This window comes from Scyliorhinus torazame, chromosome 3 (assembly GCF_047496885.1).
Source record: "Scyliorhinus torazame isolate Kashiwa2021f chromosome 3, sScyTor2.1, whole genome shotgun sequence".
In the NCBI taxonomy this organism is placed as follows: Eukaryota; Metazoa; Chordata; class Chondrichthyes; order Carcharhiniformes; family Scyliorhinidae; genus Scyliorhinus; species Scyliorhinus torazame.
Window position 1 is genome coordinate 342,799,280 of NC_092709.1, and position 241,841 is coordinate 343,041,120.

The 241,841-nt window shown below is 50.7% G+C and overlaps 2 protein-coding genes across 6 annotated transcripts; both read left to right on the forward strand.

The window, feature by feature from the left end:
* Window positions 1–9,377: 9,377 nt before the first annotated feature.
* nagk (N-acetylglucosamine kinase) lies at window positions 9,378–87,708 on the forward strand. 2 transcript variants are annotated; one of them, XM_072497728.1, is made up of 10 exons: window positions 9,379–9,512; window positions 11,603–11,687; window positions 21,010–21,108; window positions 61,332–61,473; window positions 67,982–68,092; window positions 68,829–68,941; window positions 71,434–71,521; window positions 72,372–72,469; window positions 85,390–85,468; window positions 87,362–87,708. In XM_072497728.1, exons 1-10 carry the CDS (start codon window positions 9,487–9,489, stop codon window positions 87,553–87,555), a joined length of 1,035 nt encoding a protein of 344 aa, XP_072353829.1. In that variant the 5' UTR covers window positions 9,379–9,486; the 3' UTR covers window positions 87,556–87,708. The 2 variants fall into 2 exon arrangements, with proteins under 2 accessions (XP_072353830.1, XP_072353829.1); XM_072497729.1 differs by lacking the exon at window positions 21,010–21,108 and having other exon boundaries at window positions 9,378–9,512.
* Window positions 87,709–101,006: 13,298 nt separating this feature from the next.
* LOC140409641 (uncharacterized) lies at window positions 101,007–234,068 on the forward strand. 4 transcript variants are annotated; one of them, XM_072497972.1, is made up of 10 exons: window positions 101,007–101,118; window positions 102,825–102,853; window positions 109,334–109,450; window positions 112,725–112,847; window positions 140,109–140,312; window positions 151,329–151,406; window positions 181,863–181,914; window positions 182,207–182,317; window positions 217,531–217,654; window positions 233,692–234,068. In XM_072497972.1, the coding sequence occupies exons 2-10, from the start codon at window positions 102,851–102,853 to the stop codon at window positions 233,741–233,743; spliced, it is 864 nt and encodes a 287-aa protein (XP_072354073.1). In that variant the 5' UTR covers window positions 101,007–101,118; window positions 102,825–102,850; the 3' UTR covers window positions 233,744–234,068. The 4 variants fall into 4 exon arrangements, with proteins under 4 accessions (XP_072354073.1, XP_072354076.1, XP_072354075.1 ...); XM_072497975.1 differs by having other exon boundaries at window positions 217,569–217,654; window positions 233,692–233,757; XM_072497974.1 differs by lacking the exon at window positions 233,692–234,068 and adding an exon at window positions 223,188–223,743 and having other exon boundaries at window positions 217,569–217,654.
* Window positions 234,069–241,841: the final 7,773 nt, after the last annotated feature.

The window sequence follows — 241,841 nt, forward strand, 5'->3', positions numbered from 1 at the left end:
CCTTTTATCCATCTCCCCCTCTTGTCCCCCTCCCTCTTTTATCCCCCTCCCCCTCTTATCCCCCGCCCCTTCCCATGCCCCTCCCACTCCCCTCCCCCTCTTATCACATTCCCCCTCCCCCTCTTCTCCCCCTGCCTTCCCCATTATCCCCATCCCCTCCCCCCTTATCCCCCTCGTATCCCCATCCCCGTCTTATCCCCTCCCCCTCCCCCTCTTATCCCCCTCCCCCTCTTTCCCCCTCCCCCTCTTACCCCCTCCCCTTTTCCCCCTCCCCCTCTTATCCCCCTCCCCCTCTTATCCCCCTCCTCCTCTTATCCCCTCCCCCCTTATCCCCCTCTTATCCCCCTCCCCCTCTTACCCCCCTCCCCCCCCTCCCCCTCTTATCCCTCCCCCTCTTATCCCCCTCCCCCTTATCCCCCTCCCCCTTTCTTATCCCCCTCCCCCTCTTATCCCCCTCCCCCTCTTATCCCCCTCCCCCTCTTATCCCCCTCCCCCTCTTACCCCCCTCCCCCTCTTACCCCCCTCCCCCTCTTATCCCCTCCCCCTCTTAACCCCCTCCCCTTCTTATCCCCCTCCCCACCTCTTATCCCCCTCCCCCTTATCCCCCCCTATCCCCCTCTTATCCCCCTCCCCCTCTTATCTCCCACCCTCTTATCCCCCCCCCGATCGCCCTCTTATCCCCCTCCCCCTCTTATCCCCCCTCCCCCTCATATCCCCCCTCCCCCTCTTATCCCCTCCCCTCTTATCCCCCTCCCCCTCTTATCCCCTCCTCCTCCTCTTATCCCCACCTCCACTCCTATCCCCCCTCGCCCTTATCCCCCCTCCCCTCTTATCCCCTCTCCCCCTCCCCTCTTATCCCCTCTCCCCCTCCCCCTATTATCCCCCTTGCCCTTCCCCTCCCCTCTTATCCCCTTCTCCTCCGCCTCTTATCCCCTTCTCCTCCCCCTCTTATCCCCCTCCCCCTCTTGTCCCCCTCCCCCTCTTGTCCCCCTCCCCCGCTTATCCCCCTCCCCCTCTTGTCCCCCCTCCCCCTTGTCCCCCCTCCCCCTTCTGACCCCCTCCCACTCCCCCTTGTCCCCCCTCCCCCTCCTGTCCCCCCTCCCCGTCCTGACCCCCCCCCCTTGTCCCCCCTCCCCCTTGTCCCCCCTCCCCCTCCTGTCCCCCTCCCCCTCCTGTCCCCCCTCCCCCCTCGTGTCCCCCCTCCCCCTCCTGCCCCCCCTCCCCCTCCTGCCCCTCTCCCCCTCCTGCCCCCCCCCTCCCCCTCCTGCCCCCCCTCCCCCTCTTGGTCCGCCCCCCTTGCCCCCCCTCCCCCTCTCTTGTCCCCACACTCCCCCTCTCGCCCCCCCCTCTCGTCCCCGCTCCCCCCCACCCCCTCTCGTCCCCCCTCACCCCCCACCCCCTCTCGTCCCCCCCCTCTCGTCACCCCTCCCCCTCCCGTCCCCCCCTCCCCTCCCGTTCTCCCCCCTCCCCTCGCGTCCCCCCCTTCTCCCATCCCCCCTCCTCCCGTCCCCCCCTCCCCCTCTTGTCACCACCTCCCCCCCTCTTGTCCTCGCCCCCCGCTCGTGACCCCCCCTCTTGTCCCCCCTCCCGTCCCCCCCTCCCGTCCCCTCTCCCCCCTCTTGTCCCCCCTCCCGTCCCCCCCTCCCGTCCCCTCTCCCCCCTCTTGTCCCCCCCTCCCGTCCCCTCCCTCTCTTGTCCCCCCCTCCCCTTCCCCTCTTGTCCCCCCCTCCCCCCCCCTCCCTCTCTTGTCCCCCCCTCCCCTCCCCTCCCCCTCTTGTCCCTCCCTCCCCTCCCCCTCTTGTCCCCCCCCTCCCCCTCTTGTCCCCCCTCCCCTCCCCTCCCCCTCTTGTCCCCCCCCTCCCCTCCCCCTCTTGTCCCCCCCTCCCCTCCCCTCCCCTCCCCCTCTTGTCCCCCCCTCCCCCTCTTGTCCCCCCTCCCCCCCTCTTGTCCCCCCTCCCCCCTCTTGTCTCCCCCCTCCCTCCTCTTGTCTCCCCCTCCCCCCTCGTCCCCCCTCCCCTCCCCCCTCGGCCCCCCTCCCCCCTCTTGCCCCCCCTCCACTCTCGACCCCCCTCCCCTCCCCCTCTTGTCCCCCCCTCCCCTCCCCCCTCTTGTCCCCCCTCCCCTCCCCATCTTGTCCCCCCCCTCTTGTCCCCCCTCCCCTACCCCCTCTTGTCCCCCCCTCCCCTCCCCCTCTTGTCCCCCTCCCCTCCCATCTCTCGTCCCCCCTCCCCACCCCCCCTTGCCCCCCCTCCCCTCCCCCTCTTGTCCCCCCCTCCCCTCCCCCTCTTGTCCCCCCCTCCCCTCCCCCTCTTGTCCCCCCCTCTTGTCCTCCCCTCCCCCTCTTGTCCCCCCTCCCCTCCCCCTCTTGTCCCCCCCTCCCCTCCCCCTCTTGTCCCCCTCCCCTCCCCCCTCTTGTCCCCCCTCCCCCTCATGTCCCCCTCCCCTCCCCCCCTCTTGTCCCCCCTCCCCTCCCCCCTCTTGTCCCCCTCCCCTCCCCCCTCCCCTCTTGTCCCCCCCTGCCCCCCCTCTTGTCACCCCTCCCCCCTCTTGTCCCCACCTCCCCCCCTCTTGTCCCCCCCTCCCCCCTCTTGTCCCCCCTCCCTCCTCTTGTGCCCCCCCTCTTGTTCACCGCCCTCTTGTCCCCCCTCCCCCTCTTGTCCCCCCCTCCCCCCCCTCCCTTCCCCCCTCCCTTCCCCCCCCCCTCCCTCCCCCATCCCCCCCCCTCCCTTCCCCCTCTCCTCCCCCCCCCCACCCCTCCCTCCCCCCACCCAACCCCCCCACCCCCCCACCCAACCCCCCCCCCCCCCCTCCCAACCCCCCCCATCCACCCCCCCACCCCCCCCCACCCCACCCCCCCCCCCACCCCCCCCAACCACCCCCCCCCACCCCCCATCCCCACCCCCCACCCCCCCCACCACCCCCCCCCCACCCACCCCCCCCCCCCACCCCCCCCAACCCCCCCCCCAACCCCCCCACCCCCCCCCACCCCACCCCCCCACCCCCCCACCCCCCCCCCCCCCCCCCACCCACCCCCCCCCCACCCACCCCCCCCCCCACCCACCCCCCCCCCCACCCCCCTCCCCCCCCCCCCCACCCCCCCCCCCACCCCCCCACCCCCCCTCACCCCCCCCCCCCACCCTCACCCCCCCCCTCACCCCCCCTCACCCCCCCTCACCCTCACCCCCCCCCTCTCCCTCACCCCCCCCTCTCCCCCCCTCCTCCCACCCCCTCCCCCTCCCCCTTCCCCACCCCCCTCCCCTCCCCCTCCCCTCCCCCCACCATCCCCCCACCCTCCCCTCCTCCTTCCCCCCACCCTCCCCTCCTCCATCCCCCTCCCACCCCTCCCCCCCCTCCCCACCCCCCCACCCCCCTCCCACCCCTCCCCCCTTCCTCCCCCCCTCCCCCCACCACCCCACCCCCCCCTCCCCCCCACCCTCCCCCCCCACCCCCCCACCCTCCCCCCCCTCCCCCCCCTCCCACCCCCCCCCCCCCCCCTCCCTCCCTCCCCCCCCTCCCCCCCTCCCCCCCCTCCCCTCCCCCCCCTCCCCCCCCTCCCCTCCCTCCCCCCCCCTCCCCTCCCTCCCCCCCTCCCCCCCTCCCCTCCCTCCCCCCCCTCCCCCCCCCTCCCTCCCCCTCCTCCCTCTCCCCCCCCTCCCCTTCCCCCCCCTTCCCCTCCCCCCCTTCCCCTCCCCCCCCTCCCCTTCCCCCCCCTTCCCCTCCCCCCCTTCCCCTCCCCCCCTCCCCCTCCCCCCCCTTCCCCTCCCTCCCCCCTCCCCTCCCCCCCCCTCCCTCCCTTCCCCCCCCTCCCTCCCTCCCCCCCTCCCCCCCTTCCCCTCCCCCTCCTCCCCCCCTTCCCCTCCCCCCCCCTTCCCCTCCCCCCCTTCCCCTCCCCCCCCTCCCCCTTCCCCCCCCTTCCCCCTTCCCCTCCCCTCCCCCCTTCCCCTCCCCCCCCCTTCCCCTCCCCCCCTTCCCCTCCCCCCCCCTTCCCCTCCCCCCCTTCCCCTCCCCCCCTCCCCTCCCCCTTCCCCTCCCCCCCTTCCCCTCCCCCCCCCTTCCCCTCCCCCCTTCCCCCCCTCCCCCTTCCCCCCCCTCCCCCTCCCCCCTCCCCCTTCCCCCCCTCCCCCTTCCCCCCCTCCCCCTCCCCCCCTTCCCCCCCCTCCCCCTCCCCCTCTTGTCCCCCTCCCCTCCCATCTCTCGTCCCCCCTCCCCACCCCCCCTTGCCCCCCCTCCCCCTCTTGTCCCCCCCTCCCCTCCCCCTCTTGTCCCCCCCTCCCCTCCCCCTCTTGTCCCCCCCTCTTGTCCTCCCCTCCCCCTCTTGTCCCCCCCTCCCCTCCCCCTCTTGTCCCCCCTCCCCTCCCCCTCTTGTCCCCCTCCCCTCCCCCCTCTTGTCCCCCCTCCCCCTCATGTCCCCCTCCCCTCCCCCCTCTTGTCCCCCCTCCCCTCCCCCCCTCTTGTCCCCCTCCCCTCCCCCCTCCTGTCCCCCCTCCCCTCTTGTCCCCCCCTGCCCCCCCTCTTGTCACCCCTCCCCCCTCTTGTCCCCCCCCTCCCCCCCTCTTGTCCCCCCCTCCCCCCCTCTTGTCCCCCCCTCCCCCCCTCTTGTCCCCCCTCCCTCCTCTTGTGCCCCCCCTCTTGTTCACCGCCCTCTTGTCCCCCCCTCCCCCTCTTGTCCCCCCCTCCCCCCCCTCCCTTCCCCCCCCCTCCCTCCCCCTTCCCCCCCCTCCCTTCCCCCTCACCTCCCCCCCTCCCCTCTCCCTTCCCCCCCCCACCCCCCCACCCTTCCCCCCCCCTCCCTTCCCCCCCTGCCTTCCCCCTCCTCCCACCCCCCTTCCACTCCCCCCTCCCCCCCTTCCACTCCCCCCTCCCCCCCCCTCCACTCCCCCCACCCCCCCCCTTCCACACCCCCCCCCCTCCTCCCACCCACCCCCCCCCCCTCCCCCCCCTTCCACTCCCCCCTCCCCCCCCCCCCACCCCCTTCCACTCCCACCCCCCCCCCTCCCACCCCCTCCCTCCCCCCCCTCCCTCCCACCCCCCCCCCCACCCACCCCCCTCCCCTCACCCCCCTCCCCTCCCCCCTCCTCCCCTCTCCCCCCCCCCCACCCCCCCCTCACCCACCCCCCCCTCACCCCTCACCCCCCCCCACACCCTCACCCCCCCCTCACCCTCACCCCCCCCTCTCCCTCACCCCCCCCCCCCTCACCCTCACCCCCCCCCTCTCCCCCCCTCTCCCCTCCTCCCTCCCCCTTCCCCTCCCCCCCACCCCTCCCCCCCCTCCCACCCCTCCCTCCCCACCTCCTTCCCCCTCCCCCCCTCCCCCCCACCCCCCCTACCCCCCCTCCCCCCCATCCCCCCACCCCCCCTCCCCCCCATCCCCCTCCCCCCCCTCTCCCCCCCCCCCCCCCCACCCCCCTCCTCCCTCCCCCCCCACCCCTCCCCCCCCCCACCCCCTTCCCTCCCCCCCTTCCCCTCCCCCCCTTCCCTCCCCACCCCCTCCCTCCCCCCTCCCCTCCCCCCCACCCCCCCCCAACCCCACCCCCCCCCTTCCCCACCCTCCCCCTTCCCCTCCCTCCCCCTTCCCCCCCCCCCCACCCCCCCCACCCCCCCCCCCCTTCCCCTCCCCCCCCCCTTCCCCTCCCCCTTCCCCTCCCCCCCTTCCCCTCCCCCCTTCCCCTCCCTTCCCCTCCCCCCCCCTTCCCCTCCCCCCCCCCTTCCCCCCCCCCACCCCCCCCCCCTTCCCCCCCACCCCCCTTCCCCCCTCCCCTCCCCTCCCCCTTCCCCCCCCCCACCCCCCTCCCCTCCCCTCCCCCACCCCCCCCTCCCCCACCCCCCCACCCCCCCCCCCCCCCCACCCCCCTCCCCCCCCCCCCCCCCTCCCCCCCCCCACCCCCTCCCCCCTCCCCCCCCCACCCCCTCCCCCCCACCCCCTTCCCGCCCCTCCCCCCTCCCCCCTTCCCGCCCCTCCCCCCACCCCCCTTCCCCTCCCCCCCCCCCTTCCCTCCCCCCCTCCCCCATCCCCTCCCCCCCCCCTTCCACCCCCCCCCCCTCCCACCCCCCCCCCCCTCCCCCCCCCCCCCTCCCCCCCCCCCCCTCCCCTCCCCCCCCCACCCCTCCCCCCCCCTTCCCCCCCCCCCCCCATCCCCACCCCCCCCTCCCCTCCCACCCCCCCTCCCCCCTCCCCCCCCTTCCCCCCCCTCCCCCCCCCCCCCCTTCCCCCCCCCTTCCCCCCCCCCCACCCCCACCCCCCCCCCCCCACCCCCCTCCCCCCCTCCCACCCCCACCCCCCCCCCACCCCCCAACCCCACCCCACCCCCTCCCCACCCCCCCCCCACCCCCCCCCCAACCCCCCCCAACCCCACCCCCCCCCCCTTCCCCACCCCCCCCCACCCCCACCCCCCACCCCCCCCCACCCCCACCCCCCCCCCACCCCCCCAACCCCACCCCCCCACCCCCCCCACCCCCCCCCCCCCCCCACCCCCCCCACCCCCACCAACCCCACCCCCACCCCCTCCAACCCCACCCCCCCCCACCCCCCCAACCCCCCCCCCACCCCCCCCACCCCCCCCCCACCCCCCCTCCCCACCCCCCCACCCCCCCCCCCACCCCCCCCCATCCCCCCCCCTCCACCCCTCCCCCCCCACCCCCTCCCCCCCCCACCCCCCCCCTCCCCCCCCCACCCCCACCCCTCCCCCCCCCACCCCCCCACCCCCACCCCCCCCCCAACCCCACCCCTCCCCCCCCCCAACCCCACCCCCCCCCCCCCCCAACCCCACCCCCCCAACCCCACCCCCTCCCCCCCACCCCCACCCCCCCCCACCCCCCCCACCCCCCCCTCCACCCCCAACCCCACCCCCCCCCCACCCCCCCACCCCCACCCCCCCACCCCACCCCCCCCCCCACCCCCTCCCCCCCCCCCCCCCCCCCCCTCCCCCCCCCCCCCACCCCCCCCACCCCCCCCAACCCCCCCCCCCCACCCCTCCCTCCCCCACCCCCCCCCCCTCCCCCCTTCCCCCATCCCCCCCCACCCCCCCCCCCTTCCCCCCCAACCCCACCCCCCCTTCCCCACCCCCCCCCCAACCCCTCCCCCCCCCCTCCCCCCCACCTCCCCCCCCCTCCAACCCCCTCCCCCCCCACCTCCCCTCCCCCCCCCACCTTCCCCTCCCCCCCCCCACCTTCCCCTCCCCCCCCCCTTCCCCCCCCCCCCTCCAACCCCCCCCCCCCCCTTCCCCTCCCCCCCCCACCTTCCCCTCCCCCCCCCTCCTTCCCCTCCCCCCCCCCCCCTTCCCACCCCCCCCCCCCCTTCCCCTCCCCCCCCCCCTCCCCCTCCCCCCACCCCCTTCCCCCCTCCCCCCTCCCCCCCCCCCCCCCCCTTCCCCTCCCCCCCCCCCCCAACCCCACCCCCCCCCCCCACCCTCCCCCCTCCCCTCCCCCTCCCCACCCCCACCCCCCCCCTTCCCCACCCCCCCCCACCCCCCCCCCCCCCCACCCCCCCCCCTTCCCCTCCCCCCCCCATCCCCTCCCCCCCCCCCACCCCACCCCCCCCCTCCCCACCCCCCCCCTTCCCCCCCCCCCCCCAACCCCCCCCCCCCTCCCCACCCTCCCCCCCTTCCCCCTCCCCCCCCTCCCTACCCCACCCCACCCCCCCCACCCCCACCCCCCCCTTCCCCTCCCCCCCCCCCTCCCCCCCCTCCCCCCCCTCCCCCCCTCCCCTCCCCCCCCCTCCCCCCCCTTCCCCCCCCCCCCTCCCCCCCCTTCCCCCCCCCCCACCCCTCCCCTTCCCCCCCTCCCCCCCTTCCCCTCCCCCCCCCCCTCCCCCCTCCCCCCCCCTCCCCCCCCTCCCCCCCCCTTCCCCTCCCCCCCACCCCCCCCTCCCCCCTCCCCTCCCCCACCCCCCCCCCCACCCCCCCTCCCCTCCCCCTCCCCCTCCTTCCCCCCCCCCCCCCTCCCCTCCTTCCCCTCCCCCTCCCCCCCTTCCCCTCCCCCCCCCCTCCCCCCCTCCCTCCCCCCCCTCCCCCCCTCCCCTCCCCCTTCCCCCCCTCCCCCTCCAACCCCTCCCCCCCCTTCCCCTCCCCCTCCCCCCCCCCTTCCCCCACCCCTCCCCCCCTTCCCCCTCCCTCCCCCCCTTCCCCTCCCCTCCCCCCCCTCCCCTCCCCCTCCCCCCCCCCCTTCCCTCCCCCCCTTCCCCCTCCCCTTCCCCCTCCCCTCCCCCCCCTTCCCCTCCCCTCCCCCCCTTCCCCCTCCCCTCCCCCCCCCTTCCCCCTCCCCTCCCCCCCTTCCCCTCCCCTTCCCCCTCCCCTCCCCCCCTTCCCCTCCCCCTTCCCCTCCCCCCTTCCCCTCCCCCCCCTTCCCCTCCCCCTCCCCCCTTCCCCTCCCCCCCTTCCCCTCCCCCTCCCCCCCCCCTTCCCCTCCCCCTCCCCCCCCCTCCCCCCCCCCCCCTTCCCCTCCCCCCCCTCCTCCCCCCCTTCCCCCTCCCCTCCTTCCCCCTCCCCTTCCCCCTCCCCTCCCCCCCTTCCCCCCCCCCCCCCTTCCCCCCCTCCCCCCCCCTTCCCCTCCCCCCTCCTTCCCCTCCCCCCCCCCCCTCCCCCCCCCCTCCTTCCCCCCCCCCTCCTTCCCCCCCCCCTCCTTCCCCTCCCCCCCCCCCCTCCCCCCCCCCCTCCTTCCCCTCCCCCCCCCTCCTTCCCCTCCCCCCCCCCCCTCCTTCCCCTCCCCCCCCCCCCTCCTTCCCCTCCCCCCCCCCCCTCCTTCCCCTCCCCCCCCCCCCTCCTTCCCCTCCCCCCCCCCCTCCTTCCCCTCCCCCCCCCCCTCCTTCCCCTCCCCCCCCCCCCTCCTTCCCCTCCCCCCCCCCCCTCCTTCCCCTCCCCCCCCCCCTCCTTCCCCTCCCCCCCCCCCCTCCTCCCCCCCCCTCCTCCCCCTCCCCCTCCCCCTTCCCCCTCCCCCTTCCCCCTCCCCCTTCCCCCTCCCCCTTCCCCCTCCCCCCCCCCTCCCCCCCCCCCCCCTCCCCCTTCCCCCTCCCCCCCCCCCCCCTTCCCCCTCCCCCCCCCCCCCCCTCCCCCTTCCCCCTCCCTCCCCCTTCCCCCTCCCCCCCCTCCCCCTTCCCCCTCCCCCCCCCCTCCCCCCTCCCCCCCCCCTCCCCCTTCCCCCTCCCCCCCCCCTCCCCCCTCCCCCCCCCCCTCCCCCCCCCCCCCCTCCCCCTTCCCCCCTTCCCCCTCCCCCTTCCCCCTCCCCCTTCCCCCTTCCCCCTCCCCTCCCCCTTCCCCCTTCCCCCCCCCCTCCCCCTTCCCCCTCCCCCTCCCCCTTCCCCCCCTCCCCCCTTCCCCCCCCCTTCCCCCCCTTCCCTATTTCTCCTCTCTCTCCCCCCCCTGTCCTGCCTGTGTCTCGGTCCCGCTCCCCCTGCCGGTGCCGCTCTGTCATTATCCCCTCAGCTCGGCCCCGCCGGTCATGTGACCCCGGCTGTCATGGTCACATGATCGGCCTCAGTGAAGCAGGAAAAGGATGGAGCTGTACGGCGGAGTGGAGGGGTGAGCGGGGGGGAGGAGGAGGGTCCGTGAGAGCCCCGGCCGGCTCCATCCCCGTCACCCTGACCCTTCCCGGGCAGAATGGGGCCATTACTGAGAAAGGGTTCGAGTGCCCGGGGGTTCACAACATTCACCCCCCCCCTGCCCTGTGGGTACCTTGCCCCCCTGCCCAGTAGATACCTTGCCCACTGCCCTGTGGGTACCTTGCCCCTCTGCTCTGTAGATACCTTGCCCCCTGCCCTGTGGGTACCTTGCCCCATGCCCTGTGGGTACCTTGCCCCCCTGCCCTGTAGATACCTTGCCCACTGCCCTGTGGGCACCTTGCCCCCTGCCCAGTGGGTACCTTGCCCCCCTGCCCTGTGGGTACCTTGCCCCCCTGCCCTGTGGGTCCCTTGCCCCCTGCCCTGTGGGTCCCTTGCCCCCCTGCCCTGTGGGTCCCTTGCCCCCCTGCCCTGTGGGTCCCTTGCCCCCCTGCCCAGTGGGTACCTTGCCCCCCTGCCCAGTGGGTACCTTGCCCCCCTGCCCTGTGGGTACCTTGCCCCCCTGCCCTGGGGTACCTTGCCCCCCTGCCCTGTGGGTCCCTTGCCCCCCTGCCCTGTGGGTCCCTTGCCCCCCTGCCCTGTGGGTCCCTTGCCCCCCTGCCCTGTGGGTCCCTTGCCCCCCTGCCCTGTGGGTCGCTTGCCCCCCTGCCCTGTGGGTCCCTTGCCCCCCTGCCCTGTGGGTCCCTTGCCCCCCTGCCCTGTGGGTCCCTTGCCCCCCTGCCCTGTGGGTCCCTTGCCCCCCTGCCCTGTGGGTCCCTTGCCCCCCTGCCCTGTGGGTCCCTTGCCCCCCTGCCCTGTGGGTCCCTTGCCCCCCTGCCCTGTGGGTCCCTTGCCCCCCTGCCCTGTGGGTCCCCTGCCCTGTGGGTCCCTTGTCCCCCTGCCCTGTGGGTCCCTTGCCCCCCTGCCCTGTGGGTCCCTTGCCCCCCTGCCCTGTGGGTCCCTTGCCCCCCTGCCCTGTGGGTCCCTTGCCCCCCTGCCCTGTGGGTCCCTTGCCCCCCTGCCCTGTGGGTCCCTTGCCCCCCTGCCCTGTGGGTCCCTTGCCCCCCTGCCCTGTGGGTCCCTTGCCTCCCTGCCCTGTGGGTCCCTTGCCCCCCTGCCCTGTGGGTCCCCTGCCCTGTGGGTCCCTTGTCCCCCTGCCCTGTGGGTCCCTTGCCCCCCTGCCCTGTGGGTCCCTTGCCCCCTGCCCTGTGGGTCCCTTGCCCCCCTGCCCTGTGGGTCCCTTGCCCCCCTGCCCTGTGGGTCCCTTGCCCCCCTGCCCTGTGGGTCCCTTGCCCCCCCTGCCCTGTGGGTCCCTTGCCCCCCTGCCCTGTGGGTCCCTTGCCCCCCTGCCCTGTGGGTCCCTTGCCCCCTTGCCCTGTGGGTCCCTTGCCCCCCTGCCCTGTGGGTCCCTTGCCCCCCTGCCCTGTGGTTCCCTTGCCCCCCTGCCCTGTGGTTCCCTTCCCTTGCCCCCTGCCCTGTGGTTCCCTTCCCTTGCCCCCTGCCCTGTGGGTCCCTTGCCCCCCTGCCCTGTGGGTCCCTTGCCCCCCTGCCCTGTGGGTCCCTTGCCCCCCTGCCCTGTGGGTCCCTTGCCACCCTGCCCTGTTTGTCCCTTGCCACCCTGCCCTGTGGGTCCCTTGCCCCCCTGCCCTGTGGGTCCCTTGCCCCCCTGCCCTGTGGTTCCCTTGCTCCTGCCCTGTGGGTCCCTTGCCCCCCCAGACCTGTGGGTCCCTTGCCCCCCTGCCCTGTGGGTCCCTTGCCCCCCTGCCCTGTGGGTCCCTTGCCCCCCTGCCCTGTGGGTCCCTTGCCCCCCTGCCCTGTGGGTCCCTTGCTCCTGCCCTGTGGGTCCCTTGTCCCCCAGACCTGTGGGTCCCTTGCCCCCCTGCCCTGTGGGTCCCTTGCCCCCCTGCCCTGTGGGTCCCTTGCCCCCCTGCCCTGTGGGTCCCTTGCCCCCCTGCCCTGTGGGTCCCTTGCCCACGCCGACACCCCATGAAACAATTATTTTTAAGAGTGCTGGAGGAAAATGGGACTTTTTCTGTATATTCAAACATAAATCAATTTTTCTTTCTCTCTTAGAGGAGCAACTGGATCAAACGTGGTGCTTATTGCTGCTGATGGGAAGATTGTATCCAAGGTAGATGGTCCAGCTACCAACCATTGGGTAAAGAATAGTTTTTTATATCCTACTGGGCGGTCAGGCAGTGCAACGATACTGGAGTTATTGACTAATCAAACTCCGATTAATTAATTTACAACAGACCCAGAGGCCGGGCTAAGTTTGGGAACTTTGGAAGCCATAAACCCAAAGTATTTGTTTTTCCCCAAGCATATTATATTTCCCTCATATCATGTCTTGAATTGTTATCCAAAACTATTGCATGCTGAAATAAATTCATCCAGTTTTCATTTGAGGGACTCAATCATCATTACAGCACAGATAGAGACCATTTGGCACATTGAATCTGTGCTGGCTATCTGTAGAGCAATTCAGCTCCAAACCACTCCTCTATTCCTCCATCCTACAAGGATTATTTCCCTCCAGTATCATCCATTTTCCTTTTGAAATCGTTGATAACTTCAGTTTCTACCAAATGCACAAAATTCCAGATCATCAACGGTCACTTTAAAGAAAAAGTTCTTCCTCGCAAATCCACCACACAGATTTGCTCAAAACTTTAAATCTGTGTTCCATAGTCCTTGTACCATCTGCGTCTGGTGACACTTTACTAAATCTGTCATCATCTTGTACATCTGCATCAATTCTTCCCTCAAGTTCTGTTACTCTAAGGCGAGGAACCCCAATTTCTCCAACTTTCTTTTGATAAATTTAGAGTACCCAATTCATTTTTCCAATTAAGGGGCAATTTAGCGTGGCCAATCCACCTACCCTGCACATCTTTGGATTGTGGGGGCGAAACCCACGCAAACACGGGGAGAATGTGCAAACTCCACACGGACAGTGACCCGGAGCCGGGATTGAACCCGGGATCTTGGCAGCGTGAGACAGTAGTGCTAACCACTGTGACACCGTGCTGCCCAGCCCCTTTATTCTTCCAGCAAAGTGCATAACTTCACATTTTCCAACATTATATTCCATTTGACAAGTTTTTGCCCATTCACTTAACCTGTTTAAGTCCTTCTATAGATTCTGTAGATTCTTTGTGTCATCCTCACCACTTGCCTTCCCACCTATTCCCACCAGCTGTGGAGGTCAAACTTCTTACTGCATTTGGACATTGGCTGCTTCAGTACCTGAGAAGTCACGAATGGTGCTGAACATGGTGCAATCGTCAGTGCGCATCCTCACTTCTGATCTTATTGATTGATATTTATTGTCACATGTACCGAAGTACAGTGAAAAGTATTTTTCTGCGGCCGAGGAACGTACACAGTACGTACAGAGTAGACACAAGAATAATCGACAGAGTACATTGACAGCGGTGCATCAACAAATAATGATGGTTACAGTGCGGGACAAGGCCAAGCAAGAGCAGAATAGGGCGTCGTGAATAGCGTTCTTACAGGGAACAGGTCAGTCCGAGGGAGAGTTGTTGAGGAGTCTTGTAGCTGTGGGGAAGAAGCTGTTCCTATGTCGGGATGTGCAGGTCCTTAGACTTCTGTATCTTCTGCCTGGTGGAAGGGTCTGGAAGAAGGCAATGCCTGGGTGTGAGGGGTCTCTGACAATGCTGTCTGCCTTTCTGAGGGAACGGGAGGTGTAGACAGAATCAATGGGAGGATGGCAAGTTTGTGTGATGCGTTGGGCTGTGTTCACCACACTTATAGTTTCTTGCGATCTTGGGTCGAGCAGTTGCCATACCAGGCTGTGATGCAGCCGGATAGGATGCTTTCTATGGCTCTTCTGTAGAAGTTTGTGAGAGTCGATGCAGACATGTCAAATTTCTTTAGCTTCCGTAGGAAATAGAGACGTTGTTGGGCTTTCTTGACTGTTGCATCAATGTGGGTGGACCAGGACACACTGTTGGTGATGGTGACCGCCAGGAACCTAAAGCTATCGACCATCTCCACTTCGGAGCCATTGATGCAGATGGGAGTGTGTGTCGTGCTGCGCTTCCTGAAGTCGATGATCAGTTCCTTGGTCTTTCCAACATTTAGAGAGAGGTTGTTTTCGGTGCACCATGCAACCAAGTGATCAATCTTCCTTCTGTAGTCTGATTCGTCGTTGTCTGAGATATGACCCACCACAGTCATATCATTTGCAAACTTATAGATTGAATTGGAGTTGAATCTCGCCACAGAGTCATGTATGTACAGGGAGTATAGTACAGGACTGAGCACACATCCTTGCGGGGCTCCGGTGTTGAGGACTATTGTGGAGGAGGTGCTGTTGCCTATCCTGACAGATTGCGGTCTGTTGGTGAGGAAGTTGAGGATCTAGCTGCACAGGGAGGGGGCAAGTCCAAGATTGCCGAGTTTGGTTATTCGTCTTTTTGGGATAATGATGTTGAAAGCGGAGCTGTAGTCTATGAACAGCAGTCTTACATAGGTGTCCTTGTTGTCGAGGTGTTCGAGAGTTGATTGTAGAGCCAGAGAGATAGCATCTGCTGCGGACGTTTGCCGCAGTAGGCGAACTGCAATGGATCGAGACCACCTGGGAGGCTGGAATGATCCATCTCATACATATCTGCTAAAAGCATTTCCTAATACAGACATCAGGGCCACTGGTCGGTAGGCAGGCGACCTTGTCCTTCTTTGGTACTGGTATTATGGTGGTCTTTTTGAAGCAGGTAGGGACCTTGGAGCGGAGAAGTGAGGGGTTGAAGATGTCTGCGAATGCACTCGCCAGCTGGTCTGTGCAGGCTCGGAGTGCTCGCCCAGGGACTCCTTCGCGGCCTGTCGCTTTCCGCGGGTTCACTTTCAAGAAGGCAGCTCTTACCTCTGAGGCTGTAATAGTGGGTATGGGCTGTTGGGGCGGGTGGCACGATGTATTCGCTGACTGTTCAAAGCGGGCAAAGAATTTGTTCAGTTCACCCGGGAGGGATGCTCCAGCCCCAGATATTCCGCCTGGCCTTGCTTTGTAGCCTGTGATCTCGTGTAGGCCCTGCCATAGTCGTCGTGGGTCAGTGTCGTTGGCCTGGGACTCTAGTTTGATGCGGTATTGTCTTTTGGCATCCATGATGGCTTTCCGTACATCGTACCTGGATTTCTTCCATAGGTCAGAGTCGTGGGTCAGACTTGAACGCATCCGTCCGGGACTTTAGCAGGGAGTGGACCTTTTGGTTGAGCCAGGGTTTCTGATTGGTGAACACCCGTATTGTCTTCTTTGGTACACAGTCCTCGACACACTTACTGATGAAGTCTGTGACAGTGGTTGCGTACCCATCCAGGTTAGCTGCCATGGCCTTGAATGTGAACTTATGATTGAGAGAAGGTCATTGATGAAACAATTGAGGATGGTTGGCACTAGGGCACTACCCTGAGGAACTCCTGCAGTGATGTCCTTGGACTAAGCTGATTGACCTCCAATCACCACAACTCTCTTCCTTTGTGCCAGGTATGACTCCAACCAGCGGAGAGTTTTCCCCCTGATTCCCATTGACTCCAGTTTAGCTAGGGCTCCTTGATGCAACACTCGGTCAAATGTTACCCTGATGTCAAGTGCGGTCACTCTCCTTTCTGATATCTTCCCACGTGAGTCCTTCTCTTTTTGGGGACATACATATCAAGCCCATGTTGTTTCCCAGCACGCGCACTCTTCGGTTCCGCCACCACTGTTTCGATCAGATTTGTGCTGGTTCCCTAATAGTAATAATAATAGCTTATTGTCACAAGTAGGCTTGAATGAAGTTACTGTGAAAAGCCCCTAGTTGCCACATTCCGGCACCTGTTCGGGGAGGCCGGTACGGCAATTGAACCCGCGCAGATGGCCTTGCCCTGCATCACAAGCCAGCTGTTTAGCCCACCGTGCTAAACCAGCGCTTACACCGTTTTGCATTCTTGCTCCACAATCATCTTTCTTAGTTTAGACCATAAGACATAGGAGCGGAAGTAAGGCCATTCGGCCCATCGACTCCACTCCACCATTCAATCATGGCTGATTTCAACTCCATTTACCCGCTCTCTCTCCATAGCCCTTAATTCCTCGAGAAATCAAGAATTTATCAACTTCTGTCTTAAAGACACTCAACGTCCCGACCTCCACCGCCCTCTGTGGTAATGAATTCCACAGACCCGCCACTCTCTGGCTGAAGAAATTTCTCCTCATCTCTGTTCTAAAGTGACTCCCTTTTATTCTAAGGCTGTGCCCCCAGGTCCTAGTCTCCCCTGCTAATGGAAACAACTTCCCTACATCCACCCTATCTAAGCCATTCATTATCTTGTAAGTTTCTATTAGATCTCCCCTCAACCTCCTAAACCCCAATGAATATAATCCCAGGATCCTCAGACGTTCATCGTATGTTAGGCCTACCATTCCTGGGATCATCCGTGTGAATCTCCGCTGGACCCGCTCCAGTGCCAGTATGTCCTTCCTGAGGTGTGGGGCCCAAAATTGCTCACAGTATTCTAAATGGGGCCTAACTAATGCTTTATAAAGCTTCAGAAGTACATCCCTGCTTTTATATTCCAAGCCTCTTGAGATGAATGACAACATTGCATTTGCTTTCTTAATTACGGACTCAACCTGCAAGTTTACCTTTAGAGAATCCTGGACTAGGACTCCCAAGTCCCTTTGCACTTCAGCATTATGAATTTTGTCACCGTTTAGAAAATAGTCCATGCCTCTATTCTTTTTTCCAAAGTGCAAGACCTCGCACTTGCCCACGATGAATTTCATCAGCCATTTCTTGGACCACTCTGCTAAACTGTCTAAATCTTTCTGCAGCCTCCCCACCTCCTCCTGACTACCTGTCCCTCCACCTATCTTTGTATCATCGGCAAACTTAGCCAGAATGCCCTCAGTCCCGTCATCTAGATCGTTAATATTTAAAGAGAACAGCTGTGGCCCCAACACTGAACCCTGCGGGACACCACTCGTCACCGGTTGCCATTCCGAAAAAGAACCTTTTATCCCAACTCTCTGCCTTCTGCCTGACAGCCAATCGTCAATCCATGTTAGTACCTTGCCTCGAATACCATGGGCCCTTATTTTACCCAGCAGTCTCCCGTGAGGCACCTTATCAAAGGCCTTTTGGAAGTCAAGATAGATGACATCCATTGGCTCTCCTTGGTCTAACCTATTTGTTATCTCTTCAAGGAACTCTAACAGGTTTGTCAGGCACGACCTCCCCTTACTAAATCCATGCTGACTTGTCCTAATCCGACCCTGCACTTCCAAGAATTTAGAAATCTCATCCTTAACAATGGATTCTAGAATCTTGCCAACAACCGAGGTTAGGCTAATTGGTCTATAATTTTCCATCTTTTTCCTTGTTCCCTTCTTGAACAGGGGGGTTACAACAGCGATTTTCCAATCCTCTGGGACTTTCCCTGACTTCAGTGACTTTTGAAAGATCATAACTAACGCCTCCACTATTTCTTCAGCTATCTCCTTTAGAACTCTAGGATGTAGCCCATCTGGGCCTGGAGATTTATCAATTTTTAGACCTCTTAGTTTCTCTAGCACTTTCTCCTTTGTGATGGCTACCATATTCAACTCTGCCCCCTGACTCTCCGGAATTGTTGGGATATTACTCATGTCTTCTACTGTGAAGACTGACGCAAAGTACTTATTCAGTTCCTCAGCTATTTCCTTGTCTCCCATCACAAAATTACCAGCGTCATTTTGGAGCGGCCCAATGTCAATTTTTGCCTCCCGTTTGTTTTTAATGTATTTAAAGAAACTTTTACTATCATTCCTAATGTTACTGGCTAGCCTACCTTCAAATTTGATCCTCTCTTTCCTTATCTGTCTCTTTGTTATCCTCTGTTTGTTTTTGTAGCCTTCACAATCTTCTGACTTCCCACTACTCTTTGCCACATTATAGGCTTTCTCTTTTGCTTTGATGCATTCCCAAACTTCCTTTGTCAGCCATGGCTGCCTAATCCCCCCTCTGATAACCTTTCTTTTCTTTGGGATGAACCTCTGTACTGTGTCCTCAATTACTCCCAGAAACTCCTGCCATTGCTGTTCTACTGTCTTTCCCACTAGGCTCTGCTCCCAGTCGATTTTCGTCAGTTCCTCCCTCATGCCCCTGTAGTTACCTTTATTTAACTGTAACACCTTTACATCTGATTCTACCTTCTTTCTTTCAAATTGGAGATTGAATTCGACCATATTATGATCACTGCCTCCTAAGTGCTCCCTTACTTTAAGATCTTTAATCAAGTCTGGCTCATTACATAACACTAAGTCCAGAATGGCCTGTTCCCTCGTGGGCTCCATCACAAGCTGTTCCAAAAAGCCCTCCTGTAAACATTCAATGAATTCCCTTTCCTTGGGTCCACTGGCAGTATTATTTACCCAGTCCACCTGCATATTGAAGTCCCCCATGATCACTGTGACCTTGCCTTTCTGACATGCACTTTCTATTTCGTGGTGCATTTTGTGCCCCTGGTCCTGACCACTGTTAGGAGGCCTGTACATAATTCCCATTATGGTTTTTTTGCCTTTGTGGTTCCTCAACGCTACCCACACAGACTCCACATCACCTGACCCTATGTCGTTTAGTGCTATTGATTTAATTTCATTCCTAATTAACAAGGCAACCCCGCCCCCTCTGCCCACCTCTCTGTCTTTTCGATAGGTTGTGAATCCCTGGATGTTTAAATGCCAGTCCTGAACCCCCTGCAACCATGTCTCTGTGATGCCTACCACATCATACCTGCCAGTCACAATCTGGCCACAAGCTCATCTACCTTGTTCCGTACACTGCGCGCATTTAAATATAGCACCTTTAATTCTCTATTGACCGTCCCTTTTTGTTTTCTTAGTGTGGTGGACCTTGGTTTACTGAGCCTTTCCATACACTGTGTCATATTTTGTGGGATGGGGATTATTGTAACCTCTCCTGAGTTCTGTCTTTTCGTGTTTTTTTGTATTCCTAAGCAGCTACGCTTCCCACTGATTACTTCACCTCTTGGTTCCCTGACTTTCCCTTCCCCCCCCAGTCTTTAGTTTAAAGTCCTATTGACCACCCTATTTACTCTTTTCGCCAGAACACTGGTCCCAGCTCGGTTCAGGTGGAGACCATCCCAACGGTATAGGTCCCCCCTGTCCCAAAACTGATGCCAGTGTCCCATGAAAAGGAACCCCTCATTCCCACACCACTCTTTCAGCCACGTGTTAACTTCCCTTATTCTTGCCTCCCTATGCCAATTTGCACGTGGTTCGGGCAGTAATCCGGAGATTATGACCCTTGAGGACCTGTTTTTTAATTTGAATCCTAGCTCTTTATAATCTCTAAACAGGTCCTCTTTCCTAGACTTGCCTATGGTGTTGGTACCGATATGGACCACAACAACTGGATCCTCCCCCTCCCTCTCCAGTATCCTTTCAAGCCGGTCAGAGATGTCCCGCACCCTAGCACCGGGCAGGCAACATACCATGCGGGACTCTTTATCCTGCTCACAAAGGATACTATCTATCCCCCTGATAATAGAATCCCCTACAACTACAACTTGCCTATTTACTCCCTCCCCTTGAATGGCCTGCTGAACCATGGTGCCTTGGTCAGCTGACTCATCCTTCCTGCAACCCTGTTCGCCATCCACACGGAGCAAGTGCCTCATACCTGTTGGACAGAGTCAAGGGCTGAGGCTCCTGAGTTCCTGACTGCTGGTTCCCTTTACCTGCCTGACTTGCAGTCACACCCTGCTGTCCCTGGCCACTGGCAGGATTTAAACTACTTACTCTGACAGGTGTGACTGCCTCCTGAAACACAGTGTCCAGGTAAGTCTCCCCCTCCCGGATGTGCCTCAGTGTTTGAAGCTCAGACTCCAGCTCATCAACTCTGAGCCGGAGCTGTTCGAGCAGCCAACATTTACTGCAGATGTGGTCACTGCAGCTCGCAATGGGATCTGCCAGCTCCCACATCAAGCAGCTCAAGCACATCACATGACCAGCCATCACTAATTAATTAATTAGTTTAATTTAAGTTTATGGTGGGGGCAGCTTCAGCCAATCAGACACTACTCTGCGCTTTTAACTGAAAAACAGCACAATTAGATTAACCACTTACCTTTCCTGGTTACCTCACTGCACCAAACTACCAAATTCTCACTGTCTGTATCTCTCTCACTCCAGCTGTGTCTCCTTGACCTGCGCAATGCTAATAATATAATATAATAATGGTAATAATAATAGTATAATATGGCACTTACCTCACACCAATGGGTCTTATTATTAGGTTAGAGGAGGAGGGCGGGTGGGAGACACTACACGCGTAGTGTCTCGGGTTTCCTCTCCACCAGAATTTATTGGTTTTGGGGGGGGCCTTCCCAGACGTCCGCGGGTCGAAAAAAACCCCAGAAAAGAAGTGTTTTTTTAAAGGAAAAACTTACCTCCCAGAAATGCCTTGCACACCGCTCCCGCCGAAATCCAACGGCCTGCTCCTGTGAAGGTAAGTGTTTTTTAAAGGAAGAACTTACCTCCCAGAAATGCCTTGCGCACCGTTCAATATGCCGCTCCCTGAGTAACCTGTAACACACACTCTGGCTCGCCAACAAAACTACTACCAAACAATTCGAGAGTTGCTCAACACGGAAATATTCAACTCTGCCCCCTGACTCTCCGGAATTGTTGGGATATTACTCATGTCTTCTACTGTGAAGACTGACGCAAAGTACTTATTTAGTTCCTCAGCTATTTCCTTGTCTCCCATCACTAGATTACCAGCGTCACCAGCGTTTGTTCCACAAATTGACCATTTGGCCGTTTAAGTCTTGTTTCCACAGATTAGTTTTGAAATAACCCTCCTTCAAGTGGAGGTCTTGTACTTTGGTTCTTCTGAACGTTGTCCACATTATTCAGTATTTTAGAACCCGAAAAACAAATCTCATCACCTATTAACTTTTTCCAGAGAGGTCACTCACAATTTACATAATCGCTTCATTCCATTATGTTATTATGTGAGCAGAGGTAAAACAAAGTGCTTGGAAAATGCCATTCAATTCCTGCTGACGTTATGTCATTTTTCTATCTGGTTGTTTGAGTCAGACAAGGAGCATTGGGACCAACGAGAGTATCCATTGGCTGTCTGGGGTGAGCAGAGAGGGTGATTGGCTGGCTGGGACCAACACGAGAGACTGATTGGCTGGCTGGAACCAACGAGAGGGCCCATTGGCTGTCTGGGATGAGCAGAGAGGGTGATTGGCTGGCTGGGACCAACAAGAGAGACTGATTGGCTGGCTGGAACCAACGAGAGAGCCAATTGGCTGTCTGTGACAGGCAGGAGATTGGTTGGTGGGGTGGGACAGATGAGTGGAGGTTGGCTGGGATAAATGGTGGTTGAATAGGGTGGGGTGGGCTGGTTAGGAGATGGTGCCATGTGCTGATTTTGACCTCTTGTGTGTTTAACCCTCCACAGCTGGTGGGAGCGGACAGATGTTTAGAAAACATCAATAATATGGTCCAGGAAGCCAAACGAGAAGCCGGGGCTGATCCTAAAGTACCACTCAAGTCCTTGGTAGGCAAACCATAATTCTTTATGGAGCTCAAGACTATCCTACATTCATAGAGTCTGAAGTAAAACAACTCACCACTATTCTTAGAATTCCCTGTATGCCAAAATTATTCATGTTGAGCATGACTTTAGTTCATCGAACTCTGATTACATTTTTTTCCTTTGTAATGTTCAAAAATGCTTTGATCCTGGAGGAGTTCTGGTTCCTGTCACTTCTAAAGTTGCTTTATTACCAAATAGTGCCCTTAGCTTGTCAGAACTCTGGCCCCGATTTGGGGTTAACCTGTGCTCTCGTGGATACGCCGTCTCGGGCTTCCCATATTCAACTGGTGTCAGCAGGATTTCGCACCTAAATATTTGTCACCCAATTCAACTGAAGATCCTGGCAATTCTTTTTTAGCTGCTTACTAAAATAATGAACTGCAAAGAAGGTGCGAAATATTGTTTATTTTCATGAAACTAAAAGTTCAATCTGCTTTGAGTTGAAAGACAGGAATCAGTTTTACAGCTTGAGCAGTCACAAGCTGTTTTCTTAACGCCTATTTGATAAAGGCTATCTGCATTTCAAAACCTGCTTTTGCTGCTGCTTTTAACCCTGCGTGGGATTTTTCCCTACATTCTCTCATGCACCCTCAGGTCAGGTTTTGCCAGATTTCCATGTTTCAAATTACATATTTTCCCATTTTTACTTTACAAGTCACAGATGTTTACAGCATGGAAATGGGCACTTTGGCCCAGCTTGTCCATGCCACCCAGTTTCTAACACTAAGCTAGTCCCACTTGCCCACATTTGGCCCATATCCCTCCATACCCACTCTGCCCATGTAACTGTCTAACTGTTTTTTAAAGGAAAAAATTATACCCGCCTCTACCACCGACTGTGGCAGCCCGTTCCAGATGCTCACCACCCTCTGTTGTGAAGAAATTCCCTCTCTGGTCTCTTTTGTATCTCTCACCTCTCACTGTAAACCTATGCCCTCTAGTTCTAGACTCCTCTACCTTTGGGAAAAGATGTTGACTATCTACCTTATCTATGCTCCTCGTTATTTTATAGACCTCTATAAGATCACCCCTAAGCCTCCGACGCTCCAGGGGAAAAAGTCCCATCCTATCCAGTCTCTCCTTATAGCTCAGACCATTAAGTCCTGGTAGCATCCTCGTAAATCTCTTCTGCACTCTTTCTAGTTTAACAATATCCTTCCTACAATAGGGTGACCAGAACTGAACACAGTATTCCATGTGTGTCTGACTAATGTCTTGTACAATTTCAACAAGACGTCCCAACTCCTGTATTCAATATTCTGACCAATAACACCTAGCACGCTGAATACCTTCTTCACCACCCTGTCCACCTGCGACTCCACCTTCAAGGAGCTATGAACCTGCACCCCTAGATCTCTTTGTTCTGTAACTCTCCCCAACTCCCTACCATTAACTGAGTCGGTCCTGCCCTGATTTGATCTAACAAAATGCATCACCTCACATTTATCCAAATTAAACTCCATCTGCCATTCATCGGCCCACTGGCCAATTGGTCAAGATCCTGTTGCAATCTTATATTACCTTCTTCATTATCCACTATGCCACCCAAATCATTAATATATATAACAAATAACAGTGGACCCAGCACCGATCCCTGAGGCTCACCGCTGGTCACAGGCCTCCAGTTTAATAAACAACCCTCCACAACCACCCTTTGGCTTCGGTCTCCAAGCCAACTTTGTATCCAATTGGTTACCTCATCCTGGGTTCCATGAGATTTAACCTTTTGCAACAACCTACCATGTGGTACCTTGTCAAAGGCCTTGCTAAAGTCCATGTAGACAACGTCGACTGCACTGCCCTCATCTACCTTCTTGGTTAACCCTTCACAAATCGCTATCAAATTGGTAAGACATGATTTTCCCCTTACGAAGCCATGCTGACTTTCCTTAATTAGCCCTTGCCTGTCTAAATGCCTGTAGATCCTGTCCCTCAGAATACCTTCCAACAATTTACCCACTACAGAAGTAAGGCTAACCGGTCTGTATTCCCAGGCTTACCCCTACAGCCCTTCTTCAACAAGGGCACAACATTTGCTACCGTCCAACCTTCAGGCACCTCTCCTGCCGTTGTCGATGATTTAAATATTTCAGCTCGGGGCTGGCAATTTCCTCCCGAGCCTCCCACAATGTCCCGGGATACATTTCATCAGGTCCCAGGGATTTATCTATCTTGATGCGCTTTAATACCTCCAGCACCTCCTTCTCTGTAATATGTACACTCAAGACATCACTTTTTATTTCCCCAATTTCCCTAACATTCGTGCCTTTCTTAACAGTGAATGTTGACGAGAAATATTCATTTAGGACCTATCCCATCACTTGTGGATCTGCACATAGATGACCTTGTTTATCCTTAAGAGGCCCGACCCTCTCCCTAGTCACCCTTTTACCCTTTATGTATCTGTAAAAGCTCTTTGGATTTTCCTTTGCCTTGTCTGCCAAGACAATCTCATGTCCCCTTTTTGCCCTCCTAATTTCTCTCTCAACTCTACTCCGACAAGCCCTATACTCTTCAACGGGGCCCATTTGATCCCAGCTGCCTTTGCATGTCATATGCCTCCTTCTGCCTTTTGACCATGGCCTCAATATCCTGAGTCATCCAGGGTTCCCTCCTTCTACCAGCCTTACCCTTCACTCAAAGAGGAATGTGCTCACCTTGAACCCTACTTAACATCTTTAAAAAAAATTTAAAAATATGTTTATTCAAGTTTTCCAACAAAGTTTTTGACAAACCCCCCCCAATAACAGAAGATAAAAGAAACGCAAACACAACAATTAACATTGTACATTGTACAAAACATTTACATTGGGTTTCCCCATGTACAATAGCCCCCCCCATATGACATTTAACGGTACTCGTAGGGGAAGCCCCCCCCCCGCCCACCCCCATTCCCCCCCCAACAGAACCCCCCCCACCCTAGGGTTGCTGCTGACCTTCTAACGCTCCGCGAGATAGTCTAGGAACGGTTGCCACCGCCTGAAGAACCCCTGCACAGACCCTCGTAAGGCAAACTTTATCCTCTCCCGCTTAATGAACTCTGCCATGTCATTTATCCAGGCTTCCACACTGGGGGGGCTTTGCGTCCTTCCACAATAGCAAGATCCTCCGCCGGGCTACCAGGGACGCAAAGGCCAGGATACCGGCCTCTTTCGCCTCCTGCACTCCCGGCTCGTCGGTTACCCCAAATGATGCCAACCCCCAACTCGGCTTGACCTGGACTTTCACCACCTTGGACATAGTCCTCGCAAGACCCCTCCAAAACCCATCCAGTGCCGGGCACGACCAGAACATGTGGACGTGATTTGCCGGACTCCCCGAGCACCTCCCACACCTGTCCTCCACCCCAAAGAACCTACTCATCCTCGCCCCTGTCATAAGCGCTCTGTGAACCTTGAATTGTATTAGGCTGAGCCTGGCGCAAGAGGAGGAAGAATTAACCCTACTCAGGGCATCAGCCCACAGACCCTCATCTATCTCCTCCCCAAGCTCCTCCTCCCACTTGCCCTTTAGCTCCTCCACCGCGGCCTCCTCTTCTTTCAGCTCCTGGTAGATCGCCGAGACCCTGCCCTCTCCAACCCATACACCCGAAATCACCCTGTCCTGAGTCCCCTGTGCCGGGAGCAGCGGGAATTCCCTCACCTGCCGTCTCACAAATGCCCTCACTTGCATATACCTAAAAGCATTCCCCGGGGGGTAACCCAAACTTCTCCTCCAGCGCCCCTAGGCTCGCAAACGTCCCATCTATGAACAGGTCCTCTATTCTCCTAATCCCTGCCCGATGCCAGCTCCAAAATCCCCCATCCATCCTTCCCGGGACGAACCGATGATTCTCCCGAATCGGGGACCTAACCAAGGCTCCCACCTCGCCCATGTGTCACCTCCACTGCCCCCAGATCTTCAGCGTTGTCGCCACCACCGGACACGTGGTGTACCTTGTCGGCGAGAGCGGCAGCAGTGCCGCCACCAGCGCCCTCAGGCTCGTGCCCACACAGGACGCCATCTCCAACCTCTTCCACGCCGCCCCCTCTCCCTCCATTACCCACTTACGGATCATCGCCACATTGGCTGCCCAATAGTATTCCCACAAATTCGGCAGAGCCAGTCCCTACCCCTACCCCTACCCTAACCCTACCTGTCCCGACCCCGCTCCAGAAACACCCTCTTTACTCTCGGGATCTTATTTGCCCACACAAAACCCATGATGCTCCTGCTTACCCGTTTGAAAAAGGCCTTGGGAATCATAATGGGAAGCCACTGGAACACAAATAGAAACCTCGGGAGGACCACCATTTTAACCGACTGCACCCTGCCCGCCAGCGAGAGTGGCAGCACATCCCATCTTTTAAAATCCTGCTCCACCAACCGCGTCAAATTGAGTTTATGCAGAGCCCCCCAGCTCCCAGCCACCTGGATCCCTAAGTACCAAAAGCTCCTTTCCACCCTTTTCAGTGGCAGGTCATCTATCCCCTTTCTCTGGTCCCCTGGATGCACCACAAAGAGCTCACTTTTCCCTGCATTCAATTTATACCCCGAGAAGTCCACAAACTCCCTTAGGATCCGCATTACCTCCGCCATCCCCTCCACTGGATCTGCCACATACAGCAACAGGCCGTCCGCATACAGCGACACCCGATGTTCCTCTCCCCTCGGACCAGTCCCCTCCATTTCCTGGACTCCCTTAGTGCCATGGCCAAGGGCTCAATTGCCAGTGCAAACAGCAAGGGGGACAGGGGGCACCCCTGCCTCGTCCCTCGGTACAGCCGAAAGTACTCCGACCTCGCCGATTCGTAGCCACGCTTGCCACCAGGGCTCTATATAACATTCTGACCCAGCCGATAAACCCCTCCCCGAACCCAAACCTCCGCAACACTTCCCAAAGATACTCCCACTCCACCCAGTCGAAAGCCTTCTCCGCGTCCATAGCTATCACTACCTCTGCTTCTCCCTCCACCGAGGGCATCATAATCACGTTGAGGAGCCTCCGCACGTTAGTATTTAGCTGTCTGCCCTTTACGAACCCCATCTGGTCCTCATGAATTACCCTGGGACACAGTCCTCAATTCTCATAGCCAGCACTTTTGCCAGCAACTTAGCATCCACATTAAGGAGCGAGATCGGTCTATACGACCCACACTGCAGTGGGTCCTTGTCCCGCTTCAGGATCAGAGAGATCGGCGCCCCGGACATTGTCGGGGGCAAGGTCCCCCCTCCCTAGCCTCATTGAAAGTCCTCACTAGCAACGGGCCTAGCAGATCCGCATACTTCCTATAAAACTCGACCTATATCCCCTATCCACCCTTAAAATCTCCCCCACTAACCTCTCCCTCTCCCTCCCCTCTCTCTTCTCCCTATGGGCCCTAATGGAGATTAGCTGTCCCCTAACCACTGCCTTCAGCGCCTCCCAGACGACCCCCACCTGCACCTCCCCGTTGTCGTTGGCCTCCAAATATCTTTCAATGCACTCCCACACCCGCCGACACACCACCTCATCCGCCAACAGTCCCACATCCAGGCGCCACAACGGGCGCTGGTCCCTCTCCTCCTCCAACTCCACCCAGTGCGGGGCGTGGTCTGAGATGGCTATGGCCGAGTACTCCATTCCCTCCACTTTGGGGATTAGCGCCCTGCTCAGAACAAAAAAATCTATCCGGGAGTAGGCTCTATGGACGTGGGAAAAGAATGAAAATTCCCTGGCCTGGGGCCTGACAAACCTCCATGGGTCCACTCCTCCCATCTGGTCCATAAACCCCCTAAGCACCTTGACCGCAGCCGGCCTCTTACCCGTCCTGGACCTTGAGCAATCCAATGCTGGGTCCAGCACCGTGTTGAAATCCCCCCGCCCCCATTATCAAGCTTCCTACCTCCAGGTCCGCAATCCGACCCAGCATGCATTTCATAAATCCGGCATCATCCCAGTTCGGGGCATATACGTTTACCAGTACCACCCGCACCCCCCCCGCAGCCCACCGCTCACCATCACATATCGACCTCCACTATCCACCACAGTATTCATTGCCTCAAACGACACCCGCTTCCCCACCAGTATTGTAACCCCTCTGATCTTCGCATCCAGTCCCGAATGGAACACCTGTCCTACCCATCCCTTTCTCAGCCTAACCTGATCTGCCACCTTCAGATGTGTCTCCTGAAGCATAACCACGTCTGCCTTCAGTCCCTTTAAGTGCGCGAACACCCGGGCCCTCTTGACCGGCCCGTTCAGGCCCCTCACATTCCAAGTTATCAGCCGGATTGGGGGGCTGCACCCCCCGCCATCTCCTTTTCTAGGCCAGTCACGTGCCCGCGCCTCCCGCGCCCTCCAGTCCCCCAGACGGCGGACCCCCGCCCTGACCACCTCTCCTACTTCCAGCTCCCCTTTGGCCAATGCAGCAGCAACCCTATCCCCCCCTTTACCCTACCCCCTCCCCCCGCTAGATCCACATCTAGCCCTTTTGCTCCCCCCATAACACTCCCGTAAGTCTGCTGACCCCGGCCTCTCCCGCCATTCCATCAACCCCCTCCAGTGTGAGAATACCCCCTCCCCCTCCCTGTCAGTCAATGTGCGCCGCCCTCCAGCACCACCCATTTCCCCCCCCCCCCCCCCCCCCCCCGGCCTTCTCTAGCGCAGGAAAAAGCCCGCGCTTTCCTGGGCTGGCCCCGCCCCCTCTGGCACAGCTCCTTTTGCGCCCTTACCCCAATTCCCCTCCCCGGGCCTCCACTCCCCCTCTTCCCTCGTGGGGGGTCTGCCCCCCCAGCACCGATGCACACACTCTCCTACAGTCTCCCCATCAAGTCCCTTCATCCATCCCCACCCAGCACCCTGACAAAAAGAACATTCCCCAAACGTAGCAAACACAACAAACATCCCCCCCCACACCAAACCCTCAATCTGAGTCCAACTTTTCAGTCCGTATAAAGCTCCATGCCTCATCAGGCGTTTCGAAGTAGTGGTGTCGATCCTGGAACGTGACCCACAATCGCGCTGGCTGCAGCATACCGAACGTCACCCCCTTTCGATGGAGCACCGCCTTAGCCCAATTGAAACCAGCTCTCTTCTTAGCCACCTCTGCACTCCAGTCCTGGTAGATTCGGATCTCCGCATTCTCCCACCTACTGCTCCGCTCTTTCTTGGCCCATCTCAGGACACTCTCTCTGTCCATAAAGCGGTGAAACCTCACCACTACAGCCCTTGACGGCTCGTTGGCCTTGGGTCTCCTTGCTAGGACCCGGTGAGCCCCATCTAGCTCCAGAGGCCTCGGGAAGGCTCCAGCGCCCATCAGCGAATTGAGCATCGTGCTCACATATGCCCCGACATCGGGCCCCTCCACTCCCTCGGGGAGACCCAGAATCTGAAGATTCTTCCTCCTCGACCTCTTCTCCAGGTGCTCACATCTTTCCGCCCACCTCTTGTGCAGCGCCTCGTGCGCCAAATCCTTCACTGCCAGGCCCAAGATCTCGTCCTCGAGGCTTTTTGGCGCACCTCTCGAATCGCCGCCCCTTGGGCCTTCTGGGTCTCCACTAGCTTCTCAATCGCCGCCTTCATTGGCGCCAGCATTTCGGTCTTCAGCTCCTCAAAGCAGCGTCTAAGAAACCCCTGCTGCTCCTGCGACCACTGCGCCCATGCTGCTTGGTCTCCACCTGCCGCCATCTTGTTTTTCCTCCCTCTCACTTTCGCTGCTCCAAGATCACTTTTTTCACCGCTCCACTCCTGGTCCAATCCATATACTGCCGAGGGGGGGGGGGCCTTGCTGTCGCCTGCCCACACTGGAAGCCATCGAATAATTGCCGTTGGGGCTCCTCTAGAGAGCCCAAAAGTCAGTTCTCGGCGGGAGCTGCCGAACGTACGACCTATCTAGGCATAGCCGCAATCGGAAGCCCGTAACATCTTTTTGAAAGATTCCCACTTACCAGCTGTCCCCTTGCCTGCAAATAGGCACCCCCAATTAACTTGTGAAAGTTCCCCCTAATACCCTCGAAATTGGCCTTGCCCCAATTTTAAATTTTAACTTTTGGGCCAGAACTATCATTCTCCATAGCTATCTCTTTTTAAAAATAAATTTAGAGTACCCAATTAATTTTTTCCAATTAAGGGGCAATTTAGCGAGGCCAATCCACCTAGCCTGCACATTTTTGGGTGGTGGGGACGAAACCCACACAAACACGGGGAGAATGTGCAAACTCCACACGGACAGTGACCCAGAGCCGGGATCGAACCTGGGACCTCGGCGCCGTGAGGCTGCAGGGTTAACCCACTGTGCCACCGTGCTGCCCTCTCCATAGCTATCTTAAAACTAATGGAATTCTGGTCCCTGGTCCCAAAGTGATCCCTCACTTTGACTCACGACGAGTCAGAATACAGGCGGGAAATAGAGAACCTAGTGGAGTGGTGTAGCGACAACAATCTCTCCCTCAATGCCAGCAAAACTAAAGAGCTGGTAATTGACTTCAGGAAGCAAAGTACTGTACACACCCCTGTCAGCATCAATGGGGCCGAGGTGGAGATGGTTAGCAGTTTCAAATTCCTAGGGGTGCACATCTCCAAACATCTGTCCTGGTCCACCACGTCGACGCTACCACCAAGAAAGCACAACAGCGCCTATACTTCCTCAGGAAACTAAGGAAATTCGGCATGTCCACATTGACTCTTACTAACTTTTACAGATGCACCCTAGAAAGCATCCTGTCTGGCTGCATCACAGCCTGGTATGGCAACTGCTCGGCCCAGGACCGCAAGAAACTTCAGAGAGTCGTGAACACCGCCCAGTCCATCACATGAACCTGCCTCCCATCCATTGACTCCACTACACCTCCCGCTGCCTGGGGAAAGCGGGCAGCATAATCAAAGATCCCTCCCACCCGGCTTACTCACTCTTCCAACTTCTTCCATCGGGCAGGAGATACAGAAGTCTGAGAACACGCACAAACAGACTCAAAAACAGCTTCTTCCCCACTGTCACCAGACTCCTAAATGACCCTCTTGTGGACTGGCCTCATTAACACTACACCCTGTATGCTTCATCCGATGCCAGTGCTTATGTAGTTACATTGTATATGTTGTGTTGCCCTATTATGTATTTTCTTTTATTCCCTTTTCTTCCCATGTATTTAATGACCTGTTGAGCTGCTCGCAGAAAAATACTTTTCACTGTACCTCGGTACACGTGACAATAAACAAATCCAATCCAATAACACTTCCGTCACCTGCCCTTCCTTATTCCCCAAGTAAAGGTCAAGTTTGGCCCCCTCCCTGTTCGGGCCATCCACATGTTGAATGAGGAATTCTTCCTGAATACACTCGACAAATTTCTCTCCATCCAAACCCCTAGTGCTATGGCTGTCCCAGTTAATGTTAGGTAAGTTAAAGTCCCCAACTATTACCACCCTATATTTCCGGCAGCTATTCATCTAGCTTATTTAGAAATGCTGAGAATGCAAGATAAATAGCGGTTTTCTGTCAGTTCAACTCTCCCCTGACTCTGACCGTCCTTTCTGTATTGTAATGTTTTAATACTGAACTGTAAACACTTCTTTTTAAAAAAAAAAAATATTTATTAAAGATTTTTAACAACACAATTTTTTCCCCTTACAAACAATAACCCCCCCCCCGTAACAAAATAACACGAAATCACACTGAGCAAGATATATACATGGCAAAATGGTATATTTACGTAGCTTTATACACTGGCTCTCTCCCGCACGTGCCAGTTTCCCCCACCCTTCATGTTATCTCCTGCCCATCCATCCCCCCAAGCAATCCCCCATTTCCCGCCCCCCCTTCTCAAGACGTCTCCACCCCCCCCAGGGTTGCTGCTTTGCTGCTGACGGACCTTCCTCTAACGCTCAGCGAGATAGTCTAGGAACGGTTGCCACCGCCTGTAGAACCCCTGCGCAGACCCTCTCAAGGCGAACTTAATCCTCTCCAGCTTTATGAACCCAGCCATGTCGTTTATCCAGGCCTCCAGGCTGGGGGGCTTCGCCTCCTTCCACATTAGCAAGATCCTTCGCCAGGCTACTAGGGACGCAAAGGCCAGAATGCCGGCCTCTTTCGCCTCCTGCACTCCCGGCTCGTCCACTACTCCAAATATTAGCCCCCAGCTTCGCTTGACCCGGACTTTCACCACCTGAGATCTTGCTCCTGCCACTCCTCTCCAGAACCCCTCCAGTGCCGGGCATGACCAAAACATATGGACATGGTTCGCCGGGCTCCCTGAGCACCTTCCACATCTGTCCTCTACCCCAAAGAACCTACTCAACCTCGCCCCCGTCAAGTGCGCTCTGTGAACCACCTTAAATTGTATCAGGCTGAGCCTGGCACACGAGGAGGAGGAATTAACCCTACCTAGGGCATCAGCCCACAGACCTTCCTCGATCTCCTCCCCCAGTTCCTCCTCCCATTTACCCTTCAACTCTTCTTCTAGTGCTTCCCCCTCTTCTTTCATCTCTTGGTGTATTGCCGACACTTTGCCCTCCCCGACCCATACACCCGAGATCATCCTGTCTTGAATGTCTTGTGCCGGCAGCAACGGGAATTCCCTGACCTGTCGCCTCACAAAAACCCTCACCTGCATATATCTAAAAGCATTTCCCGGGGGTAACTCAAACTTCTCCTCCAGTGCCCCTAGGCTCGCAAATGTCCCGTCAATGAACAGGTCCCCCATTCTTCTAATCCCCACCCGATGCCAGCCCTGGAACCCCCCGTCCATCTTCCCCAGGACAAACCGGTGGTTACCCCTGATCGGGGACCACACCGAGGCTCCCACTGCACCCCTGTGCCGTCTCCACTGGCCCCAGATCCTTAACGTTGCCGCCACCACCGGGCTCGTGGTATACTTTGACAGCGAGAACGGCAGCGGTGCCGTCACCAACGCCCCCAAGCTCGTTCCTTTACAGGACACCATCTCCATCCTCTTCCATGCCGCCCCCCTCTCCCTCCATAACCCACTTGCGGATCATCACCGCATTTGCTGCCCAGTAGTAGCTCCCTAGGTTTGGCAGCGCCAACCCGCCTCGGTCCCTACTGCGTTCCAGGAACCCTCTCCTTCCCCTCGGGGTCTTATTCGCCCACACAAACCCCATAATACTCCTACCTACTCTCTTAAAAAAGCCCTTGGTGATCATGATGGGACGGCACTGAAACACAAACAGAAACCTCGGAAGAACCACCATTTTGACCGATTGCACTCCACCCGCCAGCGAGAGCGGTAACATATCCCATCTTTTGAAGTCCTCCTCCATTTGGTCCACCTACCTCGTCAGATTCAGTTTATGTAGGGCCCCCCAACTCCTGGCTATCTGGATCCCTAGATACCGAAAGCTCCCCTCCGCCCTCCTCAGCGGTAGGTCCCCTATCCCTCTTTCTTGGTCCCCTGCCTGTAGTACAAAGAGCTCACTCTTCCCTACATTGAGCTTACAGCCTGAAAACTCCCCAAACTCCCTTAGAGTCTGCATGACCTCCACCATCCCCTCCATTGGGTCCGCCATGTACAGCAACAGGTCATCCGCGTATAGCGACACCCGATGCTCTTCTCCCCCCTCGGACCACCCCCCTCCATTTATTAGACTCCCTCAGTGACATGGCCAAGGGTTCGTTCGCCAATGCAAACAACAGGGGGGACAGTGGGCACCCCTGCCTCCTACCTCGGTACAGCCGAAAGTACTCCGACCTCCGCCGGTTCGTCACTACTCTCGCCACCGGGGCTCTGTAAAGGAACTTAACCCAGCTGATAAACCCTCCCCCGAACCCAAACCTACGCAGCACCTCCCAGAGGTACTCCCACTCTTCTCGGTCAAAGGCCTTCTCCGCGTCAATAGCTGCCACTATCTCCGCCTTTCCCTCCTCCGATGGCATCATTATCACGTTTAAGAGCCGCCGCACATTTGTGTTTAGTTGCCTGCCCTTTACAAATCCCGTCTGGTCCTCGTGGATCACCCCCGGGACACAGTCCTCGATCCTCGTGGCCAGCACTTTTGCCAATAACTTAGCGTCCACATTGAGGAGCGAAATCGGCCTGTACGATCCACATTGCAGTGGGTCCTTGTCCCGCTTTAGACTCAAGGAATTTGTCGCATCCGACATTGTCGGGGGCAGGGTCCCCTCCTCTCTTGCCTCATTAAAGGTCCTCACTAGTAGCGGGGCCAACAGGTCTACGTACTTTCTGTAGAACTCCACCGGGAACCCGTCCGGCCCCGGGGCCTTACCCGCCTACATACTCCCCAAACCCTTGCTCAGCTCCTCCAACCCGATTGGTGCCCCCAAACCAGCCACCTCTTGCTCCTCCACCCTCAGGAACCTCAGTTGGTCTAGGAATCGTCTCATCCCCTCTTCCCCCGCTGGGGGCTGGGATCTGTACAGCTCTTCATAGCAGGCCTTGAATATGTTGTTTATTTTCGTTACACTCCAAACCGTGGCTCCCCTTCCATCTTTGATTCCCCCTATTTCCCTCGCTGCCGTCCTTTCCGCGCGCGGGAAAAAACCCCGCGCTTTCCAAAGCCTGCCCCGCTCCCTCTGGCGCAGCTCCTGTCTCTTGTCTTGTCTGAGCCTTGTCTCTCTCCCCCAGCCCATATAACATTTCCTGCGCATGATTGACCCCCTATATACAACAAACATCACACATCAACCCTCAAACACCCCCCACCCTCACAAACCCTCAGTTAGAGTCCAGCTTTTCAGTTTGTATGAAGGTCCATGCCTCTTCAGGCATTTCGAAGTTGGTCCTTGTATGTAACCCACAGTCGCGCTGGCTGCAGCATTCCAAATTTCACTCCTTTCCGGTACAACGCCACTTTGGCCCGGTTGAAACCCGCTCTCCGCTTAGCAACCTCCGTGCTCCAGTCCGGGTATATTCGGACCTCCGCATTGTCCCACTTGCTGCTGCGCTCCTTCTTGGCCCATTTCAAGACCCTCTCTCTGTCCGTGAACCGGTGAAATCTCACCACCATCGCCCTTGGCGGCTCATTTGCCTTGGTCTTCCTCACCAGCACCCGGTGTGCCCCATTCAGCTCCAGCGGCCTCGAAGGGGCCTCCGCGCCCATCATCGCCCTGATCGTCGTGCCCGCGTATGCTGCGGCATCGGCCCCCTCCACTCCTCCTGGGAGACCCAGGATCCGCAGATTCTTTCTCCTCGACCTGTTCTCCAGGTCTTCGAGTCTTCCCGCCCACCTCTTGTGCAGCGCCTCGTGCCGCTCCACTCTCACCGCCAGGCCCAAGAGCTCGTCCTCATTCTCACTGACTCTTTTCTGTCCCTCCTGGATCTTCACCTCGTGGGCCTTCTGGGTTATCCCTAGTCCTTCAATTACCGCCAACATAGGCGCCTACATCTCCTTCCGCAGCTCCTCGAAGCAGCGCTTGATGAATTCCTGCAGCTCCGGCCCACACTCCGCTTTGTCCCCGGCCGCCGCCATTTTGATTTTTTTCCTTCGCTTCTCCCGCTGCTCCAGTGCCGCTTTTTTTGGCCGTTGCACTTCTGGTCCGGTCCATAAAAGTTGGAGGGGGACCTCTCTCTTCACTTCCCCACGGGTTGTCGTCAAAAAAATTCCGTTGGGGCTCCTCCAATGAGCCCGAACATCCGTAGTAACGGGAGCTGTCGAATCGTGCGGCTTAGCTCCGCATAGCCGCAACCGGAAGTTTCAACTGTAAACACTTCTAAGCTGCAACTTTCAATCCCTCCTCTCTACGTGCATTTTGAAATGAACACAGTCTGCTGCTTGAACTCATTTCTACTCGGGAACCTCCGCCAGCTTACTTTTCATGTTACAAAATATAACTTTGTAAAACTCAAATCTTGAGAAATAACGCTGAATTTGTGCAAAAAACGTTGCGAAAGCCACACTTGGGGAGTTTTCGTTCAATTTAGCGTACCCAACAAATTTGTTTTCCAATTGTGGGGCAATCTCTGCACATCTTTGGGTGGTGGGGGTGAAACCCATGCCGACCCCACACTTGGGGGTTGTTGTCCCATCGTAGGAAGGACATGGAAGCCAGTGGATCAGGAGAAGACCATTCGGCCCTCCAAGCCTGCTTCACCGTCGAACTAGATCATGATTGCTGTAGCGCAGCGCCATCTTCTTCCCCATATCCCTTCATACCTTTAATATCTCGAGAGTCTTGAACACATTCAATGACTGAACCTCCACATTCCTCTGGGGTAGAGAATTCCAAAGACTCGCCACCCTCTGAGTGCAGAAGGTCCTCCTCATCTCAGTCTTACATGGCCTACCACTTATTCTGAGGCTATCTCCCCTGGTTCTAGCAGCCCCCCCCCCCCCCCGCCCCCCCTGCCCGGGTGAGGGCGTCACTGCCCACCCGCCAAAAGCCAGGGGAAACATCCTACCTGTATCCACCCTGTCAAGTCTTTTATGTTTCAATGTGATTACCACTCATTCTTTGAGAGCACAGGCCCAGTCTCCTCAATCCCCCCTCGTAGGACAGTCCTGCCATCCCAGGAATCAACCTGGTGAACCATTGTTGCACTCCCTCTAAGGCAAGTATATCCTTCCTTGGGTAAGGAGATCAGTACTGTACACATTTCTCCAGGTGCAATCTGACCAGGGCTCTATACAATTGCAGCAAGATATTTTTACGCACAAGAAATAGTAGTACGATGAGGCCATTAGCCCTTCAAGCCTGCCCCATCATTCCAATTTGATCATGGCTGATCGGTGCCAGTCTCAACTTCTTTTCTGTGCCATTTCCTCAAATCCTCGATCTATCAAATATTTATCCACCTCCACTTTAACAAGCGCACAAGAAATATGATATGGAATCACTACAGTGGAGAAGGAGGCCATTTGGCCCATCGAGACTGCACCGACCCTCAGAAAGAGCACCCTGCCTAGGCTCACTCCCCCGCCCTATCCCGCCTCACCTTTTGGACATTAAGGGGCAGTTTAGCACGGCCAATCCACCTAACCTGCACATCTTTGGACTGTGGGAGGAAACCGGAGCACCCGGAGGAAACCCACGCAGACACTGGGAGAAAGTGCAAACCCCACACAGACAGTCTTTCAAGGCCGGAATTGAACCCGGGTCCCTGGTGCTGTGAGGCAGCAGTGCTAGCCACTGTGCCACCGTGCCGTCCGTATCTTTACTCCTGCACTCATTTGACTTTCTAATTGCTTGCTGCACCTCCACATGGGTTTCAGTGACTAATGGACCAGGTCCCTTTGGACACTTCCCAATCTCTCCCCAATTAAGAAATCCTCTGCCTTTCTGTTTCCCCACCTGAAGTGGAGATAGCTTCTTGCAGAGCACAGTTTCACTGGGGTGCCATCAGAAATGGGGATGCTGTAGTTTTGGGTCGACCTATGGAGTATTTCCCCTGGAGGAATACTTTGGTATTTTTTTCATTTTTTTGTGTGTTTGTGCTTGGATGTGACCTCTACTTGTCATTGTGCAAGTTGATTGTGTAATCGCTGGGTTCTTTAGACTTTACTGATAAGCCCATGCAGTGTCTGAGTTGGAGAGTTCAAAGACCATTGAGATCAGAGTGAAATAAACACTATAGTGAGAGATCAGCAGCGAATTGCAAAGGGAGGTTGGGGGGGGGGGGCGGGGGGGGGGGACAAAAGCCATCACTGGGCGAGCAGAACCTGTGCCAAACACTGGTTCAGCCAGTACTGGGCAGCACAGCTTCTGAAGGATATGGAAATATCAGAGAGGGTGCAGAAGAGATTCACCGAAACGGATGAGGAGCTTCCGTTTGGTGGATAGATTGGAGAAGTTGCGATTGATTTCCTTGGCGACGAGACGGTTGAGAGGAGATTTGCTGGAGGTGTTCAAAATGGGCTGGGGACAAACTCTTTCCAGTGGTTCAGAGACCGGGAGCACAGATTTAAGGTTATTGACTAAGGTGTTTGACCAAATAAGCAGTGGCGACATGAGGAAAACGTTTTCACTCAGCAAGCGGTTAGGATCAGGAATGCACTGTCTGAGAGTGTGGTGGAGGGAGATTCCGTTGAGATATTCCAGAGGGAATTGGATTACTATCACAAAAGGAAAAATGTTCAGTGCTACGGGGGAAAAGGTGGGACAGTGGCTCCTTCAGAGGGCCAGCACAAACACGACAGGCCAAATGGCCTCCTTCTGTGCTGTGACTATTCTATGACTCGATTACAGAATGGGAAGGAGAGGGAAAACAACTAGAAAGCATCGTTGCACAAAGGAAGAAACCCTGCCATATTTACCTGGCCTGATTTCAGTCCCCGCATCTGTGTGATTGACACTTCACTGCCTTGTGAAGTGGAATAGCAAGCCAGATACTCGACTATTCAAAACCCGCTCCAAAAATATCCTCTCCAGTTGTTCAGGTGTATAGTGTTCAGTTCTGGTCTCCACACTACCAGAAGGATGTGGAGGTTTTAGAGAGGGTGCAGAAGAGATTTACCAGGGTGTTGCCTGGTATGGAGGGCATTAGCTATGAGGAGCGGTTGAATAAACTCGGTTTGTTCTCACTGGAACGATGGAGGTTGAGGGGCGACCTGATAGAGGTCTACAAAATTATGAGGGTCATAGAGAGAGTGGATAGTCAGAGGCTTTTCCCCAGGGTAGAGGGGTCAATTACTAGGGGGCATAGGTTTAAGGTGAGAGGGGCAAGGTTTAGAGTAGATGTACGAGGCAAGTTTTTTACACAAGAGGGTGCCTCGAACTCGATGCCGGAGGAGATGGTGGAAGCAGGGACGATAGTGACTTTTAAGGGGCATCTTGACAAATACATGAATAGGATGGGAATAGAGGGATACGGACCCAGGAAGTGTAGAAGATTGTAGTTTAGCCGGGCAACATGGTTGGCACGGACTTCGAGGGCCGAAGGGCCTGTTCCTGTGCTGTACCTTTCTTTGTTCTTTGGCCATCTTCACTAGGAAAGTGGAGATCCCTTAACCGTCTCAGCTCTAAGGAACACAACCCCAGCCAATCCACATAACTGAAGCCAGTAGAAATCCAGTAAATCTCATGGCCTTGCCCACATGAGAATGAATAATACCATCGGAAAAAAAGGCAGCGAATGTGACCATACTGCCCATCATGTCTGTTCCAGCTCTTTGGGGATATCAAGCAGAGTTTGGTAATCGCAGGTGAATGTTTGGTTTGGAAAGAAAGTGTGACGTGGGTTGCAGTTGTGTTTTGGGTCCTTTCTCTTGTGTTTGTTTCAGGAAAGACATATTCTACAGTGAAGGGAGAAACATGCTTAAACTTGTAGATGATGCAAAATCTGGAAACATCCTGCAGGCTGAAAGTGACATGGCAGCAAGAGAGGTTCTAACCATCGCCCCTTGACATTCAATGGCATTACCATTGCTGAATCGCCCACAATCAACATCCTGGAGTTACCATTGATCAGAAACTGAACTGGACTAGCCGTATTAATACTGTGGCTACCAGGGCAGGTCAAAGGCTGGGAATCCTATGGCAAGTAACTCACATCCTGCCCCCCCCCAAAGCCTCTCTACAATCTACAAGGCACAGGTCAGGAATGTGTTAGAATACTCTCCACTTGCCTGGATGAGTGCAACTCCAACTCGACAGTATCCAGGACAAAGCAGCCCGCATGATTGCTCCTCCTTCCACAAGTATTCAAACCCTCCATCACCGACGAACAGTGGCAGCCGTGTGTACCATCTACAAGATGCACTATAGTAACTCATCAAGGTTCCTTAGCCAGCACCTTCCAAACCCACGACCACTACCATCTAGAAGGACAAGGGCAGCAGATACCTGGGAGCCCCACCACCTGGAGGTTCCCCATGGGCGGCATGGTAGGATAGTGGTTAGCACTATTGCTTCACTGTGCCAGAGTCCCAGGTTCGATTCCCGGCTTGGGTCACTGTCTGTGCGGAGTCTGCACGTTCTCCCTGTATCTGCGTGGGTTTCCTCCGGGTGCTCCGGTTTCCTCCTACAAGTCCCGAAAGATGTGCTGTTGGGTAATTTTGACATTCTTAACTTCTCCCTCCGTGTACCCGAGCAGGCACCGGAATGGGGCGATTGTTATATTACTGAATTGTAATATAAATATTACTCATTTGTTTTGCCGAATTGAATTGAACTTGATGATAAACAGTCACAGTCTTCCAGTTGATGACAAATTATTTATTGAGTAATTAAATAATATACTTGTGAGTTCTTTCACTTTAATACTTTGACTAGTAAAACAATGAATAAGATTAGATTAAATTAACAATTATGATAATACATTACACTCTGATCTGGTCACGTCTTTACTCGAGCTGCACTACGCACACACACTAACCTAACGAAAGAACGGGAAACTACTTCTATAGTTCCTGTTAGTGTTGCCATCTAGTGATCATCTGACTGTACTGACTAATCCTGTATTAACATATACAGAGATTACTACATCCCGAACAGGCGCTGGAGTGTGGCGACTGGGGGATTTTCACAGTAACTTCATTGCACTAATGTAAGCCTACTTGTGACACTAATAAAAATTATATTATGTAGATTATCAGGCCCTGGGATTTATCAGCCTTCAATCCCATCAATTTCCCCAATACCATTTAGACAGCATGTCACTTGTTCGGCAATACTCAATTTTTCTTTGTGTGTTAATATTTAGTTTAACAAATACCCGAGGGAAGAGTAATGTGGAAATATTAAAACATCCGAAGAAAAATAACTGAGTTGCTTTATTGTCCAGAACACCTTAATTGGCGCCACTGTATTCTGTTTTCAATAAGCCCACGTTATAGGGACTGAGAGTGTACAACTTTCCTGGAATTCAGAGCAGGTTGAAACTTGTCTTTACCTGAGGAATGGAAGCCTGTAGTATGATCTGCTAGCAGCGTGTTACATTGCGAAAGGATCGATGGAATACATGGTGCTTGATTTGAGCCTTGGGGAAAATAAAAATAGGAGACAAAACCGTAGACAGCAGCTGATAATCTAATGAGGTGTTCAGGAGAATTGTCTTCACCAAAATAAATGTCCAAGAGTGTGGAACCCAAAGCTAATTGAAGCCAAAAAACATAAACCAGTTAAAAGGAAGTTCCATAAACTACTTGAATAACATAAGTGTAAAAGGATGTATCAATAAACTTGGATGAAGTAGACTGGGAGGAAGACTATGGGGATTACAAATTACACATTTCAATTGGGCTCGCTGGTTAAAGGTTTGTTACATTTTTGTGGCAATAGGCCAGTCAATTATTACTTTTGAACTGCTCAAACTGATTTTTCACTTATTTTTAGACCTGATTTGTTTTGATGTTTACTTTTTTTTAAAAAAATTATTACAACCAGATATTGAAGTGGGTAGTACTATTGCTTCACAGCTCCAGGGTTCCAGGTCCGATTCCCGGCTTGTGTCACTGTCTATGTGGAGTCTGCACATTCTCCCCGTGTCTGCGTGGGTTTCCTCCGGGCGCTCCGGTTTCCTCCCACAAGTCCCGGAAGGTGTACTCTTAGGTGAATTGGACGTTCTGAATTCTCCCTCTGTGTACCCGAACAGGCGCCGGAATGTGGCGACTAGGGGCTTTTCACAGTAACTTCATTGTAGTGTTAATGTAAGCCTACTTGTGACAATAAAGATTATTAAAAATTAAATCAAACAACGTCCCTGAACTGGTGAATCCTATTAACCACTTATAGAATCACCATTACATGTCTTCTACCTCATGCATGTCTCTGAACGTGCTGATCTCTGGGAGTATTTAAAACATTTTTTTAACAATCTGCACTTGGATCAGGATGACTGAAACGGTCTTGATTGAATTGGGATTTGTGTGTTAACATTGAAAGGACAATTTATACATGTCACTGCTGTACATCCTGATATTCCTGTGTTTGGTGGGATGGGATTCCGAGCCCCGAATTGTTTTGGTATGGAACAAAGAACAATACAGCACAGGAACAGGCCCTTCGACCCTCCAAGCCTGCGCCGACTATGATACCAACCTTGGCCAAAACCCCTCAGCACTTCCTTGTGCTGTCCCTCTATACCCATCCTATCCATGTATTTGTCAAGATGCCTTTTCAATGCCATTGATGTATCTGCTTCCTCAACCTCCCCCAGGCACTCGCCACCTTCTGTGTAAAAAGCAAAAAACCTGCCTCGTACATCTCCTCTAACTGTTGCCCCATGGACCTTAAACCCCCTGGTAACTGACCCCTCCACCCTGGGAAAGAGTGCCTGCCCATCCACTCTATCCATGACCCTCATAATCTTGTAGACCTCTGTCACCCCTCAACCTCTGTCGTTCTAATAAGACCATAAGACATAGGAGCGGAAGTAAGGCCATTCGGCCCATCGAGTCCACTCCACCATTCAATCATGGCTGATTTCAACTCCATTTACCCGCTCTCTCTCCATAGCCCTTAATTCCTCGAGAAATCAAGAATTTATCAACTTCTGTCTTAAAGACACTCAACGTCCCGGCCTCCACCTCCCTCTGTGGCAATGAATTCCACAGACCCACCAATGAAAACAGTCCGAGTCTATTCAGCTTCTCCACATAGCTAACACTCTCCAACCCAGGCAACATCCTGGTAAACCTCCTCTGCACCCTCTCCAAAGCCTCCACATCCTTCTGGTAGTGTGGCGACCAGAATTGTGCGCGATATTCCAAGTGCGGCCTTACAAAGGTTCTATACAACTGTAGCATGACTTGCCAGTTTTTATACTCGATGCCCCATCCAATGAAGGCAAGCATTTTGTATGCTTTCTTGACTACCTTCTCCACTTATGTTGCCACTTTCAAAAGATCTGTGGATCTGCACGGCCAGCCAGAAATAGGAAAGGAGCAGTCACCTTGTTAGGAGTTTTCTATAGGCCTCTCAATAGTAGCAGAGATGTGGAGGAACAGATTTTGGAAAGGTGCAGAAGTCACAGGGTAGTAGTCATGGGTGACTTCAACTTCCCAAACATGGAGTGGAAACTCTTTAGATCAAATAGTTTGGATGGGGTGATGTTTGTGCAGTGTGTCCAGGAAGCTTTTCTAACACAGTATGTAGATTGTCCGACCAGAGGGGAGGCCAGATTGGATTTGGTACTTGGCAATGAACCAGGGCAAGTGATAGATTTGTTAGTGGGGGAGCATTTTGGAGATAGTGACCACAATTCTGTGACTTTCACTTTAGTAATGGAGAGGGATAGGTGCGTGCAACTGGGCAAGGTTTACGATTGGGGGAAGGGTAAATACGATGTTGTCAGACAAGAATTGAAGTGCATAAGTTGGGAACATAGGCTGTCAGGGAAGGACACAAGTGAAATGTGGAACTTGTTCAAGGAACAGGTACTACGTGTCCTTGATATGTATGTCCCAGTCAGGCATGGTCGAGTGAGGGAACCATGGTTGACAAGAGAGGTTGAATGTCTTGTTAAGAGGAAAAAGGGCGCTGGACGGATACAAGATAGCCAGGAGGGAACTGAAGAAAGGGATTAGGAGAGCTAAGAGAGGGCATGAACAACCTTTGGCGGGTAGGATCAAGGAAAACCCCAAGGCCTTTTACACATATGAGAAATATGAGAATGACTAGAGCGAGGGTAGGTCCGATCAAGGACAGTAGCGGGAGATTGTGTATGGAGTCTGAAGAGATAGGAGAGGTCTTGAACGAGTACTTTTCTTCTGTATTTACAAATGAGAGGGGCCATATTGTTGGAGAGGACAGTGTGAAACAGACTGGTAAGCTCGAGGAAATACTTGTTAGGAAGGAAGATGTGTTGGGCATTTTGAAAAACTTGAGGATAGACAAGTCCCCCGGGCCTGACGGGATATATCCAAGGATTCTATGGGAAGCAAGAGATGAAATTGCAGAGCCGCTGGCAATGATCTTTTCGTCCTCACTGTCAACAGGGGTGGTACCAGGGGATTGGAGAGTGGCGAATGTCGTGCCCCTGTTCAAAAAAGGGACTAGGGATAACCCAGTTAGTCTTACTTCGGTGGTAGGCAAAGTAATGGAAAGGGTACTGAAGGATAGGATTTCTGAGCATCTGGAAAGACACTGCATGATTAGGGATAGTCAGCACGGATTTGTGAGGGGTAGGTCTTGCCTTACAAGTCTTATTGAATTCTTTGAGGAGGTGACCAAGCATGTGGATGAAGGTAAAGCAGTGAATGTAGTGTACATGGATTTTAGTAAGGCATTTGATAAGGTTCCCCATTGTAGGCTTATGCAGAAAGTAAGAAGGCATGGGATAGTGGGAAATTTGGCCAGTTGGATAACGAACTGGCTAACTGATAGAAGTCAGAGAGTGGTGGTGGATGGCAAATATTCAGCCTGGATCCCAGTTACCAGTGGCGTACCGCAGGGATCAGTTCTGGGTCCTCTGCTGTTTGTGATTTTCATTAATGACTTGGATGAGGGAGTTGAAGGGTGGGTCAGTAAATTTGCAGACGATACTGGAGTACATTGTACAGTTCTGGTCACCTCATTTTAGAAAGGATGTGGAAGCTTTGGAAAAGGTGTAAAGGAGATGTACCAGGATGTTGCCTGGAATGGAAAGTAGGTTGAGGGTGCTAGGCCTTTTCTCATTAGAACGGAGAAGGATGAGGGACGACTTGATAGAGGTTCATAAGCTGATCAGGGGAATAGATAGAGTAGACAGTCAGAGACTTTTTCCCCAGGTGGAACAAACCATTACAAGGGGACATAAATTTAAGGTGAATGGTGGAAGATATATGGGGGATGTCAGAGGTAGGTTCTTTACCCAGAGAGTAGTGGGGGCATGGAATGCACTGCCTGTGGAAGTAGTTGAGTTGGAAACATTAGGGACCTTCAAGCAGCTATTGGATAGGTACATGGATTATGGTAGAATGATATAGTGTAGATTAATTTGTTCTTAAGGGCAGCACGGTAGCATTGTGGATAGCACAATTGCTTCACAGCTCCAGGGTCCCAGGTTCGATTCCGGCTTGGGTCACTGTCTGTGCGGAGTCTGCACATCCTCCCCGTGTGTGCGTGGGTTTCCTCCGGGTGCTCCGGTTTCCTCCACAGTCCAAAGATGTGCAGGTTAGGTGGATTGGCCATGATCAATTGCCCTTCGTGTCCAAAATTGCCCTTAGTGTTGGGTGGAGGTGTTGACCTTGGGTGGGGTGCTCTTTCCAAGAGCAGTTGCAGATTCAATGGGCCGAATGGTCTCCTGCACTGTAAATTCTATGATAATCTATGATTAATCTAGGACAAAGGTTCGGCACAACATCGTGGGCCGAAGGGCCTGTTCTGTGCTGTATTTTTCTATGTTCTATCTGGTGACGTTCCTGACTGCATATATGTGAATGCACAGAGTATAGTAAATAAGTTTGGGGAGTTACAGACACAAATAGCCATGTTGAATTATAATGTTATGGTGAAAATAGAGACCTGGTTCAAGGAAGGACAGCACTAGGTGTTCAATATTCCTGGGCACAAGGTGTTCAGAAAAAATAGGAAAGGACAAAAAGCAGGAAGGGGTGGCAGTATTGATTTAAGGAGAGCATTGCAGTGCGGGCAGAAGAGGATGTCCCCGAGGGGTCAAGGACAGAATCTATTTGGTTAGAGATAAGGAACAAAAGGAATGCAATCACATTGCTCAGTGTAGTCTACAGACCACCAGCTAGTGGGAAGGATATAGAGGAACAAATCAGCAGGGAACTTAGAGAGGTGCAAACATTTTGGAGTTGTTATGTAGGGGACTTAAATTACCCACATATAGACTGGGCTAGGGGTGGTGAGAGGGCAGAGGGGACAAGTATTCCGAGATTGTGTTCAAGCAAATTTTCTGTCCAGTCCAACAAGAAAGGAGGCACTGCTGTACCTGTGTCTGGAAATTAAGTGGGCCAAGTAGACAAGGTGTCAGTGGAAGGACAGTTAAGAGGCAGTAATCGTTGTATCATAAGGTTTAGGATGATGGTAAAAAAGTATAACAGGCAATTCAGAGTAAGGAAATGAACTGGGGAAGAACGGAGCTGGACCAGATAGACTGGAATCAAAGGTTGGCGGCCGGCACAGTGGTTAGCACTGCTGCCTCACAGTGCCAGGGGCCTGGGTTCGATTCCGGCCTTGGGTGACTGTGTGGCGTTTGCTCGTTCTTCCCGTGCCTGAATGGGTTTCCTCCGGGTGCTCCGGTTTCCGACAAAGCTGTGCAGGTTAGGTGGATTGGCTATGATCAATGTGTGGGGTTACAGGGATGGGGCAGGGGAGTGGGCCTCTTTCTGAGCGTCAGTGCAGACTCAGTGGGCTGAATGGCCTCCCCTTCTGCACTGTCGGAATTCTATGGCGACCAGTGCTGAACAATGGACTACCCTCAAAAAAGAAATAGTTTGGGCACAATCCAAGCACGTTGCCTCAAAGGGGAAAGGTTGCGCAAACAAATCCAGAGCTCCCTGTTTGAGAAAGGAGATAAAAATTAAGATAAAGAAGAAAAAGTATGCTTATGATAGGTTTCAGGCAGAAAATATAATTGAGGGCCAGGCTGAATATAGAGGTTTTAGATTGGGAGGTACAAAAGCAAATTGAAGTGAAGAGAGATTGAGAACTTATACCAGACACTAGTTAAATCTTAGCTGGAACATTGTGTACATGCTCAGTTGGAGAGCCGATGTGGACAGGATGGGCCGAATGGCCTTCCCCTGCACCGTTTAACCATTCTTGTTATTTTAATCAGGCTGTCCTGGTGTCCTGAAGCAAATAGCTCAAAATCTGAACTGACTATACTGGGAAAAAAACTCTGCAGCGTCGGAAGAGAGCGGGAAAGAGAGTCAATGTTTCAGGTCAATGACCTTTCATCAGAACTGGAAAATAGTTCAGAGATCGAAAGGTTTTGGGCAAGTGAAGAGGAAAGGAAAGGCAAAGGATGGGGAGCAGGAAAGAACAGAAGGGAAGAGAGGCCTCTGGTAGGGTGGAAAGTGTCACGATATGCAGACACACAATGATATACAGGTAGGCACAGACGAGCAGCCAAAGGACACAGAGAACAGGACATGACCAATGAGCAGACAGGACACTCGGGTGGGATCTGATAATAAAAGACATGAGGCACTCACACTCCGCCTCTTTCCACTGATGAACATCTAGAGAGTCAGTCAAGGGTGTTGTTACAATCTCACACCACCACCACGTGGCTAAGAGCCAGTCTGGTTCAGTCAGACAGAGTAACCACACTTAAGTTAGCAGAGAGTCGAACTCACAGAGAACTGTGCTATTCATTGAATAAACCTGATTGAACTAACTTCAAGGTCTGGAGTATCTATTTGATCTATGCTGCATCCAGTTGCAGCCAGTGTTAGACCAGTGTACCTAACACGACATAATACCAGGAGACTACTAATTTAAGGTAACTTACCTCAGTCTGTTCCGTGATGACCAGCAACTGAATCCCGGCACCATGGAGAACATTCAGGCTCCTCACCAGCTCAGGACCTCCGGCAATCTCAGTGCCAACTGGCGGACATTCAAGCAAAAGCTTCTGCTGTACATCGCAGCCTCAGACCTCGAGGGTGCGTCTGATGCAAGAAACATCGCGCTTCTCCTCTCAACAGCGGGTGATCAAGTCATCAAACTTTTCAACTCGTTTAACTTCACCGAAGGCCAGGCCAAGACAAAGTTTCAGACCATCCTCGACAAGTTCGATAGTGTCTGTGAAATCTTCAAGCGCTACATATTCAAACAACATCTTCAAGGTAAAGATGAATCTTTCAATGCCTTCTTAACTAACCTCCGCCTGCTAGCGCTGTCCTGCAACTTTGGTGATATTGCTGACTCCATGATCAGAGACCAAATCGTGTTTGGAGTTCACTCTGATCCTCTGAGAGAGCAGCTCTTAAAATCAAGTATATGACCCTGCCAGTCGCGATTGAAATATGTACAGTGCATGAGCACGCAAAAAATCGGTATTCCCAATACCGCTGAAAATTAGAAACTTGCCTCCCACAAGGCAGAGTGTGTGCAGGCCATCTCCCGGATGCAGCGCCTCCACATTGAAGACAGCGGCCATCTCGCGCACTTTTCCCGGAGCCCCACACGTGCGTGATGCGAACGGGATAACGAAGCGGCCGACACCCACACTGCACAGGTGCAGGCGTCTGCCAACCGCACTGCGCATGTGCGACGACGTACACCGCGTCACGTCGTCGACGTCATGACATGCCCGAACTGCGGCAACGCCCACTTAAAGGGACACTGCCTTGCATGAGGCAGGCGATGTTTAAACTGCGGGAAGCCTGGACACTATGCAGCCTTGTGCCGGTCTGCACCACCAGTCAGAGGCCAGCGCTCCCAATTCCGACGACGGCGCATCCAGAATGTGTGACGACGATTACAGGATTCTGATCCTGGCAGGACAACGGATCCAGAGGACGAGTGCCTGGAGTCTGCCTACCAGGTAGCATCATTACCACACATGAACATGCCACACCTAACTCAACTCGCATTCAGTCCATCCTCGCTGTGGATTCGGAGGGTGAATGGTGTGCGGTGATACAGGTCAACCGCTGCTCCATCCAGTTCAAGCTGGACACAGGTGCTTCTGCCAACCTCCTCTCACAGGCAGACTTCAAACGCATCAAGAAGCCCCCCAAGGTCCTTCCAGCAGCCTGCCAGCTCCTGGACTATAACGGTAATGCCATCACGGCATTGGGGTCCTGCCATCTACTCTTCTCCAACCGGGGCACCCATGCACGGCTAAGGTTTGAAATTGTCAAGCCGGACAGGGCATCCCTACTGGGCGCGCATGCCTGCAAAAAGCTAAACCTGGTGCAGCGGGTTTATTCAATGACATCCTCCAACGTGGATCTTCAAGCTGGCATTGATGACATCCTCGCTCAGTATCCAGATGTGTTTGACAAGATGGGCACTTTGCCATATCGGTACAAGATCCTACTGTGACCTGATGCCAAGCCAGTGGTCCATGCACCACGCCGGGTCCCGGCTCCGCTGAAGGAGCGCCTGAAGGAACAGCGCAATGAGTTGCAGCAGCAGGGGATCATTGCCAGGGTAACCAAACCGACTGACTGGGTCAGCTTGATGGTGTGTGTTAAAAAACCCTCTGGAGACCTGCGCATCTGCATTGATCCCAAGGATCTCAACCAGAATATAATGCGTGAACACTACCCCATCCTGAAGCGGGAGGAACTCCCCAGTGAGATGGCACATGCAAGGTTTTTCACGAAGTTAGATATGTCACATGGATTCTGGCAAATCCAGCTGGATGAGTCTAACAGCAGGCTCTGCATCTTCAACACACCGTTTGGCAGATACTGCTATAACCGTATGCCATTCGGCATCGGAGATATTTCATCGCATCATGGAGCAGATGATGGAGGGCATCGAAGGGGTTCGTGTGTACGTGGACGATGTCATCATATGGTCCATGACCCCTGAGGAGCACGTTTCCCGTCTCCAGCAGGTATTCCGCCGGGCCCACGCCAATGGCCTGAAGCTGAACAGGGCCAAATGTTGCTTCGGCATGTCGACACTCAAGTTCCTAGGTGACCAGATCTCTCAGCAGGGCGTGTGCCCCGACACAGACAAGGTCAAGGCCATTGCAGCCATGAAGGTCCCGGAAGACAAGAAGGTGGTATTGCGCATCCTGGGCATGGTCAATTTTCGCGGCAAGTTCATCCCAAACATGGCCTCACACACCACGGCCGTACGAAACCTAGTGAAGAAATCCACTGCCTGCGAGTGGAAGGCGGCCCATCAGGCAGAGTGGTTGGAGATGAAAGCCAAGCTCACCACTGCACCCGTATTGGCATTTTTCGACCCAGACAGGGAAACAAAAATCTCGACCGATGCGAGCCAGGATGGCATCGGTGCGGTCCTGCTGCAACGCGATGACACCTCATCCTGGGCACCGGTTGCCTACGCATCAAGGGCAATGACGCCCACCGAACAAAGGTATGCACAAATCGAGAAGGAATGCCTGGGCCTTCTCACTGGCATTCTCAAGTTTCACGACTCTGTCTACGGCCTGCCTTCATTCACAGTCGAGACGGGTCACAGGCCCCTGGTCCACATTATCCACAAGGACCTTAATGACATGACACCTCGGTTGCAGCACATCCTCCTCAAACTCCGAAGGTATGACTTTGACCTGGTCTATGCGCCTGGCAAGGAGCTCATCATTGCCGATACACTGTCCCGATCCATCACCGTGCCTAGTGAACCACTGAACGTCATCCGGCAAATTGAGTCACAGGTTGAGTCACAGGAGCAGCTGTGTGCCAGCATCCTCCCGGCATCTGATGAGAAAGTGATTCGTATCCGTGAGGAGACAGCCATAGACCCCCTCCTGCAGCGTGTTTTGCAACACCTAGCCAATGGCTGGCAAAAAGGGCAGTGCCCTCAATTTTTCAATGTAAAGGACGACCTGACGGTGGTTGATGGTATCCTCCTCAAACTGGGCCGGATTGTAATTCCACACAGTCTCCAGAGCTTGGTGCTCCGTCAAACCCATGAGGGCCACCTGGGTGTGGAAAAGTGCAGACGCAGAGCCAGGCAGGCTGTCTACTGGCCCGGAATCGCGAACATGGTCCTTTTTAAAAATTAAACAAACGATTTTATTGAGGTATTTTAGGCATATAGAAAAAGTGACATTGTACAGTACAAAAAAAAAAATTTAGACACAAATTACAAATTAAACATAGTGCAAACCGCGGCTCTGTTCACGCACGGACCTGCCTCAATATCCCCCTATTCTACTCTACCCTAGCCCCCTCCCCCTGCTGACGCTTACTCCTCTGCGAAGAAGTCAATAAATGGCTGCCACCTTCGGGCGAACCTGAGTCGCGAACCTCTCAAGGCGAACTTGACTTTCTCTAGGCCAAGAAAGCTCGCCATGTCCGATAGCCATACCTCCGCCCTCGGTGAACATGGTCCTTAACTGTGCGACCTGTCAGTGCTTCAAGCCAGCGCAGAGTAAGGAGACACTTCAGCAGCAAGAAATCAAAACCTCTCCATGGTCCAAGGTTGGCATCGACCTCTTTCATGCAAATTGTCATGATTATGTGTTAATCATTGATTATTTTTCCAATTACCCTGAAGTCGCGAAGCTCTCAGACCTCACATCTCGGACCGTCATCAAGGCCTGTAAGGAGACGTTCTCCAGGCATGGTATCCCACTCACTATGAGTGACAATGGCCCGTGCTTCAGCGGCCATGAATGGCCTCTGTTTGCCCAGTCGTATCAGTTCAAACACGTCACTTCCAGCCCACACTATCCGCAGTCAAACAGAAAAGTTGAGAAAGGGGTGCACATAGTGAAGCAGCTCATCTGCAAGGCTGCGGATTCTGTGTCTGACATTCACCTTGCACTGCTTGCGTACAGGGCGACCCCACTGTCCACTGGCATGTCGCCAGCTCAACTCCTGATGAACAGGGACCTGCGAACGAGACTTCCAGCCATACACTTGCCCAACCTGGAACACCTCCCACTGCTGCAGATGACGAATGTGATATAAAATAGTTAGTTTAAATATATTAGTTACAGTAATGTAGATGTAGGCCGGTCTAATTCTAGTGAGCTCACAGACAAAGGATTTCAGAAAGCATGGCAAGGAAGGGGGAGGGTGTCCGGTAGAGGAGGAGAAAAGGATGCTGGGTAACAAGAGGACAGGGTTAAGGAATGAGAAGTGAGCCAATTAGGATGTATGGCCAGATCAGGAGGGGTATAGGATGACCTATGGGAATGGTGTACGTGAAACTTGATGCCATTTGAATGTATTTGCAGAGATCCCTTTGTCTCCTTCCTCATTCGTTTCCAAGGGGTCCAGGAGACTGGATCTGTGTTCTGTGTCCCTGAGAAGCGAGTCAGACTTGCAAGTTGGTTAAAAATAAATAATACTATGCCTACAAATCAATCTCGAGTTTTATTGAGGCCAGACTGACGGGTAAAGAATTCAACATTTGTCATTTGGTGCCGAAACCCAGGATTTCTCCAGACGGTTATCGACCAATTGCGAAATCAGAATTAGATTGATTTTGGCCAAGGAAAGTGGAAACGGGCCCACAATGTGTGTAGCTGGAAAATGACACGCATTGGTTTTCCCCTCTTCTTATGGCCTGATTGGTCTGGTCACTTGCGGTTGGTACGGAAAGATTGTCTCGACGAAATCAAAAGTCAGTCTGGGGATTAGAAAATTTAACTGATAGGATATCATAATTGATAGTTCGGTTTTGGAATTGATGGGACATCGAAATTGATGGTTTAATTCCATGTGTGAGTGTTTTGATGAACTGATGGGACCGCCGAGAGGAGGGTTCAGTTCCAAGAGTGTGTGAGTGTTTTGATGAACTGATAGGACCGTAGAGTGGAGGGTTCAGTTCCAAGAGTGTTTTTAAATCTATAGTTGTTTAAGCTAAAATTGTATCCTTGTACTGTAGTGGCAAGAAACGCAGTCTTGAGGACTAGTTAGAGATTATGGGGAAATGTTTGGATAAATTTCAAAACAAAAGAACACCCATAGAACTGGATGCTGCATGTTAGTTAAAGCAGAAGTCTCTCAAAGGGTTAACAGCAACAGTCAAAGTTAACGACTACAGACAGTGCTTCTCACACGGGCCTTGTGATAACAGGCAGCTTGAGTTGCAATTGGATACCTTTCTTTCGAGTCAGTGAAACTCCAGCAAAGTTACGTTTTGAATTAATTAAAGGAAACCAGTGGATTTCTCCACCTCTTTGATAAAAGTTAATTATTTTAGCAAGCAATTGATTGAAATTGCCAGAATCTTAAGTTTGAATTACTTGAAATAATGTTTATCTCATTTTATTTGTGAATTAATAGAAACTTAAAGAAACTCACTGACACCATTTTAAAAAGTGTAAATCTGGAGATGACAGTTGACTTTGCTCCGGTATAAATCACTGCAGCTAACTGCTCCCTCATTGATAGCAGCCAACATTTTTGTGAATGTAAGAAAAACTTGTAAAAAGAAAAATTGTTAAGATAAAGAATTAATTAAGTTGTAAAAGTTATACAAGTTTGTGTTTAGCAAATCGTAAATTCAGTTCTGAGTTGAGATCAGAGCTAAGCTTGCAGGTTGCAGTAAATCAATTTGAATTTTCAAACATTTTAAGTTTTAAAAGAACACTGTTAAAACCGTTTAAATAATTTTGCCAAGTAGCAAAAATTGCCATTGGTTATAAATAGGCAAATTTTAAATTTTTTTTTAAAAAGAGTGCCAAAGTATGAAAGCTAAAGAGTTAATTAGATTGTGGAGACAGTATTGTCAACATGAGGGATAAGATCATGTTATTAAGTTGGCAAGAAAATGCCCTTAAAATGGGGATTCCAATTAGTGAAAGGGGAACCAGAAAACTCTGGTGATCTTGAAAAAGGAGTGTGCATTCAAAAAAACGCGCAAGTAAAGAGGGTGGACTTGAGTAAAAAAAAAATTGGGCTACATAGTTCAATGGCTGGCCTTGCATTGACAGAAGCAGATGACGACCTAGAAAATTGGACCATGTTGGCTAGAGTCCCGGTTGCACTAGTAGCATTGTCTGCACTAATTCCAGAACCACCAGGGTATCATAATTTAGATTCAAATCATGCCAGCCCCTCCAGCCCCTTCGGTTGATAGCTTGGGTCCTATTTCAGCATCTACACTGTCTGTTCGAGAAGGGGAGTTCTGTTTAACAAGCCCAGTTAGCTCTAGGACCCGATCTCGGACAATGAGAGAGGGGCCTGATCCTATCCAGAAACAATCACGCATACCACCTAGATCCCTTCAGACCGATATGGTAGGACAGAAAAGTATGAGAACAAAGAAAGAGGATGGGAATGTTTCTGAGGGGCTGGAGCTCCCCCTAGTGGAAGGGAAGGATGTCGAAGTCTTTGAAGAGCCAGAGGAATCCGCTAGAGCGCCCCCTAGTGAGACTCTGAGACAGTTGCCGATTAGGAAAATACCAAACCCTGATGCTGTAACATCAGTTTGTGGTGACTACTGGATTGGACTGTAACTTGTTGGCCCGAGATTTACTGTGTATCTTCCAGCTACAGCTAGAGTGCGGAGATGAAGGGGTAACGGTTTAATCATGGGGGATGAGACAACAGTGCTATATTTCTGTCACTCCCCACTGGTGGACGTTAGACATTGAACATTCACTGCATCACGTTACCCTGGCCTATGACAGAACCGGACAAAACAGGGAGTTGAAGGACAAATACCGGCCGTTAATTGGGACCGAATGGCCAGTCAAGGTTACAGCCACAGTCACAGGAAAAGAAGGTACAGCCAATTTTGTTACAATACCACCAGATTTATGGCCACAGTCAGCTTCTGTAGGCCCTCATATTACACGTCAGGTCCACGACCAGTACCATGCCAAGGATCTGGGGCCTATGGTAAGGATGACAGTGGATCATTCAGAACCAACAGAGTACGCACTTCAAGTCACGCCAGACGACACTTCCATAAAATATTTTGAGGTCCCTGAAACGATTAACACTCGACTTCAGCATCACCGGGAACGTGACGTTTTGGAATATGTCAATCCACAGGTCTGGGCGGAATACCCATCACAAGTGGGAAAGACAAATGTTACCCCCATTAAGGTAACGATTAAGGACCATGTCAAGCTGCCTTCCATTCGGCAATACCCCCTGAAACCCCAAGCTGCCCCGTCTATAGACAAATTAATCCGAGAGCTGTTGCAACAGGGTATTTTGGTCCCTGTAGATCTCCAAATTTCTTTCTCTGTCAGTCTGGCCTCAATAAAAGTTGAGACGGATTCGCACGTAAACAGAAGTTATTTATTTAGCTTGCAAGCTTGAATCATCTTACAGAAACGTAAGAGACATCCAGCCTCTTACATCCCAGAAAACGACTGAACTAAAAGACAAAGGGATCTCTGCAAAATCAATTCAAATGGTATCAAGTTTCACATACTCGACGGACATAGGTCAGCCTATGTCCCTCCTGACCTGTTCGATCTATTCTGATTGGCTCACTTCCAATCCCTTTCTCTGGCCCCTATCAATGCAGCATCACTCTCATAGACACACCTCTTCCTGCTTTTTCCATGCGGTCTCAAATTCCTTTGTCCCTAACTGCAAGAATTAAAGTGGCTTATTTCTACATTACATTAACTAGTAACTCTAAAGTAACTATTTTATATCACATTCGTCACCCTTGCCAATCAGATTGTAACACCCTCATACTTGCTGTGCCTAAACCAGCCAAACCAGACCAGTACCGATTAGTACAGGATTTACGTTCAGTCAATGCCATCGCACAGCCGTTACATGCTCTTGTCCCTAATCCTGCCCACATACTGGCTCAAATTCCAGCTCGAGCCCAGGTCTTCGCCATAATTGACCTTCAGCACGCTTTCTTTGCCCTTCCACTCGCATCTGAAAGCCAATATTTGTTTGCCTTCACTTACAATGGACAACAGTACCTGGACCCGACTGCCTCAGGGGTTCGTCAACTCACCTACGCTCTTCTCCAGATGCCTGCAGACCCAACTCCAGGCCTTGACATTGGAGCATGGTTCCACTCTAGTGCCGTATGTAAATGACATATTGGTAGCGAGTCCTGACGAGCCCAGTAACAGGGATGATGTGATCCAGTTATTAAACCACCTATCCTCGTTGGGTTATGTTGATTCACAATCAAAGGTCCTGGTGGCTCAGACAAAGGTCAAGTTCTTGGGAGTTTTACTTACAGCCACAGAAAGAAGTCTCGAACCCAGTAGTATTGAACCAATATGCCAATCCCCCGCCCCTACCACAGCCAAGGAGGTCTGTCATTGGCTGGGTATGGTGAATTATTGTAGGCAGTGGATACCAAACATCGCTGTCTATACAAAGCTGCTGACGCCTTACACTAATGAAGAGGGGAACTTTACTCTCACCACCGAGGCACTCGAAGCCTTCCGTTGCCTGAAGCAGGCCTTGTTACAAGCACCGGCCCTCGGTAGGCCCTTGTGCGACCGACCGTTCCAGATATACTGTACTGTTCTGGAAGGATGTTCAACAGCGGTACTCACCCAGCAACATGGGGACAAGCACCGGCCCGTAGCATATTACTCTTCCAAACTTGACCCAGTGGCGTTGGGCCACCCTGTTTGCACCCAGATCTTGGCAGCGATATACAATAGTTTGCAGGCTGCTGCCAATATAACTCTCCAACAGGATATTACGGTGTATAGCTCCCACTCGGTCATCGCACTACTGGAGCAACTGCAGACTCGGCATCTTACCGCAGCTCGTCAGAATAGGTATGAAATGTACCTTTTGAACAATCCACGTCTGACATTTAATTACTGTACCACTATCAATCCAGCCTGTTTTCTTAGCGGTCCCCCTGTCCATGAAGACGCACCTGGCCACGACTGTTTAGCCTTGATTCAGGAAACTACCACAATAAGGGACGATCTGAGTGATATTCCGTTATTACATGATTATGTATGTTGATGGCAGTGCATTAATGAGCCCCACTGGCCGGAGACTGTCCAGTTATGCAATCGTAGATCAGGATGGTCTGATCCTAGAAGCGGCCGCTTTTCAGACCCCTTATTCAGCCCAACAAGCCAAACCTTTTGTCCTTACCCGTGCATGTATACTTGGGGTAGATCGTCGGGTAAATATTTACACTGACTCCCGATATGCCTTCGGGGTAGTTCATGACTTCGGACAGCTCTGGAAGAATAGGGGATTCCTTACCTCGGCCGGCACGGAAATATCCCACCGGGGTTTAGTTAATGACCTACTGCAGGTCCTCCTTATGCCCGCGCAGATTTCCGTCATTAAATGCGCTGCCCATACAAACGGTAAGACCCCAGTTGACGTTGGTAATGAACAAGCAGATTGTGCAGCGTCGACAGCCGCGCAAATTCAGCAAGTGATGGTGCCTAAAATGTTAAGTCAGACTAAACGATCTGCTATAAATAGGTCTGCTTCTAACAAGCCAATGCCAACCATCCAAGACGTCATAAGGTTACAGGAGGACGCTCCAGAGAGTGATAAACAAATGCGGAAACGGTTAGGTTGTACATATGATTCTGTTTCCTCTTTATGGACCACTCCAGCACATCAGACTTGTATGTCTGATGTACTAGCTTTATGGGTCATCGAATGTGTACACTTTGCAACTCATTGTGGGGCTCGGGGAACTAGTGATTTGTTGCTGGACACTTGGTGGCACCCTAAAATACAGGGGTTGGCCCAGAGTATCAGTAATCGGTGTTTGATTTGTCAGCAAAATAACACTGGCAAAGGTATCCCTTGTGGTATGAGGCAAACCCCGTTGCCCAGTGGTCCCTTTGAGACGCTCCAAATGGATTACATTGAGTTAGAAAGATGTCAATGTTGTCAATGTTATAAATATGTTTTGGTCATTGTGGATGTGTTCAGCAGATGGGTCGAGGCGTATCCAACTACTGATAATAAAGCTGTTACTGTGGTTAAAGTTCTGATGCGGGAAATCATTCCCCGGTACGGTATACCAGCTCAGTTAAGTTCTGATAACGGGCCTCATTTTATTGGACAGATTAACAGGAGTTCTGCTCCCAGTTGGGCATACGCCAGCAGTTACACTGTGCGTACAGACCGCAGGCGGCCGGGTTGGTTGAGAGACACAATCAGACCCTCAAAACTAAATTGGCTAAATTAAGAACAGACCAGGGACTGACATGGCTTAAGCTGCTCCCCGTTGCCCTCTTCCAGCTGCGGGACCGGAACGGCTCTCTCCTGCCGAGATCCTTTAAGGCATGCCCCTTAGAACTCCCTGGAGCCTACGTGTTCCCAGACTGGTTCAGTGTCACCATATGACTGAAGAGATGACCACCTATGTTCTAGCCCTCACTAAGGTCCTCAAGGAGCTCCATGGCCAGGTCCGCGCGGCTCACCCGCCACCTCCCCCATTACCTTCCAAGTTCTCCTTACCACCCCCACAGTAGTTAAAGTGGAGGGGCGGAGTGCTTGGGTCCACCTCCACCACTGTAAATTGGGTCACCTCTACCACTGTAAAAAGGTTGGTTACTAACCTGCCTCCCTTCCCCCGCGCTATTTTACAGGTGTGAAGCATGATGGGGTGGCTGCGCACCGCCTGTGTAATCTTCGGCCTCACCTCGCTTGGAGTGACATCGGCGACGGACATGGAAAAGGGAAATACCATCTACATCTGTAACCCCAACCAAACTACAAAGACATTTTGTTTATGCAGAGGTGATGTTCTTCGCTGCCCCCATATACGAGGAAATGGTATCGACTCATGGAAGGTCATCAGATTAACGGACAATGCAGGACTCATGAAGCAATTGCACCGGTCCCGGCGATGGGAGGGGAACATTACATGGACATTGCCTTGTTTTTGGAGAGAGAGAGGGGGACTAGAGAGAGGACGGGGCTTGTGAGGAGAGGAGTACAACTAGAACTTAGGTTATCAGGAGATGCACTTAATTCATTTAGGGCCCAGACTGAGGAAAACCCGGGTAGTATGAATCTCTTCTACCAGATTTACCACCGCTTGTATGGCCAGGGACGGGTTGTCTGCTACCCGAACCCCGCAGCGGTGTCTAGGTTATTTTCTGTTTCACCACTTTGGGGCACTCCCCAAACGGTGGTTCATTGTCAGCATTCCGAGCCACCGCCCGAGCAAGTCACTCTTCCTTACGATCCAGGTTCAGCACCACCCGCTATTTGCCTTCCCCTTCCTCGGGATAATTCCCACTCACAGTATGATAGGCTGCAACGGTGGAGGGCGTATATACCTAGCCACTTCACTCCCAATAGGGACTCCCGGTCGTATGAGAATTGTTTCGGCAGTGACGGGTACGGCTGTTTGCTGGTAGAGGTGGAAACGAATATAACTTTTAATGGTACAGCGACCAATGTTTTGTCACCCCCATTTCCCCGCCAAATTGCTATCGGGACTCTAGTCCCTACCACGCCCCTCGGCGTGGTTGCTGCATAATCAGTTAGCACGCCGGGCAGTCTCAGCTAAATTCTGCGAGAACTGGATAAAACCTCAGGTTCTCGCACCCAACCGGGGCCACTCAGCCGGGTGGGGAATTCTGAGCGTCTTGACACTGGGAGGTGTAGAACATAGAACATAGAACATTACAGCGCAGTACAGGCCCTTCGGCCCACGATGTTGCGCCAACCTGTGAAACCACTCTAAAGCCATCTACACTATTCCCTTATTGTCCATATGTCTATCCAATGACCATTTGAATGTCCTTAGTGTTGGCGAGTCCACTAGTGTTGCAGGCAGGGCATTCCACGCCCCTACCACTCTCTTGAGTAAAGAACCTACCTCTAACATCTGTCTTATATCTATCTCCCCTCAATTTAAAGGTATGTCCCCTCGTGCTAGACATCACCATCCGAGGAAAAGGGTTCCTTGGCGGTTAGCGATAGGAATTATTTTATTTGTGGCCTTACCATCCTGGGAAACGAAACCTTGGGAGCCCTCGGGGCAATAACCAAGGAATTGTCTCAGCTGCGGTTGTTTGCAATGCAGAACCGGTATGCTCTTGACTATCTTCTGGCCTGTGAGGGTGGGGTATGAGCCATAGTGCAGGGCAAGTGTATCATGGGAGTTCAAGACCTAACCGTTAACATCACTAAATTTATGGATCGCACACGGGATCACCTGGACGGAATGCAGGACCCTGGCTTTTGGGGTAACTGGGGATTTGGAGGTTGGAAGGACTGGTTGATAAATATGGCCATGTATTTAGCAGTGGCACTCGGCTGCATCTTTGTGGGCCTGGCCATCCTTAAATGCGTGATGGGTAGAATGCGGGGTGCACTGGAACATATAGACGCCCCTAGAATCTTGGCTGTTAGGATCCACGAGGGTGCAGCGGATGAAGGGGGGTTACAACAGGAATTGGAAATGCAACGACAAATCTTTTTAGATGAGGGGCCGTAGCTACGGATTGAATAGATAGGTTATCATGAAATGATAAAAGGAGGGAATGACGAATGTGATATAAAATAGTTAGTTTAAATATATTAGTTATAGTAATGTAGATGTAGGCCGGTCTAATTCTAGTGAGTTCACAGACAAAGGATTTCAGAAAGCATGGCAAGTAAGGGGGAGGGGTGTCTGGTAGAGGAGGAGAAAAGGATGCTGGGTAACAAGAGGCCAGGGTTAAGGAATGAGAAGTGAGCCAATTAGGATGTATGGCCAGGTCAGGAGGGGTCTAGGATGACCTATGGGAATCTGTATGTGAAACTTGATGCCATTTGAATGTATTTGCAGAGATCCCTTTGTCTCCTTCCTCATTCGTTTCCAAGGGGTCCAGGAGACTGGTTCTGTGTCCCTGAGAAGCGAGTCAGACTTGCAAGTTGGTTAAAAATAAATAATACTATGCCTACAAATCCATCTAGAGTTTTATTGAGGCCAGACTGACTGGTAAAGAATTCAACATTTGTCACAGAAGGTGCAGCAGCTCCGAGACCGGCAAAAACGGGGCTATGATGCTCATGCCACCGATTTGCCCGTGTTATCACCGTCAGACACTGTTCAGGTCAAGATCCCCGATGGAGGCTGGTCAGCTCCAGCTGTCGTTGTTCGACAGGCTGCCCCCGCTCATACGTTGTGCGTCTGGCTGATGATTCTGTTGTGCGACGAAACAGACGGGCACTGCGCAAAGTTGCCTGCCACCACATTCTTCTCCGTTTCCTTCTGGTGTTTTGCCACCTCCTGATACCTCGACTCCCGAGGCCACCAGTCAGGCTTTAATCCTGCCCATCAAGGCGCTGTCGTCCCCACCACCACCTCTCCAGCGGTCGATCAGGATCAGACGCAAGCCACCGAGATTGGACTTCTGAAAGTTTGTTCAGTTTGCTATGTTCTGTGTTCTCGCATTAGACAGCTGTTTTCACATGTACATATGTTCACATCCACTGCATGTATATATGTTAATATTGGCTTATTCTTGTAAATACGTTCACACATGTCATCCAAACATTAAAAAAAAAGGGGAGATGTCATGATATGCAGACACACATAATGATATACAGGCAGGAACAGACCAGCAGCTAATGGACACAGAGAACAGGACATGACCAATAAGCAGGCAGCACACTCGGGTGGAATCTGACTATAAAAGACACGAGACACTCACACTTTCCACTGATGAACATCTAGAGAGTCAGGCAAGGGTATTGTTACAATCTCACACCTGCACCACATGGCTAAGAGCTAGTCTGGTTCAGTCAGACAGAGTAACCACACTTAAGTTAGCAGAGAGTCGAACTCGCAGAGAACTGTGCTAACTGTGCTATTAGTTGAATAAACCTGATTGAACTAACTTCAAGGTCTGGAGTATCTTTTTGATCTAAGCTGCATCCAGTTGCAGCCAGTGTTATACCAATGTACCGAACACGAAAGAAGGCAGGAGAGATTAAATGACAAAAGGCAAAAGGGGGTGATAACGGGACAAAAAATACCAACAAAAGATGCGTCTCGAGCTGAAGGTGATAATTCCAGAATCGTTAACAGCAGCTGCTATCCAAAAACAAAGCAGTGTCTATGATTCCCATATTACTGGACTCAATGTTGGCATAAAGTATGCATAATATGACAGCACAGATTACATGAAGATACAGAGAACAAATGTTAGGGTAAAGATTAATTTATGATCATTTTTGATAAAAGTTCGTTGAATTTGGTTGCCATTCCATCATTTAAAGTGGCAAAATTCAGAATATGATTTTCCTGTCGAAAACCAAGGAAAATGATGAATTTAATATCCAGGTGATTATATCATCATGCCCGTTTAAAATTGTGGGGTCTTCCATTTCAGACCGAGGCAAGGGGGAATTTATTTTTCAGAGGATTGCTAGCCTGCGTTACTAGGATGGTTTATATTGATGGGGATAGGGTGGGGATGGAATTCCCTCCTCAACACCCTCTGCCTTTCCACCTCTAAAGCTACCTCGTTTTTAAAAAATAAATTCAGAGAACCCATTTCATTTTTTCCAATTAAGAGGCAATTAAGCGTGGCCAATTCACCTACCCATCACATCTTTGGGTTGTGGGGGTGAAACCCACGCAGACACGGGGAGAACGTGCAAACTCCACACGGACAGTGACCTAGAGCCGGGATCAAACCTGGGACCTCGGCGCCTTGAGGCAGCAGTGCTAACCACTGCGCCACCGTGCTGACCTAAAGCTACCTAATTGACAAAGCTTTTGGTCTCTCCTCCTTGGGTTCGGTGTCAGATGACGCTCCTGTGCCTTTGGGATGTTTTCCTTACCATATAGGATGCTGGAATTACCTCTGTGCTTACTGCTTTCTCAGGGAATGACTCTGAGCGGAGGGGAGCAAGAGGAAGCCACCAGGAAAATGATTGAACAGCTGAAGGTGACGTTCCCAAAACTGAGTGAGAACTACTACATCACTACAGATGCAATAGGGGGAATATCGACGGCCACAGATACGGGTACGTTCCAATGCCGACCAAAGTTCAGAATTTAAGATTATGATTTTATGTTGCGGGCTGGGGTGCTTTCTGTTTGATCCAGTAGTTGAATTTTAAAACTCACTCTCTACTCTGCGCTGTTAATCTGCGTCTGCTGGAGCAGGCCAGCATTTATCAACTATCCTCCATTTTGGGGAGACTGGCGTAAGTGGTAGCGTGAGACCATAAGACATACGAGCAGAATTAGGCCACTCGGCCCATCGAGTCTGCTCCGCCATTCAATTATGGCTGACATTTTTCTCATCCCCATTCTCCTGCCTTCTCCCCATAACCCCTGATCCCCTTATTAATCAAGAACCTTGTCTTAAAGACACTCCGTGATTTGGCCTCCACAGCCTTCTGCGGCAAAGAGTTGCACAGATTCACCACCCTCTGGCTGAAGAAATTCCTCCTCATCTCTATTTTAAAGGGTCGTCCCTTTAGTCTGAGATGGTGTCCTAATCTGCTTTTAGTTTTTCCTCAAAGTTGAAACATCCTCTCCATATCCACTCTATCCGGGCCTCGCAGTATCCTGTAAGTTTCATTAAGATCCCCCTCCTCATCCTTCTAAACCCCAACGATTACAGACCCAGAGCCCTCAACCATTCCAGCATCACTTGACTAGTAACCCAGAGGCCCAGGCTAATTCTCTGGAGACATGGGCTCAAATCCCACCACAGTAGATGGCGGAATTTGAATTCAATTAATAAAACCTGGAATTAAAAGCTGGTCTCCGGAATGGTGAGCACAAAACTATAATTAATTGTTGTAAAAACTCACCTGGTTCATTAATGTCCTTTAGGGAAGGAAATCTACCGTCCTTACCCGGTCTGGCCCACATGTGACTCCAGACCCACAGCAATGTGGTTGATTCTTAACCCCCTGAAATGGACCAGAGAGCCACTCGGGAAGGCCATTGGGGATGAGCAACAAATGCTGGCCCAGCTAGTGAAGCCCACGTTCGATGAAAGAATTTTTTATAGGATGGTGGGTTTTCTTGAACTGCTGAAAACGGTTTGGTACGACTGAATGTCTTGGCAGCCACTTCAGAGGGTCGTGAGAGTCAACCACGGTAATGTGGGACTGGGGTCATATGAAGGCCCAGTCTGAGAGTGGACGGCATAGAACATGGAAAAATACAGAACAGAACAGGCCCTTCGGCCCACGATGTTGTGCCGAACCTTTGTCCTAGATTAATCATAGATTATCATTGAATTTACAGTGCAGAAGGAGGCCATTCGGCCCATTAAGTCTGCACCGGCTCTTGGAAAGAGCACCCTACCCAAAGTCAACACCTCCACCCAACACTAAGGGCAATTTTGGACACTAAGGGCAATTCATCATGGCCAATCCACCTAACCTGCACATCTTTGGACTGTGGGAGGAACCGGAGCACCCGGAGGAAACCCACGCAGACACTGGGAGGATGTGCAGACTCCGCACAGACAGTGACCCAAGCCGGAATCAAACCTGGGACCCTGGAGCTGTGAAGCAATTGTGCTATGCACAATGCTACCGTGCTGCCCTTAAGAACAAATTAATCTACACTATATCATTCTACCATAATCCATGTACCTATCCAATAGCTGCTTGAAGGTCCCTAATGTTTCTAACTCAACTACTTCCACAGGCAGTGCATTCCATGCCCCCACTACTCTCTGGGTAAAGAACCTACCTCTGACATCCCCCCCCCCCCCCCCCCTATATCTTCCACCATTCACCTTAAATTTATGTCCCCTTGTAATGGTTTGTTCCACCTGGGGAAAAAGTCTCTGACTGTCTACTCTATCTATTCCCCTGATCATCTTATAAACCTCTATCAAGTCATCCCTCATCCTTCTCCGTTCTAATGAGAAAAGGCCTAGCACCCTCAACCTTTCCTCGTAAGACCTACTCTCTATTCCAGGCAACATCCTGGTAAATCTCCTTTGCACCTTTTCCAAAGCTTCCACATCCTTTCTAAAATGAGGCGACCAGAACTGTACACAGTACTCCAAATGTGGCCTTACCAAAGTTTTGTACAGCTGCATCATCACCTCACGGCTCTTAAATTCAATCCCCCTGTTAATGAACGCTAGCACACCATAGGCCTTCTTCACAGCTCTATCCACTTGAGTGGTAACTTTCAAAGATGTATGAACATAGACCCCAAGATCTCTCTGCTCCTCCACAGTGCCAAGAACTCTACCGTTAACCCTGTATTCCGCATTCATATTTGTCCTTCCAAAATGGACAACCTCACACTTTTCTGGGTTAAACTCCATCTGCCACTTCTCAGCCCAGCTCTGCATCCTATCTATGTCTCTTTGCAGCCGACAACAGCCCTCCTCACTATCCGCAACTCCGCCAATCTTCGTATCGTCTGCAAATTTACTGGCCCACCCTTCAACTCCCTCATCCAAGTCATTAATGAAAATCACAAACAGCAGAGGACCCAGAACTGATCTCTGCGGTACGCCACTGGTAACTGGAATCCAGGCTGAATATTTGCCATCCACCGCCACTCTCTGACTTCTATCGGTTAGCCAGTTCGTTATCCAACTGGCCAAATTTCCCACTATCCCATTCCTCCTTAATTTCTGCAGAAGCCTACAATGGGGAACCTTATCAAATGCTTTACTAAAATCCATGTACACTACATCCACTGCTTTACCTTCATCCACATGCTTGGTCACTTCCTCAAAGAATTCAATAAGACTTGTAAGGCAAGACCTACCCCTCACAAATCCGTGCTGACTATCCCTAATCAAGCAGTGTCTTTCCAGATGCTCAGAAATCCTATCCTTCAGTACCCTTTCCATGACTTTGCCTACCACCGAAGTAAGACTAACTGGCCTGTAATTCCCAGGGTTATCCCTAGTCCCTTTTTTGAACAGGGGCACGACATTCGTCACTCTCCAATCCCCTGGTACCACCCCTGATGACAGTGAGGACGAAAAGATCATTGCCACGGCTCTATAATTTCATCTCTTGCTTCCCATAGAATCGTTCGATATATCCCGTCAGGCCCGGGGGACTTGTCTATCCTCAAGTTTTTCAAAATGCCCAACACATCTTCCTGCCTAACAAGTATTTCCTCAAGCTTACCAGTCTGTTTCACACTGTCCTCTCCAACAATATGGCCCCTCTCATTTGTAAATACAGAAGAAAAGTACTCGTTCAAGACCTCTCCTATCTCTTCAGACTCAATACACAATCTCCCGCTACTGTCCTTGATCGGACCTACCCTCACTCTAGTCATTCTCATATTTCTCACGTATGTGTAAAGCCTTGGGGCTTTCCTTGATCCTACCTGCCAAAGATTGTTCATGGCCTCTCTTAGCTCTCCTAATCCCTTTCTTCAGTTCCCTCCTGGCTATCTTGTATCCCTCCAATGCCCTGTCTGAACCTTGTTTCCTCGGCCTTACATAAGTCTCCTTTTTCCTCTTAACAAGAACATAGAACATAGAACAATACAGCGCAGTACAGGCCCTTCGGCCCACGATGTTGCACCGAAACAAAAGCCATCTAACCTACACTATGCCATTATCATCCATATGTTTATCCAATAAACTTTTAAATGCCCTCAATGTTGGCGAGTTCACTAGACATTCAACCTCTCTTGTCAATCATGGTTCCCTCACTCGACCATCTCTTCCCTGCCTGACAGGGACATACATATCAAGGACACTTAGTACCTGTTCCTTGAACAAGTTCCACATTTCACTTGTGTCCTTCACTGACAGCCTATGTTCCCAACTTATGCACTTCAATTCTTGTCTGACAACATCGTATTTACCCTTCCCCCAATTGTAAACCTTGCCCTGTTGCACGCACCTATCCCTCTCCATTACTAAAGTGACAGTCACAGAATTGTGGTCACTATCTCCAAAATGCTCCCCTACTAACAAATCTATCACTTGCCCTGGTTCATTACCAAGTACTAAATCCAATATTGCCCCTCCTCTGGTCGGACAATCTACATACTGTGTTAGAAAAGCTTCCTGGACACACTGCACAAACACCACCCCATCCAAACCACTTGATCTAAAGAGTTTCCACTCAATGTTTGGGAAGTTGAAGTAACCCAAGACTACTACCCTGTGACTTCTGCACCTTTCCAAAATCTGTTTCCCAATCTGTTCCTCCACATCTCTGCTCCTATTGGGGGGCCTATAGAAAACTCCTAACAAGGTGACTGTTCCTTTCCTATGCCTGACTTCAACCCATACTACCTCAGTAGGCTGATACTCCTCGAACTGCCTTTCTGCAGCTGTTATACTATCTCTAATTAACAATGCCACCTCCCCACCTCTTTTACCACCCTCCCTAATCTTATTGAAACATCTATAACCAGGGACCTCCAACAACCATTTCTGCCCCTCTTCTATCCAAGTTTCCGTGATGTCCACCACATCGTCGTCCCAAGTACCGATCCATGCCATATGTTCACCCACCTTATTCCCGATGCTTCTTGCGTTGAAGTATACACACTTCAAGCCATCTCCGTGCCTGCAAGTATTCTCCTTTGTCAGTGTTCCCTTCCCCACTGCCTCATTACACGCTTTGCCGTCCTGAATATCGGCTACCTTAGTTGCTGGACTACAAATCCGGTTCCCATTCCCCTGCCAAATTGTTTAAACCCTCCCGAAGAGTACTAGAAAACCTCCCTCCCAGGATATTGGTGCCCCTCTGGTTCAGATGCAACCCGTCCTGCTTGTACAGGTCACACCTTCCCCAGAATGCGCTCCAATTATCCAAATACCTGAAGCCCTCCCTCCTACACCATTCCTGCAGCCACGTGTTCAGCTGCACTCTCTCCCTATTCCTAGCCTCGCTATCACGTGGCACCGGCAACAAACCAGAGATGACAACTCTGTCTGTCCTGGCTTTTAACTTCCAGCCTAACTCCCCAAACTCGTTTATTACCTCCACACCCCTTTTCCTACCTACGTCATTGGTACTAATGTGCACCATGACTTCTGGCTGCTCCCTCTCCCCCTTAAGGATCCTGAAGACATGATCCGAGACATTCCTGGCCCTGGCACCCGGGAGGCAACATACCTTCCGGGACTCTCGCTTGCGACCACAGAATCTCCTATCTATTCCCCTAACCATTGAATCTCCTACAACTATTGCTTTTCTATTCTCCCCCTTCCCTTCTGAGCCCGAGAGCCAGACTCAGTGCGAGAGACCTGGCCGCTAGGGCCTTCCCCCGGTAGGTCATCCCCCCCCAACAGCATCCAAAACGGTATACTTGTTTTGAAGGGGAACGGCCACGAGGGATCCCTGCACTTTCTGCCTGTTTTTTTTTTTCCCCTGACTGTAACCCAGCTACTCTTGTCCTGTACCTTGAGTTACCTCCCTGTAACTCTTCTCTATCACCCCTTCTGCCTCCCGGATGATCCGAAGTTCATCCAGCTTCAGCTCCAGTTCCCTAACACGGTCTTTGAGGAGCTGGAGTTGGGTGCACTTCCCGCAGGTATAGTCAGCGGGAACACTGGTGGTATCCCTCACCACCCACATCCTACAGGAGGAGCATGCAACTGGTCTCCCCTCTTACCTTACCGAATATAGCTGCCCTGTGGACCAACTGGATCTCCACCCTCTGACTCTGCTCTCAGTCAGCTGCACTCTCTGTAAACATCTCGCCAACATTGAGGGCAATCTCACCAACATTGAGGGCATTTAAAAGTTTATTGGATAAGCATATGGATGATAATGGCATAGTGTAGGTTAGATGGCTTTTGTTTTTTGACTTCCCATGTCGGAGCAACATCGTGGGCCAAAGGGCCTGTACTGTGCTGTATCGTTCTATGTTCTATGTTCTTAAACTCCTGGCTCTCTTCTCACACTTTGCGGAAATGTAGGAAACAAAATGAAAGGAGCACCTAACTCTCACTATAGCACTCAAATGCACCAAATTCAGCACTCCCTCAGTCACCAAACTCTCACTATAGCACTCAAATGCACCAAATTCAGCACTCGGTGCAAAACCTTCCCAAACGTTTCTTGGCAATCTGATAGCTTCACGATCCCTTTTACTGACACCAGCTTTATATTTTCCAGAATTTTATTAAGTAAATTCAAATTCTCAAGCTGTCATGTTGGGATTTGAACTCTGGATTATTGAGTTCACATAACCCTTGTCTAGATAGTTGCAAGGTGCCTCTGTCCAAGGCGGGTACAGGGCTGCTAGGTATGGTAAATAGTGTTCGAGCCACACTAGGAATCGGTCAAGCAGCCAGTGGATCTCGCTCCACCATGCCCGTCCCCCATACCCGGGTGGAAGCATGTTGTTGCCGAAGATCGGGTGTCTGAATCAAGCTATAGATGGCACCAGTTGTTTAGGTGAATGACACTTAGTGCACGAATAGTCCATACTCTTTCGCTAGACCTGCTACCAAGGGTCCCCTGTGTATTGACTAGTTCTGCATAAGAAACTAATGCAAGCTTTGTAACCTCTATAACCCTTATACCTCCGTCCTCCACCCCCCCTAACACATACCAGGTGGAATTGTGTTGATCTCGGGAACTGGTTCCAACTGCAAGCTCGTCAATCCAGATAGATCGGTGGTCGGTTGTGGAGGGTGGGGTCACCTGCTCGGAGACGAAGGATCAGGTGAGTGGATGAGTGAAGAGGAATCATGATTTTAAGAAACGTGGACTTGGTGGTTCAGGCAGCGGTATATATGAGCAAGACACTGGCCCATTTTTTTCAGTATGTTGCAACAGTCCCAGTACTTTGTCCAGAGAGTTTGGAATTCTGCACCATTCTTGCGCAATATCAGTTCCACTGGAGTCCAGTACAAAATGGAGGTACAAGGATGATACCAGATCTGAGGGAGTTGATTCAACAGCTGGGCCTGTTTTTGCTCTAATGGGTGATTGACAGAGGACTTAAAAATGATGAAGTTGATCGATAGGGTAAAGGTGGAGAGCATGGTTCCACTTGTAAAGAATCCAAAATTGGGGATCGTCAAGACAAGTTAGTCGTGAATATATCCAATAAGGAAATCGGGATGAACTTTTTTACCTAGAGGACAGTTAGAACATGGACATAAGTATAAAGGTTCCCACTTGATATAGGAAACTCCCCATTGCACGCACTCTGGGAGGACGCCTCTCTGTATTGAAGGAACGTTTGCCAAACCGAAAATCCAGAGTTGGTCGGAATTAATTCCTTGTCAGGCAGCCTGCTGGAAGGGCTGCTGACTCCTGTGGAACCTGCCGCCCCTAACCCATGACCCCTACCCCAGCCTCTTCCCCAGCACCAGAAACTGTTTTTGATGGTGGGGGCACTGAAGAAGAAATAGTAGCAATGGACATAACTAAAATGCTTCACTTTTTATTTGCAGCTTATTGGATGTCTCACTTGGCTATAAAAACCGTGTATGATGCTATTGACAACTACAAGCACACGCCTTTCAACATCTGCCTGGTAGAGAAGGCCATGTACAGTTACTTCCAGGTACCTAGTGATCTACTAGCGTGAACGTTATTTGACAAGTGTCAATTTGCCTTTTGGAGGACTACATTTAGAATTCAGTGTGAAGGGCAGCACGGTGGCGCAGTGGGTTAGCCCTGCTGCCTCACGCCGCCAAGGTCCCAGGTTCGATCCCGGCTCTGGATCACTGTCCGTGTGGAGTTTGCACATTGTCCCCGTGTTTACGTGGGTCTCACCCCCACAACCCAAAAGATGTGCAGGTTAGGTATATGGCCACACTAAATTGCCCCTTAATTGGAAAAAATGAATTGGGCACTCTAAAAATGTTTTTTTTTTAAAGAATTCAGTGTGCAGTTCAACACTGCAGAAAGTGATGGAGGGCTTTGTAAGATTACAACAGGGTTTGATGGGATAGACGTAGAGAGGTGGTTTCCACTTGTGGAAGAGAACAAAACTAGGAGCCATAAATATAAGGTAGTCACTACTAAATGCAATAGTGAGTTCCGGAGAAACTTCTTTCCCCACAGAGTGCTGAGCATCGAGAAATAGAAGGATTCATGGCACAGGAAGATGCCATTGATCCCATTGTATCTGTGCGAGCTGAGAAAGAGAGTTAGCCCATCTGATTCCACTTTCCAGCTCTTTGTCTTTAGCTCTAAGGGCCTCAAGTGTATATCCAAGTATTTTTTTTAGAGCTCCTGCCTCGAGCACCCTTTCAGGCAGTGAGTTCCAAACCCTCCCCAACACCCTCTGCTGGACAAAGTTACTACTCCATGTCCCCCGATACATTCACCAGTTGCTTTAGATCTGTGCTCCCTCATACTGATCTCTCTACTAATGAAAATGGGCCCTTCCAGCCCACTCTACCTCAGCCCTCATAATTGTATAGACCTTAATGAAATCTCCCCTCGGTCTCCTCCACCCCAAAGAAAGTCTATCCAATAGTTTGTCTTAACCAAAATTCTCCAATCTTGGCCACGTGCTTGCAAATCTTCTCTGTACCCTCTCTAGTTAAATCACAACCTTCCTATAAAGTGGCAGTACTCTAGTGGCATTTTAACTAACATTTTAGACAGTTCTAGTATTATCTGTCTATTTGTATACTCTAGGCCACAACCAATAAAGCAAAATATCCTGTGTGACTTATTAACCTCTTTGTCTGCCCTGCTACCTTCAGGGATCTATAGACATGCACTCCAATGTCCATCTATTCCTCAACACTTTTCAGACTCCTCCCATAGAATGTACAACGTGGAATTGGGGCGACTACCATGGGTTAAGGAAAAGTTGGATAAGCACAAAGGGAAAGGAATATAGAAGTAATAACATGAAAAAACTTGGCAGATCTGGCAGCATCTGTGGAGGGAGAAACGGTGTTAACGTTTCGAGTCCAACATGACTCTTCAGAAGAATACTGTTGATGGTTATGCCATTGAATGTCAATTGGAGATGGCCAATGCCTGTGTGGTGCAAGTGTTACTTGCCGCTTATCAGCCTAAGCCTGAATGTTGTCTCCATCTAGCAGCATGTGGGCAAAGACTGCTTTGTTAACTGAGGAGTCACAAATGAAGCTCAACATTGTGCAGTCATGAATGAACTCTTAGCAAATAATGAAGGGAAGGTCTTTGAAACAGCTGAAGATGGTTAGAACCAGGGCACTACCCTGCAGAGATCCTCCAACAATTGCAATCATCTTCGTTTGTGCGAGGCGTGACTCAGAACAAAGGAGAGTTTTCCCCCTGATTCCCATTGACTTTCATTTTTCTAGAGCTCCTTAATGCCATACTCAGTCAAATGCTGCCTTGATGTTACGGGCAGTCACTCTCACCTCACCTCTGGAGTTCAGCTTGTTTGTCCATGTTTGGACAAGGCTGTAATGAGGTCAGGAGCTGAGTGACCCTGGCGGAACCCAGTCTGAAAATCGGTGTGCCAGATATTGCTGAGTAAGTGTTGTTTGATAGACCTGTCAACACCTCATCTTGCTGCTGATTGAAACTAAAGTGATGGGGTGCTAATTGGACGGATTGGATTTGTCCAGCCTTTTGTGGAGCAAATGTACCTGTGAATCAGACATGATCGGTAACAGTGGTAATTAGTAATTCCAGAGGCCTGGACTAATGCTGCAGAGATATTAGTTCAGCTGGGAAATTAAAATTCAACTAAAATAAATGTGGAATAATAAACTAGTCTCAGTAATACTGACCGTGAAACTGATGGATTGGCGTAAAAGCGCAACTAATGTCCTCGAGGGAAGGAAATCTTTACCTGGTCGGGCCTACATTTGACTCCGGATCCATAGCAATGTGGTTGACCCTGAACTGACATGGCCCAGCAAGCAGAGTATCCAACTGCTGCGAATAAACATTGAAGGGGAGATATGGGAATTTGGGGAAAGAGCGAGGAAGGCTGAAGGGTTTCTCTTCAAAGGAACTGCTACAAAGTCATTCTGTCCTGGGATCCTATGAACCGTTCACAGTTGACACTCACCCTTTTAACTCCTTCTCTGTGTTATACAGATATCTGATCAAATGGCCCTCCTCACTCACATGTACCGAAACTTTGAGAAATCCAAAATTGCGGGATTCTGTCGAAAGCTAGCGGAAGGTAAGCCTAACTTTTACACCCTTTTTTTTTTGTGTGGTCACAGTTTGGTGCCAGCTCCTGAATAACCACGATTCAGCCAATGAGTTTTGAACTCGCAACCAACTCTAAAGAGATTAGAGCATAAAAATCTAGGCTGACACTCCAGTGCAGCGCTGAGGGAATGCTGCACAGTCGGTGGTGCTCTCCCTGGGATGAGACACTAAATTAGTAATCATCTTTATTGTCACAAGTAGGCTCACATTCACACTGCAATGAAGTTACTGTGAAAAGCCCCTAGTCGCCACTTTCCGGCGCCTGTTCGGGTACACAGTGGGGGAATTCAGAATGTCCAATTCATCTAACCTGCACGTCTTTCGGGACTTGTGGGAGGCAACCGGAGCACCCGGAGGAAACCCACGCAGACACGGGGAGAACGTGCAGACTCCACACAGACAGTGACCCAAGCCGGGAATCGAACCTGGGACCCTGGCACTAACAGTGCTAACCACTGTGCTACTGTGCTGCCCCAAAGAGGCGTTGTCTTGCCCTCTCAGGTAGACACAAGATCCCATTGGCAGCATTTTGAAGGGGAACAAGCATCTTCTGCCCGTTCTGCTGGCCAACATTGTTACCCTCTCGGCCAACATCACTGAAATACTGGTCATTCAACGCAGTGCTGCCAGCGGAAGCTTGTTGCACACAAGCAAATTGTTGACACTGTTTCCAGCAATACTCTGGTGACTATTGCATGTGTAATAAATACTCTAACTGCAAGTTGTCCCATTTGCTTTATTGGTTTCAATCTCTCTCCTCGTGATGGAGGATTGACATTTAAAGACATTTAAAGATATCTTTTGAAACTTATTTTCAGCGGCAGCTGCTGGGGACCAGTTATCTTGTCACATCTTCCAGCGGGCCGGCCAGGAGCTTGCCCAGCATGTTGTGGCCGTGCTGCCCCACGTGGACCAGGTAAAATAATCCCAAACTGTCCGTAGAGTTGGTTCAGATGTCAAGCTTCCGAGCTTTATCAGCTTCAGTCTCGGTTCTTCCCGATTCCGAAGAAGCTCCTTGACCCAGGGAATGCAATCACCAGGAGCGATTGAGGTGAATGATGGTAGATGCAATTAATGGGAGGCTAGATGGGCGAGCGAGGGAGAAGGGAGCCAGAGGACTCTGATGGCCGTGTTTGATGAGGGACGAGGGGCGAATGGATCATAAACACCAGCAAGGACTGTTCGGGCTGTTTCTGTGCTCTGCACCCTTCTCACCAAAATCAAAACTCAGCGATTCAGTGGCATGCATCTCACCCACTCACAGCCAGCAGTGCGATGATGACCAGATTTTGTGACCTTGGTTAGAGAATGGGTATTATCCAGACCTCCTGTGCTGCCTCTGTGGTGGTGGGACTTTTTACATCTGCCTGAAAGGACACCTCAGTTTAACATCTAGTCCGAAAGACGGCACCTCTGATAGTGCAGCACTCCCTCAGTACTGACCCTCTGACAGTGCAGCACTTCCTCAGTACTGACCCTCTGACAGTGCAGCACTTCCTCAGCACTGACTCTCTGACAGTGCAGCACTCCCTCAGTACTGACCCTCTGACAGTGCAGTGCTCCCTCAGTACTGACCCTCTGACAGTGCAGTGCTCCCTCAGTACTGACCCTCTGACAGCGCAGCACTTCCTCAGCACTGACTCTCTGACAGTGCAGCACTTCCTCAGTACTGACTCTCTGACAGTGCAGCACTCCCTCAGTACTGACCCTCTGACAGTGCAGCGCTCCCTCAGTACTGGCCCTCTGACAGTGCAGCACTCTCTCGGTACTGACCCTCTGACAGTGCAGCACTCTCTCGGTACTGACCCTCTGACAGTGCAGCACTCTCTCTCGGTACTGACCCTCTGACAGTACAGCACTCTCTCGGTACTGACCCTCTGACAGTACAGCAGTCCCTCAGTACTGACCCTCTGACAGTGCAGCACTCCCTCAATACTGACCCTCTGCCAGTGCAGCACTCACTCAGTACTGGCCCTCTGACAGTGCAGCACCCTCAGTACTGACCCTCTGACAGTGCAGCACTCACTCAGTACTGACCATCTGACAGTGCAGCACTCACTCAGTACTGACCATCTAACTGCAGTACTCACTCAGTACTGACTCTCTGACAGTGCAGCACTCCCTCAGTACTGACCCTCTGACAGTGCGGCACTCCCTCAGTACTGACCCTCTGATAGTGCGGCACTCTCTCAGTACTGACCCTCTGACAGTGCAGCACTCTCAGTACTGACCCTCTGACAGTGCAGCGCTCTCTCAGTACTGACCCTCTGACAGTGCAGCACTCTCTCAGTACTGACCCTCTGACAGTACAGCACTCTCTCGGTACTGACCCTCTGACAGTACAGCAGTCCCTCAGTACTGACCCTCTGACAGTGCAGCACTCCCTCAATACTGACCATCTGCCAGTGCAGCACTCACTCAGTACTGACCCTCTGACAGTGCAGCACTCACTCAGTACTGGCCCTCTGACAGTGCAGCACTCACTCAGTACTGACCCTCTGACAGTGCAGCACCCACTCAGTACTGACCATCTAACTGCAGCACTCACTCAGTACTGACTCTCTGACAGTGCAGCACTCCCTCAGTACTGACCCTCTAACAGTGCGGCACTCCCTCAGTACTGACCCTCTGACAGTGTGGCACTCCCTCAGTACTGACCCTCTGATAGTGCGGCACTCTCTCAGTACTGACCCTCTGACAGTGCAGCACTCTCTCAGTAGTGACCCCCTGACAGTGCAGCACTCTCTCAGTACTGACCCTCTGACAGTGCAGCACTCTCTCAGTACTGACCCTCTGACAGTGCGGCACTCCCTCAGTACTGACCCTCTGACAGTGCAGCACTCCCTCAGTACTGACCCTCTGACAGTGCAGCACTCACTCAGTACTGACCCTCTGACAGTGCAGCACTCCCTCAGTACTGACCCTCTGACAGTGCAGCACTCCCTCAGTACTGACCCCCTGACAGTGCAGCACTCTCTCAGTACTGACCCTCTGACAGTGCAGCACTCCCTCAGTACTGACCCTCTGACAGTGCGGCACTCCCTCAGTACTGACCCTCTGACAGTGCAGCACTCCCTCAGTACTGACCCTCTGACAGTGCAGCACTCACTCAGTACTGACCCTCTGACAGTGCAGCACTCCCTCAGTACTGACCCTCTGACAGCGCGGCACTCCCTCAGTACTGACCCTCTGACAGTGCGGCACTCCCTCAGTACTGACCCTCTGACATTGCAGCACTCCCTCAGTACTGACCCTCTGACAGTGCAGCACTCCCTCAGTACTGACCCTCTGACAGTGCAGCACTCCCTCAGTACTGACCCTCTGACAGTGCGGCACTCTCTCAGTACTGACCCTCTGACAGTGCAGCACTCTCTCAGTACTGACCCTCTGACAGTGCAGCACTCCCTCAGTACTGACCCTCTGACAGTGCGGCACTCCCTCAGTACTGACCCTCTAACAGCGCGGCACTCTCTCAGTACTGACCCTCTGTAAGTGCAGCATTCCCTCAGTACTGACCCTCTAACCGTGCAGCACTCCCTCAGTACTGACCCTCTGACAGTGCGGCACTCCCTCAGTACTGAACCTCTGACAGTGCAGCACTCCCTCAGTACTGACCCTCTAACCGTGCAGCACTCCCTCAGTACTGACCCTCTGACAGTGCGGCACTCCCTCAGTACTGAACCTCTGACAGTGCAGCACTCCCTCAGTACTGACCCGCTGACAGTGCAGCACTCCCTCAGTACTGACCCGCTGACAGTGCAGCACTCCCTCAGTACTGACCCGCTGACAGTGCAGCACTCTCTCCTGGTACCTCACTGGATAGCTCAGCCCCGATTTTGCTCTTCGATCTCTGGAGTGTGAATTGAACCCGTAACTTTCTGAATCTGGCGAGAATGCTCCTCGACGTATCCGACTGTGAGGTTACTGGGCTGAAAGCCCCATTCCTGCCCTGTGGCTGAACCTTGGATCTGCTGCAACATGGTATTACACAGGACCGTTCTCATCTCATGGATGACTGTGCCCGCAAGAGGGAACTTTAAGGCATTTGGTAGATGTTCGCAGACTCGCGGGCCAAGGGCACACTGCCACCCACGCTAGCACAGGCCTCAATCTCGCTGATACCTGAGAAAGATAAAGACCCAACGGAATGTGGGTCATGCAGACCCATCTCACTGCTGAACGCAGACACCAAAATACTGGCCAAGATTCTAGCCAAAAGGCTAGAAGACTGCGTACCAGAGGTGGTCACAGAGGACCAGTCGGACTTTGTCAAAGGTAGACAACTTACCTCGAACATCAGGCACCTGCTGAACGTGATAATGACCCCCTCCGGGGAGAGAACACCAGAGGTGATCGTCTCCCTAGACGAAAAGGCCTTCGATAGGGTGGAATGGAAATACCTCATAGAGGTACTGGAGTGGTTCGGGCTTGGAACAGGGTTCACCTCCTGGGTAAAACTCCTGTACAACCCTCCCATGGCGGGCGAACGGACCAACAACACCAACTCCCGATACTTCCAGCTGCACAGGGGCACCAGACAAGGATGCCCACTGTCCCCGCTGCTGTTCGCTCTAGCGATCGAACCATTAGCAATCGCGCTCAGAGCAGCAAAAGGCTGGAGGGGGATCCGAAGGGGTGGCAGAGAGCTCAGAGTCTCACTCTATGCAGATGACCTGCTCCTCTACATTTCGGATCCACAGAGCAGCATGGACGGAATCATCGCGCTCCTGAAAGAGTTTGGCGCATTCTCGGGCTACAGACTCAACATGAGCAAAAGCGAGATCTTCCCGGTACACCCACAAGGCAGCACTAACGGGACGGCCGTTTAAACAAGCCCCACACAAATTCCGCTACCTGGGGATCCAAATAGCCCACGACTGGAAAGGGATCCACAAATGGAACCTCACCAGTCTGACAGAGGAAGTAAAAAAGGACCTGTAAAGATGGAACACACTCCCACCCTCCCTCGCGGGGAGAGTCCAGACGATCAAAATGAACGTGCTGCCCAGGTATCTCTTCCTATTCAGAGTCATCCCGATCTACATTCCCAAGGCCCTTTTCAAAGCACTAGACAAACTAATCATGGCGTTCATATGGGGAGGGGGCGGGAAGGGGGGGGGGGCGGGGTGGAGAATGCTAGGATCCCAAAGAAGGTCCTACAAGAAACAAAATCCAGAGTGGGGGCTAGCCATCCCAAACCTACAATTCTACCACTGGGCGGTGACAGCCGAGCGAATAAGGGGATGGATCAAGGAGCCAGAAGCCGAGTGGGTGAGCGCGGAAGAGGCCTCCTGCATGGGGACCTCCCTCCGGGTCCTCGCCACAGCGGCACTCCCGTCCCCACCCAAAAAACACTCCACCAGCCCGGTGGAGATAGCCACCCTCCAGTCCTGGAACCAACTACGGCAGCAATTTGGCCTGACCAAAATGTCAGACAAAGCTCCCATCTGCAACAACCATAGGTTCACACCAGCGCTGACTGACGCCACCTTCAAAAGGTGGGGGCAGGATGGAGGGACACTGACAGTCAGGGACCTATACACGGACAGCAGGATCGCAACACTGGACAAACTGACAGAGAAATTCCAGCTAAGGTACCTGCAACTCAAAAAGTTCCTACGAAAGGAGACAAGGACGTACCCACAACCGCCACGACAGACTTACTGGAAGAGTTACTGGACGCAAGCATCCTAGATAAAGGAAACTGTAGCGACATGTATTACCGACTGGTATAAAGGGCCGACACCGTACTGGACGCAACAAGAAAAAAATGGGGGGGGAAGACCTGGTGATTGAGATAGGGTGGGGACTCTGGAGCGAATCACTGCATAGGGTCAACTCCACCTCCACGTGCGCAAGGCTCAGCCTGACGCAACTAAAAATGGTACATAGAGCCCACTTAACAAGAACCCGTATGATAGTTTCTACCCAAAGGTGGAGGACAGATGTGAGTGGTGCCAAGGAGGCCCGTCCAACCATGCCCACATATTCTGGTCTTGCCCCAGACTTGCAGAGTACTGGACAGCCTTCTTCGAGGCAATGTCCAAGGTGGTGGGGATGAGGGTGGAGCCATGCCCGTAAGTGGTAGTCTTCGGGGTATCAGACCAGCCAGATCTATTCCTGGGGAGGAGGGCGGACGCCCTTGCCTTTGCCTCCCTGATCGCCCGCCGTAGAATCCTGTTCGGCTGGCGGTCAGCAGCACCACCCAAAGCTGCAGACTGGCTGTCCGACCTCTCGGAATCTCTCCAAATGGGGAAAATCAAATTCGCCATCCGAGGGTCAGACGGTGGCTTCCACAGAACGTGGGAGCCATTCATCTGATTGTTCCGGGACCTGTTTGTGGCCAGTGAACAAGCAGAAGAATAGCCAGGTAGCCAAGAGTCAGGGGAAAGTAGCCAAGGCATGAGAGGGAGAGATAGACCGGGAGATTGGGGGGGGGAGGGGGGGGGAGAGACAGCTAAAACTAAGAGGAAAGAAAGACGAACCACACGAGGGGGGGGGGGGGGGGGGAAGGGGGAAGAGTGAAGAGACGGGCAACAATAGAGGAGAACCAGGGAGGTGGGGGGGGGAGGGGGGAGGGGGGAGGGAATGAAAGCCGGAAGTAGGGCATGATAACAAACTTGGCATCTGCAGGAACAGAGAGCAAGGGGAATGCAGGTGAAAGACGGGATGAACGGCTGAAGCGGAGGTGAGCGCGAGACGACAATGGCAGCGAGATCTGTCTGGGAGAAGCAAGTGACAACACCAACACCAGACCTATTCGAGTATTGCCCTCTGACATTGTTTCTCTGGCACCCAAATGTCTACCTACCTCCCCAGTCGCCGTCCCCCCCCCCCCCCCCCCCCAAACAGTGTCCTACTTATGTGTTGTGAAGAATATTGCCAATTGTACAGAGTTGCTGCTGTTGAGCTGGTGCAATAATACCTTACCAGTTACCTTATTTTATTTATTTTTTATTTTTTAATATTACTTTTTTTTTGGTATGTTTGTGTGTGCCCTTCTCTTCACATATATTGTGTACACAACGGTAAATATACTTTGCTCAAAAACCCAAAAGAAAACATTTATTTTTAAAAAGTTCAAGCATTTGGTCGATTTCGGAGTGAGAACAGCTGGTGAGTCAGTTTCAGCGGGAGCATTGCGGAAGGAGGTTGCTGGGAGGTAAGTCAACCTTTAAAAGCACTTGTCTTTGCAGGGGCAGGCCAGTCGATTTCGGCGGGAGAACAGCTGGTGAGTCAGTTTCAGCGGGAGCATTGCGGAAGGAGGTTGCTGGGAGGTAAGTCAACCTTTAAAAGCACTTGTCTTTGCAGGGGCAGGCCAGTCGATTTCGGCGGGAGAACAGCTGGTGAGTCAGTTTCAGCGGGAGCATTGCGGAAGGAGGTTGCTGGGAGGTAAGTCAACCTTTAAAAGCACTTGTCTTTGCAGGGGCAGGCCAGTCGATTTCGGCGGGAGAACAGCTGGTGAGTCAGTTTCAGCGGGAGCATTGCGGAAGTGGTTGCTGGGAGGTAAGTCAACCTTTAAAAGCACTTGCCTTTGCAGGGGCAGGCCAGTCGATTTCGGCGTGAGAACAGCTGGTGAGTCAGTTTCAGCGGGAGCATTGCGGAAGGAGGTTGCTGGGAGGTAAGTCAACCTTTAAAAGCACTTGCCTTTGCAGGGGCAGGCCAGTCGATTTCAGCGGGAGTGGAGCTGGCTGGTTAGTCAATTTCAGCAGGAGCTGAGAATTTTTCTTTTTTTAAAATTAGTTTTTTAGGCGGGAACAGGAAGTCGACCCGCGGACGTCTGGGAAGACCCTCACCAATAAATTCTGGTGGAGATGAAACCCGAGACACTACACGTGTAGTGTCTCCCACCCGCCCTCCTCCTCTAACCTAATAATAAACCCCATTGGTCTGAGGTAAGTACCATATTTTATTATATTATTATTATTTTTTATAAAAATGTAATTTAGTTGTTAGCCAGATCTTGGTAGAAAGTTAGAGGAATGGCAGGGAAGGGAGTGCAATGTTCCTCCTGCAGGATGTTTGAGGTGAGGGATGCAGTTAGTGTCCCTGCTGATTTTACCTGCAGGAAGTGCTGCCATCTCCAGCTCCTCCAAGACCGAGTTAGGGAACTGGAGCTGGAGTTGGAAGAACTTCGGATCATTCGGGAGGCAGAAGGGGTCATAGATAGCAGCTTCAGGGAATTAGTTACACCAAAGATTGGAGATAGGTGGGTAACAGTAAGAGGGACTGGGAAAAAGCAGTCAGTGCAGGGATCCCCTGCGGTCGTTCCCCTGAGAAACAAGTATACCGCTTTGGATACTTGTGGGGGGGACGACTTACCAGGGGTAAGCCATGGGGTACGGGCCTCTGGCACGGAGTCTGTCCCTGTTGCTCAGAAGGGAAGGGGGGAGAGGAGCAGAGCATTAGTAATTGGGGACTCTATAGTCAGGGGCACAGATAGGAGATTTTGTGGGAGCGTGAGAGACTCACGTTTGGTATGTTGCCTCCCAGGTGCAAGGGTACGTGATGTCTCGGATCGTGTTTTCCGGGTCCTTAGGGGGGAGGGGGAGCAGCCCCAAGTCGTTGTCCACATTGGCACTAACGACATAGGTAGGAAAGGGGACAAAGATGTCAGGCAGGCTTTCAGGGAGCTAGGATGGAAGCTCAGAACTAGAACAAACAGAGTTGTTATCTCTGGGTTGTTGCCCGTGCCACGTGATAGTGAGATGAGGAATAGGGAGAGAGAGCATTTAAACACGTGGCTACAGGGATGGTGCAGGCGGGAGGGATTCAGATTTTTGGATAACTGGGGCTCTTTCTGGGGAAGGCGGGACCTCTACAGACAGGATAGTCTACATCTGAACCTGAGGGGCACAAATATCCTGGGGGGGAGATTTGTTAGTGCTCTTTGGGGGGGTTTAAACTAATGCAGCAGGGGCATGGGAACCTGGATTGTAGTTTTAGGGTAAGTGAGAATGAGAGTATAGAGGTCAGGAGCACAGATTTGACGTCGCAGGAGGGGCCAGTGTTCAGGTAGGTGGTTTGAAGTGTGTCTACTTCAGTGCCAGGAGTATACGAAACAAAGTAGGGGAACTGGCAGCATGGGTTGGTACCTGGGACTTCGATGTTGTGGCCATTTCGGAGACATGGATAGAGCAGGGACAGGAATGGATGTTGCAGGTTCCGGGATTTAGGTGTTTTAGTAAGCTCAGAGAAGGAGGCAAAAGAGGGGGAGGTGTGGCGCTGCTAGTCAAGAGCAGTATTACGGTGGCGGAGAGGATGCTAGATGGGGACTCTTCTTACGAGGTAGTATGGGCTGAAGTTAGAAACAGGAAAGGAGAGGTCACCCTGTTGGGAGTTTTTTATAGGCCTCCTAATAGTTCTAGGGATGTAGAGGAAAGGATGGCGAAGATGATTCTGGATATGAGCGAAAGTAACAGGGTAGTTATTATGGGAGACTTTAACTTTCCAAATATTGACTGGAAAAGATATAGTTCGAGTACAATAGATGGGTTGTTTTTTGTACAGTGTGTGCAGGAGGGTTTCCTGAAACAATATGTTGACAGGCCAACAAGAGGCGAGGCCACGTTGGATTTGGTTTTGGGTAATGAACCAGGCCAGGTGTTGGATTTAGAGGTAGGAGAGCACTTTGGGGACAGTGACCACAATTCGGTGACGTTTACGTTAATGATGGAAAGGGATAAGTATACACCGCAGGGCAAGAGTTATAGCTGGGGGGAAGGGCAATTATGATGCCATTAGACGTGACTTGGGGGGGATAAGGTGGAGAAGTAGGCTGCAAGTGTTGGGCACACTGGATAAGTGGGGCTTGTTCAAGGATCAGCTACTGGGTGTTCTTGATAAGTATGTACCGGTCAGACAGGGAGGAAGGCGTCGAGCGAGGGAACCGTGGTTTACCAAGGAAGTGGAATCTCTTGTTAAGAGGAAGAAGGAGGCCTATGTGAAGATGAAGTGTGAAGTTTCAGTTGGGGCGATGGATAGTTACAAGGTAGCGAGGAAGGATCTAAAGAGAGAGCTAAGACGAGCAAGGAGGGGACATGAGAAGTATTTGGCAGGAAGGATCAAGGAAAACCCAAAAGCTTTCTATAGGTATGTCAGGAATAAGCGAATGACTAGGGAAAGAGTAGGACCAGTCAAGGACAGGGATGGGAAATTGTGTGTGGAGTCTGAAGAGATAGGCGAGATACTAAATGAATATTTTTCGTCAGTATTCACTCAGGAAAAAGATAATGTTGTGGAGGAGAATGCTGAGCCCCAGGCTAATAGAATAGATGGCATTGAGGTACGTAGGGAAGAGGTGTTGGCAATTCTGGACAGGCTGAAAATAGATAAGTCCCCGGGACCTGATGGGATTTATCCTAGGATTCTCTGGGAGGCAAGGGAAGAGATTGCTGGACCTTTGGCTTTGATTTTTATGTCATCATTGGCTACAGGAATAGTGCCAGAGGACTGGAGGACAGCAAATGTGGTCCCTTTGTTCAAAAAGGGGAGCAGAGACAACCCCTGCAACTATAGACCGGTGAGCCTCACGTCTGTAGTGGGTAAAGTCTTGGAGGGGATTATAAGAGACAAGATTTATAATCATCTAGATAGGAATAATATGATCAGGGATAGTCAGCATGGCTTTGTGAAGGGTAGGTCATGCCTCACAAACCTTATTGAGTTCTTTGAGAAGGTGACTGAACAGGTAGACGAGGGTAGAGCAGTTGATGTGGTGTATATGGATTTCAGCAAAGCATTTGATAAGGTTCCCCACGGTAGGCTATTGCAGAAAATACGGAGGCTGGGGATTGAGGGTGATTTAGAGATGTGGATCAGAAATTGGCTTGCTGAAAGAAGACAGAGGGTGGTGGTTGATGGGAAATGTTCAGAATGGAGTACAGTCACAAGTGGAGTACCACAAGGATCTGTTCTGGGGCCGTTGCTGTTTGTCATTTTTATCAATGACCTAGAGGAAGGCGCAGAAGGATGGGTGAGTAAATTTGCAGACGATACTAAAGTCGGTGGTGTTGTCGATAGTGTGGAAGGATGTAGCAGGTTACAGAGGGATATAGATAAGCTGCAGAGCTGGGCTGAGAGGTGGCAAATGGAGTTTAATGTAGAGAAGTGTGAGGTGATTCACTTTGGAAGGAATAACAGGAATGCGGAATATTTGGCTAATGGTAAAGTTCTTGAAAGTGTGGATGAGCAGAGGGATCTAGGTGTCCATGTACATAGATCCCTGAAAGTTGCCACCCAGGTTGATAGGGTTGTGAAGAAGGCCTATGGAGTGTTGGCCTTTATTGGTAGAGGGATTGAGTTCCGGAGTCGGGAGGGCATGTTGCAGCTGTACAGAACTCTGGTACGGCCGCATTTGGAGTATTGCGTACAGTTCTGGTCACCGCATTATAGGAAGGACGTGGAGGCTTTGGAGCGGGTGCAGAGGAGATTTACCAGGATGTTGCCTGGTATGGAGGGAAAATCTTATGAGGAAAGGCTGATGGACTTGAGGTTGTTTTCGTTGGAGAGAAGAAGGTTAAGAGGAGACTTAATAGAGGCATACAAAATGATAAGGGGGTTGGATAGGGTGAACAGTGAGAGCCTTCTCCCGCGGATGGATATGGCTGGCACGAGGGGACATAACTTTAAACTGAGGGGTAATAGATATAGGACAGAGGTCAGAGGTAGGTTCTTTACGCAAAGAGTAGTGAGGCCGTGGAATGCCCTACCTGCTACAGTAGTGAACTCGCCAACATTGAGGGCATTTAAAAGTTTATTAGATAAACATATGGATGATAATGGCATAGTGTAGGTTAGATGGCTTTTGTTTCGGTGCAACATCGTGGGCCGAAGGGCCTGTACTGCGCTGTATTGTTCTATGTTCTATGTTCTATTTGGTCGGGTGGGGGAGAAAGAACAGTGCCTCCTGGTGGAAATCTAGAACGAAGGGGAGCTCCAGCTACGTCTGGGTCAGCTGAAATTCTGAAGACTCGGATCAATATTGTTTGTTGGGTGGGGGTACCACAGTATCAGTGCCACGATCTACTCAGAATGATGGAGCAGGTCCGAGGGGCTGAATGGTCATCCTACGTAGCAGGGACTTGTCCTCCGGTATCTGCATTCTGTTGTAATTTTAGGAGAGAAGGAAAGCATTGTGGGGTTAATCTCAACAACAAGTGACATTTATTTAGTCCCTTCAACATAGTAAATTTCCCCAGTGAGCGGTGGAGGAGCATTGTCGAGCAAAAGCTACTGTCGGGGGTGTCGGACAGGTGGAAAAGGAATGTTTCAAAGGGGGAGCTCAATGCTTGGGGCTGAGATAACTGAAGTCATGGAGACCATTGTCTCCGAGGGTCAGAATTGGATTGGGGGGGGGGGCAGGAATCTCCACCGGCTGTAGGGCTGACGAAAGCTACAAAAGGTTGGTCGAGCAGAGGCAGTGCAAATTGAGATGCAGACAGCAGAGTTTTGAATAAGCACAAGTTTACAAATTGTGCAAGGTGGGGAGGTCAGCTAGCAGAACACTGGGAAAATGTCGGACCAATAATGGTTTTCCCCCGCAAATGAGCTGAGGCAGGGGAGCAGACGGGGAGATGTTGCAGAGCTGGGCGCAGGTGGTACTGTTGATGTAGCAAATCAGAAGCTCAGCTCAGAGTCACACACCACTTTAGCACTGCTGCCTCATGGCGCCGAGGTCCCAGGTTCGATCCTGGCTCTGGGTCACTGTCCGTGTGGAGTTTGCACATTCTCCCCGTGTCTGCGTGGGTCTCACTCCCACAGCCCAAAGATGTGCAGGCTAGGTGATGTGGCCACGCTAAATTGCCCCTTATTTGGAAAAAATAAATAATTGGGTACTCTAAATTTATTTAAAAGAGAATCACGCACAGAAGGCGGCTATTCGGCCCATCGTTTCTGCACCGGCTCTTCAAATGAGCATCATGACTTAGTTTCCATTCCCCTGCCTTTTCTCCGCACTCCTGCACATTGTGTCTATTCAAATAATCATCTAATGTCCTGCTGAACGGCTCGATTGATCATGCCCCCACCACACTTCCAAACAGAGCATTCCAGACCCCAACCACTCGCTGTGCGAAAAAAATGTTTATCGCGCCATATTTGCTCCTTTTTGTAAATCAATTTTAAATCTGAGCCCTCTCGTTCTTGATCCTTTCACGAGCAGGAACAGTTTGTCCCTGTGTACTCTGTCCAGCCCCGTCATGAACATCTCTATCAAATCTCCTCCCGGCCTCCTTCTCTCCAAGGAGAACCATCCCGACCTCTCCAATCTATCCTCATAACTGAAGTTTCTCATCCCTGGAACCTCTCCTGCGCTCTCGCCAATGTGTTCAGATCCCAGAACTGTCAGCAATATTCCAGCTGAGGTCTAACTGGTGTCTTGAATAAGTTCAGCATCACCTTGCTCTTGTACTCTAGGCCCCTATTAATAAAGCCCAGGGCACGGTGTTGCAAACAGTCTGGTTCAAGCTTAAGACTGTGACCAAAGAGAGGGATGGAGTTGACAGCTAGCGACCAGAATTTATGATGGGGACCAAAGTCTTCCTCATATTTCATTGCAACAGCTTCCTGCTGATTGAAGGCTGGATGTGGAATACGCATTGTGACAAATCAAAGACATTGGGAGCCTGGTGGTGAGGTCATGCTGGGTGCCATCAGTGTGAGTATATGGAATCTGATATTACTGGGGGACTGGCTGGAGAGGATGTGCTTCAAGAAAGATTGAGTGCAGTGAAGAGGTGGGACTGACCTCTCTGCCTCTGCGGTGGACGGTAGTCGGAGCCGATTTGTTTCTTTGGAAAGATTTGGGTGTGAGTTTAACTGCTCTTTCTCTTCCAGAGGCTGCATGAGGGGGAGCTTGGTCTGCCCATAGTCTGCGTGGGATCAGTGTGGAACAGCTGGGACCTCATGAGGAATGGTAGGTTGCGAGGGGGCACTCCTGCGTGTCAGCCGGAGAGGATATGGAGTGATTTACGTGTAGCAACTTACCAGAGACTGACCATAATCCCCAGTTTAATCGACAGACTCCGCCTCATCAGCTGATCTCAGTTTTAATCACTGAAAACCTGGTCACACAGACGGATGCCACTCGGCCCATTTGCCTGTGCTGGCTCTTTGAGAGAGCTACTCGATTAGAAACCGCGATGTAGAGTACAGTAGGAAGCCATTCAGCCCATCACCTCTATGCTGGATTAGTTCCACTCCCTTGCTCTTTCCCATAACGCTGCAGTTTGCTGTCATTCAAGTACCGATTCAATTCCCTTTTGCAAGTTACTATTGAATCTACGTCCAGCGTCCTTTCAGGCAGCACGTTGTAGATCATCACAATTCACTGTTTAAAGAAAGAAAGATTCCCCTAATTTCCCCCCGTGTCTTTTACTGATGACCTTAAACCTGTGGACTCGTTAGTGCCACGGGAAACAGTTTCTCCTTATTTACTGTGTCAAAACTCTAGAAAATCTCCCCTTAAGCTTCTCTGCTTCAAGGAGAACAATTCCACCTTCCTCAGTCACCAAACAAGTTCCTCATCCCCGGTGCTCTGCTAATAAATCTCCGTCGCACCCTCTCCTATATTGTTTTTGAGTGCTTTTTAGGCGAGATATTAAAACTCAGACTGCACCATTGAGTGGGCCTTAAAAAGAAGGACGGGCAGAGTGGTAGCACAGTGGTTAGCACCGTGGCTTCAAAGCACCAGGGTCTAAGGTTCGATTCCCGGCTTGGGTCACTGTCTGTGCGGAGTCTGCACGTTCTCCCCGTGGCTGCGTGGGTTTCCTCCGGGCGCTCCGGTTTCCTCCCACAGTCTAAAGATGTGCACGTTAGGTGGATTGGCCATGATAAATTGCCCTTCGTGTCCAAGGAAAAGGTTAGGAGGGATTATTGGGTTATGGAGATAGGGTGGAAGTGAAGGCTTAAGTGGGTTGGTGCAGACTTGATGGGCCGAATGGCCTCCTTCTGCACTGTATGTTCTATGTATCCATGTCCATCCCCCACTCTCCACCCGGTCCAGTGTCTTGGACGACCAGCACCATTTCAAAAGACCCAGATCGTCACTGCATCGTTGTTTGTGGAATACATTGGAGACATTACAGTGAAGTTCACTAAATGGCTCCCTGACATGAGGGGGTTATCCGATGATGAGAGGCTGAGTAAATTGGGTTAATATTCTCTGGAGTTTGGAAGAATGAGAAGCGATCTTGTTGGATAGTACAAGTTTCTGAAGGGGTTTGTTTGGGTGGACGCTGAGAGATTGTTTCCACTGGTCAGGGAATCTAAACCTCAGGGTAAGAGGATGTTCATTTAGGACTGAGATTAGGAGAAATTACTTCACTCAAAAGTTGTGCACCTTTGGAATTCCCTCCCCCAGAGGCTTGGGAATGTTCCATCGTTGAATATACTTCAGGCTTGGATAGGCAGATTCTTGATATCTCAGGAATTTAAGATGTGGAGATGCCGGCGTTGGACTGGGGTGAGCACAGTAAGAAGTCTTACAACACCAGGTTAAAGTCCAACAGGTTTGTTTCAAATCACTAGCTTTCGGAGCACTGCTCCTTGTACTATGCTCAGGAATTTAAGGGCTACGGGGAGGGGCGGGAAATGGAATTGAAATCCAAGATCAGCCATGATGTTATTGAACGGTGGAGCGCGCTCGATGGGCCGAATGGTCCGCTCCTGCTCCTATTTCTTAAGCTCTTGTGGAATCTTGTTCTGCATGAGCTGGCAAAACGTAAACTAAATTTACTGTGAAGCCCTTTAGGATGCCTTGAGGTTGTGAAAGATGCAACACAAATGCAAATTCTTTCCTTCTTCCTAGGGTTCCTGAAAGTCTTGAAGGAAGTCAAACAGAAGCCAATGGGAAGGAATCTGTGCAAGTTTACTATGATGAAACTGAAATGCTCTTCAGCGCTGGGTGCAGCCAGTCTTGGCGCCAAGCACATTGGTTACAATTTACCAATGAACTATGCGGAAAATGTAGAAGTCTTCTTTGAACACTGCTTCAGTCTCTAGACACTCTTACATTGCCTCGACAACAGAACAACTTGACTTTGGCCAATGGGGTTGTGGTCGCCTGAATGAGAGAGGCTATGCTATTGTTCGACATGCTTTTTAAAATTGAACAGTTTTGTATATTTTGCATGATGAAGAAAACCAATCCGTTTATTCGAGGTCTCATTGCATTGCACTTATTTCCTGATCGGAGACACATTGAATTCACTGAAGATACAATACTCCTCCGCTCCCACTTTAGCTTCACAAACATACACAGATTTTAAGGCTGACGTGTGTTACAAAGTACATCTTGGGCTACATTGGTCTCAGTAACACACAGATCCTATAAACGCAAAGGCTGGCTGTGTGGTAAAGCACTCTGCTCTGAACCTCGGTGACTTTCTGTGACTTTCCAAACTCCACGCCCAACAAAAACAAGCTTTAAAATCTTCTTTCGCAACAATGCTTTCCTTGGGCAGCACAGCAGTGCAGTGTTCAGCACTGCGGCCTCACAGCTCCAGGGACTTGGGTTCCATTCCAGCCTTGAAAGACTGTGTGGAGTTTGCTCTTTCTCCCGTGTCTGCGTGGGTTTCCTCCGGGTGCTCCGGTTTCCTCCCACAGCCCAAAGATGTGCAAGTTAGGTGGATTGGCCACGCTAAATTGCCCCTTGGTGTCCAAAAGGTTAGCTGAGGTTATTGGGTTATGGGGATAGGGTGGAGGTATGGGGTGCTCACTCTAAGGGCCAGTGCTGACCCGATGGGCTGAAAGGTCTCCTTCTGCACTGTAAATTCTATGATATTTCGATGATAAATCAATGGTTTGCATTATGAATCCATTCCAGGTTTTCCAAACTACTCTTTGAAACAAAGCCTCCACTCCACTTGTAACCAAAACTCACACATCTTTGTTATACAACTCCCCCTTTAGGATTTCTTTATATTGCCTATGGCCCGAACTCTTCCCAATTGCTTTAACCATCGATTCCCACACTATTAAGATGGCATCAAACTTTTGCTTAACCTCTGAAGTCTGCTTTCCCACTTTAAATCTGGTTACTGCAGCTGTCTCTTTAATTTGGTTTGATTTATTATTGTCACATGTATTAGTATACGTAAAAAGTATTGCTTCTTGCATGCTATACAGACAACGCATACCGTACATAGGGAAAGAAGGCGAGACTACAGACCCGTTTGGGCGCGATTCTCTGGCCTCATTGCGCTCTTGTTCAAGCGTAACGAGGCCGGTGAATAGCGGGAGAGGCCAAAAATGAAATCCGCGCCGGCACCAAACCGTTTTTGCAATGCAACCGGCCCGCTCTCATAGGTGAAATCGGGACCTAGCCATAGCGAGGCGAGAAACCAATTGCCATCACTTAAGCCCCATTTCCATACAAATAATGAGAACGACCACATATTAAACGGCCTCCCATCATTGAGCGGCCTCCCCAGCAAGTGTCCACGCTGGCACCGATTAGTACTACCTTTTTAAAAACGTGAACCTGGCGAAAGGGCCTGGGGAGCCGAAGAGGTGAGTAGCCATCTTTGCTCACAGGCAAAAAACCCGGGGATACCGGGATTGCTACCCCAGTGCTTGGCGAGGGCGGGGTCCCTCTTCAGGGGTGGGCTGCCATGGGGGGATGGAGGGAGGTGCTGGGTGGGCAATCGTACCTGGCATCACCATGCCAACCCCATTCCGGGGGCAACCCTTGTCCCTGCCCGTCTGCCCCACTGATCCCCCACCGACTGCCAAGGCCTCTGGCCGTGCGGCTGAAGGCTTTGGTGGTAATGAATTGGCAATCGTGGATAAGTGAGCACTTCAACCCAAGTGGATTCCTGTGGGTGGACGGTCCTTGTAGCATGTGGGAGTCCTTGCCTAGCATTCCGATCGCACCTTGATGCCTGGACACTGCGGGAGGCAACACCCGAACACCCAGGGGATGGGACACAGCTCCGGGCACATGTCTACGGCCGGAGCTGGATGAGCACCATAGGGGTAGTTGGGGGTGCCTGGAGAGATGGGCAAAGGCCCATGAGGTCAGCCCGCATTGTGGAGAAAATGATTTAATAGAATTCATAGAATTGACAGTGCAGAAGGAGGCCATTCGGCCCATCGAGTCTGCACCGGCCCTTAGAAAGAGCACCCTATTTAAGCCTCCACCCTATCTCCGTATCCCAATAACCAGACTTATCCTTTTTTGGACACTCAGGGCAATTTATCATGGCCAATCCACCTAACCTGCACATCTTTGGACTGTGGGAGGAAACTGGAGCATCCGGAGGAAACTCACACACACGGGGAGAACGTGCAGACTCCACACAGACAGTGACCCAAGCCGGGAAGTGAACCTGGGACCCTGGAGCTGTGAAGCAACAGTGCTAACCACTATGCCCCCGTGCCGCCCGTCATAATAGTTGTGCAAAATGATGTTTAATGAGCTGTATAATATCCCACCCCCGATGGTGCTGCCCCGTAACCCCCTCATTCGACAGTGCTCTCAGTGATGCTTAACGTTCTTGGTCCTACTACCTCTACCACATTAGAGATGGAGGCAACCTGCTGCTTAACTCATCCCGATGCCCCTGGTGGGCGACCTTTGGGGATTCTGGGGCCGGAGGGTCCCAGCTTATTTGTCGGCAGCACATGCACAGCCGTGCTGCCCTGTCCCGTGTGCTGACTCCGAGACGAGACCTTATCAGAGGGGTGGATCTCGGGTGAGCTAATGGCCAATGTCGCCACTCCATGGGACGGGTACGGCCTGGCACCCAGCGCCCCCTCCTTCAGATCGGTGCCCATAGGGCACTGAGTTTCACCTTGGGACGGAGTGCAGCTGGTTCGAGCCCCGGCTGCCCCAGCATCATCTGCCTCGGCTGGCTGCTCCCCATGGTCTCACCATCATGTCGACCATAAGACATAGGAGCAGGATTAGGCCACTTGGCCCATCGAGTCTGCTCCGCCATTCAATCATGGCTGATATTTTTCTCATCCCCATTCTCCTGCCTTCTCCCGATTTCCCCTTGATTATTAATCAAGAACCTATCTATCTCTGTCTTAAAGACACTCAGTGAATTGGCCTCCACAGCCTTCTGCGGCAAAGAGTTCCACAGATTCCCCACCCTCTGGCTGAAGAAATTCCTCCTCATCTCTGTTTTAAAGGATCGTCCCTTTAGTCTGAGATGGTGTCCTCTGGTTCTAGTTTCTCCTACAAGTGGAAACATCCTCGCCACGTCCACTCTATCCAGGCCTCACAGTATCCTGTAAGTTTCAATAAGATCCCCTCTAATCCTTCTAAACTCCGACGAGTACAGACCCAGAGTCCTCAACTGTTCCTCATACGACAAGTTCTTCATTCCAGGGGTCATTCTTGTGAACCTCCTCGGAACTCTCTCCAAGGCCAGCACATCCTTCCTTAGATACAGGGCCCAAAACTGCTCACAATACTCCAAATGGGGTCTGACCAGAGCCTTATACAGCCTCAGAAGTACATCCCTGGTCTTGTATTCTAGCCCTCTCGACATGAATGCTAACATTGAAGCCTACTCATGACAATAAGCGATTTTCATTTAATTTCATTGCATTTGCCTTCTTAACTGCTGACTGAACCTGCAAGTTAACCTCAAGAGAATCGTGAACAAGGACCGGGATTCTCCCCTACCCGGCGGGGCGGGGGGGGTCCCAGCAGGATGGAGTGGCGTGACCCATTCCGGCGTCGGGCTGCCCCAAAGGTGCGGATTTTTCCGCACCTTTTGGGGCCAAGCCCTCACCGTGAGGGGCTAGGCCCGCGCCGGAGTTGTTGGCGCGCCGCCGGCTGGTGGGAAAGGCCTTTGGCGCCACACCTGTCGGGGCCGAAAGGACTTCGCCGGCCTGCGTAAGTCCACGCATGCGCGGGAGCGTCAGCGGCCGCTGAAGTCATCCCCGCGCAGGGGCGGGGGGGTCTCTTACGCGTCGGCCATCGCGGAAGCTGTGGCCGAGGCGGAGGGAAAAGAGTGCTTGGATCGGTGGGCCCCGATAGCGGGTCAGGCCACCGTGGGGGCACACCCCGGGGCCAGATCGCCCCGTGCCCCCCCCCCCCCCCCCAGGACCCCGGAGCCCGCCCACGCTACCTAGTCCCGCCGGGAAGGGAGGTGTTTTGACTCACGTCGGCGGGACTGGCATGACAGCAGCGGGACTTTGGCCCATCGCGGGCCGGAGAATCGTCGGGGGGTGGGGGGCCCGCCGACCGGAGCGGCGCTATTTCCGACCCGGCCGAATATCCGGTGCCGGAAAATTCGGCGGGGGCGGGATTCACGCCAGCACTCGGCGATTCTCCGACCTGGCGGGGGGTCGGAGAATCCCGCCCAAGGACTCCCAAGTCCCTTTGTGCTTCTGCTTTCCGAAACATTCACCCATTTAGAAAATAGTCTATATTCCTCCTTCCAAAGTGCATAACCTCACACTTTCCACATTGTATTTCATTTGCCACTTCATTGCCCAATCTCCTAGCTTGTCCAAATCCTTCTGCAGTCCCCTTGCTCAATACTACCTGTCCCTCTACAGATCTTTGTATCATCTGCAAACTTAGCAACAGTGCCTTCAGTTCCTTCTTCCAGATCAGTCATGTATATTGTAAAAAGTTGTGGTCCCAGCAGACTCCTGAGGCACACCACTAGTCACCGGCTGCCATCCTGAAAAAGACCCCTTTATCCCCTCTCTCTGTCTTCTGTCAGTCAGCCAATCCTCTATCCATGCCAGGATCTTACCCTGAAGACCATGAGCTCTTAACTCATTTAACAGTCTCCTGTGTGGCACCTTGTCAAAGGCATCCTCAGCGCTGGGGGTGTGGACCTGGGTGGGATGTTTTATGAATACGGGGAGAAGGTCAGTCGCCTTTTGGCTCACCAGCATAGGCACCAGGCGGCTTCGCGGGAAATCCTCCAGGTACGCAACTCAAGCAGCATTCTGGTTTCCGCCCCTCAGGTTAATGCTGCTTTTGAATCATTTTATCAGGGTCGTTATAGATCAGAGCCTCCTATGGAAGGATCGGTCATGAGTAACTTATTGGATATCTTGCCCATCCTAGTGGTGAAGGAGAGGAGCAATGAGTTGCAATCTCCATTGGGCCCAGAGGAAGTTATAAAATGCATGGGGTTGATGCAGATTGGAAAAGCCACTGGCCCGGATGGCTTTTCCATTGGATTTTATGGAACGTTCATGGAGCAGTTGGTACCTTTAATTCTGGACATGTTTAATGATTGCTTATCCCGGGATTCATTGTCCTCTACCCTCACAGGCCTCTATCTCCTTGATTCTCAAGAAAGACAAAGACCTGTCAGTTCTGGTTGCCACACTACCAGGAGGATGTGGAGGCTTTGGACAGGGGACAGAGGAGGTTTACCAGGATGTTGCCTGGTATGGAGGGCATTAGCTATGAGGAGAGGGGCAGCACGGTAGCATTGTGGTTAGCACAATTGCTTCACAGCTCCAGGATCCCAGGTTCGATTCCGGCTTGGGTCACTGTCTGTGCGGAGTCTGCACATCCTCCCCGTGTGTGCATGGGTTTCCTCCGGGGGCTCCTTAGTTAGGCCACACTTGGAGTATAGTGTTCAATTCTGGTCGCCACACTACCAGAAGGATGTAGAGGCTTTAGAGAGGGTGCAGAAGAGATTTACCAGAATGTGGCCTGGTATGGAGGGCATAAGCTATGAGGAGCGATTGAATAAACTCGGTTTGTTCTCACTGGAACGAAGGAGGTTGAGGGGCGACCTGATAGAGGTATACAAAATTATGAGGGGCATAGACAGAGTGGATAGTCAGAGGCTTTTCCCCAGGGTAGAGGGGTCAATTACTAGGGGGCATAGGTTTAAGGTGAGAGGGGCAAGGTTTAGAGTAGATGTACGAGGCAAGTTTTTTACGCAGAGGGTAGTGGGTGCCTGGAACTCACTACCGGAGGAGGTAGTGGAAGCAGGGACGATAGGGACATTCAAGGGGCATCTTGACAAATATATGAATAGGATGGGAATAGAAGGATACGGACCCAGGAAGTGTAGAAGATTGTAGTTTAGTCGGGCAGTATGGTCAGCACGGGCTTGGAGGGCCGAAGGGCCTGTTCCTGTGCTGTACATTTCTTTGTTCTTTGTTTGCTCCGGTTTCCCCCCACAATCCAAAGATGTGCAGGTTAGGTGGATTGGCCATGATAGATTGCCCTTAGTGTCCAAAATTGCTCTTAGTGTTGGGTGGGGTTACTGGGTTCTGGGGATAGGGTGGAGGTGTTGACCTTGGGTAAGGTGCTCTTTCCAAGAGCTGGTGCAGACTCGATGGGCCGAATGGCCTCCTTCTGCACTGTAAATTCTATTCTATGAAAGTTTGGATAAACTCGGTTTATTCTCTTTGAAGGTATCTATCTTTTAAGAAAAAGATAGATACCTTTCTAAAGAATAAAGGGATTCGGGGATATGGTGTACGGGCCGGAGAGTGAAGCTGAGTCCACAAAGATCAGCCATGATCTCATTGAATGGCGGAGCAGGCTCGAGGGGCCAGATGGCCTACTCCTGTTCCTAGTTCTTATGTTCTTATAAAATGATGGAGTTTGTGGAACGACCTGATAGATAGAAGTCTACAAATTATGAGGGGCATGGATAGAAGCATTTCCAAAGGTGGTAGAGTCAATTACTAGGGGCATACGTTTAAGGTATGAGGGACAAAGTTTAGAGGAGATGTGCGAGGGAGGTTTTTTTTACACAGGGTGGTGGGTGCCTTGAACTCGCTGCCGGAGGAGGGGCTGGAAGCAGGTACGATAGTGACGTTTAAGGGGCGTCTTGACAAATACATGAATAAGGTGGGAATAGAGGGATAGGGACCCCAGGAGTGTCGAAGGTTTTAGGTTAGACGGGCAGTATGGTTGGCACAGACTGCGAGGGCTGTATTCTATGCTGTACTTTTCTTTGTTCTTTGTTCTAGTGTAGGTCGTATCGATCTACTCACTCTAGAATGCGGATGTTAAAGTTACTTGCCAAGGTGCTGGCGCTGCAGATGGAGCCCTGCCTTCCAGAGGTAATCTCGGAGGATCGGACAGGCTTCGTTAATGGGCGACAATTATTGGCCAATATAAGTCGCCTGCCAAACGTTGTCCTTTTTCCCTCCTTGTTGCCCATACCAGAAGTCATTGTTTCCCTGGATGGTGAAAAGGCATTCAACAGAGTGGAGTGGGAATATCTATTTGAGATTCGGCCACACGTTTATTCCCTGGATTAGACTATTGCATACGGCCCCCACTGCTAGTGTTCACACAAATACCCTGAACTCTGGTTACTTTCAATTGAATAGGGGCATAAGACACTGTCTCCGCTCCTGTTTTCTCTGGCAATAGAACTGTTCGCTATAGTGCTACCGTCCTTGAATGGAATGGGATAAATCGGGGAGGGGTGGAACATTGAGTATCCCTTTACGCAGATAATCTTTATTAGTTTCACACGTAAGGTTACATTAACACTGCAGTGAAGTTACTGTGAAAAGCCCCTAGTCGCCACATTCCGGCGTCTGTTCGGGTACACAGGGAAAATCCAGAATGCCCAATTCACCTAATGTTGGACAAGACGGGAATCGAACCCGGGTCCCTGGCGCTGTGAAGCAACAGTGCTAACCACTGCGCTATCGTGCTGCCCTATGATGACCTATTTCTCTATGTTATGGGCCCAGTACTCTCCATGGATGAGATAATGAAGCTGCTCAGTATTTTGGGCTCCTTATCTGGTTACAAGTTGAACTTAGACAAGAGCTGCGGATCATAGATCCATTTTGCTGGGGGTGGGGGGGGGGGGTGATCCCCAAAAATGTTCTACAAAGAAGAAGAAACATGGGGGCCTGGCCCTCCCAAACCTCCAGTGGGCAGCCACAGAGAGAGACAAGGGATGATAGACCCAGACGGGGAATGGGTGAGGATGGAGGAGAGCTCCTGACACTCCGGGCCCTCGCCAGGGCAGCGCTCCCATCCCCGCCAAAAACACTCAAAAAGCTCAGTGACGGTAGCCACTCTCTGAACCTGGAACCAAATAAGACAGCACGGTCCAACCAAAATGTCCAGTATGGCCCCCATCTGCAGCAGCCACAGGTTTGCGCCAACCAGGCTGGACGCCACCTTTAGGAGATGGGGGACACTGACCTTTAGGGACCTCTACACAGATGTCAGGCTAGCGACCCGAGAGAAACTGACAGAGATTACAGCTACCCTACGGGAATGAACACTGACACCTGCAGGTTAACACCTTCTTCCTTCTGGAGATGACAATATACTCACGGACCCCGAAACGCACAAAATGTTAGAGGAACTACTGGTCGAGGGTAAACTGGGAGGTGGGAACTGTACGGACGACTATTAGAAACAGCAAGCTTCGCTTGCACGAAACACGGGAAAAGGGGAGGAAGAGCTAGGGATGAAAATAGGGTGGTGACTCTGGAGCGAAGCACTGAGCAGGGCCAACTCCACCTCCACTTGCGCCAGGCTAAGCCTCATAGAACATAGAACAATACAGCGCAGTACAGGCCCTTCGGCCCACTATGTTGCACCGAAACAAAAACCATCTAACCTACACTATGCCATTATCATCCATATGCTTATCCAATAAACTTTTAAATGCCCTCAATGTTGGCGAGTTCACTACTGTTGCAGGTAGGGCATTCCACGGCCTCACCACTCTTTGCGTAAAGAACCTACCTCTGACCTCTGTCCTATATCTATTACCCCTCAGTTTAAAGCTATGTCCCCTCGTGCCAGCCATTTCCATCCGCGGGAGGAGGCTCTCACTGTCCACCCTATCTAACCCCCTGATCATTTTGTATGCCTCAATTAAGTCTCCTCTTAACCTTCTTCTCTCCAACGAAAACAACCTCAAGTCCATCAGCCTTTCCTCATAAGATTTTCCCTCCATACCAGGCAACATCCTGGTAAATCTCCTCTGCACCCGCTCCAAAGCCTCCACGTCCTTCCTATAATGCGGTGACCAGAACTGTATGCAATACTCCAAATGCGGCCTTACCAGAGTTTTGTACAGCTGCAACATGACCTCCTGACTCCGGAACTCAATCCCTCTACCAATAAAGGCCAACACTCCATAGGCCTTCTTCACAACCCTATCAACCTGGGTGGCAACTTTCAGGGATCTATGTACATGGACACCTAGATCCCTCTGCTCATCCACACTTCCAAGAACTTTACCATTAGCCAAATATTCCGCATTCCTGTTATTCCTTCCAAAGTGAATCACCTCACACTTCTCGACATTAAACTCCATTTGCCACCTCTCAGCCCAGCTCTGCAGCTTATCTATGTCCCTCTGTAACCTGCTACATCCTTCCACACTGTCGACAACACCACCGACTTTAGTGTCGTCTGCAAATTTACTCACCCACCCTTCTGCGCCTTCCTCTAGGTTATTGATAAAAATGACAAACAGCAATGGCCTCAGAACAGATCCTTGTGGTACGCCACTTGTAACTGAACTCCATTCTGAACGTTTCCCATCAACCACCACCCTCTGTCTTCTTTCAGCTAGCCAATTTCTGATCCACATCTCTAAATCACCCTCAATCCCCAGCCTCCGTATTTTCTGCAATAGCCTACCGTGGGGAACCTTATCAAACGCTTTACTGAAATCCACATACGCCACATCAACTGCTCTACCCTCGTCTACCTGTTCAGTCACCTTCTCAAAGAACTCGATAAGGTTTGTGAGGCATGACCTACCCTTTACAAAGCCATGCTGACTATCCCTGATCATATTATTCCTATCTAGATGATTATAAATCTTGTCTCTTATAATCCCCTCCAAGACTTTACCCACTACAGACGTGAGGCTCACCGGTCTATAGTTGCCGGGGTTGTCTCTGCTCCCCTTTTTGAACAAAGGGACCACATTTGCTACCCTCCAGTCCTCTGGCACTATTCCTGTAGCCAATGATGACATAAAAATCAAAGCCAAAGGTCCAGCAATCTCTTCCCTGGCCTCCCAGAGAATCCTAGGATAAATCCCATCAGGCCCCGGGGACTTATCTATTTTCAGCCTGTCCAGAATTGCCAACACCTCTTCCCTACGTACCTCAATGCCATCTATTCTAATAGCCTGGGTCCCAGCATTCTCCTCCACAACATTATCTTTTTCCTGAGTGAATACTGACGAAAAATATTCATTTAGTATCTCGCCCATCTCTTCAGACTCCACACACAATTTCCCATCCCTGTCCTTGACTGGTCCTACTCTTTCCCTAGTCATTCGCTTATTCCTGACATACCTATAGAAAGCTTTTGGGTTTTCCTTGATCCTTCCTGCCAAATACTTCTCATGTCTCCTCCTTGCTCGTCTTAGCTCTCTCTTTTGATCCTTCCTCGCTACCTTGTAACTATCCATCGCCCCAACTGAAACTTCACACCTCATCTTCACATAGGCCTCCTTCTTCCTCTTAACAGGAGATTCCACTTCTTTGGTAAACCACGGTTCCCTCGCTCGACGCCTTCCTCCCTGCCTGACCGGTACGTACTTATCAAGAACATGCAGTAGCTGATCCTTGAACAAGCTCCACTTATCCAGTGTGCCCAAAACTTGCAGCCTACTTCTCCAACCTATCCCCCCCAAGTCACGTCTAATGGCATCATAATTGCCCTTCCCCCAGCTATAACTTGCCCTGCGGTGTATACTTATCCCTTTCCTCATGCAATTGAAAATGGTACTCAGAGCACACCTAACAAGGACCCGAATGAGCAGGGTCTTCACGGAGGGGGGAGGACAAATGTGAACGGTGTCAGAGGAGCCCGGCCAATCACCCACGGGTTCTGGGCCTGCCTCAGACTGGAGGGTTCTGGACAGCCTTCTCCGAAGCAATGTCCAAGGTTGTGGGGGTGAGGGTGGAGCCGTGCCCGAGAGTGCCAGTCTTCGAGGTATCTGACCAGCCAGAGCTATTTATGGAGCAGGGGGTGATGTCCTTGCATTTGCTTCTCTAATCGCCCACCAGAGAACCCTGCTCGACTGGCAATCAGCAGCACCACCCACAGCTGCAGACGGGCTTGCTGACCTCTCGGAATTTCTCCACCTGGAGAAGATAAAGTACGCTATCCGAGGGTCAGAGGAAGGATTCCACAAAATGTGGAGGCTATTCACCAACTTGTTCCAGGTTCTGTTTGAAGCCAACAGCCAAAAGAGCAAGGGGGAAGGGTAATACAGGGGCCAACAAGACAGCAAGGAACAGATAGAGAGGGAAGGGGAGGGGTGGGGGGGGGAGGGGACAGGTAGAGAGGAGGGGGAGGTTCGGGAACAGCCAAAACAGATGGTAGCACAGGGTTAGCACTGTTGCTTCACAGCACCAGGGACCTCGGTTCGATTTGCAGCTTGGGTCACTGTGCGGAGTCTCCCCGTGCCTGCGTGGGTTTCCTCCGGGTGCTCCGGTTTCCTCCCACAAGTCCCAAAACACGTGCTGTTAGGTGAATTGGACATTGTGAATTCTCCCTCCGTGTACCCGAACAGGAGCCAGAATGTGGCAACTAGGAACTTTTCACAGTAACTTCATTGCAGTGTTAATGTAAGCCTACTTGTGACAATAAAAAATATTATTATTATTAGGGGTCCGAGAGCAAGGCCATAAAGAACAAGATCCCAAAGAAACACCTAAAATGGGGGGTAGGTGGATTGGCCGCGCTAAATTGCCCCTTAATTGAAAAAAAAAATTGGGTACTCTAAATTTATATTTTAAAAAAAAGTTTGGGGGGCTATCAGATGCACCGGTCGGTCAGTCAGCGGTGATGGTGGGTGTCTTCGCCTTCGCCACATTGATAGCCCGGAGACGGGTTCTGCTTGGGTGTTCTCCTACTGCACCCAGTGCCTCGGCCTGGTTGGGTGACCTCATGCCTTTTCTACATTTGGAGTGGGTGAAGTACACCATCAGGGGGTCAGTAGATGGCAGCCATTCATTAGGGCTGGTTTAGCACACTGGGCTAAACCGCTGGTTTTTAAAGCAGGCCAGCAGTGCGGGTTCAATTCCCGTAACAGCCTCCCTGAACAGGCGCCGGAATGTGGCGACTAGGGGCTTTTCACAGTAACTTAATTGAAGCCTACTTGTGACAATAACCGATTTTCATTCATTCATTCATTCATTTCCTTTTTTAAGGAGCTAGTCACCGTCAGCTGTTAGGGGGGGTTTCGTTTGGGTTTTGGAGGTTAAAGTTAACATGTACTATTGCTTGTTTGTCTCATTTCTCTATTGTGTAATTTTGATTAATTGTTTTAGATAATTTTGTTTAATATGAACGTTTTTAATAAACATATATATTTTTTAAAGACTATAACTTGAACCTTTTTGACTGCGGTTCTGGGACACCCCGTGCTCTGACCACCTTCTGGACCAGAACTTCAGTTTTTTCTCTTAATGCTGCAGCCCATCTTTAGGACATTTTAATTATATATTCCCAAAATAATCCCAATGCGTTACGCAAATGAAGGCTTTTCATGACTCAGTTTATGTACAGTACAATTTGATCACTTAAGCCTCATTAATTACACAAATGTGCAAATGAGGTGATGAAGTCAAACACTTCTGTCTCTTGAAGTGTGTGATAGATACCCACCTCGCCACCTTCATGCATAATGAATGCCCATCTGGGCGAGAAGCAGAGTGTGCCAGATGCTCAACCCCAGCCAGAAATGGGAGTCCTGAGAGAGGGGAGAAAGTTGATCAAATCAATTGTTGTGGAGAATCATAGAATCCTTGCAGTGCAGAAGGAAGGCATTCGTCCCATCGAGTCTACACCGACCCTCTGAAAGAGCATCCCACCCAGGTCCACACCCCCACCCCATCCCTGTAACCCCACCTAACCTTTGGACACGACAGGCAATTTAGCATAACATAGAACATAGAACATTACAACGCAGTACAGGCCCTTCGGCCCTCGATGTTGCGCCGACCTGTGAAACCACTCTAAAGCCCATCTGCACTATTCCCTTATCATCCATATGTCTATCCAATGACCATTTGAATGCCCTTAGTGTGGCGAGTGCACTACTGTTGCAGGCAGGGCATTCCACGCCCTTACTACTCTCTGAGTAAAGAACCTACCTCTGACATCTGTCCTATATCTATCTCCCCTCAATTTAAAGCTATGCCCCCTCGTGCTAGACATCACCATCCGAGGAAAAAGGCTCTCACTGTCCACCCTATCCAATCCTCGGATCATCTTGTATGCCAATCTACCTAGACGGCACATCTTTCGGAGGAAACCGGAGCACCCGGAGGAAGCCCACGCAGACACGGGGAGAATGTACAAACTCTACACAGACAGGCGCTCGAGGCTGGAATTGAACCCGAGTCCCTGGCGCTGAGTGGCAGCCACTGTGCCACCATGCCAGAATGATGTCACAGGAGTTGACATTGACATCATAATGAATTAACTAAATTTCTTCTTGTAAAATAAAATGTACCAGCACAGTTTATCTCCAAACACATGCACATAAATGCACACAAACATACATTAGACTCATGATACCACTTAACTCGGAAGAAAGCATATTGTAAATCCCTGAAGAAAGAGGACAAAGAGAATTGCAGTGACTCGAACAATTTAAGGAGGTAATTGATGAACTCCAAAGAAATTCCTGAGACTAACTTTGTCCCATAAGCGATGTTTTAAAAGAAAAATTATTCTGCAGGAGGTGGGCATTGCAGACAAAGCTGGAAATTATTGCCCATGCCCAGTTACCCCTTGAGGATGGTGGTGGTGTGGTGGGGGGGTGGGGGGGGGGGGGGGGGGGGGGTGAGGCCTTTGGAACTGCTGCAGCCCAAGTGATGGGGGCGGTCCCAAAGTTCCTCCCAAAGGGAAGGAGGTCAAGGATGTTGACCCTGTGACAGTGAAGGAACAGCGACACAGGTCCAAATCAGGATGCTGAGTGACTTGAAGGTCATTGTCCTACCAAGCGCCTGCTCCTTCCGTCCTTCGAGCAGAGAAATATTCAAGTGAAACTGATCCAATTAACATGTTAAAGTTTGTTAATGAGGATCCAGAATCTGATTGGGTCTGCTCCATGTGACTCCATTAAAGGCACAAAACTCTTATTGTGACACCCAGGTGTCATGACTTTATGAGTGTCTGCAAGATAACACCAGAATAGGACATGGTCGTGCCTGTGAGTGGTAGTGCAGTGGGAGTTGGTGTTCATGTGACTGAACTAGCAACTAGAGGCCCAAGTGAATGCATCTGGTCGAATTTAACTTCAATCAATAAATCTGGAATTGAAAAAATCTAGTCTCAGTAATAGTGACCATGAAATTACCATCAACTGTCGTCAACCCTTCTTGTTCTCTAATGTCCTTTAGGGGAGGAGATCTGCCGTCCTAACCCGGTCTGGCCTACATGTGACTCCAGACCCCCACAGCAATGTGCTCTCTGAAATGGCCAAGCAAGACACTGTATTCAAGGGCAGTTAGGGACAAATGTTGGCCCAACAGCAAAGGGCACATCCCATGAAAGAATAAAGAACAAAAAAGGTGGTTTTGTTAGATCATAGATCATAGAATTTGCAGTGCAGAAGGAGGCCATTCGGCCCATCGAGTCTGCACCAGCTCTTGGAAAGAGCACCCTACCCAAAGTCAACACCCCCACCCTATCCCCATAACCCAGTAACCCCACCCAACACTAAGGGCAATTTTGGACACTAAGGGCAATTTATCATGGCCAATCCCCCTAACCTGCACATCTTTGGACTGTGGGAGGAAACCGGAGCACCCAGAGGAAACCCACGCAAACACGGGGAGGACGTGCAGACTCCGCACAGACAGTGACCCAAGCCGGAATAGAACCTGGGACCCTGGAGCTGTGAAGCAATCGTGCTAACCACAATGCTACCGTTACTGGACTAGCATCTAGTTCGAACAAGTTCAGATTCCGCCAGGGCAATTTAAATAGCAAAAATCAGGTCAGTGTCTGTAAAAGTGACCGTGAATCTGTTACATTGCCATGAAAATCCAAATTCTTCACCCATATCTTTAAGGGAAGAAGCTCCATCGGCGTTGGCTGGTGTGGATCTATGTCTAACTCCAGTTCCATGCCAGCTTGATTAACTCTTAATGGCCCGCTCATGCATCAAACCAGAGCAACTAGGACAGAAAATAAATGTCAAACTTGCCAGTGATGCCCACCTCCTGAAAAGGGATAAAAAATAACTATGCCTGGCAATTTTGCGCTTGGACATTCATTCCACTTTTCCACCTGGAGACGATATGATTTTAATTGTGTTTTTTCTTCTTTTTTTCTGTGTATGGCCTCTGACCTTCTCCAGCCAGCTGAAACCCGCCAGTCGGCGCCATGGTAAGATCCAAAAACTCATCCTTATCCAGGATTTCTTTCCCACTCAATCTCAAAAGAGGGGTACAGACATGGGGGGGGGGGCACTTTGGTTCAGTTGGCACTGACAACACTCTGCTGTAGAGTCATAGAATTTTACAGCATAGAAAGAGGCTCTTTGGCCCATCGTGTCTACGCCAGCCATCAAGCACCTAGCTACTCTAATCCCATTTTCCAGCACTTGGCCCATAGCTTTGTGTGCTATGGTGTTTCAAGTGCTTATCTAAATGTTTGTTGAATGTTGTGAGGGTTCCCGTCTTTCTCCCCCTTTCAGGCAGCGAGCTCCAGATTCCCACCACCCTCTCGGTGAAAATGTTTTTCTTCAAATCGCCTCTAAATCTTCTGCGCATTACCCTAAATCTATGTCCCCTGGTTATTGAGCCCTCTACTAAGGGGAAATGTTTCTTTCTCCCTGCCCTATGTCCTTCATTATTTTGTACACCTCCATCAGGTTCCCCCTCAGCTTTCTCTGCCCTAAAGAGAACAACCCCAGCCTAAACCACCTCTCTTCGTGGCTGATCTTACCTCGAGGTAACCAATGCCTTGTGTATTAGCTTAGGTGAAGGGGTAAACTTCCTTGATGTTTCTCCCGCTGTGCTTTGAGCTGGATGTTCAGTGGGAAATTCCCTAGCTCTATGAGAACAGTAGGGAGGTAGCTGGGCTGAGAGGGAGTGCAGTGTAGATTTACTAAAATGATTCCTGGATGCGAAAGGTTAAAACACAAGGAGAGATTGCACGAACTACAGTTAGATTCCCTGGAGTCGAGAATGTTGAGGGACAACCTGAGGGGAGATGATGATGCAATGGTATTGTCACTGAACTAGTAATCCAGATGTGGAGATGCCGGCGTTGGACTGGGGTGAGCACAGTAAGAAGTCTTACAACACCAGGTTAAAGTCCAACAGGTTTGTTTCGATGTCACTAGCTTTCGGAGCGCTGCTCCTTCCTCAGGTGAATGAAGAGGTATGTAATCCAGAGGCCCAGGTTAATGCACGGGTTTAAATCCCACCACAGCAACTGGTGGAATTTAAATTCAATCATCTTTTGTTTTACAAATTTAGAGCACCCGATTATTTATTTCCCAATCAAGGGGCAATTTAGCGTGGCCAATCCACCTACCCTGCACATCTTTGGTTGTGAGGGTGAGACCCTCGCAGACATGGGGAGAATGTGCAAATACCACACGGACAGTGACCCAGGACTGGGATTCGAACCCAGGTCCTCAGCCGCCGCAGACCCAGTGCTAACCACTGCGCCACATGCCGCCCCAAATTTAAATTCAACTCATAAGCCTGGAATGTTAAGCTCGCTCTCAGTAATGGTAACCATGAAATGATCATTGATTGAGGTAAAAACCGATCTGGTTCACTAATGTCCTTATCTATTCTGACTTCAGACCCACAGCAGTGTGGTTGACTCTTAATGCCCCCTTCAAATGACTGGACAAGCCATTCAACTAAGAGCAATGAGGGCTGGGCAACAAATGCTGGCCTTGCCTGTGACAACCACATCCCATGAAATACATTTTAAAAAAATAATTTGATTGAAGGTTTCAAGATATTTAGGGGAAACTGAGAGGGGAGGTGGAGCAAAACTAGTTGGGGAATCTCGAAATTGGGACATAGCCAAAAGACTCGAGCCAGATCTTTCAGGGGTAAAGTCTGCATGCAAAGGGGGGCGGGGGGGTCTGCAAATGGTGTTTGATACGGGGTCAAGAGTATATGGAACAAGGGTGGCTTCATGGAGTTGACATCCAAATTGAAATAATGGAAGCAAGTTTGAAGGGCTGAATGGCCTTGTCCAATTCCTACGCTCCTTGGGGATTAAGCAGGTTCAATGACACATGCGGTCTTAAGGCCAATGAGTTGCCTTTTCTATGATCCAGCTTTATTTTGGCTGAGAATTTCTGTGCAGAGCCAAGAGGGGACAGTTCGGAGTCCAAGTTGGTGACCCTGAGGCCTCCTCGCGATCCGCTATAGCAACACTATCTCACCCTGGATGCCCAATTAACTGCTGCCAGATGGAGGAGTGGGGGCACGTGCCCATTTTGGAAGGGAGGCAGGCGTTGAGCTGACTGCTACGTATTCATCTGATGCCGATGGATATGTTAGCTCCATCTTTAAAGCGGTGCCAGCACCTAGAATTCAGTCAAAGGCACTCCTGACTGAAACCTTCCCTGAAGAGCCGGCTAGCAGGGCAGGTCTTCTCTGGCTCAAGGTCACATGCATGCACGCACACATATACACATTCACACATGCAAGGCAATGACAGTCGGAGGACTATGGAATATGAAGCTGAGGCTGAACCCTAGGCTGAGACTGTGAAACTTCAGTGAGACAGCAGATGCTGGAAGTTCAACATGAGTTGCCCAAAGAACGGACAGAGATTGTTCAGGGACAGCGAAGGAATGCGAAGTAAGATTATGAATCCTGCCATTTCCCTATTGTCCGCATGGTTGGCCTCCTCCCTCCAGAGATCAGCAACTGTCATGGCGATCCAGATCCAGCAGGCCATGGATGCTGAGGTATGTGACGGCCTGCACGCTATCACCTTATCCATGAGTTCAATGGAGCAGTTGGAAGGCACGAGGCATCTGGGAACTCCACCAACTCCTCGTCCATCTCAGATCGGCAGGGAGGTACACGTGTGCGTTGCAAGGGGGCTGGAGTGGCTGCATTCCACATCAGGACCTCCTCTTTGTATTGGACAGCAGCTCCTCTGCCAGTAACACCAGCACTCCGGGAGTGGTAGAAGAGGCTCCTGCACCTGTTCAGGGCCACATCAGCATGTTGGAACCCAGGCCTCAGGCAGTCGGAGGACAGCCGCAAAGATCATCCCAGGATATGGGACAGCAAGGTCTGCAGCCTGCCTCCACCGCAGCTGTCGGCAAAGGGACAGTGACACTCAGAAAGGAATTAAGAAAACCTACTAGATGCACTTGAACCTCTTGGGTGAATAGATTGTGAGGGAGTTACTGCTTGCATTTGTAATAAAGACAATGGGCGGGATTCTCCGACCCCCCGCCGGGTCGAAGAATCCCCGGGGGGTGGCGCAAATCCCGCCCCGCCAGTCCAATGCCAGCTGCCGTATTCTCCGGCGGCGGTTTTCGGGAGGGGTGGGACTCACGCCACGCCGGTCGGGGGTCGTTGGCAGCGCCCCCCACCCCCGGCAATTCTCTGGGCCCTGAGGGGCCGAGCGGCCGTCGGTTTCTGGCCAGTCCCGCCGACGTGGATTGGACATGGTCCCACACGGCGGGACCTGGCTGGTAGGCCGGCTGGTGCGGTCCTCGGGGTGGAGTGGGCCCCGGGGGGAGGGAGGGGGGGGGGGGCCATGGTGCCCTGGCCCACGGTGCCCTGGCCCACGGTGCCCTGGCCCACGGTGCCCTGGGCCACGATCGGGGCCCACAGATCTGCGGGCGGGCCTGTGCCGTTGGGGCACTCCTTCCTTCCGCGCCGGCCCCTGTCGGGCTCCACCATGGCCGGCGCGGAGAAGACACCACCTGTGCATGCGCTAAACCACGGCGGCGGTTCTGCACCTGCACTACCGCAGTCTCTTCGGCGCTGGCTGGCACTGCCGCCGGAAGTCCAGATAATTCCGTAACTTCCAGTTGGCCCGACGCCGGAGTGGTTCGCGCTGTTCTTGGCGCCGGCATCGGGCCAATTCGGCAATTGCGGTGAACCCGCCCACTCTGCGTTATGTTTTTAAAAATATTTTTGAGTACCCAATTATTTAATTTTATTTATTTTCCAATTTTAGGGGCAATTTAGCGTGGCCAATCCACCTACCCTGCACATCTTTGGGTTGTGGGGGTGAAACCCACACAGACACGGGGAGAATGTGCAAACTCCACACGGACAGTGACCCAGGGCCCGGATTCGAACCCGGGTCCTCAGCGCCGCAGTCCCAGTGCTAACCACTGCGCCACATGCCACCCCTATTATGCGTTATGTTGACATGTAGCTACTCCTGGCTGGAAGTGCATGGCTCACCAAAAGCTCTTTGGGATGGACAGTGGTGCCTGTAATGTCATATTGATCATGCAGAAGGACCAGGTAACACTTTGTGTCGGAGTCTGGGCTTGCAACTGAGGTAAATAGCAACAGTTCAGAGTAAATATGGACCTTTATTTGATTGGGAGCATGATATGAGAAGGGTCATCTGAATTGTGCTTGTATGAGACACCCTTGCCCCGATGTCATTGCACCTTTCATGTGACCCGACATGTCTCTGGATGCTATAGCTAGTCATCAAGATGTTTCACACTCCATTATATCCTCTGGTGTTGTAATTCTTCTCTGCTCCTATCCTGGGGTTCCTCACTGCAGTCAGCAGTCATTTTTTTTATGGGTAACCCACCTTGAAGGCCTAGGTGGGAATGGAAATCTCTGCGAGTGCGAGCGTGTGTACGCATTCTGATTCCCCGATGCTGGTCTCAGACCAGATGCACGTCGTGGGAATGGAATCCCTTCCCTTTAGTGAAGGTTGCGGGCAGGCCTGTGGGAGCCTTGATGGCAGGTCAATCACATTGTACACCCGGGAGAGTTTGGTGATGGTGCTGAATCCTATGGCTCTCTCAGACTGACCGCCCAGACCAGTGTGATAATTAATGTATTGGCCGGCCCTTCTAAAGGTGTCATGGGCACCACCTTGATGCAATAATGTGCCAACAATTGTGAGCTGTCGCAAATGTCTTGACAGGTCCCCCTTGAATGAACCAGAGGAGTAATAATTAAGGACCATGGCCTGCATTGGCATCAGATGACCACCAAAGTCAATGGTGCTCAGCTCATCCACCATCTAGGACAGCCTCTCAGGCGCTACCTTCATCACCACTGCTGATCCGACAGCTAGAGGTAGCTCATCCTCTGTCTGCGGGACCGTCCTACAGGGTGCCACCTTCTCTGTGCTGACACCTGCTCATGTCCCCCTCCTCGGCCTTCTGCTGCTTCCCCATCCAAAGGTTGTCCGTTCAGGTGGCCATGAGGCCGCAGCTTTCTGGATCTGAGTGGCTGCAGCTCCCTCCCTCTCAGGGAGCTCCTCCCCCTAGAGGAATCACCTCTTGGGTGCATGATGCCCAAGGCATGTGGAAACAGCTGGTCTCAAGGGCTATTCTGCCACACAATTCCTCCAACCACCTCACCCCACCCCCTCTCCGTCTTCTCTCAGTGAAGACAATGATGGCATAATGTGGAAACTCGACCTCAAAGCCCTAGCACCTGAACTTCCCCTCCCCACTGCAACATGATATGACATACCTGTGGACGCCTGCTGCCTTACCCAATTGCTGCCAAATGCACCATTGGCACGACCAGGAATATTTGGTCTCCTTATCTGAGGAAAGATGCTCTTGCCATAGAGGGCGTGCAGAGAACGTTTACCAGACTGATTCCTGGGATGGCAGGACTGACGTATGAGGAGAGGTTGAATCGGTTAGGATTATCTTTGCTCGGGCGGCACAGTGGTTAGCACTGCTGTCTCATGGTGCCGAGGACCCGTGTTCGATCCCAGCCCCGGGTCCGCGTGGAATTTGTACATTCTCCCCATGTCTGCGTGGGCCCACAGCCCAAAGATGTGCAGGGTAGCTAGATTGGCCACACTAAATTGCCCCTGAATTGGAAAGAAACGAATTGGGGACTCTAAATTTATAAAGAAAAAGGATTATATTCACTGGAGTTTGCTGACGAATGAGGTGGGATCTCAAAGTAACCTATAAAATTCTAACAGGGCTGGACAGTGTCGATGCAGGAAGGATGTTCCCGACGGTGGGTGTTCCCGAAGGTGGGTATGTCCAGAACCAGAGGTCACAGTTTGAGGATACGGGGCAGACCATTTAGCACAGAGAAGTGGAGAAATTTCTTTATCCAGAGAGTGGTGAGCTGTGGAATTTGTTTCCATAGTAAGTAGTTGAGGCCAAAACATTGTATGTTTTCAAGACGGGGTTCGATATAGCACTTGGGGCTAAAGGGATCAAAGGATATGGGGGGAAAGCAGGAATAGGTTATTTAGTTGGATGATTAGCCATGACCATAATGAATGGCGGAGCGGGCTCGAAGGGCTGAATGGCCTCCTCCTGCTCCTGTTTTCTATGTTTCTTTGACCTGACATCTCCGGTTATACCTTCCAGGGCTCTGACACTCATGCCCCCCGCGTACTTTGTGCAAAATTGGAACTCATAAGATCTGGGTCAATTGGCACCTTAATTGCCTCAAGCACCTTGCTTCCAGGTCCACGCGCCGTTTCCACTGGACAAGTCATCCAGTAAAATCAATACCCAGTCCGATGGTGCTGGAACAGGACCGACGCAATTTTCCACCTCCCCCACCGGCCCCACACCCTGCCTCCAAGTCCCTCCTCCGTGGGTCTGAAAAATCCCGGTCGTGAATTGGTTCCCATGTATTTATTTCTTCATTTAATCATTGATATTTGTTTTTCTTTCAAATAAAGGAGACCGAGCCAGAATCAACATATATGCATGATTATAAGAAGTATTCCGTATCTGCTGCCAAACTGGCCAAAGATGAACCCGCCAAACCCAAGAGTGACAACTTGACGATTCCAATGGTAATCGAGAGTAAATAGTGACAGCAGCCATGGCAAAGGCCCATGTGGAGTATAATCTAGTCGGGTGGAATGGTCTGTTTATGTGTTGTTGTAAACTCTTTGTAATTATCCACCACCGTTAACACAGAAACAGGGACAGTATAGTATCTCCCCCCCGCCCCCCAACTCAGGGATAAAGGTAGTATGGGCTGAGGTTAGAAATAGGAAAGGAGAGGTCACCCTGTTAAGAGTTTTTTATAGGCCTCCGAAAAGTTCCAGAGATGTAGAGGAAAGCATTGCAAAAATGATTCTGGATAGGAGCGAAAGTAACAGGGTAGTTGTTATGGGGGACTTTAACTTTCCAAATATTGACTGGAAACACTACAGTTCAAGTATTTTAGAAGGGTCCGTTTTTGTCCAGTGTGTGCAGGAGGGTTTACTGACACAGTATGTAGATAGGCCAACGAGAGGCGAGGCCATATTGGATTTGGTACTGGGTAATGAACCAGGACAGGTGTTAGATTTGGAGGTAGGTGAGCACTTTGGTGATAGTGATCACAATTCGATTACGTTTACTTTAGCGATGGAAAGGGATAGGTATATACCGCAGGGCAAGAGTTATATCTGGGGAAAGGCAATTACGATGCGATGAGGCAAGACTTAAGATGCATCTGATGGGGAGGGAAACTGCCGGGGATGGGGACAATTGAAACGTGGAGCTTGTTCAAGGAACAGCTACTGCGTATCCTTGATAAGTATGTACCTGTCAGGCAGGGAGGAAGTGGTCGAGCCAGGGAACCGTGGTTTACTAAAGTAGTTGAATCACTTGTCAAGAGGAAGAAGGAGGCTTATGTAAAGATGAGATGTAAAAGTTCAGTTAGAGCGCTCAAGAGTTACAAGTTAGCTCGGAAGGACCTAAAGAGAGAGCTAAGAAGAGCCAGGAGGGGACATGGTAGAAGTCTTTGGTAGGTAGGATCAAAGATAACTCTAAAGTTTTCTATAGATATGTCAGGAATAAAATAATGACTAGGGTAAGAGTAGGGCCAGTCAAGGACAGTTGTGCGTGGAGTCTGAGGAGATAGGAGAGGTGCTAAATGCATATTTTTCGTCAGTATTCGCACAGGAAAAAGACAATGTTGTCAAGGAAAATACAGAGATACAGGCTACTAGACTAGAAGGGCTGGAGGTTCATAAGGAGGAGGTGTTAGCAATTCTGGAAAGTGTGAAAATAGATGAGTCCCCTGGGCCGGATGGGATTTATCCTAGGATTCTCTGGGAAGCTAGGGAGGAGATTGCTGAGCCTTTGGCTTTGATCTTTATGTCATCATTGTCTACAGGAGTAGTGCCAGAAGACTGGAGGATAGCAAATGTTGTCCCGCTGTTCAAGAAGGGAAGTAGAGACAACCCCAGTAACTAAAGACCAGTGAGCCTTACTTCTGTTGTGGGCATAGTCTTGGAAAGGTTTATAAGAGATAGGATGTATAAAAATCTGGAAAGGAATAATTTGACTAGAGATAGTCAACACGGTTTTGTGAAGGGTAGGTCGTGCCTCATAAGCCTTATTGAGTTCTTTGAGAAGGTGACCAAACAGGTGGACGAGGGTAAAGCAGTTGATGTGGTGTATATGGATTTCAGTAAAGCATTTGATAAGGTTCCCCACGGTAGGCTATTGCAGAAAATACGGAGGCATGGGATTCAGGGTGATTTAGCAGTTTGGATCAGAAATTGGCTAGCTGGAAGAAGACAAAGGGTGGTGGTTGATGGGAAATGTTCAGCCTGGAGTCCAGTTACTAGTGGTGTACCCCAAGGATCTGTTTTGGGGCCACTGCTGTTTGTCATTTTTATAAATGACCTGGAGGAAGGCGTAGAAGGATGGGTGAGTAAATTTACAGATGACACTAAAGTCGGTGGAGTTGAGGACAGTGCGGAAGGATGTTACAAGTTACAGAGGGACATAGATAAGCTGCAGAGCAGGGCTGAGAGGTGGCAAATGGAGTTTAATGCAGAAAAGTGTGAGGTGATTCATTTTGGAAGGAATAACAGGAAGACAGAGTACTGGGCTAATGGTAAGATTCTTGGTAGTGTGGATGAGCAGAGGGATCTCGGTGTCCATGTACATAGATCCCTGAAAGTTGCCACCCAGGTTGAGAGGGTTAAGAAGGCGTATGGTGTGTTAGCTTTTATTGGTAGAGGGATTGAGTTTCGGAGCCACGAGGGCATGTTGCAGCTCCACAAAACTCTGGTGCGGCCGCATTTGGAGTATTGCGTGCAATTCTGGTCGCCGCATTATAGGAAGGATGTGGAAGCATTGGAAAGGGTGCAGAGGAGATTTACCAGGATGTTGCCTGGTATGGAGGGAAGATCTTATGAGGGAAGGCTGAGGGACTTGAGGCTGTTTTAGTTAGAGAGAAGAAGGTTAAAATGTGACTTAATTGAGGCATACAAGATGATCAGAGGATTGGATAGGGTGGGCAGTGAGAGCCTTTTTCCTCAGATGGTGATGTCTAGCACGAGGGGACATAGCTTTAAATTGAGGGGAGGTAGATATAGGACAGATGTCAGAGGTAGGTTCTTTACTCCGAGAGTAGTAAGGGCGTGGAATTCCCTGCCTGCAACAGTAGTGGACCCGCCAACACTATGGGCATTTAAATGGTCATTGGATAAACATATGGATGATAAGGGAATAGTGTAGATGGCTTTAGATTGGTTTCACAGGTCGACGCAACATCGAGGGCCGAAGGGCCTGTACTGCGCTGTAATGTTCTATGTTCTATGTTCTAAAGCTGGATGACCTTGGATCACCTTTGCACTCTCACCTCTGAGCCGGAAAGAGTGCTCCCAAATCCTGCCATTGCAGGTGGTGAAGTTGAATTCAATAAAAATCTGGAATTAAGAATCTAATGATGGCCATGAAACCATTGGTGATTGTTGTAAAATAAAAACATCTGGTTCACTTCCGGGAAGGAAATCTGCCATCCTTACCTGGTCTGGCCTACGTGTGACTCCAGACTCACAGCAATGTGGCTGACTCTTAACTGCCCCCTCAAGGGCAATTAGGGATGGGCAATAAACGCTGGCCCAGCCTGCGATGACCACATCCCATGAACAAAAAAAAACCATACTATCTCTAAACCCTCGATTTGAAATATTTCTATCAAATCTCCTTTTCCCCTTCTGTGCTTCCGAGGAGCGTTGCTCAACTGAACCACTGTAGTCTCTTTTAAGAAGACACTCTCAAATATAGTGGAGATCCCCATGAATCTAATTATATACGTGTTTCTGGATTTCTGATCAGGATGACTACAGGGAAGCATATCCCACCACTTACATGGATGATTACAAACCACTCAATGAGCGCAGGAGACAGCAAATATATAAACTTCCAGTCGGAAAAATCAAGGAGCACCTCAATCCTGAGGTAACGAGGAACAAACAGTAACTGGATAACCAATCCTGGTTGTTAATGTGCGGCTTAATTTGTGCAACGGAACCAAACAGGCCACAGGTTTAACTCTCAGTTCTGTGCAGCGACTGGTTGGTGAGTGTGGATTAGTGAGTGTGGATTGGTGAGTGTGGATCGGTGAGTATGGTGAGGTGATAGGAGTGGTGGTGATAGGTGTTTAAATGTGTTTCATTGACTAGCTCCTTTCTATTTATTCCCACTAACTTCCTCTGGCCCCTACAACAGTTCCATTTCTCTCTTCACCCCATCATTGATGGCCATGCCTTTAGATGTCTGAATTTAAGCAGTTTGTCTGTCTCTCTCTTCACCTGGCATCTCCGAGCACAATGTAATTTGGCCCATTGCCCCTGGTGCCAGCTCCTCGGAAGAAAGAAGAGAAAATAAATTATGTACTGGCTTTCAAGGTCTCAAGGTGCCCCAAGTGCTTCACAGCCAATAAAAGTACTTTTGAATTGTAGTCATTGTGCCGTAGCAACCGAGTTTCACATAGCCAAGCCCAACAATGATCAAATGAGATAATGTTCTGATCATCTACTTTAGTGATGTTGGTACGAGAATAATTATCGACCAGAGCTCAAAGCACCACTCTGCTGACATTGTGTTCCAACTGTAGACAGCAGGAAAAAAAGAAGGTGCATTTATATAGCACCTTTCAGGACCTCAGGATACCTCAAAGTGCTTTATAGTGAACAAAAGAGCTTTTCAAGTGTTGTAGGAAACATGGCAGTTGATTATACAAATTCACAGTGCTCCTGGGTTGGGAGCTGTAACCCTTCAGTATTTCCCGACCCACCACTCATACAGCCAGAGTTTGAGAAAAGATCAAGGGCACGATGTGTTGGCCGCATTGTACCCGAAAGGTGTGGCTGGTAGATGGCGGGAGATCAGTCTTCCAGGATCTATCCGGCTAGCCGCTCCTCACGAGATCTAACCCGCTCGCCAAACATCACAATCTGAATCCTGCTCATTGTGGGCGGTATCACTATTTTGTAAATTTGTATATTCGAGCGAGACAGCTAGTCTCACTGTAATATGCATTTCCCTGAGGTACCCAAGGCATTGGGATCTAACCCCCTTGCCTTGGAGACCTGGGTGAGTGTTGTCCTGTACTGGTCTCCACGAATAGGGACCAGATGTGGCACTTGTGGGGGGTCTCACAGTGGATCGGATACCCCCCCAGGTGCTTGCACTCTGGGCAGGGTGTGCCTCCTGGCACCCTGCTCATGCTGGCCTGGCTGTGCCACCTGGGTGTCAGCCTGGCATTGCTAATGTGCCCAAGTGGCACTGCCAGCTGGCAGGGTGTCAGGCTGGTGGTGCCATGCTGGCACTTTACCTGCACTTGGGATTGGGGGTGCCTGGTGCAGTGGATGTGGGGGGCCCAAGGACCCCCCTATGGGTGGGTGAGTTGGGGCTGTGGGGGAGTTCAGGATTTGTGTCGGGGGTCGAGAGCTTTGGTCACCATCTTAAAAATGGCATCCCAATCTCTGCCTGCCCTGAGGAGGTCCGGGGAGTGAAGCTCCTCAGTGCAGGATGTGGGACTAAGTGCGGCCTCGTCGGGGAGTTCCCCACTGAGCGCCTGAATAGAACTAGAGTCCCGGGAGATAGTGTGGTGTTCCTTGGGGCTGTGAGTGCCGGGAAACACCCAGATAAATGCCCTCATCCCAGGACTCTGTTCCAATGGGTTGGTTTGCAGCCCAAGTATAAAACATAGATATTGGAACTGCAGAAACATAGAAGCAGGAGCTGAATCAGGCTGGTCGGCTCTTGGAGCCTTCATTCAACAAGGTCACCTTGGATCTTCTACCTCAACTCCACCTATCTGCACCATTTTATCTGTGCTGTTGATGGAGGGATGACCCTTCTGCTACTCTTTAAAATAGCGCCATGGCCTTGAGAGGCCGGACATAGTCCTTGAGTTTAAATGTGTCCTATTAAAGCCAGGCTGGGATGGATTCTCCGCAGTCCCGCGCCAGTCCAATGGCCTGTTATGAGGAAACCGGGACCGGCGCCGCGTAGATCGCGTGCAAGCGATTCTGGAGAATCGGTCGGGAATCGCTTGCGCACGATCTACACGGCGTGGCTAGGGGGCCATTGACAGAGGCCCCGCCCCCGCAGTTCTCCGGGCAAGAGTGGCCGGGCACCCGATGGCGTGGTTCTAACCACGTACCAGCCGTCGGGAACCTCAGCTGGCAGCTGCACGGACTCAGTCAGCGGCCGCCCTGGTGGGGGGGGGGAGAGGGGATCGGTCACTGAGGGGGGGGGGGGCCTCATGGATGGCATGGACCCGCGGGCGCGAGCGATCTCGAGGGGGGCCTACAGTCTGTGGTTCGAGTGCGCCATCATGCACGGCGCTGCCGTGCGTATGCGCGGACTCACGACCAGAAGTGCGGGCCCCCGAATCCGCAGCCAGAGCTGGGGCCCAACCAGCCCTGCAGGCCCCCTTTCTTAAGGAAAGTCCGGAGTGAGACGCCAGCGTTTGTACGCTGGAGTGAGGACATAGCCCCATTTTTGGAGAATCCAGCCAACCTCACAGTAAAACCCTCCTGGTCTGGTCCTCTTTATGGGGCTGACGAATGTTTCTGCCCAGGTTGGGAGGGGCAGGGTGAGGGGGAAGTGATGTCACAATTGGCTGTCATCTGCACAGCTGATGTGATGGGGGTGGAGTGACAACAGTTTTAGTGCTGACCAGGGCTGAGAAAGAGCCAAGACCTTCTGAGAGGCATGAGAGAGTCACGTGAGATTTAAGGTGCAACCCAAAAGGACTTCTTCCAGGGGTAACGTAAAACAAACCGTTAGATACTGTGACCAGATAATCAAAGACAAGTGAGATGCGATGTTAAAGGAGAGTGAAATTCGATTTGGTGCTCCACGTGGGGAATGTCAGGCTTTAAGGGGCAATTTCCATGGCCAATTCACCTACCCTGCACATCTTTTTGGGCTGTGAAGGTGTGACCCACACACACACACGGAGCTCTGAGAATTCATGTGATGAGGGCCTGGTTGGTGGAGTGAGCCAGACCCACTGGCCTTGCATTTATTGGCTGCAACGGTCCAGAGTTCATTGAGTTTGTTGCCGTCTTGGCAAAAGTTTTAAGCTCACGCTGAGTGCACTTAGCAGAAATTGTTTGCCCCCTAACTTGAACAAAATGCCCCTCAGCTCCCACGGTGGTGGTTTTCGTGAGAAGCAGAAATTCTACACTGGTGACGTTTGGGAGCGCTGCACTGTCGGAGGTGCTGTTTCAGAGATGGATGAGATCCCACTTCACTTTTCAAAATGGTGGGGGGGGGGGTAGGGAGGTGGGGGGGGGGGGGGCGTGGAGCAGGGGGGAGAGTACCCTTTCCGGTGTCCTGGCCAATATTTATCCCTCAAGCAATAACAACACAGATGATCTGGTCATTACTTCATTGCGGCACCTTGCTGTGCGCAAATTCCCTCCAATACGGCAGGAACTACATTTCCAAAGTACCTGATTGGCTGTGAAGCAATCTGGAGCATTCTGAAAGATGCTACAGAAATGCAGCTTCCATCTCTGAGTTGGAGGGGGAGGGTAAGGCAGACAGATGGAGTAAACAGTGCTCTGCGTCTTAGCTTGTGCCCCAGCCAGAAGTGGGAAAGTATTCCCTTTCTGGACAGTGATGTCTCTCTTCCAAAAAATGCCCTCCTAAAAACAAATGGCTGTGAGAGCGTTATAAAGATGCTACTCACGAAATAGACAATTACTATAGGATTGTTCCCCATCTTTTAGTGTCGCTCAATATTTGTACAGAGAAGGGAATAAATAATACTCTCACACTGGGGTCATTTTTCCATTGACCTATGTGACAAACGAGCATAGGTCAATAATGAGGTCACTGGACAACGGCATGCATCATGCACTGCAACAATGTTATGATACTGAGATGATGTGTGCAAGTTATGTGAAATGAAAATGAAATGAAAATCGCTTATTGTCACAAGTAGGCTTCAAATGAAGTTACTGTGAAAAGCCCCTAGTCGCCACATTCCGGCGCCTGTTCGGGGAGGCTGGTACGGGAATTGAACCCATGCTGCTGGCCTTCCGTGGTCTGCTTTAAAAGCCAGCTATTTAGCCCTATGCTAAACCAGCCCCTTTTTGTATTCCACAAAGGAGTCCAAACTGAGTTAGCACAAAAGTAATTTTGGTTTATTGTAACGTACAATATGCATCAGACCCCAGTACTGTCAGTTCCATTCTTGGCCAACTTTATATGGAGCTTACCCCTGGTAACACAGTGGGTAGCACAGTTTCTTCACAGCTCCAGGGTGCTAGGTTCAATTCCCGGCTTGGGTCACTGTCTGTGTGGAGTCTGCACGTTCTCCCTGAGTCTGCGTGGGTTTCCTCCTGGTGCGTGGGCAGCACAGTAGCACAAGAGGATAGCACTGTGGCTTCACAGCCTCCAGGGTCCCAGGTTCGATTCCCCGCTGGGTCACTGTGTCTGTGCGGAGTCTGTACGTTCTCCCCGTGTCTGCGTGGGTTTCCTCCGGGTGCTCCGGTTTCCTCCCACGGTCCAAAGACGTGCAGGTTAGGTGGATTGGCCATGATAAATTGCCCTTAGTGACCAGAAAAGGTTAGGAGAGTGTTATGTTATGCTGCTTCGGATAACACAGGCTGCTACTTGACTTAACTAAAGGATGCTCCAGACTCTGAAATGAGTTCAACGTGTTTATTGAACTATTAGCACAGTTCTCAAATGAGTTAGACTCTCTGCTAATCTAACTGTAGTAACTCAGTCTAACTGTATCAGCTTGCTCTAAGCCACGTGCTGGGGTGTGATGCTGCTGATCAACCCTGTCTAACTCTCTAGATGTCTGTCTGTGGAAAGAGGCACTGTGACTGCCTTTTATAGTGTTTATGTCATGCCCCCTTGTGGTAATGCCACCTCTGAGTGTCCTGACTGCCCATTGGTTGTGTCCTATTCGGAGTGTTCACTGGTTGCATGTTTGCATATCATGACATCCCCCTTTTTTTATTTTTAGATGTATATACATGTGAATGTGTCTGTCTAATGTGACTGACTGAGGAATACAGAACAGAACAAACAAAACAAATGGTCATAAGTCCAGTCTCTGAGGCTTTCGTCTGATCCTCGTCAACCACCAGAGAGGTGGTGGAGGGGATGACGGTGTCTTGACAGGCGAGAGGGAGGCACGATTGGTGGCCTCGTGGTTCAAGATGTCTGGAGGTGGCAATTCAACATGTGGAAATGGAGGGGAAAGTGGTTGTGGGCAAGCAACCTTTCACAGTGCCCTTCGATTCCTTCGCACAATGGGGCCATTAGCCATACATAGAACATAGAACAGTACAGCACAGAACAGGCCCTTCAGCCCTCGATGTTGTGCCGAGCATTGTCCGAAACCAAGATCAAGCTATCTCACTCCCTGTCATTCTGGTGTGCTCCATTTGCCTATCCAATAACCGCTTGAAAGTTCCTAAAGCGTCCGAAGCCACTATCACAGCAGGCAGTCCATTCCACACCCTAACCTCTCTCTGAGTAAAGAACCTACCTCGGACATCCCTCCTATATCTCCCACCCCGAACCTTATAGTTATGCCCCCTTGTAACAGCTACATCCACCCAAGGAAATAGTCTCTGAACATCTACTCTATCTATCCTCCTCATTATCTTATAAATCTCTATTAAGTCGTCTCTCATCCTCCGCTCCAAAGAGAAAAGCCCTAGCTCTCTCAATCTTTCCTCTTAAGACCTATTCTGCAAACCAGGCAGCATCCTGGTAAATCTCCTTTGCACCCTTTGCAATGCTTCCACATCCTTCCTATAATGAGGTGACCAGAACTGCACACAATACTCCAAATGTGGTCTCACCAGGATCATGTATAGTTGCAGCATAACCCCGCGGCTCTTAAACTCAAGCCCCCTGTTAATAAATGCTAACACACTATAAGCCTTCTTCACAGCTCTATCCACTTGAATGGCAACCTTCAGAGATCTGTGGACATGAACCCCAAGATCTCTCTGTTCCTCCACATTCCTCAGAACCCTGCTATTGACCCTGTAATCCGCATTCAAATCTTTTCTACCAAAATGAATCACCTCGCACTTATTAGGGTTAAACTCCATCTGCCATTTTTCGGCCCAGCTCTGCATCCGATCAATGCCTCTTTGCAGCCTGCAACAGCCCTCCACCTCATCCACTACTCCACCAATCTTGGTGTCATCAGCAAATTTACTGACCCACCCTTCAGCCCCCTCCTCCAAGTCATTGATAAAAATCACAAATAGCAGAGGACCCAGCACTGATCCCTGTGGTCCACCACTGGTAACTGGTCTCCAGTCTGAAAATGTTCCATCCACCACCACCCTCGGTCTTCTATGTGATAGCCAGTTACTTATCCAATTGGCCAAATCTCCCCCTATCCCACACCTCCTTACTTTCATCATGAGCCGACCATGGGGAACCTTATCAAACGCCTTACTAAAATCCATGTATACGACATCAACTGCTCTACCTTCATCTACATACTTAGTTATCTCCTCAAAGAATTCAATCAAATATGTGAGGCAAGACGTACTCTTCACAAATCCGTGTTGCCTATCCCGGATTAAGCTACATCTTTCCAAATTGTCATAAATTCTATCCTTCAGGACCTTTTCCATTATCTTCCCGACCACCAAAGTAAGACTAACTGGCCTATAATTACCAGAGTCATTCCTATTCCCTTTCTTGAACAGAGGAACAACATTTGCCACTCTCCAGTCCTCTGGCACTATCCCCGTGGACAGCGAGAACCCAACGATCAAAGCTAAAGGCTCTGCAATCTCATCCCTTGCCTCCCAAAGAATCCTTGGGTATATCCAAGGATATATCCTTGGGTACATCTGGCCCAGGGGACTTGTCGACCCTCAGGTTTATCAAAATTGCTAATACAGCCTTCCTCAGAACATCTACTTCCTCCAGCCTACCCGCCTGAATCACACTCTCATCCTCAAAAACATGGCCCCTCTCCTTTGTGAACACTGAAGAAAAGTATTCATTCAACGCCTCTCCTAGTTCTTCTGACTCCATGCACAAGTTCCCACTACTGTCCTTGACCGGCCCTAGCCTCACCCTGGTCATTCTTTTATTTCTCACAGAAGAGCAAAAAGCCTTGGGGTTTTCCTTGATCCGACCCGCCAAGGACTTCTCAAGCCCCCTCCTAGCTCTCCTAAGCCCTTTTTTGAGCTCATTCCTTACTACCTTGTAACCTTCAAGCGACCCTCCTGAACCTTGTTTTCTCATCCTTACATACTCTTCATTTTCCTCTTGACAAGACACTCAACCTCTTTTGTGAACCATGGTTCCCTCACATGGCCATTTCCTCCCTGCCTGACAGGGACGTGCCTATCAAGGACACGCAGTATTTGTTCCTTGAACAAGCTCCACTTTTCATTTGTGCCTTTCCCTGACAGTTTCTGTTCCCATCTTATGCTCCCTAATTCTTGCCTAATCACATCATAATTACCCCTCCCCCAATTATAAACCTTGCCCTGCCGTATGGACCAAACCCTCTCCATTGCAATAGTGAAAGACACCGAATTGTGGTCACTATCTCCAAAATGCTCTCCCACAAACAAATCTAACACTTGGCCCGGTTCATTACCCAGTACCAAATCCAATGTGGCCCCCCCTCCCCTCTTGTCGGCTTATCCACATATTGTGTCAGGAAACCCTCCTGCGCACACAGTAGAAAAACTGCCCCATCCGAACTGTTCGACTTATAGAGGTTCCAATCAATATTTGGAAGTTAAAATCACCCATGACAACTACCGAGACCTCCACACCTATCCATAATCTGTTTTGCAATTTCTTCCTCCACATACATATGACATAGGATCTGGGTGCGGTCTGTCGAACAACGACAGCCGGAGCAGACCACCCACCATCCGGTATCTTGATCCTGACCGTGTCTGCCGGGGATAGCACATCCAGATCATAAGACCATAAGACATAGGAGCGGAAGTAAGGCCATTCGGCCCATCGAGTCCACTCCACCATTCAATCATGGCTGATTTCAACTCCATTTACCCGCTCTCCATAGCCCTTAATTCCTCGAGAAATCAAGAATTTATCAACTTCTGTCTTAAAGACACTCAACGTCCCGGCCTCCACCGCCCTCTGTGGCAATGAATTCCACAGACCCACCACTCTCTGGCTGAAGAAATTTCTCCTCATCTCTGTTCTAAAGTGACTCCCTTTTATTCTAAGGCTGTACCCCCGGGTCCTAGTCTCCCCTGCTAATGGAAACAACTTCCCTACGTCCAACCTATCTAAGCCATTCATTATCTTGTAAGTTTCTATTAGATCTCCCCTCAACCTCCTAAACTCCAGTGAATATAATCCCAGGATCCGCAGACGTTCATCGTATGTTAGGCCTACCATTCCTGGGATCATCCGTGTGAATCTCCGCTGGACCCGCTTCAGTGCCAGTATGTCCTTCCTGAGGTGTGGGGCCCAAAATTGCTCACAGTATTCTAAATGGGGCCTAACTAATGCTTTATAAAGCTTCAGAAGTACATCCCTGCTTTTATATTCCAAGCCTCTTGAGATGAATGACAACATTGCATTTGCTTTCTTCATTACGGACTCAACCTGCAAGTTTACCTTTAGAGAATCCTGGACTAAGACTCCCAAGTCCCTTTGCACTTCAGCATTATGAATTTTGTCACCGTTTAGAAAATAGTCCATGCCTCTATTCTTTTTTCCAAAGTGCAAGACCTCGCACTTGCCCACGATGAATTTCATCAGCCATTTTTTGGACCACTCTGCTAAACTGTCTAAATCTTTCTGCAGCCTCCCCACCTCCTCCATACTACCTGCCCCTCCACCTATCTTTGTATCATCGGCAAACTTAGCCAGAATGCCCCCAGTCCCATCATCTAGATCGTTAATATATAAAGAAAACAGCTGTGGCCCCACACTGAACCCTGCGGGACACCACTCGTCACCGGTTGCCATTCCGAAAAAGAACCTTTTATCCCAACTCTCTGCCTTCTGCCTGACAGCCAATCGGTGGCATGTGAGTCATAGCCCTGCTTTTGGCTGTCGCGAAGCTGCTGCATCTTCTGCAGCACCGGGAGGTGATCAAGGTTGGGCAGGTGTAGGGCTGGAAGCATCGTCCACAGGACCCTGTTCATCAGCAGTTGAGCTGGCGACATGCCAGTGGACAAGGGAGTCGCCCGGTACGCAAGTAGTGCAAGGTGTATGTCAGAAGCGGAGCCAGAGGCCTTGCAGATGAGCTGCTTAACGATGTGCACCCCTTTTTCGACTTTGCCATTGGACTGCGGACTGGAGGTGACAAGCCTGAAATTGTAGCCCTTGGCAAACGTGGACCATTCTCGACTGTGGAAGCCCGGGCCATTGTCGCTCGTGACGGTGTTCGGGATGCCATGCCGTGAGAATGTCTCTCTACATGCTTTGATGCCGGTCCGTGAGGTGAGGTCTGGCAGCTTCAGCACTTCAGGATAGTTCGAAAAGTAATCGATGATTAAGATATAGTCGCGACCATTCGCGTGGAACAGGTCAATCCAACCTTGGACCACGGAGAGGTTTCCAGGTCGTGTTGTTGGAGCGTCTCCTTGCTCTGCGCTGGTTGGAACCTCTGACAGGTTTCGCAGTTCAGGACCATGTCCGTGATGTCCTGGTTGATGCCGGGCCAGTAGACAACTTGCCGGGCCCTGCGTCTGCACTTTTCTACGCCCAGGTGTCCCTTATGCATCTGCCACAGCACCATGCGCTGGAGACGCAGCAGGATCACTATTCTGTCCATCTGCAGCAGGATGCCGTTGATCAGCGTTAGGTCGTCCTTGACGTTGTAGAATTGAGGGCATTGCCCTTTCTGCCAGCCATTGCTGAGGTTGTGGATGACTCGCTGCAACAGGGGGTCTTTGGCCGACTCTTCTTGGATGAGAACGATCTTCTCATCTGTTACCGGGAGGGTGTTTGCACACAGTTGTACCTGCAATTCAATGAGCTGGATGATCTCCAGTGATTCACTGGGTGAGTTGACGGAGCGGGACAATGCATCGGCGACGATAAGTTCCTTGCCAGTGTGTACACCAAATTGAAATCATGCCTCCGGAGTTTGAGCAGAATTCTCTGCAAATGAGGCGTCATGTCGTTCAGGTCCTTTTGGATGATGTGGACAGGTGGCCTATGATCCATCTCAACAGGAAATGTTGGCAAGCCGTAGACATAATCATGAAATTTGAGGATGCCGGTGAGAAGACCTAAACACTCCTTCTCAATCTGCGCATATCTGGTCTCAGTGGGTGTCATTGCCCGTGACGCGTGTGCCACTGGTACCCAGGATGACGTGTTGTCTCTTTGAAGCAACACCGCCCCAATGCCATCCTGACATCTGTGGATATCTTGGTCTCTCGGTCTGGGTCAAAGAAAGCAAGGGTGCAGTGATGAGCTTGGGTTTCAGCTCCAGCCACTCTGTTCGGTGCTCCGCCTTCCACTCAAAGGCGGTTGATTTTTTCGACAGGTTGCGTAGGGCCGTGGTGTGTGTGGCCAAATTTGGGATGAACTTGCCAAGGAAATTGACCATTCCCAGGAAGCGCAGTACTGCCTTCTTGTCCTCGGGGACATTCATTGCCTCGATGGCTTTAATTTTGTCTGTGTCCGGGCGCAGACCGTGTTGTGAAATCTGATCGCCCAGGAACTTCAGCGTGGATATCCCAAAACAGCACTTGGACCTGTTTAGCTTGAGGCCATGTTCATGTATGCATCGGAATACTTTCTTGAGTCGCGACACATGTTCCTCTGGGGTTGTGGACCAGATTATGATATCGTCAACGTAGACACGAACCCCTTCTATTCCCTCCATCATCTGTTCCATGATGCGATGGAAAATCTCTGATGCCGAGATGGTGCCAAATGGCATTCGGTTGTAGCAGAATCTGCCAAAAGGCGTGTTGAAGGTGCAGAGCCTTCTGCTGGATTCTTCAAGTTGGATTTGCCAAAATCCTTGGGATGCGTCCAACTTTGTGAAGAATCGCATGTGTGCGAACTCACTCGTGATTTCTTCCCTCTTCGGGATGGGGTAATGTTCCCGCATAATGTTTTTGTTTAGATCCTTGGGGTAAATGAGATGCGTAGATCCCCCGAAGGCTTCTTTACGCACACCATCGAGCTGACCCAGTTGGTTGGTTCAGTGACCTTGGAGATGATGCCTTTTTGTTGTAGACCCGTGAGCTCTGCCTTCAGGCGCTCTGTCAGTGGAGCAGGGACTCGTCGTGGTGCGTGGACCACTGGCTTGGCATCAGGCCGCAGTAGAATCTTGTACTCGTACGGCAGCGTGTCCATCCTGCTAAATACATCTGAGTACTGGGTTAGGGTGTCATCGATGCTGGCCTGAAGATCCGAATGGGACGGCGTTGTGGTGTAAACCCTTTGAATGAGGTTCAGTTGCTTGCAGGCGTCCGCACCTAGCAGGGACGCCCTGTCTGGTTTAACAATCTCGAAGCGTAAGCTTGCTTGTGTGTGTCGGCTGGACACCTGCATATGGCAGGACCCCAGTGCCTAGATTGCGTTTCCATTGTAGTCCAGGAGTTTACAGGCAGCTGGAAGGATTGTGGGGGGCCTCTTGATTCTCTTGAAGTCCACCTGCGAAATCAGGCTGGCGGAGGCACCTGTGTCCAGTTTGAACTGGATGGGGCAGTGGTTGACCTTCATCACTGCCTGCCATTCGTCCTCGGAATCCACGGCCAGGATTGACTGGACTCGCGATGTGTCCAGTGTGGTGTATTTACTCTTCGTAATAATGCCCACTCGGTAATTGTTGTCCAGGTATTCATCATCTGGATCCGTCGCACTGCCTGGATCAGAGTCGTGCATTCGGTGTTGCACACTTCTGATGCGTCGCTGTCGGAATTGGGAGCGCTGGCTCCTGACTGGTGCGGATCTGCACAGGGCTGCATAGTGGTTTGGTTTCCCACAGTTTAAACAGTGTCTGCCTCTTGCAGGGCAGTTTTCTTTAAAATGGGCGTTGCCGCAGTTCGCACAAGTCATGTCGTCGGCGTCATGACGCTCAGTGCGTCGTTGCGTATGCGCGGGTGCGGTTCTCGGACATCTGCACCTGCGCAGTGCAGTTTTCGGCCGCTTCGTGTTCCCGATCGCATTGCGCCTGCGTCGCGCCCCGGGAAGAGCACACAAAATGGCCGCTTTCGTCAATGTGGAGGCGCTGCATCCGGGAGATGGCGTGAACACTCTCCACCTCATGGGAGACTTGTTGAATTTGTCCAGGATGGTTTGGTACTTCGTTTTGTCCTGCCCTTCAGGAACCCTATTGCATGGTCACCCGCAGTGGTGAGTAGAAGAGCTATCTTCCGAGCATCGGTCGCGCCATTGAGGTCGGATGCTTCCATGTATAATTGCAATTTCTGCTTGAATGATCGCCAGTTTGCTCTAAGATTGCCGGTGGTCCTGAGATGATGAGGAGCCTGAATCTTGTCCATTGTGCCTGTATTCAGTAGCTGGTCATGGATCTTGCTGAGTTGAACTAAATAGATTGAACAGTCACTCCTGGTACCATGAAGTGTTATGCTGCTTCGGATAACACAGGTTGCTACTTGATGCAGTCTTAACTAAAGGCTGCTCCAGACTCTGAAATGAGTTCAACGTGTTTATTGAACTATTAACAGTTCTCAAATGAGTTCGACTCTCTGCTAATCTAACTGTAGTAACTCAGTCTAACTGTACCAGCTTGCTCTAAGCCACGTGCGGGGGTGTGATGCTGCTGATCAACCCTGTCTAACTCTCTAGATGTCTGTCTGTGGAAAGAGGCAGGGTGTGAGTGCCTCATCCCTTTTATAGTGTTTATGCCATGCCCCCTTGTGGTGATGCCACCTCTGAGTGTCCTGACTGGCCATTCGTTGTGTCCTATTCTGAGTGTTCATTGTTTGCATATCATGACAGAGGGGTTATTGGGTTACGGGGATATGGTGGAAGTGAGGGCTTAAATGGGTCGATGCAGACTCGATGGGCTGAATGGCCTCCTTCTGCACTGTAACATAGAATCATAGAATTTACAGTGCAGAAGGAGGCCATTCGGCCCATCGAGTCTGCACCGGCTCTTAGAAAGAGCACCCCACCCAAGGTCCACACCTCCACCCTATCCCCATAACCCAGTAACCCCACCCAACACTAAGGGCAATTTTGGACACTATAGGCAATTTAGTATGGCCAATCCACCTAACCCGCACATCTTTGGACTGTGGGAGGAAACCGGAGCACCCGGAGGAAACCCACGCACACACGGGGAGAATGTGCAGACTCTGCACAGACAGTGACCCAAGCCGGGAATCGAACCTGGGACCCTGGTGCTGTGAAGCAATTGTGCTATCCACAATGCTACTGTGCTGCCCACATGTAGGCAATGCTACCGTGCTACCCATAGAACTGTATGTTCTATGTTCTATGTTGTATGCTCCGGTTTCCTCCCACAAGTCCAGAAAGACGTGCTGTCAGATGAATTGGGCATTCTGAATTCTCCCTCTGTGTACCCGAACAGGCGCCGGAATGTGGCGACTTGGGGCTTTTCACAGTAACCTCATTGCAGTGTTAATGTAAGCCTACGTGTGACAATAAAGATTATTATTATATTATAATCTCTGCTCCCTGCTCCCTTAGCAGGGGAGCTCGTATGTGGGGGATAGTAATTGTTCTCACCCCTTAGGTCTCGTGCTGGTCATTATGCCATGTGATAAAACTGCCTGGTTGATAATAAGAGATACAAATGAAATCTATTTTGTTATCACCTTGCATTTTATCAGGAATGGGAAATTCAGAGGTGATGTCAGGAAGCATTTCTTCAGATAAAGGGTAGTTGAAATCTGGAATTCGCTCTCCCCCAAAAAAGTGTTGAGGCTGGGGCTGGTGGGGCTGGTAGGGGGGGGGGCAATTAAAAATATCAAAACTAGATCAATTGTATTTTATTTGGTAAAGATATTAAGGTCTATGGAACTGTTAAAGTGTATTTCCTGGCAGAGGCACCTGCAGCAATTAATAATGATTAAACATGTATTCTTAAAGCATAATAAAGCATATAAATCCTTGTTGACAGTGAAATGTTTGCAAGGCATACAGGGACTTAGCCAACTAACTTGGCCACATTCTTTAGAAAGGCAGATTCACACAGAAACAGCCTGTTCAGCAGAAATGTTTCATATTAGCAGCCCCCAGGCAGCCTTTATAAATATGGTACGAAGTCTTACAACACCAGGTTAAAGTCCAACAGGTTTGTTTCGATGTCACTAGCTTTCGGAGCGCTGCGCCTTCCTCAGGTGAATGAAGAGGTGAATGATCTCCCAAGTGATCTCCCAAGAGGAGACCTCTTCATTCACCTGAGGAAGGAGCAGCGCTCCGAAAGCTAGTGACATCGAAACAAACCTGTTGGACTTTAACCTGGTATTGTAAGACTTTGTACTGTGCTCACCCCAGTCCAACGCCGGCATCTCCACATCATTTATAAATATGGACAATGGTTTCAGTCAGGAACAAGTTTAAGATAGGGGGGAATTATATATACAATGAACCAAGGGCAGTAGATAAGGGGGTCTGGACGACATCAGGAGAACATGCGTAAGCCCCTTACTGTCCATGAGCTGATCATGCAGTCCCATGTTGCCTAATAGCAAATTCCATTGGATCTAATAATAATAATAGTCAATGTATGTAATCTATAATCATAATAATTGGATCACGTGCAGCCAAGGTACACTGTGAACTATTTTAAAAATCAGTACGAAGTCTTACAACACCAGGTTAAAGTCCAACAGGTTTGTTTCGATGTCACTAGCTTTCGGAGCGCTGCTCCTTCCTCAGGTGAATGAAGAGGTATGTTCCAGAAACACATATATAGACAAATTCAAAGATGCCAAACAATGCTTGGAATGCGAGCATTAGCAGGTGATTAAATCTTTACAGATCCAGAGATGGGGTAACCCCAGGTTAAAGAGGTGTGAATTGTATCAAGCCAGGACAGTTGGTAGGATTTCGCAGGCCAGCATCCAACGCCGGCATCTCCACATCATATTTTAAAAATGTATAAAGGATGATTTATTTATTTTTGTTCTACGGAGAGATGCTTGGCTTTGACCGAAGGATTACTCCCGACTGGCATAATCAATAAATCTTTTAACTTTTGAAGCCGAGTGTGGAGTGATTCTTCCAATATTCTTTCTCACTAACAGGACCAAGGCAGATAGGTAGAGTTTTTTATATTTGTTCATGGCATGTGAACGTCGCTGGTTAGGCCAGCATTTATTGCCCATCCTTAATTACCTGTGAGAATTGGTGTTGAACTGCCTTCTTGAACTGGTGCAGCCCTTCAGTTGTTGTTGTTATGGAGGGAGTTCCAGGTCTTTGGCCCAGCGACAGTGAAGGAACAATGATACATTTCCAAGTCAGGATGGTCACTGACTTGGTGGTGTTCCCAATGTAACTGCTGCCCTTGTTCTAGGTGGTGGAGGTCGCGGGTTTGGAAGGTGCTGTTGAAAGAGCCTTGGTGGGTTGTTGTACTGCATTTTATAGATGGTGCATATGAATGCCACAGTCCATCGGTGGTGGAGGGAAGGAATGTTAAGGTGGTGGACAGGGCTGCTTTGCCCTGATGGTCCTTGAACGTTATTGGCACTGTACTCACCCAGGCAAGTGTAAAGCATTCCATCAACTCCTGACTTCTGCCTTGGAGATGGTGGGCAGGCTTTGGGGACTCAGGAGGTGAGTTACTCGCTGCAGATATAGCTGATCTATGGTATAATTTAATGGCAGAATAGACCTCTTCCTATTCCCCAAAATTCAACTGGTTCATTAATTCCAGGGTCTGCTGCTGTTTGTGGTTTTAATTCAGGAAGTACGAGGCAGCAGATTTTTTAAACAAATTAATTTACGGGATGTGGGCGTCGCTGGTTAGGCCCAGCATTTATTGCCCATCCGTAGTTGCCCTTCAGAAGGTGGTGGTGAGTTGCCTTGCATCACTGCAGTCCTTGAGATAGAGGTACACCCACAGTGTTGTGAGGGAGTGAGTTCCGGGATGTTGCCCCAGCGACAGTGAAGGAACGGCGATATATTTCCAAGTCAGGGTGGTGAGTGACTTGGAGGGGAACCTCCAGGTGGTGGGGTTCCCAGGTATCTGCTGCTCTTGTCCTTCTAGATGGTAGTGGTCGTGCATTGGAAGGTGCTGTCTAAGGAGCCTTGGTGAGTTACTGCAGTGCACCTTGTAGATGGTACACACGGCTGCCACTGTTCGCCGGTGCTGGAGGGATTGAATGTTTATCAAAGGGGTAGGAACCAAGCGGGCTGCTTTGTCCTGGATGGTGTCGAGCTTCTTGAGTGTTGTTGGAGCTGCACTCATCCAGGCAAGTAGAGAGTATTCCATATTCCATTACACTCCTGACTTGTGCCTTGTAGATGGTGGACAGGCTTTGGGGAGGGGGGGGGCAGGAGGGTCAGGAGGTGAGTTACTCACTGTAGGATTCCTAGCCTCTGACCTACTCTAGTAGCCACAGTATTAGTATACCTAGTCCAATTCAGTTTCTGATCAATGGTAACCCCCAGGATGTTGATTCTGGGGGATTCAGTGATGATAATGCCATTGAATGTCAAGTGTGATGGTTAGGTTCTCTCTTGTAGGAGATGGTCATTGCCTGGCACTTGTGTGGCACAAATATAACTTGCCACTTGTCGGTCCAAGCCTAGATATTGTTCAGGTCTTGCTGCATTTGGACATGGACTGCTTCATAATCTCAGTGAATGGTGCTGAACATTGTGAAGTCATCTACAAACATCCCCACTTCTGACCTTATGATGGAAGGAAGATCATTGATAAAGCAGCTGAAGATGGTTGGGCCTAGGACACTATCATGAGGACCTCCTGCAGTGATGTCCTGGAGCTGAAATGATTGACCACCAACCACTACAACCATCTTCCTTTGTGCCAGGTATGACTCCAACCAGCGGAGATTTTTGACGAGATTCCCATTGACTCCCGAGGGCTCCTTGATGCCATACTCAGTCAAGTACTGCCTTGATGTCAAGGGCAGTCACTCTCACTTCACCTCTGGCATTCAGTTCTTTTGTCCTTGTGTCAAGGGAATGCCACTTTAAGAGATGTTTGTCTTCTCAAGTGGCTGCAGTGATGTCAGTGTGTGGGTGGAGCTGGGCTCTGGCTCTGCTGTTTACTTTCGTTTTGAGCTGGAAGCTGTTTTTGGCTTTGAGGTTTAGTTTTCAGTTGGAGAGCTGCATTCAAACCAAGGAGGTGTAGTTTGGTCTCTCTCTCTCTCTGCATGCTAAAGAATGTCTCCAGATCACTTGATGATCTCAAAGTAATACCTGTTTCTGTAAGAAATGCAAACCTACTGGCTTTGTTAAAAAGGGTTGTTGACTTATGGATGTTGTTAGGAAAGTTACTAAGGGTTACCGATAGAGTAATGTATCTTTGGGGGGGGGGGGGGGGATCAGTGTTGGTAGTTGATAAGATTTTTACTGTGTGTTTGTAAAATGTTAACTGGATTCATAGAATAAACATTGTTTTTGTTTAAAAATACATTAGATCAGGGGCTGTTTAGCACAGGGCTAAATCGCTGGCTTTGAAAGCAGACCAAGGCAGGCCAGCAGCACGGTTCAATTCCCGTAACAGCCTCCCCGAACAGGCGCCGGAATGTGGCGACTAGGAGTTTTTCACAGTAACTTCATTTGAAGCCTACTTGTGACAATAAGCGATTTTCATTTCATTTCATTCATTTTCAGATCTCTGTTGCATCACACCTGTAAAGTGAGCCCTTGTGCTCCTCATAACCAAAATCTATTAAAAGTTGTGGGTCAGGTGAACTCCAGGGTGTACTTTAGTGTTCTCTAAACCCTGGCCCATAATACTTGTTTGAATCAAGGCTGTAATGACATCAGGAGCTGAGTGACATTGGCGGAACCCAAACTGAGCGTCCGTGAGCAGGTTATTGCTGAGTAGGTGCTGCTTGATAGCACTGTTGATGATTCCTTCCATCACTTTGCTGATGATGGAGAATAGACTGATAGGGCGGTAATTGGCTGTGTTGGATTTGTGCACAAGATTTTTCCACATTGCCAGGTAGATGCCAGTGTTGTAGCTGTACTGGGACAGCTTGGCTAGGGGTGCAGCAACTTCTGGAGCACACGTCTCCAAGTTATTTCTGGAATATTGTCAAGGCCCATAGCCTTTGCAGTGTCCAGTGCCTTCAGTTGTTTCTCGATATCATGTGGAGTGAATCGTATTGACTGAAGACTGACATCTGTGATGCTGGGGACCTCCGCAGGAGACCGAGATGGATCATCCACTCGGCACTTCTGGCTGAAGATTGTTGCGATTGCCTCAGCCTCGTCTTTTGCAGAGACGGGCTCCTCCATCATTGAGGATGAGAATATTTGTGGAGCCACAGAGTCATAGATATTTACAGCATGGAAACAGGCCCTTCGGCCCAGCTTGTCCATGCCGCCCGCTAGTCCCACTAAACTAGTCCCACTTGCCTGCATGTGGCCCATATCCCTCTATACCCACCCTGCCCATGTAACTGTCTAACTTTTTTTAAAGGAAAATATTGTACCCGCCTCTACCACTGCCTCTGGCAGCTCGTTCCAGATGCTCACCACCCTTTGTGCGAAAGATTTCCCCTCTGGTCTCTTTTGTATCTCTCCCCTCTCACCTTAAACCTATGCCCTCTAGTTCTAGACTCTTCTACCTTTGGGAAAAGATGTTGACTATCTACCTTATCAATGTCCCTCATTACTTTATAGTCCCAGCCTATCCAGCCTCTCCTTATAACTCAGACCATTAAGTCCTGGTAGCATCCTCGTAAATCTCTTCTGCACTCTTTCTAGTTTAACAATATCCTTCCTACAATAGGGTGACCAGAACTGAACACAGTATTCCATGTGTGGTCTGACTAATGTCTTGTACAACTTCAACAAGCCGTCCCAACTCCTGTCTTCAATATTCTGACCAATAAAACCTAGAATGCCTTCTTCACCACGCTGTCCACCTGCGACTCCACCTTCAAGGAGCTATGAACCTGTATTCCTAGATCGCTTTGTTCTGTAACTCTCCCCAACTCCCTGCCATTAACTGAGTCGGTCCTGCCCTGATTTGATCTAACAAAATGCATCACCTCCCATTTATCCAAATTAAACTCCATCTGCCATTCATCGGCCCACTGGTCTAATGGGTCAAGATCCTGTTGCAATCTTATATAACCTTTTTTACTATCCACAATGCCACCAATCTTGGTGCCACCTGCAAACTTACTAACTATGCCTCCTACATTCTCATCCAAATCATTAATATTTATAACAAATTACAGTGGACCCAGCACCGATCCCTGAGCTTCCTCCTCCAGTGAGTTTAATTGTCCACCACCATTCCCGGCTGGATGTGGCAGGACTGCAGAGCTTAGATCTGGTACATTTGTTGTGGAATCGCTTAGCTCTATTACTTGTTGTTTATGCTGTTTGGCACACAAGTAGTCCTGTGTTGTAGTTGCACCAGGTTGACACCTCATTTTTCAGTATGCCTGATGTTGCTCCGTGGTAGCACAGTGGTTAGCACTGTTGCTTCACAGCGCCAGGGTCCCAGGTTCGATTGCTGGCTTAGGTCACTGTCTGTGTGGAGTCTGCACGTTCTCCCCGTGTCTGCGTGGGTTTCCTCCAGGTCCCCTTCCAAGATTCTACAGATTGGAACAGTTCCTACAGATTGGAGGGTAGCTCATGTAAGCCCACTATTTAAAAGGGGAGGGAGAGAGAAAACAGGGAATTATAGACCAATCAGCCCGACGTTGGTAGTGGGGAAAATATTCAAGTCCATTACAAAAGATTTAATAGAGCACTTGGAAAACATTGGCAGGATCAGACAGAGTCAGCATGTATTTACGAAAGGGAAATCATGCTTGGGAAATCAGCGGAAATTCTTGATGCGGGGGGAGCCAGTGGATGAAGTTTATTTGGGCTTAGTCCCACATACGGGCGGCAAGGTAGCACAGTGGTTAGCACTGTTGCTTCACAGCGCCAGGGACCCGGGTTCGATTCCCGACTTGGGTCACTGTCTGTGCGGAGTCTGCACGTTCTCCCCGTGTCTGCGTGGGGTTCCTCCGGGTGCTCCGGTTCCCTCCCACAAGCCCCGAAAGACGTGCTGTTAGGTAATTTGGACATCTGAATTCTCCCTCTGTGTACCCGAACAGGTACCGGGGTGTGGCGACTAGGGGCTTTTCACAGTAACTTCATTGCAGTGTTAATGTAAGCCTATTTGTGACAATAAAGATTATTATTATGCTCCTGGCATTGGATTGGATTGGATTTGTTTATTGTCATGTGTACCGAGGTACAGTGAAAAGTATTTTGCTGTGTGCAGCTCAAACAGGTCATTTAGTACATTAAAAGAAATACGTAATAGGGCAACACAAGGTCCACAATGTCAATACAGAGACACAGGCATCGGGTGAAGCCTACAGGGTGTAGTGTTAATGAGGTCAGTCCATAAGAGGGTCATTTAGGAGTCTGGTAACAGCGGGGAAGAAGCTGTTTTTGAGTCTGTTCGTGCGTGTTCTCAGACCTCTGTATCTCCTCCCCGATGGAAGAAGTTGGAAGAGTGAGTAAGCCGGGTGGGAAGGGTCTTCGATTATGCTGCCTGCTTTCCCCAGGCAGCGGGAGGTGTAGATTGAGTCAATGGATGGGAGGCAGGTTTGTGTGATGGACTGGGCGGTATTCACGAGCTTCTTGAGGTCTTGGGCTGAGCAGTTGCCATACCAGGCTGTGATGCAGCCAGATAGGATGCTTTCTATAACCAAAGAGAAAATGCTGGAAAATCTCAGCAGGTCAGCAGCATCTGTAGGGAGAGAAAAGACCTCACGTTTCGAATCCAGATGACCCTTTGTCAGAGGATGCTTTCTATGGTGCACCTGTAAAAGTTGCTAAGAGTCAGTGTGGACATGCCGAATTTCCTTAGTTTCCTGAGGAAGTATAGGCGCTGTTGTGCTTTCTTGGTGGTAGGGTCGATGTGCGTGGACCAGAACAGATTGTTGGTGATGTGCACCCCGAGGAATTTGAAACTGCCAACCATCTCCACCTCGGCCCCGTTGATGCTGACAGGGGTGTGTACAGTACTTTGCTTCCTGAAGTCAATGACCAGCTCTTTAGTTTTGCTGACATTGAGGGGGAGATTGTTGTCGCTACACCACTCCACTAGGTTCTCTATCTCCCTCCTGTATTCTGACTCATCGTTGTTCGAGACCTGACCCACTACGGTCATGTCATCAGCAAACTTGGAGATGGAGTTTGAATCAAATTTTGCCACATAGTCGTGTGTATATAGGGAGTATATTGTGGGGCTAAGTACTTCAGGATGTTGGCCATGAAGCACATCAACTCCATACTCCCAGTGGGCTGATGAATGGCGGGTGGAGTTTAATTTGGATAAATGTGAGATGATGCATTTTGGTAGATCAATTCAGGGCAGGAGTATAGTACGGGGCCCCGGTATTGAGGACAGTTGTGGAGGAGGTGATGTTTACCCTTACTGATTGTGGTCCATAGATCAGAAAGTCGAGGATCCAGTTGCTGAGTGAGGAGCCAAGTCCTAGGTTTTGGAGCTTTGATACGGGCTTGGCTGGGATTATGGTTGAAGGTGGAGCTGTAGTCAATAAATAGGAGTCTGGTGTCGGAGTCCTTGTAGTCAAGATGTTCCTGGGATGAGTGTAGGGCCAGGAAGATAGCGTCTGCTGTGGACCAGTTGTGTCGGTATGCGAATTGCAGTGGATCTAGGCATCCTGGGGGTATGGAGCTGATGTGTCTCATGACCAACCTCCCGAAGCACTTCATTACGATCGATGTCAGGGCCACTGGACGGTAGTCATTGAGGCACATTGCCTGATTCTTCTTTGACACCGGTATAGTGGTCTTCCTGAAGGTGGTGGGGACCTCGGAATGGAGTGGAGGGGTTGGAGGTGTCCGTGAACACATCTGCCAGCTGGTCCGCGCAGGATTTGAGTGCACAACCAGGGACCCCGTCGCCTTCCGAGGGTTCATTTTCAAGAAGGCCGATCTGACTTAGGAAGCTGTGCAGCAAAAAAACACACCGACCTCCTCAGAAGACAAACACGGGACACAACCGACAGAGTACCCTTCGTCGTCCAGTACTTCCCCGGAGCGGAGAAACTACGACATCTTCTTCGCAGCCTTCAACACGTCATTGATGAAAACGAACATCTTGCTAAGGTCATCCCCACACCCCCACTACTTGCCTTCAAACAACGGTGCAACCTCAAACAAACCATTGTTTGCAGCAAACTACCCAGCCTTCAGAACAGCGACCACGACACCACACTACCCTGCCATGGCAATCTCTGCAAGACGTGCCAGATCATCGACATGGGTACTACCATTACACGCGAGAACACCATCCACCAGGTACGCGGTACATACTCGTGCGACTCAACCAATGTTGTCTATCTCATATGCTGCAGGAAAGGATGTCCCGAAGCGGGGTACATTGGTGAGACCATGCAGACACTGCGACAACGGATGAACGGACATCGCGCAACAATCGCCAGGCAGGAATGTTCCCTTCCAGTCAGGGAACACTTCAGCAGTCAAGGACATTCAGCCTCTGATCTCCGGGCAAGCGTTCTCCAAGGTGGCCTTCAGGACGCATGACAACGTAGAATCGCCGAGCAGAAACGTATAGCCAAGTTCCGCACACATGAGTACGGCCTCAACCGGCACCATGGATTCATGTCGCATTACATTCACCCCCCACCATCTGGCCTGATCTTGCAATATCCTACCAACTGTCCTGGCTTGAGACAATTCACACCTCTTTAACATGGGAGTACCCCTCTTCCTGGATCTGTAAAGACTTAATTACCTGCAAATGCTTGCATTCAAAGTATCGTCTTGCATCTTTGACTTTGTCTATATATATGTTTCTGGAACCAACCTCTTCATTCACCTGAGGAAGGAGCAGTGCTCCGAAAACTAGTGATTTGAAACAAACCTGTTGGACTTTAACCTGGTGTTGTAAGACTTCTTACTAAATCTCCTCGAGGGAGATTTCATAGAGTGTATGAGGGATTGTTTCTTAGAGCAATATTAAATGGAGCCAACCAGGGAGCAGGCTATTTTAGATTTAGTATTATGTAATGCAGAAGGGTTGATAAATAGTTTTGTGGTTAAGGATCCTCTTGGAAAGAGTGATCACAGCATGCTAGAATTTCAAATTCAGATTGAGCGAGAGAAGACAGAGTGCCATACTAGAGTTTTAGAGTTGGGCAGAGGTAATTATACAGGCTTGAGGAAAGAGTTGGCCCAAGTAGACTGGGCACGGATAATTGAGGGTAGGACAGTTGAGGAACAATGGCGGATGTACAGGGAGATATTACATACCTCTCAATTAAAGTATATTCCTGAGAGAAAGAGGAATTCCTCTTGTCCTCAAAGAACTCAAGCAAATTTGTGAAGACGAATTGTAAAAGGGAGAAAAAATTTCCATGGCTAAACAAAGACGTCAAGGAAGACATAAAGGCAAAAAACTAGGACATACCATACTGCAAAGGCTAGTGGATTGGGAGAACTTTAAGGTTCAGCAAAAGGCTACCAAAAATAAAATCAAAAGAGCTAACATGAACTAAAAAAGAAAACTATCAGAAAACATAAACACTGATTTCAAAAGCTATTATAATGAAATGAAAAATGAAATGAAAATCGCTTATTGTCATATAAGTATATAAAGAGGAAGAGAATAGCTGAAGTAAATGTTGGCCCTTTCGAGGACGATACTGGTGAGGTAATAATGGGGAACACAGAAATGGCAGAGGCACTGAAACAATATTTTGCCTCTGTCTTCATCGTAGAAGATAATAAAAAATTTCCAAAAACTACAGAGGAACTTGGTGCAACAACCATCACTAGGGAGACGGTATTGAATAAACTAATGGGATTAAAGGCAGCTAAGTCTCCAGGACCTGATGGCGTGTACCCTAGGATATTAAGGGAGGTGGCAGCAGAGATAGTGGATGCATTGGTAATGATATGTCAGAATTCCCTGGATTCTGGAAGGGCCCCGGTGGATTGGAAACAAGCTAATGTGATTCCCCTATTCAAAAATGGGGAGAGGCAAAAAAGTAGGAACTATAGAGCAGTTAGCTTGACCTCTGTGATGGGGAAGGTGCTGGAATCAATCATTAAGGAGATGACTGAACATTTGGAAAGACAAAGCTCAATCCACCATTGTCGGCATGATTTTATGAAGGGTAGTCATGCTGGACAAACTTGCTTGATGTTTTGAGGACAAAAGCAGTGAAGTGGATAATGGGAAACCTGTGGATGTGGTATATCTAGACTTTCAGAAGGAGTTTGACAAGGTGCCGCATAAAAGACTGATCCAGAAGGTGAGATCGCAGAGGATTTTGGGGTAAAGTACTAGATTGGATTGAGGATTTGCAGAATGACAGAAAGTAAAGGGTCAGGATAAATGAATGGGTCCTTCTCTGGCTGGTGAACTGTAATTAGTTGCGGCGGGGTGTTGAGGTCAGTCCTCGGACTTCAACTGTTTACAATCTATATAAATGATCTGCGAGCAGGGGCAGAGTGGATCATAGCAAACTTTGCGAATGATACTAAAATAGGTGCGAAAGCAGGTAGTGAAGAGGAGATACAGATTTTACAGACGGATATAAATAGGCTCGGAGATTGGGCCAAATTTTGGCAGATGGAGTTTAATGTACATAAATGTGAGGTTATCCATTTGGCGGAAAAAGTAGAAAGGCAAATTATTATCTAAATGGGAAGCAGATTCAAAATGCGTCTGGGCAGAGGGATCTGGGTGGCTTTGTTCATGAATCACAGAAAGTCGGTATGTAGGTACAGCATGTAATTAAAAAGGAAAATGGAATTTTAGTGTTTATTGCAAAAGGACTGGAGTATAAAAGTAGAAAAGTGTTGTTGCAATTGTACAGGGTGTTGGTGAGACTACATCTGGAGTATTGTGTCCAGTTTGGGTCTCCTTATTTGAGGAAGGATGTGGTGGCTTTGGAGGCAGTTCAGAGGAGATTCACCAGATTGATACTGGGGATGAAAGGGTTGATGTATGAGGAGAGATTGAACAGTTTGGGCTCATACTCGCTGGAGTTTAGAAGGATGCGAGGGTATCTGATCGAAGTATATAAAATACTAAAAGGGATTGATAAAGTAAATGTAGACCAAATGTTCCCCCTTGTAGGGCAATCTAGAACAAGAGGTCACAGATATAGGTTGAGAGGTGGTAGGTTTAAAACTGAGATGAGGAGAAACTGCTTCTCGCAGAGGGTGGTAAATGTGTGGAACTCGCTGCCCCATAGTGCGGTGGAGTCTGAGTCATTAAATGGCTCCAAGAAGGAAATAGAAATATTTCTGATTTTAAAAACAGATTAAAGAGATATGTGGAACCAGTAGGGAGGTGGATTTGAGACCAGGAAGAGATCAGCCATGATTTCACTGAATAACGGAGCAGGCGCGAAGGGCTGAATTGCCCACTTCTGCTCCTAATTCCTATGTTCATTTCCTCTGGTGCCATCGCCCTTGCTCATGGATAGGGTCCTGGTCATGGGTGAACTAGGGGAGATCTTGGAAGTTTATGGATGATTGATGACAATGGAGTCATCTTTAGAGGTAAAGAGGAAGTGGGAGAAAGAGCTGGGTTTGGTGCTTCACAGCGCCAAGGCCCCAGGTTCGATTCCCGGCTTGGGCCACTGTCTGTGCGGAGTCTGTACGTTTTCCCTGTGTCTGCATGAGTTTTCTCCGGGTGCTCCGGTTTCCTCCCACAAGTCCTGAAAGACGGGCTTGTTAGATGAATTGGACATTCTGAATTCTCCCTCTGTGTACCCAAACAGGCGCCGGGATGTAGCGACTAGGGGATTTTCACAGTAACTTCATTGCAGTGTTAACATAAGCCTGCTTGTGACATTAATAAAGATTATTATTATTATGGAAGGGGGGATGTGGAGCGAGGCTCTGCATAGGATGAACTTCACATCCTCGTATGCGCGGTTATGTCTGATCCAGTTTAAGGTGGTGCACAGGGTGCACCTGACCAGGGAGTGTATGAGTGAGTTCTTCCGGGGCGGAGGTCAGTGTGAGCGGTGTTCTGGGGGACTGGCGAATCACATGCACATCTTTTTGTCTTGCCCCAAGCCTCTCAGCTTCTGGGCCCCTTTTTGTTAAATTTAGAGTACCCAATTCTTTTGTTCCAATTAAGGGGCAATTTAGCGTGGTCAACCCACCTACCCAGCACAGCTTTGGGTTGTGGGGGCGAAACCCACGCAAACACGGGGAGAATGTGCAAACTCCACACGGACAGTGACCCAGAGCCGGGATCGAACCTGGGACCTCGGCACCATGAGGCAGCAATGTGCCACCGTGCTGCCCCACTGGGTCTCTTTGTTTGATACGTTATCAGGGATTTGGGGCATTCAGTTGGAACTGTGCCTGTTGGTGGCCACTTTGGAGTTTCAGACTCACCGGAGCTGCAGACGGGGACAAAGGCGGATGTCTTAGCCTTCGCCTCGCTAACAGCCCGGAAGCGAATTCTGCTTGGATGGAGGTTCCCGGTGCCAACAAAGTCCTCAGTTTGTTAGGGGGATTTGATGGAATTTCTACACCTGGAGGAGGTTAAGTATTCCTTGAGGGGGTCGTTGGAAGGGTTCTTCTCGAAGTCACAGCTTTTCACCCCCTTTTTTGGAGTTAGTTAATGTCTGCTGTTAGGGAAATGGGAGGGGGTTTGTCATCTTAATTGGGTTAAGGGTTTGCTAAGGTTTTGTTTTCTTTATGGGGAGAAGGCGTTTGAGGGGATCGGGCTGGGTGTAGTTTAGGGATAGGATGGGGTTGAGATCGTAATGTTGGTGAGGGGTTTGTTTGTTATAATAAAAACTTTGTTTGAATAAAAATATTTTAAAAACAAGCTTCAGGGATGCCTCCAGGGGAGGAGACCTCTACCTGGACTGGCCTTGCTGTGACTATTGTTAGCACTAAGGCATTGGGGAACCTAGAGATGGTCACAAAATAAATGTTGACAATACTCACAAGGCAAGCTTTGAAGACAGAAATAAATTCAAATGCAAGGATGGATTTTGCCAATGATGTTGAATTGTGCTTCTTATGAAATCCAACCCTTCTGACCGTCTGTATGTTTCTTCCCTTAAGATTCCAAATATAGACCCGAAGATCCCAACCACCTACATGGATCATTACCGAGGATGTATGCCTCCTATCAAGCCGTGCATTGACTACAATAGACCTCACATGAACCCATACACTGCTTGCATGGATCGCTTCACATATTCCTGCTGCAACCCATGTGGCTACCAGATATGTCCACAGACTAACTGCACCTATGACACAAACAAGGTAGCAAGGGGCTAGAGTATGTTCTGTCTGAGGAAATTGCTTTCAGGGTTGTGTTGAATCGATTAGGCCACAGTTGGAGTACTGTGAATAGTTCTGCCCTCTGTATTTTACAATGGATATCGAGGAACTAAAGAGGGTCCAAAAAAAATTAAGAATGGGACGTGATCTTATTGAAACAAATGAGATCCCGAGAGGACTTGACAGGGTGGTTGTTCGGAGGTTTCCTCTTGATGGGAGACTAAAATTAGTGAACATAGTTTATAAGTCAGAGGTCTCCCTTTGAAGGGATGATAAGAACTGTTCCTCCCACAGCATCGTTGGTGGGTGGATTTCTCGCCCCCACAGATCAGTGGAGGCTGGGTCAGGAACGTGGAGCTGAGACCACAAACAGATCAAGCATGATCTCACTGAATGATGGAGCAGGCCCGAAGGGCTGCATGGCTTCCCCCTGCTCCTCATTAAAGATGATCCCAGAGGGTGTAGACTGATCAGGAAAGATTGATCCGGTTGGGGGATTCTTTTCTCCGCAAGAGAAGTTGGAGGAGTGTTGGAAGTTAGGATTATATTCACTGGTGTTTCGAAGAATGAGAGGGGATCTCATAGAAATTTATAAAATTCTAACAAGACTAGACAGGGTAGATTCAGAAAAGATATTTCCGATGGTGGGGGAATCCAGAGCCAGGAGTCACAGACTAAGGATACGGGGTAATTAGCACAGTGGGTTAAACAGCTGGCTTGTAATGCAGAACAATGCCAGCAGCGCGGGTTCAATTCCCGTACCAGACTCCCCGAACAGGCGCTGGAATGTGGCGACTAGGGGCTTTTCACAGTAACTTCATTGAAGCCTGCTTGTGACAATAAGAGATTATTATTAAACCATTTAGGACGGTGCTTTTTTAAAAAATATATATTTTATTAAAGTTTTCAAACACAATTTTTCCCCCAGACAAATCAACAAAAACGGTAACATGATAACTGATAGATAACATTGTTTAAATTAAATAGTGAACTAACAAAAGAACACAAAATAGTGCTCCCCCCGCCCCTTCACCCCATCTAGAACAAAAACAATTTCCCCCCCCCCCCCCTCCCCCCGGGCTGCTGCTGCTGGCTATCTATTGTCCCCCTGATGTTCCGCTAGATAGTCGAGGAACGGTTGCCACCGCCTGGAGAACCCCTGAGCCGATCAGCGCAAACTTCATCCGCTCCAGTTTTATGAACCCTGCCATATCGTTTATCCAGGCCTCCACGCCAGGCGGTTTCGCTTCCTTCCACATGAGTAAAATCCTTCGCCGGGCTACTAGGGACGCAAAGGCCACAATATCGGCCTCTTTCGCCTCCTGCTCTCCCGGCTCATCCGCTACCCCAAATATAGCTAACCCCCAGCTTGGCTTGACCCGGACCTTCACCACCTTCGAGATCACTCCCGTCACTCCCCTCCAATACCCCTCCAGTGCCGGACACGACCAAAACATATGTGTGTGGTTCGCCGGGCTTCCCCCGCACCTCCCGCACCTGTCCTCCACTCCGAAGAACCTGCTCAACCTCGCTCCCGTTATGTGTGCTCTATGTAGCACCTTAAATTGGATCAGGCTAAGCCTGGCACACGAGGAAGAGGAATTTACCCTACTTAGGGCATCAGCCCACAAACCCTCCTCAATCTCCGCCCCGAGCTCTTCTTCCCATTTTCCTTTCAGTTCTTCTACCAGCTCCTCCCCCTCTTCTCTCATCTCCCGGTATATTTCGGACACTTTGCCCTCCCCGACCCACACACCCGAAAGCACCCTGTCCTGGATCCCTTGTGTCGGGAGCAACGGAAATCCCCTCACCTGTTGTCTCGTGAACGCCCTCACCTGCATATACCTGAAGATATTCCCGGAGGCAGCTCATACTTTTCCTCTAGCGCTCCCAAGCTCGCAAACGTCCCATCTATAAATAAGTCTCCCACTCTCCTAATTCCTGCCCGGTGCCAGCTCTGGAACCCTCCGTCCAACCTCCCTGGGGCAAACCTATGGTTGTTCCTGATCGGGGACCACACCGAGGCTTCCAACACACCCCTCTGTCGCCTCCATTGCCCCCAGATACTTAATGTTGCCGCCACCACTGGGTTCGTGATAAACCTTTTTGGGGAGAGCGGTAGTGGCGCTGTCACCAGCGCTTTTAAGCTCGTTCCTTTACAGGACGCCATCTCCAACCTTTTCCACGCCGCCCCCTCTCCCTCTATCATCCACTTATGGATCATCGCCACATTGGCGGCCCAGTAATAGTCGCCCAAATTCGGCAACGCCAGTCCCCCTCTGTCCCTGCTACGTTGCAGGAACCCCCTCCTTACCCTCGGGGCCTTCCCTGCCCACACGAAGCTCATGATGCTCCTATCTATTTTCTTGAAAAAGGCCTTAGTGATCAATATAGGGAGATATTGAAACACAAATAGGAACCTCGGGAGGACCATCATCTTAATCGCCTGCACTCTGCCCGCCAGTGACAGCGGCTGCATATCCCACCTTTTGAAATCCTCTTCCATTTGCTCCACTAGCCGAGTCAGATTGAGTCTATGTAAGGTACCCCAGCTCCTGGCTATCTGAATCCCCAGGTATCAAAAGTTTCTTTCCACTCTCCTTAGCGGCAGGCCATCTATCCCTCTACTCTGGTCCCCAGGGTGTATTACGAAAAGCTCACTCCCATGTTAAGCCTATATCCCGAGAAATCTCCAAACTCCCTCAATATCTGCATAACCTCTGTCATCCCCCCCACTGGATCCGCCACATACAGCAGTAGGTCATCTGCGTAGAGTGACACTCGGTGTTCCTCTCCCCCTCTAACCACCCCTCTCCATTTCCTAGAGTCTCTCAGCGCTATGGCCAGTGGTTCAATTGCCAGCGCGAACAGTAATGGGGACAGAGGGCACCCCTGTCTTGTTCCCCTATGTAGTCAAAAATACTCCGATCTTTGCCGATTTGTGACTACACTTGCCACTGGGGTCCCATAGAGGAGTTTAACCCAGCTGACAAACCCCTCCCCGAACCCAAACCTCCTCAGCACCTCCCATAAATACTCCCACTCTACCCTATCAAATGCCTTCTCTGCACCCATTGCCGCCACTATGTTTCATAGAATTTACAATGCAGAAGGAGGCCATTCGGCCCATCGAGTCTGCACCGGCTCTTGGAAAGAGCACCCTACCCAAGGTCAACACCGCCACCCTATCCCCATAACCCAGTAACCCCACCCAACACTAAGGGCAATTTTGGACACTAAGGGCAATTTATCATGGCCAATCCACCTAACCTGCACATCTTTGGACTGTGGGAGGAAACTATCTCTGCCTCCCCCTCTGCTGGGGGCATCATTATCACCCCCAATAGCCGTTGCACGTTGACATTCAATTGTCTCCCCTTTACGAACCCTGTCTGATCTTCGTGCACCACCCCCGGGACACAATCCTCTATCCTCATTGTCAGCACTTTTGCCAACAACTTGGTGTCCACATTCAGGAGCGAGATAGGCCTATAAGACCCGCATTGCAGCGGGTCTTTATCTCGCTTCAGGATTAGTGATATCGTCGCCTCCGACATTGTCGGGGGTAGAGTCCCCCCTTCTCTGGCCTCGTTAAAGGTTCTTACCGGCAGCGGGGCCAACAAGTCCACCTATTTCCTGTAAAATTCCACCGGGAACCCGTCAGGTCCCGGGGCCTTCCCTGCCTGCATATTCCCCAGCCCTTTGGTCACCTCGTCCACCCCAATTGGCGCCCCCAGACCTGCCACCTCCTGCTCCTCCACCCTCGGGAACATTTGTTGGTCCAGAAACTGCTGCATCCCCTCTTTTCCCTCTGGGGGTTGGGACCTATATAACCTCTATAAGGTCTTAAACACCTCATTTACCTTCCCTGCTCTCCGCACCGGAGTTCCCGTTTCATCCCTAACTCCCCCTATTTCCCTTGCTGCTGTCCTCTTACGAAGCTGGTGGGCCAACAGGCGACTCGCCTTTTCCCCATATTCATATCTCATCCCCTGTGCCTTCCTCCACTGTGCCTCTGCTTTCCCTGTGGTCAGCAGGCCGCCACCTTCAGATGCGACTCTTGAAGCATGGCCACGTCTGCCTTCAGTCCTTTTAAGCGCGCGAACACTCGGGCCCTCTTAATCGGCCCATTTAGGCCTCTCACGTTCCACGTGATCAGCCGGACTGGGGGGCTGCCCGCCCCCCTCCCCTGTCGACTAGCCATCACCCTCTCTGGGCCAGTCCCACGTCCCAGTACTGCGCACCCACCCGTCCCCCAGGCGGCGCATTCCCGCCTCGACCACCTTTTCTCTTACCAGCTCCCTTTCGATCTCAGCAGCAGCAACCCAGTTGTGTCCCCACCCCCCCCGCTAGATCACCATCTAGCATGGTTACTCCCCCCATATTGCTTCCGAAAGTCAGCTGACTTCAACTGACCCCGGCTTCTCCCGCTCTCTCCTTGACCCCCCCCGAATGTGGAACTCTCATCCTCCTTGCGCCTATCTTCCCGCCATCATCTCTCTGGCGCGGGGAAATAGAACCATCCCGCCCCCTATGGCGCAGCTCCCCCTACAGCCCCGTTCCCATTCCCCATCCCCCGCCTGTGTCTCTTTTTCCCCCCCGCCGGCGTCCACGTTTCTCAGTGTCCCCTCCCCTCCCCAATTTACACCTCTATACATAAACATTGTCGTTTCCCCTCCAACATCAGTCCCTCAGTTCTGGCCCAGCTTCTCTTTTTGAATGAAGGTCCATGCTTCTTCCGACGTTTCAAAATAGTAATGTCTATCCTGGTACGTGACCCATAATCGCGCCGGCTGCAACATCCCGAACTTTACTTTCTTCTTATGCAGCACCTCCTTGGCTCGATTGAAACTCGCCCTCCTTCTCGCCACCTCTGCACTCCAGTCCTGATACACTCGTATCACCGCATTCTCCCATCTGCTACTTTGTACCTTCTTGGCCCAGCTCAAAACAACCTCTCTGTCGTTGAAGCGGTGGAATCGCACGACCATCGCCCTAGGTGGTTCTCCAGCCTTTGGTCTCCTCGCAGGGTACCCAGTGGGCCCCTTCCACTTCCAGGGGGCCCGAGGGGGCCTCAGCTCCCATTCGCAAACGTAGCACCGTGCTCACATAAGCCCCGCTATCAGCTCCTTCCACTCCCTCGGGGAGACCCAGGATCCGGAGGTTCTTTCTCCTTGATCTATTTTGCAGGATTTCAATTCTTTCGATGCACTTCTTATGAAGCGCCTCGTGCGTCTGCATTTTGACCGCTAGGCCCAGGATCTCGTCCTCGTTGTCCGTTACCTTCTGCTCCACCACACGGAGCTCTATCTCCTGGGCCTTTTGTGTCTCTTTAAGCCCCTCGATTGCCTGTAACATCGGGGCCAGCACCTCCTTTTTTAACACCTCCACACACCGTCTTAGAAATTCATCCTGGTCCGGTCCCCATGTCGCCTGGGCTCCTTCCGACGCCATTTTGTTTTTTTCTTTCCTCTGCCGCTGCCCTCGAGGATCCTCCGTGATCTGGCCTCAGCCGCCGATCTTTTTCTTTCACACTGGGGGGGATTCCCTGTTGCTTCACCCACTGAGACATGGCTGACTCCAGGTCCCACTGTCCACACCAAAATCTTCCCAATTTTTCGTTACCCCAAAACATGTGCGCGTGATTCGCTGGCCCCCGCCCACACCTCTCACACTCATCTGCTACCCCCTGAAAGAACCCACTCATTCTCGCCCGAGTCATATGCACCCTGTGCACCACCTTAAACTGTATCAGGCTCATCCTTGCACATGAGGAAGTCCCGTTTACCCTATGCAGTGCCTCACTCCATACTCCCCGATTGATCTCCCCTCCCAACTTTGCTTCCCATTTCTCCTTGATCGTCACCACCCGCTCACCTCCCTGCTCCCCCAGGTGGGAGGAAATTAATGAGAAGAGTAAAATCTGGCTTTTGGGCCAAATGGCTGGTTCATAAGAACATAAGAACATAAGAACTAGGAGCAGGAGTAGGCCATCTGGCCCCTCGAGCCTGCTCCGCCATTTAATGAGATCATGGCTGATCTTTTGTGGACTCAGCTCCACTTTCCGGCCCGAACACCATAACCCTTAATCCCTTTATTCTTCAAAAAACTATCTATCTTTATCTTAAAAACATTTAATGAAGGAGCCTCTACTGCTTCACTGGGCAAGGAATTCCATAGATTCACAACCCTTTGGGTGAAGAAGTTCCTCCTAAACTCAGCCCTTATTTTGAGGCTATGCCCCCTAGTTCTGCTTTCACCCGCCAGTGGAAACAACCTGCCCGCATCTATCCTATCTATTCCCTTCATAATCTGATATGTTTCTATAAGATTCCCCCTCATCCTTCTAAATTCCAACGAGTACAGTCCCAGTCTACTCAACCTCTCCTCGTAATCCAACCCCTTCAGCTCTGGGATTAACCTAGTGAATCTCCTCTGCACACCCTCCAGTGCCAGTACGTCCTTTCTCAAGTAAGGAGACCAAAACTGAACACAATACTCCAGATGTGGCCTCACTAACACCTTATACAATTGCAGCATAACCTCCCTAGTCTTAAACTCCATCCCTCTAGCAATGAAGGACAAAATTCCATTTGCCTTCTTAATCACCTGTTGCACCTGAAAACCAACTTTCTGCGACTCATGCACTAGCACACCCAGATCTCTCTGCACAGCAGCATGTTTTAATTTTTTATCATTTAAATAATAATCCCTTTTGCCGTTATTCTTACCAAAATGAATAACCTCACATTTGTCAACATTGTATTCCATCTGCCAGACCCTAGCCCATTCACTTAGCCTGTCCAAATCCCTCTGCAGACTTCCAGTATCCTCTGCACTTTTTGCTTTACCACTTATCTTAGTGTCGTCTGCAAACTTGGACACATTGCCCTTGGTCCCCAACTCCAAATCATCTATGTAAATTGTGAACAGTTGTGGGCCCAACACTGATCCCTGAGGGACACCACTAGCTACTGATTGCCAACCAGAGAAACACCCATTAATCCCCACTCTTTGCTTTCTATTAATTAACCAATCCTCTATCCATGCTCCTACTTTCCCCTTAATGCCATGCATCTTTATCTTATGCAACAACCTTTTGTGTGGCACCTTGTCAAAGGCTTTCTGGAAATCCAGATATACCACATCCATTGGCTCCCCGTTATCTACCGCACTGTTAATGTCCTCAAAAAATTCCACTAAATTAGTTAGGCACGACCTGCCCTTTATGAACCCATGCTGCGTCTGTCCAATGGGACAATTTCCATCCAGATGCCTCGCTATTTCTTCCTTGATGATAGATTCCAGCATCTTCCCTACTACCGAAGTTAAGCTCACTGGCCTATAATTACCCACTTTCTGCCTACCTCCTTTTTTAAACAGTGGTGTCACGTTTGCTAATTTCCAATCCGCTGGGACCACCCCAGAGTCTAGTGAATTTTGGTAAATTATCACTAGTGCATTTGCAATTTCCCTAGCCATCTCTTTTAGCACTCTGGGCCAGGAGACTTGTCTACCTTTAGCCCCATTAACTTGCCCATCACTACCTCCTTGGTGATATCAATCCTCTCAAGGTCCTCACCTGTCATAGCCTCATTTCCATCAGTCACTGGCATGTTATTTGTGTCTTCCACTGTGAAGACCGACCCAAAAAACCTGTTCAGTTCCTCAGCCATTTCCTCATCTCCCATTATTAAATCTCCCTTCTCATCCTCTAACGGACCAATATTTACCTTAGCCACTCTTTTTTGTTTTATGTATTTGTAGAAACTTTTACTATCTGTTTTTATATTCTGAGCAAGTTTACTCTCATAATCTTTCTTACTCTTCTTTATAGCTTTTTTAGTAGCTTTCTGTTGCCCCCTAAATATTTCCCAGTCCTCTAGTCTCCCACTGATCTTTGCTACTTTGTATGTTTTTTCCTTCAATTTGATACTCTCCCTTATTTCCTTAGATATCCACGGTCGATTTTCCCTCTTTTTACCGTCCCTCCTTTTTGTTGGTATAAACCTTTGCTGGGCACTGTGAAAAATCACTTGGAAGGTTCTCCACTGTTCCTCAACTGTTTCACCATAAAGTTTTTGCTCCCAGTCTATCTTAGCTAGTTCTTCTCTCATCCCATTGTAATCTCCTTTGTTTAAGCACAAAACACTAGTGCTTGATTTTACCTTCTCACCCTCCATCTGTATTTTAAATTCCACCATATTGTGATCGCTCCTTCCGAGAGGATCCCTAACTATGAGATCCTGAATCAATCCTGTCTCATTACACAGGACCAGATCTAGGACCGCTTGTTCCCTCGTAGGTTCCATTACATACTGTTCGAGGAAACTATCGCGGATACATTCTATAAACTCCTCCTCAAGGCTGCCTTGACCGACCTGGTTAAACCAATCAACATGTAGATTAAAATCCCCCATGATAACTGCTGTACCATTTCTACATGCATCTGTTATTTCTTTGTTTATTGCCTGCCCCACCATAATGTTACTATTTGGTGGCCTATAGATTACTCCTATCAGTGACTTTTTCGCCTTACTATTCCTGATTTCCACCCAAATGGATTCAACCTTATCCTCCATAGCACCGATGTCATCCCTTACTGTTGCCCGGATGTCATCCTTAAATAACAGAGCTACACCACCTCCCTTACCATCCACTCTGTCCTTCCGAAAAGTTTGATACCCTCGGATATTTAACTCCCAGTCGTGACCATCCTTTAACCATGTTTCAGTAATGGCCACTAAATCATAGTCATTCACGATGATTTGCGCCATCAACTCATTTACCTTATTCCGAATACTACGAGCATTCAGGTAAAGTACACTTATGTTGGCTTTTGTACCTCTGTTCTGAATCTTAACACCTCGATCAGTAACCTCTCCTAAGTTATATTTCCTCTTAACCTTTCTCCTAATTTTCCTTGTCGTCGAACCCATATCTTCCTGTAACAACCTGTCGCGTCGCTTACCATTAATGTTTTCACTTCCCGTTTTATTTCTTTTAGTATTCCTGGTCCTATTCACTGAGCTCCCCTCAGTCACTGTACCTTGTACTGTCGCCCTTTTTGATTTTTGACTATGGCTTCTCTGCCTTACACTTTCCCCCTTACTGCCTTTTATTTCTGTCCCTGTTTTACTACCTTCCAACTTCCTGCATCGGTTCCCATCCCCCTGCCACATTAGTTTAAACTCTCCCCAGCAGCTCTAGCAAACACCCCCCCAGGACATCGGTTCCAGTCCTGCCCAGGTGCAGACCGTCCGGTTTGTACTGGTCCCACCTCCCCCAGAATCGGTTCCAATGTCCCAGGAATTTGAATCCCTCCCTCTTGCACCATCTCTCGAGCCACGTATTCATCCTCTCTATCCTGACATTCCTACTCTGACTAGCTCGTGGCACTGGTAGCAATTCTGAGATTACTACCTTTGAGGTCCTACTTTTTAGTTTAACTCCTAGCTCCCTAAATTCAGCTTGTAGGACCTCGTCCCATTTTTTACCTATATCGTTGGTGCCTATGTGCACCACGACAGCTGGCTGTTCACCCTCCCCCCCCCCCCCCCCCCCCCCCCCCCCCCCCCAGAATGTCCTGCAGCCGCTCCGAGACATCCTTGACCCTTGCACCAGGGAGGCAACATACCATCCTGGAGTCTCGATTTCGTCCGCAGAACCGCCTGTCTATTCCCCTTACAATTGAGTCCCCTATCACTATAGCCCTGCCATTCTTCTTCCTGCCCAGCTGCGCAGCAGAGCCAGCCACGGTGCCATGTACCTGGCTGCTGCCGCCTTCCCCTGGTGAGCCATCTCCCTCAACAGTATCCAAAGCGGTATATCTGTTTTGCAGGGAGATGACCGCAGGGGACACCTGCACTGCCTTCCTACTCTTGCTCTGTCTTTTGGTCACCCATTTACTATCTCCCTCAGTACCTTTCACCTGCGGTGTGACCAACTCGCTAAACGTGCTATCCACGACGTCCTCAGCATCGCGGACGCTCCAAAGTGTGTCCATCCGCAGCTCCAGAGCCGTCAAGCGGTCTAACAGGAGCTGCAACTGGACACACTTCTTGCACGTGAAGGAGCCAGGGACAGTGGACGTGTCCCTGAGCTCCCACATCGCACACGAGGAGCATGACACGGGTCTGAGATCTCCTGCCATGTCTTAAACCTTCGGTTAACTTCAACAATTTCAATTTCCCCCCCCAAAAATTTAAATAAACAAATAAACAATGAAGAAAAAAGTAAATAAATATACCAATGAAAAGAAACAGAAAAACAGAAACACTACTTACCAGTCACAAAAAGCACTTCCTCCCCACCCAGCTTTGAATTCCCACCTCGATTCAAATTCCCAAACTCACTCTTAGCTGTGTCTCACTCCTGGCTCTGTCTTCTCTCTGGCTCACTGGGAGAACTCACTGGGAGTGAGTTTACAAGTGGCTCTTTTTAAACTGTCCTGAATTGACTCCCCTCCCCCACCTGCTTTTAGATCAAAGTAGATTTAAGTGACTGACACTTAACTGCCATGTGTTGTAAATTCTATGTAATACTTAAACTGATTGCAGAAACAGGAATTTACCGGCATGCTCCAGGCGGTGTTTACCACCATTGTCATTACCTACACCCCCTCCAAACTGAAGACGGCTTCCTGCTTGACATTCGAGGCTTAGGTGTACATTTAGCAGCTGAAAATAGGAGCAGCACCATTACATTTCTAGGCTGGAGGATAATTTTTTTATATATATGTATGTAAGTTAGGTATGCTATAGTTTCCAGAGAATGTCGAAATGTATGATTAAAAACAAAATCCTGGATAAACTCAGCAGGTCTGGCAGTACCTGTGCAGAGAAAAACAGAGTTAACTTTCCGATCCAATAATCTTCTTCAGAACTGTTGCGAAGGACAGTCAGGTGGCTCTGCTTCTCTCTGCACAGATGCTACCAGATCTCCAGAATCCACAATATTTTGTCTTTATTACGGAGAAATGTATGTTTTATCTTCCAGGCAGCAGAGGACGCTCTTGCATGTTACAGGTACAAGAAGTGCTTAGACAGCTTCTACGGACCGTCGGCTGTAGCACAGGTAAGCCAGCAGGGGAGGAAGGTGAGGAGTTATTTTGGTGTGGACAGTGGGACCTGGAGTCAGCCATGTCTCAGTGGGTAACACTCGCATCTCAGAGTCAGAAGGTTGTGGGCTCAATAGTCACTCCATTTAAATAGTTATTCCATTTAAACAGTCACTCCATTTATTCTCCATCCCTAATTGTCCTTGAGAAGGTGGTGGGGAGCTGCTTTCTTGGACCCTTGTTGTCATAGAATCATAGAATTTACAGTGCAGAAGGAGGCCATTCGGCCCATCGAGTCTGCACCGGCCCTTACAAAGAGCACCCTACTGAAGCCGGCGTATCTACCCCATCCCCGTAACCCAGTAACCCCTACTTAACATTTTCTGGACACCAAGGACAATTTAGCATGGCCAATCCACCTACATCTTTGGACTGTGTGCCACGTGCCAGTGAGGCTAGAAATAGGAAAATAGAGCAGCTAAACACGTGGCTAAACAGCTGGTGTAGGAGGGAGGGTTTCTGTTATCTGGACCACTGGGAGCTCTTCCGGGGCAGGTGTGACCTGTATAAGAAGAACGGGTTGCATCTAAACTGGAGAGGCATAAATATACTGGCCGCAAGGTTTACTAGTGTCACACGCGAGGGTTTAAACTAGTATGGCAGGGGGGTGGGTACCGGAGCAATTGGTCAGAAGGTGAAAAAATTGAGGGAGAACTAGGGAATAGGGCCAGTATGGCTCTGAGGAAGAGTAGACAGGGAGATGTTGCTGAAAACAGCGGGACTGGTGGCCTGATGTGCATATGTTTTAATGCAAGAAGTATAACAGGTAAGGCAGATGAACTTAGAGCTTGGATTAGTACCATTACAGAGACCTGGATGAGGTAAGGACAGGATTGGCAGCTAAACGTTCCCGGATTTAGATGTTTCAGGCGGGATAGAGGGGGATGTAAAAGGGGTGGAGGAGTTGTGCTACTGGTTAGGGAGAATATCACAGCTGTACTGCGGGAGGACACCTCAGAGGGCAGTGAGGTTATATGGGTAAAGATCAGGAATAAGAAGGGTGCAGCCACAATGTTGGGGGTTTACTACAGGCCTCCCAACAGCCAGCGGGAGATAGAGGAGCAGATAGGTAGACAGATTTTGGAAAGGAGTAAAAGCAACAGGGTTGTTGTGATGGGAGACGTGAACTTCCCCAATATTGACTGGGACTCACTTAATGCTAGGAGCTGGGACGGGGCAGAGTTTGTAAGGAGCATCCAGGAGGGCTTCTTAAAACAATATGCAGATAGTCCAACTAGGGAAGGGGCTATAATGTATTGGGAAATGAGCCTGGCCAGGTGGTAGACGTTTCAGTAGGGGAGCATTTCGGGAACAGTGACCATAATAGCTGTTTAGCACAGGGCTAAATCACTGGCTTTCAAAGCAACCAAGGCAGGCCAGCACGGTTCAATTCCCGTACCAACCTTCCCGTACCATTCTCCCCGAACAGGCGGCGGAATGTGGCGACTAGGGGCTTTTCACAGTAACTTCATTTGAAGCATACTTGTGACAATAAGCGATTTTCATTTCATTTTCATTTCATTTCAATTCAGTAAGTTTTAAAGTGCTGGTGGACAAGGATAAGAGTGGTCCTAGGGTGAATGTGCTAAATTGAGGGAAGGCTAATTATAACAATATTAGGCAGGAACTGAAGAACCTAGATTGGGGGCGGATGTTTGAGGGTAAATCAACATCTGACAAGTGTCAGTTGAAAGGAATTCAGGACCGGCATGTTCCTATACGGAAGAAGGATAAATACGGCAAATTTCGGGAACCTTGGATAACGAGAGATATTATTGGAGGCCTCGTCAAAAAGCAAAAGGAGGCATTTGTCAGGGCTAGAAGGCTGGGAACAGACGAAGCCTGTGTGGAATATAAGGAAAGTATGACGGAACTTAAGCAAGGAGTCAGGAAGGTTAAAAGGGGTCCCGAATGTCTTGGATCGTGTTTTCGGGACCCTTAAGGGGGAGGGGGAGCAGCTCCAAGTCGTGGTCCACATAGGCACCAACAACAGGTAGGAAAAGGGATGGGGATGTAAGGTAGATATTCAGGGAGCTAGGGTGGAATCTTAGAGCTAGAACAAACAGAGTTATTATCTTTGGGTTGTTACCCGTGCCACGTGCTAGCGAGACGAGGAATAGTGAGAGAGAGCAGTTGAACACGTGGCTACAGGGATGGTGCAGGAGGGAGGGATTCAGATATCTGGATAATTGGGGCTCATTCTGGGGTAGGTGGGACCTCTACAAACGGGATGGTCTACACCTGAACCAGAGGGGTACCAATATCCTGGGGGGGAAATTTGCTAATGCTCTTCGGGAGGGTTTAAACTAATTCAGGAGGGGGTTGGGAACCTGAATTGTAGCTCCAGTGTACAGGAGGTGAGAGTAGTGAGGTCATGAGTAAGGTTTCAAGGTCGTAGGAGTATACCGGCAGGCAGGAAGATGGTTTGAAGTGTGTCTACTTCAACGCCAGGAGCATCGGAATAAGGTGGGTGAACTTGCAGCATGGGTTGGTAACTGGGACTTTGATGTTGTGGCCATTTCGGAGACATGGATAGAGCAGGGACAGGAATGAGCAGGAGGTGTGGCATTGTTAGTCAAGGACAGTATTATGGTGGCAGAAAGGACGTTTGATGAGGACTCGTCTACTGAGGTAGTATGGGCTGAGGTTAGAAACAGGAAAGGAGAGGTCACCCTGTTGGGAGTTTTCTATCGGCCTCCGAAAAGTTCCAGAGATGTAGCGAAAAGGATTGCAAAGATGATTCTGGATAGGAGCGAAAGTAACAGGGTAGTTGTTATGGGGGACTTTAACTTTCCAAATATTGACTGGAAACGATATAGTTTGAGTACTTTAGATGGGTCAGTTTTTGTCCAATGTGTGCAGGAGGGTTTCCGAACACAGTATGTAGATCGGCCAACAAGAGGTGAGGCCACATTGGATTTGGTAGTGGGTAATGAACCAGGCTAGGTGTTAGATTTGGAGGTAGGTGAGCACTTTGGTGATAGTGACCACAATTCGGTTACGTTTACTTTAGCGATTGAAAGGGATAGGTATATACCGCAGGGCAAGAGTTCTTGCTGGGGGAAAGGCAATTATGATGCGATTAGGCAAGACTTAGGATGCATAGGATGGGGAAGGAAACTGCAGGGGATGGGCACAATTGAAATGTGGAGCTTCTTCAAGGAACAGCTACTGCGTGTCCTTGATAAGTATGTACCTGTCAGGCAGGGAGGAAATGGTCGAGCGAGGGAACCGTGGTTTACTAAAGTAGCTGAATCACTTGTCAAGAGGAAGAAGGAGACTTATGTAAAGATGAGACTTGAAGGTTCAGTTAGGGCGCTTGAGAGTTACAAGTTAGCCAGGAAGGACCTAAAGAGAGAGCTAAGAAGAGCCAGGAAGGGACATGAGAAGTCCTTGGAGCCAGGAAAACCCTAAAGCTTTCTGTAGGTATGTCAGGAATAAAAGAATGACTAGACCATAAGACCATAAGACATAGGAGCGGAAGTAAGGCCATTCAGCCCATCGAGTCCACTCCACCATTCAATCATGGCTGATTTCAACTCCATTTACCCGCTCTCTCTCCATAGCCCTTAATTCCTCGAGAAATCAAGAATTTATCAACTTCTGTCTTAAAGACACTCAACGTCCCGGCCTCCACCGCCCTCTGTGGCAATGAATTCCACAGACCCACCACTCTCTGGCTGAAGAAATTTCTCCTCATCTCTGTTCTAAAGTGACTCCCTTTTATTCTAAGGCTGTGCCCCCGGGTCCTAGTCTCCCCTGCTAATGAAACAACTGCCCTACGTCCACCCTATCTAAGCCATTCATTATCTTATCAGTGTAGCACACAAAGACTCCATGAGACGAATAGAGTGAAGTCGATGAGGCTTTATTAAGCGTGTCTGTTCCCCCGCAGCTCAATAGTAAACTGGCCTGCGGGGGAAGACTCCGGCTTCTTATACTCCGCCTTCAGGGCGGAGCTTGAGGTCAACGGCCAACCAGGACCCGGGATCTGTCAGCCAATGACATTAGGGCTTCCAGTCCCACATGACCCCCAATACATACTACCACATTCACCCCTTGTCAAAAATGAACCCGGCGGGGTGATGCTTCGTATGGTGGTAAGGGTTTACAGGGCTGGTCCTGGGAGGACAAAACATTCACATGGCAATACAGTATTGGACAATTTTGTCCTGTTGCAACTATTTACAGAGGGTATAGGAAGAAAAGCAAAATGTTCTTGTGAACAGCCCATATTTGTTTTCCATTGACGCCACGAGACGGTCGGGCGGTCTGGTCGTCCGTGTCGATCGCCTCGGCCCCGGCGGTGGTGGTGGTGCTTGTACCAGTGTTGTCGCCTCCAGGAGCCGTACGGTTTCAGCTTGGGCTTGATTCTTGGTCGGAGCTGAGGGGAGGGGGACCGATCCTCCTGGGAAGGGGGCGGTCGCGGGGTGCGGCGGTGGCAGGAAGGGGGGGGTTGGGTTGATGGTGTCGAGGGGGTGTGCGTGTTGCCGGCGGGCGCCAGATCCCGCAGGGAGACCGTGTCCTGTCGGCCGTCGGGGTACTCCACGTAGGCGTACTGGGGGTTCGCGTGGAGGAGGTGAACCCTTTCGACCAACGGGTCCGCCTTATGTGCCCGCACGTGCTTTCGGAGCAGGATGGGTCCTGGGGCCGCCAGCCAGGTCGGCAGCGACGTTCCAGAGAAGGACCTCCTAGGGAAGACAAGGAGACGCTCATGTGGCGTTTGATTAGTGCTCGTACATAATAACGACCGGATGGAATGGAGAGCGTCCGGGAGGACCTCCTGCCACCGTGAAACTGGGAGGTCCCTGGACCCTAGGGCCAGTAGGACGACCTTCCAGACCGTGCCGTTCTCCCTTTCTACTTGCCCGTTCCCCCGGGGGTTGTAGCTGGTCGTCCTGCTTGAGGCTATGCCCTTGCTGAGCAGGAACTGGCGCAGCTCGTCACTCATGAAAGAGGACCCCCTGTCGCTGTGGACGTATGCGGGGTAACCGAACAGTGTGAAGATGCTGTTCAGGGCTCTAATGACTGTGGCCGCGGTCATGTCAGAACATGGAATGGCAAAAGGGAAGCGGGAGTATTCGTCCACTACATTAAGAAAATATGCGTTGCGGTCGGTGGAGGGGAGGGGCCCTTTTAAATCGAGACTGAGGCGTTCAAAGGGGCGGGAAACCTTAATCAGGTGCGCTCCATCTGGCCTGAAAAAATGTGGCTTGTATTCCGCGCAGATGTGGCAGTCCCTTGTGACTGTACGGACCTCCTCTAAAGAGTATGGGAGATTGCGGGACTTGATGAAGTGGTAAAACCGAGTGACCCCCGGGTGGCAGAGGTCCTCGTGGAGGGTTTGGAGGCGGTTAATTTGTGCGTTGGCACATGTGCCGCGGGATAGGGCATCGGACGGCTCGTTCAGCTTTCCGGGACGATACAAAATCTCATAGTTGAAGGTGGAGAGCTCGATCCTCCACCTTAAGATCTTGTCGTTTTTGATTTTGCCCCGCTGTGCATTATCGAACATGGAGGCTACCGACCGTTGGTCCGTGAGGAGAGTGAATCTCCTGCCGGCCAGGTAATGCCTCCAATGTCGCACAGCTTCCACTATGGCTTGGGCTTCCTTTTCTACTGAAGAGAGGCGTGGAGGGTCCGGGAGAAAAAGGCCACGGGTCTGCCCGCTTGGTTAAGGGTGGCCGCTCGAGCTACGTCGGAGGCGTCGCTCTCGACCTGGAAGGGGAGGGACTCGTCGATGGCGCGCATCGTGGCCTTTGCGATATCCACTTTGATGCGGCTGAAGGCCTGGCAAGCCTCTGTCGACAGAGGGAAGGTCGTGGTCTGCATTAGGGGGCGGGCCTTGTCTGCGTACTGGGGGACCCACTGGGCGTAGTACGAAAAGAACCCCAAGCAGCGTTTCAGGGCTTTTGGGCAGTGCGGGAGGGGAAATTCCATGACTGCGCGCATACGTTCGGGGTCGGGGCCTATTATCCCATTGCGCACTACGTAGCCCAGAATGGCTAGCCGGTCGGTGCTAAAAACGCACTTGTCCTCGTTGTACGTGAGGTTCAAGGCTTTGGCGGTCTGGAGGAATTTTTGGAGGTTGGCGTCGTGGTCCTGCTGATCGTGGCCGCAGATGGTTACATTGTCGAGATACGGGAACGTGGCACGCAACCCATGTTGATCAACCATTCGGTCCATCTCCCGTTGGAAGACCGAGGCCCCGTTTGTGACGCCAAAAGGGACCCGTAGGAAATGGTATAATCGCCCGTCTGCCTCGAAGGCTGTGTACTTGCGGTCACTTGGGCGGATGGGGAGCTGATGGTAGTCGGACTTGAGGTCCACGGTGGAGAAGACTTTATACTGGGCAATCCGATTGACCATGTCGGATATGCGGGGGAGAGGGTACGCGTCTAGTTGTGTGTACCTGTTGATGGTCTGGCTATAGTCAATGACCATCCTTTGTTTCTCCCTTGTCTTCACTACTACCACCTGCGCTCTCCAGGGACTATTGCTGGCCTGGATTATGCCCTCCTTTAGTAGCCGCTGGACTTCGGACCGAATGAAGGTCCGGTCCTGGGCGCTGTACCGTCTGCTCCTAGTGGCGACGGGTTTGCAATCCGGGGTGAGGTTCGCAAACAAGGACGGGGGTTGCACCTTGAGGGTAGCGAGGCCGCAGATAGTGAGTGGGGGTATGGGGCCGCCGAATTTGAACGTAAGGCTCTGTAGATTGCATTGGAAATCTAATCCCAGCAAGGTGGGGGCACAGAGTTGGGGAAGGACGTTTAGTTTGTAGTTTTTGAACTCCCTCCCCTGCACCGTTAGGGTAACTATGCAGAATCCCTGGATCTGTACGGAGTGGGATCCTGCAGCTAGGCAAATCTTTTGTGCGCTGGGATAGGTGGTTAAGGAACAGCGTCTTACCGTGTCGGGGTGTATAAAGCTTTCCGTGCTCCCGGAGTCGACTAGGCATGGCGTCTCGTGGCCGTTTATTAGTACCGTTGTCGTCGTCGTCTGGAGTGTCCGGGGCCGAGCTTGATCGAGCGTAATCGAAGCGGGCCGTGGTTGTAGTAGTGGAGTGGGGTCCTTTGTTGCCGTCCAAGATGGAGTCGGGGATGAACAAAATGGCCGCCCCCATACATCGCACGTGGCTGGGGGTCACAAGATGACGGCGGGGGTGGACAAAATGGCCACCCCCACGCGTCGTACAGGTCTGGGGCGGTCCAAGATGGCGGTGCCCCTCCTCCCCTCGTGGTGGCCGGGACCCAAAATGGCGACGTCTGCGGGTCGCACATGGTGTGCTGGGGGGGCTGGGAGCACTAGGACCGCGAGCGCTAGGACCGCGAGCGCTAGGACCGCGCGGAGCTCCCTCACCGCGAGCGCTAGGACGACGCGGAGCTCCCTCACCGGGGACAGCGGTGGTCGGGGCCCAAGTCGGCGGCGCCGGCGGGTCAGGCGTGGGGCCGCGAGCGCTAGGACCGTGCGGAGCTCCCTCACCGGGGACAGCGGTGGTCGGCGCCCAGGTCGGCGGCGCCGGCGGGTCAGGCGTGGGGCTGCGAGCGCGAGGACCGCGCGGAGCTCCCTCACCAGGGACAGCGGTGGTCGGGGCCCAAGTAGGTGGCGCCGGCGGGTCAGGCGTGGGGCGCGGGGTGGGGGTTAGGGTGGCGTTTGTGACGCGGAAAACTCCCTCCTCTCTGTGGAGAGTGTTGGCCGGGACCCAAAGCGGTAGCGCCGGCGGCGGGTCATACATGGGCTGCAGGGAGGGGGGTTGGGGGGCGTAGGCGGCGTGCAGGGCTCCCAGTTCTCCCGGGACCGCGGTGGTCGGGACCCAGAGCGGCTGCGCCTGCGGGTCGCACATGGCGTGCTGGGGGGGTTGGGGCGCGTAAACTGCTTGCAGGGCTCCCTGTGCTCCCGGGACGGCGGCGACCTCGCGGGACCGGCACACAACCGCATAATGGCACTTTTTCCCGCAGCTTTTGCAGATTGCTGCGCGGGTCGGGCAGCGCTGCCGGGGGTGTTTCGCCTGGCCGCAGAAATGACAGCGGGCGCCCCCGGTGCGACTCGGCGTTTGGACCGCGCAAGCCTGTGGGGGGGTTTGCCGCGACGGGTACGTACGGGGCCCAATGGGTTGCCGCGCGGTCGGGGCCATAGGCACGGGTATTACGCGCGGCCACGTCTAGGGAGGCTGCTAGGGCCCGTGCCTCTGAGAGTCCTAGCGACTCTTTTTCTAGAAGTCTTTGGCGAATTTGGGAGGATTGCATACCTGCCACAAAAGCATCGCGCATTAACATGTCCGTGTGTTCGTTTGCGTTCACCGACGGGCAGCTGCAGGCTCGTCCCAAAATCAGCAGCGCGGCGTAGAACTCGTCCATCGATTCTCCGGGAGCCTGCCGTCTCATCACGAGCTGGTAGCGAGCGTAGATTTGGTTAACTGGGCGAACGTAGAGACTTCTCAGTGCTGTGAACGCCGTCTGGAAATGGTCCGAGTCTTCGATGAGGGAGAAAATCTCCGTGCTCACCCTCGAGTGCAGGACCTGCAGTTTTTGGTCTTCTGAGACTCGGCCGGTGGTCGTTCTGAGGTAGGCCTCGAAGCAAGTCTGCCAGTGCTTGAAGGCTGCTGCCGCGTTCACTGCGTGGGGGCTGATCCTCAGGCATTCCGGAATGATCCTGAGCTCCATAGTCCTTTTTTTTTTAGGCACGCTTAATAAATTGTGGCGCACAAAGACTCCATGAGACGAACAGAGTGAAGTCGATGAGGCTTTATTAAGCGTGTCTGTTCCCCCGCAGCTCGATAGTAAACTGGCCTGCGGGGGAAGACTCCGGCTTCTTATACTCCGCCTTCACGGCGGAGCTTGAGGTCAACGCCCAACCAGGACCCGGGATCTGTCAGCCAATGACATTAGGGCTTCCAGTCCCACATGACCCCCAATACATACTACCACAATCAGTTTCTATTAGATCTCCCCTCAACCTCCTAAACTCCATTGAATATAATCCCAGAATCCTCAGACGTTCATCGTATGTTCGGCCTACCATTCCTGGGATCATCCGTGTGAATCTCCGCTGGACCCGCTCCAGTGCCAGTATGTCCTTCCTGAGGTGTGGGGCCCAAAATTGCTCACAGTATTCTAAATGGGTCCTAACTAATGCTTTATAAAGCTTCAGAAGTACATTCCTGCTTTTATATTCCAAGCCTCTTGAAATGAATGACAACATTGCATTTGCTTTCTTCATTACGGACTCAACCTGCAAGTTTACCTTTAGAGAATCCTGGACTAGGACTCCCAAGTCCCTTTGCACTTCAGCATTATGAATTTTGTCACCGTTTAGAAAATAGTCCATGCCTCTATTCTTTTTTCCAAAGTGCAAGACCTCGCACTTGCCCACTTTGAATTTCATCAGCCATTTCTTGGACCACTCTCCTAAACTGTCTAAATCTTTCTGCAGCCTCCCCACCTCCTCCATACTACCTGCCCCTCCACCTATCTTTATATCATCGGCAAACTTAGCCAGAATGCCCCCAGTCCCGTCATCTAGATAGTTAATTTATAAAGAGAACAGCTGTGGCCCCAACACTGAACCCTGCGGTCACCACTTGTCACCGGTTACATTCCGAAAAAGAACCTTTTCTCCCAACTCTCTGCCTTCTGCCTGACAGCCAATCATCAATCCATGTTAGTACCTTGCCTCGAATACCATGGGCCCTTATTTTACTCAGCAGTCTCCCGTGAGGCACCTTATCAAAGGCCTTTTGGAAGTCAAGATAAATAACATCCATTGGCTCTCCTTGGTCTAACCTATATGTTATCTCTTCAAAGAACTCTAACAGGTTTGTCAGGCACGACCTCCCCTTACTAAATCCATACTGACTTGTCCTAATCCGACCCTGCATTTCCAAGAATTTAGAAATCTCATCCTTAACGATGGATTCTAGAATCTTGCCAACAACCGAGGTTAGGCTAATTGGCCTATAATTTTCCATCTTTTTGCTTGTTCCCTTCTTGAACAGGGGGGTTACAACAGCGATTTTCCAATCCTCTGGGACTTTCCCTGACTCCAGTGACTTTTGAAAGATCATAACTAACGCCTCCACTATTTCTTCAGCTATCTCCTTTATAACTCTAGGATGTAGCCCATCTGGGCCTGGAGAGTTATCAATTTTTAGACCTCTTAGTTTCTCTAGCACTTTCTCCTTTGTGCTGGCTACCATATTCAACTCTGCCCCCTGACTCTCCTGAATTGTTGGGCTATTACTCATGTCTTCTACTGTGAAGACTGACGCAAAGTACTTATTTAGTTCCTCAGCTATTTCCTTGTCTCCCATCACTAGATTACCAGAGTCATTTTGGAGCGGCCCAATGTCAACTTTTGCCTCCCGTTTGTTTTTAATGTATTTAAAGAAACTTTTACTATCATTCCTAATGTTACTGGCTAGCCTACCTTCATATTTGATCCTCTCCTTCCTTATTTCTCTCTTTGTTATCCTCTGTTTGTTTTTGTAGCCTTCCCAATCTTCTGACTTCCCACTACTCTTTGCCACATTATAGGCTTTCTCTTTTGCTTTGATGCATTCCCTGACTTCCTTTGTCAGCCATGGCTGCCTAATCCCCCCTCTGATAACCTTTCTTTTCTTTGGGATGAACCTCTGTACTGTGTCCTCAATTACTCCCAGAAACTCCTGCCATTGCTGTTCTACTGTCTTTCCCACTAGGCTCTGCTCCCAGTCGATTTTCGTCAGTTCCTCCCTCATGCCCCTGTAGTTACCTTTATTTAACTGTAACACCTTTACATCTGATTCTACCTTCTTTCTTTCAAATTGGAGATTGAATTCGACCATATTATGATCACTGCCTCCTAAGTGCTCCCTTACTTTAAGATCTTTAATCAAGTCTGGCTCATTACATAACACTAAGTCCAGAATGGCCTGTTCCCTCGTGGGCTCCATCACAAGCTGTTCCAAAAAGCCCTCCTGCAAATATTCAATGAATTCCCTTTCTTTGGGTCCACTGGCAACATTATTTACCCAGTCCACCTGCATATTTAAGTCCCCCATGATCACTGTGACCTTGCCTTTCTGACATGCACTTTCTATTTCATGGTGCATTTTGTGCCCCTGGTCCTGACCACTGTTAGGAGGCCTGTACATAACCCCCATTATGTTTTTTTTGCCTTTGTGGTTCCTCAACTCTACCCACACAGACTCCACATCATCTGACCCTATGTCGTTTAGTGCTATTGATTTAATTTCATTCCTAATTAAGGCAACCCCGCCCCCTCTGCCCACCTCTCTGTCTTTTCGATAGGTTGTGAATCCCTGGATGTTTAAATGCCAGTCCTGAACCCCCTGCAACCACGTCTCTGTGATGCCTACCACATCATACCTGCCAGTCACAATCTGGGCCACAAGCTCATCTACCTTGTTCCGTACACTGCGCGCATTTAAATATAGCACCTTTAATTCTCTATTGACCGTCCCTTTTTGTTTTCTTAGTGTGGTGGACCTTGGTTTACTGAGCCTGTCCATACACTGTCATATTTTGTGGGATGGGGACTATCGTAACCTCTCCTGAGTTCTGTCTTTTCGTGCTTTTTTGTATTCCTAAGCAGCTACGCTTCCCACTGATTACCTCACCTCTTGGTTCCCTGACTTTCCCTTCCCCCCCAATCTCTAGTTTAAAGTCCTATTGACCACCCTATTTACTCTTTTCGCCAGAACACTGGTCCCAGCTCGGTTCAGGTGGAGACCATCCCAAAGGTATAGGTCCCCCCTGTCCCAAAACTGTTGCCAGTGTCCCATGAAAAGGAACCCCTCTTTCCCACACCACTCTTTCAGCCATGTGGTAACTTCCCTTATTCTTGCCTCCGTATGCCAATTTGCACGTGGCTCGGGCAGTAATCCGGAGATTATGACCCTTGAGGACCTGTTTTTTAATTTGAATCCTAGCTCTTTATAATCTCTAAACAGGTCCTCTTTCCTAGACTTGCCTATGTTGTTGGTACCGACATGGACCACAACAACTGGATCCTCCCCCTCCCTCTCCAGTATCCTTTCAAGCCGGTCAGAGATGTCCCGCACCCTAGCACCGGGCAGGCAACATACCATGCGGGACTCTTTATCCTGCTCACAAAGGATACTATCTATCCCCCTGATAATAGAATCCCCTACAACTACAACTTGCCTAGGGTAAGAGTAGGGCCAATCAAGGACAGTAGTGGGAAGTTGTGCGTGGAGTCCAAGGAGATAGGAGAGGCGCTAAATGAATATTTTTCATCAGCATTAGCACAGGAAAAAGACAATGTTGTCAAAGAGAATACTGAGATACAGGCTACTAGACTAGACGGGATTGAGGTTCATAAGGAGGAGGTGTTAGCAATTCTGGAAAGTGTGAAAATAGATAAGTTCCCTGGGCCGGATGGGATTTATCCTAGGATTCTCTGGGAAGCTAGGGAGGAGATTGCAGAGCCTTTGGCTTTGATCTTTATGTCGTCATTGTCTACAGGAATACTGCCAGAAAACTGGAGGATAGCAAATGTTGTCCCCTTGTTCAAGAAGGAGAGTAGAGACAACCCCGGTAACTATAGACCAGTGAGCCTTACTTCTGTTGTGGGCAAAGTCTTGGAAAGGATTATAAGAAATAGGATTTATAATCATCTAGAAAGGAATAATTTGATTAGGGATAGTCAACACGGTTTTGTGAAGGGTAGGTCGTGCCTCACAAACCTTATTGAGTTCTTTGAGAAGGTGACCAAACAGGCGGACGAGGGTAAAGCAGTTGATGGGTGTAAATGGATTTCAGTAAAACAAACAAACAAAGAACAAAGAAATGTACAGCACAGGAACAGGCCCTTCGGCCCTCCAAGCCCGCGCCGACCATACTGCCCGACTAAACTACAATCTTCTACACTTCCTGGGTCCGTATCCTTCTATTCCCATCCTATTCATATATTTGTCAAGATGCCCCTTAAATGTCCCTATCGTCCCTGCCTCCACTACCTCCTCCGGTAGTGAGTTCCAGGCACCCACTACCCTCTGCGTAAAAAACTTGCCTCGTACATCTACTCTAAACTTTGCCCCTCTCACCTTAAACCTATGCCCCCTAGTAATTGACCCCTCTACCCTGGGGAAAAGCCTCTGACTATCCACTCTGTCTATGCCCCTCATAATTTTGTATACCTCTATCAGGTCGCCCCTCAACCTCCTTCGTTCCAGTGAGAACAAACCGAGTTTATTCAATCGCTCCTCATAGCTTATGCCCTCCATACCAGGCAACATTCTGGTAAATCTCTTCTGCACCCTCTCTAAAGCCTCCACATCCTTCTGGTAGTGTGGCGACCAGAATTGAACACTATACTCCAAGTGTGGCCTAACTAAGGTTCTATACAGCTGCAACATGACTTGCCAATTCTTATACTCAATGCCCCGGCCAATGAAGGCAAGCATGCCGTATGCCTTCTTGACTACCTTCTCCACCTGTGCAGCCCCTTTCAGTGATCTGTGGACCTGTACTCCTAGATCTCTTTGACTTTCAATACTCTTGAGGGTTCTACCATTCACCGTATATTCCCTACCTGCATTAGCCCTTCCAAAATGCATTACCTCACATTTGTCCAGGTTAAACTCCATCTGCCATCTCTCCGCCCAAGTCTCCAGACAATCTAAATCCTGCTGTATCCTCAGACAGTCCTCATCGCTATCCGCAATTCCACCAACCTTTGTGTCGTCTGCAAACTTACTAATCAGACCAGTTACATTTTCCTCCAAATCATTTATATATACTACAAAGAGCAAAGGTCCCAGCACTGATCCCTGTGGAACACCACTGGTCACAGCCCTCCAATTAGAAAAGCATCCCTCCATTGCTACCCTCTGCCTTCTATGGCCTAGCCAGTTCTGTGTCCACCTTGCCAGTTCACCCCTGATCCCGTGTGACTTCACCTTTTGTACTAGTCTACCATGAGGGACCTTGTCAAAGGCCTTACTGAAGTCCATATAGACAACATCTACTGCCCTACCTGCATCAATCATCTTAGTGACCTCCTCGAAAAACTCTATCAAGTTAGTGAGACACGACCTCCCCTTCACAAAACCGTGCTGCCTCTCACTAATACGTCCATTTGCTTCCAAATGGGAGTAGATCCTGTCTCGAAGAATTCTCTCCAGTAATTTCCCTACCACTGAAGTAATGCTCACCGGCCTGTAGTTCCCGGGATTATCCCTGCCACCCTTCTTAAACAGAGGAACAACATTGACTATTCTCCAGTCCTCCGGGACATCCCCTGAAGACAGCGAAGATCCAAAGATTTCTGTCAAGGCCTCAGCAATTTCCTCTCCAGCCTCCTTCAGTATTCTGGGGTAGATCCCATCCGGCCCTGGGGACTTATCTACCTTAATATTTTTTAAGACACCCAACACCTCATCTTTTTGGATCACAATGTGACCCAGGCTATCTACACCCCCTTCTCCAGACTCAACATCTACCAATTCCTTCTCTTTGGTGAATACTGATGCAAAGTATTCATTTAGTACCTCGCCCATTTCCTCTGGCTCCACACATAGATTCCCTTGCCTATCCTTCAGTGGGCCAACCCTTTCCCTGGCTACCCTCTTGCTTTTTATGTAAGTGTAAAAAGCCTTGGGATTTTCCTTAACCCTATTTGCCAATGACTTTTCATGACCCCTTCTAGCCCTCCTGACTCCTTGCTTAAGTTCCTTCCTACTTTCCTTATATGCCACACAGGCTTCGTCTGTTCCCAGCCTTTTAGCCCTGACAAATGCCTCCTTTTTCTTTTTGACGAGGCCTACAATATCATTCGTCATCCAAGGTTCCCGAAAATTGCCGTATTTATCTTTCTTCCTCACAGGAACATGCCTGTCCTGTATTCCTTTCAACTGACACTTGAAAGCCTCCCACATGTCAGATGTTGATTTGCCCTCAAACATCCGCCCCCAATCTATGTTCTTCAGGTCCCGCCTAATATTGTTATAATTAGCCTTCCCCCAATTTAGCACATTCATCCTCGGACCACTCTTATCCTTGTCCACCAGTACTTTAAAACTTACTGAATTGTGGTCACTGTTACCGAAATGCTCCCCTACTGAAACATCTACCACCTGGCCGGGCTCATTCCCCAATACCAGGTCCAGTACCGCCCCTTCCCTAGTTGGACTGTTTACATATTGTTTTAAGAAGCCCTCCTGGATGCTCCTTACAAACTCTGCCCCATCTAAGCCCCTGGCACTAAGTGAGTCCCAGTCAATATTGGGGAAGTTGAAGTCTCCCATCACCACAACCCTGTTGTTTTTACTCTTTTCCAAAATCTGTCTACCTATCTGCTCCTCTATCTCCCGCTGGCTGTTGGGAGGCCTGTAGTATACCCCCAACATTGTGACTGCACCCTTCTTGTTCCTGATCTCTACCCATATAGCCTCACTGCCCTCTGAGGTGTCCTCTCGCTGTATAGCTGTGATACTCTCCTGAACAAGTAACGCAACTCCGCCTCCCCTTTTACATCCCCCTCTATCCCGCCTGAAACATCTAAATCCTGGAACGTTTAGCTGCCAATCCTGCCCTTCCCTCAACCAGGTCTCTGTAATGGCAACAACATCATAGTTCCAAGTAGTAATCCAAGCTCTAAGTTCATCTGCCTTACCCGTAATGCTCCTTGCATTAAAACATATGCACTTCAGGCCACCAGACCCGCTGTGTTCAGCAACTTCTCCCCGTCTGCTCTGCCTCAGAGCCACACTGTCCCTATTCCCTAGTTCTCCCTCAACGCTCTCACCTTCTGACCTATTGCTCCCGTGCCCACCCCCCTGCCATACTAGTTTAAACCCTCCCGACCACAAAACGTTTGAGAAGGTTCCCCACGGTAGGCTATTGCAGAAAATACGGAGGCATGGGTTTGAGGGTGATTTAGCGGTTTGGCTAGCTGTAAGAAGACAGAGGGTGGTGGTTGATGGGAAATGTTCAGGCTGGAGTTCAGTTACAAAACACAAGGATCTGTTTTGGGGCCACTGCTGTTTATTATTTTTATAAATGACCTGGAGGATGCCGTAGAAGGATGGGTGAGTAAATTTGTGGATGATACTAAAGTCGGTGGAGTTGTGAACAGTGTGCAAGGATGTTGTAGGGACATAGATAAGCTGCAGAGCTGGGCTGAGAAGTGGCAAATGGAGTTTAATGCAGAAAAGTGTGAGGTGATTCAATTTGGAAGCAGTAACAGGAATACAGAGTACTGGGCTAATGGTAAGATTCTTGGCAGTGTGGTAGAGCAGAGAGATCTCGGTGTCCATGTACATAGATCCCTGAACGTTGCCACCCAGGTTGAGAGGGTTTTAAGAAGGCGTACGGTGTGTTAGCTTTTATTGGTAGAGGGATTGAGTTTCGGAGCCATGAGGTCATGTTGCAGCTGTACAAAACTCTGATGCGGCCACATTTGGAGTATTGCGTGCAGTTCTGGTCACCGCATTATAGGAAGGATGTGGAAGCATTGGAAAGGGTCCTTCAGTGGGCCAACCCTTTCCCTGGCTACCCTCTTGCTTTTTTATATAGGTGTAGAAAGCCGTGGGATTTTCCTTAACCCTATTTGCCAATGACTTTCCTTAACCCCCTGGGTATTGAACTTGATGATCAGCCATGATCTTAATGAATGGCAGAGCAGGATTGAAGGGCCGAATGGCCTCCTCCTGCTTCTACTTTCCATGTATGTTTCTGTATCCTGGATCACATGTTGTGCCTGTATTCATCCAGGTGAGTGTTCCAGCACAATCCTGCCTTGCGCCCTGTGGAGGGGAGTCAGGAAGCGAGTTGTCCACAGCAGGATTGCCAGCCTCTGACCTGCTGTTGCAGCTACAATGCTTAAATGGCCAATCCAGTTAAGTTTCTGGTCAATACCAACTCATTGGGTGTTGATGATGGGGGATTTGTGCTGGTAATGCTGTTGAATGTCATGGGAGATAATTATATCCTGACTTGTCGGAGATGCTCTTGCTTGGCACTGGTGTGATATGAATGTTACTTGCCATTTATCAGCACCAGCCTGACTGTTGTCCAGGTCTTGCTGCTTGGAGCCTGGACGGCTTCAGTATCTGAGAAGCTGCAAATGGTGCCGAATATTGTGCAATCAGCAAAATTCCTACTTTCTAATTTTATGATGGAGGGGAGGTAATTGATGATGCCGCTGAAGAGGGCCAGGCTTAGGACTGTACATAGAACATACAGTGCAAAAGGAGGTCATTCGGCCCATCGAGTCTGCACCGACCCACTTAAGCCCTCACTTCCACCCTATCCCTGTAACCCAAAAACCCCTTCTAACCTTTTCGGTCACTAAGGGCAATTTATCATGGTCAATCCACCTAAGCGGCATGTCTTTGGACTGTGGGAGGAAACCGGAGCACCTGGAGGAAACCCACCCAGACACGGGGAGAACGTGCAGACTCCGCACAGACAGTGACCCAGCAGGGAATCGAACCTGGGACCCTGGCGTTGTGAAGCCATAGTGCTATCCAGTTGTGCTACCGTGCTGACCAGTACATTGATAGGTAGTCCTGTTGCCAAGTTCTGGGGCTTTGAACAAGTTGTTGTTGAGTAAGTGCTTTTTAAAAGGCCACACTTGGAATATTGCGCACAATTCTGGTCGCCACACTACCAGAAAGATGTGGAGGCTTTGGTGAGGGTGTAGAGGAGGGTTACCAGGATGTTGTCTGGTCTGGAGGGTGTTAGCTATGCAGAGAGGCTGAATAAACGTGGACTGTTTTCATTAGAATGACGGAGATTGAGGGTGACCTGATAGAAGTTTACAAGATTATGTGGGGCATAGATAGAGTGGATGGGCAGGCACTTTTTCCCAGGGTAGAGGGGTCAGTCTCTGGGGTCATAAGTTTAAGGTCCATGGGGCAAAGTTTATAGGAGATGTGCGAGGCAGGTTTTTTACGCAGTGCCTGGTGAGTGCCTGGAACACAATGCCGTGGGTGGTTGTGGAGGCAGATACATTAACGGTGTTCAAAAGGCATCTTGAAAAACACATGGATAGGATGGGTATAGAGCGACACAGCACAAAAAAGTGCTGAGGGTTTTGGAAAAGGTTGGTATCATGGCTGGTACAGGCTTGGAGGGCCGAAGGGCCTGTTCCTGCGCTGTTTTGTTCTTTGTTCTTTGATGTGGGTGTCGCTGGTTAGGGCAGCATTTATTACCCATCCCTAATTGCCCCTGTGAAGGTGGTGAGCTGCCTTCTTGAACCGTTGTAGTTCTCTCATCCCGGGAACTAATTTAGTGAACTTTCACTGTGCTGCATCTCCAAGGTAGGAAATCATTCCTTCGATGTGGAGACCAAAACTCTACACCGCATTCCAAACACGGTGGTGACACCAAGGCCCGATACCCCTGTAGGAAGACTTCCTTATTCTTGTTTTCAAATTTTGTTGCAATAAAGGCCAACATGTCACTTACCTTCCTTATTGTTTTACAATAACTCTTGCCAACTAATACCTCTACCTGAACATGAACATTTTTTTAAAAATCACATCTTTAAAAAAAAAGTTCCTATCCTTACAACTGTTGTCGATTTATTTCTACTACTTGGTCTTTTCTGTGGCTCTGTTCCAATTAGGGCAAACAGTGAATTTGCCTTCTTTCTATATTGTCTATGTCCGAATGCTTAGTCGCCAGGTATCGAATGATACCACCACAAGTTTCAACCGGCTATCGATCAAAGAGCCAAACACCAGTTAGTTAGTTCAAGATCAAGGGTACTTTATTTACAGACAATCAATCATGCAACACAAACACTACTAGTCAACTACACCTATCGACTAAGACAACCTGTACTTAACTTCAGGCACCCGGCTTAGGTCAGGAAACAGTGGCCACTGTTCAATTCTGGATCTCTCGGGTTCGAAGGGATAACTGCTGCTCGGCTGGGCTCATCCGTCTGGTAGTGGGCGTTAAACTCGAACTTGCTTCTGGTGTTGCTGCAGTTGGCAATGGCCGTGACCGGGGTACCAAGGCCAAAAGAGAGCGAACATATGGTGAACTCTACCTTCTACTCGGGGGGGGTTTCGCGCTCTTTTGGGCGGTCCTTCGATTTGGGCCTTACTAATTGGGTGATCCCTGATCACTCCGTTCGATTCCTTAGCCAATAAGTGGGGGGGGGATTTGGATGACTGGGCGGGTATCAAGCGGTTATTGACCCCGTTGTTTGCGTTTCCCTTAGACAGGGAGTGGCGCCGAAATGTCTGGGACTGTCCCGGTTGCTGGAGTACCAGTCCGTTGTGTTGGGGGAGATGGGCCATCACCTGCTATTCGGCCTGATTAACATACTAATGGGTCGGAGTTTCGATACCGTCTAGACTTTGCTGACGAATATGCATTTCAGGCTCTGAGCCTGCCTGACTCTTGGCTTGTCCATTTTACCCATCAGTCTTTGCGAGTTGCTCTGTACTTAGTTGGAAGTGGCCATCCCAGATGGCTACACTCTGTCCTCTTGATCCACAACGCGAAGCTTGAAGGATCACAATACTGGGTCTTCTTTGTTCTCTTGGGATGCCGGGTACCCTTAACCAACGACAGGTTCTACTCTACTCTGTCCTATGGGTCCAAAAACATTTACCTAATTTCCCTGAACAACACATGTCTAAGAATCTCTCGGGGGCCATTTAACATTCAGTAAAAGGGGAACCTCTAACTGTCTCTAACTGGATTACACTCCTGCTGCTATTTACAATCCAAACTTACGTTACATTACAAAAAATATCCAATAGCAGCATCACATTCCTTCCTATCACCGACACTTACAGACACAGAAAAATAAACTTTATTCACAAACCAACAACCACGGAATTTATTACAAAAAGGGTTCAGAAAGAGGGTGGGGTTTGCTGGAGTCTGAGGAAAGGGGCTCTGAATGTATATACTGGGGGGCGGGAAGCTCTCCGTCTCCATTTCCGCAATCTAATTGTCTGAATGACATTGTACTATATGGTTATTACTAGTAAAGTCTCCACTGTGTAGGACAGTGAATACTATTTGATGAGGTTCTCACACCATGTGGGGGTATCAGTGGCTGGGTGTGTGCGCGGTGTAGTATCCGGGCTGGGGGTGTTGTGTTGGGTGATCGTGTTCGGGGCCTGTGTGGTGAGTGGGGTAGAAGTAGGTAATGCGCGCAACTGGACTGTTCCAGCGACGATCATGATGCCGATCATCAGGTTCGTCTTCATCTTGTTTCGGTTTTTCTTCACCGTCGCGTGTCTTCATATCTCTCTAAGGGAACAAGCATAGTGTCTGTTATCATCATGTTGTTTAACATCTCGTATTTCCGTCTGTGTCTCTGTAACGTCAATTTTCCCATTATAATCATCACCATATGTGACTCCCTCATTTTTTTTTAAACAACCATTTGCGGAGACAAGACATCCCAAAAAATACTGTGTCACAGCGCGAGCACTCTCGCAGCCTGTGCTCGATGAGCTGAGTGGGCGGACAATTTCTCCGTCCAAACTTGTTTTTCCAACCAAGTGTTTCTTACATGTAAATAGTATGTGGGGGAATAGCAACCGAAAGGTTGCCGGGAAGGGCAAAAGTAGTGGCAAAGAGCATTCTTTAAACCACAGGGCACAGAAAAAGAGTTTCAAAACCAAGTAGTCGAATGGGGTGGTGCGTATGATCCGCGGCAGGGCAAGAATGGGTGGGATCCCCGGGTAGGGCGGTGATCAGTGCCGTTGCTCCACTACCCGAGCTTGGCCGTTACTCCACTGAGTGACCTTTCAAGAGCGGAACGGATTTGTAACTATATGGGTTGCCGACAAACTTGTTTCACTAACTGCCATGTGGCGTCAGACGAGTAATTATGGCTGCATCAAGAACCGAATGTGAGACCGAAAGAAGAAACTGTATCAAGAAATTCAGTGAGTTCGACACGAGTAGTCGCACAAATAAACAAACATTCAACATTTAAAAATAACAAATTGAAGAAAAAAAATGGGCAGGCTCCATCAGAGTACAGTACACCATAAATCTCCATCGGTTCCTGCCTCTCATCATCTGGACACCTCAAGATTCCATTTCAAAAAGATTTGCAAAGGAGTTACCATGGTGGGAGTCAGACTCGTACCTGTCACCATCTCCTGGGTGCCAAACTCGTTCATGGAGTTTGCGTGCTAACGCGGCGTGTGCCGATGTGGGGTCCATTTCGTAATTTCTCGTCAAGCGACAGGAATTGTCACGGTGCCAGTGCTTCATGGTCCATCAGGGGGGTGTCGCTATCGTCGGGTGGCGGGTCAGGTTACTCTGCTTTCGTTTAGCGCCTAGTCGAACAGCTGCAGCGAGCTGTGCTGCTTTAATATTCTCTACCATGTGCTGGACCGCTTTCTCATGGGTCAGGGCGGTGACTGTGGGGCTGGCCAAATCAAGTCCGAATAAGTATTTGATACCCTCAATGGATCGTCCGATCATGAGGGTATGGGGGGGGGTATATCCTGTTGAGCTCGACACTGTGTTCCTAATAAACATCAGTGCGAATGGGAGCACTGTGTCCCATGTTGTATTGGGCTGCTGCCACCATTTTCCTAAGGGTGGCCTTTAGAGTCCGATTCATGCGCTCCACAATGCCGCTGGACTGCGGGTGATAGGCAATGTGGAACTTATGTTTAATTCCAAATATCGTCAGTACATGTTTCATGACCCTTCCCGTAAAGTGGGACCCTTGGTCCGATTCAATACTACGGGGGAGCCCCCATCTTGTAAAAATCTGTTCTGTTAAGAACTTTGCGGTGGCCTTGGCTGTGATTGTTCTCAATGGGAACGCTTCGACCAATTTCGTAAATGTGTCTATCACCACTAACACATACTTGTAACCATTTCTGCAGGGGGGGAGGGGGCCAATATAATCCAATTGGAGGTTTGTCCACGGGCTATTTATAGGGCGGGTGTGTCGGAGCTGGGCTTTTCGCGCATATCTATTGGGGTTGTTTTGAGCACAAATTAAACAGTTTTCGACGTGGTGCGTCTCGTCGGTTTTCATCTTGGGCCACCAGCAGAGAGGTCGGAGGTGGGCAAGGGTGGATTTAGTCCCTTGATGTCCATGTCCGTCATGGAACTTGCAAATTATCTTGTTTCTGTCCTGGGTGGGGACTACATAAACTCCATCTTTGAGAACGATTCCCTCATGGACCGTCAAAGAATTTCTAAATTTTTCATAGGGGGCTGGGAAAGTTCCTTTTAAAATCTCCTTTAATGCTTCGTCTTCTTTTTGTGCCTGGGCTAAGTCTTGGATGTTGGTCTGTGAGACCTGAACTGCGTGTACTGGGGCACTCTCGGGGGTTGGCAAAAGTGGCCATGTCGTGAGCCTGCCTTCGCTAGGGCGTCAGCTTTCACATTACCGGGTGGGGAGGAGCGATGGTGACTTCTTACTTTGATGATGCCGTATTCTCTGCCTTTAGCTGTCTGAAGGATATGTTTGAGTAGTGAGGCTGAGGGTAGAGGTTTTCCGTCCACAGGAATAAATCCTCTCGATTCCCACAGGGGTAGGAATTCCGTAAGGCTGTTGCATACGTACAAACTGTCCGAATATATGTCTGCAGGGGTCGGGAATGAATCAGGGTGCTGGACAATTTAAGCGATGACCGCTAACTCGGCTGCCTGCGAACCTAAGTGTCCAGGCAACTTTAAAGCTATCTCTTCTAAAGCAAATCCCTGCGCGTCCTCTACATAAATGCCACAGCCTGTTATCCTTTTTCCCTCCAGGACTGTGGAGGATCCGTCTACATAAATTCTCAGGGCTTTGTCTGGGAGGCGGGGTCCGATACCTGTCTTTCTTGGTACCGACTTTGGAACAAAGGGTCCTGTGGTGCGTTTTGGGACTATGATCTCGCACTCATGTGGGACCCCTGAATAATGCAAGTTATCAGCCAGAAACGTGTGCGTTTTGGTCCGTTTTACCATGATGTCACGTCACTGTAGGAGTAGGGTCCATCGCGCTGCTCGAATCTGGCTTACTGTGCCGTCTTTTAGTCTGCCGTCCAATAAAAGCTGTGTCCGGGTGTGCTCGGTCAAAATGGTTACTGGGTTGAGTCCGGTTATGTACAAGAAGTACTGTACCGCCCAGAAAACTGCTAATAGGTGCCTCTCGCAGGCTGAAAATCCTTGTTCAACCGGATCTAAGACTCGTGAGGCATAGCCCACGGGTCCCAGCCGATCGTGGCTTTCCTGCAGGAGTACGGCCGAAATGGTGCGATCTGTGGTTGCTACCTCTATCACATACGGGGAGTCGGGATCGGGGCTTGCAAAGCGGGGGCTGTGCTCAGGGTGCGTTTCAATGCATCCACGGCATCCATGTGCTGTGGAAGCCATTTCCATGGGGCCTGTTTCTTTAGTAAATCGGAGAGTGGGGCTGCCTTTGTGGCGAATCCGTCAATATGGTTCTGTCAATAGCCAACCAGTCCTAAAAATGACCGGAGGGCTGTAACGTTTTGGGGCAAGGGCAAATTTAGGATGGAATCAATCCGTTTAAGTTTTATTTCACGCTTCCCATGCGTGATGACTGTACCTAAATACGTGGCCTTTTCCTGACGAATTTGGGCTTTCTTGGGGTTAATTTTGCATCCAATCGTTGTAAGGAGTTCCAATAATTCAGAAAGAAGCGAGATGTGCTCTTCCTTGGTGTCAGTCCGTAGGAGCAAGTCGTCCACATACTGAACAAGGCATTCAGGGCGGGAAAATTTAGATAATCCGTTTGCCAATTGTCTGTGGAAAATGGAGGGGGAGATGTGGAAGCCTTGTGGAAGGCACGTCCACGTGTACTGCTGTCCCTGGAAGATGAACGCAAATTTATACTGGCATGCTTAGTCCAGTGGTATGGACCTAAAGCCATTACTGATGTCTAATACCAAAAAAAATTTCAACTGGAGTCCCTGTCTCAACATGGTCTCGGGACTTGTGGCAACGGTGAGGGCTGCTAGGGGGGCCACTTTGTTCAATTCTCTGTAGTCGATGGTCAGTTGCCATGATTCATCGGGTTTTCTTATTGGCCAAATTGGGGCATTATTCGTCGATGCAACGGCTCGAATCACGCCTTGCTTCAATAAGCTTTGAATTACCTTGGCTCTCTCTCCCTCGGCTTGCTGGGGGAAGCCGTACTGTTTCTGGGACTTGGGATCAGGACCTGTAATGTTTACAACACCTGCGATTTTACCGCAGTCGTGCTTGTGCTGGGCAAATGCTGACTTATGTCTTTTCAAGACCTCTCCAGCCGCCTTGTCTATGGTAATGGTTTGTGGATCAAACCATTACTCTCCTACCGAGCTGATTCTATGGGTATAATCTCCTACTGTGAGCGTGGCAGGGGCTTGTGCTGCTCTAGCCATTTTCCATATGCATCGGTTAACTGGGTCGAATGAGAGGTTGTGTGTACTCATGAAATCGATACCTAGAATGTGTTTTGCTGCCTGGGGCAAGTCTACTAAAACAACCAAATGTTTTGTCCTAATATTACAGAGCTGTACGTCCACAGGGGCTGTGATGTGTCCCTGCTGGAAGTGACCTGTAAAGCCACTAAGGGGAATGGTATCCGTAGTGGGCCAAATCTCTTTCTGGAACATGATGGAGGAGTTTAACGTGGTTCAGGACCCTCCTGTGTCCCAAAGGAACTCTACGGGGTGTCCCCGGACAGTGCCTGCGACTACCGGTCTTCCAGACTTATCCCAAAGTGGTTTCGCAGACCCAAGTTGGGGAGCCCGAACACCATCAATCAGTGCCACTTGTGGCCACATTATCTGGTCGGGCGCTAACGCTGTCAATGGGTCGGATATTGTTTCTGGGGGGGGGGGGGGCGTTTGGGTGCTGATCCCTTTGCTGCTTCGGGGGGGCATTGCATTCTCAAGCATAATGTCCTTCGTGTCTGCAATTATAGCATTCCTGTGTCTTGGGGTGCTGCGCTGTACCTCTGCCTTCATTTACTCATGCGGGGTCTTGATGTGCCCTTACAGGGTTCATTGTGGCGTCTACTCTCTCCTCTTCTGTCGTTTTCTGTATCAACTATTCCCAAGCTCTGGACAATCGTTTCAGAACCCACACATCATCGTGTGCAGGGTCTGAGGGGTCATAATTGGCGCAAGCCTTCTGTCCTGTCTCTGTGGCGTGGGACACTAACGTGCGGGTCCATTTGGCCGTATTGTCTGCTGATAAACAGGCGCGGGCTAACTCACCGATACCCCAGTGAAATGGATCCAAAGGTGTCCAGCAAACGCTTTTGGATGCTCTCCCTTGTCATGATACCCACATCAGCACATCATGGTGCAATCACACACACACTGATGGGCAGGTAGTTGGACCAACCAACACACACACAACATCGCAGCCAATCACCAGTGAGAGCACACGCACTATAAAACAGGGAACACCACAGTTCCCGCTCATTCTACCAGGAGAGGATCATTTGTGCATCGGAACACCCAACACGACATCCCTTTTTCTGCCGGCATTGGTTGAGTCCGTCCACCGGATCTCCTCTGTTATATCCTATGGCGTCTAAGATGGCCGTTTTCATTTCTTGGAGGCGACCTCCTCCTACATTTTGTGGGTCGGGAAGAGCTGAACTAACTGACGGGTCCAAGCGCATAACTACGAGCTTGACCTGCTCCGGCTCGTCTAATCCATACATCAGGGTTTGATGTTTTACTAACTCGACAAAGTGATGAGGGGTGGAAAGTATCTATCTTCTCGTGGGCGTCTCGTAATTGGGTGATCGATAAAGGGGTGGTGTACACAAAATCGGGTTTGCCTTCCGTGGTAACCCTGCGCTGCGTGGTAATGGGGTTCATTGGGTTGGGTGCTGCTTGTGCAGTCGGTGGTGCGGGTGCTTTTCTCTTTGGGGCCTGGGGGGGCTCTATTTTGATTCTCGGTCTCGCTTACGTACCGTTGGGCCGTTTCACTGAGTTCCTGCCAATCGGGGCCGTCTTCCTGATCTAACTGTGGGCCAAAGTTGTCTCTAAACCCATTTTGAACAGATAGCAGGGATTGCAACCTTGCAATTTGCTGCCTGCATTTGGCATGGTCCAGCGAACTCTGCCTCTGTTCCGTGGTGGAACTGTGCTCGGAGGGCTGCTTTTAGGTCCTCACATTGTTTCTTTAGCTGCTGTACCTGATTCTCTGTCTCTTCTCTTACCATTACAGCACGCTGTGTGTCCTGGTAAGCCTTATCATATTGGATTTGGAAGCTGCTAAGGCGGGCGAGACAGGATTGATGTGCCCTCTTGACATCATCCATTTCCTTGTCCTTCACCGCTAACTGCTCCCAGAGCTGCACTTTTAATCTATCGCTTTCACTAATATCTCCCTCTCTACTTCTCCTCGAGCTGCTTACGGAGCGTCCTCACGACCTCCTCTGTGCCTCGTAATTGTGCCAGACAAGACCCGATTGCCATCGGCTTACGAACCTTAGTCACACTTTTCTTATGGATCTCGGCCAGGCTGTCCCTCCAAGTCTGTCCTGTGCTGCCAGGACCTGTCTCTTCATTCGCGCAAAATTCTGACCATAGGGGCCATCCTTTCCCCTTTAGGTACTTCCTGATCTCTTCTTCCCATACGGGACACTGTTCTGATCTATTTGTCGCTGCGACCTCGGGCTCTTCTGGATGCATAAGGCGTTCCATTGCCTTCATGGCCATCCCTACAATTACTTCTGTCTTTACCGGGAATTTGGAACTAGGGGGAATAAAGCGGTGGTGCAAACACGGGTACGGCTCAAGCTATTTTCCGGTTTACACAAAGTTTCCGCAACAAAATCTGTCGAGGTTACCTTATATCCCTTTGTTAGTTCGCATGAAAATTACACACTTCCGAATTCTGGAGGTTTGATCGATACTGGTTTCGCCTGTGGTTTCTTTTACTTTGCCAATCTGGATTCTAATTCAAATGCTTTGGTGGGTTCTCTCGGAGTGACAAGGCACTTCTGGGACGAATCCCACCAGAGTCGCCAATAACTGTTGTCGATTTATCTCTACTACTTGGTCTTTTCTGTGGCTCTGTTCCAATTAGGGCAAACAGTGGATTTGCCTTCTTTCTATATTGTCTATGTCCGAATGCTTAGTGTCGCCAGGTATCGAATGATACCACCACAAGTTTCAACCGGCTATCGATCAAAGAGCCAAACGCCAGTTAGTTAGTTCAAGGTCAAGGGTACTTTATTTACATACAATCAGTCATGCAACACAAACACTACTAGTCAAGTACACCTATTACTAAGACAACCTGTACTTAACTTCAGGCACCCGGCTTAGGTCAGGAAACAGTGGCCACTGTTCAATTCTGGATCTCTCGGGTTCGAAGGAGTAACTGCTGCTCGGCTGGGTTCATCCGTCTGGTAGCGAGCGTTGAACTCGAACTTGCTTCTGGTGTTGCTGCAGTTGGCGATCGCCGTGACCGGGGTACCAAGGCCAAAAGAGAGCGAACATATGGCGAACTCTTCCTTTATACTTGGGGGCTTTCGAGCTCTTTTGGGCGGTCCTTCAATTTGGGCCTTACTAATTGGGTGATCCCTGATCACTCCGTTCAATTCCTTAGCCAATAAGTGGGCGAGGATCTGGATGGCTGGGCGTGTCTCAAGCGGTCATTTGCGTTTGCGTTTGCGTTTCCCTTGGACAAGGAATGGCGCCGAAATGTCTGGGACTGTGCCGGTAGCTGGAGTACCAGTCCTTTGTGTTGGGGGAGATGGGCAATCACCTGCTAAGTGGCCTGATTAACATACTAATGGGACGGAGTTTCGATGCTGTCTGGACTTTGCTGACAAATATGCATTTCAGGCTCTGAGCCTGCCTGGCTTGTCCATTTTACCCATCAGTCTTTGCGAGTTGCTCTGTACTTAGTTGGAAGTGGCCAGCCAGATGGCTACACAACCAAAATGAAGAACCTCACACTTCCCCACATTGTACATCTTCTACCACCTTGTTGTCCACTCAGTTTACCTGTCTACAGTTTCTTTGGATAGTCAGAGGCTTTTCCCCAGGGTAGAGGGGTCAATTACTAGGGGGCATAGGTTTAAGGTGAGAGGGGCAAGGTTTAGAGTAGATGTACGAGGCAAGTTTTTTACGCAGAGGGTAGTGGGTGCCTGGAACTCGCTACCGGAGGAGGTAGTGGAAGCAGGGACGATAGGGACATTTAAGGGGCATCTTGACAAATATATGAATAGGATGGGAATAGAAGGATACGGACCCAGGAAGTGTAGAAGATTGTAGTTTAGTTGGGCAGTATGGTCGGCACGGGCTTGGAGGGCCGAAGGACCTGTTCCTGTGCTGTACATTTCTTTGTTCTTTGTTTTGTTCTTACAAACTGCATCATCAGCAAACATAGATAAATAATTGCTGGGTCTCTTTGGGTCATTAATCGTAGTCGGTCATAGATCATAAGTAGCCAAGGCCCCAGCATTGATCCTTGAGACACTCAACTCAACTGCCAATGTCAAAACATTCCATTTATTCCCCACTGACTGATCCTGTCCAGTAACCAATCCTCTATCCATGTTAATAGATTACCCCCACTCCCTCTTGACTGAACACCAGCCACTGGTGGGACTGGACATACCCGGGGATGGTAATGGAGGAAGCTGAGACATTGGCCGGCAAATATGATCCAACGAGCATGACAATGTCAGACTGCTGCTTGACTCGCCTGTGGGACGGCTCTCCCAGTTTGGGCATAAGTCCCCAGCTGTTAACGGGGACTTTGCAGGGTTGACTGAGCAGCACTCGACTTTACAGTTTCTGCTGCTTAAATCAATACCGGGCCATCATTCCGGGTGTAGTCTTGTTCAACTCCATTGCAGTTTGATACGATAGTGCTGTGGGTTTGGAGTTACATGTAGGCCAGACCAGTTAAGGATGGAAACTTTCCTCCCCTAAAGGATATTAGAGAACCACATGGGGTTTATAGAACAATCATAGTCTTAATTCACGAGACTATTATTTTGTTGCAGGTTTATTAATTAATTGAGTTTAAATTCCTCCAGCTGCTATAGTGAAATTTCAACTACTCTCTTCAGGACATTATCTAGGCCTCTGGATTACTAGTCTAGTAACATTACTATTCTGTTCCGCACCCTCATTAATATCTCCAGATGTAGCCCAGTGTCAAATTGTGTTTGATAATGTTCCTGTGGGACATTTTCCCATCTTTGATTCCAGCCTGTGGTCTGTCTGTGTGGAGTTTACACGTTCTCCCCATGTCTGTGTGGGTGGCCCCGCTTTCCTCCCACAGTCCGAAGGTGTAAGGGGAAGAGATAGAATGGACAGGATAAAATTGTTTCCCTTGGTGGAGAATTCTAGAACCAGGCGACACAGATTTGAGATAAGAGGCAGAAGGTGTAGAGGGGACACGAGGAAGAACTTTTTTTGCACAAAGGGTAGCGGGAGTCTGGAATTCGCTGCCTGAGGCAGAGACCCTGAACTCCTTTAAAAAAAGTATCTGAATCGGTATCTTACGTGCTGTAAGTTACAGGGTTATGGACCAGGTGCAGCAAGGTGGGATGAGAAAGGGCACCTTTCTAAGGTGTCCTGGGTGTCCTCGGGCTGGCATGGACAAGATGGGATAATGGCCTCCTTCTGTGCTGTAACTTTTCTATGGTTCTATCTGCAGGTTAGGTGGATTGATCATGCTAAATTGCCACTTAGTTTGCGTGTGTCTCTGTGTGTGTGTGTGTGTGTGTTTTGTTTATTCGTTCATGGGATGTGGGTGTTGCTGGCTGTCCCAGCATTTATTGCCCATCCCTGAGGACTTTTAAGAGTCAACCACATTGCTGTGGATCTGGAGGGGTTTTTGCAACAATTGACAATGGTTTCATGGTCAACATTAGACTTTTAATTCCAGATTTTTATTGAATTCAAATTTCACCATCTGCCCTGGTGGGATTTGAACCCAGGTCCCCAGAGCAGTACTCTGGGTCACTGGATTACTGGTCCAGTGACAATACCATTACGCCACTGTGTGGCAATGCTTGATGTGGTGCCCCTCAAGCTATACACCCCCGGTGACAGACTAGCAGCCTGTTCCAGGAATAATTAGCTACAGCAATAAATGAAATGCGGACCTATGCACTGTCAGGGTGGGGAAAGGTAGAGAGAAAGAGAAAGGTGCTATATAAAGGCAAGTTATTTTAGTTATCAAAGAGTTGCATCTTTAGGAGATCCTAGTGGACATACTGCAACATTAATTGACGCTCAGCACTGCTTGATCTTAGATTCCATGTGTCAAGTTTAATGAAATATTTCACTCTAAGAGATATTTATAGTTTGCCTGTTTGTGTGTGATTAGATTTCTAAGTCATTACCTTCGAAGGAGAAAGAGAACAAAACTAGCAATTCTCTTCCTCCAGAATTTTGCTGGATAATCCAGATCTTCTTTTAAACCCCTGGGTCAATAATCCATTATTCCCTGTCTTTACAGAACGAGAAATTTCCACCGGATGAGTTTGTTCCAAATCCATGCCTGTTCACAGGTAAATAAGCAAGTTCTCAGGTCAATACACACATCTACAGGTATAGAATACACAGTTCTCTGGACCTGGTCCACTTTATAATTAATATACATATACGTCTTTGGATAACTAGTGCAGTAACATTGCCATTACCATATCCCGTGATATTATATTGGAAAGGGTTAACACTTGCACGCAGTATTTTTCTGAGCTGAACTTGGGTGTATTTGATGCAGGATTTAATTATCTTAATTAAATGGGTAATTTAATTTCCCATCAGAATTCTTCTCATTCTTCCCTTTGTCTCATCTAGCTCCAAATATCCCAAATTGTAATGAATATGTTAAGAAAACCTCAACGATGCCCCGGTTACCCGAAGGAGGCATTAGCAAGAAACTGGAAGAGTGCACCATCTTCCCTGCTGGTTAGTGTTCTGTTGTCTTTCATATAGTAACTGAGCTGCACATGTTAAGGTGTGGATAACACGGGAAAGAAGCCTTCAGGGTCCTGGAATCATCAAGTGGTTACAGCATAGAGGGAGGCCATTCAGCCCATCATGTTTGAGCCAGCTTTCTGCAACAGCAGCTCAGATAGACCCCCCACAGGGTCGGAGAATCGCCAGGGGGGGCGGCGTGAATCCCGCCCCCGCCGGCCGCCGAATTCTCCGGCACCAAAAATTTGGCGGGTGCAGTAATCGCACCGCACCGGTCGGCGCCCCCCCCCCCGGCGATTCTCCGGCCCTTAATGGGCCGAAGTCCCGCTGCTGTAATGGCGGTCCCGCCGGCATGAATCAAACCACCTCCTTTACCGGCGGGACTGGCGGCGCGGGCGGGCTCTGGGGTTGTGTGGGGGGGAGACGATCTGGCCCCGGGGGGTTTCCCCACGGTGGCCTGGCCCGCGATCGGGGTCCACCGATCCGCGGGCAGTCCTATGCCATGGGGGCACACTTTTCCTTTCGCCTCGGCCATAGCCTCCGCGATGGCCGGCGCAGAAATGACCCCCCCCCGTGCATGCGCGGGGTTGACGTCAGCAGCCGCTGACGCTCCCGCGCATGCGCAGACTTCCGCCGGCCAGCGAAGTCCCTTCGGCCCCGGCTGGCGTGCGCCAAAGGCCTTTTCCGCCAGCTGGCGGCGCGCCAACCACTCCAGCGCGGGTCGAGTCCCTCAAGGTGAGGGCTTGGCCTCTAAAGGTGCAGATAAATCCGCACCTTCGGGGCAGCCCAACGCCAGAGTAGTTCCCGCCACCCCATCCCGCCGAGACCCCCCGCCCGCCAGGGAGGGGGGAGACTCCCGGCCCAAATCTTTTCTCCTCAGGTAAGGACCCAATTCCCCTTTGAAAGCCATGATTGAGTCTGTCTCCACCACACTCTCAGGCAACAAATTCCAGATCCTAATGTTGCCGCTGGTTCTTTTGTCTATTATTATAAATGGGTTCTCCCCATCTACTCTGCCAGGATCTCTCATGGTTTGGGGTGCCTCTATCAGAAGAGGTGACAGTGCTCCAACTAAACCACAGCTGAAGATGGGTTTCCTCCGGGTGCCCCGGTTTCCTATCACAGTCCAAAGATGTGCAGGTTAGGTGGATTGGCCATGACAAATTGCCCTTAGTGTCCAAAATTGCCCTTAGTGTTGGGTGGGGTTGCTGGATTGTGGGGATAGGGTGGAGGTGTTGACCTTTGGCAGGGTGCTCTTTCCAGGAGCTGGTGCAGACTCGATCGGCCAGGTGGCCTCCTTCTGCACTGTAAATTCGATGGAAAAAAAAATTCTATGAAGATGAAATCGCGATATTGAGAGACCGCCTGGCTGGATTCCCCGTCGGCGGGATCGTCCGCCCCGCCGGCAGCGCGCCCGCACCTGCGCGTTTCCCCATGGCGTGGGGTGGCACACAATGGAAAAACCCATTGGCCAGCTGCAGGGACGGCGCACCTTGCCGGAAAACGGGGCTGGCGGGCCGGAGAATCCCGCCCCAGTATTTATTTCGCACCTTTAATGAAATAAAACAGATGTTGTAAAAAAAAAAACATGGAAGAAGATGTGAGGCAGACGACCAGAGGCCTGGCCACAGACTATGAAAAGCGTCACAAAGGAGGAGAGAGAAATGGAGGGAGATATAGAGGTTTAGCGAGAGAGTTCCAAAGCTTAGGGCTTGAGCAGCTGAAGGCGCAGCCAGTAATAGTGGAGAGGTTAACTTTAGAGATGGTCAAAGGTGGCAGCACGGTGGCGCAGTGGGTTAGCACTGCTGCCTCACGGCGCCGAGGTCCCAGGTTCCATCCCGGCTCTGGGGCACTCTCCGTGTGGAGTTTGCACATTCTCCCCGTGTCTGCGTGGGTTTCGCCCCCACAACCCAAAGGTGCGCAGGGTAGGTGGATTGGCCACGCTAAATTGCCCCTTAATTGGAAAAAATGAATTGGGTACTCTAAATTTATTTAAAGAAAAGGGATGGGCAAAGGTCAGAATTGGGGAAACTCATTTTACCGAGATGTCGGGCTAGAGAGATAGGGAAGTGAGAGGCCATGGACATTTGGGGAAATGGAGGTCAGCAAGCACAGGGGTGATGAGTGATTGGGTCTTGGGCAGCAGAGTTTTCAATTAGTGGAGGGTAGAATATGGAAAGCCAGCCACGTGTGTGTTCAAATAGTCAAATCTAGAAGTAACAGAAACCTGGATGATACACAGTCAAGTGAACGTCAACATGGATTTAGACTTTACACAAAGTCCCCAGTGCATTCCCACACCCAGGTGTTAGTGGTGTTGTCAATTCACACATTGCAAGCAGCTGCGGTTAGGGTTTGTGGGGAGCTGTTGAGTCAATAGTTAAAAGCCGTAACAGTTGACAACAGCGCCACCAGAAGGTACTGAATGGTGCTGCAGCATTGATGTAACAGACCAATTCAATTAAATTTTTTATGAACCTTATTTTAGGCAAGTTTTTGGGCGGATGTTAAATCCTTGGGTAAAGCACAGAGGCGATTTACTGGGATGGAACCAGGGATGAGGGACTTCAGTTATGTGGAGAGAATAAAGAAGCTGGGATTGTTCTCGTCAGCAGGCAAGGTTAATCACAGAATTATGGTGCAGAAGATGGCCCATATGTCAGAACTGACTCTCCAAACTATTATCGTAGTGCAGTTCCCCTGCCTTTTCCCTGACCTCTACACATTATTTCTATTCAAATAATCATCTAATGCCCTGTTGAATGCCACGATTGAACCTGCCTCCACCACACTTCCAGGCAGTGCGTTCCAGACCCCAGTCACTCGCTGTGTGCAAATGTTTTTTCTCGCATCGCAGTTGCTTCTTTTGCAGATCACTTTAATCTCTGCCCTGTTGTTCTTGATCCGTTTAAGAGCAGGAACAGTGTTCAGCCACTTCATGATTTTGAACATCTTGATCAAATCTCCTCTCAGCCTCCTTCTCTCCAAGGAGAACAGTCCCGACTTCTCCAATCTATCCTCATAATAATAATAATAACTATAATAATAATAATCGCTTATTGTCACAAGTAGGCTTCAATGAAGTTGCTGAGAAAAGCCCCTAGTCGCCACATTCCGGCGCCTGTTCGGGGAGGCCGGTACGGGAATTGAACCCGCGCTGCTGGCCTTGTTCTGCATTACAAGCCAGCTGTTTAGCCCAAAGTGCTAAACCAGCCCCTAACTGAAGGTACTCATCCCTGGAACCATTCCTGTAAACCTCTCCTGCGCTCTCGCCAATGTGTTCACGTCCTTTCCATGGTGTGGTGCCCAAAACCGTCAACAATACTCCAGCTGAGGTCTGACTAGTGTCTTGTATAAGTTCAGGATAACCTTGCTCGTGTACTCTGGGCCCCTATTTTAAACAGCCCAGACTGTCATATGCTTTATTAACTGCTCTCTCCACCCATTCTGCCACCTTCAATGATTTATCCAGATCCCAGATCCCCCTGCTCCTCCACCCCCTTAAGAATTTTACCTCTTATTTTATATCGTCTCCCCAAGTTCTTCCTCCCAAAATCTGACACTTCTCCGCATTGAACTTAACTTGTCAATGTCTTTTTGAAGTTCTACACCATCCGCTTCATTGTTTACAATACTTCCAAATTTTGTATCATCCACAAACTTTGAAATTGTCCCCTGCACACCAAGGTAAGAACATAAGAACTAGGAGCAGGAGTAGGCCATCTGGCCCCTCGAACCTGCTCCGCCAATCAATGAGATCATGGCTGATCGTTTGTGGACTCAGCTCCACTTTTCCACCCGAACACCATAACCCTTAATCCCTTTCTTCTTCAAAAAACTATCTATCTTTACCTTGAAAACATTTTAATGAAGGAGCCTCAACTGCTTCACTGGACAAGGAATTCCATAGATTCACAACCCTTTGGGTGAAGAATTCCTCCTAAGCTCAGTCCTAAATCTACTTCCCCTTATTTTGAGGTTATGCCCCCTAGTTCTGCTTTCACCCACCAGTGGAAACAACCTGCCCGCATCTATCCTACCTATTCCCTTCATAATTTTATATGTTTCGATAAGATCCCACCTCATCCTTCTAAATTGCAATGAGTACAGTCCCAGTCTACTCAACCTCTCCTCGTAATCCAACGCCCTCAATTCTGGGATTAACCTAGTGAATCTCCTTTCCACACCTTCCAGCGCCAGTACGTCCTTTCTCAGGTAAGGAGACCAAAACTGAACACAATACTCCAGGTGTGGCCTCACCTGGAAAGCACGGTAGCACAAGTGGATAGCACTGTGGCTTCACAGCGCCAGGGTCCCAGGTTCGAATTCCCACTGGGTTACTGTCTGTGCGGAGTCTGCACATTCTCCCCGTGTCTGCGTGGGTTTCCTCCGGGTGCTCCGGTTTCCTCCCACAATCCAAAGACATGCAGGTTAGGTGGATTGGCCATGATAAATTGCCCTTAGTGACCAAAAAGGTTAGGAGGGGTTATTGGGTTACGGGGATAGGGTGGAAGCGAGGGCTTAAGTGGGTCGGTGCAGTCTCGCTGGGCCGAATGGCCTCCTTCTGCACTGTATTTTCTAAGTTCGAACACCTTATACAGTTGCAGCATAACCTCCCTAGTCTTAAACTCCATCCCTCCAGCAATGAAGGACAAAACTCCATTCGCCTTCTTAATCACCTGTGCACCTGTAAACCAACATTTTGCGACTCATGCACTATCACACCCAGATCCCTCTGCACAGCAGCATGTTTTAATATTTTATCATTTAAATAATAATCTCTTTGCTGTTATTCCTACCAAAATGGATAACCTCACATTTGTGAACATTGTATTCCATCTGCCCGACCCTAGCCCATTCACTTAGCCTGTCCAAATCCCTCTGCAGACTTCCAGTATCCTCTGCACTTTTTGCTTTACCACTCATCTTAGTGTCGTCTGCAAACTTGGACACATTGCCCTTGGTCCCCAACTCCAAATCATCTATGTAAATTGTGAACAGTTGTGGGCCCAACACTGATCCCTGAGGGACACCACTAGCTACTGATTGCCAACCAGAGAAACACCCATTAATCCCCACTCTTTGTTTTCTATTAATTAACCAATCCTCTATCCATGCTACTACTTTACCCTTAACGCCATGTATCATTATCTTATGCAGTAACCTTTTGTGTGGCACCTTGTCAAAAGCTTTCTGGAAATCCAGATATACCACATCCATTGGCTCCCCGTTGTCTACCGCATTGGTAATGTCCTCAAAAAATTCCACGAAATTAGTGAAACATCTAGGTCATTAATATATATCAGGAAAAGCAAAGATCCCAATACCAGCCCCTGGGGAACACCAATGCAAACCTCCAGCCTGAAAAATCTCCTTTAAACATTACACTCTGCCCCTATTATTCAGCCAGTTTTGTATCCACGTTGGAAATGTTGCCTTTTATTCCGTGAGCTGTAACTTTTCTCACCAGTCTTGTGTGACACTTTGACACTTTCTGTTCCCTCCTCAAAAAAACTTCACGAAGTTAGTTAAAAATCCAAGCTGGTTCTTCCTAATCGACCCACAGTTTTCCACGTGACTACTAATTGTATCCTGAATAATTGTTTCTGTAACTTACCCACCACTGATGTTAAACAGACTGGTTGGTCAATGCCGGGCTTAGCCTTACAAACATTTTTGGTCAATGGAGTAGCTTGTCAGACCATTTCAGGAGGCAGTTAGTAGTCAAAAACCACATATCTGTGGGTCTGGAGACACCCACACCGGGTAAGAACCCAGGTTTTCTTTCCCTAAAGCATATTCGTGAACCAGATGGGTTTTTACAACAATCTGGCAGTTAGCATTACTGAACTCTTCAGATCCATGGATTTGCAGGTTAGGTGGGGTTACAGGGATAGGGTGGGGGAATAGGCCTAGGTGGGGTGCTATTTCAGAGGGTTGGTGCAGACACGATAGGGCTGAATGGCCTCCTTCAGCACTGTATAGGTTCTATGATTCTATGGTTAGTCCAGCTCTCTGGATTACTAACCCAATAACATAATTGTGGTGTAATAGGTCAATTTAGCCCAAAGTAGAGCGGGTACACTTTAAACAAAGGCCCCAAAGAGGAGGGGAATCAGTTGAATTATTTCTTACGAACAAAGCAGCCATTTTGAGATGCCTGTGCAAAGAAACAACAGGTTGTCCAGCAGAGCAAGGGTCTCCCGGGCATTGACGTCTGTTGCACTTCTTGAGGTAATCCTTCAGGGTGTCTTTGATGTGCTTCCTTTGTCCCCCTCCTTGTTCGGATACCTTCCTTGGGTGAAGAAGATTTGCTTTTGTAGTTGGGCCTCTGGCACCCTACGCACATGGCCGGCCCAGTGGAGTTGGTTTTGGATGATCATGGCCTCCATGCTGGTGATCTTGGCTCCTTCAAGGATGCTGAAGTTAGTACACCTGCCCTCCCAGCTGAATCAGAGAATCCATCTCAGACAGCATTGATGACACCTCTCCAGGGCCTTGAGGTGGCACCTGTACGTAGTCCACGTTTCTGAGTTGTATAAAAGAGTTGGGAGGACGACTGCCTTGAACACAAGGATCCCAGTATCAGCACCGATATTGCGGTCATCGTAGACTCTCATCCTTCGGCATCTGAACCCGGCGCTCGCGGATTGGGCACGATGTTGGACCTCCGCGTCGATGTCAGCCTGAGATGAGAGGTGGCGCCCCAGGTAGGGGGAATGACCCATGTTTGGAGGGTTTCTTCATTGATTTTGACGGAGGGAGAGGCCAGATATTGCCCTGGGGTGGGTTGATAAAGAACTTGAGTCTTCTTGAGATTGAGGCTGACACTAATTCTTTGGTGTGCTTCTGCGAAGGTGTAAGTGTGGCTTGGAGACTCTCTTGCGAGAGAGTGGCGATGGCGATGTCATCCACATACTGAAGTTCCACAATGGATGTCAGTGTCATTTACTTCTTGGATTTCAACCAGTGGAGGTTGAAACGTTTCCCATCCATCCTGTAGACAATGCCCACTTTGCTCAGAAGCTTGCTCTTGACTAGATGAAGGATGGTGGCGATGAAGATAGTGGAAAGGATGGGGTGATAATGCACCCCTGCTTGACTCGAGTCTTGCCGCGGAGGAGTCTGAGGATGTGGATGAATTCTCTGGACGGCTGGTCTTTGACAGGGTCTTCTGAAGCGTTTCCCAGTTGACGAAGTCGAAGGCCTTGGTCAGATCGATGAAGGCCATATAGAATGGATGATAAATCATGTCCAGTATTCCATGGTTTGGTCGGAAGCCACACTGGCATTTTGGAAGCATTTCTTCAGAGACTGGGAAAAGGTGGCTGGCGAGACTCTAGGGGCGATGGAGAGCAGGGAGATTCCCTGGTGGTTCCCGCAGTCGTCTTGGTCTCCTTTCTTGAAGGTGGTGGTGATGACAGCATCCCTGGGGTCGGCAGGGATTTCTTCTCTGACCCAGATTTTCAGGAGCAGCCGATGGAGATGACGGGTGCTCGCTTCTTTAATTTTGAAAATCCTGCCCATTCCTGTGGATTTTCCATTCTTTATGTGTTTAATGGAGGCTTCGACTTAATCCAAGCCCATCCTTGATGGGGAGTTGTGGAATTTCCTCGAACATGATCTCATCTCTGGTATCACGGTTTAGGAGTTCTTTGAAGTGTTCTCTCCATCGAAGGCTGATGTTTTCTGTATCTCTCAAGAGGGCTCCGTCCTTACTCCGCACCGATTTGAGGCAGAGGGTATTGGCTCCATTTATTGCCTTGTTAGCACCGAAGAAGCCCAGGGTGTCGAGCTTGTCGGGGGAGAGTTACGGCTCCTTGGCTTTCTCAGTCCACCGTGAGTTCTTGATTTCCCGAGTTCCTCTTTGTACCTTTGCCGTTTAATAAGTTTTCCTCGTTACCTTGTTGGTTATGTTATTCGGCCAGGCATGGATAGCTTTCTGCTTCTTGTCGATGAGATTTTGGATGGTGTGGTCGATCTTGTTGAACCAGTCTTCGTGATTCTTGGTCTTGTAGCCGACGGTTTCTTCACAGTTTGAGATGATCGCTGTCTTCAGCTCTTTCCAATTTTCCTCCACTCCATTAGAATGGACACTTTGGAGATTTTGGAGAAGTCATTGTTGGAAGTTCACTGGCATGCGTGACTATTGAAGTCGCTCAAAGTTGATTTTTTTTTCTGAGCCGTTTCTTCATCGTCCACTGCTTCTGGTGGAGTTTGATGGCCAGAGGAGCGGATGAGCCGGTGATTCTCCAGTCATTTGCACTGATCATTGCTTTGGTGATGAGGGCATCCTTTTGGTCTTGGATTGGACGAGGAAGACGACGATCATGTGCCAGTGCTTTAATCGCGGATGTCTACAGGGAAGTCTTGAGCTTGTCTTTTTGGCAGAACAGTGTGCTAATGATGACATGCTGGTGTTCCGCACATTTGGTGAGCAGGAGAACCCTGTTGAAATTGTAGTTCCCAACTCCTTCCTTTCCAATGGTTCCTTCCCAGAGTAGGAAGTCCTTTCCAACCCTGGCATTACAGCCCCCAAGGAGGATGATCTTATCTTCCTGAGGGATGTTGGAGTGTATAGTGTCCAGGGTGAAGTAGAAGCCTTGATTGGACTCCTCATCGGTATCACGGATTGGAGCGTAGGAACGCACGACCGTTGCCTGCTTCTTCTTGGAAAGTTGGAGACAGAGAGTCATGAGGCATTCATTAATGCCAACAGCAAGCTCCATGAGTCGGTTGGCAAGTTTGTTCTTGATGCCGAAACCAATTCCATGTGTTATGTGCAGGTCCTTGGGTTTTCCTCTCCAGAAGGTGTAACCACCTGCCTTCCTCCCTCAACTGCCCTTTGGATCTCTTAGAATCACAGATGTTCACAGCATGGTAACAGGCCCTTCAGCCCAGCTTGTATCACTAAGCTAGTCCCACTTGCCCACATTTGGCCCATATCCCTCTATACCCACCCTGCCCATGTAACTGTCTAACTGTTTTTTTAAAGGACAATATTGTACCCGCCTCTACCACTGCCTCTGGCAGCCCGTTCCAGATGCTCACCACCTTCTGTGTGAAGAAATTTCCCCTCTGGTCTCTTTTGTATCTCTCCCCTCTCACCTTAAACCTATGCCCTCTAGTTCTAGACTCCTCTACCTTTGGGGAAAGATGTTGACTATCTACCTTATCTATGCTCCTCGTTATTTTATAAACCTCTGTAAGATCATCCTTAAGCCTCCTAGGCTCTAGGGAAAAAAAGTCCCAGCCTATCCACCCTCGCCTGATAACTCAGACCATCAAGTCCTGGTGGCATCCTTGTAAATCTCTTCTACGCTCTTTCTAGATGCACAATATCCTTCTTGCTGGGCAGCGACGTCAGTGTCAAAATGCCGGAGTTCAATGCACTTCTAGTGGCGACGTATAGGTGGAGGTTGCACGTTGGGTGGCTCCTGCTAGAGCTTTTGTTTTTGGCCCTTTTCACCCAGATTTGGTGGTCGAATTTTACATGATTGGTCTTCAGAAGAGTGGTGGTAATTACAAGACGTCGAAAACTCAAAGGAAGAATACAGGACAAAAAGGAACGAGCGTTACCCCGCCTGAGAGCTCGTGTTCGGTGCGGAGTTCTGTGGGAGGAAAGATGGCGGAAGCAAGTTCGCTAGGTGGAGCTACGCCCATTACCGTGGACACGCTGGACAAGGTGATGGCGGTGGTGTTTGAGCAGTAGTTCATCAAGCGACTTCCGGTTGCGGCTATACGGAGCTAAGTCACACATTCGGCAGCTCCCGCAAAAAACAGACTTTTGGGCTCTTTTCAGGGCCCCCAACGGCATTCTTTTGACGTTTCCCGCTGTGGGAAGGAGAGTACAATAGTTCCCCGACAGTATATGGCTTTTACCAGGAGCGGGGCGACTAAAAAGGTGGTGGTGGACCCGAAGAAGGTGCGAGGGAAGAAGAACAAAATGGCGGCAGGCGGGGACCAGGCAGCATGGATGCAGTGGGCGGAGGAGCAACAGGAGGTTATCAAGCGCTGCTTCAGGGAGATTAAAGCGGACCTGCTTGAGCCGATGAAGGCTTCTATTGATAAGCTGCTGGAGACACAGACGGCCCAGGGGATGGCGATCCGTGAGGCCCGACAAAAGATCTCCGACAGCGAGGACGAGATCTTAGGCCTGGCGGTAAAGGTGGAGGCGCACGAGACGCTCCACAAGAAATGGCAGGAGCGGTTCGAGGAGATGGAGAATCGGTCGAGGCGGAAGAATTTGCGGATTCTGGGCCTCCCGGAGGGGCTGGAGGGGCCGGACGTGGAGACCTTTGTGGTCACCATGTTGAACTCGCTGATGGGAGCGGGGTCCTTCCAGGGGCCCCTGGAGCTGGAAGGGGCCCATAGAGTGTTGGCGAGGAGGCCCAAGGCTAACGAGCCTCCGTGGGCGGTGCTGGTGCGGTTTCATCGGTTCGCTGATCGGGAGTGTGTGCTCAGGTGGGCCAAGAAGGAGAGGAGCAGCAGGTGGGAGAACGCGGAGGTTCGGATATATCAGGACTGGACTGCGGAGGTGGCGAAGAGGAGGGCCGGGTACAATCGAGCGAAGGCGGTGCTGCACAGGAAGGGGGTGAAGTTTGGCATGTTGCAGCCGGCGCTGACGAATGTGATATAAAATAGTTACTTTAGAGATATTAGTTACTGTAATGTAGAGATAGGCCAGTCTCATTCTGGTGAGTTCACAGACAAAGGATTTCAGACCGCATGGCAAAGCAAGGAGGAGGTGTGTCCACCAAAGGAGGAGAAAAGGATGCTGGGTAATAAGGGGGCCAGAGGAAGGGGTGAGAAGTGAGCCAATCAGAATGTATGACCAGGTCAGGAGGGGTATAGGATGACCATTGGGAATCGTGTATGTGAAACTTGATACCATTTGAATTTATTTGCAGAAATCCCTTTGTCTCTTTGTTCATTCGCTTTCCCGGGGTGTAGGAGACTAGATGTGTCCTATGCCTCTGTGAAATGAATCAGGCTTGCAAGCCATATAAAATAACTAATGCTGTACCTGCAAATCCATCTCGACTTTTATTGAGGCCAGACTGACGGGTAAAGAAATTTGTATTTTGTCAGCGCGACTGTGGGTCACCTACAAGTACCGGCACCATTATTTTGAGTCTCCGGAGGAGGCGTGGGCCTTTGTTCAGGCCGAGAAGTTAGACACAGATTGAGGGTCGGGATGGGCGTTTGGGGATTGCGGGTAATATGTTACTTTTTGAGGGGGGGTCCTTTGCTCTTGTTTTTTTCTTTCTGGTTCAGTGAGGGTGGTTAGGGCGGGTTGGGCACTGTTTTGGTTGGGTTGGTCGGGGGGGCTCTTGGAGGGGGGTAAGCAAATGGAACAGGGGCGGATAGCCGGCAGTGAGATGGGGCCCCGCGGGGGAGGGGGAGGCCTTAGTGGTAGGTGAGGGGACTGGGCCTGTAAAAGGAGCTGCGTCAGAGGTGGCGGGGCCGGGTAGGTGGAAAGCGCGGGCTTTTTCCCGTGCTGAAGACTGGAGGGGGCGGGGCCGGGGCCGGGAAGCGAGGGTTGTTTCCCGCGCTTGGAATGGAAGGGGGAGGTGGAGAGCCTGCGGATAGGGAATGGAAGAGGAGGGTGTGTCACACAATGGGAGGAGTCAAAGGCGAGGCGGGAGTGGCCGGGGTCAGCAGGAGTCAGCTGACTTGCGGAAGTGCAATGAGTAAAGCAGCTAGGATGGGTCCTAGCCGGAGAGGGAGGGGGCGGAGGGGGGGGGGGGGATCGAGTTGCTGCTGCTATGGTCAAGGGGGAGCTGGAGCGAGTGGGGGGGCGTCGAGACGGGGGTCTGCCGCTGTGGGGAACGCGCCGGGCCTGGGGTGCGGGCGTGTGGCTGGCCGAGGAGGGGTTATGACTAGTCGGCGGGGAGGGGGGGGCGGGTAGCCCCCTGATCCGGCTGATAACCTGGAATGTAAGGGGACTGAATGGGCCGGTCAAGTGGGCCCGCGTGTTCGCGCGCTGAAGGGGCTCAAGGCGGATGTGGTTATGCTCCAGGAGACACACCTGAAGGTGGCAGACCAGGTACGATTGAGGAAAGGGTGGGTAGGTCAGGTGTTTCATTCGGGGCTGGATGCCAAAAATCGAGGGGTGGCGATCTTGGGGGGAAAGAAGGTGTCATTCGAGGCGTCGAGCATTGTGGCAGACAATGGCGGTAGGTATGTAATGATAAGTGGTAAGCTGCAGGGAGAGAGGGTGGTACTGGTCAATGTGTATGCCCCAAACTAGGACGATGCGGGTTTTATGCGGCTCATGTTGGGTAGGATCCCAGACTTGGAAGTGGGGAGCCTGATAATGGGGGGAGACTTTAACACGGTGCTGGATCTGGAACTGGATCGCCCCAGGTCTAGGACGGGTAGGAAGCCGGCGGCGGCTAGAGTGCTGAGGGGGTTTATGGACCAGATAGGAGGGTGGACCCTTGGAGATTTGCAAGGCCGGGGGCTGGGGAATTTTCATTCTTCTCCCATGTCCATAAGGCTTATTCCCGGATCAACTTTTTTATTTTGAGCAGGGCGCTGATAGCGAGAGTAGAGGATACCGAGTATTCGGTGATAGCCATTTCGGATCACGCCCCGCATTGGGTGGACTTAGAGCTGGGGGAGGAGAGGGACCAGCGCCCGTTGTGGCGCTTGGAGGTGGGGCTGTTGGCGGACGAGGAGGTGAGTGAGCGGGTCCGAGGAAGCAGAGAGAGGTACCTGGAGGCCAACGACAACGGGGAGGTCCGAGTATGGGAGGCGCTGAAGGCGGTGGTTAGGGGAGAGCTGATCTCCATTAGGGCCCAGAAGGAGAGGAGGGAGCAGAGGGAAAGGGAGAGGCTGGTGGGGGAGATGGTGAGGGTAGACAGGAGGTATGGGGAGGTGCCTGAGGAAGGACTGTTGAGGAAGAGGCGTAGCCTCCAGGCCGAATTCGACCTGGTGACCACCAGGAAGGCGGAGGTGCAGTGGAGGAAGGCCCAGGGGGCGATTTACGAGTATGGGGAAAAGGCAAACCGAATGCTGGCGCATCAGCTTCGGAAGCGGGACGCAGCTAGGGAGATCGGGGGAGTTAAGGATAGGGGAGGGAACGTGGTGCGGAGTGGGGTTGGCATCAATGGGATCTTCAGGGACTTTTATGAGGAATTGTACCGATCCGAGCCCCCACGGGAGGAGGGAGGGATGGGCCGCTTTCTGGACCAATTGAGGTTTCCGAAGGTGGAGGAGGGACTGGTGGCGGGATTGGGGGCCCCGATTGGGCTGGAGGAGCTGATCAAAGGGATAGGAAGCATGCAGGCAGGGAAGGTACCGGGCCGGACGGTTTCCCGGTCAAATTCTATAAAAAATATATGGACCTGTTGGGCCCGCTGTTAGTCAGGACCTTTAATGAGGCAAAGGAGGCTTTACCCCGACGATGTCCCGGGCACTGATCTCCTTGATCCTGAAGCGGGACAAGGATCCCCTGCAGTGTGGGTCTTTCAGGCCGATTTCGCTGCTAAACGTAGATGCCAAGGTGCTGGCGAAGGTCTTAGCCACGAGGATTGAGGATTGTGAGCCGCAGGTCATCCACGAAGACCAGATGGGATTCGTGAAGGGGAGGCAGTTGAAAGCGAATGTGCGGAGGCTTCTGAACGTTATCATGATGCCGGCGAGGGAGGGGGAGGCGGAGATAGTGGTGGCGATGGACGCTGAGAAAGCCTTCGATAGGGTAGAGTGGGGGTACCTGTGGGAGGTGCTGAAGAGGTTTGGGTTTGGGGAGGGGTTTGTCAGGTGGGTTAGGCTGTTGTGTGAGGTCCCGATGGCTAGTTTGGCCACGAACAGGAGGAGGTCTGAGTACTTTCGGTTGCACCAAGGGACGAGGCAGGGGTGTCCCCTGTCCCCCCTGCTCTTCGCACTGGCGATTGAACCCCTGGCTATGGCACTGAGGGAGTCGAGGAACTGGAGGGGGTTGGTGCGGGGTGGGGAGGAGCATAGGGTGTCGCTCTATGCGGACGACTTTCTGCTATATGTGGCGGACCCGATGAGGGGAATGCCGGAGGTAATGAGGATCCTGAGGGAATTCGGGGATTTCTCAGGGTACAAGCTCAACATGGGGAAGAGCGAGCTGTTCGTAGTTCAGCTAGGGGACCAGGAGAGGGGGATTGGCGAGCTCCCACTAAAAAGAGTGGAGAGGAGCTTCAGGTATTTGGGGGTCCAGATGGCCAGGATCTGGGGGGCCCTGCATAGGCTTAATTTCACAAGGCTGGTGGAGCAAATGGAGGAGGAGTTCAAGAGGTGGGACGCGTTGCCGCTGTCCTTGGCAGGTAGAGTGCAGTCAGTCAAAATGACGGTGCTCCCAAGGTTTTTGTTCCTGTTCCAGTGCCTCCCCGTGTTTATCCCGAAGACCTTTTTTAGGCAGGTCAACAGGAGCATAATGGGGTTTGTGTGGGCGCGAGGGACTCCGAGGGTGAGAAGGGTGTTCCTGGAGCGGAGTAGAGATAGGGGGAGGCTGGCGATGCCCAACCTCTGTGGGTACTACTGGGCCGCCAATGCGACGATGGTGCGCAAGTGGGTGATGGAGGGGGAGGGGCTGCATGGAAGAGGCTGGAGACGGCGTCTTGTGTGGGTACGAGTCTGGGGGCGCTGGCAACGGCGCCGCTGCCGCTCCCTCCAAGGAGGTATACCACGAGCCCGGCAGTGGCAGCTGCCCTCAAAATCTGGGGGCAGTGGAGGTGGAACAGGGGGGAAGTTGGGGCCTCGGTGTGGACCCCAATACGGGGGAACCACCGGTTCGTCCCAGGGAGAACAGATGGAGGGTTTTTGGGGTAGCACAGGGCAGGTATACGAAGGTTGGGAGACCTGTTTGTGGACGGGAAGTTCGCGAGCCTGGGTGAGCTGGAGGAGAAGTACGGGCTCCCCCCGGGGAACACCTTCAGGTACTTACAGGTAAGGGCGTTTGCCAGGCGGCAGGTGGTGGAATTCCCGCGGCTGCTGCCACGCACAGTACAGGACAGGGTGCTCTCGGGGGGGCGGGTGGGAGTGGGGAAGATCTCGGAAACTTACCAGGTGATGCAGGAGGAAGAGGAGGCCTCGTTGGTGGAGGTGAAAGGTAAGTGGGAGGAGGAGTTGGGAGAGGAGATCGAGGAAGGGACGTGGGCAGATGCCCTGGGGAGGGTGAACTCTTCCTCATCGTGCGCGAGGCTCAGCCTCATACAGTTTAAGGTGCTGCACAGGGCACACATAACCGGGACAAGGATGAGCCGGTTTTTTGGGGGTGAGGACAGGTGTGTTAGGTGCTCAGGGAGCCCAGCAAATCACACCCATATGTTCTGGGCATGCCCAGCGCTGGAGGAATTTTGGAAGGGCGTAGCGAGGACGGTGTCGAGGGTGGTAGGATCCAGGGTCAAGCCGGGCTGGGGGCTCGCAATATTTGGGGTGGCAGAGGAGCCGGGAGTGCAGGAGGCGAAAGAGGCCGGAATTCTGGCCTTTGCATCCCTGGTAGCCCGGCGAAGGATTCTTCGTCAGTGGAAGGATGCGAGGCCCCCAAGCGTGGAATCCTGGATCAACGATATGGCAGGGTTCATTAAATTGGAGAGGGTGAAATTCGCCTTGAGAGGGTCGGTACAAGGGTTCTTTAGGCTGTGGCAACCGTTCTTAGACTTCCTGGCAGAATGGTAGACATTGGTCAATGGCAGCAGCAACTCGGGGTGGGGGGGGGTTTACTTTATTTTTGTTTTTGTTTATTTACACTGGGGGGTCTGAGGGGGTGTATATATTTGCTATGTTTGCTTTGTGTTAAGTCGGGGTGTTAATTTATTATTTATGTACAGGGGGGAGGGGGGTATGGAGGGTTGCTTTTTTGGACTGTGTTTTGTACTTAACCCTGTTGGGTTCCTTTTTCATTTTGTTACTGATATTTTATGAAAACCTTAATAAAAATTATTCTTTTAAAAGAAAAGTATCAAGCATTTTGAGCGGAGGTGATGATGGCCTCGCTCAAACAGTTGGTGGACAATACGTTGGCCCCAATAAAGGAGGCTCTTGGAAAGACGTTAATGGCGGCGCAGGAGCATGGAGAGGTGTTCAAGGGGGTGGAGGAGGCATTGTCACGGCACAGTGACCAGCTCACCTCGATGGGAGAGGAGCTGCGGAAGGTGGAGGAGAGAAATAAAGGTCTGAGAGTCAAAATGGAGGGTCCTGGATAACAGGTCACGGCGGCAGAATCTGCAGATTGTGGGTCTGCCCGAGGGGCCGGAGGGCTGGAGGCGGACGGAGCACTTTTCGGAGATGTTCGCCAAGTTGCTGGGGGGGGAGGAGGAGAAAGCCTCCCTCCTTGAGCTGGATAGGGCTCGTCAGTCGCTCCGGCTGAAGGCAAAGGCGAATGTGCCACTAAGAGCTGTGACAGTCTGAATCCACAGTTACCCGATGAAGGAGAAGGTGCTGAGATGGGCCAATCCGAATCGAGAGGCGAGATGGAAAGGCGGTGGTATTCGTATATACCAGGACATCATGGTGGAGCTGGCAAGACGGCAGGCGGCCTTTAACAGGGCAAAGGCAGCGCTTTACAAGAGTAATGTGCAGTTCGGGGTGGTCTGCCCGGTGAAGTTGAGAGTTACACATAACTCCAAAGATTATCATTCTGAGATGGTGGAGGAGGCGGAGGTATTCGTGAGGGCTAAAGGATTGGGACTGAACCGAGTTTGGACTTTGTTTTCATATGTTGTGCTTGGGAGGGGTTGGTTTCGGGACCTTGGTGTAATGTGTTGGGGTTTTCCCCCCTTTTCTTTGGGGCTTATAGGGCGCTATTCTCCCCCGTGCCCCATGCCGGGGCGCCGCGCAAATCGTGCCACGCCGCCCCGTCCCCCGCACGCGATTCTCCCCCCCCCCCCGGAAACCAGGGGCGCGCGATTCGCACCGGGCCGCTCGGAGAAGCGGCGAGCGGCGATTCTCCCACCCCCCGGAAACCAGGGGCGCGCGATTCGCACCGGGCCGCTCGGAGAAGCGGCGAGCGGCGATTCTCCCACCCCCCGGAAACCAGGGGCGCGCGATTCGCACCGGGCCGCTCAGAGAAGCGGCGAGCGGCGATTCTCCGGCCAGATAGGCCGAGCGGCCGCAACGACACGAAAGGTTCCCGCCGGCGCCGTCCACCCCTGGTCGCTGCCGGCGGGAACTCTGCGGGAACGCTGGGGGTCGGCCTGTTTTGGGGGGGGGGGGGCCTTCACCGGGGTGGTCTCCGATGGAGTCTGGCCCGCGATCGGGGTCCACCGATCGCCGCCCCCCCCCCCCCCCCCCCCCCCCCCCCGGGCCTCCCTCCTTCCGCACGCGACCCCAGAATACCGGCTCCATGTTGGTAAGGGGCCGGCGTGCATAAGACGTTCCCCGCGCATGCGCAGGATTGAGCTGCACCAACTGCGCATGCGTGGGTTGGCGCGATGCCCATTTGGGCAGGGCAAGGGGGGGTGCAGAATGAATACGAATGTTGGCACACTAAAGTGCAAACAAACAGAAGCTGTCCCCCCCCCCCACACACCCAGCCCCCTCTAAACACCCAAACATTATGGGGGCGATTCTCCGATATTGAGGCCAAGTGTTCGCGCCGTCGTGAACGTTCACGACTTGTCTTCTCCCCGTATTCATTCTGCACCCCCCCCCACTTGCCCTGCCCACTGCCCTTCCCGTCATCAACCTATCGAAGTGTCCCTGCAGCTTTTTACTTCTCGCCTATCCATCGCAGTGCGCACCCTCGAATACTCCCTGTCCACCTCGAATACTCCCTGTCCACTTCAACTATCCCTGTCCACCTCGACTATCTCGCCCAATAACTGTTCGCACTCCCCTCTCTTTTTCTGATCTTCATGCGCGTTGAATGAGATAATCTTCCCCCCCCGAACCACTGCCTTCAATGGCTTCCCGAATGTGGCCGCCGACACTTCCCCATTTTAGTTCAACTCCACAGAGTCCTTAATCACCGACCGCACCTTATCACAAAACGCTCTGCTAGCAACCCCAAATCCATCCTGGATTGGATTGAATTTGTTTATTGTCACTTGTACCGAGGTACAGTGAAAAGTATTTTTCTGCGAGCAGCTCAACAGATCATTAAATACATGGGAAGAAAAGGGAAGAAAAGAAAATACATAATAGGGCAACATATACAATGTAACTACATAAGCACTGACATCGGATGAAGCATACAGGATGTAGTGTTAATGAGGTCAGTCCATAAGAGGGTCATTTAGGAAGAAGCTGTTTTTGAGTCTGTTCGTGCGTGTTCTCAGACTTCTGTATCTCCTGCCCGATGAAAGAAGTTGGAAGAGTGAGTAAGCCGGGTGGGAGGGGTCTTGGATTATGCTACCCGCTTTCCCCAGGCAGCGGGAGGTGTAGATGGAGTCAATGGATGGGAGGCGGGTTCGTGTGATGGACTGGGCGGTGTTCACGACTCTCTGAAGTTTCTTGCGGTCTTGGGCCGAGCAGTTGCCATACCAGGCTGTGATGCAGCCAGATAGGATGCTTTCTATGGTGCATCTGAAAAAGTTGGTATGGGTTAATGTGGACATGCCGAATTTCCTTAGTTTCCTGAGGAAGTAAAAGTGATGCTGTGCTTTCTTGGTGGTAGCGTCGACATGGGTGGACCAGGACAGATTTTTGGAGATGTGCACCCCTAGGAATTTGAAACTGCCAACCATCTCCACCTTGGCCCCGTTGATGCTGACAGGGGTGTGTACAGTACTTTGCTTCCTGAAGTCAATGACCAGCTCTTTAGTTTTGCTGGCATTGAGGGAGAGAACGCTGTCGCTGCACCACTCCACTAGATTCTCTATCTCCTTCCTGTATTCTGACTCGTCCAGTATTTGAGATCCGGCCCACTATGGTCGTATCGTCAGCAAACTTGTAGATGGAGTTGGAACCAAATTTTGCCATGCAGCCGTGTGTGTACAGGGAGTAGAGTAGGGGGCTAAGTACGCAGCCTTGCGGGACCCCGGTATTGAGGACTATTGTGGAGGAGGTGTTGTCGAGGATCCAGTTGCAGAGTGGGGAGCCAAGTCCTAGGTTTTGGAGCTTTGATATGAGCTTGGTTGGGATTATGGTGTTGAAGGCGAAGCTGTAGTCAATGTGGTAGTCGGTATTAGGGGTATTACGGTACCTAGGTTGAGGCTGTAAGATCATTGGTGTGGGAGGTACCTGAGACAGGAAGATCATTGGTGAAGCCTGCCTACTGGTTCCGCCCAGTAAGGCGGAGTATAAGAGTCTGTGTCTCCCTAGCAGCTGCATTCTGTACCTGCGCTGCTGGGGGAAACATCTAGTCCAATAAAGCCTTCAATTGTCATCCAATCTCGCTCCTGGAGTCATTGATCGAGCATCAATTTATTGGACTAGATTTTAAAGGATGAGCTCCGAATCAAGCCGGAGCGTCTGCAACTCAGCCCCCACGCGGCAAACCCAGCGGCAACCTTCAAGCACTGGCTGGCGTGCTTCAACGGGTACCTCAGGACGGCCACGACTGCACCTACGGAGGACCAGAAACTGCAAGTTCTCCACTCGAGGGTGAGCCCAGAGATCTACATCCTCCTCGAGGATGCGGACGATTTCAAGGCCGCGATGGCCCTGTTGAAAGGACACTACATTCGCCCAGTAAACCAGGTTTACACCCGACACCTGCTAACGACAAGGCAACAAATCCCGGGGGAATCGCTGGAGGAATTCTACTGCGCGCTCCTGGTACTAGGTAGGAACTGTGCCTGCCCGCAAGTTTCAGCCAGCGACCACACAGAACTTTTAATCCAGGACACATTCGTTGTAGGTATGCTGTCCTCCCAAATCTGTCAGCAGCTGCTGGAGAAAGAGACACTAGGCCTCAAGGAGGCACGGGCCCTTGCTAGCTCCCTGCATGTGGCCTCCCGAAATGCCTGCGCGTACGTCCCCGACAGCGCGGCAGCCCCTTGGGCAGCGTGGAACCCACCCGCGGCCGACCACGATGCATCCCCCATCCCCCCACAATCTTGTGCCGCGCAGCTACCAGGCAACCCTGGGGGGCCCCGCTGTTATTTTTGCGGGCAAGCCAAGCACCCCCGGCAGCGCTGCCCTGTCCGCTCCTCCACCTGCAAAGTTTGTGGCAAAAAGGGCCATTTTGTGGCGGTATGTCAGGCCCGGGCGGTCGCCGCTGTCTCCGGGGGCAAACCGGTGCCGCCACCACAACTCTCTCCACGGGCCACGTGCGGGCAGCGGGCGCCGCCATCTTCATTTTCCCGAGCTACGTGCGGGCCCCGGGTGCCGCCATCTTGTTCCCCAGGGACCACGTGCGATGCGTGGGCACCGCCATCTTGCCCACCCCCAGTCATGTGCGACCCGTGGGCGTCGCCATCTTGGCTGGAGTCTCAGGACCCCGATTCAGATGACCACACACCACCCGAGGAAAATCTTCAACTTTTACCACGACTCGCCTCGGTGACCCTGGACCAGTCTCGGCCCCGAACGCGACGACGACCGTGCTCATCAACGGGCGCAAAACATCCTGCCTGATCGACTCCGGGAGCACAGAGAGCTTCATACACACCAACACGGTAAGGCGCTGTTCTCTTCCCAGCCACCCAGTCAACCAAAGAATCTCCCTAGCCTCCGGGTCTCACTCTGTAGAGATCAAGGTGTTCTGCGTAGCGAACATCACAGTCCAGGAAAGAGAATTAAAAAATTTCCGACTCTATGCCCTCCCTCACCTCTGCACTGCCATGCTCCTGGGATTGGACTTCCAATGCAACCTCCAGAGCTTAACCTTTAAATTCGGCAGCCCTATACCCCTCCTCACTGTCTGCAGCCTCACGACCCTCAAGGTCGACCCGCCTTCCCTTTTTGCGAACCTCACCCCGGATTGCAAACCTGTCGCCACCAGGAGCAGACGGTACAGTGCCCAGGACCGGACCTTCATTAAGTCGGAAGTCCAGCGGCTACTGAAGGAAGGTACTATTGAGGCTAGCAACAGCCCCTGCAGAGCTCAAGTAGTGGTTGGAAAGACCGGGGAGAAGCACAGGATGGTCATCGATTATAGTCAGACCATCAACAGGTATACGCAGCTCGACACGTACCCTCTCCCCCGCATATCTGATTTGGTCAATCAGATTGCACAATACAAGGTCTTTTCCATGGTGGACCTCAAATCCGCCTACCACCAGCTCCCAATCCTCCCGGGCGACCGCAAGTACACTGCATTCGAAGCAGATGGGCGGCTCTACCACTTCCTAAGGGTTCCTTTCGGTGTCACAAATGGAGTCTCGGTCTTCCAACGGGAGATGGACCGAATGGTTGACCGGTACGGTTTGCGGCCACGTTTCCGTACCTCGACAACGTCACCATCTGCGGCCACGACCAGCAGGACCACGACATCAACCTCCACAAATTCCTCCATACCGCAAAAACCCTTAACTTAACCTACAACAAGGACAAATGCGTGTTCAGCACCGACCGTCCAGCCATCCTCGGCTACGTAGTGCATGATGGAGTCATAGGCCCAGATCCCGAATGCATGCTACCCTCATGGAGTTTCCCCTCCCCCACTGCTCCAAGGCCCTGAAACGCTGCCTGGGCTTTTTTCATATTACGCCCAGTGGATCCCCAATTATGCGGACAAGGCCCACCCACTAATCCAATCCTCGGTTTTCCCCCTGTCGGCAGAGGCCCGCCAGGCCTTCAGCCGCATAAAGGCAGACATCGCAAAGGCCACGATGGATGCAATCGATGAATCCCTTCCCTTCCAAGTCGAGAGCGACGTGCCCGACGTAGCTCTGGCGGCCACCCTCAACCAAGCGGGCAGGCCTGTGGCCTTCTTCTCATACACCCTCCATGCTTCAGAAATCCGTCATTCCTCCATTGAAAAGGAGGCCCAGGCCAGAGTAGAAGCTGCGCGGCACTGGAGGCTTAACCTGGCCGGCAGGAGATTCACACTCCTCACTGACCAACGGTCGGTAGCTTCCATGTTCGATAATGCACAGCGGGGCAAGATAAAGAACGATAAGATCTTACTGTGGAGGATCGAGCTCTCCACCTACAACTATGAGATCTTGTATCGTCCTGGGAAGCTAAATGAGCCTCCTGATGCCCTATCCCGCGGCACATGTGCCAACACACAAGTGGACCGCCTCCGAGCCCACCACGAGGACCTCTGCCACCCGGGGGTCACTCGATTCTTCCATTTTATCAAGACCCGCAACCTGCCCTACTCCCTCGAGGAGGTCAGGACAGCCACCAGGGACTGCCAAATCTGCGCGGAGTGCAAACCACACTTCTACCGGCCAGAGAAAGCACACCTGATAAAGGCTTCCCGTCCCCTTGAATGCCTCAGTATGGACTTCAAAGGCCCCTCCCCTCCACCGACCGCAACACGTACTTCCTGAACGTGATTGACGAGTACTCCCGGTTCCCATTCGCCATCCCCTGCCCCGACATGACCGCAGCCACCGTCATAAAAGCCCTCCGTAGTATCTTTACCCTGTTCGGTTTCCCCGCCTACATACACAGCGATAGGGGGTCCTCCTTCATGAGCGATGAACTGCGTCAATTCCTGCTCAGCAAGGGCATCGCCTCGAGCAGGACGACCAGTTATAACCCCCGGGGAAACGGACAGGTAGAGAGGGAGAATGGAACGGTCTGGAAGACCGTCCTACTGGCCCTACGGTCCAGGAATCTCCCAGTCTCCCGCTGGCAAGAGGTCCTTCCTGATGCACTCCACTCCATCTGATCACTGCTGTGTACCACGACAAACAAAACACCTCATGAACGTCTCCTTGTCTTCCCTAGGAAGTCCTCCTCCGGGACCTCGCTCCCAACCTGGCTGGCAGCTCCTGGACCCATTCTGCTCCGCAAACACGTGCGGGCGCACAAGTCGGACCCATTGGTAGAGAGGGTCCACCTCCTTCACGCTAACCCTCCTCAGTACACCTACGTGGCGTACCCCGACGGCCGGCAGGATACGGTCTCCCGATGGGACCTGCCGCCCGCTGGATCCCCACCCACACCCCCCCCCCCACCAACCCCACCCTCCCTCCCACCAGCGCACCCCACGGCTGCCCCCTCCCCAGGTGGATCAGTTCTTCCACTGGTCCCACCCAGGGGTGATGAAGCTACCAAAGAAGCCAAAGTCATGCTCCCGGAGTCACGGATGCCCGAGCCGGCGCCTGCATCACCGCCGAAACTGCGATGATCACAGAGGATGACCAGGGCCCCCTATCAACCAATTGCTTCATTCTGATATGTACATGTAAAATGAATACTGTAAATAGTTGTGACATGTAATAAGGCAAAATACTGTACCACCGACGGGTACCACCATAACCTCTACCACTGTATGATGCGAGACCACCACCCCTACCGGACTCTTTTTTTTTTAACAGGGGGTGAATGTGGTAGTCGGCATTACGGGATATTACGGTACCTAGGTTGAGGCTGTAAGATCATTGGTGTGGGAGGTACCTGAGACAGGAAGATCATTGCTGAAGCCTGCCCGCTGGTTCCGCCCAGTAGGGCGGAGTATAAGAGTCTGTGTCTCCCTTGCAGCTGCATTCTGTACCTGCGCTGCTGGGGGAAACATCTAGTCCAATAAAGCCTTCAATTGTCATCCAATCTCGCTTCTGGAGTCATTGATCGAGCATCAGTCAATAAATAGGAGTCTGATGTAGGAGTCCTTGTTGTCGAAATGCTCTAAGGATGAGTGTAGGGCCAGGGAAATGGCGTCTGCTGTGGACCAGTTGTGACAGTATGCGAATTGCAGTGGATCAAGGCATGAAGACCATAAGACCATAAGGCATAGGAGTGGAAGTAAGGCCATTCGGCCCATCGAGTCCACTCCACCATTCAATCATGGCTGATTTCAACTCCATTTACCGGCTCTCTCTCCATAGCCCTTAATTCCTCGAGAAATCAAGAATTTATCAACTTCTGTCTTAAAGACACTCAACGTCCTGGCCTCCACCGCCCTCTGTGGCAATGAATTCCACAGACCATCCACTCTCTGGCTGAAGAAATGTCTCCTCATCTCTGTTCTAAAGTGACTCCCTTTTATTCTAAGGCTGTGCCCCCGGGTCCTAGTCTCCCCTGTTAATGGAAACAACTTCCCTACATCCACCCTATCTAAGCCATTCATTATCTTGTAAGTTTCTATTAGATCTCCCCTCAACCTCCTAAACTCCAGTGAATATAATCCCAGGATCCTCAGACGTTCATCGTATGTTAGGCCTACCATTCCTGGGATCATCCGTGTGAATCTCCGCTGGACCCGCTCCAGTGCCAGTATGTCCTTCCTGAGGTGTGGGGCCCAAAATTGCTCACAGTATTCTTAATGGGGCCTAACTAATGCTTTATAAAGCTTCAGAAGTACATCCCTGCTTTTATATTCCAAGCCTCTTGAGATGAATGACAACATTGCATTTGCTTTCTTAATTACGGACTCAACCTGCAGGTTTACCTTCAGAGAATCCTGGACTAGGACTCCCAAGTCCCTTTGCACTTCAGCATTACGAATTTTGTCACCGTTTAGAAAATAGTCCACGCCTCTATTCTTTTTTCCAAAGTGCAAGACCTCGCACTTGCCCACGTTGAATTTCATCAGCCATTTCTTGGACCACTCTCCTAAACTGTCTAAATCTTTCTGAAGCCTCCCCACCTCCTCCATACTACCTGCCCCTCCACCTATCTTTGTATCATTGGCAAACTTAGCCAGAATGCCCTCAGTCCCGTCATCTAGATCGTTAATATATAAAGAGAAGAGCTGTGGCCCCAACACTGAACCCTGCGGGACACCACTCGTCACCGGTTGCCATTCCGAAAAAGAACCTTTTATCCCAACTCTCTGCCTTCTGCCTGACAGCCAATCGTCAATCCATGTTAGTACCTTGCCTCGAATACCATGGGCCCTTATTTTACTCAGCAATCTCCCGTGAGGCACCTTATCAAAGGTTTTTTGGAAGTCAAGATAGATAACATCCATTGGCTCTCCTTGGTCTAACCTATTTGTTATCTCTTCAAAGAACTCTAACAGGTTTGTCAGGCACGACCTCCCCTTACTAAATCCACGCTGACTTGTCCTAATCCGACCCTGCACTTCCAAGAATTTGGAAATCTCATCCTTAACAATGGATTCTAGAATCTTGCCAACAACTGAGGTTAGGCTAATTGGCCTATAATTTTCCATCTTTTTCCTTGTTCCCTTCTTGAACAGGGGGGTTACAACAGCGATTTTCCAATCCTCTGGTACTTTCCCTGACTCCAGTGACTTTTGAAACATCATCACCAACACATCCACTATTTCTTCAGCTATCTCCTTTAGAACTCTAGGATGTAGCCCATCTGGGCCCGGAGATTTATCAATTTTTAGACCTCTTAGTTTCTCTAGCACTTTCTGCATTCTGGGAGTATGGAGGTGATGCGCTTCATGATCAACCTCTCAAAGCACTTCATTACGACTGAAGTCAGGGCCACTGGTCGGTAGTCATTGAGGCACGTTGCCTGGTTCTTCTTTGGCACCGGTATGATGGTGGTCTTCTTGAAGCAGGTGGGGACCTCGGAGTGAAGTAGGGACAGGTTAAAGATGTCCGCGAACACCTCTGCCAGCTGGTCCGCGCAGGCTCTGAGTGAACGACCAGGGTACCCGTCCGGGCCCGTCGCCATCCGAGGGTTCACTTTCAGGAAGGCCAATCTGACTTCGGTGTTATGTTGTTTAGTTCTTGCCACAACCGCCGAGAGTCTGTCTGTGACTCTAGCTTGGTTTGGTATTCTCTCTTGGCATCTCGGATGGCTTTGCGGAGGTCGTACCTAGATTTCTTGTATAGGTCAGGGTCGTCTGACTTGAACGCCTCAGATCTGTCCTTCAGTAGGGAGTCAATCTCGCGATTGAGCCATGGTTTCTGGTTGGGGAACGCACGTACTGCTTTCTTTGGCACGCAGCCGTCCACACATTTGCCGATGAAGTCTGTGACGGTAGTGGCATACTCCTTTAAGTTAGTCGCTGAGTTCTTAAATATGGACCAGTCCACTGTCTCTAAGCAGTCACGTAAGAGCTCTTCTGTCCCCTCGGACCAGCACTGCACAACCTTCTTAGCTGGATTCTCCCGCTTGAGTTTCTGTTTGTATGCCGGGAGAAGGAGCACCGTCTTAAGGTCTGATTTCCCAAAGTGCGGTCGGGGGATGGAACGGTAGGCACCCTTGATTTTTGAGTAGCAGTGGTCAAGGGTGTTATCGCCCCTGGTGGGACAGATGTGCTGGTGGAATTTTGGCAGTACACTCTTGAGGTTGGCCTTGTTGAAGTCTCCGGCCACGATGAACAAGGCCTCCGGGTGTTCTGTTTCGTAGTTGTTTATAACTGTGTACAGTTCGTCCAGCGCCTTCCTCACCTCTGCCTGGGGTGGGATGCAGACCGCTGTGATAATGGCTGAAGTGAACTCACATGGAAGATAGTATGGGCGGCACTTCACGGTCAGGTACTCCAGGTCCGGGGAGCAGTAGGTCGCCAGGGTCGCCACATCCTGGCCTCTACTCCTGTCCCGATCTAAGTCGAACCTCCAGCCAATGGAGTGCATGGTCCGAAATTACTATCCCCACGTACTTTGCTCCCTCCACTCCCACCAACACCTCCCAGCTCACCACAATAAAGTCAATTCTGGAGTATACCTTATGTACGTGCAAGAAGAAGGAGTACTCCCTCCTCCCTGGGTTCTGAAAACATCACAGGTCCACCATGCCCATCATTTCCATGAACCCTCCCAGCTCCTTCGTTATCTGCAAACCTCCCATTGACCTGTCCACCCGCTTTTTGCTCAATAAAATAGCCACGCCCCGCAACTTCGAATCAAACCCCGAGTGGAATACCTGACCCACCCATCCCTTTCCCAGCCTGACCTGGGTTCACGCGGAGGTGTGTCTCCTGCAAAAATACCACCCCCGCCTTTAAAAACCGAAGGTGCGCAAAGACCCGAGATCTCTTCACCTGTCCGTTGAGCCCTTGCACGTTCCATGTTATAAACAAAAAAGAACAAAGAAATGTACAGCACAGGAACAGGCCCTTCGGCCCTCCAAGCCCGTGCCGACCATACTGCCCGACTAAACTACAATCTTCTACACTTCCTGGGTCCGTATCCTTCTATTCCCATCCTATTCATATATTTGTCAAGATGCCCCTTAAATGTCCCTATCGTCCCTGCCTCCACTACCTCCTCCGGTAGTGAGTTCCAGGCACCCACTACCCTCTGCGTAAAAAACTTGCCTCGTACATCTACTCTAAACTTTGCCCCTCTCACCTTAAACCTATGCCCCCTAGTAATTGACCCCTCTACCCTGGGGAAAAGCCTCTGACTATCCACTCTGTCTATGCCCCTCATAATTTTGTATACCTCTATCAGGTCGCCCCTCAACCTCCTTCGTTCCAGTGAGAACAAACCGAGTTTATTCAATCGCTCCTCATAGCTTATGCCCTCCATACCAGGCAACATTCTGGTAAATCTCTTCTGCACCCTCTCTAAAGCCTCCACATCCTTCTGGTAGTGTGGCGACCAGAATTGAACACTATACTCCAAGTGTGGCCTAACTAAGGTTCTATACAGCTGCAACATGACTTGCCAATTCTTATACTCAATGCCCCGGCCAATGAAGGCAAGCATGCCGTATGCCTTCTTGACTACCTTCTCCACCTGTGTTGCCCCTTTCAATGACCTGTGGACCTGTACTCCTAGATCTCTTTGACTTTCAATACTCTTGAGGGTTCTACCATTCACTGTATATATACTGGGGCTTACGCCTCCATTCCCCCCTACCCATCCGCCTCTTTCCTTCCTGCTTCCTCTAATTTCACCCTGTACCAGGCACATCCAAATTGGCCCCCTTCTCCACCCCTGACCATGATTCTTCTCCAACCCTGCCTCGTCGCATCTCTCCCCCCTCCTCCCCCAGCCATCTCTCGTGACCACCTACCCACTTCACTTCCGTTCGCCAGCATTACCTGCCAGCGTGGCAACTCCTGGCCAAGGCTCCTCCTACCACCCCCCGCACCCCACCCCTCACCCCATCCTCTCCTCCTTGATCTGTGTAGAAGGCTCCCCGTGCACCACCCCCTCTCCCACCTAAACAAAGACACATTCCAAACCACAGGTCGCCTCCTCTGGAACAAAAAGGAAAAATACTGGCATAGGCCAGTATACTGGAGGGGGGGGGAGATGTCCCCTTGCAAACTTATTAACCCTGCAACAAATAATCAACCCAACATGAACCCTCCACCTATGAAGAAAACAACCGCCCCCCCCCCCCTCCCACCCCCCCCCCCCCCCCCCCCCCACCCCCGATCCTCCATTCCCAACCTACACGTATCCTCGGAACTCCTAAATGCCCACTCCTCCGTCTCCCACGAGAGTTCAGTTCTTCCCCAGTTTGTGCTCTTTAATGAAGTCATTGGCTATCTCTGGGGTTTCAATACTTCCGGCCTTCATGGGTCACCCACAGTTTTGCCGGGTTGAGCACCCCAAACTTGACTTGCCGTTGATGCAGCTCAGTCTTGGCCCTGTTGAACCCCACACTCTGTTTTGCCAGTTCAGCTCCAATGTCCATAAGACCATAAGACCATAAGACATAGGAGCGGAAGTAAGGCCATTCGGCCCATCGAGTCCACTCCACCATTCAATCATGGCTGATTTCAACTCCATTTACCGGCTCTCTCTCCATAGCCCTTAATTCCTCGAGAAATCAAGAATTTATCAACTTCTGTCTTAAAGACACTCAACGTCCCGGCCTTCACCGCCCTCTGTGGCAATGAATTCCACAGACCCACCACTCTCTGGCTGAAGAAATTTCTCCTCATCTCTGTTCTAAAGTGACTCCCTTTTATTCTAAGGCTGTGCCCCCGGGTCCTAGTCTCCCCTGCTAATGGAAACAACTTCCCTACATCCACCCTATCTAAGCCATTCATTATCTTGTAAGTTTCTATTAGATCTCCCCTCAACCTCCTAAACTCCAATGAATATAATCCCAGGATCCTCAGACGTTCATCGTATGTTAGGCCTACCATTCCTGGGATCATCCGTGTGAATCTCCGCTGGACCCGCTCCAGTGCCAGTATGTCCTTCCTGAGGTGTGGGGCCCAAAATTGCTCACAGTATACTAAATGGGGCCTAACTAATGCTTTATAAAGCTTCAGAAGTACATCCCTGCTTTTATATTCCAAGCCTCTTGAGATGAATGACAACATTGCATTTGCTTTCTTAATTACGGACTCAACCTGCAAGTTTACCTTTAGAGAATCCTGGACTAGGACTCCCAAGTCCCTTTGCACTTCAGCATTATGAATTTTGTCACCGTTTAGAAAATAGTCCATGCCTCTATTCTTTTTTCCAAAGTGCAAGACCTCGCACTTGCCCACATTGAATTTCATCAGCCATTTCTTGGACCACTCTCCTAAACTGTCTAAATCTTTCTGCAGCCTCCCCATCTCCTCCATACTACCTGCCCCTCCACCTATCTTTGTATCATCGGCAAACTTAGCCAGAATGCCCCCAGTCCCGTCATCTAGATCGTTAATATATAAAGAGAACAGCTGTGGCCCCAACACTGAACCCTGCGGGACACCACTCGTCACCGGTTGCCATTCCGAAAAAGAACAGGGGCAGCACGGTAGCATTGTGGATAGCACAAATGCTTCACTGCTCCAGGGTCCCAGGTTCGATTCCGGCTTGGGTCACTGTCTGTGCGGAGTCTGCACATCCTCCCCGTGTCTGCGTGGGTTTCCTCCGGGTGCTCCGGTTTCCTCCCACAGTCCAAAGATGTGCGGGTTAGGTGGATTGGCCATGCTAAATTGCCCATCGTGTCCAAAATTGCCCTTAGTGTAGGGTGGGGTTACTGGGTTATGGGGATAGGGTGGAGGTGTGGACCTTGGGTAGGGTGCTCTTTCCAAGAGCCGGTGCAGACTCCATGGGCCGAATGGCCTCCTTCTGCACTGTAAATTCTATGAACCTTTTATCCCAACTCTCTGCCTTCTGCCTGACAGCCAATCGTCAATCCATGTTAGTACCTTGCCTCGAATACCATGGGCCCTTATTTTACTCAGCAGTCTCCCGTGAGGCACCTTATCAAAGGCCTTTTGGAAGTCAAGATAGATAACATCCATTGGCTCTCCTTGGTCTAACCTATTTGTTATTTCTTCAAAGAACTCTAACAGGTTTGTCAGGCACGACCTCCCCTTACTAAATCCATGCTGACTTGTCCTAATCTGACCCTGCACTTCCAAGAATTTAGAAATCTCATCCTTAACAATGGATTCTAGAATCTTGCCAACAACCGAGGTTAGGCTAATTGGCCTAAAATTTTCCATCTTTTTCCTTGTTCCCTTCTTGAACAGGGGGGTTACAACAGCGATTTTCCAATCCTCTGGGACTTTCCCTGACTCCAGTGACTTTTGAAAGATCATAACTAACGCCTCCACTATTTCTTCAGCTATCTCCTTTAGAACTCTAGGATGTAGTCCATCTGGGCCCGGAGATTTATCAATTTTTAGACCTCTTAGTTTCTCTAGCACTTTCTCCTTTGTGATGGCTACCATATTCAACACTGCCCCCTGACTCTCCGGAATTGTTGGGATATTACTCATGATTTCTACTGTGAAGACTGACGCAAAGTACTTATTTAGTTCCTCAGCTATTTCCTTGTCTCCCATCACTCGATTACCAGCGTCATTTTGGAGCGGCCCAATGTCTACTTTTGCCTCCCGTTTGTTTTTAATGTATTTAAAGAAACTTTTACTATCATTCCTAATGAAGGTGGCTAGCCTACCTTCATAATTGATCCTCTCTTTCCTTATTTCTCTCTTTGTTATCCTCTGTTTGTTTTTGTAGCCTTCCCAATCTTCTGACTTCCCACTACTCTTTGCCACATCATAGGCTTTCTCTTTTGCTTTGATGCATTCCCTAACTTCCTTTGTCAGCCATGGCTGCCTAATCCCCCCTCTGATAACCTTTCTTTTCTTTGGGATGAACCTCTGTACTGTGTCCTCAATTAATCCCAGAAACTCCTGCCATTGCTGTTCTACTGTCTTTCCCACTGGGGTCTGCTCCCAGTCGATTTTTGTCAGTTCCTCCCTCATGCCCCTGTAGTTACCTTTATTTAACTGTAACACCTTTACATCTGATTCTACCTTCTTTCTTTCAAATTGGAGATTGAATTCTACCATATTATGATCACTGCCTCCTAAGTGCTCCCTTACTTTAAGATCTTTAATTAAGTCTGGCTCATTACATAACACTAAGTCCAGAATGGCCTGTTCCCTCGTGGGCTCCATCACAAGCTGTTCCAAAAAGCCCTCCTGCAAACATTCAATGAATTCCCTTTCCTTAGGTCCACTGGCAGCATTATTTACCCAGTCCACCTGCATATTGAAGTCCCCCATGATCACTGTGATCTTGCCTTTCTGACATGCACTTTCTATTTCGTGGTGCATTTTGTGCCCCCGGTCCTGACCACTGTTAGGAGGCCTGTACATAACTCCCATTATGGTTTTTTTGCCTTTGTGGTTCCTCAACTCTACCCACACAGACTCCACATCATCTGACCCTATGTCGTTTAGTGCTATTGATTTAATTTCATTCCTAATTAACAAGGCAACCCCGCCCCCTCTGCTCACCTCCCTGTCTTTTCGATAGGGTGTGAATCCCTGGATGTTTAAATGCCAGTCCTGAACCCCCTGCAACCATGTCTCTGTGATGCCTACCACATCATACCTGCCAGTCACAATCTGGGCCACAAGCTCATCTACCTTGTTCCGTACACTGTGCGCATTTAAATATAGCACCTTTAATTCTCTATTGACCGTCCCTTTTTGTTTTCTTAGTGTGGTGGACCGTGGTTTACTGAGCCTTTCCATACACTGTGTCATATTTTGTGGGATGGGGACTATTGTAACCTCTCCTGAGTTTTGTCTTTTCGTGTTTTTTTGTATTCCTAAGCAGCTACGCTTCCCACTGATTACTTCACCTCTTGGTTCCCTGACTTTCCCTTCCCCCCCAATCTTTAGTTTAAAGTCCTATTGACCACCCTATTTATTCTTTTCGCCAGAACACTGGTCCCAGCTTGGTTCAGGTGGAGACCATCCCAACGGTATAGGTCCCCCCTGTCCCAAAACTGATGCCAGTGTCCCATGAAAAGGAACCCCTCATTCCCACACCACTCTTTCAGCCACGTGTTAACTTCCCTTATTCTTGCCTCCCTATGCCAATTTGCACGTGGCTCGGGCAGTAATCCGGAGATTATGACCTTTGAGGACCTGTTTTTTTTATGTCCTGGTATATTCGTACCTTGTCCCCCTCCCATTCACAGTTCCGCTTCTCCCTGGCCCACTGCAGGATCTTTTCCTTTTCCACAAACTAGTGGAGTCTCACAATCACTGCCCGCGGCAGCACCCCTGCTCTTGGCTTCTGCCTCAAAGACCTGTGCACTCCGTCCACCTCAGGGGCCTTGTCCAGCACCCCCTCCAGCCCCGCCAGCGTCCTCGAGATGTACCGCGTGGCAATCCTTCAGACAGGCCGATGATGCGCATGTTCTGCCTTCTCGACCTGTTTTCCTGCTCCTCCACCTTTGCTCTCAACGTCTTGCAAAGGTCTCCCAAGAGTCCCGCCTCCGCCTCCAATGCCACCACTCGATCGCTGGGGTCCGACATCACCTTCTCCATGGTTGTCACCGGAAGTCTCCCGTTACATGTTTTGAGAGAAATGTTCAAAAATATGAAGGATTTTGATAGAGACAAGAAGCAGAAATTGCTTCCACAGCAAAAGGATGAATAACTGGAGGACACAGACATTATGTGAATGACAGAAAATGAGGTGAAATGAAGAGAAAAGGGTTCATGCAGCGAGCTATGATCTTGGGACACACTGTGCCTGAAAGGGGAATGGAAGCCGGCTGAATAACTTTCTAAAAGAAATTGGATGAACATTTGATTGAAGGGAGTGTGACAAATTGGAAAGCTCTTTCACAGAACTGCCACAGGTATGATTTTCTTTTTATTCGTTCCCGGGGTGAGGGCGTTGCTGGCTACACCAGCATTTATTGCCCATCCCTGAGGACATTTTAGAGTCAACTGCATTGCTGTGTGTCTGGAATCACATGCAGGCCAGACCAGGAAAGGACAACATATTTGCTCCCCTAAAGGACATTAGAGAACCAGGCGGGCTTTTACGACAATCGACAATGGTTTCGTGTGTCACCTTTCGCCTTTTAATTCCAGATTTTTAAAATTAATTCAGATTTCACTATCTGCCATGGTGGGATTCGAACCTGGGTCCCCAGAGCATAACTCTGAGTTTCTGGATTACTGGTCCAATGACAATACCACTCTGCCACTGCCTGCCCCTGCTGATGGGCTGAATGGTCTCCTTCTGTGCTTCAAGATTAGAGGATTTTGTGGAGCTTGTGGGAGCCAGATTCAGTAATATGGGCAATAGCAGATGTGGTGGATTCTTAATCCAACCTTGTACGTCTCAGTCAACTCCCCAGCCCATCAGCCCCCCACTTTCCCAGACAGGGAGCTGGAGGAGCAGCGTTGTTGGGAGTTGGCATTTGGTGATCTGCTATCTTTGCTGGTAGGTCAGGAAGGTACGAGTTAACACCAGGATTTTAGTAAAGTGTAAAATGAGATCCGCGAGGTTTCCCATCCTTTCCAACTGTAGATTTTAATCCTTCAAACTTGTGTTGGAAACAGTCTTGCCCTTTCGCTAAGGCACTGGTAGTGGTAGAAATGGGAGTGATTCAGAATGGAATAAATTGAGTGTACACATATCATATGCACAACATTAAAGCATATGACCATAATTAATGGATTAAATTATGACGACAGTTCCACAGACAAGACTTGTATTCACTTGTATAGGGCATTGAGGGGTGATCTAAATACTGTTTCCGATATTTGTAGGAATTGACAGGAAATCGTTTCTATCTACCCTCTAAGCTCAGAATAAAAGACCATAACATTAAAAAGTTAGGGTCTTCAGGCGCAGTGGTAACATCCCTATTTCTGGGCCAAAAGTGATTTCCCATTTCAGGACTTGATGACTAAGGAGTGTGCGTTCATACCATGGCAAAATAGGTTGATTATCAGTCTGTAAATCCTTCCGATGAGCCTGAAGGCAGACAGTAAGAACATAAGAACTAGGAGCAGGAGTAGGCCATCTGGCCCCTCGAGCCTGCTCCACCATTCAATGAGATCATAGCTGATCTTTTGTGGACTCAGCTCCACTTTCCGGCCCAAACACCATATCCCCGAATCCCTTTATTCTTCAAAAAACTATCTATCTTTATCTTGAAAACATTTAATGAAGGAGCCTCAACTGCTTCACTGGGCAGGAAATTCCCTAGACTCTCAACCCTCCACCAAAAAGCTTTGGATGTTGGGGGGGGTGGTCAATTGAATATTCAAGATTGTGAGGAATAAGGGGCAGAATTCTCCGACCCCCCACCGGGTCGGAACATCGCCGGCGGGCAGTGCGAATCGCGCCACGCCGCCCCGATGCCGGACCCGATTCTCCACAGAGCGGAGAATTGGCGCCACTGGGGCCAGCGTGGTCGGCGCAGCGCCGGTCGGGGTATGCGCAGACTTTCCGGCCCAGGCCGGCGCGCCGATTCTCCGGCCCGGATGGGCTGAGCGGCCGTCAACAAAAAGCCGAGTCCCGACGGCGCCGTTCTAACATCCTCTGAGCCAGCGGGACCTCGGCGTTGAAGGGTCCGGGGGCGGCCTGTGGGGAGAGCGGGGGGGGGGGGGGCCTCCGTGGTGGCCTAGCCCACGATCGGGGCCCAGCAATCGGCGAGCCGGCCTCTCTGTCGGGGGGGTCTCCTTTCCTCTGCGCGGCTCCTGTAGCCCTGCGCCATTTGCTGTCGGGGCCGGCGCGGGGAAGAAGGCCACTGCACATGCGCTAATTGCCGCTGGCCCAACTGCGCATGCGCGGACCCCGTGCTACCCCACTGTGGCCCGGAGAATCAGGTCTCGGAACGGGCGCCGACACCGGAGTAAAACACTCCAGTCTTTACGCCCCTGTCGGCATTTAGCCGCCCGATGGGAGAATCCCACCCAAGGTTTGGTAGGCACGGGGTATTAGGAGATATTGAACAAAGTACCCACTAGCCTTAAGATCAGCCATGATCCAATTAAATGGTGGAAAAGGCTCAAGGGGTTAAATGATTCCTGGATTTTAAGCCCCGTATCTGGTCTTTTTCCTTCTCAGCACAAGTAAGCCAATTGTCTGGTTTCCCTTCTCAAAAGGTCGACAGCCGATTCTGTCATTATCCTGGTGTCGTCGCTAATCCGTGTGACCCTTACATGCGCATGCCACGCCAACAGGAGTACAGGTAGGTGTTTCGACCGTCCATCGACAGATTGTTGTAAGTACAGTGAGCTCTGCATTTCTTTGTTAAACTGAGCTGGTGGCTGATGGTTTCCAATGGCATTCACTTGCAAAGATACCCAACCTACCACAATAAGACACCCGGAATTATACTCAGCACATCTCTTGCCTTTTCTGTTTGTCCCGTCTTCATGTGGCAACTTCTCAATTCTGTACTTGCCAACCTATTTGCCCCAACTGCCCACTCTGGTTTCGCTTTTGATTTATGACTATTCCCCCTTGGGGTTTTCACTTCCCAATCTATGGTACTGGTGTTTTTGATGTTGCTGCGGTTTGACACCCTGACCTGGGCCTCCTGTCCCCTCACCGGGAGCCTGCCGCCTCCAGAGCTCTTAAGCTTCACAGAGTGTTCAACGCCCTCTCAAAAAATTCAACTCTGTGAATTCCAACTTCCCATCTGTTGAAATCACCACCTTTAGCATCTTCATCTGTCCAAAGGCCAACCAGAACTCTGGTTCTTTAGTGTCTGTACATTTACCAGTCAACCCCTGCATCACGAGGTTTGTTCACTGAGGATTTTATAACTCCATTCCCAATGGATGATTCTCTAGCCTTTTTGACACTGGGTGGTCTTTGAAAAGTCTTCCAATCGCCTGAGAGTCATTTGGTTGTACAGAACTTGAGTATTGTTGAAAAAGGGAGACATTATTTGGTCAAAGCTTTCCGTCTTGCACTCATGAGGGGTGGCACAGTGGTCAGCACTGCTGCCTCACAGCGCTGGGGACCCGGGTTCAATTCCGGCCTCGGGTGACTGTCTGTGTGCACTCTGCACTTTCTCCCCGTGTCTGCGTGGCTTTCCTCCGGGTGCCCCGGTTTCCTCCCGCAGCCCAAAGATGTGCAGGTTAGGTGGATCGGCCAGGCTAAATTGACCCTTAGTGCCATGGGATGTGCAGGTTAGGTTTCGGCGTAATGGGGATAGGGTGGGGTGGACATGGGCAGAGTGCTCATTCGAAGGGTTGGTGCAGACTCGATGGGCCAAATGGCCTCCTTCTGCACTGTAGCGATTCTATTCATGAGGATACCACATGTAAAGAGATATTGCCCTTTCAGTGCCAATGTGATATAGACATCCCAGAGAGTGGCAGAACATATCAAACCACACGGGCTGGATTCTCCGTTTCTGAGACTGTGTCGACACCAATCAGAATTTGTGGCCCTTCACGACAGCCAAGCCGGCGCTGCACCTGGACCGATTCTCATACTGTTAAGGGGCTCGCACTGGCACCACGTGGAACACAATCGATTCGAATGAGAAACGCCGCCGGATTACCCGGTTCCGCGATTGGCACTCGGCTGGCAGGCTGCAGCCGTCTATACACACTGCACTCCCCACACACACCATCCCAGCCAACAAGATGGCAGCGAGGACAGCAGCCCCGAGGTTTACCAGCCGAGCTGGAGACCCTCTTGGACACGGTGGAGGCGAGGCGGGTGACTCTGCACCCCGGCCCCAATGGGCTGAGTTTCCGATGTCATGCTTCCCGTGTGCTTTTAAAAATGGTGAAAGCGGCGTGGTGGCTGCTGAGGGAGAGGTGTCCAACATTGCCATAGTTTGCTGATAGTTGTGCCACTGACCGGGGGACTATTGCCAGGGCCGGGGGGGAGTAGTGGGAGGGTGGCCAGGAGGTGGGCTGTGGGGTCGGGGTGGACGGGCACGGAACACCATTGCCGCAGCCGGCAAGGCAGCCATGCAGCTGCGCACACCGCTAACAGCCCACTGTGAACTTAGTGCCACGGGTCGTATGGGTCCATCCCCCCGTCCCCACCCCACCCCCCCAGGGCACCCCCCTGGGTGCCCTCTGACCCCAGCTGACCCATCAGCTGTATGGGCGCACTCCAGCACAACCAGTGCCATCTTGATGGCTGGGATGAGTGTGTGCGGGGAGTGTAATGTATGTGCGACTGCAGCTGGTCAGCCTCCCGAGTGTCGATCACGAACCCGGCGAATCCCGCAACGTTTTTCATTGGAATCCAATGTGTCCCACGCGGCACCGGTGCTCGTCCCTCAACGATAGCAGACTCTGTCCAGGTGCGCAACCGTTTTTTCTGTCATAAAAGTCCATAAATTCTGCGTTGGCAGCAACATTTAGTCTCAGAAACGGAGAATCCCGCCCAATATCTGTGTCAGTGAAGCGATTAATATTCTAGCTGGCACGGAATGTTTCTTAAAGCATCTCCGCCATTAGATCTGGCATGACAGTCTGACCAGCTGCTTTTTGTAGTTTAAAAGCAGTCTGTCTATTGTTCAGCAGTGCAGAGTGCCAGACATTCTTTTTTTTAAAAAAATATATTTTATTCAAGATTTTTGGCCAAACATAACAGTACGTAGTGTTTCTTTTACACAACAGTAAAGCAATATAAGTAACAGTGGCCAGTTTTAAACAAGTAAATTAATAATATATAAACAAAAACAAAACTGAATGGCAACTGCCTTGTCCAAAATAAATACTCTCCAAAAATACAATCCAACAATCCAATATACAATTACCTATAACAACTACCTATACATATTATACATATACAATAACATCTCTGAGAGTCCGTTCGATTCCTCCCCCCCCCCTTCCCCCCCTCCCCCTCCCCCCTGGGTTGCTGCTGTTGCCTACTTCTTTTCCATTCCCTCTATCTTTCTGTGAGGTAGTCGACGAACGGTTGCCACCGCCTGGTGAACCCCTGAGCCGAACCCCTTAACACGAACTTACTCCGTTCTAACTTTGTGCCAGACATTCTTAAAGGCATTGGAGAAATCTAGGGGCAATGGCAAGTGAATTAGCACAGTATTGATGATCAGAATTTCAGTGTTGTACTCTCCCAGGTAGCTTTTGGCATGGATACAGCTGGAGTGACAATAATGTCATGTCATTTGTTCTCTGCCTGAAGGTATTATCTGCTGATGCTTCATCCAGAGTCACTTTATTGGCAGCTACGTTGTCAGTGGCAGCTTTGCCTCTGCCTTCCTCTTTCGAGGCAGGGCGAGGATGCCAGCCAACTGTGCTTACCTTGACACTGTTGTGGACTTGAGGGCTGTTAACATTTTTTTCCAGTTGCTTCATTCCTTGCCTACGCCAGGAGAATGCTTCCCAAACTCTCCCATGGCCGATTCCAATCAGCACAGCACTTTATTTTCATCAGTGTCGAATTTCACCACCTGCCCTTTCGCTAATCTTCAGCCGCATGCTCAACCTCCTACCACCTCTAAATTCTAATTTGAAAGATTAATATTCATTCAAAGAAGCCCAGGGAGTTTTCTCCACTGACCTGCCAATGTGTATTGCATAACCATGACAAAGAAACACACCATCTGTCAGCCTGAAGCCACTTGTGAAAGTTTGCCATGTTTAAATTGTCTGCCAGGGTTTTCTAACATGACAGCAGTAAGATGTTTCAACGGTATTTTGTTGGTTGAAGACAACTTAAAATCACAAAAGGCACTCTACAAATGGAAGTTCCTTATACAATGCTAATATTATCGAACGTGCTGTAAGAATTGGTGGAAAACAATCAGTGTGTGTGGATACAGTAAGAAGTCTTACAACACCAGGTTAAAGTCCAACAGGTTTGTTTCAAATCACTAGCTTTCGGAGCACTGCTCCTTCCTCAGGTGAATCAGTCCTCTGAACCATTGTTTTCTCCCTTTACTACTATCATTCCCACTCTTTCTGCCTTTTGTTCCATGACATCTTTGCCATTTAATCTCCCCTGCCCTTTAACCTATTCCTGACCCCCTTCTGCTTTTTCAATGGCATAGAACCCGACACATTTCTGCCTCCCTTCAGTTCCAAAGAAGAGTCGTATTGGATTCATAGAATTCACAGTGCAGAAGGAGGCCATTCAGCCCATCGAGCCTGCACCAGCTCTTGGAAAGAGCACCCTACCCAAGCCCACACCTCCACCCTATCCCCATAACCCAGGGACCCCACTCAACACTAAGGGCAATTTTGGACACTAAGGGCAATTTAGCATGGCCAATCCACCCAACCTGCACATCTTTGGACGAAACGTTAACTTTGTTTCTCTCTCCCCCGATGCTGCCAGACCTGCTGGGTTTTCCCAGTATTTTCTGTTTTTATTTCAGATCTCCAGCATCTGCAGAATTTTGCTTTTATTCTACAATATCAGATGGTGGGCGGCAAGGTAGCACATTGGTTAGCACCGTTGCTTCACAGCTCCAGGGTCCGAGGTTCGATTCCCGGCTTGGGTCGTTGTCTGTGCGGAGTCTGCATCTTCTCCCCGTGTCTGCGTGGGTTTCCTCCGAGTGCTCCGGTTTCCTCCCACAGTCCAAAGTTGTGCAGATCAGGTGGATTGGCTATGCTAAATTGCCCTTAATGTCCAAAAAGGTTAGATGGGGTTGTTGGGTTGCGGGGATAGGGTGGAGGTGTGGGCTTAGGTAGGATAATCTTTCTATGGGCTGGTGTAGACTCGATGGGCCGAATAGCCTCTTCTGCACTGTAAATTCTATGTCTATATACTAATTTCCATCTCAGGAATAATTGTCAAGTTGTCCAACTGCTCCACCCCGCTCTTCTTCCCACCACCCCTCTACTATCCCGAACAGCACGACAGGTGTGCAATTTGTATTAAAGTGTCCAAATTCAGTCACTGCCAGCCTCGAGTTAGAAGGTTCATGTCCCACTCCGAAGCATGAGCACAAAATCCAGGATGGGAATCCAGAGCCGGAATGAAGGAACGCTGCACTGCGGGAGGTGGCAATTTTCAGGTCGAGATGTTAAACTGCCCCCTCCGACGGAAGCAAAGGATTCCATGGCACTATCGAAGAACATCAGAAGGCTTTGTTCAAAATCCTGTCTAACATATCCCACATTCAAATCACCAAAACATTGCCGTTCATGGGCTTGCTGTGTGTGTAAACTGGTTGCTACATTTAATACGTCACCACACTGACTACACTTCAAAAGCCCTTTGAAAAACATAAAAGCTGCTGTACATTCAAGTTTGCCCATTTTACCCCGATCTATAGCTCCACAATAATCATTCTGAATGCTGCCCAGTAACTTTTTAAAATTCATTTATGGGATGTGGATGTCGCTGGTCAGGCCAGCATTTATTCCCCATCTATGGCTGCCCTTCAGAAGGTGGTGGTGAGCTGCCTTCTTGAACCGCTGCAGTCCTTGAGGTGTAGGTACACCCACTGTGCTGTTCGGGAGGGCGTTCCAGGATGTTGCCCCAGCGACAGCGAAGGAACCTAGTAACCTCATAGTTTACGTTAATTAATTTAAAAAATATCTGGTGTGAGATGCAGCAAGGTATCACGCACGGTCCGCATTGCAGAGGGCTGGATTCCAGGCAAACTTGCATTGGCGTCGTGGAGGTTTTCCTCCAATTCTGGTCATCGAGGTGCTCCATTTTCCAACACCGAAATCCTTCTCCTGGATAAGCATGAAAGCAAACGTCGTCCAGAATGGGTAAATGTTTAGAAAGTCATTTCTTTTAACCTTCTGTTCTTTTTTTGTTCGCAGTTACAGTTGCAATAGGCTGGAGAGAACAAGCTAAATGATTTTCATCGAGTAGGCCACAGATAATTAAAATCGTACAGAACAATTGAAGAAACCAGCCAAAGGATCAGCGATAAATTTGAAGTAGTGTGGCTCTGATGCCTTTCCCACTTTACCAATGCTCTCATGCCATCCAATACACTCTACCAATCTTTACTAATCTTCTGTAGACAAACCCACCGATTGCCACACAATCATAGGCCATTCGACTCTCTACCCTAAGGCTTAACAATTCTACTTGGGTGAACATGAACACACAACAGCATACCAGTATCACCAATCCAAACACAAACGTACCACTTAATCCGACCAATACTCAAGGGCCATTTAATGCTGCCTGACCATACCAATGTTCACCTGCTCTATAGCACATTAGAAGATCTTCACTTTGCCACCAGCATTGAAATGGGTACCAAAGTATGCAAACGTACCTGACGAACATCCAGTGGCAACTGTTCTACCTTTTGTTACGCTGACGTGTATGAATGTTCCTCGGAAACAAATAAAGGGAAATTGGATATGTGTGTGAGAGAACAGGTGATATAAGCCAGGTGCAGAGGTTAGAGAATCAATGTGAGGGTGTTATTCATGACGGGAGGGAGATATAAGGGTTAAATTAATTTATAGGTTCGTTTCTGTCCAAAGTCTAGTCTTTTCTTCAATTTATCAATTGACCGCAAGTTGCTCTTTGGGTTGGGAGTTTGTTCCAGCTTTAAACAGTGGGAGTTTGTTCCAGCTTTAAACAGGGGCATGCAGGCTATGTGAGCAGCTATTTCATTGCATAACTGGCGTAAGCTGGTTTTCAGAAGCTTGAATCAGGGAGCAGAGAAATAGACCTTCTTCAGTTCTGCCTCATCTCACTGGAGGGCTGCTTTGTAGGGACTAGAGTGTTTAAGTTGGAGTTTGGTGAGTGAGGGAGTTTGGTGAAGAGAGGAAGGAGTTGATCCTTTCATTTTCTACCTTTCCTCAGCCTCCAGGAGCTGGCTCTTACTTTGCAACAGGGGAAGCAGCAGAGAGAGACAGAGAGAAAGAGATAAATAGAGAGAGAGAGAGATAGAGATAGTCAGGGAGCGAGATAGAGAGAGATAGAGATAGAGATAGAGACAGATATATACACACACACACACATATATATATATATATATATATATAGAGGGAGAGAGAGAGAGACAGGAGCTTACAGATATAAATCTAATAGTGATGTGGCTTAAGTTGATTGGATGGTAAGTATAGGCCTTTCAGGACTTAGCGCAAAGAAAATGATTGGTGAGTGACAGGTGAGTTATATTTTACTATACCAGGCCCGTGCTGGACACCCCTCTATCTCCTCCCAAGACCCACCCTGGACCCCCCACCATGCTCCACCACCCATTTCGATTTCTGTTTCGAGGCCCGCTCTCCTCCTCATCTCTCCTCTGTCCACGCTCGTCCAGAGATTGGACAACAGCCTATCTTATCACGGACCCCTGGGTTCCACCGACCACAGTTTTGGAACCCCTTGGCAAAACTAAGTCCAATGATAGGGCCAAAGTGAGGGAGAAAGTAAAAAAGCCTGAATCAGGGGTAATGTGCATGTATGTGAATGCAAGGAACGCCCTTAATAAGACTGATGGAACTACAGGCAAAGGTTGACATATTTTTTTTAATGTATATTATTATTCCAAACTTATTCAAACAGTTACAAAACGAGAACAACCCAGGGAATGTGCTCTCATCACACAATTTTACAGTTTCTACAGATTTCCCCCCATTTTCAACCCCCCCCCCCCGAACGACGAACAACTCCTCAAACATGGGCAGCACGCTAGCACAAGGGGCTAGCACTGTGGCTTCACAGCACCAGGTTCGATTCCCCACTGGGTCACTATCTGTGCGGAGTCTGCACGTTCTCCATGTGTCTGCGTGGGTTTCCTCCGGGTGCTCCGGTTTCCTCCCACAGTCCAAAGATGTCCAGGTTAGGTGGATAGGCCAAGGTAAATTGCTCTTCGTGCCCAAAAAGGTTAGGAGGGGTTATTGGGTTACGGGGATGGGGTGGAAGTGAGGGCTTAAGTGGGTTGGTGCAGACTCGATGGGCCGAATGGCCTCCTTCTGCACTGTATGTTCTATGTTCTATGGTCACCAGCAGCCCCCACCTTGCCTCGATGGAGAAAGTCATACAAGCCAGGCCCCCACCCCCCGCGGCATTGCCAACCGCCATTCCAATAAGACCCTTCGCCTGACAATCAGAGAGGCGAAGACCACAACATCGACCTGCCTCCATCAGCTCTGATATCTGATATCCCGAATATCTCCACCATCGAGTCCGGCCTGACCTCCTCCCCCACAATCTTTGTCAGTGTCGCGAACACTCCCGCCCAGAATCTCTCCAGCTTCTCACAGCCCCAAAACATATGGACGTAGTTCGCTGGTCCCCGCCCACACTTCTCGCACTCGTCTGCCACTCCCTGGAAGAACCCACTCATCCTCACCCGAGTCATGTACCCTGTGTACCACCTTCACCTGTATCGGGCTCATCCGCGCACACGAGGAGGTTGCGTTTACCCTTCATAGCGCTTCACTCCATACTCCCCAGTTTATCTCCCCTCCCAGCTCCCCCTCCCTCTACTCCTTAATCTTCACCACCCACCCTGCCCTCCTCTTCCACATCTGGGAGCAGCAGCCGCTCCAGTAGGGCACATTTTGGTAGCTTGAGGAACTCTTTCCAAACCTTACCTGTAAATATCTAAACTTGCATCCTCACGTTCCTCTATACTAGCAAACCTCTCTTCCAGGTACAGATCCCTCACCCTCACTAGCTCCACGTCCCTCCACTTCCTGTACATACCGTCTGTCCCCGCCCCCCGGCTCAAAACCCTGGTTTACGCATAATGGCGTTAACGCCGATATCCCTTCTATCCTAAAATGTCTCCTCAGCTGGTTCCACACCTTCACTGTGGACTGCACCACTGGGCTCTCTGTATATCTCGACGCCTGTGGCAGCATCACCATAGTCCTCAGGCTGAACCCTCTGCATGATTCTTCCTCATCCTCACCCATTCTGCCCCCTCTCCCTCCCACTCACAGTCTCCACATTTGCTGCCCAATAATAATGTAACAAGTTTGTCAATGGCAACACTCCCCCTTCTGTCTCCGCCTCTGTAACAAGGCATCTTCCCCCGCCTACACGAACTCTGAAATAATCATATACACCTTCCAGAAAAAGGCCTTTGGCATAAAAATCGGAAGCACCCGGAATACGAATAGGAACCTTGGCAGGACATTAATCTTCACCACCTGGACCCTCCCTGCCAGAGTCAGGTGCAGTGAGTCCCACCTCTTAAAATCCTCCCTAACCTCTTCCACCAGCTTTGGTAAATTCCATTTATGCAGCGTCGCCCACTCTCCCACTACCTGGATCCCCAGATATCTGAACCTGTCTCCGGCTACCTGAATGACTGCCCCCTAGGTTGGCTCTCCGACTCAACTCGTTCTCCACGAACACTTCACTTTTCAAGTTGTATCCGGAGAAGGCCCCAAACCCCTCGAACAGGCCCATAATACTCCCCATGCTCTCCAGCGGGTCTGACATGTACAGTAACAGGTCGTCTGCACATAGTAACACCCGATGCTCCCTACTCTCCCTCGTAATCCCTTGCCACTCTGCCAACCCCCTGAGGGCCATTGCCAGGGGCTCTATTGCTAGCGTGAACAGCAGCGGCTATATTGGGCACCCCTGCCTTGTTCCCCTGTGTAATCCGAGACTTTGTGAGCTCATATCGTTGGTGCTCACCACCGGGGCCACATACAACAGGCGCACCCACGCCACAAACCCGAAACTTCCCAGGACCTCGTTCAGGTACCGCCACTCCACCAGATTGAATGCCTTCTCCCCGTCCATGGACACCACTGCCTCCGGTACCTGCCTCTCAATGGGGGTCAATATCACACTTAACAGTTGCCTTCTATTACTGGAGAGTTAGCGCCACCAAATTAGCCAGCACTTTTACATCCGTATTCAACAGTGATATGGGCCTTTGCGACCCACATTTTAACGGGTCCTTCCCCTTCATTTCTTTGGTATTAATGTGATTGTCGCCTGCGTCCTCGTCTCCGGCAGCTCCCCCTTCTCCAGCGCCTCACTAAACGACCCCAACAGGTGCGGTGCCAGTTCCGTCACAAACTTCTTATAAAATTCTGCCGGTTAACCAACTGGCCCCAGGGCCTTTCCCGACTTCATACCCCTTTGACATCTTCCCCACCTACATGAACTCTGAAATAATCATATACACCTTCCCTCAGTGCCGCCTCCTCCGTGTCCCACTAGAGTTCAGTTCTCCCCCAGTTTGTTCTCTTCAATGAAGCCCCCTCTGGGGTTTCAAATACTTCCAGCCTTCGTAGGTCACCCACTGGGTCGAGCACCCTGAACCTGATCTGCCGTCGATACAGCACCATCTTGGCCCTGTTAAATCCGGCACGCCGTTTTTCTGCAGGTACCGGAGGCAGTGGTGTCCATGGACGGGGAGAAGGCATTCAATCTGGCGGAGTGGCGGTACCTGAACGAGGTCCTGGGAAGTTTCGGGTTTGTGGCGTGGGTGCGCCTGTTGTATGTGGCCCCGGTGGTGAGCACCAACGATATGAGCTCACAAAGTCTTGGATTACACAGGGGAACAAGGCAGGGGTGCCCAATATAGCCGCTGCTGTTCACGCTAGCAATAGAGCCCCAGGCAATGGCCCTCGGCTCCAATGTCCTGGTATATTCGTATCCTGTCCCCCTCCCATTCACAGTTCCGCTTCTCCCTGGCCCACTGCAGGATCTTCTCTTTTTCTACGAACTTGTGGAGTCTCACGATCACCACCTGTGGCAGTTCCCCAGCTCTTGGATTCTGCCTCAGAGACCTGTGCGCTCTACCCACTTCTTGGGCCTTAACCAGCACCCCCTCTGCCACCAACACTGCCCACATCCTCGGGACGTACCGCGTGGTGTGCCTTCCACTCCTTTAGGCAGGTTGGCCGACAATCTGCCTTCTCAAACTATTTTCTTATTCTTCAACCTTTGTCTCAATGTCTTGCAAAAGTCTCCTAAGAGACCCACATCCGTCTCCAGTGTCACCCCCCGATCGCTGTGGTCCGATATCCTCTCCATCTCACGGATCTACGACTCCTGTGCCTCTGAACACTTTTTGACCCTTTCCTTCAAGCCATTCAGGGGTGCCACAACCCCTTCAATGGCCTTCGATCGGCCCTCCTGCATCTCTTTCCTTTGTTGACGGAACTCTTCCCTGATGAAAGCCATCGACTGCTCCATCTGGGGCTTTCCAACCTGCACTGGCCCTTCCCCCCTCTGCCATCTTTCCAATAACTGCTGCTCCACAGGTCCTTCACCTTCTTCTGCCGGGTTTGGTAAGCATCAGATATGCCACACCCGAGGGGAACTTCTCTGACCTTCAGCTACACTTTTCCGAAGTTTCTCCTGTTTTCTGGTAAAAAGAGCTCTTTTCTATGCCCTCGAGCAGGAGCTGCCCTGTGTGCGACCACTCACACCATGGCCGCCACCAGAAGTCCGACAAATGCAATTATGATATTGCTTTAATAGAGATCTGGCTCAAAGAAAGCACGGTAGCATAGTGGTTAGAACTATGGCTTCACAGCGCCATAGTCCCAAGTTCGATCCCCGGCTTGGGTCACTGTCTGTGCGGAGTCTGCACGTTCTCATCGTGTCTGCGTGGGTTTCCTCCGGGTGCTCCGGTTCCCCCCCCCTCCTCAAGTCCTGAAAGACGTGCTATTAGGTAATTTGGACATTCTGAATTCTCCCTCTGTGGACCCAAAAAGGCGCTGGAATGTGGCGACTAGGGACTTTTCACAGTAACTTCATTGCAGTGTTAATGTCAGCCTACTTGTGACAATAAAGATTATTTTTTTAAAAAGGACGGGATGTTAAATATTCCTGGGTACAAGGTGTTTAGGAGAGATCAGAAAGGAAGAAAGTTCAGGGTTTTTGTGGGGAAGGGGGTTGTGAGTGGCAGTGTCGATTAAAGATGGACTTGCAGAACTGCAGAAAGAATGTTTCAGAGGGGCCCAGGGTGGAATCTCTCCGGCTCGAGATAAGGAATGAAAAACGTGCAATAACATTGATCGGTGCAGTATATAGCCCACCGAGTGGAAGGGATGTGGGGAAACAAATTTACAAAGAAATTACAGAGAGAGATGCAAGAATTAGAGTAATTATAATGGGAGGGCTTCAATTATCCAAATACAGACTGTAATAGGAATAGTGCAAAGGGGCAAGAGAGGCGAGAGTTCCTGGGTGTGTTCAAGATCATTTTCTGCAGTAGCATGTTTCCAGTCCAATGAGAGGGCAGGTATTGTTGGCCCTGGTTCTGGGGAATGAGTTGGCACACGTGGATCCAACAAAAGTGGGAAAGAATTTAGGGGACACTGACTATTGTATCATAAACTTTTAGTGGGCCATGTAAAAGAGCATCGAAGAATGCAGAGCGGAAAGCCAACATTAATGGGATGAAAATGCATCGGTGTTGAGCGATTTGGGATCAAAGGTTACCTGAAAGTGGCTGAACAATGGGCCACCTGCAGATAATGTCATAGAATTTACAGTGCAGAAGAAGGCCACTCGGCCCATCGAGTCTGCATCGGTCCCTGGAAAGAGCATCCTACCTAAACCCATACCTCCACCCTATGCCCGCAACCCAGCGACCCCACTTAAATGTTTTTGGACACTAAGGGCAATCTAGCATAGCTAATCCACCTAACCTGCACATCTTTGGACTGTGGGAGGAAACCGGAGCACTCGGAGGAAACCCACGCAGGCACAGGGAGAACATGCAGACTCCACACAGACAGTGCGTGTACAACAGATGTCAGGCAGAAAATACAATGGAGAATCAGACTGAATTTAGAAGGGTCAGAGGGAACGTAAAAAAACAAATAAGAAAAGCAAGGAGGGAGCGTGAAAAGAGACTGGCAGCTAACATGAAAGGAAATTCCAAGGTCTTCTATAATCATATAAATAATAAAGTAGTGAGAAAAAGTGTCAGGGTGATGGGGGATTTAAAAAATGGGTGAGCACGTGGAAACAGGAAACACAGCAGAGGGATCAAACAAGGACTTTATATCTTTACAAAGAAGGAACATGCGACCCAGGCCAAGGTGAGAGGAGGTTGTAACTGGTACACTCAAAAAATTTACAATTGAGAAGAAAAAGGTGTTAGAAAGGCTATCTTTACTTAAAATTGATAAGATACCAGGAACGGGTGAGTTGCTTCCAAAGGTGCTGAGGGAAGTCACAGCGCTGAGGACCCGGGCTCGAATCCCGATCCGCGTCGCTCCATGTGAAGTTTGCACATTCTCCCCGTGTCTGTGTGGGTCTCACCCCCACAACCAAAAGATGTGCAGGGTAGGTGGATTGGCCACGCTAAATTGCCCCTTAATTGGGGAAAAAATTGGGTACTCTAAATTAATTTTAAAATTTACTTTTTGAGTACGAAAGTAAGGAACTCATGTTGATTTTGTAAAATATACTAGTTAGGCCTCATCTGGAGTACATAGTTTAAGAATTAGAGGTCTACCTTCTATGTCAGAGATGAGGAGAAATATCTTCTCTCAGCGGGTCATTGTGGAATTTACTTCCCCAGAGAGCAGTGGAGGATGGGTCTTTAAATTTATTCAAGGCTCAGTGAGACAGATTCTTGTTGGGCAAGAGACTCAATGGATTTGGGGCACACACAGGAAGATGGAATTGAGACCACAGCCAGATCAGCCATGATTATGTTGACTAGTAGAGCAGACTTGAACGGCGGCACAGTGGTTAGCACTGCTGCCTCAGCGCCAGGGTCCCAGGTTCGATTCCCGGCTTGGGTCACTGTGTGGAGTTTGCACATTCTCCCCGTGTCTGCGTGGGTTTCCTCCGGCTACTCCAGTTTCTTCACACAGTCCAGTGATGTGCAGGTTGGGGGATTTGGCCATGCTAAATTGTCCCGTAGTGCCCAGCGGTTAGATGGGGTTACAGGGATAGGGTAGGGTCGTGTTCTTTCGGCGGGCCAGTGTAGCCTCGATGGACCGAATGGCCTCTTCTGCACCAAGAATTCTATCCTAAATTGCCTACTCCTGCTCCTACGTTCTAGCTCTTGTGCTTTTAGCGTTTCCACTTCAGAGGAAGAACAAAATTAATAACATAGTCACCAAAAGAAAAACAAAGGAGGGATTCTGAAAGAGCACCCAACCTCGGCCCATCCCCCACCCTATCCCCACAACCCCACCTAACCTGCACACCTTTGGACACTAAGTGACAATTTAGCATGGCCAATCCACCTAACCTGGATATCTTTGGACTGTGGGTCCCGGAGGAAACCCACGCAGACACGGGGAGAATTCCGCACACACAGTGACCCAAGCCGGGAATCGAACCTGGGTCACTGGCATTGTGAGGCAGCTGTGCTAGCCACTGTGCCACCATGCTGCCCTAAATAGCTGAAGTAAATAACCATCTCCAACAATAGAGCATGTAATCATTGATCATCAACATTCAATGACATTACCATCACTGAATCCCCTACTATCATTATCATGGGGGTTACCATTGACCAGAAACTACCAGCCATATACATTTTTAAGAATAAATTTAGAGTACCCAATTCTTTTTTCCAATTAAGGGGCAATTTAGAGCCAATCTACCTATTATGCACATCATTTGGGTTGTGGGGATGAGACCCATGCAGACACATGGAGAATGTGCAAATTCCTCATGGACAGTGACCCGGGGCTGGGATTGAACCTGGGTCCTCGGTGCCATGAGGCAGCAGTGCTAACCACTGCACCACCGTGCCACATAAATACTGTGGCTACAAGAGGCTCAGCCTTCTGTGGCAAGTAACTCACGTCCTGACCCCCCAAAGCCTATCCACCATCTACAAGGCACAAGTCAGGCTTGTGATGGAATACTCTCCACTTGCCTCGATGAGCGCAGCTCCAATAATATAAGAAGCTCGACAGCGTCCAGGATAAAGTAGCCCACTTGATCGGTGCCCCTTCCACAAACATTCACTCCCTCCATGCACAGTGGCAGCCATGTGTACAGTTACAAGATGCACTGTAAGAGCTCACCAAGTTTCCTTCGACAGCACTTTCCAAACCCTGGAGCCTGACCATCTAGAAGGACAAAGGCAGAAGATGCATTCTGCAAGTCACCTGCAAGTTACCCTCCAAACCACTCACCATCCTGACTTGGTAACACATCACCGTCCCTTCACTGTCGTTGGGTCAAAATCCTGGAACACCCTCCCTAACAGCACTGAGGGTGTGCCTACACCACATGGATTGCAGCAGTTCAAGAAGACAACTCACCACCTCAATGGCAATTTCGGATAGACATTAAAAATGCTGACCTAGCCTGTAACACCCACATCCCAGAAATGAATCGAAAACAGGCTGAAACATTTTATGGTTGCCTTCCTCACGGTTATCTTCAGAGTACTTTCTTCTTGGCGGTCTGCAACCAAAACTAGATAGTCTCACACACACCTTATCAGCTGTAGCTGCTCCTCAGTGAGGAGCACGGATGCCTCTGAATCAGAAGATTGTAGGCTCAAGCTCCACTTGAGGCCTGAGCACACAATCTAGGCTGATGTTTCAATGCATTACCGAAGGAGTGCTGCAATGTCAGAGGTGCCATTGTTAAACAAAGACACCAATGTTAAACCGAGCACCTTTCCCCTTCTCTCAGGCCGAGATAAAATATTCCACGGCACTATTTAGAAGATCAGGCAAATTCTTCCTGGTGTCATGACCAATATTTGTCCCTCAGTACAACATCACTGAAAAAAATAAACACGAAAATAAACCTTCTTGAGGTCATTCGCACTTGGTGCATTTGGGGACTTGTCTGCAATTTGGAAGCCCCACCTTTGTGACACCAGTAACGGCCCCTCAAAAGTACTTCATTGGCTGTACAGCACTTTGAGACATCCTGGGGTTGTCTTAGGCACCTTCCTTATGATGGAGGAAGTAGAGAGCTTCAACATACATTAGGCACACGTATGGTCACTGGACACCACATTAAGCACACGTATGCCCACTGGACACCAATCAAATATTCAAGGGTGGCACTGTCTGAAATAGAGGCCACACCAAACCCACCTGACTCAGAGGCAGTAATGTTATTACTGGTCAGTCCATCAGATGTAAGTTGGCCACTGGGTGTCAACTCAAGTGATACGAGACTCGTCCAGGCTCCAACCGCTGGGACTATCCAAAGTGGACCTTGAACATATGACCTCCCGAGATGGAAATGTTACCACTAAGCACACTCCAGTAACACATTATGGTGTTCAATCCTAATCTATGATTTTGGTAGCAAGCTAACATGAAATACAGCCAAATGATAATTATTTTAATGTTTAACTTCCATCAAATTTATCACAGTGAAAACCATTAACAAAGAACAATGTGTTTATCATGATGGTCTCTTTGTTTGCAGGCGCAGTTGTAATCGGCTGGCTAGATTAAATAACATGATTTCTACAGAGTAGATTGCCAAGTGTGCAAGATGGCAGAAGACATCATGCAATGTATACCATGTATACCTCATCATCTATACCATGACATAAGCATAGGTCATCCCACATAACCTTAAGAACACGTCTCACACATGCTCTATCCCACCACCAATGTTCAAACACACACCCTCCAGTACAATGACACAAGCACTCCTTCACTTTCCAGTGCCTTTCAAATGTTAAGACGAGTCACAACTTTACCGATACCATATAGACCAATAGAACATCTTCAGCTTACACCGACTGTCATTCAAGAAAACAATAAAGGAGAATCAGAATAGCCCAGTGACATGTAGCCAAAAGCCATTTCAATTGTACCAGGTAGGATAATGAAAAAGAAATGCATTTATAGACTTCTACTGAGCAAGGGTATGAAAGGATATGAAACCAATGTGGCTGGATGGAGTTAAGATCAGCCACAAGATAACAAAGGGGGAACAGTTTTGAGGGGCTGGATAGCCTATTCCTCTTTTTCCTGTTCTACAGCACTTTTCACATTCTCAGAATGTTGAGCTTTAGAGTGGTTTCACAGGTCGGCGTAACACTGAGGGCCAAAGGGCCTGTACTGCGCTGTAATGTTCTATGTTCTATGATTATTAACGTGAGGCACGATCAATTTGGCTGGAGATGAAGTTGAATTCAAACTGAGGCTTTATTAGTATCTGATGTGTGACCTCCTACAGCAGCTGACGAAATGACTGCGAGCTGAAGGCCATGCATATTTATAACCCGGCTCCTGGGTGGAGCTAGCATGCAGGGGCCCAGGTGAACCTGTAGTGCAGGTTCTACCGTATAACCCTTAATATAGGAACACAGTGGTTTGCCACATTCACCCCCTGTTAAAATTGAGTCCAGCGAGAGTGGTGGATAACTATATACAATTCGCAATCTTTAATATTTACAGAACAGTGAAAAAGAAAATGTCTCTGGTCATCCGGTGGGCCGGTCAGAGGTTCAGCCGGTCCAGCGCCTTGATCGTCCTCTGGGATCGACGAAGTGGAGCCGGCGATGTTGGTCCTGTCGTGGTCGAAGTTGACTCTGGGAGCGTGCCAAAATCCTCTTCATCAACGGGGGTGGGCAGGGGGAGGACGGACGGTCCTAGGGTGGGGTGATGGAGGCTGCGGGGGAGGGGAGGGGGGCGACGGGGGTGGTGTGGGGGCGGAACCTGCTGGTGCCAAGTCCCTGAGGGAGACGGTATCCTGGCGGCTGTCGGGGAATGCCACATAGGTGTACTGTGGGTTTGCGTGGAGCAGGTGCACCCTTTCCAACAACGGGTCCGCCTTGTGGAGCCGCACATGTTTACGGAGAAGCACGGTTCCCGGAGCTGTGAGCCAAGTTGGGAGGGATACCCCGGGTGTGGACTACCTCAGAAAGTAGCTGAGGCCAAAACATTGTATGTTTTAGATGTAGCAGTTAGATATAGCACTTGGGTGAAGGGGATCAAAGGACATGGGAGAAGGCAGGAACAGGCTATGGAGTTGCCATGATCATAAATGAATGGCGGAGAATTCTCAAAGGGCCGAATGGCCTCCTGCTCCGATTTCCTATGTTTCTATCAGTGCAAATAAACCCCTGAAATTCTTCACTTATGACAAGCACCTCTGGAACTCCGTGGGCGCGGAAAGATCAGCATAGCTTCTCCATGGTGATGTGTGAAGTGTGGAAGGCACCCAGTGTACATCCATCCAGTTTGAGTGGTAGTCGATCAGAAGCAGAAACTTTGACCCCTGGAAGGACCTGGCAAAGTTGGAGTGCAAACGCACTCAAGGGTGCCCTGGCTACTCCCAAGGGAGCGAAGCTGATTGAGGGAACTTCTGATGAACAACCTCCACCTCAAGAACAACCCCTCACCTGCGCCTCGCAAACTTTATCTTTTCCAGGTGCAGAAACTCCGCCAAGTCACTCAGCCTCATGGTTGCTTTAAGGGGCTCCGAACACCGCCACCCTGACAATATCTGCCTCTGGGCTATCAGGGAGGCAAAGGCCTCTCTCCCCACGTGCACTCCCGGATCTTCTGAAACTCCAAATATTGCCACCCACGGGCTCGGAGCCACCTTCATCCCCAGCACCTTCGGGATAATTCCTACAAAGACCTCCCCAAACTCTTCTTCGGGCATGCCCAAAACATGTGGACATGATTCACTGGTTCCCTTGCGCACAGCCCGCATCGACCTTCTTCTACTCCTGTATAAATTGAATTTACGGAAAAATTAGTGTTTTATGGTCTCTCCGCCAGGAGTGGGAGTGGTGGTTGGGGGTGGCTGCCATTTCGCTTTGCAGCAACCCACTTTAGGTACTTGGGAGTGCAGGTGGCCCAGGATTGGGCAGGGCTTCGGAAGTTTAATTTCACTCGATTGGCAGGGAGGGTGAAGGCCGATTTGTCAAGATGGGGCAATCTGCCTCTGTCGCTGGAGGGCCGGGCGTAGGCAGTTTAGCTCACTGGGCTAAATCGCTGGCTTTGAAAGCAGACCAAGGCAGGCCAGCAGCCTGGTTCAATTCCGGTACCAGCCTCCCCGAACAGGCGGCGGAATGTGGCGACTAGGGGCTTTTCACAGTAACTTCATTGAAGCCTACTCGTGACAATACGCGATTTTCATTTCATTTTCATTTAAAATGAATGTTTTGCCGCGAGTCCTGTTTTTATTCCAGTGTCTGCCAGTCTTTTCACCCAAGTCCTTCTTCAGGGGGATGGACAAGCTGATCTGCTCGTTCATTTGGTGGGGGAAGATGGCCAGGATTAGGAGGGTGGTACTGCAAAGGGGACGGGGGAGGGGGGGGGCTCGGCCTCCCAAACCTGATGTTATTATTGGATGGCGCATGTGGAGGAGGTGCAGGGCTGGAGCAAGGAGGAGGGGGTGACTCTGTAGGTAAAGGTGGAGGCGGGCTCTTGTAGGGGGTTGGCATTGCGGGTGCTGGCAAAGGTCCCACTCCCGATGACCCCAGGGAAGTATACGGTGAGTGTGGTGGTGGCGGCGCTGGAAGAGAGACTGTGGTGTGAGGGCGAATGCCTCGACTGTGTGTGCAAGGTTGGGGCTGATACAGCTGAAGGTGGTGTACAGGGTGCACCTCACAAAATCTAGGATGAGCTGGTTGTTTGAGAGGGTAGAGGATGTCTGCGAGTGATGTGGAAGGGGCCCCGTGAACCATGTTCATATGTTTTGGTCCTGCCGGAAGCTGGAAAGGTTTTGGAGAACAGTACAATTGCGGGGATCTTACATGCGGATTTGGAGTCCGGTCCCCGAGAAGAGATATGCGGAGTGCCAGACTGGTCCAAGTTGCAGGCGGGTGCAGGAGTAGCTGTTTTAGCCTTCACCTTGCTGATCGCTCGTAGGTAGGTCTTGCTGGGGTGGAGGTCAGCCTCCCCATCCTGTACCTCGGCATGGCAGGGGGACCTATTGGAGTTGTTGACCCTGGAGAAGGTGAGGTTGAGCTGGGGGGGTGGGGGAGGGGGGGGGGGGGTGCAGGAGGAGTTCTACAATTGTTGGGGTTTGTTCATCTTGCACTTTCGGGAGTTGGTGGGGGTGGTTTCAGTGGTGGGGGTGGTTTCAGTGGTGGGGGTGGTTTCATGGGCGGGGGTTATGTTTGGGGTTGTTTTTGCATTGTGAATATGTTGAAAATTTGTTGAATAGAAATACTTAAAAACAAATCTATTTTCTACCCCTGAAAAGAACCGACTCATCCTTGACACCGTCATGTGTGCCCCATGCACAACCTTAAATTGGATGAGACTTGATCTTGAACATGAAGAGGACGCGTTCGCCCTCCGTCAAGCCTAACTCCACATCCCCATAGCACTGCCTCGACAAGGCCCCCTCCCCCACCCCTCCCCCACCCCTCCCCAGCTCATCTTTCCATTTCTGTTTTATTTCCTCCACCTAAGGCTGCCCTCTCTCCATCAACTCCTCATATATGTCCTAGATCCTTCCCAATCTTGTCGTCGGACAAAATGTAATCCTGCAGCGCTGGGTTGGGTTGATTCAGAAATGTAACGAACTCCTTCCTAACAAAGTCCATGTTTGAACCAAGGCTGTAGTGAGGTCAGGATCTCAATGGTCCTCGTGGGAGCCAAACTGAGCATCACTGAGCAGGTTATTACTAAGCAAGTGCTGCTTGATACCACTGTTATAACCCTTACCATCACTTTACTGATGATTGAGAGTTGACTGATGGGGTGGTAATTTGCCAGGTTAGATTTCTCCTGTTTTTTTATGCAAAGCCATAGCGGGGCCATTTTCCACATTGCTGAGTAGATGCCAGTATTATTGATGTATTGGAATAGCTTGACTAGGAGCACAGCAAGTTCTGGGGCACAAGTCTTCGGTACTATGCCAGAATATTGTCAGGCACCAAAGCGGTATCCAGTTCATTCAGGCATTTCTTGATATAACATGGAGTGAATCAAATTGGCTGAAGGCTAGCATTCAGCGACGAGAATGGAGATGTAAAGAGCAAGACTTCAACAAGGAGAGAGACCAGTGTATAAAGAGGGAGATTTCAGCTTCCGGTGGCGTTATTTAGGAGGAAGGAGTGCATGAGGTAGCTCCCACTAGTGCACTGCATTTATTATCCCTTTCTCTTAGTTTCAGGGGGTATTTTCTTTTGAATACCCACATAATTAATGGGCTAAGAATCCTATAACGGTGAAATGCCCAGAAAAGTCAGGGGGAAAAGACAGACAGTAGAGGTTCGTTGACAGAATCAGAGGCCGCTCAGTGCTCATTAGCAGATGAAATGGCGGAGGTGGCGTCTGGGGGTCCAGGCACTCCACTAACGGCCCAGGTGCTTCAGAGTATCTTGGCCAAAAAAGTCGATAAACTCAACACCATCCAGGACAAGGCAGCCCGCTTGATTGCTCCCCCTTCCACAAACATCCAATCCCTCCACCACCGACCAACAGTGGCAGCCATGTGTACAAGATGCACTGCAGGAACTCACCAAGGTTCCAGAGGCAGCACCTTCCAAACCCACGACCACTACCATCTAGAAGGAAAAGAGCAGCAGATACCTGGGAACCCCACCACCTGTAGGTTCCCCTCCAAGTCACTCACCAGCCTGACTTGGAAATATATCGCCGTTCCTTCACTGTCGCTGGGTCAAAATCCTGGAACTCCCTCCCTAACAGCACAGTGGGTGTACCTTCACCTCAGGGACTGCATAGAACATAGAACAATACAGCGCAGTACAGGCCCTTCGGCCCACGATGTTGCTCCGAAACAAAAGCCATCTAACCTACACTATGCCATTATCATCCATATGTTTATCCAATAAACTTTTAAATGCCCTCAATGTTGGCGAGTTCACTACTGTAGCAGGTAGGGCATTCCACGGCCTCACTACTCTTTGCGTAAAGAACCTACCTCTGACCTCTGTCCTATATCTATTACCCCTCAGTTTAAAGTTATGTCCCCTCGTGCCAGCCATTTCCATCCGCGGGAGAAGGCTCTCACTGTCCACCCTATCTAACCCCCTGATCATTTTGTATGCCTCTATTAAGTCTCCTCTTAACCTTCTTCTCTCCAACGAAAACAACCTCAGCCTTTCCTCATAAGATTTTCCCTCCATACCAGGCAACATCCTGGTAAATCTCCTCTGCACCCGCTCCAAAGCTTCCACGTCCTTCCTATAATGCGGTGACCAGAACTGTACGCAATACTCCAAATGCGGCCGTACCAGAGTTCTGTCCAGCTGCAACATGACCTCCCGACTCCGGAACTCAATCCCTCTACCAATAAAGGCCAACACTCCATAGGCCTTCTTCACAACCCTATCAACCTGGGTGGCAACTTTCAGGGATCTATGTACATGGACACCTAGATCCCTCTGCTCATCCACACTTTCAAGAACTTTACCATTAGCCAAATATTCCGCATTCCTGTTATTCCTTCCAAAGTGAATCACCTCACACTTCTCTACATTAAACTCCATTTGCCACCTCTCAGCCCAGCTCTGCAGCTTATCTATATCCCTCTGTAACCTGCTACATCCTTCCACACTATCGACAACACCACCGACTTTAGTATCGTCTGCAAATTTACTCACCCACCCTTCTGCGCCTTCCTCTAGGTCATTGATAAAAATGACAAACAGCAATGGCCCCAGAACAGATCCTTGTGGTACTCCACTTGTGACTGTACTCCATTCTGAACATTTCCCATCAACCACCACCCTCTGTCTTCTTTCAGCTAGCCAATGCAGTGGTTCAAGAAGGCAGCTCACCACCACCTTCTGAAGGGCAATAAATTCTGGTCTAGCCAGTGATACCCACATCCTGTAAATGCATTTTAAAGAAACACAGAAGGTTGTCTTGGAGGACCTCTGGAAATCGATGGAGAAGGCATTGGCCTCCACCCGGATGGCTCTGGAGCAGACCAACAAAACCATGATTGCCCATGGGGTCACTATAAAAGACATGGAAGTGACCCTTTCGAGACATAGTGATCAGATTGCCTCACTGGAAGTGGAGATACACTTGGATTTCCAAAAAGCAGTCAATAAGATACCGAACAAAAGACTGCTTAATAATAGTCCAGGTGTTGGGGGTAGCATATTAGCATGGATAGAGAATTGACTAATAGAAGAGGGATAGTTGGGACAAGAGGGGCATTTTCAGGATGGCAACCTGTAACGAGTGAAGTGCCACAGGGATCAGTGCTAGGGCCACATTATTTACAATATATATTAATGACTTGGAAGAAGGAGGTGCATGTACAGTTATCGAGTTTGCAGATGACACAGAGATGCGAAGAAGATAGGAGCCTCCGCACATTGGTGTTTAGCTGCCTTCCCTTCACGAAACCAGTCTGGTCCTCGTGGATCACCCCCGGGACACAGTCCTCGCTTCTGGTAGCCAACACCTTCGCTAACAGCTTCGCATCCACGTTGAGGAGCGAGATTGGCCTACACAACCCATACTGTAAAGGGTCCTTGTCCCGCTTCAAGATCAGCGCCCTGGACATTGTTGGGGGTAGGACCCCCCCCCCCCTCCCTCACCTCATTTAAAGTCCTCACTAGTGGTGGGCTTAACAGGTCCATATACTTCCTGTAAAAATCCACTGGGAACCCATCTGGCCCTGGTGCCTTTCCCGCCTGCATACTCCCCAGCCCCTTAGTCAGCTCCTCCAGCCCTATCGGTGCCCCAAGCCCCGCCACCTGCCCCTCCTCTACCCTATGGATCCTCAGCCGGTACAGCAAACCACGCATCACCCTCTCCTCCGTTGGGGGCTCAGACCTATACAGCCCCTCATAGAAGTCTCTAAATACCCCATTTATTCCCACCACACACTCCGCACCGTTTATTCCTAACTCCCCCAATCTCCCTCACGCTTCCGAAGCTGGTGTGCCAGCATCCGGCTAGCCTTCTCCCCCGTATTCATACACCCGCCCCTTGTGCCTTCCTCCACTGCACCTCCGCCTTCTTGGTAGTCAACAGGTCGAACTCGGCCTGAAGGTTTCGTCGCTCCTTGAGTAGTCCCTCCTATGGGACCTCTGCAATACCTATCTACCCTTAAAATCTCCCCCACCAACCTCTCCCTCTCTCTCCTCTCCTTCTTGTGGGCCCTAGTGGAGATTAGCTCTCCCCTAATCACCGCCTTCAGCGCCTCCCAGACCACCCCTACCTGCACCTCCCCATTATCGTTCACCTCTAGGTATCTTTCAATGCACCCTGGATCCGCCTGCTCACCTCCTCATCCACCAGCAAACCCACCTCCAGGCGCCACAGCGGGCGCTGGTCCCTCTCCTCCCCTAGCTCGAGCTCCACCCAGTGCGAGGCATGGTCTGAGATGGCTATGAAATGAAATAAAAATGAAATGAAAATCGCTTATTGTCACAAGTAGGGCTTCAATGAAGTTACTGTGAAAAGCCCCTGGGCGCCACATTCTGGCGCCTGTTCGGGAGGCTGATACGGGAATTGAACCGTGCCTGCTGGCCTGCTTTAAAAGCCAGCGATTAGCCCAGTGTGCTAAACCGAATACTCCATGCCTCCACCCTCGGGATCAGCGCCCTGCTCAAAACAAAGAAGTCAATCCGGGAGTAGGCTTTATGGATGTGGTCCCTGGCCTTGGCCTAACAA

Excerpts from the sequence above, each read along its gene's own strand:
- nagk (XM_072497728.1), top strand. The coding sequence starts at position 9,487 with ATGGAGCTGTACGGCGGAGTGGAGGG. Across the intron at positions 9,513-11,602 it reads CTGTACGGCGGAGTGGAGGG|AGGAGCAACTGGATCAAACG; the intron begins GTGAGCGGGGGG and ends TTTCTCTCTTAG. Across the intron at positions 72,470-85,389 it reads TGCTGCCCCACGTGGACCAG|AGGCTGCATGAGGGGGAGCT; the intron begins GTAAAATAATCC and ends TTTCTCTTCCAG.
- LOC140409641 (XM_072497972.1), top strand. Across the intron at positions 140,313-151,328 it reads GCACCTATGACACAAACAAG|GCAGCAGAGGACGCTCTTGC; the intron begins GTAGCAAGGGGC and ends TTTATCTTCCAG. Across the intron at positions 181,915-182,206 it reads AAATCCATGCCTGTTCACAG|CTCCAAATATCCCAAATTGT; the intron begins GTAAATAAGCAA and ends TGTCTCATCTAG.